Here is a 270,822-nt window from a genome sequence, read left to right as displayed (position 1 = left end):
CTTACAAGCCTAAGACTTGTCTTTGAATGCAGCACGTTTGATATTTCAGCACCATGGAGAGCGACAGTTCCAACCTGAAACCAACACAATTAGAGCTTCTTCCAGACCAATACTAAACATGAATACTGTTTCAGGACTTAAAAATGTGTATGCTATAACTATTTCACCATATATCAATAACTAACAATTGATCACCAGCAAATCTATGTGGCTTCATGTGTTTAACCCTGACTGCAACATTTCATAATTCACAGCCCCCACCAATATACCCAAGTCTGAAATATCTGAAAAGCTGTAGTTAAATGTTTTATTCATCAAAGTTGCCAACTTAGTTGCCAACTAGGGGTGAAACTGGCCTCCCACAGAGCATGGTCAGAGGTCATCACAGGATGAGACAGACAGTGTGTCAAAGCAGTGAAGCATGAAGCCGTCTATCCCACAGCACAACTTCCACATGTTCCCCAAAACAACTTACACACGTCCTGCTGCAGGCTTACACATCCTTGAGACATCAAGGCTTGTCTTTACCACAGTCTAACAATCACCGGCAGGCATGATAGTCTAGGGTCCTCTGCACTAGAATATCACTGTCACATCCATACACCTCTTCCAATATCACAATTGAAATTGCATTACCAGATCATTATACAAAATATGTACTTTGATGAATAAAACATTAACTACAGCTTTTCAGATATTTCAGACTTGGGTATATTGGTTGGTGCTGTGAATTATGAAATGTTGCAGTCAGGGTTAAACACATGAAGCCACATATATTTGCTGGTGATCAACGAGATCAGATGCCACATAATTCAATTAATAAGAAATATATTTGAGCAGGGATAGAAGGCTGTGGATCTAAAAAATAATAATTCTCCCGACCTACTTTAGAATTGTGTGGCAGAGTTGTCATACTGCAGTATGTGTGTATGTGTGTCTGCAGTGCTGAGCTGTGTGAAGTTCAGCGTGAAGTATACTTTGTGTTACTGGTCAATTGTGTGTGAGTGATTTTGCTTTGTGGGCCACTACTGGGATGTCTTTTCAGTACAATGTTCTGTGTGTAACTGGTATGAAATACGATGGACTGCTGTGTTGTGTGCTAATGACAAGTTGTGTTCATACTGCTTTGTGTGTTACTGTGTGAGCAGTGTGCTTGAGATGGTCAATGGCCAATGTTGAAGGAACTGAGGGAACCACTGAGTTTAACATCAGATAGACATGTAATCATGAAAAGGGTTACACAGTAAGGCCTGTACAATGACCTGCTATTGTGTAGGCCTACATGGCAACTGCACGAGCCACCCATTTCATTGGGAGACCCTAATTTGCATCTGTGTCTACAAGTAAAGAAGAAGAAAATATGTTTTTTACCTTCAGATGTCCAAATGGTGGTTCAATGGGAGAGGGTAAAAAGACAAGAAACAAATGAAAGAAGAGTGTTAAAAACAAAATACAGGTTTATAGGCACTTACAAGAAGAATGACCTAAAGCAGAATTGTGTTATACATCTGTGGTCATCATCATCTCATACATCATGTTATACATCATCTCTTTCAGACCCCTATAAGAAGCCACATTACTACTGTAAAAAAAGCCATTACAAAAGTATGTGTTCCTGACAAATAATACAAATAGCTGGATATTTCTCTCCATTGGGCCTAAAGCTGTATTCTTGAGCCACTTTTAAGCCAAAGTGTCACTTTTCTGTGTATGCTTTACACAGAGGAGTGCAAGAGAAGGCTGGTTCTGACTGGCATATAGACTTGGATGGAACATGTTCTTCATTAGAGACTTGGAAGCTGCCAGTATGACCCTGGGGTGACCTCAGGGAAAACAGGCTGGCCTTTTTACACTAGCTTTATCATGATGTGATGCCAGGGTCAACAGTCTAGTCTCTTCACATAGCCCAAAATAACAGGCTAGCCTCTTCACATTGCCATTTCCACCTCTGGGTGAGAGATTAAACTCTGGGTGATTCTGCTCAAGAGTTGAAAAGTCTGCCCACAGGTGACAAATTCAGGTTTTCTTTAAGACCATAGAAATGTGCACAGCTATCATCAGCAAGATATTCCTGAAAATAAAAGGCATTAACACAGTTAGATGTTTCTGACATAGCTTAGTCCCTAATGTTTTCATGGCAGAACAAATACTGCTGCATGAGTCCGAAAATGTCTCCTGATTTGCATTCTTCAACGGTTAAAAATCTAAATGTGAGACAATTGTATCCATCTCCAGAATGAGTTAACTTTACCCTAAAGGCTTTGAGCCTCTTCTGACCCAAGGCCAAAGTGAAAATCTGGTAATATGGAATGACGGGATGACCCAGGGGTCGCCCAGGTGTCCAATGATGGGTCAAAGGATGCAACAGCCAAGGAGCATGAATGCAACAGCCAAGGAGCATGAATGCAACAGCCAAGGAGCATTACTTTCAGTAATCATTGACCTGTGTTTCACCACTCATCTTCCCCACTGCCACAAGCCAAGAGCCTTGTCTACCTCTACCTGGGAGCATGGTTCTATTTGACCCAATTCTCATGGTGTTATACCTGTGATCCCACCTCTTGCTCATGGATGAAGGAATTCTAGTATGGATCATCACACACAGTTGAAACTACTGGAAGGATACCAAACAAATACATTTCCTCTCTCCCGCCCTTTATCTACACCAGTATCACACATGTCATTGACATACCTTTTTTCATTACCATAAGTCAAAAATGTTGATTCAATGTCAGTTGCTTCACCGGTTTCATCTGGACTTCTCTTTAGTGCAAGACCAGCCAGCAGTGCACTGTCAATGTAAGATCTGACACATTTGAAGTCCCTGGTGCGTGAGCCCGTTGTCAGGTATGCCTCATAATTATTACTACGTAGTGTTCCTGCTCCGTCCACCTCGGCATAGTTGGGAGGGAAATACGCACAGGGAACAGCGACTGCTCCATCAAACAACATTCTAGGCTTTCTCCTATGGCAGAATGAGAATAATGAAAGTCAGGAAAAAGGTGGAAACAGAGACCAGTGCTATTATCAAATAGAAAGTTAGTTTGGAACTATCTTTCTAAGCCATGTCTTTCAGTTCTGGAACTTCAGTCAAGTTGTCTAAAATGAGTAAATTTACATCACGCGTTGAAGAGAGAGAGGGTTTATAACAAGGTTCTGTTTCATATTGTCAGATTCAGAAACGTCCCGTTGTGCCCTGATCTCTCCGCTGTGGAGACCAATAGTGAAAAGTCCCGGATCAGTTAACTTCACGATCTGATATGAAAGTCAGGCGTTCTGTCCAGAGTCAGTATCCACAGCTATCACATTGGAAACCAGGGAACACACCAGAGCAGCTATGGGGTCCAACTCGGTCATCAAAGAGTTCCCTGCTGGAGCAGGGTATACTATCTGGGGAGAGTCATCATTCTCATCTGTTATGAAGACACTCACAGCCACATTACTGCTCAGTGGAGGAGAACCATTGTCTCTGGCTACAACGTGGACTTTGAAGCTCCTAAACTGCTCATGATCAAATGCTCTCACAGCACGGATCACCCCCGTGTCTCCGTTGATGGATAAAAATGAGTACACCGAAACACCGTTGATCTCACTGGGCAATAGAGAATAGACCACTGTACCGTTCTGTCTCCAGTCTGGACCTCTGGCAGTAGCAGAACACATAGAGCAGCCAGGCTTGTTATTTCCAGTCCCATAGGCGCTGTAGGATTGTTCTTCAAACACAGGTGGGTTGTCATTCACGTCTGACACAGATACATGAATAGACTTTGAGGAGGATAAGGGTGGAGAGCCCTCGTCAGTGGCAGTGATAGTTCAAATATATTCTGATATTATCTCACGGTCTAATTTAGAGTTATAGTTTTTAATCAAAGGTTTTAGTTTGAAAGGAATATTCTGTTGAATGGAGCAGCGGACCTGTCTATTTCCCTCAGTCTTCATCATGTCCATTAATGATGCCACCTCTGTGCCAGGTAACACGTTCTCAGGGATGGGATTTTTCAAAGATTTAAGAATATCACAGGTGCATTGTAATTTCTAACTGTGATTTCAACAATTACTTTTGTCATGGAAACTAAACCAGATCCATCTTTCGCCTGGATAAGCATTTCATAATATGTTTCCAATTCAAAATCTATTAGTCCAATTACTCTGATATCTCCAGTATCCTTTTGAATAGAAAACAGCTTCGCTGCTTTATCAGATATACCACTGAAATCATAGCTCACTTCCCCATTTTGTCCCTCGCCAGCATCCGTGGCTCTTACTGTAGCTACCATGGTACCCCAAAGGAGAATTTTCCAGAAGACTGAATTTATAGGCGTCTTGACTAAATACTGGAATATTATCGTTTTCATCCAACACAGTGACGTGTATCACTACAGTTCCAGATCTCTGTGGAGTTTCACCATCAACCGCAGTAAGTAACAACGTCACCTCCTGCTGTTGTTCTCGATCCAATTCCTTCTCTAACATCAACTCTTACCACCGACTGTATTTGTACGAACAGCCAAAACAAAATGTGCATTCCTCTCGAGCGTATAACTTTGAACTGCGTTTAATCCGATGTCCTCATCATGGGCTTCATCTAGGAAAAAACGTTGCCCTTTATCCGCTGATTCTCTCATTTCTAATTCTATGTGGTCACTAGGAAAGACCAGTGAATTGTCATTTATATTCTGAATTTGAACAGTAATACGGTGTAACTCTAAATGATTTTCAAGTGCGAGCTCGTATTTCAAAGTACACGAAACCTTGGACCGCACAGCTCTATCTATTGTTTCAGCGATAATCAAATCCCCCGGGTTAGCATTGATATCACAGTAGCGTGTTCTGCTGCCATCCATGTCTAAACGAGCTTCACGCGCCAACAGCCTCTTAGCGTCAAACCCGAAATCCTTTGCTATATTTCCGACCACAGATCCACGTTTCATCTCCTCCCGAATAGAATAGCTCACATCTCCGTGGCTCGTGTTCAGTTTTAACAGAGAAAGGAGAGTCACACAGAGTATTGAGTCAGAGAAAAGGTTGTGTCCCATCTTCGAGGTAATCCTACTGAAATGCTGCATAGTCTGGTTGTTCTTGATGAAAACATATTTAAATAAAATAATATAGGTTGTACAGCAGTAGGCTAAACGAAGAGAAGAGACGTAGCGCCAACAACCAGATTATCCAGTGAAATTATTATGTCACGCAGAGGGTGTTTTCTTGCTTTGAATATTACGGTTGTGGGAGGAGAGGCTGAGGAGAGATATATCTGTTCACGCCTGGTGTATAGCGACACACTGAGTATTTATATCAACACTGCCGTTACTGATTGTAAAAAAGGGGGTTGGATTTGAGTCTCAAAATGTTTAGAAACACATTTTTCTATGTCTGACAGTTGATGAAATAAGCGATAGTCTACACTTCACACGCTTTAGGCTATATTATAGTAAACAATCAAAGTCAGAGGTAGCCTATACGGTAGTCTGCTATCATAAAATCCGATATTGAACTACAGAAGACTTCGCAAGACGTTGGAAAACATCACAAAGAATTGCAAAAACAGCAGCAGAGAATTAACAAACAAACAAACATCACACTAAATCAAATCCGTATTCCCTGTATAGTCTCAAGTAAATCCTCCATTTTATAAACGGATGTATCTATGTATGCTAGATTTCAAATAATTAGATTAATTTTCCTGAAGCACCATTGATATGTAAAATAACGAATAATCAAATGAAATAATGATTTAAAATGGTCGTAAAAATCCCTGATGACATTCATTAGAAAAAGGTAAGACCAGAAAAAGTTCAACTATCGATATCTTTAACCTTCCTGCTGTTCCGGTCGAATTGGACCGATTTGCAAGTTTTCTCTCTGAAAAATGTAGTTAATTTAATCTGATTGTCATAAGGATCCATGACTTTGTCCACACAGGGAATCTGAACACTCAAAATACATTTGGAAGATTTTCACTACATTCTGGGTGTTTTATTTAACGTTTGTACATCTGTGATGTTCCCTGTCAAAAAAATGACTTGTCATTAGAAATTAATGGGTGAGACTACAATTAGTGTAGAAAATTGAGTTCAGGCACATGCACATTCATCAGATGCACACACTTCCTCTCCCAGACCCCACATGCATGTGTGTCTGAGCACACACACCTCACTCCCCTTCTTGGCTTCCACTGCAACCCCCACGGGAACCTTTCCCCAAGAGAATATTTCCCCACTGGAACCACACCTGTTGGCATTGTCACAAACAATCACAGCATTGTTTCAATAATATATAGAACTTTTCTCGCAGCTCTAGTATATAATGCGTTTTTGATGCCCGTGGCAGCACAATGGCCAAACGATATATTGCATGTGAGGCTCTTGATCATAACTTTGATAATGACACTGGTGAGGAGAAGAGAGACCTTGTTAAACTTTGACACAAAGTAGTCTGTGATAAATAGCACAATATGTTTCATCTGAGTATTTGTTATAGTCAGAATAATCCGTACATTATGCTTTTTTTTTTTATTCAAAAACGAGTTGTATGAGCTCAGGTCAATGAGGCCTACAGGCCACAAATAGCAAATAGAAGTTCAAAACTTGTAATGTTCACAATAACTTAAGTTGATAAAAAATCTAACACAACATTATGTGATCATATATGGATTATTATGGATTTATAATCAGCTATAACAGGGCGGTCATTTTAGACCGGGAACACATAATTAATTAACATGAAACGAACACAACAGGAGGGTAAATCTGTCGTCTGCATTGGCCATGCAGCATTTATGGTGACATGGCCTCTGCAGAAGTTAGGGCATTCATACTTCTTGCGATTCACGGAGCAGCGCAGAGCTGTTGAGCAGGGCTGTTGTGAAGGAAGTTGTCCAGGAAGTGAGTTTGTGTTTATACGGGACCTCCCGCCCCCACCTACCCTCAATCAATCATGTCAATGCGGAGCTATACGGAGCCCGACGCATTGTTACGATATTTGGGATCTTCACGGCTACGCGGTACAGAGCTCAAATTGTCCTCTGCATGCCTCTGGAGGCTACGCAATTGCGTCCGTACTCATTTTCCGATCAAGCATCATTGTCTTTTAGTCATTCCATTCCGGAAGCCTGCAGAGATGTGGACGCTGTCCATAATAGTGGTGCTGAAATACCAACGACCTCGAATAGGCGAACGGTTGCCATAGGATTTTAATTTTTAAATTTTTAATTTCACCTTTATTTAACCAGGTAGGCTAGTTGAGAACACGTTCTCATTTGCAACTGCGACCTGGCCAATATAAAGCACAGCAGTGTGAACAGACAACACAGAGTTACACATGGAGTAAACAATTAACAAGTCAATAACACAGTAGAAAAAAAGAGAGTCGATATACATTGTGTGCAAAAGGCATGAGGAGGTAGGCGAATAATTAAAATTTTGCAGATTAACACTGGAGTGATAAATGATCAGATGGTCATGTACAGGTAGAGATATTGGTGTGCAAAAGAGCAGAAAAGTAAATAAATAAAAACAGTATGGGGATGAGGTAGGTAAAAATGGGTGGGCTATTTACAGATAGACTATGTACAGCTGCAGCGATCGGTTAGCTGCTCAGATAGCAGATGTTTGAAGTTGGTGAGGGAGATAAAAGTCTCCAACTTCAGCGATTTTTGCAATTCGTTCCAGTCACAGGCAGCAGAGAACTGGAACGAAAGGCGGCCAAATGAGGTGTTGGCTTTAGGGATGATCAGTGAGATACACCTGCTGGAGCGCGTGCTACGGGTGGGTGTTGCCATCGTGACCAGTGAACTGAGATAAGGCGGAGCTTTACCTAGCATGGACTTGTAGGTGACCTGGAGCCAGTGGGTCTGGCGACGAATATGTAGCGAGGGCCAGCCGACTAGAGCATACAGGTCGCCGTGGTGGGTGGTACAAGGTGCTCCAGTGACAAAACGGATGGCACTGTGATAAACTGCATCCAGTTTACTGAGTAGAGTGTTGGAAGCAATTTTGTAGATGACATCGCCGAAGTCGAGGATCGGTTGGATAGTCAGTTTTACTAGGGTAAGTTTGGCGGCGTGAGTGAAGGAGGATTTGTTGCGGAATAGAAAGCCGACTCTAGTAAACTGGATGCAGTTTATCACAGTGCCATCCGTTTTGTCACTAAAGCACCTTATACCACCCACCACTGATGGTCATTTATGAACATTTGAACATCTTGGCCATGTTCTGTTATAATCTCCACCCGGCACAGCCAGAAGAGGACTGGCCACCCCAAATAGCCTGGTTCTTCTCTAGGTTTCTTCCTTCTTTCTACACCTGCATTGCTTGCTGTTTGGGGTTTTAGGCTGAGTTTCTGTACAGCACTTTGAGATATCAGCTGATGTACGAAGGGCTATATAAATACATTTGATTTGATTTTATTTTATTTAGATTTTATTTTCGATTGGAGATGTTTGATATGAGTCTGGAAGGAGAGTTTATAGTCTAGCCAGACACCTAGGTACTTATAGATGTCCACATATTCAAGGTCAGAACCATCCAGGGTGGTGATGCTAGTCAGGCGTGCGGGTGCAGGCAGCGAACGGTTGAAAAGCATGCATTTGGTTTTACTAGAGTTTAAAAGCAGTTGGAGGCCACGGAAGGAGTGTTGTATGGCATTGAAGCTCATTTGGATGTTAGATAGCACAGTGTCCAAGGACGGGCCGGAAGTATATAGAATGGTGTCGTCTGTGTAGAGGTGGATCAGGGAATCGCCCGCAGCAAGAGCAACATCATTGATATATACAGAGAAAAGAGTCGGCCCGAGAATTGAACCCTGTGGCACCCCCATAGAGACAGCCAGAGGACCGGACAGCATGCCCTCCAATTTGACACACTGAACTCTGTCTGCAAAGTAATTGGTGAACCAGGCAAGGCAGTCATCAGAAAAACTGAGGCTACTGAGTCTGCCGATAAGAATATGGTGATTGACAGAGTCGAAAGCCTTGGTAAGGTCGATGAAGACGGCTGCACAGTACTGTCTTTTATCGATGGCGGTTATGATATCGTTTAGTACCTTGAGCGTGGCTGAGGTGCACCCGTGACCGGCTCGGAAACCAGATTGCAGAGCGGAGAAGGCACGGTGGGATTCGAGATGGTCAGTGACCTGTTTGTTGACTTGGCTTTCGAAGACCTTAGATAGGCAGGGAAGGATGGATATAGGTCTGTAACAGTTTGGGTCCAGAGTGTCTCCCCCTTTGAAGAGGGGGATGACTGCGGCAGCTTTCCAATCCTTGGGGATCTCAGACGATATGCAAGAGAGGTTGAACAGGCTGGTAATAGGGGTTGCGACAATGGCGGTGGATAGTTTCAGAAATAGAGGGTTCAGATTGTCAAGCCCAGCTGATTTGTACGGGTCCAGGTTTTGCAGCTCTTTCAGAACATCTGCTATCTGGATTTGGGTAAAGGAGAACCTGGAGAGGCTTGGGCGAGTAGCTGCGGGGGGAGGGGGGGGGGGCGGAGCTGTTGGCCGAGGTTGGAAGGCGGAAGGCATGGACAGCCGTTGAGAAATGCTTGTTGAAGTTTTCGATAATCATGGATTTATCGGTGGTGACCGTGTTACCTAGCCTCAGTGCAGTGGGCAGCTGTTCTCCATGGACTTCACAGTGTCCCAGAACTTTTTGGAGTTAGAGATACAGGATGCACATTTCTGCCTGAAGAAGCTGGCCTTTGCTTTCCTGACTGACTGCGTGTATTGGTTCCTGACTTCCCTGAACAGTTGCATATCGCGGGGACTCTTCAATGCTATTGCAGTCCGCCACAGGATGTTTTTGTGCAGGATCTCTTAAACCTCTTAAACCTTGAGTCGACACTACACAAAAAAAGACAGAAAGACACTTTTGGCAAATATTTAGAGCCTGTGGCTACCCATTTCAAGTTTCAAAATGTCCAGAAATGGTTAAAAACATTAAAAAGTGGGCGCCTAATCAAAATATTTTCATGGACAAAGTTATCATAAGAGAGAGGAGCAAAACCAATGGCAGAAAGTAAGCACACTGGAACAGTTTACTACATTTATTGAATTAAGTCTAGGCTAAACAAGCCTACCATGCTTTAAATGTTTATTTGCCTTATTAAGTGGATATTCAAACTGCACATTTCAATTTGGTAACTCAGCAAATTATATCAGACCACTGTTATCTTACCTCATCACAATCTTCTGCACTGTTCTGAGTAATTGTACTTTCTCCAATAGGCTCAACTTGTCTCTTCATTGTAAGATCAGCAGGCAGCGTGCTGTCATTGTAAGATCTTACAAACTTGAAGTCACTGGTACGTGTACCCGCTGTCATTTATGCATCCACCTCTGCATAGTTGGGAGGGAAATACGCACTGGGAATGGCGACTCCTCCAAACAACATTCTAGGCTTTCTCCTATGGCAGAACCTAATGGCCAGGATGACAATAATGAAAGTTAGGAAAAAAGTGGTGAAAGAAACCAGTGCGATGATCAAATGGGAAGTTAGTTTGAAACTATCCTCAGAAGCCATGTCTTTCAGTTCTGGAACTTCAGCCAAGTTATCTGATATTAGTGATTATACATCACAGGTTGTAGAGAGAGAGGGTTGTCCGTTATCATTAACTGATATCACAAGGTTCTGCTTCATACGGTCAGATTCAGAAATGTCCCACTATGCCCTGATCTCTCCACTGTGGAGACCAATAGTGAAAAGTCCCAGATCATTCGATTTCACTATCTGATATGAAATCCAGGCGTTCTGTCCAGAGTCAGCATCAACAGCTATCACCTTGGAAACCAGGGAACACACCAGAGCAGCTTTAAGGACCATCTCGGTCATCAAGAAGTTCCCTGCTGGAGCAGGGAAGAGATATCTGGGGAGAGTTATCATTCTCATCTGTTATGAAGACACTCACAGTCACGTTACTGCTGAGTGGAGGAGAATCATTGTCTCTGGCTACAATGTGGACGTTGAAGATCCTAAACGGCTCATAATCAAATTATCGAACAGCTTGGATCCGCCCGTGTCTCCATTAATGGGATAACCGCCCGTGTCTCCATTAATGGGATAACATAACAATGAGGACCCCGGAATACCGTTGATCTCACTGGGCAATAGAGAATAGACCACTGTACCGTTGTGTCTCCAGTCTGGGCCTCTGGCAGTAACAGAACACATAGAGGAGCCAGGCTTGTTATTTTCAGTCACATACTGTAGGTGCTGTAGGATTGTTCTTCAAAGACAGGTGGGTTGTCATTCATGTCTGAAAGAGATACATGAATAGTCTTTGGGAAGGATAAGGGTGGAGAGCCCCCGTCAGTGGCAGTGATAGTTAAGTTAAAATCTGATACTATTTCACGAACTAATTCGATTGTGGTTAGCAGAGAGTAATAATTTCTCATTGAGGGGTTTTAGTTTAAAAGGAACATTCTGTTGAATGGAGCAGCTGACTTGTCTATTTCCCTCAGTCTTCATTCTGTACATTTAATGATGCCCACCTTTGTGCCATGTAACACATTCTCAGGGGTGGGATTTCTAAGCGATTTGATAAATATGTTTGGTGCATTGTCATTCACATGTGTGATTTCGATAATAACTTTACAATTTAAGGCTGACCCAAACCATCTTCTGCCTGTACACTTATTTCATAATATGTTTCCTCTTCAAAGTCAATGGGGCCAATTATGTTTATTTCCCCGGTTGTCTTGTTCATAGAAAACAGCTTCCCAGCTTTGTTACTTATACGTCTGAGTTCATAGGTCACCTCATCATTAGGTCCCTCATCTGCATAAGTAGCCGTCACTGTACTCGCTACTGTGCCTAAAGGAGAATTTTCCGGTAGACTGACCTTGTAAACGTTCTGAGTAAAAACTGGAATATTATCATTAGCATCTAGAACAGTGACATGTATAACTACAGTACCAGATCTCTGTGTAGTCCCACCATCAACCGCAGTAAGTAACAATGTCACCTCCTGCTGTTGTTCTCGATCTAACTCCTTCTCTACAACTAACTCACTGTATTTTCCACCATCTGGGTTTGATTGAACACCCAAAACAAATGGTTTGCTTTTTATCCTATATTATCCTATATTTATCCTAAATGCGTTTTATCCTATATCGGCATCATGAGCCTCACTCAGAAGGAAGCGTTTTCATCTACCAACAGACTCTTGGATTTGTAATTGAACTCGTTTTTTTTATTTTTAGAAATGAAGCCTCGTAAAACTATAAGGTCCCATGAGATTTAGGGTAGACTGTTTCAATAAAAAGTGTGAGCGTGATTGCCCACTGGGAAGTAAAACAGATATAGCATACAAATGGGATTAATGTGTTATTCAATTTCAAACATTACTTACAAAATATATCTAGTTATACTTAAGTATTAGGGGGATATTTTTTTTTTAAACTGATAGGTCGAGAATGAGCACGATCCCACTGAAAAATACGCTTCTCGGTGGCGCTGTCCATCTGTGTGGTTCTGAAACACTACTGGCGTAGCTTCCTCGGAATTGAACATGATGGATATGTATTTTCAATGTGTGAATCTATTGATTTAAGTCACAGTAATTTTTACTGAAACGGAATATATTAAAATAATAGAAAAACTTGAATTTAGCAGAAAAAAAAACCTCGGATACAGTGCTGGAAAGGAGAACATGCCACATTGATATTACTGAGTAGTAGTGAGAAGATGTGTCTTACACATGATTGAATTTCAGTTTAGGGGTGAACAAGGTGCCTATATGCACCAGTAGGCTACAGACGGAATAGAATACCTAGCCTGATTTGAATGTTCTAGTCTATTTCTCACGATACAAAATAACAGCCTAGAATAATACATACATTCAAGTTAATAGAAGAACAGTAGATGCCGCCAATGACCAATAATAAATACATTCAAGCTAATAGAAGTACAGTAGATGCAGCCAATGACCAATAATAAATATATTCAAGCTAATAGAAGTACAGTAGACGCCGCCAATGACCAATAATAAACACATTCAAGCTAATAGAAGTACAGTAGATGCCGCCAATGACCAATAATAAATACATTCAAGCTAATAAAAGTACAGTAGATGCCACCAATGACCAATAATAACCACATTCAGGCCAAAAGAAGAACAGTAGTTAGTCTTCTGATGACTTAATTTTGCTCCAGACTGCCATACCACATTTTTTATTTTGTTATTTAGCAGAAGCTCTTATCCAGAGCGACTTATAGGATAAATTAGGGTTAAGTGCCTTGATCAAGGGCACATCGACAGATTGTTCATCTAGTCGATTTGGTGATTCGAACCTGCAACCTTTTTGTTACTGGCCCAATGCTCATAATACTAGAACCCAAACCATATGTTGCTGACATACCTGCTAATAAAACATAGGGTAATGCATTTCAGATTTGCACGTTTGCTATTAGACAAACTGCAAATGAGTAACATCTCATCTGAAAACCATGTTACCATTCCCATAAATCCTAAATAAAGGCATCCCACTGGGCACACACTGGTTGAATCAACTTTGTTTCCACGTCATTTCAGTGATATTAGGTTGAACCAATGTGTAATAGATATTAAATTGACGTCTGTGTTCAGTGCAGTGGGTAACCTCAAAGTCTCCTGCAGTGTTGATACTCCTTCTAATAAGTCATCTGGGCTCCTCTTCAGTGTCTGATCAGCCTGCAACATGCTGTCATGTTATAATATGCAATCTGTCAGGTTATAATCTGATATTATCTCGTGGTCTAGCTCATCTGTATTTACCAGAGAATAATAGTTTTTGATTGAGGGGTTTAGTTTGAAAGGAACATTTTGTTGAATGGAGCAGGGGACCTGCCTATTTCCCTGTACATTAATAATGCCCACCTCTGTGCCAGGTAACACATTTTCAGGGATGGGATTGGTCAGAGATGTCCAATGTATCAGTGGAGAATTGTAATTGACAACTGTAATTTCTATGACTATATTGGCAAATGACCTCAATCCTGAGGCATATTTGGTTGGATACTTATTTCATAAATGGACTCTTTCGAAGTCCATCCGTCCAGCTAGACTGATGTCTCCCATTTTTCAGCTCCTTAACTGCTCTTAATCAAATGCTCTAACAGCGTGGATCACCCCTGTGTCTCCGTTTATGGATACAAATGATGAAACCGGAACCCCATTGACTTTATTGGGTAATATAGAATATACCACAGTACCGTTCTGTCTCCAGTCTGGGTCTCTGGCTGTAACAGAACACATAGAGGAGACAGGTGTTATTTTCAGTCACATAGGTGCTGTAGGATTGTTCTTCAAAGACAGGTGAGTTGTCATTTATATCAGAAATGTAGAAAATCAAAATAACTCTTGATGACAAGGATGGCGTTCCTCCATCGGTTGCTATTATGTTGACATTATACTCAGATATTTGCTCCTGATCCAGGGGGCCTCTGTTCATTAAGGTGAAGTAGTTTCTAATTGGTGTTTTACACAATGAAGCCCTTCACTCTGCTGTTCTCTCCATGGTCCTTGTCCTTAACATTAATATTCAGCTATTTCAGTGCCTGCTGGATTGTTCTCTGGAATCGGTAACAGATTTTACAGTTATTATTGTGGGTGCATTGTCATTTATGTCAGTTATTTCTACAAGGACTTTGCAGTGTCCAAGCTTGACCTCCGCCTGAATTACTTCATAAAACGAGGCCTTTTTGTGGTCAAGCTCGCCTACTACTGTAATCTCCCCACTGTTTTGGTCAATGTGGAATAAACCCTTGCTGCTTTGCTGTCCTTGCTGCTTTGCTGTCCTTGCTGCTTTCAGACACATTTCATGTAATACGCTTTTTGACCATTTGCTCCCTCATCATTATCAGATGCAGTAACCTTGACAACAGAGTTGCCTGGACTTAAATTTTTAATCACGTTAACTGTATAAAGAGTTTGTGTGAAAACATGGGTGTTAACATTAACATATATATGCCGACAACCTATATGACGAGGATTACCCCCATCAATTGCCGTCAGTGTTAGAGAATGCTCCCCTTCTTTCTCTCGGTCAAGGTTATTTTTCAAAACAAGTTCCACAACTTTCTTTACTGCCTGCCTTTTGATTCCAACACAAAGTACTTAAGTCTCGAGCCAAGGCTATTTTAAATCGACTCCCAGTTGGAGCGGTCTCGCTTATTTCCAATTTGATGAAAACCTCTGGGAAAATGGGAGGGTTATCATTATTGTCCTGTATTTCCACCACAATATTATGCAGTTCCAAAGGGTTCTCCAAGATGAACTCAAAATGCAAGAGGCAGGGTTCCACAAAGCATCTCCCTGTCGATTATATAGAGAACAATGAGATCTCCAGAGTACAGTTTCTCTCCCTGGTAATCAACTCGGGCTTTCCGAACCCTCAGTCGCCTAACATCCAAACGAAGGTCACTACTCAAGCTCCCGATTACATGTTTTGTCTTTGTCTCTTCGGGAACAGAATATATAATGTCCGCAACAGAGGCCTGAATGATGGTAAGCAACATCACAATACACTGCATACGCCATTTAGATCCGCACGGTGTAGTAAATATCGACATTCACTTAGGCCAATGGCCATGTGTCACATTCTGACCTTAGTTCTCTTGTTATGTCTTTGTTTTAGTATGGTCAGGGCGTGAGTTGGGTGGGTTGTCTATGTTCCTTTTTCTATGATTTGGGATTTCTGTGTTTGGCCTGGTATGGTTCTCAATCAGAGGCAGCTGTCAATCGTTGTCCCTGATTGAGAATTATACTTAGGTAGCCTGGTTTCACTTTTGAGTTGTGGGTGATTATTTTCTGTTCTGTGTTTTATTTCACCGTTCAGGACTGTTCGTTTTGTTGTTTTATTGTTTTTGTTTCAGTGTTCACTATTCTTATTAAAAACCAAGATGAACACTTACCACGCTGCGCTTTGGTCCTCTCCTTCATACGACGACCGTTACACAATGTCACAAAAAAAATCTAAATATGTCAACAAGTACAGCACATTATGTTCCGCAATGCACGCAATGGCCGAGTGGATAAATCCTGCTCATATAGTTAAAAACGAAACGGGAGTGTTTAAAGGCCCAATTTTAATTCATTTTTTATTTCACCTTTATTTAACCAGGTAGGCTAGTTGAGAACAAGTTCTCATTTGCAACTGCGACCTGGCCAAGATAAAGCAAAGCAGGGTGACACAAACAACAACACAAAGTTACACATGGAGTAAACAATAAACAAGCCAATAACACAATAAACAAATCAATGACACAGTAGAAAAAATAAAGTATATTTACAGTGTGTGCAAAAGGCATGAGGAGGTAGGCAATAAATAGGCCATAGGAGCGAATAATTACAATTTAGCAGATTAACACTGGAGTGATAAATGAGCAGATGATGATGTGCAAGTGGAGATACTGGTGTGCAAAAGAGCAGAAAAGTAAATAAAATAAAAACAGTCTGGGGATGAGTTAGGTAGATTGGGTGAGCTATTTACAGATGGACCATGTACAGCTGCAGCGATCGGTTACCAAAATGTTCAAGCTTCAAATTTAAAAAATGAATCTCTCCAGAAATAAGTCTCTCACTGTTGCTGCCTGTTATAGACCCACCTCAGCTCTCAGCTGTGCCCTGGACACCATATGTGAATGTATTGCCCCCCATCTATCTTCAGAGTTCGTTCTGTTAGGTGACCTAAACTGGAATATGCTTAATACCCCGGCAGTCCTACAATCTAAGCTAGATGCCCTCAATCTCACACAAATGATCAAGGAAACCACCAGGTACAACCCTAAATCCGTAAACATGGGCACCCTCATAGATATTATCCTGACCAACATGCCCTCCAAATACACCTCTGCTGTTTTCAATCAGAATCTCAGCGATCACTGCCTCATTACCTGCATCCGCTATGGGTCCGCGGTCAAACGACCACCCCTCATCACTGTCAAACGCTCCCTAAAACACTTCTGCGAGCAGGCCTTTCTAATTGACCTGGCCTGGGTATCCTGGAAGGATATTAACCTCATCCCGTCAGTAGAGGATGCCTGGTCGTTCTTTAAAAGTAATTTCCTCACCGTCTTAAATAAGCATGCCCCTTTCAAAAAATACAGAAATAAGAACAGATATAGCCCTTGGTTCACTCCAGACCTGACAGCCCTTGACCAGCACAAAAACATCCTGGGTCGGACTGCAATAGCATTGAATAGTCCCCGCGATATGCAACTGTTCAGGGAAGTTAGGAACCAATACACACAGTCAGTCAGGAAAGCAAAAGCTAGCTTTTTCAAACAGAAATTTGCATCCTGTAGCTCTAACTCCAAAAAGCTTTGGGGCACTGTAAAGTCCATGGAGAACAAGAGCACCTCCTCCCAGCTGCCCACTGCACTGAGGCTAGGTAACACGGTCACCACCGATAAATCCATGATAATCGAAAATTTCAATAAGCATTTCTCTACGGCTGGCCATGCCTTCCTCCTGGCTACTCCAACCCCGGCCAACAGCTCCTCATCCCCCGCAGCTACTTGCCCAAGCCTCCCCAGCTTCTCCTTCACCCAAATCCAGATGGCAGATATTCTGAAAGAGCTGCAAAACCTGGACCCATACAAATCAGCTGGGCTAGACAATCTGGACCCTCTCTTTCTAAAATTATCCGCTGCCATTGTTGCAACCCCTATTACCAGCCTGTTCAACCTCTCTTTCGTATTATCCGAAATCCCTAAAGATTGGAAATCTGCCGCGGTCATCCCCCTCTTCAAAGGGGGTGACACTTGTCGTGGAAGATTCTGAATTTGTTGGTAACATTTGTTATATATTGTTATATAGTTTTATATTCATCAAATGTGTGTAAGTTACTTCTCATCAGAATGGTATTTTTGTATAATACTGTGGCGGGGTTGCAGTTATCTGTTCTATGTCAAAACTAAGTTGCATGGGCCGCAGAGAGGGGAGAGGTCAAAGTGTCATCATGTGTAAACATATCTTTTACTCCCTACCGTTTTCTAGTGGGGAAAGGAGGGTAGCAGTGTCTGGAATCATTCTCATGCTCCCTTGTATCTTAACCTATAGCCTCACTCTCCTCTCCGTGAGCTTGTCCAGGTTTGGTTGTTTTAGAGTTGGTTGTATCTAAATGACAATTTGATATATGCCTGTTGATATGGAGGATTGGTTTATGAGAAAGGAGAGAAAGCTGAACGATGAATTATGTCTATGCTGTCTGACTATGTGTGTTCTTTGCTATTAAAGGATCTCAGTTGCATTGTAAGGGGGCTCTCAGAGAATTCATTGAGAGACACTGAATTTATCTGAGAGTCACAGGATTGTGATAGAGCTCATATAATTAAAGATGGACTTTTATAACTAACTCTGACTTGTGTGTGTGGTTTGCTCCCATGATTTGGTAAATAGAGGAAATTTCCACGACACACTCTAGACCAAAACTGTTATGGACCTATATACATCCTGCACTCCCTTTCTAAAGTCATCTAAAGCCAAGTTAATAAACAGATCACTGACCATTTCGTATCCCGCTGTGCAATCTGGTTTCCGAGCTGGTCATGGGTGCACCTCAGCCACACTCAAGGTACTACACGATATCATAACCGCCATCGATAAAAGACAGTACTGTGCAGCCATCTTTATCGACCTAGCCAAGGCTTTCGGCTCTGTCAATCACCGTATACTTATCGGCAGACTCAATAGCCTTGGTTTCTCAAATGACTGCCTCGCCTGGTTCACCAACTACTTCGCAGACAGAGTTCAGTGTGTCAAATCGGAGGGCCTGTTGTCCGGACCTCTGGCAGTCTCTACCACAGGATTCAATTCTCGGGCCGACTCTTTTCTCTGTATATATCAATGATGTAGCTTTTGCTGCGGGTGATTCCCTGATCAACCTCTACGCAGACGACACCATTCCGTATACATCTGACCCTTCTTTGGACACTGTGTTAACTAACCTCCAAATGAGCTTCAATGCCATGCAACACTCATTCCGTGGCCTCCAACTGCTCTTAAACGCTAGTAACCCTGGTACGATTCCAGGCTGTATCACAACCGGGCTTGATTGGGAGTCCCATAAGGCGGTGCACAACTGGCCCAGTGTCGTCCGGGTTTGGCCGGGGTAGGCCGTCATTGTAAATAAGGATTTGTTCTTAACTGACTTGCCTAGGTTAATAATAATAATAATAATAAAGATTAAATAAAATAATACAAAATTGAAAACAATTGTATAGGTCTCCGCACAACAGAGCCTGGACCATTTCAGCACCATGGACAGCGGTGACTACCGCTCTTTTCCCTTGCAAAAGAGCCATTGGTTTCAATGGGATTTCCCTGTTAAAATAAAGGTTAAATAAAAACCATAAATAAATACTAGGCCTACTGCATGTTGTTCAGATGATCTAATTGTAATTAGAAATCGAGTAGTTTAAGTACTGGATGCTGAGACAAAAATAGTGGTGTTTCAGACAAAATACCACGGTATGACACAAAATGACTTGTTTACTTTTCTAATGACTTGGTAACCAGTTTATAATAGCAGCAAGGCACCTCGGGGGTTTGTGGTATATGGTCAATATACCACGGCTAACGGCTGTATCCAGGCACTCTGCATTGCATCGCGTCTAAGAACAGCCCTAAACCGTGGTATATTGGCCATATTAAGCAATAAGGTGCCTTATTGCTTAATCACGCATCACCAGCTATGTTCATATCTGATTGGGTAAGGATATGCAGGTTGTATAAACCACACCGCTCTAAAGGGATTGGTGTATACTGTAAAACCCATCACATAAAGAGATGAGCCAGAATCTCTCTTCAGGCGCATCACTGCCACATACAGGCACTACCTTGGTTGCATTTAGACAGGCAGCCCAATTCTGATATTTTATTCCACTAATTGGTCTTTTAAAATAATCACATCAGATCTTATTAAGAGCTGATCTAATTGGTCAAAAAAGATCAGAATTGGGCTGCCTAACTAAATGCAGCCTCTGAGCCACGTGCTAGAAAACAGCACAGGCAGCCAGTATCTATCAATAACTGCAATGTGCAATATAAATCACAAAGGATCTGCTGATAGACCAGATTTACAGTAATGAAATGCGTGTGCAAAGACCTGCAGCTTATTAGTGTAATATCTGTAGGCCTAGTCAATTTTCAGCAATGCTTTGATTCAAATCTCATTGGCCGCTGCTGGAGACCAGGAGTTTTAGCAAGCCACTGTTGTAACGGTATTCATCGTCTGAAGAAGAGGAGTCATCGGACCAAAGCGCAGCAAGGTAAGTGTTCATGCTTGTTTTATTAAAACTGAACACTATAACAAAAATAAACAATAGAATAACCGAAACAGTCCTATAAGGTGAAAACACTAAACAGAAATTAACTACCCACAAAAACCATGTGGGGAAAAGCTATCTAAGTATGGTTCCCAATCAGAGACAATGATAGACAGCTGTCCCTGATTGAGAACCATAACCCGGCCAAAAACAAAGAACTACAAAAACATAGAAAAGGGTACATAGAATGCCCACCCAAATCACACCCTGACCAAACCAAAATAGAGACGTAAAAAGCTCTAAGGTCAGGGAGTGACAACTGTTCCCATCTCAAAAGTATGTATTCTTAATAATTAAAGCTCACCACATAGGCTATAGAGCAAGATATGACAAAAGCAAACCATTTGATTGCAACTTAACTTCATGCCACTTGCGGGCAATTCCTCATTGACAAACCCTGTCAGGCCCTGTCAGGGCAGCACTATTCACAACACTAGTGTAAAGTTTATCTCTTGATGGTCATAACACAATTATTTTGAAGAGTAACAATTCCTGTAATAGCTGAATCCATATTCTGTTTTTGGTTTAATTTAATTTATTTTGGGTAACAGACATACAACAAAAAGTATATTTTGGACCCAGAGGATATCACTTGAAAGTAATAATTAAAAGGCTTGTTTCCAGTGGTCCTCGAGCTCCAATGACAAGTTGACACACAAAACAAAGCACAAATCAATCTCCATACCAGATGTTACTGTGAGTAACCCATCACTTTATGTATATTTTGGTGAATGAAATAACAGACTGGAATGAGGGTTTCTTACCTGTATAGCCTATATCATGTCCTCTGAAACGGTGGCCACACAAGGAGCAAAGGTCCGTATAACTGTTGCCTTACTAGAACATAAACCATGATACAGAATTACCAAACATGCAAGTCAGTGCAGATTACATAGGGTTGTGTGATGGAATAGCACAACACACTTTGTTTTACATACAGTGCAATGTTAAAAGATGCATGCACCTACACTCTTCGAAAACAAGGTGCAATCTAGAATATTTTTGGTTCCATGTAGAAACCTTTTTTGTTTCCAGGTAGAACTCTTTTTCCCTGTGTGGAAAGGGTTCTACATGGAACCAAAAAGGGTTCTCCTATAGGGACAGCCAAAGAACCCTTTTCGAACCGCTTTTTCTAAAAGTGTTGTGTGCATGATCACCCAGGCCAGTACATCATATCAGTAGTCTAGGGCAGGCTGCTATATCGTTTGTCAAATGAACCATAATACTTTGAGATGGTCGTGTTTCCGTATATATAAAGCCATATTCCAAGTCGGCCTAGACCTATTCTGGGATATAACGATATAAGGGTCACAGCGAGTGTTGGGGAATTCCATCTCTATTTTTGTGTGATCTTAGCATGGCTAGTTTCTTTGTGACATTCATGATGACAAAAAGTTAGGCCTATGCTAGTCAGTCATCACCAAAGAAAGTAAATCCCAATCACCACATAATCAATCAGCATAACAGCTGAAGTACTGGCTAACAGCAACCCTCTTTTTTTATTTGCATGTTGTTGTCTTGGCCTAGGTTAGAAGATGTGCGTTTCAAGTTGTCAACATACTATGGACAACACTTTTCTACTGTTTGGTAGCTACCTTCTCACAAGTCATTCAGGCAATATATTCCTGCTTGGATTGCAGCTTGGCGCCGTTGACCGCGGCTTGAGAAAGGTTCTGTCTGACGCTTCATTCTGGGAGCATTTGTTTTCGTCTCCCCAAAGGTACTCTCAGCAGTGAAAAGAGGTATGCTTTGATTAGAGTTATGGTGTGTTTATGCTAAGTGGATAAATGCTGTTTAATTGATGGGGTAACATGGGTTGGTTCATATATGATAAGACAGGGACAACAAAATAAAAACCTCTCCCTTTTTCGTAACATGGGTTGGTTCATATATGATAAGACAGGGACAACAAAATAAAAACCTCTCCCTTTTTCGTTCCCTTGATGGCTCCTCTCCTGGCCTCTCCCCATGTGAACAGATTCATTGACAGATACAAGGATAGTGCAGTGAATTTGACTCCATCTTCCTCAGCTGCCTTGGCATAGCAGCTGTAGCCACTGGATGCCTTAACTCCTCCATCAGTCTTATACTTCCTTCCTTCCCTCCTACAGACAGTCTTAAACAACACACCCAATATGTCTGGTGGCCTGTTTTAAAGGATGCTCTCTAGAGTGATCTGTTTTTAATGATGCCCTCCTCCCTTAAGTTCACTTTAGGTATCTTGGGTGTGTTTATTGAAGGACAAACAGCTGCTGATGTATGGTGGTACATTATAAATGTATATCATTTGAGTCTGTGGGGTTGAGAGAGGTCAATATCAGGAGGGGTGGAAAAAGTGCTTGATTGGCAGACTTAAGTAAAAGTAAAGACACTTTAATAGAAATGACTCAAGTAAAAGAGAAAGTCACCCAGTAAAATACTACTTCAGTAAAAGTCTAAAGGTATCTGGCTTTAAATGTACTTAAGTTCCATGGGAGGAGAATGTACTCAACTGTCATACTTGAATAAAAGTCAAATGTAAAAGTAAATGCTATCAAGTTCCTTATAAAGCAAAGCAGATGGCATGAATGTCTTGTTTTTAACATTTACGGACAGCCAGGGGCACACTACAAAACTCAGACATAATTTACAAACACAGCATTTATGTTTAGTCCACCAGATCAGAGGCAGTAGGAATGACAAGGCATTATATTGATAGGTGGGTGAATTGGACCATATTGATGTCCTGCCTGAGCATTGCCTTGCTCCTAACTGAAGTCTGCATTTGTAAGTTTAGCGATGTTTGCTCAAAGTAGACCAAACTCTAACAGTAAAGTGGCTTAAACCCAAAACACTGCAAAACATACTGATGTTGTAGATACTGTATGTATTGCATTACCCACATGTGGGACCTATGCTTGGTGCTGCCCCTTGTGAGGGATTGCCCCAGTTTAGCCTCTGTGAGGGGAGCAGCCTGTATGAGTGAAGCAGCTTGTGAATGATTTTACTCCCAGACTCCCAGATGGCCTGGCTGGGTACTCAGCCAGACAAGCCCAGGGGGAAGAGGAAAAAATATTGTCACTGCTTCAGCTCATTCTGGCCCTGGTAAACCTTTAACCCAGGCCAACAGTCAGCCTGTTTCCTTCAATCAAGCCCCCTTATAATGAAATGTCCTCTTCTAACCTTTCTGACCTTCTACTGCCAGTCTATTGTTCTCTTCTTATTACTGTGTTTTTGTTGACTAGATTACCGTTGCCGTTGGGATGAAAATGGTGACATATCTTTGAACAAATAAGAGATGAACAAATAAGAGATGACATTGATACATGAAAATGGTGACATATCTTTGAACAAATAAGAGATGACATTGATACATACATACAATGATTATTACCCAAGATGGCATAGCAGTCAGACGTCCTTTGTCCTCGTCTTGTCGTGTATATATATATTTACACCTTTCTTCGCATATCTTTTATATCTTTTATTTTCCTAAAACTCAACTTCAAAACACTCTCCTGCAACCCGCCTCACCAATTTAAAAAAAAGTATTATTTACCACAATAGAATCTAGCCAGAAGCTAGCCAGAAACTAGCCAGAAACTAGCCAGAAGCTAGACAGTTTACTGGCTAATGTTAGTATTCAGCTAACCACGGTTTGTGGTCATCAGCTATCCTTTAGCTCGAAAAGCTATCGCCAGTTTTGTACAATGCGACTCAGACCAGAACATACCGGACCTATTTTTCTCTCCATATCCCCGGATTTCAACCGCAAGCTCTGGACATTTACACCTGGATCTCGCAGCTAGCTAGCTGCTATCCGTGTGACTATTGGCTTATGTCGATCCCGGTGCAAACATAAATTATTCCGGAGCTAGCCAGCTGAAGAGTTTCATCAGCCACTCTAGGCTACAATCACCTATCCGGACCCAAATGGATTGATCCCCTCTACCACACGGAACCCCACTAATCTACCAACGGAAATGCACGAGGTGGCTAAAAACAGACGTCCATCATCTGCTAGCTTGCTCTTGAAGGCCCGGCTAGCTGTCTGAATCGCCGTGACCCCAACCAACCTCACTACTCTCTGGACCCTTATGATCACTCGACTAAGCATGCCTCTCCTTAATGTCAATATGCCTTGTCCATTGCTGTTCTGGTTAGTGTTTTTTGCCTTATTTCACTGTAGAGCCTCTAGCCCTGCTCATTATACCTTATCCAAACTTTCAGTGCCACCACCCACACATGCGATGACATCATCGCATGTCTGGTGACCTGGCCAAGGCTTTCGACTCTGTCAATCACCACATCCTCATCGGCAGGCTCGATAGCCTTGGGTTCTCAAACGATTGCCTCGCCTGGTTCACCAACTACTTCTCTGATAGAGTTCAGTGTGTCAAATCGGAGGGTCTGTTGTCTGGGCCTCTGGTAGTCTCTCTGGGGGTGCCACAGGGTTCAATTATTGGACCGACTCTCTTCTCTGTATACATCAATGACGTCTCTCTTGCTGCTAGTGAGTCTCTGATCCACCTCTACGCAGATGACACCATTCTGTATACTTCTGGCCCTTCTTTGGACACTGTGTTAACACCCCTCCTGGCAAGCTTCAATGCCACACAACTCTTCTTCTGTGGCCTCCAATTGCTCTTAAATACAAGTAAAACTAAATGCATGCTCTTCATACGATCGCTGTCTGCACCTGCCCGCCTGTCCAACATCACTACTCTGGACGGTTCTGACTTAGAATTGTGGACAACTACAAATACCTAGGTGTCTGGTTAGACTGTAAACTCTCCTTCCAGACTCACATCAAATATCTCCAATCCAAAGTTAAATCTAGAATTGGCTTCCTACTTCGCAACAAAGCATCTTTCACTCATGCTGCCAAACATACCCTTGTAAAACTGACCATCCTACCGATCCTCGACTTCGGCGATGTCATTTACAAAATAGCCTCCAATACCCTACTCAATAAATTGAATGCAGTCTATCATAGTGCCATCCGTTTTGTCACCAAAGCCCCATATACTACCCACCACCGCGACCTGTATGCTCACGTTGGTTGGCCCTCGCTTCATACTCGTCGCCAAACCCACTGGCTCCATGTCATCTACAAGACCCTGCTAGGTAAAGTCCCCCTTATCTCAGCTTGCTGGTCACCATAGCAGCACCCACCTGTAGCATGCGCTCCAGCAGGTATATCTCTCTGGCCACCCCCAAAACCAATTCTTCCTTTGGCCGCCTCTCCTTCCAGTTCTCTGCTGCCAATGACTGGAATGAACTACAAAAATCTCTGAAACTGGAAACACTTATCTCCCTCACTAGCTTTAAGCACCAGCTGTCAGAGCAGCTCACAGATTACCGCACCTGTACATAGCCCATCTATAATTTAGCCCAAACAATTACCTCTCTCCCTACTGTATTTATTTATTTATTTTGCTCCTTTGCACCCCATTATTTATATCTCTACCTTGCACATTCTTCCACTGCAAATCTACCATTCCAATGTTTTACTTGGTATATTGCATTTACTTTGTCAAAATGGTCTTTTTTTGCCTTTACCTCCCTTATCTCACCTCGTTTGCTCACATTGTACATAGACTTATTTTTCTACTGTATTATTGACTGTATGTTTGTTTTACTCCATGTGTAACTCTGGGTTGTTGTATGTGTCAAACTGCTTTGCTTTATCTTGGCCAGGTTGCAATTGTAAATGAGAACTTGTTCTCAACTTGATACATTCAATTATTCTTCAACCTGAGACTCATTGGCCTTGGCTCGTTTTCTGTAAAGAACATGTAAAAGAACACAGTTTCATTGAGTGCACACTGTGCACCCTCCTACACATTTATAGCACATATGTGGTGTTCGGGTCAAATCAATTAAAATCAAATCAAACTTTATTTGTCACATGGCCGAATATAAGTGAACACTTTACAGTGAAATGCTGACTTATAAGCACTTAACCAACAGTGCAGTTCAAGAAGAGTTAAGAAAATATTTACCAAGTAGACTAAAATAAAAAGTCATAGTAAAAAGTAACACAATAACGAGGCTATATACAGGGGGCACCGGTACCGAGTCACTGTGCGGGGGTACAGGTAAGTTGAGGTAATTTGTACATGTAGGTGGGGGTGAAGTGACTATGCATATATAATAAACAGCGTGTAGCAGCAGTGTACAAAAATGGGGGGGTGGAGGGTCAATCTAAATTGTCCGGTGGCAATTTTATTAATTGTTCAACAGTCTTATGGCTTGGGGGTAGAAGCTGTTGAGGAGCCTTTTGGTGAGAGTCTAGAGTCTGACAATTTTATGGGCTTTCCTCTGACACTGCCTATTTTATAGGCCCTGGATGGCAGGAAGCTTGGCCCCAGTGATGTACTGGGCAGTTTGCACTACCCTCTGTAGTGCCTTAAGGTCAGATGATGAGCAGTTGCCATACCAGGCGGTGATACAACCGGTCAGGATGCTCTCGATGGTGCAGCTGTAGAACCTTTTGAGGATCTGGGGACCCATGCCAAATCTTTTCAGTCTATTGAGGGGGAAAAGGTTTTGTTGTGCCCTCTTTACAACTGTCTTGGTATGTTTGGACCATGATAGTTCGTTGGTGATGTGGACACCAAGGAACTTGAAACTCTCGACCCGCTCCACTACAGCCCCGTCCATGTTAATGGGGGCCTGTTAGACCCACCTTCTCCTGTATTCCACGATCAGCTCCTTTGTTTTGCTCACATTAAGGGAGAGGTTGTTGTCCTGGCACCAGACTGACAGTTCTCTGACCTCCTCCCTATACGCCATCCCATCGTTGTTGGTGATCAGGCCTACCACTGTTGTGTCAACAGCAAACTTAATTATGGTGTTGGAGTCATGTTTGGCCACACAGTCATGGGTGAACAGGGAATACAGAAGGGGACTAAGTACACACCCCTGAGGGTCCCCAGTGTTGAGGATCAGCGTGACAGACGTGTTGTTGCCTACTCTTACCACCTTGGGGCGGCCCGTCAGGAAGTCCAGGATCCAGTTGCAGAGGGAGGTGTTTAGTCCCAGAGTCCTTAGCTTAGTGATGAGCTTCGTGTGAACTATGTTGTTGAACGCTGAGCTGTAGTCAATGAACAGCATTCTCACATAGGTGTTCCTTTTGTCCAGGTGAGAAAGGGCAGTGTGGAGTGTGATTGAGATTGTGTCATCTGTGGATCTGTTGGGGTGGTATGCAAATTGAAATGGGCCTAGGGTGTCCGGGCGGATGTTGTTGATGTGAGCCATGACCAGCCTTTCAAAGTACTTCATGGCTACCGATGTGAGTGCCACGTGACGGTAATCATTTAGGCAAGTTACCTTCACTTCCTTGGGCACAGGGACTATGGTGGTCTGCTTGAAACATGTAGGTATTACAGACTCGGTCAGGGAGTGGTTGAAAATGTCAGTGAAGACACTTTACAGTTGGTCCGTGCATGCTTTGAGTACACGTCCTGGTAATCTGTCTGGCCCAGCGACTTTGTGAAGTTGACTTGTTAAAAGGTTTTGTTCACATTGGCTCCCGAGAGCATTATCACACAATCATTCAGAACAGCTGGTTCTCTCGTGCATGCTTCAGTGTTGCTTGCCTCGAAGCGAGCATAATATGCATTTATCTCGTCTTGTTGGCTCGCGTCACTGGGCAGCTCGCATCTGGGTTTCCCTTTGTAATCCGTAATAGTTTTTAGGCCCTGCAACATTCGAAGAGCGTCAGGGCCGGTGTAGTAGGATTCAATCTTGATCCTGTATTGACGCTTTGCTTGTTTGATGGTTTGTCTGAGGGCATAGCGGGATTTCTTATAACCGTCCAGATTAGTCTCCCACTCAATGAAAGCGGCAGCTTTAGCCTTTAGCTCAATGCGGATGTTGCCTGTAATCCATGGCTTCTGGTTGGGATATGTACATACAGTCACTTTGGGGATGACGTCGTCGATGCACTTACTGATGAAGCCGATGACTGAGATGGTATACTCCTCAATGCCATTGGATGAATTCCGGAACATATTCCAGTCTGTGCTAGCAAACCAGTCCTGAAGAGTAGCATCCACTTATTCCTGTCTGTGCTAGCAAAACAGTACTGTAGAGTAGCATCCGCGTCATCTGACCACTTCCGTATTGAGCGAGTCACTGGTACTTCCTGCTTTAGTTTTTGCTTGTAAGCAGGAATGAGGAGGATATAATTATGGTAAGATTTGCCAAATGGAGGCAGGGGAGAGCTTTGTATGCATCTCTGTGTGTGGAGTAAAGGTGGTCTAGGATTTTTTTCTTTGGTTGCACATGTGACATGCTGGTAAAAAATTTGGCAAAAGAAGTAGAAAAATAAGTTATACAAAAGGCAAAAAAACTAACAAAATAGCACAATTTGTTGGGAGAATGTAAAATGTCCGCCATGTTCTTCGGCGCCATCTTCTAATACGAGACTGGACCCACTGGACCCGAGTGTAATAAAAGTGTGGAAAAGTGTGTGTGTAGGTGAGCACAAGTAAAAATGAAACTAAAATGTTTGCTGTGTGACTTCACTCTGTCTTCCTCCTCCCCGGGCCTTCTGTTTCAACATAGCACCAAGAACTTGTCTGTCTCCCTGTCTGTCTTCCTGTCTCCCACTTTTCTTGCACTCTATGCCCTTTGTAGAGTGTGAAACTACACAATGTCTTGCAGGAACCTGCACAATGTTATTACAATACATTATTTAGATACCTCATTTCGACACATTGTAAAAATGCAGTACTTTTCCACACTCTACCCCAGCCAGGTGCAAATTGGGGGAGGAAAGGAGCGTCTTCCACTTTGGACCCTCAGCCAGCCACAGGATTAGCCCGTCATAATCCAACTCATCAGCAGCCTGCAGGAGGAGAAATATGGTTGTACATTTAAAAAAAAAAATTGAATGGTCTTCTTGCCCAAGGAATGAGCCACCCCGCATGGCTGCCAATGTGATAAGGATGCAACCAGGGCCGACGCGGATGTTGGTTACTCATGTGCAGGACATAAAGTCTTCTTTTGAACTGTTCATCCCAGACACCATCCAGAAAATCATTCTGGACTGCACTAATATGGAGAAGGTGTGTTTTTGGAGAGAGATGGAAGGAGATGGACCAAACTCATTTACATGCAAACTTTCGGGTTCTTATCCTTGATGGTGTTTTCAGATTCAATGGGGAATTCACAGTATCCCTGTGGGATGCAGAAACTGGCAGAGAACGTTTCTCTGCAACAATGTCTTTGGAAAACTGTTTTACAACCCTGGGCCCAACGTTACTGTTTATGAGCAGCTTATGCCATTTAGGGGCTGCTGCCTCTTCAGGTAGTACATATCATATAAACACGCAAAATATAGAATCCAAATCTGGGCTGACTGTGATGCTTCTTCATCATTTGCATGAAACTTGCAAGTGTATACAGGGAAGCCAGATGGAGGAGCCCCTGAGAAAAACCAAGGGGTGTGAGTTGTCCTGGACTTGACACAGGGACTCCGTGGCCACAGCATCACATGCAATAACTCTTTAAATTCACACAAGCTGGGATAGGAGCTCCTCAAGAGGAAGCTGACAATAGTAGGAACAGTACGAAAAAACAAGCCAGAGTTCCAACCTCAGCTGTTCAATACATGGAACAGGCCTATTAATTCCTCTAAGTTTGTGTTCACGGCTGACACGTCCCTAGTGTCCTACATGCCAAAGAAAGGCTGAAATGTGTTACTCATGAGTACGCTGAACCAGAGTAGACGTAGTAATATCCGTGTGGTGGGATTGAAAGAGGACAGCGAGGGCCGTGACCCGGTCCGTTTCTTCACTCAATGGATCCCGGAGGTCCTAGGCATAATCAACTTCACCAAGCTGCTGGAAATCGAACCTGCCCACAGAACATCAGCGCCGAAACCCCGGCCAGATGAGCCCCCACGAGCCGTCCTGATCAGGTTCCTCCATTTCCAAGACAGAGAGAAGATACTGCAACTCGCAAGAGCCAAAGGGGACATCACCATCGATGGAAAGAGGGTCAGCCTTTTCCCAGATATGAGCGCGGATCTCGCCAGACGCCGCAAGCAGTTCAGACCTGCCTCCAAAGCACTGAAGGAGAAGAACATCACCGGCTACCTCATCCACCCTGCGCGGATGAAAGTTCAGTACAAAGGCCGAAGCCATCTCTTTAACACACCGGGAGAAGTGCACACTTTTCTCAAAGAACTGAGCAACGTCTGAGCCAGGACGGTCTCTCTGGGGGATAAAATGCAGTTCGTTTGTTTTCTCTTATCCGGATTGAACTGCTGGTATCTCCCGGTCACTTTAATTGATTTGTACATTTTCAACTAACCGTATCTTCCCGGGGTGAGTTCTATTACATTTACAGGAGAGTATATTTTGGTTTAGTCCATATCTACTGGGCGAAGCAAACAGTGGGTTTAGGCCCACTGCTTTCCCACTCATTTATGTTAATCTTTCGAAAAGAGACTCAAGCATCCCTTACCGTGGGAAGTAAATATTCAGCCATAAATATCTATTCACAACGTTTGTTTTCAATTTAGAGAGCTCGCAGGTTTTAGTTTACGCCAAGGTTTAGCTAGTAAGAGCAAGATGGAAAGCGAGCAGCAACGTATCTCTACAAGTGTATTCATGTTTGATTGTTGGGATTGTTGTTCTAGTCTGACAATCGGGGTGGGTGGGATTTTTATTATTTTTTTCTTCCTTTTTTCTATGTTTATTGTTTCCTTCCTAAAGAGACACACAGGTCACGTTTGTGCTCAAACCAAAGTTGAAACAATTGCTAATTATCTGCATATGATAGATTTCTATTCAGTTACATATTTGAAACCCAACCTATGCTTAATCCACTAGAATATGTCACATTCAACGTAAAAGGTCTTAACAGCCCGATTAAAAGGAAAAGAGTCTATACATACCTTAAGAAATTAAAGGCTGACATTGTGTTTTTACAAGAAACACATCTTACAGCCAGTGAACACAAGAAATTGAAGAGGGAATGGGTAGGACACGTTTTTGCATCCTCTTTTAACTCCAAAGCAAGAGGAACTGCAATTTTGATAAGTAGACACATCCCCTTCTGCGTCAACAACACCATCTCTGATCCCTCTGGCAGGTTTGTTTTGGTGCAGGGGCATATGTTTTCAGAGTCTTGGACCCTATTGAATATTTATGCTCCTAACTTCGATGACCATATGTTTATTCAGAATGTCTTCCTTCAGGTTGCTCAAGCACCACCAGGATGGCTACTGGTTGGAGGAGATTTTAATTTTTGCTTAGATACAGTTCTTGATAGGTCTTCTGATAAACCCTCACTTCTTACCAAAGCCGGCAAGCTCACCATGTCATTCATGAAAGATCTCAATTTGTTAGACATCTGGAGACAGTTGCACCCACAGGATAGGGACTACTCTTTTTATTCACACCCACACAAGACACACACACGCATAGATAACTTTTTACTTTCCACACAACTGTTTCATAGAGTGTTAGATGTCGAGTATCTCCCCAGATTGCTTAGTGACCATTCTCCTCTGGTATTATCAATCTCCATTCCTACCAAGGTAAATGGAGCATATAGATGGAGACTAAATTCTACACTCCTAAAGCAACCTGAATTTTGTGCATTCATCAAAGAGCAGATCAATATTTTTACTTTGACTAACAAACCCTCTGCTCCTGACAGCTTCATTCTTTGGGACACATTGAAGGCCTATCTGAGGGGACAGATTATTTCCTATACTAAAGGGCTGAAGAAAAAACACGGTGCGGAACTGAGTGCCCTTGAATCTGAAATCTCAGAGCTAGAGAAAACCTACCAAAGTGGCCCGACTAAAGATCTATACAGGCTTTTGGTAAATAAAAAACTTAAATATAATATTCTGAACACATATCAAGCTGAGAGGGCCATCACTAAATCAAAACAGCGTTATTATGAGCTTGGAGAGAAAGCTCACAAAGTATTGGCATGGCAACTGAAAGTAGAGGAAAGTAAGAGGACAATTAATGCCATAGAAACTCTTACTAAAGAGATATCTTTCGACCCTACTGAAATTAATAATACTTTTAAGAAATACTATGAAGACCTCTACACTTCCCAATCAAGCGATGATCTATCAGAGATAGACTCCTTTCTCTCCTCTCTCAACCTCCCATGCCTGTCAGGGGAAGACAGCGAGCGCCTGAGTGAACACTTCTCAGTTCCTGAATTGTTGGAGGCCATTAAATCCTTACCTTCTAATAAATCTCCCGGGGAGGATGGCTTCCCTCCAGAGTTCTATAAAGAATTTAGGGAGCTGTTGGTCCCCTACCTTATGAAGGTACTTAAAAAAGCCAGAGAAGACAACTGCTTTCCAGAGTCCTTCTCTCAAGCAGTGATTACTGTAATCCACAAGAAAGGGAAAAACCCGCTAAAGTGCGCCTCCTATAGACCAATCTCTCTCCTTAACACAGATTGTAAACTGGTCACCAAGATGCTATCTAAGAGACTGGAGTCATGTCTTCCCCTGTTGGTCAACCCAGATCAGACTGGCTTCATAATTAATAGATTGTCCTCCAATAATCGCAGAAGGTTCTTTGATATAATTCACCTTGCTAACAAAAACAAAATACCTAGTGTCGCAGTCTCCCTCGACGCTGAAAAGGCCTTTGATAGGGTTGAATGGCCATACCTCTTTCGCGTCTTGGAAAAGTTTGGTTTAGGTACCGTGTTTGTAAATTTGATAAAATCACTCTACAAATCTCCTAAAGCTAGGATTGCTACCAATGGGATTACTTCCTCCTCTTTCCCTCTTTATAGGGGGAACAGACAAGGTTGCCCAATTAGCCCCCACCTCTTTGCCCTCGCCATCGAACCGTTGGCTGAGGCTATTAGAACGTGCCCTGACATACATGGCTTTGAGGTGGGCCCCCATACCCATAAATTATCACTCTTTGCGGACGACCTTATCTAATTTCTAACAAACCCAGAACACTCCCTCTCTCACTTGCAGATCCTACTACAGTGTTATAGTTCTTTCTCTGGATATAAGGTCAATTTTGATAAAAGCGAAATATTACCGTTGTCTGTCTTTGACCATCATACCATCAAGCACAAGTTTCCTTTCAGATGGTCGCCTATGGGCTTCACATATTTGGGTATAATGGTGGATGGTAATCTGAACAACCTCTATAAACTCAATCTGGCCAGTTTGTTGCAAAAGGTGGAGGTTGACCTTTGTAAATGGATGGACTTACCTCTCACTCTACTGGGTAGAATCAATGTAATTAAAATGAATGTCCTGCCCAGGTTTCTATATCTGTTTCAATCTCTCCCTATCCCTGTTCCCGCAGCATTTTTTTCCTCTCTCGACAAGCTGACCAGACGGTTTATCTGGCACGCCAAAACCCCTAGGGTTGGCCTGGATAAACTGACCCTTGATTACAGTCAAGGGGGCTTAAACCTCCCCAATTTTAGAATGTACTACTGGGCTGCACAGTCTAGGTTTCTGGCTCCGAGGTTTGACAATGATCCCTCTCCCTCATGGTTGAACATTGAAAAGCTTGAGGTAAATGATGACACTGGGGCAGATTTGTTTTACAAATGGGACAGAAAAACTATAAAAACCATCACAGACAACCCTTTAATCATCCTGGCATGGTGCAAACTGCATGAGCTGTTCGGATGAGGGGGATTCCTTTCCCCTAAAACCCCTTTATGGAACAATAGATTGATCCCTATGTTTTTCCAGAATAGTAACTTTAGACCATGGTCTGATAAGGGGATCACTCTTCTGGAACATTGTTACGAGGAGGGAGTTCTTATGTCTTTTGATCAGCTGAAACAGAAATACCACTTGCCTAACAGGGACTTCTTTAGCTACCTACAACTACAAAACTTTATTAGGGTGACTCTCAAGGGACAATGGAACCTACCTAAGATGTCACCTATTGAACAACTCTGCCACGCAGACCAACCACTGTTCAAGACCATTTCCCGTGTTTACAATGCTCTTATGTCAGGACTAACACTGCCTGGGCTAGATAAACCCCGACTTAGATGGGGGAAAGATCTGGGTATTGATCTTGATGAGGATCTATGGAGTGACCTATGCAGGGATGGGGTTACATCCACATTGAACTCCAGATACAGACTGATCCAGTTTAATTTCCTCCATCAGCTCTATATCACCCCATCTAGACTGCACAAGTTCAACCCAGATATCTCCTCCCTATGTTTTAGATGTGGCTCAGATGAAGGAACATTCCTCCATTCCACTTGGCAGTGTTCAAAACTACACGGTTTCTGGCGGGGGGTATGCGATACCTTATCCTCAATTCACGGGGTTGCATTCCCTTTAGGTCTGTCTACTGGGTAACTTTACTAACACCAATCTTAGGCAAAGCCATACTATAAAGCTAACAGAAATATTGCTAGCGATTGCCAAGAAATTTATTGTTATGTCTCGTTATTTATTTTTATTTTTTATTTTTTTATTATTGTATGTTTGTTTATATAATTATAATTATAATTTATTTTTGTTAGTTCGTTTGGTTAATTTTATTTTTACAGGGACAGTGCACATTAATCAACGTTTCAGTAAAAGTGCCGGTTTTAGCCAGCCGGCTAATTTTCAACCGCAGTCCCTGGGCAGGTTATTAAAAACAATTACAATATAGACAATAGCACCATAGAACAAGCAAGACATAGCAACATAGGACAAGCAAGACATAGCATACAGACAGAGCAACATAGAACAAAAAGCAGCAAGACAAAATTCATAAAAGCAACAAAGTGTTTCCACACCTCACAAGCTACAGACAACAGACAACATGGAAAGCGACAACACACAGCTAGGGACCATGTTCACAAATCTGATTGACCTTCAGCCAGGTCTTCAAACATTTTGTGAAAGTGTGATATGTGGTGCAGTTATGTGTGTCTGATGGCAGTGTATTCCAGACATGGGAAGCTCTCACCGAGAATGCAGATTTACTAAAGGTGCTTTTCCTTAGGGGAACTATACAGTCACCTCTCATGGCAGACCTTGTGGATCTGCTGCCATATGTCTGGGTTTTCTGTTTAACAAAAATATTGAGTGGAGGGGGAGCCAGGCCATTAAGGATCTTGAATACAAGACATGCGTCGGTGTATTGCACAAGATTTTTCCAACTCAAGAGCTCATGCTTTCTAAGGATGTGACAATGATGATGGCTATTGGGCTTCCTATCAAGCACTTTGATAGCCTGTTTGTAGACAGACTGAATAGGTTTTAATGTTGTACAGCAAGCTTGGGCCCAACTAGTCAAGCAGTATGTTAAGTGGGGGAGTATCATAGATTTGAAGTACAGTTTTGCTACCTCTGTAGTCAAACAATTTCGTATAAATCGGAAATTAGCTAGATTGAATTTAGTTATTTGAATTACCTTTTTCACATGCTTTTTAAAAGAGAGGTTGGAATCAAGTATGATGCCAAGGTACTTAAAATCGGATACCACCTGGAGCTTCTCCCCTGACACATAGACATCTGGCTCAGTAGCATCTGTTGCCCTCTTTGTGAAGAACATGCAAACAGTTTTTTTCACATTGAGATGCAAACACGAGTCACTGAGCCACTTTGTAATCTGGACCATTACAGTAGTGAGTTCTTGTGCAGCTTGTTGTTTGCTCTTTGCATGCACATATATCACTGTATCATCTGCATACATTTGAACTTCAGACCCAGTACAGACAGAAGGCAGATCATTAATGTACAGGCTGAACAGGAGGGGCCCCAGTATTGACCCTTGGGGCACGCCCACATCATAGCTACGAGTGGGCGACAGCTCATTGCTCACTCTGACACACTAAGTTCTGCCTTCAAGGTATGATTTCATCCATCTCAAGGCATCAGGGGAAAAGTTGAACTTGGACAATTTTGTGATGAGAATCTCATGGTTAACAGTATCAAAAGCCTACGCTCGTCTGTTACTGTCACTTTGTCCTATCGTTGTCTAATATCTTTTCACTTTTGTTTTGAATGTTCTTAATTGGAAAATGCAAAAATAAAATATAAAAAAATAAATAAATAAAGGCTGGTGACTGGCTACAGCTGCAAAATCAAAACCCTACACTGGCCACTTCTTCAACACACATTCTTCAACATCTTGGACATCACGGCGTACAACGCGTTTGTCATCTGGATGGCGTTGAACTCAGATTGGAACAACAGTCGAGAAGCTGGACAAGGCATTGGTAAGACCTCAAATCCAGAGGAGGCAACATATCCCAAGGACCCCAGCTTCTGCAGACATCATGAGGAGGATTCAGGAGGAGGATGTTGGTGCCCCATACGCCCATCCGCCCAACCCACAGAACTAACAACTCCAATACCGGAAGTAAGTGTGAGTGATGTTGTTGCGTGTGTGTCTGACTCTCCTACCTTGGCCTGCTGTAACTGCATATGTGGGTGAGTGAGATGTTAGTAAAATTCCTGAACTAAGTGTTTCATCATTCTAGATTGCAGCCGGTAGCAACAAGAAGTGCTGTGATGTGTGTGGACCCAAAAAGGACAGGAAGACACAGTACACGTGCATCAAGGGCAATAAATACATTTGCAATAAACATTGTTTATTCCACCCATTTCTTGATTATAATTGTTTTTTGTTTACAAAAATCAAATTTTATTTAAAAAAAGCAAATAGCGCTTTAATTGATAAATGTGATCTAGCAGAGGTAAATGGCAAATATTAACAATCTATTCTGTCTATATTGCTTGCAATTGATATAAGTCAACATCTAAGCATTAAGTATTAAGTATTGCATGTACATTGTTATTGCTGTATTGTTTTAAAAACCCAATAATGTTGTGGGTCCAACAGACCCGCAAACATTGAGTGAATAACAAAAACATGAACACCACACAAGGGTTAAGTTCTTCTTGCTCTGACTGGGAGAGCCCTGTCAGCCACAGATATATAATTTATCACAGAGCAGAGCTGTCTCTCCCTACAGTGACATACTCAATGAGATGTGTTATCTAACCCAGATGAGAGTCCTCGTTGGGTCCGGGTCTCTCAATCTCATCTTCAGACCTGGTCAGATTTGCCCCTAGCACTAATAGCAGGTTAGGAGAACTAATATAGCAGGTTAGGATAACTAACGTAGCATGTTAGCATAATTAATATATTAGGTTAGGGGAATGAGGTTAAGGTTATGGAAAAGGGTTTGGATTTTGCTACAATACTAGTTGACCCATAGAATGAGAAAGCAGCTAGGATCCAATAGAAAGAGAAGCAAGACGGGCTTTGGTTCCCCGGGGCGTTTCTTCCCTGGACTTTCCCTGGATGCAGGTCAGGGGCAGACCCTTCTCGTTGATTAGCGCTCAGGTATTAGACTCAGGGGTGTTTGTGTGGGTCTTTCTGCAGTTTTTGAGCGTTTATCTCCTGTAGCCGTTAGGTTTCTACAGAACTTAGGATATTATTTTGTCAATTGTAGCCAAAATCTGTAAATATATGTAATTATCACTTTTGCAGTGGGCCTGTTCAACCTTGTGTCCAAAACCCAACTAACCAGGCTGCTGGGCTTAGCAGTATACATTAGTTGAAATCAAGGCACAGACAATTTTTTCCCAATATTTAAGAAATAACATTTTATTTGTGATTTATAAACAAAACACGATACCAGATCCATCAAATAATAAAAAAGACAAACCACTATATCACCATTACATTGATGAGCAGGTGTACAAAAAGGTTATTAACAGATCTGCAATGTCGCAGTCGACTGCTTAGTGCCATACAGGCACCAGATTACTCATGAAACATTCACTTCACACAAGCAGAGAGTACATCAAGATTAGTTTATTTATTTTTTGACAATTTTGTTAAGTTTTTTTTTCTCAACATTATAAAAACATTTTCAAAGGTGTTCGGGATATATATCGATGGTGAGTAAATTATTCAGTATTACGTTAGTGTTTCTTTGATATCAATTCATAGCTTAACACAAGGTATAAGGACTCATTTTGTAATCCTCAAAAATCATAAGGGCATGAACAAAAATAGCATTTCATAGCATATCTACAGCATTACTTATATTTAGAAGGTTATTTTAATTTAACTTCAACAGAATAAAAACAAGTGATTCCTGTTTGTCTAGGAATACATAGTATGTGTGTATTTGTGTTCATGTGTGTTTTCGAGAGTGAGTATGTATACATATTTTAGCAGAGATGATATTCATATCTCTGAATTTGTGATAAATGGTTGAAGGAAATGAAACATATCTATCTATATAGATCTATATATATATATTTCCTTTGCTTATAACATGCAAACAGCCACTTAGTGATCTGACAGCACAGATTCACACCTGAAGGGGGAGCGCGTGTATAATATGGGGGGATTCAGTCCAATAGCAGCGCTAGCATCATCCCTGTGTCCCCTCTGATTGGTCAGATATCAGCCAGGAAGAGGAAACAGAGAGGTGAGTAGGAGATGCTGTGGAATTAGCCCTCACACATACTGAGTTCATTCTGGGGATGCTCTATTCTGGAGAAGACTCAATGCTGTTGATGCTTCCTTTTCATCACAAAATATGAGTAGAGTTTAACACAGCAACAAAGCTCTCCAGGGAATGTCTGTGGACTGGAGTGCCCATCACTACAAATCCACTTCTCTCTCCTTGCCTCTACGTCCTTCCATCCCTCTTTTTCTCTCCATCTGGACAGAAGGAAGCCCGTCCATATTTCTGCTAAGCTCCTTATGTTTGCCCCACTACCCTGTGTGTAACTGGTGGAAGAGACGGCAACTTGTCCCCAAAACAGTGCTAGGAACGTTGATATTTCAGTAGCAAGGCTTGGTTAAAGCTAACAGAAAGTGTGTGAGTGTGTTATACAGGTTCATTCTGTTGCTGTTTTTGCAGAGGAACAAGTTATCAGAAGTTAAGAGTGTCTTTGAGAGAGGCCTTCTGAACATGGTGATCAGAGGACGGAGGAGTTGAGGGTCAACAGACGAGGCGTGCGAGAGAATCCTACTAGCACCAAAGCGGGCAAGGTAAGGGGGCGGGGCTTTAAGAACTACTGAACATTGACTATTAAACATTGACTGACAGAAGCAGGGGGGGGGGGGGTGGATCAGGCTTGAACAGAAATTAAACAACAAGCAAGAGTTCCTGTCATATATTACACTCCCATAGAAAAGAGGCCACTGAAATAGGCCTCAGTCTTTTGGCTGAGTTAGAGCTGTACACTATCCAGAGAGGTGTGTGCATGTCCCCCCCAGACTGTCTAAGGTGTTCGTGTGTGTGTGTGTGTGTGTTACAGTGGTTGTGTGCTGCACAGACTGTGGGTCCAAGGTCCCACTGGCCTATTTTGTGTTGTAGATGAGAAGGCGGGGCAAGGTCTTTAGCCTGCCCTATGCTGCCAACAGTGCCAACAGTACCAGGCATGAAACAACCCACGGGCTGCCTAATCCAGAACACGGTCAGCCTAATCCAGCCTTCAATCCCGTCCAGCACTAATCTCAACACATTCCAATCTCACACAGCTCACTGTACTGTACTTATACACGTCAGGTGTCTTGTTTGCACCACTTTTTCTTTTCTATATTTAGTAGGAAAAAAACGACTCATTTTTTTGCACAAGGCTTCCATCTTACTGTAGATGAGAGCCTCTGTGTCACTCTTTGTCAGATTGAGCTCCTCCTCTCCCCCTCCAATCAGGAGAGCAGAGGAGGCAAGGGGCAGAGTAAAGACAGAGATGCCAACAAGGGGCCAGAAGGGCCAGGGAGAAGGGTCCCATTTCAAGCAAGGTTGGGGAGGCGGGCTGGCAGGACTATAGCACCACCATTAATAGGGTATGTGAGGTTTCTCTCACATACTGTACGGCATTTTATACATGAAACGTCTGGGTATCGGTAGTTGATTGGATTATCATCTTTAGGTTATTCTAATCAAAGAGATTTTTGTGGAATTTTCAGCAAATGTCTGGTAAATGAGAGCCTATTAAATATATTTTAAAATAGTGTTTTATAGCCAGAGGTATGGAAGCTTCAGAGGGCCAATCTGGCAGAGGATACTATTGGCTGCTTACATGTTTTACAGAGATAGGCCTCTGCTAATGGGGACCTGGCTGGGCAGACTTAACTATGCAAACACAACACATGGAGACTCTCCTGATTCGAAAATATACATTTGGCTTTTTGTCTTGCAGCTGTTATTTGGACTTTAGTTGGTAGCTCTGTTTTCATATCTCCCCTTTCTCCTCTACTCGTCCACATCCTCCTTCCCCTTGTCTTTCTTGTCTTTCTTCTCCTTCTTCTTCTTTTTCTTCTTCTTGGCTTCCTCCTTCTTGCCGAAGGAAATGAAATCACTCTTGTCATCCTCTCCTCCCGGGCCCTGGCGGATTGAGATGATAGCGGGGGAGCCGGGGATGATGAAGGCTTCAGGGGGAATGTCTCCAGGCTTCAGGACCTGAGGGGGGCCGTAGCCAGGGCCAGGCCCGTAACGGAATTGCCAGCTGTTACTGTCGATGCCAGCTCCAACCGGAGGGGACAGCTCACCCCCCTCACCATCTACAAGAGAGAAAGAGAAGAAACGGAGCGAGATAGAAGAGCTATGTCTAATTCATGATCATCTTCATCCCCATTATTCATCATTACAATGACATTCTGAACATACCAGCACATTCATAAATTGAGCCTTATTCAGTCTCCTATTTCCGGCTGAGGTAAAGTGTTACCACAGCTGTAATACAGCCAATGGTGTAAAGTATGTAAGTAAAAAATTGTTTAAAGCACTATTTAAGTAGTTTTGGGGGGTATCTGTACTTTACTATTTCAATTTTTTTACTTCACTACATTTCTAAAGAAATATTGTACTTTTTACTCCATATATTTTCCCTGACACCCAGATACATTTTGATATGGTTAGCAGGACAGGAAAATAGTCCAACTCACACATTCATCAAGAGAACATCCCTGGTCATCCCTACTGCCTCTGATCTGGCCGACTCACTAAACACAAATGCTTCATTTGTAAATTATGTCTGAGTGTTGGAGATAGCCCTTGGCTATCAGTACATAAAAAAAATAAGAACATTGGGCGTCTGGTTTGCTTAATTTAAGACATTTGAAATTATTTATACTTTTACTTTTGATACTTAAGTATATTTGAGCAATTACATTTACTATTTATATTTAAGTATATTTCAAACCAAATACTTTTAGATTTTTACAGAAGTAGTATTTTACTGAGCGACTTTCATTTTTACTTGAGTCATTTTCTATTAAGGTATCTTTTACTTTTACTCAAGTATGACAACTGGACACAGAGGCACACCGATAAACTAAAGAAGGGGAAAGTGATTGCAGGGAGTATAACTTTATCAGCCAGTGGTGCAGCTGAGAACACAAGGTTAGACTAAACAGACGTGACCTTTAACGGCAGAGAGGTACTGGGATGTTTAACACTTGTGATGTGACAAGAATTAGCACGTAAAGATGACAGGAACTGTGAAAACCCAGCACTAACCTAATCCCACTCTCACAAGGGCTCGACACAGCAGTGGTAAAAGAGAGAATCTCATATAATATGCAATCATGAATATGACAGAGAGAGAGAGAGAGAGAAGCAGGGCGAGCGGAAGAGACAATGAAAGAAAAAGACCAAGAGAGCCTAGAGAGGGTGAACTGAAGTACTAAGAGAATGAGACCCTATTCTCCTTTCATTTAGCATACAGTATAATGCAAGATATGAAAGAAATTTAATTATAACCAGCAGGCAAGAGACAGAGGCATTTGAAGGGAGATATCGATTGAGGTAAAGAACAATGCAGAAAAATAAGAGGGGAAATGAGAGGGCATCAGTAAGGGAAACAAATAGTGAGGTGATGTGCTCTGGGCTCGGCAGACTCAGTGCTCTCAGTCCCACAACAGCTTCTCTGGGCTCGGCAGACTCAGTGCTCTCAGTCCCACAACAGCTTCTCTGGGCTCAGCAGACACAGTGCTCTCAGGCCCACACCGGCTTCTCTGGGCTCGGCAGACACAGTGCTCTCAGTCCCACACCAGCTTCTCTGGGCTTGACAGACACAGTGCTCTCAGTCCCACACCAGCTTCTCTGGGCCTGACAGACACAGTGCTCTCAGTCCCACACACCAGCTTCACTGGGCCTGACAGACACAGTGCTCTCAGTCCCACACCAGCTTCTCTGGGCTTGACAGACACAGTGCTCTCAGGCCCACACCGGCTTCTCTGGGCTCGGCAGACACAGTGCTCTCAGTCCCACACCAGCTTCTCTGGGCTTGACAGACACAGTGCTCTCAGTCCCACAACAGCTTCTCTGGGCCTGACAGACACAGTGCTCTCAGTCCCACACACCAGCTTCACTGGGCCTGACAGACACAGTGCTCTCAGTCCCACACCAGCTTCTCTGGGCTTGACAGACACAGTGCTCTCAGTCCCACACCAGCTTCTCTGGGCCTGACAGACACAGTGCTCTCAGTCCCACACCAGCATCTCTGGGCTTGACGGACACAGTGCTCTCAGTCCCACACCAGCTTCTCTGGGCCTGACAGACACAGTGCTCTCAGTCCCACACCAGCTTCTCTGGGCCTGACAGACACAGTGCTCTCAGTCCCACACCAGCTTCTCTGGGCCTGACAGACACAGTGCTCTCAGTCCCACAGCAGCTTCTCTGGGCTTGACAGACACAGTGCTCTCAGTCCCACACCAGCTTCTCTGGGCTTGACAGACACAGTGCTCTCAGTCCCACACCAGCTTCTCTGGGCTTGACAGACACAGTGCTCTCAGTCCCACACCAGCTTCTCTGGGCTTGACAGACACAGTGCTCTCAGTCCCACACCAGCTTCTCTGGGCCTGACAGACACAGTGCTCTCAGTCCCACACCAGCTTCTCTGGGCCTGACAGACACAGTGCTCTCAGTCCCACACCAGCTTCTCTGGGCCTGACAGACACAGTGTTCTCAGTCCCACACCAGCTTCTCTGGGCTTGACAGACACAGTGCTCTCAGTCCCACACACCAGCATCACTGGCTCTGACCTACTTTCTGCCTGTGTTTTATTTAGATCAAACTAAGGCACTGCAAAGAGATTATTTTTGTATTTTATTTGTAGGTTAATTATGAAATGGCTGGAGTGCCTAATTAAATTCATGCATGGTCCCACAGGGACGTTGTACTCGAATATAGCCTACTACTCTGACAAGATCCTTAAAGTGAAACAGTGTGTGTGTGTGTGTGTGTGTGTGTGTGTGTTTCTCTCTGTGTGTGTGTGTGTGTGTGTGTGTGTGTGTGTGTGTGTGTGTGTGTGTGTGTGTGTGTGTGTGTGTGTTTCTGTGTGTATGTGTGTATGATTGTGCATGCCTGAAATGACTGTAGCATGCAATGCAAGAGCTCTCAGAAATAAAGTAAAGTAAATAAAATGAAACAAACACATAGATCCGCTCTGGTACCCTCTTCAGTACACTAGCTCCAACAAGCCCTAGGGAACCTAAAGTACTGAAGAGGGAGTTGTACTAGCTCCAACAAGCCCTAGGGAACCTAAAGTACTGAAGAGGGAGTTGTACTAGCTCCATCAAGCCCTAGGGAACCTAAAGTACTTTAGGTTTCCTAGGGCTTGGTAGAACCAATTTGACTTCCTCTTCAGTATTTTAGGTTCCCTAGGGCTTGATGGAGCTAGTACAACTCCCTCTTCAGTACTTTAGGTTCCCTAGGGCTTGTTGGAGCCAGTATGGCTGAACAGCTCAGATAATCGTGGCACACAGCCATAACAATTATTTTACAGTAGAAACTAAATTAAACCTCTGTCCCTGGTTAGTGTGGGGAAGTTATTACATTACAACACCATTACCACACCTAAAGTACATCACTTCCCTCAAGCCCACTGTGATTGTGTTAATGGGGGTAGCCTATACCGATCAACAACATTTTGAGTGCATTGATTATTTGTCGAAGCAGGTCAGTTGAGCTTGTCATTGGTTTGGAGAGGGCCACATGTTTGAAAGTGGTGTGTGTAGATGGAATAATCTAATGTATTTATCAAATGTGCACCTATTGAAAGAAACCAACAAACAGTTCTACACCTGTACTTCCTCTTCTCTTTCTGTTTTTATCTCCCCTCTCTTCATCTCTTTTGCGTGTCTACATGAGAGAGTTGTATCAATTTGCAGAATGTTACTCTGTGGAAGATGTGAGTCTAATTCTCGGCGGGGGCTATGCGGGAGCAGGCCTGACATGCTCTGCACACAGAGTGCCTTTGTATCTCCAGTAATATGGAGGCTTATTTGGAGCTCTGCTCTACCCTGACCATTGCCTATTTCCCCCCTCCGCAAACATCATATTAAAATGAACCTGCTGTGGCTGCTGATTTGTAGGTTACTATAGATTTCTGTAAGGAGGTTACCATGGTACTCAGCTGTCTGGGGTGGTTCTAGCCTCATTTCAGCACCCAGTGTTCAACATTCAAGTCCATTATTCCTGGTCCAATCTGGGTTACTCCTCAACCCATTCTTCTTCTTTGTTCTACACATCCCAATTTAAAGATCATGCGTTAGATTAAGGTTTCTGAATATGAGTGTGTGTATGTTATTTGTGTGTGTGTGTTTTATTTATATTATTCTACGATATTTATTCTGTGTGTGTGTGTGTGTGTGTGTGTGTGTGTGTGTGTGTGTGTGTGCACATGCTGTATCCGCATTCTTTATGAATCAATTTTTCTCTTAAAAGCTCACTGTATATCTGTCTTACTTTTCCACCTCCATTTTCATTCTTCTCCATGTCTGACTGTTCACTCTTTCCTCTTAACACCTATCCATCTCTTCTCTTCTCTCTGTCTCTCTCTCCCCCCTTCCTCTCTGTTTCTCTCTCATCCTCTAAATCTTCCATTCAAGTTTTGAATCGTTGCCGTGGAAACTGCTTTCACCCACTCCCTGTTGATGTAGGATGGTGCAGCAATCTCTCAGTTAGACAGCGTTGCCTAGAAGCAAGTCACAGCTTTCCCTAGCAAGTACTGCAGGGCCCTGACATTCCTAAACCTTTCTCTTTCTCCAAACCCCCATACCTCTCTTTCCTTTACCATCCTTGTCATTTGTGTCTCTCTTTTGTCCTCTCGCAAATTACTCAGAATTCCAATAGTACTGTAAAAAAGATGGCTGTCTTGCCATGCCTTATTCAACAACCTCTCTATCTAACTCTGTGTCTGGTCTTAATCCAACCATGCCCCGTTCCCCTTTCTCTGCTCAAATGAATCACATTGAGGAAGTATACTCTCTCTTTGAGGTGCAATAGCTCTACTATGCAGTATGTGAATTATTTCCTTTACACTTCCAACCATACTTGATACAACATTTAGAAACAAAGCCAATCCTGCTATATGACATCATATATATACTGTATAAGCCATAAGGCTTTGATAACTTTCCCTATTATGAAAACTGTCTCACCCTGCAGCATACCAGGATGTAGCACTAAGCCCCTATTAACCCTGCATGACATTTCTGATAAGCCTGCAGTACACTCTGCATGTCCTCTGCCTCCACAGAGTATTGGATTCTCTGCAAGACCACAGAGTACAAGTTTTCCATAAGCTCAAAAAAACGTCAGTCAGTAAGAAAAAAAATCAATAGCTTGATACACTCTCTCCCTCTCGTTAACCTACTCTCTCTCGCCCTCTCGTTAACCCTACTCTCTCTCCCTCTCGTTAACCCTACTCTCTCTCTCCCTCTCGTTAACCTACTCTCTCTCTCCCTCTCGTTAACCCTACTCTCTCTCTCCCTCTCGTTAACCCTACTCTCTCTCTCCCTCTCCCTACTCTCGCTCTCCCTCCCGTTAACCCTACTCTCTCTCCCTACTCCCCCTCCCCTAACCTCTCCTCCTCTCGTTAACCTACTACTCTCTTAACCCTCTCCTCTCTCTCGTTAACCTACTCTCTCTCTCTCCCTCTTTAACCTACTCTCTCTCTCCTCTCGTTAACCTACTCTCTCTCTCCCTCTCGTTAACCTACTCTCTCTCTCCCTCTCGTTAACCTACTCTCTCTCTCTCGTTAACCCTACTCTCTCTCTCCCTCTCGTTAACCTACTCTCTCTCTCCCTCTCGTTAACCCTACTCTCTCTCTCCCTCTCGTTAACCTACTCTCTCTCTCCCTCTCGTTAACCCTACTCTCTCTCTCCCTCTCGTTAACCCTAATCTCTCTCTCCCTCTCGTTAATCCTACTCTCTCTCTCCCTCTCGTTAACCCTAATCTCTCTCTCCCTCTCGTTAATCTACTCTCTCTCTCCCTCTCGTTAACCCTAATCTCTCTCTCCCTCTCGTTAACCCTACTCTCTCTCTCCCTCAATCTCCCAACTCAATTTCAGCTTGTGCAGACACACACATATAAACAGACACACTTCAGTCCATCACCGTGCTGATACCTCAACCACCTTAGGGTCCTACACCTGTGCTCTAACTCTTGTCACTGGACAGTAAATCGATGAGTCCTCAGCCTGGGCTGGCAGGCATTAAAGAGGAGGCAGGCAGCTGACAGGAACACCAAACCAGCGCCTAGGCATTCTGACAACCCCTCCGAATACAACCACAGGAGCGAACCAGTCAACTGTGATCAAGTCAGCCCTCTCTGTCTCTCTCACTCGCTGTCTAGTTATCCCTCTCTTCACTACCAGACAGATTCCTAAAATAGTCTTCAAAGGCGATTGTTTTCGCTCCATTTTATCTAAGATACTGTGTATGTGGTCAAATGAATGCCTTGCTTTCTCTCTTCTTTTGTCAGTGGCAATGGTTTTAAATGTACCACTCCCAACAGCACCCCATCACAACTATTAAGTCGGGCATGGTGCAGTGTCACACTTCACTTCACCTATCAAAGTCTGTCCCAATTTCCCCTACCTAACCAACAGACAGATATTAGCCCACATTTGCTTGTCTTGTAACAGCTTTTCATTGGCTCTTTTATTTTGGCAGATTGTGTTGCTGTCTGTCATTGGCCTTCCTCTAGTCTTTCCAGGATGCTCCCTCTGGAGTCTCAGCGCTAATGCTTAGCATTCATCTGGCAGGGATTCTAAAAGGTCACCTGCATGTTTCCCATCTGACTTCCTTATTTCTATTTATCTTCTGTCATTTCACATCACTATGTGTGCAGAGTGCCTCCATTACAGGAGCGGGCAGCAGATCAACACTGTGTGCTTTTGACCCCCACCCAGCCAGCCATTTCACCTGCAGCACTGGACACTGTGGGCCAGTTCTGGACCAGCATCCCCTGGGCTCCCTGCATCACTGACGACTCCTCCATATGGACCGAGCTGGAACACAAAACACACATTCACGTATGCTCATTAGATACATCAATATTATCCCCTGTCGTATCAACACATGAATGAGCTGAAAGTAAAGTATATCTTTGGTCATAGCCTATCAAAACCAGCCAGATGTGTGTGTTGGCCCACCAGGTTGTTTAGAAAACCTCAAACATTCTGATTGATGGCATCACAATAGGCTACCAACTCAGTCCTTAGTCAGTTTTGCCCCCTGATGTCATAACTCAGGCCTGTACATTCTGATTGATGACATCACCATAAACTACCAACTCAGTTCTTTGTCATAGTTTTCCTGTACGATGTCATAATTCAGGACTGAATATTCTGATTCGTGACATCACAAATAGCTGCCAGTTAAGTTTAAATATTTTTCCGGGTGATGTCATAACTTGAGTTCAGGTCACAATTTATATTTTGACCATCATTCTCCAAGTATGGATCACCTAAAGGCTATGAATAGTTTTTTTTGCAACCCTCAAGCTACCAACATATTTGACATATACCAGAGAAGAAACTACTGGAAAAAACAACAATAATAACTAAATATCAACTTATGTCTTATCAAAACACCATTAGACATGTAATAAATAAATAAAGACTAAAACAGACTTCATTTAGCAAAATTATGATTTATTTGCATATTCTGGTTAACAAAAATATGCATTTTTCTTTTATATAAATGTGTAGTTTTACAAAGTACAATCCACATTAGTAATAAAAAGCTAATTTACCATCATATAGCATCATTTAGTTTTCAGATTTTTTTAATCAATACTACTTTTGTCATATGTATGTGGTAAAAACTACTTCCATTTAAATATATTCTTAAAAAAATGCAAAAAGGGATTCTATTCACTTCAAAAAGTAATCCTTTGAGACATTGACCAACAAATATGGCTTAGTTTTCTTTATGTAATTACCCCACAGCCAGCATTAGCATCGCTGTTAGTGAAACAATGGGAGTGGTAGGGGCTTTGGCATTATGCTTCAAAAAGCATAACCACATGTTCTAAGTCAATTCAAAGCAAATTATATAGCAACCAAATCATAACAAGTTGCACATAGAGAATATTGGAGGATATTATAGGAATTCTGGTATTTATATCACATTTTCAGTAGAATAAAGCATTTTTGGAGAATAACTTTGGTTTGTACACAGTCATACGATGTGGTATTGAAAAGTACAATCTTAGGCAAGTACATGGGGAGCTAGCTGCAGTGTATCTTTGCAGGTGATCTGTCTATCTGGTCAAAATGAATGATACAGGTCCCCTTCCACCCTCGGATGATGTGTACTACTTAATAGTATGTCTCCAGGGATACAGTATTTTCAACCTAACTTCCAAGTACTCCGAAAAACGGAAGTGGAACCTCCGCTCAGGCGTCTTTTTACACTTAGGTTAGACAAAGTCATGAACATTTTGAAGAATTGAATAAACTACTTTTGGGATATGATAAAAAATGCCCCTCTGGGTGTGTGTCTGTTAATATCTTTGCACACTGATGTGTCTCTGGTCTGTTGTGTATCACTTCACCTCCCATCAGATGTGTTGACTGAGAGGCAGAGAGACAGAGGAAACATTGCATAAACATGCTGCTACTCTCTGTTTATTGTCTATACATGGTCGCTTTAACTCTACCTGCATGGGCGTATTACCTCAATTGCCTCTACTGACCGGTGCCCCCCACATTGACTCTGTACCGGTACCCCCTGTATATAGCCTCCACATTGACTCTGTACCGGTACCCCCTGTATATAGCCTCCACATTGACTCTGTACTGGTACCCCCTGTATATAGCCTCCACATTGACTCTGTACTGGTACCCCCTGTATACAGCCTCGCTATTGTTATTTTACTGCTGCTGTTTCATTATTTGTTCATTTTAATTTTATTATACATTTTTTGATTATCTATTTATTACTTAACACCTTGTTTCCCTTAAAACTTCTTAAAGCATTGTTGGTTAAGGGCTTGTAAGTAAGCATTTCACTGTAAGGTCTACACCTGTTGTATTCGGCGCATGTGACAAATGCAATTTGATTTGATTTGAGGAGGAGGAGAGAAGGACAGGAAAGAAAGGGAGAGAAGGAGTCAGATGGAGAGAGCAGGTGTGATGGGATTGAAAGAAAGAGGTGAGATAAAAATAGGGATGGGAGGTGGTAGTTACATAGAGGCAGGAGAATGAAAGAGGAGAGAGAGATGAGAGAGAGAAGGAGAGAGATGAGAGAGAGAAGGAGAGAGATGAGAGAGAGAAGGAGAGAGATGGGAGAGAGATGAGAGAGAGGAGAGAGATGAGAGAGATGAGAGAGAGAGAAGGAGAGAGATGAGAGAGAGAAGTAGAGAGATGAGAGAGAGAGAAGGAGAGAGATGAGAGAGAGAAGGAGAGAGATGAGAGAGAGAAGGAGTAAAGCGAGAGTGAGAGGATTGGTAAACAGAGGAAAACAGAACGCTCTGACGATCTACTCCAAGTTCCTTATCATTTTACATACAGTGCCTTAGGAAAGTATTCAGACCCATTTACTTTTCCCAAATTTTGTTATGTTACAGCCTTATTCTAAAAATGATAAAATTCATCAATCTACACCCAATACCCCATAATGACAAAGTGAAAACAGGTTTTTAGAACATTTTGCAAATGAATAAAATAAAATAAAAACTGAAATACCTTATTTATATGTATTAAATGTTTCCATTTATCATCCTTGAAATGTTTCTACAACTTAATTGGAGAACACCTGTGATAAATTAAATTGATTGGACATGGATTTTTGAAAGGCACACACCTGTCTATATAATGTCCCACAGTTGACAGTGCATGTCAGAGCAAAAGCCAAGCCACGAGGGCGAAGGAATTGTCTGTAGAGCTCAGAGACAGGATTGTGTCAAGGCACAGACCTGGATTAGGCTACCAAAAACATTATGCAGCATTTAAGGTCCCCAAGAACACAGTGGCCTCCATTTCTTAAATGGAAGAAATATGGAACCACCAAGACTCTTCCTAGAGCTGGCTGCCTGGCCAAACTGAAAAATCGGGCTAGAAAGGCCTTGGTCGGGGAGGTTACCAAGACATTAATGGTCCCTCTGACAGTGCTCCAGAGCTCCTCTGTGGAGATGGGTGAACCTTCCAGAAGGACAACCATTTCTACAGCACTCTACCAATCAGGCCTTTATGGGAGAGTGGCCAGACGGAAGACACTCCTCAATAAAATGCACATGACAGCCTGCTTTGGGTTTGCCAAAAGGCACCTAAAGGACTCTCAGACCATGAGAAACAAGATTCTTTGGTCTGTTGAAACCAAGATTGAACTCTTTGGCCTAAATGCCAAGCTGGATGAAATATGGCACCATCCCTACAGTGAAGCACGGTGGTGGTAGCATCATGCTGTGGGGATGTTATTCAGCGGAAGGTACTGGGAGACTAATCAGGGTTGAGGGAAAGATGAACAGAGCAAAGTACAGAGAGATCCTTGATGAAAACATGCTCCAGAGCACTCAGGACCTCAGACTGGGGCGAAGGTTCAACTTCCAAAAGGACAACAACCTTAAGCACACAGCTAAAACAATGCAGGAGTGGCTTTGGGACAAGTCTCTAAATGTCCTTGAGTGGCCCAGCCAGAACCCGGACTTGAACCCGATCGAACATCTCTGGAGAGACCTGAAAATGGGCAGCGAAGCTCCCACAGGTGTGCCAAGCTTGTAGCGTCATACCCAAGTAGACTCAAGGCTGTAATCGCTGCCAAAGGTGCTTCAGCAAAGTACTGAGTAAAGGGTCTGAATACTTATGTAAATATGATATATAAAAACCTGTTTTTGCTTTGTCATTATGGGGTGTTGTGTGTAGATTTATATTTAAAAATCCATTTGAGAATAAGGCTGTAACATAACAAAATGTGGAAAAAGTCAAGAGGTCTGAATACTTTCCGAAGTCAACCCTTATCCACTGTTTGTCACAACTAACCATGCTACTCCAACATTCACAATCCCTACCACATCTAATGCACACACAAAACAGAGGGAATGTATGAGTCACAGATGCATTCAGGACTGCATTATTTGTCTTGGCAACCACACATACGGAAAAAGGCCATAAACGTCAAAAAACAGACACACACAAACACGCACCCTTTTTCCTAAACATGCATAATAAATGTAAAGCATGTAGGCCTGCAGAGGAGCCGCTAGCCCTGGCTGTAGCCTCTGCAATGCAGCTCACAGTGTATATTCTCCCTCTGCTTTATGAATTGTATGCCTTCCTGCCCTCTGTTGCGATACACATCACTCAGAGAGAGATGTGGCCATTTATAGTGGGTTTCCCATTGGGTTATGTTGGGTGAGGGATATGAACTGAGGGGTGTTAGTGGGGTTGTGTCAGAATGGGGTGTCTGGAGGATGTGTGCGGGTGGAGAATATGGAAGCAAGGGTTTGGATTGGCTGTGTGCAGAAAGAGGTATAGGGAGTGTGCCATTTGAAACTGCTGCAGCAGTGCTAAGACGGTGGATGAGAGTCTATGAGAGTCTATGTCACCATGATACACAATCTCTCTGCATACCAGATAAATCATCAATCCAATATATCAAAATATCCTACTCAAATGCATTAAAACCAAACTGGAAAATCAGACTCCATTGAGATAGTACACAAAAGGAGGACCTGCACTCTTAGCAGATGATTGCGTAATTGTTGTAGAATGGCTCAATTGTATGCATGGGAGAAGCATTGCCCCTGGAGGAGAATATTAATGTGTTTGTATAGCAGTGCTCTTATTAATCTAAAATGTCTTCTGCCGTCTGTGTTCACACCCCCTTCCCTTCCCTTCCCTCCCTCCCTCCCACACACACACACACACACACACACACACACACACACACACACACACACACACACCCTAGTGCGCATGCACACACACTAGGGTTGAATGGCGGGAACCCGGTTACCAAGATTTACCGCCCAAAACCACTCCCTTTTCCAGTGATAAATAACTGCGAGAATCCAGAAATGATAATACATTATTTATATGAAGAGCATGGGGTGAAACGGAACTGTTAAATTATATACAATATCTAAATCTGGCTTCTCTAAGCCTCTGCATGATGAATCAACGCTCAGGGTGGGGACAGACAGCTCATGTTAGTATGGAGTGCAGTTCACAATGCATGAAGACCCATCATCTCATCATGGGAACTCTTTTTCTTAGGCCTACATTGTCTGCAGCATAGCCTATGCTACAGTAAAATAAACACAAAATGAGTGTCTAATTTACCTGTCTCCATCTGGCTTTCAGGGGTCACCTTGTTTTTTAATTGTAAATATTATAATTGTTTTAATTGCAGCTCCAGTTTTAAAACAGCTTATCACTCGAATATTATTGCTCTAAATCAGTGCACGTGCGAGCAGTCTCTCCTTCTCTCTCTCCTTCACCCCCATTTCGAATTGATTCCAAAGTAGATAATCTTTTCTAGATTGATATATAGCCCTATATATACACAGTGGGGCAAAAAAGTATTTAGTCAGCCACCAATTGTGCAAGTTCTCCCACTTAAAAAGATGAGAGAGGCCTGTAATTTTCATCATAGGTACACTTCAACTATGACAGACAAAATGAGAAAAAAAATCCAGAAAGTCACATTGTAGGATTTTTAATGAATTTATTTGCAAATTATGGTGGAAAATAAGTATTTGGTCACCTACAAACAAGCAAGATTTCTGGCTCTCACAGACCTGTAACTTCTTCTTTAAGAGGTTACCTGTATTAATGGCACCTGTTTGAACTTGTTATCAGTATAAAAGACACCTGTCCACAACCTCAAACAGTCACACTCCAAACTCCACTATGGCCAAGACCAAAGAGCTGTCAAAGGACACCAGAAACAAAATTGTAAACCTGCACCAGGCTGGGAAGACTGAATCTGCAATAGGTAAGCAGCTTGGTTTGATGAAATCAACTGTGGGAGCAATTATTAAGAAATGGAAGACATACAAGACCACTGATAATCTCCCTCGATCTGGGGCTCCACGCAAGATCTCACCCCGTGGGGTCAAAATGATCACAAGAACGGTGAGCAAAAATACCAGAACCACACGGGGGGACCTAGTGAATGACGTGCAGAGAGCTGGGACCAAAGTAACAAAGCCTACCATCAGTAACACACTACTTCGCCAGGGCTGCATGTACTGTTACCCTAGACCCACTCCAATTTGCTTACCGCCCCAATAGGTCCACATACAATGCAATCGCCATTACACTGCACGCTGCCCTATTCCATCTGGACAGGATGAATACCTATGTAAGAATACTGTACATTAACTACAGCTCAGCTTTCAACAGCATAGTACCCTCCAAACTCATCCTTGAGCTTGAGACCCTGGGTCTCGACCCTGCACTGTGCAACTGGGTCATGGATTTCTTGACGGGCCGCCCCCAGGTGGTGAAGGTAGGAAACAACCTCTCCACTTTGCTGATCCTCAACCCTGGGGCCCCTTGGGCACAAACCCACCGTTGCTGGACCAGACAGGACTGCCGAGTCGCGGTTTTGTCTCACCAGGGGTGACGGTCGGATTCGTGCTTATCGTCGAAGGAATGAGTGTTACACCGAGGCCTGTACTCTGGAGTGGGAACGATTTGGAGGTGGAGGGTCCGTCATGGTCTGGGGAGGTGTGTCACAGCATCATCGGACTGAGTTTGTTGTCATTGCAGGCAATCTCAACGCTGTGCGTTACAGTGAACACATCCTCCTCCCTCATGTGGTACTCTTCCTGCAGGCTCATGCTGACATGACCCTCCAGCATGACAATGCCACCAGCCATACTGCTCATTCTGTGCATGATTTCCTGCAAGACAGGAATGTCAGTGTTCTGCCATGGCCAGCGAAGAGCCCGGATCTCAATCCCATTGAGCACTTCTGGGGTTGGATCGGAAGTTTAGGGCTAGGGCCATTCCCCGCAGAAATGTCCGGGAACTTGCCTTGGTGGAAGACTGGGGCAACATCTCACAGCAAGAACTGGCAAATCTGGTGCAGTCCATGAGGAAGAGATGCACTGCAGTACTTAAATAAACACAGTTGACAGTGAGAGGACGTTTCTTTTTTTGCCAAGTTTAGATTGTGTGTATTAGGTTTTGTTTTGGAATTTGTTAGATATTAGGTTTTGTTGTGGAATTGTTAGATATTACCTGTTAGATACTGCTGCACTGTCAGATCTAGAAGCATAAGCATTTCGCTACACTCGCAATAACATCTGCTAACCATGTGTATGTGACCAATAACATCTGCTAACCATGTGTATGTGATTTGATATGTATGGTTCCCACTGTAAACCATGGAGGAGGTGGTGTGATGGTGCTTTGCTGGTGAAACTGTCTGTGATTTATTTAGAATTTAAGGCACACTTAACCAGCATTGCTAGCATAGCATTCTGCAGCGATACGCCTTCCCATCTGGTTTGTGCTTAGTGGGACTATCATATGTAAGGGCTATTTTACCAAGAAGGAGAGTGATGGGGTACTGCATCAGATGACCTGGCCTCCACAGTCAGCCGACCTCAACCCAATTGAGATGGTTTGGGATGAGTTGGACTGCAGAGTGAAGGAAAAGCAGCCAACAAGTGCTCAGCGTAAGTGGGAACTCCTTCAAGACTATTGGAAAAGCATTCCAGGTGAAGAATGCCAAGAGTATGCAAAGGTGTCATCAAGGCAACGCGTGGCTACTTTGAAGAATCTAAAATATAATCAATATTTTGATTTGTTTAACACTTTTTTCGTTACTACACGATTCCATATGTGTTATTTCATAGTTCTGAGGACTTCACTATTATTCTACAATGTAGAAAATATATATTTTTTTTTTAAGAAAACACTTGAACGAGTAGGTGTGTCCAAACTTTTGACTGGTACTGTATAAATATATATAAATATATACAGTACCAGCCTTATACAAATAGGCCCTATTACAGTATATTTCAAAATGTTTATCAAATTCGCTAGCCTATACTTGTAACTTTGTAGGCCGCATGTGCTGCACTAGAATTCCATGTTCTCTTCTGCTTTATCATGGTTTGAACGATGTGTGTAATTACAGTCCATCTAATACAGTATAATACAATACAGTACACACTTCACACTCAAAAAGATTAGCCTACTGATTTTGTTTATTTACCCAAGAGAGCATACACACCCCCCCAACCGCCAGGGGCTACTGATTAACACATTCATGTAAATAACGAAACGGTCTGCAGCCCTTTATAGTGTTTGTGTGTGTGTGTGTGCGTGCATGCATTTGTGTGTGTGTGTGTGATGATCTGAGGCTGAGAAAGCTCTCAGTCAGTTCATCAGCTCATTTGTCCTTCACGGTTCCTTCTGAAAGACTGTGTATCTGGGAAGAGTGGTGCTCGAATGTAGATGACCTATATACACTATGGCAGAGCAGAGGAGCAGAGCTACTGGGGCCTGGCTGGAACAGCATGGCTCTGCCCCACTGTCTGTGTGTGTACCCCTCTGGGGTGGCTGACAGGACAGCCAGGGCACAGCTGGCCCAAACAGGGCAACAGGGGGCTGAGTGGGGTCAGACACATGTTGAGGAGCCACTAGTGGTTATGGAGGCTGGTGCTAATCTGATCTGAGACCTGTCTGTGGTCATGTTAGGCTGTCTGCAGGCAGGTGCTTCTGTAGAGTGCAGTAGTCAGAGTGGCTGCCTCCCAGTATACTGTAATATACTGTAATTCTAAGAGCTAAAAGTGGTAAGGGGCTTAGGAATCTTTTTAAGGAGGGTAGAATTTACAAGAGTAAAGTGCTTACCTCTGCATCCCTGTCCTCAGAGAAGTGGAGTATTGCCAGTCAGCATTTGGGGCCTTCGGCTGAGAGAGAGAGAGAGAGGGGGGGGCAGATATGGTCTCATTAATTAATCATGATGCACATCCCAGCTCTGCATCCTGATTGGAACACTGCAGTTCAGGAAGACAGTGTGCCACTACCATCAGATACACACACACATGCCCTTTACCAAAGCAATGACTTTGAGAGACACTGATACATTCTTGGAATACCTGTGTGTGTGAGAGTTCTTCTGTGAGAGGATGTGTGTGTGTGTGTGTGTGTGTGTGTGTGTGTGTGTGTGTGTGTGTGTGTGTGTGTGTGTGTGTGTGTGTGTGTGTGTGTGTGTGTGTTTGTGTGTGAGAGTTCTTCTGTGAGAGGATGTGTGTGTGTGTGTGTGTGTGTGTGTGTGTGTGTGTGTGTGTGTGTGTGTGTGTGTGTGTGTGTGTGTGTGTGTGTGTGTGTGTGTGTGTGTGTGTTGTGTGTGAGAGTTATTCTGTGAGAGGATGTGTGTGTGTGTGTGTGTGTGTGTGTGTGTGTGTGTGTGTGTGTGTGTGTGTGTGTGTGTGTGTGTGTGTGTGTGTGTGTGTGTGTGTGTGTGTGTGTGTGTTTGCTGATGAAGTTTGCTTGAGTCCCGTGAGCTCAGAGCTCCAGGCAGCCCTTTTAAATTACTGCCTCATCAGTCACACTGCAGCTGGGCTTTGAGCTAATCCAATCAGGACGAGCCCCTCTATCACCAGGCCAACCACATCCTCCATCCCTGCTCATGTTGGGCTGGGGTTAAGAGGTAAAGGGCGGCTCTCCTAGGGCAGTCACACATTACTCAAGTTCATTGATGTTTTCCTCCAGAAGGCTGCTCCATGTGGATGTGTGTTTTTTCAATTAATGTAGTTTGTTTTCCACAAGGTTTACACATTGCATGAAGAATGGAGCTTCAGAGATTTCAATATGCATATCTTGAAAACACAAATCATAACCACTGACATCATCAGAGCCCTAGACATCAGATCTGTGGGTAGGGGTGAGTACTGTAGTAGTTTAAGACTCATACCTGTTTAGGCTTCAGTAGGTGCCCCAGATAAAGAGGGTACATAATGTTATTTAATTAGTTTCATTCTGAAGGGAGTATCTCCTGCTCTGAGACACAACCTCTCTGAGTGAATCTAATTTGTGGGGCTGGAGGTTAATTTCATTTCCACCACCATTCTTATCTTGGCCAGATGCTGCCTCTGCTCGTTGCTCCATCTTGACCCATCCACAACCACAACCTAAACCCCAAAACATTCCAATCAACCCCATCTTGCCTCCGAACTACATTCTGACAATGTTTTGACCATCAATCTATCCAATGCAGAGAGTGGAGCGCTGAAACAGCAGAGCATCAGATCGTATGACAGCCAGCCCATTAGAGGACACAACCCAGATCTCTGCTCGTTAGAGTAAACATGAGTTCCCGCCAATTAAACAGAGACAAAAATACAACAAATCAACCTTAAAAGATGGCTAATGTAAGCAGAGAGCTCATGGATCTCAAAAGACATAGCTGCTGAATACAGCCATTTGCACACTCTCCAGGAACGTTAATTCCTTGAGCTCTAGTCTGTAATGAAGCACCCCTATTGGGAGTTTTACTGAGGTTAAACGAAAACTCAACTAGTGGTACCTCGTTAGAGAACATGTTTATCATGAGTGCTGCTGCAATACATAACATTCCAGCCCTGTTGTGGTAAACATATGCAGGGCTGTTTATTTTTCCTTTCCTGTAGTACTCACAGCCTTGGCTCCTAAGCCATGCTCGACCATGAATGTTTATTTTTCCTTTCCTGTAGTACTCACAGCCTTGGCTCCTAAGCCATGCTCGACCATGAATGCCAACACTTTCCTACGGCAGCATAGTGCTGCAGTAGAATATGTTCTAGAGAGGAGAGACAGCAGGAAAGACTGCTAGAGAGAACTCTGAGTGAGGAGTCAATGTGGCAGACTGGAGAGGAAGGAACACAGGAGTAAAGTTTTGAGAGGATCTTTCAGTTACTGCAATTTAACACGTACGTTGTCGTGACTAAAGAAAAAGAAGACACAAAGACACACACACACACACACACACACACACAGACACACACACACACACACACAGACACACACACACACACACACACACACTGTGCAGCCACATTTAAACTGGAGAAATCACAGGCACACACATGCACTGTGAGATGTGATGAAGTCAAACACACTTGGATAGAGAATGAGCCAGTGGTAGAGTCAAAATGACCTGCACTGACTGAATATGTGATGACAACATCAAAGTGAATAACAAATCCCTGAATCATCAAAAATACAGCAGGACTCCAGAAAGTCTTCCAATCTTACACTGACACAGTGTGAGTGCTGAGCTGGGTGGAGGAAGTAGCTACACTGTGCAACTAGAGAGAGGAGTTAAGAGACACACACACACACACACACACAAAGAAACATGTCATATCTGACGCAGTCTCAAGATGTACTGGCAAATAAAAAGAATATGACAACAAAGCAAACAATATGACAATGAACGACTTCAGCTAGCATGCTACAACACTCATCTAAAGACAACCAGCACCAACATAGCCAATACATATAAAGCCTAGTACAGAGGTGTCAAACTCATTCTGCCCTGGGAATCGCAATAGGTCTTCAACATGGTCCAGAGAGCCACTCTGAAAATGTTACATTTTTCCTCACCATCGAAATTTGCAAAAGACAGCCCTCTATCCTTTGTTTTTTACATTTTTTATACTTTCTACCTTTAATTTCTGTGATTATTAGTGAGCTGGACACAGTCAAGAAACATTATAAATGTAGGTCCATTATCATTTCTACACACTTTCAATTTGGTTTTAGTCATTTTAAAGTATATTGAGAAAAGCATATCGTTTTTAAATCATTTCTGTACTCAAACCACCAGCAGGCTGTATGCTTGACACCCCTGGCCTAGTATGTAATCTGGAGAGGTGGCAGATTGTGAGGCAATACTTCTGTTATGCCATGTATGACCTGTTAGTCATTTGGCTTAAAAGAAGAGGAAAAATATGACGCACCTCTGGGCAGACTTGCAGTGAAGCGTCGGGCATGCTTAGTCTCCGTACAAACCCACTACCTCCTGTGAAGAAGCGCTCAGAACCCCAGGTGCCGCTAATGGGCCGGCCTGTGTTGTAGAACATGAAGGTGTCGCTGCCTGAGGTGGCCGTCAGACAGGTCTTGTAGCAGTAGGTCTTGGTCATAGAGCCATTCCCACGCACCTCAATGTAGTGAGGCTCCACCTTGAGGTCTCTCCGCAGCGCCACATTGTTATTTGGTTGTCCCCCACCACCACCTACTATACTGCTGCTCCCGCCGTCAGGGGGGGTCTTTTGGGATACGCAGCAGGGGGAGCAAGAACCAGGCTGGGTGCAGTAGGCATGGCAGCGCACGATGGCCAGCACCACCACAGTTACCAGGAACACAAAGGTGGTGGCGCTCAGAGCGACGATCAGATAGAGGGTCAAATTAGAAAAGAGCAGGGTGCTGTGGGGCCGGATGACCCTCTTAGGGTCAGGGGCCACCTTGGGTGGCACCTCCATGACAGCCACATTGACAGTGGCAGTGGAGGAGAGAGGCGGCTGGCCGTGGTCCCTTACCAGCACCGTCATGCTGAAGGAGGTGGAGTTGTCCTCCAAGACCCTGCGTGTGGTGCGGATCTCCCCCGTGTGTTCATGCACCTTGAACAGTTCCAAGTCTGTGCACTGATCCAACACATAGATCAGCCAGGCATTGGGACCTGTATCTGCGTCGTACGCCACCACCTTGGTCACCAGGGCGCCAGCCTCAGCGTTCTTCAGGACTGTCTCTGTGGAGCGCGTACCGTTGCCTGGGGGATTGACGATCTCAGGCACGTGGTCGTTCTGGTCCATGATATAGATGTAGACAGTGGCCACCCGGCTGAGGGGTGGAATGCCCCCGTCCTGAGCTTTGACCTGGAAGTGGAACTCCCTGAGTGACTCATAGTCAAAGGCGCGCAGGGCGTAGGCCTCTCCCGTTTCGGCCTTCACAGAGACGTAAGAGGTGACAGGGATCCCGTGGTTGTTGTCATTGAGGACAGTGTAGGTGATGCGTCCGTTCTCGTTGACATCTGAGTCCTGGGCCTTCACAGTGCACAGCGAGGCCCCGGGGGCGTTGTTCTCCGTCACATAGACCGTGTAGGAGGTCTGCTCGAAGCGTGGCGGGTTGTCATTCACATCAGCCACATCCACCTGTATGGTCTTTTGGGAGGAGAGGGGTGGGGTGCCGGCGTCAGTGGCGCTGAGGGTGACATTGTAGGCAGCGGTGGTTTCACGGTCCAGGAAGGCGGAGGTGACCAGGGTGTAGTAGTTTCTAAAGGACTTGATCTTGAAGGGGAGGCCCAGGGGTATTTCTAGGCTCACCTGTTTGTTAGCACCAGAGTCCCGGTCTGTGACACTGATCAGGGCCACCACGGTGTCAGCCCGGGCATCCTCCCTCACTGGGCTGGAGAGAGAAGACAGGACTATCTCTGGGACGTTGTCATTCACATCCACCACCTCCACCACCACCTTACAGTGGGCTGCCACAGCACCAGGGCCTTTATCCATGGCCTGGATATACATCTCATAAGAGTTGGTCTCTTCATAGTCCACATTGCTCCTCACTCTGATCTCTCCCGTGTTGCTGTCCATGCTGAACATCTGTCTGACTCTCTCAGATGTGTAGCTGCTGAAAGAATAATACACCTCACCATTGGTACCCTCGTCAAGGTCTGTGGCATTCAATTTGATGACCAGTGTGTCTGTTGGTGAGTTTTCTAACAATTTTACTTTGTACACTGAGCTGTCAAATACAGGGACATTGTCATTGGTGTCCAGGACTCGCACATTAATTTTAGCTGAACCGGTTTTTGCTTGTGTTCCGCCATCAGCAGCAGTCAGAATTAATTGGTGGTAAGGCGCCAGCTCGCGGTCAAGGGGCTTTTTAAGCACGAGCTCAATGTGCTTGCTGTTGATGGAGGGTTTGTTGGAATCCAGCGCGAAGTGTTCGTTTGGGCTGAGTCGATATAGACGAACGGAGTTGGATCCCACGTCCGGATCCAGGGCATTCTCAATGGGGAAACGAGACCCTGGTAAAGCCGATTCTGTCATTTCCAATTGATACTCATCTCTAGGGAACTTCGGCGCATTGTCATTAGCATCCACAATCTCCACCTCAACATTGTGCACCTCGGATGGGTTTTCAACAAGCACCTCTAAATGTATAAGACAGGTGCTGCTTAAATCACACAACGTCTCTCTGTCGATTCTTTCAGTGACAATTAATTTTCCATTTTTGGGATTGACATCCACATACCGTTTTCCAGTGGTGGAGGTTACCTTTATCTTTCGATTTGAGAGCTTTCGGATATCCAACCCCAAATCCTGCACAAGATCCCCCACCGCCGCTCCATTTTCTAATTCCTCGGGAATGGAGTACCGTAGTTGTCCAAGTGAAAGGCCACAAAATAAGAAAAATACAACAAAAGAAAGAGCCACATTGTTTCCTATACAGTTACATATCCTCGTAAAAGCCATTGCAAGCTCATGGGATCCGCAGACGGATTAAATACAGCTTTCCGCCTTTTTAGCTTGCAGTACCTCGCCTCCCACCACCGCATTAAAATAAGATCATTGGTACCCCGTTAAGTGCAGGAGGAACGGCACATCCATTCCGTTATCTGTTTGAATGGATACTTCTCCAACGCATCCATGTTGTCTTTGTCCGTGATGTATTTTTTCTCCCCTCAGCGCGCGGCTGACGGGTGTGTTTCCCTGCCACTGGTGCTGCGTATCTCGCTCTCGCGCGCAACGGTCTCTCTCTCTCTCTCTATCTTTCTCTTTCTCTTTCTCTTCTTCTCCTTCCCCACTGGTGCAACCTCCCCCGCGTCCCCATCAATTTCTCCCTGTGTCTCTCTTTCTACCTCCAGTGCTCAATGTGATGGTGTCGGTGCAGAGCAGCGGGGGAGGGTCCGTGTGCTCAAAGACGGTTGGCTCCATTTCACATATCAGTACCTTAATTAAGAACAATAACAGAACTGAATACAAATCCACCGCTTTAGATTGGTTTAATGTATGGCCATTTACCGTGTCTGTGCACATGATAATTTGAGTCACCACTGCAATACATCACTCGTTTAAATGGATATGGAAAACCAGCACAGCTGTATGGTTTAAAATTAAATTGTTAATTTGGGTTGTCCCACCAATTATTCTCTAGTCTTTTTTTAATCATGATATCAAATTTGCAATTAGCCTGCCTCATGCTGCGACGCAAAACCCTGCAGTCAAATTTTACAACAGGTAGCCGTTCTCAAACGTGGCACGTTTTGGGGACTGTCATTGCCCTGATTTGTTTGAACCTGAACCGCTGCATGGCGGCTTCCCCTAAAGCAGCTCTAATAGCTATGTCCTCTGCTATAGCGCACCCTGCACCTCCACATTTGGGAAAGGCATATAACGATGCAGATCACTGGCATCGCCCTTACATCCACAACCTCTAACACCGGGATCGCTGTCTGTGCTAGACTTCAGTGTCAACTCAAATAATCCCATCTAAAATGCCCGTGGTGTCCCCAATAAACCCAACGTCTCATTCCCTCTCTGTATCACCACTGTGCACGCGGAACCCGCTTATTTTCTCCACCATCATCCTAACTATCATCACCATCACTTTCCACATCATCATCACAATAATAATCCTCATCTTCATCATCATCATCAACATTATTATAATCATCCTCATCATTGTCAAAATGTTAACAGATTTACACGAGACGGTGCAGACCATATTGGCCAGCATGCCCCAGGCACGCTCTCTGTGCATCCATCAACAAAATTAGAGTACATGAATCTGTCACTCTGAAACTACTGTCTATTCAGAGTGACAATTGAGTCCCGTGCTCAAGAGTTGGCGAATGGGGAACATGTGGTAGGCCTATTACTGGGCAGATACCTTAAAACATCTGTCTATAACATCTGTAGGCATACATGTTTTATGGCACAGGCAGAATTCACTGTAATGTTATGGATTTTAATGCAGTAGTTTACTTTCTCATTGAGCAAGTTAACACAAAGTCAGTCATATACTGTCAGTTTTGGACTAGTAATATCTTGAAGTTGCTAAATCGCCAATACAAACCTGCTCCAGCATATAATTAACATATAATTAATTAACCTTTACCATCCAAGAAAACAAATACAGATGTAGCATCTTAATTTGAGCCAGTTTTTTACAGCCGGAATATAATCCTGCAGCAACAGGAAATGTGAATTATTATGTGGATTATAATTCATGTACATTTTTGTTGGGGTTGATAATTTTTTTGTAAGGGAAAATCAAGTTTGACATTACAAAGTGAAAATTACAAACTTCAGAAGCCTTTTTAAACTTCAAATACACTACAAGTTGTTTTCCTGCAATTCACCTGGAACAGGGTGATCAAATTAAGATCCTACATCTGTAGGCCAAGTGGTTTCCTACAGAAAAGGAAGAAGCTTCTTTCTGTGGTTAAAGCAGGAGGGCACAAGACTTCAAGATGATAGTGTGTTGCCAATGTCATGTATTTGCAGAGAAACACTTTGTTTGGGGCGCTGACTTCAGTGAAATAAATTCAGGTGACGCATTAAATCACAACTTGAGTACCAAAGTTAATGATGCTCAATACATTTTGTACCGAGAGCAGTGAAGTCAGTGTGTCAATAGCTTTAGCTATATCTAATGGAATGATTTGCTTGTGTTACACACTCTATGAGCTTATAAGGTAAACTCAAATGTGAAAGGTACTGTTTGTTTACTTTTGATGTTGCGACGTGTGTGTGTGTGTGTGTGTGTGTGTGTGTGTGTGTGTGTGTGTGTGTGTGTGTGTGTGTGTGTGTGTGTGTGTGTGTGTGTGTTTGAGAGAAAGAGAGAACGCCTCTGACTCATTACCGAAAAGCCCATTATCTCCAACACAGGTCCATGGACTTGTAAGTCTAAACCCAAGCAAGGCTATGTGTCATTGTGAGGACAGATGATTCCGAGCGAATCAGGGGATCTTGGGATCTGGGTGAATTATTCCTGCAGTAAGCAGCGGACTACAGGTCACTGATGCACTGAGCAGCCAGCCCATATCCGCAGTCCTCGCCTCATGCAATGGGTAACCCACATCCTAACGACTCTGGCTGACCAAGACACCCTGACCCCATCACAAGAAGAGGAAACAACAACTCTGAGCTGGACTCGCAAAGGAATACTGGGTGGAAAGGTCACCTAGACATATCTAACGTAGCCAATCTATTCTAGAGATTCTGTTGATGCACACCAGCAATAAACCTTTATCAATCATGTCATGTCATGGTGTTGGATACTGAAGAACCAAAGGGAAAATGACATCTGGAATGGTTCTACTTAGACAGTTTGCATAATTTCCCAACTTTACACTAACAAATAAGGGTAGCAGTAACTAAATAATGTAATGAATAAGTCATCTCCTGGTTTTATATCCTGATTTTCATCTGTTGACATGAGATTAGAAAACAAAATGACATTTAGTCTTTCAGCTGGAGGGACTGGTTATCACAGCCTGAAAAACAACACAATCCTATCAATTACACACACAGCAGCACAATCCTATCAATTACACACACAGCAGCACAATCCTATCAATTACACACACAGCAGCACAATCCTATCAATTACACACACAGCAGCACAATCCTATCAATTACACACACAGCAGCACAATCCTTCCACCTGGCTCCTGCAGCAGGGAAAAGTACCTCTTCTGGCTCATGTCTTAAATCTTGTCGATCTAATTGTCTCTTTTAAGGAGCTTGTCAGGCAGCTGCCCCATCTGTTGTCCATGTTGTAAATAAGAGCCATTTCCTGTTGTAGACTCTGATTGAGATATATCATCCTCACTGTGTATATAAAACACAACCCTTCCAAGTGAGTCAAGAACGACAGGTCCAGAGCACATTTCACAGGAACACTAAGTGACACTGTTCTAATGACCTGGGTCTGCTTTTCATCAACAAGACCAGGAAGATATCTGACACAGACAGGAAGAGAGATACTGTATAGTGAGAGGTGAAGAGAGTGACATAGAAAGATGGAAAGACAGAAACACAATAAAGAGTACACATATACTGTAGATACAGTGTGTGAAAGAGATCTCGGAAGTGTGAGTAAAAGAGATAGGTACATTTCTCCTGTTCTATAAAAATAGCAAATTCCAAAACACAACATACAAAAAGTTAATGCAAAACTGTCAGGGGGTTGTCTTTGCGTCCCAGAACTGTGCCTCTCAGAAAATTCAAAATGATTCTGTGCAAACACAAATTGAAAATATAAATACTTCTTCGAGTGAGAATGAAATAACGAGAGAGACAGAGAGAGAGAGCGAGCATAGAGTTGGGAATGAACATCCATTTCCAGTCCATTATTTTATTCTGTGTGGTATTTTGATTACTTGTGCAATGTCTTATGTGTTATTTCTGTGTACTATAAATGGCTTTTTGCAACATTGGATGGTACCTCTCCTGTCAATAAAGCTTATTTGAATTTCAACTAGATACATATAGATAGAGCGAGATGAACAGGGGAGGACACAGGACAGTGAGATGGGGGGTTGGGGTCTGTCTAAGTGGATTAAAGGCTTATGGCTTCGCTCCATTCCCCTTCATGTTGACACAAGATAATGATGACCTATGAACTCCAGAAAGTGGTACATTCTTTTTGGGATCTGAACTCACACCCAAAGCGGTCGAGACACCAGAGTTCAGACATGCACTCCATCTCATCAACGGCAGACAGACGGCCCCCACCACAGCAGAACAGCACCCTCACCAACGGCAGACAAACAGCCCCCACCACAGCAGAACAGCGCCCTCACCAACAGCAGACAGACAGCCCCCACCACAGCAGAACAGCACCCTCACCAACGGCAGACAGACAGCCCCCACCACAGCAGAACAGCGCCCGCACCAACGGCAGACAGACAGCCCCCACCACACCAGAACAGCGCCCTCATCAACAGCAGACAGACAGCCCCCATCACTGAAGAATAGCACCCTCAACTAGACCAGACAGATAGCCTCCACCACAGCAGAACAGCGCCCTCAGCAAGAGCAGACAGACAGCCCCCACCACAGCAGAACAACACCCCCAGCAAGAGCAACTGAGGACACACAACCAGATACAGGCACGACAGCTACACGGACCACTCAAGACAAACTCTCTCTCTCGATCTCTCTCTATCTCTCCCTTTATCAAACTCCATTCTCCCACTTGTTCCAGTTATTTATCCAGCTCTCTCTCCCCCTCTCTTGTTCTCAAGCCGAGACTGGACACTGCCGCAGCCTGCAGCTGAAGGGTGTGATCACAGACTAGATCTGACATTGGGTGCCCTCTAGTGTCCATTACTCACTGCAGTATTGTATGAGGTTCCAACATAGTGCACATTTCACAGTGCCTGCTGAATTCTGCCCTGTCTATCCGAACACCTCAATATATCTAGCTATCAGAGGAGCAATTCAGGTATATTAGTTCCTAAGTATGTGCTATTATACAGAACCAGTCAAAAGTTTGGATACACCTACTCATTCCAGGGTTTTTCTTTATTTGTACTATTTTCTACATTATAGAATAATAGTGAAGTCATCAAAACTATGAAATAACACATATGGAATCATGAAGTAACCAAAAAAGTGTTAAACAAATCTAAATATATTTTATATGTGAGATTCTTCAAAGTAGCCACCCTTTGCATTGATGACAGCTTTGCACACTCTTGGCATTCTCTCAACCAGCTTCACCAGGAATGCTTTTCCAACAGTCCTGAGGGAGTTCCCACATATGCTGAGCACTTGTTGGCTGCATTTCCTTCACTCTGCGGTCAAACTCATCCCAAACCATCTCAATTGGGTTGAGGTTGGGTGATTGTGGAGGCCAGGTCATCTGATGCAGCACTCCATCACTCTCCTTCTTGGTCAAATAGCCCTTACACTTCCTGGAGGTGTGTTTTGGGTCATTATCCTGTTGAAAAACCAATGAAAGTCCACCTAAGGGCTCCCGAGTGGCGCAGCGGTCTAAGCCACTTCATCTCAGTGGTAGAGGCATCATTACAAACCCTGGTTCGATTCCAGGCTGTATCACAAGCCCCCGTGATTGGGAGACCCATATGGCGGCACACAATTGGGGTAGGCCGTCATTGTAAATAAGAATTTGTTCTTAACTGACTTGCCTAGTTAAATAAAGGTTAAATAAAAAATTAAATAAAAAGTGCAAACCAGATGGAATGGTGTGTCGCTGCAGAATGGTGTGGTAGGCATGCTGGTTAAGTGTGCTTTGAATTCTAAATAAATCAGTGACAGTGTCACCAGCAAAGCACCCCCACACCATCACACCACCTCCATGCTTCACGGTGGGAACCACACATGCAGAGACCTTCCGTTCACCTACTCTGCATCTCACAAAGACACAGCAGTTGGATCCAAAAATCTCACATTTTGATTAATCAGACCAAAGGACAGATTTCCACCGGTCTAATGTCCATTGCTTGTGTTCCTTGACCTAAGCAAGTCTCATCGTCATATTGGTGTCCTTAAGTTATGGTTTCTTTGCTACAATTCGACCATGAAGGCCTAATTCACACAGTCTCCTCTGAACAGTTAATGTTGGGATGTGTCTGTTACTTGAATTCTGTGAAGCTTTTAAATTTGGGCTGCAATCTGAGGTGCAGTTAACTCTAATGAACATATCCTCTGCAGAAGAGGTAACTCTGGGTCTTCCTTTCCTGTGGCGGTCCTCATGAGAGCCAGTTTCATCATAGCGCTTGATGGTTTTTGCAACTGGACATGAAGAAACTTTTTGAACATTTCCGGATTGACTGAAGAAATGATGGACTGTCGTTTCTCTTTGCTTATTTGAGCTGTTCTTGCAATAATATGGACTTCGTATTTAACTAAATAGGGCTATATTCTGTATACCACCCCTAGAACTGACTGGCTCAAACTTATTAAGAAGGAAATAAATTCCACAAATTAAATTTTAACAATGCACCTGTTAATTGAAATGCATTCCAGGTGACTACCTCATGAAGCTGGTTGAGAGAATGCCAAGAGTGTGCAAAGCTGTCATCAAGGCAAGGGGTGGCTACTTTGAAGAATCTCAAGTATAACAAATGTTTTGATTTGTTTAACACTTTTTTGTTTACTACATGATTCCATGTGTTATTTCAGAGTTTTGATGTCTTCACTATTATTCTACAATGTAGAAAATAGTCAAAAATAAAGGACAAACCTGGAATGAGTAGGTGTGACCAGACTGGTACTGTATATCTACGTCAAGCATGTGACAATGAATATTACATTTAACCAACAACTACACATGTACTCATGAGAGATTGGTTTGTTTTTGTACAATAACCTGAACAGTAACTTACTCATACAAAACTAGCTGGTAGTGGACATTATACAAGGAGATAAATCCTGACTTGCACAGAATGTGGCAGCAGATGAATGTAGCTGTTTCATTTCAGAAATGTGCATCATATACATGACCTCCAAGGTCAACTGGATTTATTATGACATAGTAATATAAACCAGAATGCCTTGAGTGAGTGTTTATCTTTGTCTGTGTCTCTGCTGATGCATAACATGGTAAAGAGAACATCCCATCACACAGAGATTGTGGGGGATCAGTGACATGTACAAAAGGTAGAACTCTACAAACAATTTCAAGCACTGAGGAGTTCTAATGGATAGATCTCTTGGCTGAGTAAGACATCCAAAATTGGAGCCTTCTAAAGACACTTCCAGAGACAACTCCCATCCTTCCCCCTTCCATCACCACCACTACACAGACAGAGGGCGCCAGTGAACTTGCTAGCAACCAATGCACCCAGCTCGGCTTAGCTTGGTCTGCCACCTGCAGCCCTCCAAAGAAACATACCAGCCAAGCCATGCAAAAGACTGACTGATCGAAACACTAGATTATCATGACCTGGGCCTTGCAGCTATAGAAATGCATAATAAAGAACATATTGTACATCTTAGAAGACAATGACATGACTAGAAACACATCACATACTTACAGCAGTGATATAGTACAGATAAAGGGATATTTAGGTGTAGCTCTGTGTGTGTTCATCCTATCTATCCATCAATCTTTCAGTCAGTCAGTCAGTCAGTCACTCTCTCTCTCTCTCTCTCTCTCTCTCTCTCACACACACACTCTCTCTCTTACTCTCTCTCTCTCGTACTGATCTGTAATGATGTTATGCCTTTGGGTCTGACCCATGACCTTTGGATGTGAGCAGACTAATGGATGAGGGTGGACTAATGATGGTTGTATAACGGTAGATAGATGGCTACGGATTACCATTTTTGTAAGAGGGATGCTGCTGCCTCCCCACTGGCCATGCTGAATAATACATAAAGAGATGCATGACCGATAGAAGAGTTGACATTTGTGATTCATCTATCCAAGCAACACACAGGTGATGTGGCACGGAGAGGAGAGAGATGGCGAAAAGAGAGAGAAAAAAGGGAAATAGGAAGAGAATGGGGTAGGAAAGGACACAATACAAGAAGATGGAGATGAGAAAAGACAGAGAGAGACCTGCATGTGACAGTGTGTGTATCTGAAGCCACACCTTTCCCCCAGCATAGCCCTATATCTGGCTTCAGTGGTGCAGTGGAGAAATACAGAGTGGAATATTACTGGCAGGCATCCTACACAGCCTGCAAGCCAATGTGTGTGCATGTGTGTGAGAATGCGTGTGTGTCTCTGCATATCACATTACACACCCTCCTTAAAGCAGTACTCAGCATAAATTAAACACATATGTTTCCAAATATATCAGTCTATTAATATGATTGTAAAATTCTTCCTGAATTCCCTTGGGCATTTGGAGCAGGCTCGCTTAAGGTACAAACAAAAGCAGAAGGCATGAAAGGATATCCTGTCTCTTCTATTCCCTCTCCTCTCCTCTCCTCTCCTCTCCTCTCCTCTCCTCTCCCTCTCCTCTCCTCTCCTCTCCTCTCCTCTCCTCTCCTCTCCTCTCCTCTCTGTCTTTGCTGCACTGCAGGGACTTGATTTTCTCTCTTCCTGAGACAGCCCTACAGCACTACTAACTAAAGACAGACAAAGTTTAGAAACTCACAATTTTCGGGGACGCTATCTGAACAATAGTGTTAATATAGCATGGGTAATTGTCCCTGTGGCGCCCCAGAGCACCAGCAGTATGACTCCCAGGGAAATGTAATCTATCAGACAACAGCTCAGGAAGTGGACTGGGGAAATCAAATCTCACAATAAGAATGTACCATACACTCTCAATTTCAACTAGGATGGGATAAAAAGTAAGTGAAATATTGACATATACAGCCACTTTGTGAGAGGTGTTATCTCTGTGTGAGACATACTTCCTCTGTAAGGTCAACAAGTGAAAAAATGTCTTAATCATAATCCTCATCCCAGTCACCCAACATAGAAGTGGGCTCTGTGTAAGACTGACTCTAGAGGTACTTACATAGAGTTAGAGAAAAAAAAGGGTAGAACACTTTTAATGAGATCCTGATTCTATATGGTGATAGAAGACACTGTGAAATATGTGAAAACAGAGAGAAAATAAAGGGAAAGAGACAGGGAGAGAGAGAAAAATGAGAGAGAGGGGGAGACAGAGAGAGAGACAGAGAGAGAGAGAGAAAGGGAGACAGAGAAAGACAGAGAAAGAGGAGCAGGGCTCTACCCCAGGCATGTCTCTCTGGGGAGCGAGGCTGCAGTATCGCTCTCAATGCAGCCTTCCACACATAATGCAAGTGGGATTGCTCCAGTGCTCCGGCTTGCAGACCCAAGACCCTCTAATCCATGTATCTCTCTCTGCCAGATGGGCCAGGCGGAACCACAGGCCTGACCCACTTACAGCTGGAGTCATCCATGTCCTCTGTTAAGGACTCATGTACAACTGACCCATGGGATGGCATTACAGAAACATGCTATCATTACCTATCCTCAGTGAGAACCACAACACACAGTCAGAGCTGAGCTCAGTGGCATAGAGTATAGGCAATTATAGGGAAATAATGCACTCTCTAGAATGCCCTTCATGCCAATCAGAAAGGGGTATTCAACAATGCCATGGTATAAGCTGAAATCATGCATTGATGCCAATGGGAAGTTTACATGTAAGTTTGAATTAACTGGATCAGTATACATTGTTGAATGCATTGTCACAGTCTAGAATGACAGCTATATGTTCCCTGAGAGGCCATGACAGGATGGCTACACAAGCTGTGACAAACACAGACACAGACCAAACACAGAGCATGCAAATAAAGGTTAACATGATTATATGGAGGTTGACTTGTGAATTAAATAGGCCGCAGATCTGTGACTGACCCATCCACAGTGGCCATGCAGTTTGTTAGGGTACAGATGAAATAAATGATGATGAACTTCACATCCTGGTGAAAGTGATGCTATCAAGGGTCTTATTCTGGTGACATGATGATTGATTCTTGGCTGCCATTTGACAAATACAAATTATCTCGCTCTTTTGTCCATTATAATCGTATCATATAGGCTATACCCACACTATATGTGTGAGCCGTTGGCTAAATGATTCAGCAGGCTTCAGTTCGGCTGGCACCTAGCCAGACTCAGCTAGGCAAACCGAAAGAGAGATCTCGCAAAGTGCCTTATTAAAAGACCTTTGCTTGAAAAACTAGGGGAAAAAACAGTAGTACCGTGCTTCTCCACCTGCATTGCTAGCTGTTTGGGGTTTTAGGCCGGGTTTCTGTACAGCACTTTGTGACATCAGCTGATGTAAGAAGGGCCTTATAAATACATTTGATTGATTTGTCAATTTTGAGACGGTAGCCAAAATAGTCCAAATTAGTCTGAGATAACTCAAGAAATCTGTCATAAATTTTTCGAACTAAGATGTTTGGTGCAGTATTTCTCAATGGAAAAAATGTGCATGAAAACGAGTCGTCTCTCGTTGAATGACTACAAAGACTTTATTGAAGTATCCCTGCTGTTGACCAATCATCGCCGAAAGGACATGCCTCCAGAAAATGTTTTGTGTTCCGAACAGTCGAAAAATCCCTCAATGAATTCCAAAACAAACAAAAACTTCACCAAATGTCGTCATAATGTATGCACGAACTCTTCCGAACTGTTTTCACTGGTAAGCATGTAGACACCTTTAGGCTCACGTGCCAATACCGGTGTGAGCACAATCGCTATATGACACAAAACATTTTGTTTACAAAACCATTTAACTTGTATTTTTTTATCCTTACTTAGGAGTTTAACCGCAAAAGTAATTTTTATATCCACTACTTCATCAGGCACGGCCTTTTATCGGCAACAAGTCAATTTGATGGAAACATCTCTGGTGGGGAAATGTGCATATTGTTTTTATGCAGATTTTAGAATATTCGCATTCAAATTTGTTGCCAATTGGATGGAAACCTATTTATTCACACACACAATAGCTCATTGGAGATCAATGGGAAAGTGAGGATATAGCTAGGTTTCCATCCAATTTTTTATTTTAATGTGAATACTAGAATCCACATAAAGAAAATATGCATTTTCCCAACAGTGGTGTTTTTCCCCCCAAATGGACTTTGTGCTAATAAAAATCAGTGCGTGATGATGTAGTGCAAACAAAAAGTACTTTTTCGCTGAAGTTTTCATGTACCTAAAAAAAAATATCGTGTTTAATATGTTTCCATGGCGTTTTCAACTCTAACGATAGTTTCGTCACAAAAAACGCTGCGATAAATTGCAAATGTGCCTACTCTGGTCTTGGCAGGTGTGCTCTGGCCAACAGATCTCAGGTAGCCTACAGTGCAGGTAGGATGTGCAGTATAGTCTATATTATGAGATTATTATGGATAAGAGCTAGAATATTTATATTTGTCAAACGCAGTCAATCATTGATCCTCAGAATAAGACCCTCAATATTTATTGGAAAGAAGTTTCATCTGTAGCCTAATAAACTGTATCGTTTCCTAAATCGTAGTGGGAGTACCACACGCCATATAATAACGTGACTCCAAATTACTTAGATATGATGGTTATTATACGGTATCAATATTTGCGCATAAAGGCACACATTTCTCGCATAATGCATTTTACCGACAGAAAAACATCCCACCATGTCAAACGAACATATTATCTGTTGGGATTTATAAAACTGTACCGAAACTTCATGTTTCCATCACAGCTTTCATAATTTGTTGTATATGTTATAACTTACTCACATAAAAACTGTGGATGGAAACTTGGTTTATGACGATGTTCCCATTCATCTGGAACCAACCTGATTAAAGTTCAGTTCAGGAAAGTTCAGTAAAGCAATATAACCTTCAATATAATCTTAAAGCCTATATAAATGTGGTAAGAATGGAAAGGCTGAGGTTTGTGTTGATCTATGTTTGACAAATAACAGTCAATTAGGAGAGTGCAAAATGCTGATGTAGACTTGTGGACTTGTTTATGTGCTGCTGTGCGGTTTGTTGCTAACATTTCTTTGCTACCTGCCAACTTTACGGTTTTTACTTTTTAATTGACATTTTATATTTTACATTTTTCCCTCGTTCAACGTTTTTCATTCAACTTTTTCACTCCGGACGCTTTATCTGGACATGGTTCTACAGGACCTCCACCAGCCGAAGCTAAGCAGTAACATTAACATTATGACTCTAACTGCAGTCGCTGTACTCATAATTTACAGGAGAACCATCGCCTTATGGCGAGGCAGCCCAGGCGAGGATAGCCGTGCTGCAAGCCCAGCTTTAGAAGCTATCGTTACGCAAAGGTAATGTAAGTGTAGGAAAGGATGAAACAGCGTTTGTGCCAGCATTAAGTACAGAAAGTAGTATAAATCCCCTCGCACAGTCCCAGCAGCCGGACAATTTTCTCATGACTTCTGGAGGGAAATGCTGTAGGAATGTTCAACCGGTGTCGCTCATTCAGCCGACAAACTTTCAACCGGTTCTCACCATTAAGCAACTAGTCCGAGTCAGAGTCCGAGTCTTCTTTGGTCTCCCCTCCTCCCGTTACGGGGTCTGAGACGCCGAAGCCTCCCACCAATAGCTCTGACAAATTGAACACCATAGACATTGGCGACTCCATTATCCGTAGTATTAGATTTAAAAATAATCATCCAGCGATAATACACTGTTTACCAGGGGGCAGGGCTACCGACGTTAAGGATAATCTGAAGATGGTGCTGGCTAAGGCTAAAACTAGTGTAGAGAGTTTAGGGATATTGATATCCACGTCGGCACCAACGATGTTAGGATGAAACAGTCAGAGGTCACGAAATTGTATCTGGCCCCCTCCCAGTTAGGGGGAGTGATGAGCTCCAAAGCAGAGTCTCACAACTCAATCGCTGGTTGAAAACTGTTTTCAGCCCCTCCCAAAAAATAGAATTTGTAGATAATTGGCCCTCTTTCTGGGACTCACCCACAAACAGGACCAAGCCTGGCCTGCTGAGGAGTGACGGACTCCATCCTAGCTGGATGGGTGCTCTCATCTTATATATGAACATAGACAGGACTCTAACTCCTCTCGCCCCACGATGAGTTAGGGTGCAGGCCAGGCAACAGATTGTTAGCCACCCTGCCAGCTTAGTGGAGCCACTTGCATAGTCAGTGTAGTCAGCTCAGCTATCCCCATTGAGACCGTGTCTGTGCCTCGATCTAGGCTGGGCAAAACTAAACATGGCTGTGTTCGCCTTCGCAATCTCACTGGAATAAAGACCTCCATTTCTGTCATTATTCGAAAGAGATTGTGATATCTCACATCTCAAAATAGGGCTACTTAATGTTAGATCCCTCACTTCCAATGTCGTTATAGTCAATGAACTAATCACTGATCATAATCTTGATGTGATTGGCCTGACTGAAACATGGTTTAAGCCTGATGAATTTAAATGAGGCCTCATTTAAATTCATCAGGCTTAAACCATGTTTCAGTCAGGCCAATCACATCAAGATTATGAGCAAAGATCGGACCAATACGCAGCGTGGTAAGTGTTCATCTTGGTTTTTAATAAGAACACTGAACAAAACAATAAACGACAACGTGAAAAAACAAAACCGAAACAGTTCCGTGTGGAAACAAACACTGACACGGAAAATAATCACCCACAACTCAAAAGTGAAACCAGGATACCTAAGTATGGTTCTCAATCAGGGACAACGATAGACAGCTGCCTCTGATTGAGAACCATACCAGGCCAAACACAGAAATCCCAAATTATAGAAAAAGGAACATAGACAACCCACCCAACTCACGCCCTGACATTACTAAAACAAATACATAACAAAAGAACTAAGATCAGAACGTGACAGTTACACTAGTGACCATATCCCCCGCGCATTCCACAAAGGTGAGAGAGTAATAGGATACGGCATGTGTCAAAATTGATTGATTGCTGACAGGTGTCAAAATTGATTGATTGCTGACCTTATGACCTGATGACATGTACTGAATATGTGCCCCCGCCCCGCCCCCCCCCCCTGTTCGTGTGGTCATGTGTTAGAGGGTGTTTGAACTTTTGGGGCCCATGCCCCCCTCCACCCCCCAGTTTTATCTCCCTTATGGTTGTTATCTATGAAGCAGGAATGTCTGGGGATATAGATAGCGCTGGGGCCTCAGCATTATAAATGTCCAGAACAAGCCATTTTTAAGACCTGAATATGTGTGTGTGTGTGTGTGTGGGTGTGTGTGGGTGTGTGTGAGAAACAAGGAATGTGTGTGGGTGTGTGTGTGTGTTAGAAACAAGGTCCCTTGACCGTAGATTCCTCCGGGTTGAATATGTACGAAATATGGCCCTCGCTTGTACACAGAAATCCGTTAAAACATTCGGGAGCCTCTACCAAAATATCCTCCAAGCTTTTGGCGTTGGGTTCGTGACATGAACAACCATAAGGGAGATAAAACTGGGGGGTGGAGGGGGGCATGGGCCCCAAAAGTTCAAACACCCTCTAACACATGACCACACGAACAGGGGGGGCGGGGCGGGGGCACATATTCAGTACATGTCATCAGGTCATAAGGTCAGCAATCAATCAATTTTGACACCTGTCAGCAATCAATCAATTTTGACACATGCCGTATCCTATTACTCTCTAAGGTGGAGGTGTTGCTAACATTTACAATAGCAAATTTCAATTTAAAAAAAGAAAAATTACTGCGTTTTTGTCTTTTGAGCTTCTAGTCATGAAATGCAGCCTACTCAATAATGTTTTATAGCTACTGTTTACAGTCCTTCTAGGCCATATACAACTTTCCTCACTGAGGTCCCTGAATTCCCATCAGACCTTGTAGTCATGGCAGATAATATTCTACTTTTTGGTGACTAATATTCACATGGAAAAGTCCACAGACTCACTCCAAAAGGCTTTCGGAGCCATCTTCGACTCAATGGGTTTTGTCCAACATGTCTCCGGACCTATTCACTGCCACAGTCATACTCTTGACCTAGTTTTGTCCCCCCTTAATGTTTTTTAATGTTAAATTTTATTATGTTTGCAATCGCAACAAATAATCTGCTCAGACCCCAACCAATGATCATCAAAAGCTGTGCTATACATTCTCGGACAACACAAAGATTCCTTGATGCCCTTCTAGACTCCCTTCATCTACCCAAGGACGTAAGAGTACAAAAATCGGTTAACCCCCTAACAGAGCTCTGTTAAGTGGTTAAATGATTTTTGTACTCTTACGTGTAAGGTTATGTAACCTTGCATAAAACGCTAGATGCAGTCGCACCCTAAAAACAAAAAACATTTGTCATAAGAAACAAGCTCCCTGGTATATGGAAAATACGCTGGACGTGAAGCAAGCTTCCAGATCATTTGAACGGAAATGGCACTACACCAAACTGGAAGTCTTGCGACTAGCTTGGAAAGATAATGCCGTGCAGTATCGAAGAGCCCTCGCTGCTGCTCGATCATCCTATTCTTACAACTTAATTGAGGAGAATAAGAACAATCCAATATTTACTTTGATTCTGTCGCGAAGCTAACTAAAACGCAGCATTCCCCAAGAGAGGATGGCGTTCACTTCAGCAGTGATACATTCATGAACTTCTTTGACGAAAAGATCATGATCATTAGAAAGGAAATTACGGACTCCTCTTTAAATATGCATATGTCTCCAAAGCTCTGTTGTCCTGAGTTTGCACAACACTGCCAGGACCTCGGATTAAGGGAGACACTCAAGTGTTTTAATACTATATCTCTTGACACATTGATGAAAATTGTCTTGGCCTTTAAACCTTCAAGCTGCATACTGGACCAAGGCTCTGCATCTGTCCTCGTGCTCCTAGACCTTAGTGCTGCTTTGATATCATGATCACCACATTCTTTTGGAGAGATTGGAAACGCAAATTGGTCTACATGGACAAGTTCTGGCATGGTTTAGATCTTATCTGTCAGAAAGATATCAGTTTGTCTCTGTGGAAGGTTTGTCTTTTCAAAAATCAACTGTAAATTTCGGTGTTCCTCAAGGTTCCGTTTTAGGACCACTATTGTATTCACAATATATTTGACCTCTTGGTGATGTCATTCGGAAACATAATGTTAACCTATCCATGTGAGAGACGTAGACTCGGTCTCAACCTTTTAAGTCTTTATTGAAGACTCATGTCTTCAGTAGGTCCTATGATTGAGTGTAGTCTGGCCCAGGAGGGTGAAGGTGAACGGAAAGGCACTGGAGCGACGGATCTCCCTTGTTTCTCTTCCTGGCCGGTTCCCCTCTCTCCACTGGGATTCTCTGCCTCTAAACCTATTGCAGGGGCTGAGTCACTGGCTTACTGGTGCTCTTCCATGCAGTCCCTAGGAGGGGTGCGTCACTTGAGTGGGTTGAGTCACTGACATGATATTCCTGTCCGGCGTTGGCGCCCCCCTCGGGTTCGTGCAGTCGGGGAGATCTTCGTGGGCAATACTCTGCCTTGTCTCAGGGTAGTAGGTTGGTGGTTGGAGATATCCCTCTAGTGGTGTGGAGGCTGTGCTTAGGCAAAGTGGGTGGGGTTAAATCCCGCCTGTTTGGCCCTGTCTGTGGGTATCGTCAGGACAGTGCCACAGTGTCTCCTGGCCCCTTCTGTCTCAGCCTCCAGTATTTATGCTTCAATAGTTTATGTGTCGGGGGGCTATAGTCAGTCTGTTATATCTGGAGTATTTCTCCTGTCTTATCCGGTGTCCTGTGTGAATTTAACTATGCTCCCTCTAATTATTTCTCTCTCTTTCTCTTTCTCATTCTCTCTCTCTTTCGCTCTCTCTTCTCTTGGAGGACCTGAGCCCTAGGACCATGCATCAGGACTACCTGGCCAGATGACTCCTTGCTGTCCCCAGTCCTGGTCATGCTGCTGCTCCAGTTCAACTGTTCTGCCTGCGGCTATGGAAGCCTGACCTGTTCACTGGAAATACTACCTTGTCCCGGACCTGCTGTTTTGGACTCTCTCTCTACCACACCTGCTGTCTTTAACTCTGAATGATCGGCTATGAAAAGCCAACTGACATTTACTCCTGAGGTGCTGTCCTGTTGCACCCTCGACAACCACTGTGATTATCATTATCTGACCCTGCTGGTCATCTATGAATGTTTGAACATCTTGGCCATGTTCTGTTATAATCTCCACCTGGCACAGCCAGAAGAGGACTGGCCACCCCTCAGAGCCTGGTTCCTTTCTAGGTTTCATCCTAGGTTCCGGGCTTTCTAGGGAGTTTTTCCTAGCCCCTGTGCTTCTAAATCTGCATTGCTTGCTGTTTGCTGTTTGCGGTTTCTGTACAGCACTTTCTGACATAGGCTTATGTAAAAAGGGCTTTATAAATACATTTGATTGATTGATTGATGTTTTGCTGTAGCTTGGTGGTGCTAAAATAGACCTATAGAATACCTCAGAACTGATGCTGCTATCCACACCGGTGGTGCTGAAATAGGCCTACACTATACATCAGTGATTATGCTACTGTCCACAAAGGTATAAGCACTTTGTAACATCTGCCGATGTAAAGCTTTATAAATACATTTGATTTCATTTCATTTGGAGAACTCCCTTCACCTAGGTCTAAATTGAAATGAAAAAACTAAAACCGCAGACACTAGGCCCTCCATGGAATGAGTTTGACAGCCCTGCTATTGACAGCCCTACTATCACCATGTATGACGAAGCAGCAGTAGCTGTTATGTGAAATCTGAATCACTTCACAATCGACGACAATTTATAGGCTTACATTTACATGCACACTAATCATTTGATAGTAAACGGATTGTGCCAATAGGCAGATTATGCAATAGTCATGTAAACACGTTACTCTGTTTATCGTAATCAGCATAAGGTCAAAATAGAAGTAAGCATACGCCGATTAAAACATCTGGTTTTCTAAGCAATCTTTCGAATTATTAGGACATGTAAACACCTTTATCCGCCTTCCAGCTGTGTGTTTGATCTGCGCATGTGCTAGCACCAGCGGAGCGAGCCTCCCTCTTTATCGCGAGTGAAGTGAGTTTGGAACAACTGAATGTACGCATCTTAGAAGTTGTTTTTTTCCACATACAAACATTATGTCGAACTTCGAATTAAATATGTTTCCCAAAAATAACATGGTCGATGTGGTAGAACGTATATTTTCATTGGGGATTTTCTGCATTCATCAGAGTGCCATCAGGTAGCCTGATTGTAAAGATTATTAGGGAAATTGTACTTCTTGCAAAGAATGTAAAAGTTTTAATCGAACTATTATATTAATCTGACTATCCACAATAATCGTACTATTGTGTGCATGTAACCGTACTCAAAGTAACTGTCAATAATCATCCAACAACATTTTTATAAAAAACAAATCCATAAGCAGTGAATGAATTAAATAGACCCTCATTCTAACAGATCCAGTACTTATTGTGAATAGTGAAAAAGGCTTACCTTCTCACTACTAGGAAGCGTTCGTGTCCGTTGAAAAGTATCCCCGCCATTAATGCTGATCAGCTCCCCATCAGCAGATGAAAACGGAGTGGGGAAAACTACTACGTCACTCTTCAGTGTGTCAGAGCTGAAACATACGTCATACTGCTGAGTAGATTTGGAGTAAGACCAGCTCCCGTCGGGGTGGGTGGTGATCATGGGGGCGCTGTACCTGCTGAAACTGCTGTCTGTCCTGTGACATTTCACAACTATTAAACTGATGAGGCTCAGTAGAAATATCACTGATACTGACACAATGGCGACGAGCAGATACAGATTTAAATCTGAGAAACTCTCCTCCTTTACAGGCAGCTGTCTGAAAGTTGTCTGCGTGTCATCTGTACTTTCAACGACCATAACATCAATAGACACAGTCGCAGACAGGGAAGGTTCTCCATTATCAGACACCAGAATGACCAACGGGTGAGTTTTTAGGTCATTGTCACTCATGCGTCTCTTAGTCCGTATTTCTCCGTTGTTGGTTCCTATTCTGAATAGATTGGTCCCCTTTGGTTCAGAGATGTGATAAGAAAGCAGCGCATTATAACCAGAGTCGGCGTCTACAGCCCTGATCTTGGCCACAAAGTATCCCGCTTCAGCAGAATAAGGAATGTTCTCAGAATTAACGGAGCCGTGGTCAGAATAGGGCGGGAGAATCACAGGACTGTTGTCATTCTCATCAAGGATAAAAACGTTGACAGTGACGTTGCTGTTTAGTGGAGGAACACCAGAATCTGTGGCCTGAACTTGGAACTGGAACGTTTTCACTTCTTCGTAGTTAAATGACTGTAAGCTGAATATTTCACCAGTTAGAGAATTTAAGTTTAGAAATGTTGACAAACGGGCGTATGTTTTGTTTTTTGATAGTGTATACGTCAATTGAGAGTTTTCATTGATATCCGGGTCATTCGCTGTCACGCTGCCAACACGAACCCCCACTGGACTGTTCTCCTCTATATAAAAGTTCAATATGGGCTCCGGAAAGAGTGGGGCGTTGTCATTGACATCAGAAATGTGTACAGTAATAACACTGGTACTGGAGAGAGGTGGGGTCCCTTCATCAATGGCTTTAATAGTTACGTTATGAAGAGAGGCACTCTTTCTGTCTAGGGGCCCGTCTACCACCAAAGAATAATAGTTCTTATAGGACGACTGTAATTTAAAAGGAAAATCTCCTATAACAAATGCTTTGATGAGCCCATTTTTACTCCCATCTTTGTCTCCAATTCTCAATGAAGCCACTGCTGTTCCTTTCTCGGCATCTTCTTTGACTGCAATGGTCAGTGATGTTATTTCTATCTCGGGTGTATTATCATTGATATCAAGTATTTCAATTAGGACTTTTGAATGGGCACTCCTTTGTGGATTACCCTTGTCTTTTGCTTGTACACGAATTTCAAACGCAGGGTTCTCCTCGTGATCTAACCTTCCTTTAATGGTTATTTCACCTGTGTGCTGATTGACTGCAAACAGCCTATGAAGATCCATTTCTCTGTTACTAATGAAGGAGTATTCAATCTCACCGTTTGCAGCTTCGTCTATGTCTGTTGCGTTTATGATTAGAACTAAAGTTCCAATGGCAACATTTTCTAAGACTTGGACTTTATACAGAGATTTTGTGAAAATCGGGCTGTTGTCGTTCACATCTATCACATTAATTATTATCTCTAAAGTCCCGGATCGTGGAGGTTTCCCTCCATCAACAGCAATCAGTATCAGCTTAATTACAGCTTGTTTCTCTCGGTCTAAAGCTTTCTGCAGCACTAACTCAGCAGTCACACTATGCTGATCGCTCTGTACATCCAGAGAAAAGTATTCATTCGGGCTCAGGTTGTAGGTTTTTATCGATTTACTGCCAACGTCCGCATCACCGGCACGTGGTAATGGAAATCTTTCACCTGGAGAGGCATATTCGGTCATATTGATAACGTGAATGCGCTCTTGAAATGATGGCGCGTTGTCATTTATGTCCAAAATGTTTACTTCAATCCGATGGATTCGCATGGGATGGTTCATGATAGCTTCTACATCTATGGAGCATGTTATGGAGTTGGGGCAGATGGCATCTCTGTCAATTATCTCACTGACAAAAAGAACGCCAGTCTTCACGTCGATATCAAAATACCTCCGTTTGGATCCGGTTACTATCTGAATCTCTCTAGATTCTAGTTCCCTCACGTTAAGATTTAGGTCTTTGGCGATATTTCCAACAAATGTTCCTTTATCCACCTCCTCTGAGACTGAATACACGAACTGTCCGGAACACAATCCCCACGAACAAAGCAGCAGAAGACATTGTATCCCAACACGTCTTCTGTGGTCACACAGGCCCATGGCTGTACAATTAAACGCTTATCAAAAATATACTAAAAGGGAAAAATGAAAATAATACAAGCTCTGCTAATCCGTGTTTATACAACCCAAGTAATCCAGGACGCACAAGCATTTTTCTCTCATCCCAAAACACACGACTGGTTTCAACTCCATTCCTTTTTTAGTATTCACAAGAATAGTCCAGTATTATTCCTCCTAGAAATAATGTTCATGGTCAACAGCGACATCCTGTGTTTGTTGTATATACACAGCACAAATACTATTGACATAGTTGTTTATTTAAAAACAAAAAACTTTATTTAACTAGGCAAGTCAGTTAATAACAAATTCTTATTTTCAATGACAGCCTAGGAACAGTAGGTTAACTGCCTTGTTCAGGGGCAGAACAGCAGTGGGGATTTGATATTGCAACCGTTCGGTTACTAGTTCAACTCTCTAACCACTAGGATACCTGCCGCCCCTCCCACCAAAAGAACCGCCGTATACTAGTCGAGAGATTATTCTTAACGATACTTTGCAATATAATGAAACGATCATAAATAAGTTAGGCCTACAGAAGAATAGGGTGGTCCGTGGATAGTGATGGGCCTTTCCGGTAGTGCAGAACCCCCCCCCCCCCTTGGTGCAGCGCCCCAATGATCACCACACACCCTGATGCGTTTACATACAGTACATCTCGAGTGCATTCCCGTCTCACCAAACTTGCTTGACTGTGCCTTCAGCAGTGGAAGTGCAGGAAGGAAGGAGGAACCTAATCAACACAATATAATCACGGTTTACAGCAACACCAAGTGTTTTTACTGTGTTTATTTTTTTTAATAATAAATATGTATTATTTTAGTTATTCAAAATATTGCTATCAACAGAATTGCAGAAATGGAAGCAGATTGATTTGTTTGGTTTGCTAAGCTAGCTAGCTAACTAGCTATAGCTGTGTACTGTTTGCATTCAAAAGATTCATTCAGCACCACCCACTTCTAGTTTCCCCCACCCAAAGTGAGAGGACTGCAGTATGCATATGTCACCACATATGGCAGAAGGTGACGTTACAATGGACTGATGTGTGGGTGAGCTTTACGCAGAAGAAGCATCTCCCAAGAGGGTGCTACACATCGATAGTGGAGGAGTCAACCAGTGACTACAGAGGGCTGGGGACTGAGAACAACATCAAGACCGGCTAGCCAACTTCAGCTCCACCACCACCATCATTAAACCTGTCATGAAGGCAAAGGGTGGATCATTTGAAGAATCTAAAACAAAATATACATTTTGATTTGTTTAACACTTTTTTGGTTACTACATGATACCATAAGTGTTATTTCAAATATGCGATGCCTTCCCTATTATTCTACAATGTAGAGCATAGTAAAAATAAACAATAGCCCTGGAATGATTAGCTGTGTCCAAACTTTTGACTGGTACTGTATATATATATATATACAGTTGAAGTCGGAAGTATACATACACTTAGGTTGAAGTCATTAAAACTCGTTTTTCAACCACTCCACAAATTTCTTGTTAACAAGCTATAATTTTGGAAAGTCGGTTAGGACATGTATTTTGTGCATGACACAAGTCATTTTCCCAACAATTGTTTACAGACAGATTATTTCACTTATAATTCACTGTATCATAATTCCAGTGGGTCAGAAGTTTACATAAACTAAGTTGACTGTGCCTTTAAACAGCTTGGAAAATTCCCGAAAATGATGCCATGGCTTTAGAAGCTTCTGATAGGCTAATTGACATCATTTGAGTCAATTGGAGGTGGATGTATTTGGATTGGATTGGATGTATTTCAAGGCGTACCTTCAAACTCAGTGCCTCTTTGCTTGACATCATGGGAAAATCCAAATATATCATCCAAGACCTCAGCAAACAAATTGTAGACCTCCACAAGTTCGGTTTTACCTTGGAAGCAATTTCCAAATACCTGAAGGTACCACGTTCACCTGTACAAACAATAGTACGTAAGTATAAACACCATGGGACCCTGCTGCCGTCATACCAATCAGGAAAGAGACGCGTTCTGTCTCCTAGAGATGGAAGTACTTTGGTACGAAAAGTGCAAATCAATCCCAGAACAACAACAAAGGACCTTGTGAAGATGCTGGAGGAAACAGGTACAAAAGCATCTATATCCACAGTAAAATGAGTCCTATATCGACAAAACCTGAAAAGCCTGACTCAGCAAGGAAGAAGCCACTGCTCCAAAACCGCTATAAAAAAAAGCCAGACTACGGTTTGCAACTGCACATGGGAACAAAGATCGTATTTTTTGGAGAAATGTTCTCTGGTCTGATGAAACAAAAATAGAACTGCTTGGCCATAATGACCATCGTTATGTTTGGAGGAAAAAGGGAAAGGCTTGCAAGCCAAAGAACACCATCCCAACCATGACGCACAGAGGTGGTAGCATCATGTTGTGGGGGTGCTGTGCAGCAGGAGGGACTGGTGCACTTCACAAACTAGATGGCATCATGAGGAAGGAAAATGATGTGGATGTATTGAAACAACATCTCCAGACATCAGTCAGGAAGTTAAAGCTTGGTCGCAAATGGCTCTTCCAAATGGACAATGACCCCAGGCATACTTCCAAAGTTGTGGCAAAATGGCTTAAGGACAAGAAATTCAAGATATTGGTGTGCCCATCACACAGCCCTGACCTCGACCCTATAGAACATTTGTGGGCAGGACAGAAAAAGCGTGTGTGAGCACGTTTGACTCAAATTAAACAATTTAAAGGCAATGCTACCAAATACTAATTGAGTGTTTGTAAACATCTGACCCACTGGGAATGTGATGAAAGAAATAAAAGCTGAAATAAATCATTCTCTCAACTATTATTCTGTCATTTCACATTCTTAAAATAAAGTGGTGACCTAAAACGGAATTTTTTCCTGATTAAATGTCAGGAATTGTGAAAAACGGAGTTTAAATGTATATGGCTAAGGTGTATGTAAACTTCCGATTTCAACTGTAAATAACCAACACAGTCTCACAATCAATTCGTGCATATAGGTACAAAATGCATTTCAGCAAATTTCGTGCATTTTTGTGCGTTTTTTTGGCTTAATTCGTGAGAAAAGACACGAATTTATGTACTTCTTAATTCGTGCGAAAATACACAAATTTAACCAGTAAGCTACACACAAGCCTTTTCAACAACCATATAGACACGATAGTTTATATTTATTTATTTTTCTTAATTACTCGATGTAGGATCAGGCAAAATCCCTTGAGTTGCGCACCTTATGCAGGTTTGGTCCTCGGTTGGTTGCCATGTGTCCATATCGAGTGGTGTGGTCATGATGTCTAGGTCCGCTTGTCAACGGATGTGGAAAGCATAGTGCAACCTAGGAGTTTGGTTTCTAGTTTTGAGTCGGTTGATCCACTTCCATCTCTGACACGTGGAAACCGGAGGGGGGAAGGGAGGGGGTGCACTCCACACATATGCGCGTAGGCCGTCCGTAGGGTGGGGGTTAGGGTTAGGTCCAGTTGGAGTTAGGGTTAGGTATAGTTAGTAGAATGGTTAGGGTTAAGGTTAGGGTAAGGTATAGTCGCGTATATGGTTGTTGCAAAGGCTTGTGTGCCTACTGGTTAAATTCGTGTCTTTTCGCACGAATTAAGTAGCACATAAATTCGTGTATTTTCGAACGAATTGAACCACACAAAAATGCACAAAAACGCACAAAACGCACGAAATCTGCTGAAATACATTTTGTACATATATTTTGTACATATAATTGGATGTGAGGCTGGGCTGAAATAACATAAGGAACGCCTAAAGAAACAAACAAAGAATGTTCAGTTTTACACGAAACAACGAAAAACTACAATATTCTGACAGGTTCATACCTTTATCTGTTAGAGGACAATACGACACAACTTTGCTGCAGTTTTATCTAGAAAAAGTGAGCAAGAATGAGACTGACTAACCAAAGTAGCCACAGGTCGCTGTCCATGGTGTTGAATTAAAAAGCTGCATGCTGCATCAATTTGGAGCAAAATTTTACCCAAACTATACCGTACCCATTAAATTTGTCAAGTTAGAAGGGAACTTCCCCAAGTTTTTCGGGAATTTAAAAAAATGTAATGTGCACATAAGACAATAATGTAAATTTTTAAAAAGCAATTACAAAGCAAAATCCTTAGAAAAAGTTATCCTTACCTTCTCTGTGTTGGAAAGTGTTCGTGTCCTTTGAAAAGTGTCTCCTCCACTAATACTGATCAGCTCACCATCAACAGGTGGAAACTGCGTGGGGAAAACTACTACATCACTCTTCATTGTGTCAGAGCTGAAACACACGTCATACTGCTGAGTAGATTTGGAGTAAGACCAGCTCCCGTCAGGGTGGGTGGTGATCATTGGGGCGCTGCACCTGCTGAAACTGCCGTCTGTCCTGTGGCATTTTACAACTATTAAACTGATGAGGCTCAGTAGAAATGTCACTGATAATAACACAATGGCGACGAGCAGATACAGATTTAAATCTGAGAAACTCTCCTCCTTTACAGGCAGTTGTCTGAAAGTTGTCTGCGTGTCACCTGTACTTTCAACGACCATAACATCAATAGACACAGTCGCAGACAGGGAAGGTTCTCCATTATCAGACACCAGAATGACCAACGGGTGAGTTTTTAGGTCATTGTCACTCATGCGTCTCTTAGTCCGTATTTCTCCGTTGTTGGTTCCTATTCTGAATAGATTGGTCCCCTTTGGTTCAGTGATGTGATAAGAAAGCAGCGCATTATAACCAGAGTCTGCGTCTACAGCCCTGATCTTGGCCACAAAGTATCCCGCTTCAGCAGAATAAGGAATGTTCTCAGAATTAACGGAGCCGTGGTCAGAATAGGGCGGGAGAATCACAGGACTGTTGTCATTCTCATCAAGGATAAAAACGTTGACAGTGACGTTGCTGCTTAGTGGAGGAACACCAGAATCTGTGGCCTGAACTTGAAATTGTAACTTTTTTACTTCTTCATAGTTAAAAGACTGCATGCTATATATCTCACCAGTTAAGGAGTTTATGTTTATCATTGTAGACAAGGGTATTGCATTATTGCCTTCTAAAAATGAATAAGACATCTGAGCATTTTCATTCATATCAGGATCATGCGCAGTCAAGCTGGCAATATGACCTCCCACTGGGCTGTTTTCTTTTACATTCACCATTACGGTCTCTGAAAAGCGAGGCGCATTGTCATTCACATCAGAAATGTGCACACTAATAACTCGAGTGCTGGAGAGAGGTGGGGATCCTTCATCTGTTGCAACAATGGTTACATTGTACATTGAAACAAGTTCTCTGTCTAGTGGCCCATCAACTAATACAGAATAGTAATTATTATATGAGGACTGCAACTTGAAAGGACCAGAACCTGCAATTTTACACTGAACTACTCCATTCTTACCCCCATCTTTGTCACTGACTGTGACTAAGGCAACAGCTGTGCCTGTTTTCACATCCTCGCGAACAGTGTCAATGAGTGACGTCACTGATATTTCTGGAGTGTTATCATTCTCATCAATAACTTCAACTAAGACTTTACAACGTGTACTCCTAGGTGGAATACCCTTGTCTTTTGCTTGGACTCTTAACTCAATTGCAGCATTTTGTTCATGGTCAATCACTCCCTTTACCTCAATCACCCCTGTCTCAGGAACGATAGAGAATAGAGCTTCGTTTTCAGGCCCATATCCAACTAGAGAATATATTACTTCACCATTTACTCCTTCATCTATATCCGAAGCAAGAAGAGAAGTTACTTTTTTTCCTACCGGCGAATTTTCATTCACTTTCACTTTGTAAAGAGGTTTGCTGAAAATTGGATTATTGTCATTTATATCCATAACGTTTACCGCAATCTGTAACGTCCCTGATCGAGGAGGGTTTCCTCCATCAACAGCAGTCAGTGTCAGCTGGATCACAGCCTGTTTCTCTCGGTCTAAAGCTTTCTTTAGCACTAATTCCGCAGACACACTCTGCTCTCCACCGCTCTGTACATCCAGAGAGAAGTGTTCATTTGGACTCAGCTTGTAGCTGTTTACCGAGTTACTACCAACATCTGGATCTTTTGCAATGGGTAAAAGGAATTTGTCTCCCAAAATAGCTATCTCTGTAATATTCATTGTAAGTGTATTACCTGAGAAAAATGGCGCGTTGTCATTTGTATCCAAAATCTCTATCTCGATCCGATAAAGACTATGCGGGTTTTGTGCTAGGGCCTCTAAATTTAAGGCACAAGTCTTGCTCGTCACACATAGGTCTTCTCGGTCGATTCTCTCAATCACAAACAGAGCACCAGTCTTAACATTCACATCAAAATACTTCTGGTTAGATCCGGCTACAATCTGAAACATACGAGACTCCAATTCCTGAACATTGAGATTGAGGTCCTTGGCTATATTCCCAACAACGGTTCCCTTGTTCACCTCCTCTGAGACAGAATAGACAATCTGACCGGATGATAAATTCCAGAAACAAAGAAGAAGCAGAATTCGAATAAAAATACATGCATGGAGAAAGAGGCCCATCGTTATCCACGGTTCAGTTGTTTGTGCCAAACATCGATAAGTAGATTCTGAAACTAGTGTTATCTACCATAAAAACATTAGACATAAAACGCCCAAAACGCAGTGAGAATGCTTTCTTGTATAAAACACAAACAGAGTGCGATGTATCCTGGACCTGTACAAATCCCTCCCAGCTCATGACAAGCCATAGAGGGAGGGGCACCAGACTGAGGAACAACCTTCATATCCATGGTCTGCAGCGACACGGTGTGACATTAACGAGTGTTTTTAAAAACCACCAGCGACCCAGTTATGTCGCTGTCCACCCCAGTGGTGCTGAAGTCAAAAGAAAAGTGCTTCTTAACGAGCTGTCTTTTTTTTACCTACAATTAACCATAACATTTACACCACATGAACCCCAAATTATGAAAATATTGTTTGAACAAAGTGATTAATATCCAGAAGGCAGAAAAGTTAAACAAGGTAGGCCTAACTCTATTCTACAACATAAGGTACCCCTACATTACCTTGTCAAAAGGCACATTGAACGAAACAACAACATGCTGAGACATGAGGATTTCCTGATCAAAACTAATGATATAAAACAAGAGACATATTATCGACATACAAATAGCATTTTGGTCAATAGATGGTGCATAGTATGCTTTTACAATGAAGGGTAATTACCTTCTCACTACTGGGAAGCGTTCGTGTCCGTTGAAAAGTGTCTCCTCCATTGATACTGATCAGCTCACCATCAGCAGGTGGAAACGGAGTGGGGAAAACTACTACGTCACTCTTCAGTGTGTCAGAACTAAAACAAACGTCATACTGCTGAGTAGATTTGGAGTAAGACCAGCTCCCGTCAGGGTGGGTGGTGATCATGGGGGCGCTGTACCTGCTGAAACTGCTGTCTGTCCTGTGGCATTTTACAACTATTAAACTGATGAGGCTCAGTAGAAATATCACTGATACTGACACAATGGCGACGAGCAGATACAGATTTAAATCTGAGAAACTCTCCTCCTTTACAGGCAGTTGTCTGAAAGTTGTCTGCGTGTCACCTGTACTTTCAACGACCACAACATCAATAGACACAGTCGCAGACAGGGAAGGTTCTCCATTATCAGACACCAGAATGACCAACGGGTGAGATTTTAAGTCATTGTCACTCATGCGTCTCTTAGTCCGTATTTCTCCGTTGTTGGTTCCTATTCTGAATAGATTGGTCCCCTTTGGTTCAGAGATGTAATAAGAAAGCAGCGCATTATAACCAGAGTCGGCGTCTACAGCCCTGATCTTGGCCACAAAGTATCCCGCTTCAGCAGAATAAGGAATGTTCTCAGAATTAACGGAGCCGTGGTCAGAATAGGGCGGGAGAATCACAGGACTGTTGTCATTCTCATCAATGATAAAAACGTTGACAGTGACGTTGCTGCTTAGTGGAGGAACACCAGAATCTGTGGCCTGAACTTGGAACTCGAACTTTTTCACCTCCTCGTAGTTCAATGACTGTAGGCTGAATAATTCACCAGTTAAAGAGTTTATATTCATCATTGTAGACAAGGGTATTCCATTATTGCCTTCTGAAAATGAATAAGACATATGTGCATTTTCATTCATATCAGGATCATGCGCAGTCAAGCTGGCAACAAGCCCTCCAACGGGACTATTCTCCTTCAAATAGACATTCATTATTGGTCCTGAAAAGCGAGGCGCGTTGTCATTCACATCAGCAACATACACAATAATGACACTGGTACTGGAGAGAGGTGGGATGCCTTCATCTGTAGCTGTAACGGTCACATTGTACTGGGAACCACTCTCTCTATCTAGAGATCCATCTACTACTAATGAGTAATAGTTTTTATAGGAGGATTGCAATTTGAATGGAACAGAGCCTACTATTTGACAGTGTACTTTTCCATTTACACCCCTGTCTTTATCAGACACTGTTATTAGACCAACAGCTGTATTTGATTTTGCATCTTCTCTGACTTCATTCATCATTGAAGTTATTGTTATCTCTGGAGCATTGTCATTGACATCTATCACTTCAACTAAGACTTTACAGTGCGTTGTGCGAGGACTAGAACTCCTGTCTTTGGCCTGTACGTGCAGCTCAAACGCAACATTCTCTTCGTGATCGATCACTTCTTTTACTGTAATTTCACCAGTAGCTGGATTTATTTGAAAAAACTCCAATGCTTTCTGATTGCCGTGATGAATCAAATGAAAAAATATTTCCCCATTTACTCCTGAGTCCAAATCGGTTGCGTTCAGTTTTATTATAGGTGTGCCTATAGGTACGTTCTCCGACACACGTACTTTGTACATTGGTTTGCTGAAGACTGGGCTATTATCGTTCACATCTATCACATTCACTATTATCTGAAGAGTCCCAGATTTAGCAGGTTTCCCTCCATCAAGAGCAGTCAATAGGAGCCGGATCACAGCTTGTTTCTCTCGATCTAAAGCTTTATGTAACACTACCTCGGCAGACACACTCTGCTCTCCACCGCTCTGTACATCCAGAAGGAAGTGTTCATTTGGGCTCAGCTTGTAGGTTTTCACTGAATTACTGCCGATATCAGCATCATTAGCCCTTGGTAGAGGATATCTTTCACCTGGAGAGGTTGATTCTGTTATATTCAATGTATGATCACTAATATGAAATGAAGGTGCGTTGTCATTTATATCTAATACTTGGATCTCTAAACGATACATGTTGAGAGGGTTCTGTGCAATGGCCTCCAAGTTTAGAGAGCATTTTTGACTGGTCATGCAGAGTTCCTCTCGGTCGAATATTTCCTTCACAAACAAAGAACCGGTCTTTAAATTCACATCAAAATACTTGTTGTGAGATCCGGATACAATCTGAAACATACGAGACTCCAGTTCTTGAACATTGAGATTGAGGTCCTTGGCTATATTCCCAACAACGGTTCCCTTGTTCACCTCCTCTGAGACAGAATAGACAATCTGACCGGAAGATAAATCCCAGAAACAAAGAAGCAGCAGAATCTGAATCCAAATACATCCATTGACGGAGAGGCCCATTGTTATCCACTGTTCATATGCAATTTCCAGTAATCATTAATAAGGAAATCACGAAAAGGCATGTATAAGCTAACGAGATCAACTCCTCTACCCCATGCCAAACACTCCTTCACGAATACAAGCCATGATGTTATGACAAAGCCCTTCCTGCAATGAATGCCAGACACCGCACAAAGACTTCAAGAAAAAAAAAGTTATTTTTTTCCCTTGGTCTACAGCGACACTTAGTGCTTACTAATGAATATGACGTTGGTCAAACGACAAAGTACAACAATCAGAGTGCATCATGTCTTTCTTTATACAGTTCAAATGTGATACCAGTTTGAGTATTACTAGGCGTACTAGACTACACATAGAAAAGGCTGAAATCGACGTTATTTTTAGGAGCAATAGATTACGAAATAAAATGTAAACGTCTGGATAGGCTGCTATACTCAATAGCACTTTGACAGACAAATTTAACCAAATATCTTTACAGCAGTTCATCAACAGTAGGCAACAATGATATTGTAAGAAACGTTTTGGATGTTGAAATTATGCAGGGTCGAGAAATAATCATATACATTTGTCACGGTAAACGATACTACTCTGAAGAAGCAACGTTTCTGATCGAGATCACAACAAGACTATAATTGAAAGCGCAACCTTCCTCAAAGATGAGGAAAATAGGGAAAGGACAACTCACCAATCTGCTGGAGAGGACAGTTTCTCCCACGGTGTCGCTCTCCACCAGTGTGGTGCTGATGCCACCAGGGCTCTCCACAAACACTTCTAAAATATTTTGTAATAGTTGGGAAAATCTATATTTATTGTCTTACCTTCTCTGTGTTAGGGAGTGTTCGTATCCTTTGAAAAGTGTCTCCTCCATTAATACTGATCAGCTCACCATCAGCAGGTGGAAACGGCGTGGGGAAAACTACTACGTCACTCTTCAGTGTGTCAGAGCTGAAACACACGTCAAACTGCTGAGTAGATTTGGAGTAAGACCAGCTCCCGTCAGGATGTGTGGTGATCATTGGGGCGCTGCACCTGCTGAAACTGCCGTCTGTCCTGTGGCATTTCACAACTATTAAACTGATGAGGCTCAGTAGAAATATCACTGATACTGACACAATGGCGACGAGCAGATACAGATTTAAATCTGAGAAACTTTCCTCCCTTACAGGCAGTTGTCTGAAAGTTGTCTGTGTGTCATCTGTACTTTCAACGATCACAACATCAATAGACACAGTCGCAGACAGGGAAGGTTCTCCATTATCAGACACCAGAATGAAAAACGAGAGAAATTTTAAGTCATTGTCACTCATGCGTCTCGTAGTCCGTATTTCTCCGTTGTTGGTTCCTATTCTGAATAGATTGGTCCCCTTTGGTTCAGAGATGTGATAAGAAAGCAGCGCATTATAACCAGAGTCGGCGTCTACAGCCCTGATCTTGGCCACAAAGTATCCCGCTTCAGCAGAATAAGGAATGTTCTCAGAATTAACGGAGCCGTGGTCAGAATAGGGCGGGAGAATCACAGGACTGTTGTCATTCTCATCGAGGATAAAAACGTTGACAGTGACGTTGCTGCTTAGTGGAGGAACACCAGAATCTGTGGCCTGAACTTGGAACTGGAACTGTTTTACTTCTTCATAGTTAAAAGACTGCATGCTATATATCTCACCAGTTAAAGAGTTAATGTTTATCATTGTAGACAAGGGTATTGCATTATTGCCTTCTAAAAATGAATAAGACATCTGAGCATTTTCATTCATATCAGGATCATGCGCAGTCAAGCTGGCAACAAGCCCTCCAACGGGACTATTCTCCTTCAGATAGACAGTCATTATTGGTCCTGAAAAGCGAGGCGCGTTGTCATTCACATCAGCGACATACACAATAATGACACTGGTACTGGAGAGAGGTGGGATGCCTTCATCTGTAGCTGTAACGGTCACATTGTACTGGGAACCACTCTCTCTATCTAGAGATCCATCTACTACTAATGAGTAATAGTTTTTATAGGAGGATTGCAATTTGAATGGAACAGAGCCTACTATTTGACAGTGTACTTTTCCATTTACACCCCTGTCTTTATCAGACACTGTTATTAGACCAACAGCTGTACCTGATTTTGCATCTTCTCTGACTGCATTCATCATTGAAGTCACTGATATTTCTGGGGAATTGTCATTGACATCCATCACTTCTATCAGGACTTTACAGTGTGTTGCACGGGGACTAGAACTACTGTCTTTGGCCTGTACTTGTAACTCAAACGCAGCATGCTCTTCGTAATCAATTGTTCCTTTAACTGTAATTTCACCAGTGACTGGGTTTATTTGAAAAAAGTCCAGTGCGTTTTCCTCCCCATGGCCTATCAAAGAATACATTATTTCCCCATATACTCCTGAGTCCACATCAGTTGCGTTAATTGTTATTATAGGTGTGCCAGCAGGGAGGTTCTCAAATATACTTATTTTATACAAATGTTTGCTAAATGTCGGGCTATTATCGTTTACATCTATCACATTAATAAATATATTTAATGTCCCGGATCGTGGAGGTTTTCCTCCATCAACACCAGTCAGAAGGAGCACGATAACCGCTTGTTTCTCTCTGTCTAAAGCTTTCTGAAGCACTAAGTCAGCAGACACCGTTTTCTCACCGCTCTGTACATCCAGAGAGAAGTGCTCATTTGGGCTCAGTTTGTAGGTTTTAACAGAGTTACTGCCTATGTCAGCATCATTAGCTCTTGGTAGGGGATATTTTTCACCTGGAGAGGTAGCTTCTGTGATATTCAATGTATGATCACTTGTACGAAATGAAGGTGCGTAATCATTTATATCTAATACTTGGATCTCTAAACGATACATGTTGAGAGGGTTCTGTGAAATGGCCTCCAAGTTTAGAGAGCATTTTTGACTGGTCATACAAAGCTCCTCTCGATCGATTCTTTCTTTCACAAACAGAGCACCGGTCTTTAAATTCACATCAAAATACTTATTGTTAGATCCGGATACAATCTGAAACATACGAGACTCCAGTTCTTGAACATTGAGATTGAAGTCCTTGGCTATATTCCCAACAACGGTTCCCTTGTTCACCTCCTCTGAGACAGAATAGACAATCTGACCGGAAGATAAATCCCAGAAACAAAGAAGCTGCACAACCGTAATCCAACAATTTCCACAATGCATGGAATGACCCATCGTTAAATACACGGGAATCCAACACTTTCCGTATTCTATGAGAAAATTATGAAGATAATAAGGCAAATATTTTACAAATATACTCTCACGAAAGATCTTTCGTTTCAAATGGAATCTGGCTCTGTTATTCTGACAAAAGCCTGCACAACACTGACTGATAGTCTCAGAAGGAGGGGCCCTAAAATAATTAAATCATGGGTTCATATCCACGGTCTACAGCGACACCGTGTGTTTTTCTTACTAAATGGACATGGCACCGCTCAATTAGAAATAAGCACATGACCTACATCTGCATCATGTCTTTGCCTGAAATAAAACGGTTTAATAGTCTAAGTAAAACATTCTGCTTCATTACAAGAAGAGGCAAATAGTACGCCAATTTATTTCACTTGTGGTTTACTCTATATAATTTAGAGACCACCTACCACTTTGACTAATCAATAGCACAGCACTTGACATAGTTATCATACAGGCTTCCGCTATAGGTATTAGTAGTTGAAAAAGAAACAGAGAACTGAAGGTTATAACCCTTATGGTTGAATACATTGCAAAAGGAGATGGGTCACAACATTTAGGCAGTTCACAAAATGAAGCACTAAAGAAGATAAAGAAAAAGACACATTCTTAATTGAATAATGTGGAAGAATGACTATGAGAAAACTGATGCTTAATATTTTGTGCCCGTTAATTCTAGTTATAAAAGAGAAAGGTGTCACAATTTAAGGTTAATTGAAAGTCGAGAGACGTTAACACAACCCCTCAAAGATGAAGAATTTAAAGAAAGAACAACAATGTATACTGCTCGTCATTCACCAATCCACCGATGGAGATGGTTTCTGTTGCGGCATCGCAGTCCACTAGCATGGTGCTAAAATCACCAATGCTGGAATCTCGGCAGATTTCACGAGCTCTGCACTAAAACGTTAATGAAACATTAGAATATTGGTAAAATAAAAATATGTTCTTACCTTTTCAGTGTTGGTAAGCGTCCGTGTCCTTTGGAAGGTATCCCCTCCATTAATACTGATCAGCTCACCGTCAGCAGGTGGAAACGGCGTGGGAAAAACGACTAGGTCACTCTTCAGTGTGTCAGAGCTAAAACACACGTCAAACTGCTGAGTAGATTTGGAGTAAGACCAGCTCCCGTCAGGGTGGGTGGTGATCATGGGGGCGCTGCACCTGCTGAAACTGCCGTCTGTCCTGTGGCATTTTACAACTATTAAACTGATGTGGCTCAGTAGAAATATCACTGATACTGACACAATGGCGACGAGCAGATACAGATTTACATCTGAGAAACTCTCCTCTTTTACAGGCAGTTGTCTGACAATTGTCTTTGTGTCACCTGTATTTTCAACGACCACAACATCAATAGACACAGTCGCAGACAGGGATGGTTCTCCATTATCAGACACCAGAATGACCAACGGGTGAGATTTTAAGTCATTGTCACTCATGCGTCTCTTAGTCCGTATTTCTCCGTTGTTGGTTCCTATTCTGAATAGATTGGTCCCCTTTGGTTCAGAGATGTAATAAGAAAGCAGCGCATTATAACCAGAGTCGGCGTCTACAGCCCTGATCTTGGCCACAAAGTATCCCGCTTCAGCAGAATAAGGAATGTTCTCAGAATTAACAGAGCCGTGGTCAGAATAGGGCGGGAGAATCACAGGACGGTTGTCATTCTCGTCAAAGATAAAAACGTTGACAGTGAAGTTGCTGCTTAGTGGAGGAACACCAGAATCTGTGGCCTGAACTTGGAACTGGAACTTTTTTACTTCTTCATAGTTAAAAGACTGTAAGCTGAATATTTCACCAGTTATAGAGTTAATGTTGACAATTGATGAGGGCGATATATTATCACTTTTACTTTCCGATAGAGAATATAATACATGCGCGTTTTCCATTTCATCTGGATCATATGCACTTACACTAACTATCAGACCACCCACTGGACTATTCTCCTTTAGAAACATGTTAATAAGATGTTCTGGAAAACGGGGTGGGTTGTCATTCATATCAGAAATGTATACAGTAACAACACTGGTGCTGGAGAGAGGTGGGGTCCCCTCGTCCATAGCAATAATACTGATGTTGTAGTGAGAACATTTCTCTCTGTCCAGAGGCCCGTCCACAACTAACGAGTAGTGATTTTTGTAAGAAAACTGCAGTTTGAAAGGAACAGTATCACTTAACTGACAATTCACAATTCCATTTTTACCCCCATCTTTATCTGAGAGCATGACTAAAGCAACAGCAGCGCCAGACTTTGCATCCTCTCTTACTGTGCTCATGAGTGATGTTATTGCTATCTCTGGAGCATTGTCATTTATATCCACTACTTCCACCAACACTTTACAATGTGTCGTTTTTGGAGGTTGGCCTTGGTCTGCAGCCTGGACTCGCAACTCAATCCCAACGTTTTCTTCATAATCGACATTACCTTTCACTGATACATCCCCAGTATATGGGTCAATAGCAAATATACTAGATCCTTTTGCATTCCTGTTACCAACAAAATAGTAAAGAATGTCACTGTTGATACCCTCATCCAAGTCTGATGCGGTGAGAGTTAATATTTTGGTTCCATTTGAAACGTTCTCCTCAACTTTCACTTTGTAAAGAGGTTTGCTGAAAATTGGAGTATTGTCATTAGTATCGAATACGTGTACAGTGATCTGTAATGTCCCAGATCTGGGAGGTTTTCCTCCATCAACAGCAGTTAGTATGAGCTTCATCACAGCCTGTTTCTCTCGGTCTACAGCCTTCTGTAACACTAACTCAGCAGACAAACTCTGATCTCCACCGCTCTGTACATCCAAATAAAAATGTTCATTTGGACTTAGCTTGTAGGTTTTCATAGAGTTACTGCCCCCATCGGCATCCTCAGCCACTGGCAGAAGAAATCGCTCTCCCGCAACAGCGTTTTCAGAAATATTTAATGTCAGAAAATTTTCTATGAAACAAGGTACATTGTCATTTGTATCCAAAATCTCTATTTCAACACGAAAAACATGTAAAGGATTGTGCGCAATGGCCTGCATATTCAAATAACACTTCACATTGGTCTCACAAAGCTCCTCACGGTCGATTATCTCATTCACGAACAGAACACCAGTTCTTAGATTTACATCAAAATACTTCTTGTTGGATCCGGATACAATCTGAAACATACGTGACTCCAGTTCCTGAACGTTGAGATTGAGATCCTTGGCTATATTCCCAACCAATGTTCCCTTGTTCACCTCCTCTAAAACAGAATAGACAATCTGACCGGAAGATAAATCCCAGAAACAAAGAAACAGCACAATCCGAATCCAAAAATATCCACAATGCACGGAATGGTCCATCTTTATACACAGACCTTCTGATTCTTCTGTGAGTTGTTTATGATAGATTTATAATATTGCTAAGCAACGTTTTTATGTAAAAACTATCTCTATATTAGTATACAACGGTTGTGTCTACACACAGGCCTATGTCGAGTGCGTTCTCGTCTCAACAACTCGCTTGACTGTACCTGCCTCATCAGTGGAAGTGAGGAGAGGAAGGAGAAGCCCCATATAGTTATCAACTGAATAATCACGGTCTACAGCGACACCAAGTGCTTTTACTCTGCTCTTAAAATTAATACAGATGTGACTGCTTTAGTTATTCAAGATGTTGGTATCTATCAGAAGAGTTCATATAAAAAAAGATCATCCAATGAACAACGCTTTGCTGATCCTCTCAAATGTAATTTATTGCTTAGCCCTAAATCTGACAAACAGCTGATGCCCAGTAGTCGAACTCAATGGTTAAATATTCCGTGGTGTGCATATACATTTAAATAACTTTACCAGTTACTGCGTCAACCATAAACCATTAAAAACTACACTAATTTGACAGATCCAAAAGAGGATCTGATATGGGAGAATATGAAACAACTTTCCTGCAAACTAATTGAGAAAACGTGAGCAAGAATTAGACTGACACAAATCAAAGCAAGAAGCCATATGTTGCTGTCCCTGGTGCTGAATTGTAACGCTACATTCTGCATCAATTTAGAGGATAATAAAAAAAAAGACCTATCCTAAACCGTACCCATACAATTGGAACCGTCTATGTAAATTACAATAAATCTCGGGAATTTGAAAAATATAATGTGCACACACAAGATAATAATGCTAATAAAATAAATCAAGACGTGACAAAAACATCCCATATCATGAACAGTTCTCCTTACCTTCTCTGATCTCGGAAGCGTTCTTGTTCTTTGAAAAGTGTCTCCTCCATTGATACTGATCAACTCATCATCAACATGTGGAAACGGCGTGGGGAAAACTACTACGTCACTCTTCAGTGTGTCAGAGCTGAAACATACGTCATACTGCTGAGTAGATTTGGAGTAAGACCAGCTCCCGTCGGGGTGGGTGGTGATCATGGGGGCGCTGTACCTGCTGAAACTGCCGTCTGTCCTGTGGCATTTTACAACTATTAAACTGATGAGGCTCAGTAGAAATATCACTGATACTGACACAATGGCGACGAGCAGATACAGATTTAAATCTGAGAAACTCTCCTCCTTTACAGGCAGTTGTCTGAAAGTTGTCTGCGTGTCACCTGTACTTTCAACGACCATAACATCAATAGACACAGTCGCAGACAGGGAAGGATCTCCATTATCAGACACCAGAATGACCAACGGGTGAGTTTTTAGGTCATTGTCACTCATGCGTCTCTTAGTCGTTATTTCTCCATTGTTGGTTCCTATTCTGAATAGATTGGTCCCCTTTGGTTCAGAGATGTGATAAGAAAGCAGCGCATTATAACCAGAGTCGGCGTCTACAGCCCTGATCTTGGCCACAAAGTATCCCGCTTCAGCAGAATAAGGAATGTTCTCAGAATTAACGGAGCCGTGGTCAGAATAGGGCGGGAGAATCACAGGACTGTTGTCATTCTCATCGAGGATAAAAACGTTGACAGTGACGTTGCTGTTTAGTGGAGGAACACCAGAGTCTGTGGCCTGAACTTGGAACTGGAACTGTTTTACTTCTTCATAGTTAAAAGTCTGCATGCTATATATCTCACCAGTTAAAGAGTTGATGTTTATCATCGTAGACATTGGAAGGTTGTTGCTAGTTTCTGGCATTGAATATGTAACTTGAGCATTGCCATTGACGTCGGGGTCAATTGCAGTCAAGCTTGCAATTAAATCTCTCACAGGACCATTCTCCTTTAGAAACATGTTTATTGTTAGTTCTGAAAAGCGAGGTGGGTTGTCATTCACATCAGAGATGTCTACTGTTATAACACTGGTACTGGAGCGAGGAGGTGTTCCCTCATCTTTAGCAATGATGGTGACATTGCACTGCGATGCGCTCTCTCTGTCCAGAGGTCCGCCCACTACTACAGAATAATAGTTCTTATAAGTAGAGATAAGTTTAAAGGGAACTTCTCCGACTATGGCACACAAAACACGTCCATTTTTACCTCCATCTTTATCTAATGAATTTATAGATGCGACAACAGTGCCAATTGGAGAGTCCTCTTTCACTGCGCCCATGTGTGATGTTACAGCTATCTCAGGGGCATTGTCATTCTCATCAAGCACTTCAACTAAGACTTTACACTGCGTGCTTCGAGGAGGGACGCCTCTGTCCTTAGCCTGTACACGGATCTCAAATGCTGTACTTTCCTCGTAGTCTATTTTGCCTTTAGAGGTGATAACTCCCGACTGCGGATCAATGGAGAATATTTCAGCATGTTTCGCATCTCCCTTTGCCGTTAAGAAATACATTATATCTCCGTTTACACCCTCATCAAAATCAGTCGCATTTAAAATAAGAATTGTCGTTCCACTTGGGACATTCTCAGGAATCTGAACTTTGTAGAGTTGTTTGCTGAAAGATGGGGAATTATCGTTTACATCAATAATGTTAACAATAATCTGTAATGTCCCGGATCTAGGTGGTTTTCCTCCATCAATGGCAGTCAGCACAAGCTTGATAACAGCCTGTTTCTCTCGGTCTAAAGCTTTCTGTAGCACCAACTCAGCAGACACCTGCTCTCCACCGCTCTGTACATCCAGAGAGAAGTGTTCATTTGGGCTCAGCTTGTAGGCTTTCACCAAGTTACTGCCAACATCCATGTCCTGGGCTTCAGGCAGAGAAAATCTCTCTCCTGTAGAGGCATACTCAGTAATATTAAAAATATGAACTGTCTCTCGGAATGATGGTGCATTGTCGTTTATGTCTAAAATATTGATTTCTATGCGGTGGAGATGTGTTGGACCTTTCAAAATGGCTTCAACGTTTACAAAACACTTGACTGAATTCTGACACAGCATCTCCCTGTCGATTATTTCATTGACATACAGAAGCCCAGTCTTCCGGTTTACGTCAAAATACCTCTTATTCGATCCAGTTACAATCTCAACTCCTCTCGATTCCAAATCTTGCACATTTAGATTGAGATCTTTGGCTATATTCCCAACAACTGTGCCTTTATCCACCTCCTCTGAGACCATGTAGACGATCTGTCCTGAAGACAATCCCCATGAACAAAGCAATACAAAACACTGTATCCAAACATGTATTCTACGGTCACACAAATCCATCGCTGCTCAGTTCCTTGACACTGTAATCGAGATTAATCCCAAATTGATCAAATTGGTAGGCCTGCGATAAATCCGCGACATTCCACCCAGCCGATTTATCTGTGCAGCAAGGTATTCCAATGTGTTCTTAAACAAAGCCTTACTACTATGCTAGCCTAGATCTACACATCCTGTAGCAAAGGATAGGAGGAGCCCGGGCTTTCTAAATCAGGTGCATTTCTATCGTGGTCAATAGCGTCTCCCAGCGTCGAAACACAATAATAGTAACCCATTGCTGAACAGAACAAATGTAAAAACACTTCAATGTGAAAATAATAGTTACAGCCTGTGGGTCTTTCTATGTCCCTCTGTATACCCTCTGTGACTTCTAGGAAGATTTGAAATCACTTAAGCCCTAAAAGTCCTTTTCACCATCATTGTAAAGCATAGGTTATTTTGTTGCTTTGACAAAGTCATTTCTGTAGATAATTATTTATTTAATGTGATTAGTGATTCAGTTTAAGGAGAAATAAACCTGTCTCTTATTTTAAGGTCAACCCTGTTACGTGAACTGAACTCGTATTTTAAAATGGTGAAACTATAATTTTTTAACCTTCACACTATCAACATATTTTACATACATGGAATACCAACTGGGGTCATTTTGACCCCAAGAAGAAACACATTTTAAAAAGCAACAATCAGTCAAATATAAACTTCATTTTTTTCTAAACCAATTTAGATGTATAAATACAGTTATCAGAAATAAATCAACAATAACCAAAACAGACAGATATTTGAGCAAAATTACAGTTAATTTGCATATTTTGCAACACAAAAATATAAATGTTTCATAAAGTGCAGCTTTTTTCCAAAATACAATAAAATCCATATATGTACTAAAAAGCTGATTGACCATCATTTGATTGTAGTATCACTTAGTTTTTCGAATGTTTAAGTAAATACTAATTCATGTGGTAAAAATGACTGCCATGTAAAGGGGTGGTACACAAAAATGTGAAATACACTTAATTTTATTGACAAAAAGTGATTCATTCATTGATTCTGAGAGGCAATGACCAAAAATATGGCTTAGTTTTCTTTATTTACTTACCCCACAGCAAGCATTACCATTGCTGCTAGCAAAACAATAGGAGTGGTAGGGCCTAAGGCAGGACGCTTAAAAAATAATGGCCAAATACTCAAAGTCACTTCAAACCAAATGTTATAGCAACCCAAATGCCATAAGTTCCACATATATAAAATTGTAGGATATTGTAGGAACACTGATATTCACAGTGTCTTCAGAAAGTATTCAGACCCCTTGACTTTTCCACATTTTGTTATGTTACAGCCTCATTCTAAAATTGATTAAATAAAACGTTTCCTCAGCAATCTACGCACAATACCCCATAATGACAAAGCGAAAACAGGTTTTTAGACATTTTTGCAAATGTATTCAAAACAAAAAACAGAAATACCTTATTTACATACGTATTCAGAAACAGGTGCATCCTATTTCCATTGACCATCCATAAGATGTTTCTACAACTTGATTGGAGTCCACCTGTGGAAAATTCAATTGATTGGACATGATTTAGAATGGCACACGCCTGTCTATATAAGGTCCCACAGTTGACAGTGCACATCAGAGCAAAAACCAAGCCAAGGTCAAAGGAATTGTCCGTAGAGCTCCGAGACTGGATTGTGTCGAGGCACAGATCTGGGGAAGGGTACCAAAACATTTCTGCAGCATTTACTGTCCCCAAGAAAACAGTGGTCTCCATCATTCTTAAATGGAACAAGTTTGGAACCACAAAGACTCTTCCTAGAGCTTGCCGCCTGGCCAAAATGAGCAATCGGGGGAGAAGGGCCTTGGTCAGGGAGGTGATCAAGAACCCAATGGTCACTCTGACAGAGCTCCAGATTTCCTCTGTGGAGATGGGAGAACCTTCCAGAAGGACATCTCTGCAGAACTCCACCAATTAGACCTTTATGGTATTGGTCAGACGGAAGCCACTCCTCAGTAAAAGGCACATGCATGACAGCCTGCTTGGAGTTTGCCAAAAGGCACCTAAAGACTCTCAGACCATGAGAAACAAGATTATCTGGACTGATAAAGCCAAGATTTAACTATTTGGCATGAATGCCAAGCGTCACGTCTGGCGGCAACCTGCCACCATCCCTACCGTGAAGCATGGTTGTGGCAGCATCATGCTGTGGGGATGTTTTTCAATGGCAGGGACTGGGAGACTAGTCAGGATTGAGGCGAAGAGCAATGGAGCAAAGTACAGAGAGATACTTGATGAAAAACTGCTCCAGATCGCTCAGGACCTCAGACTGGGGCGGATGTTCACCTTCCAACAAGACAACGACCCTAAGCACAACGCCAAGACAATGCAGGAGTGGCTTCAGGGCAAATGTCTCTGAATATCCTTGAGTGACCCAGCCAGAGCCCGGACTTGAACCCGATCAAACATATCTGGAGAGACCTGAAAATAGCTGTGCAGCGATGCTCCCCATCCAACCTGACAGAACTTGAGAAGAGAAGAATGGGAGAAACTCCCCAAATACAGGTGTGCCAAGCTTGTAGCGTTAGACCCAAGAAGATTCCAGGCTGTAGTTGCTGCCAAAGGTGTTTCCAAAAAGTACTGAGTAAAGGCTCTGAATACTTATGTAAATGTAATATTTCAGTTTTTTATTTTTTATAAATTAGCAAACATTTCTATTTGCTTCGTCATTATGTGGTATTGTGTGTAGATTGCTGAGGGAAAAAAAACATTTTAGAATAAGGCTGTAACCTAACAAAATGTGGAAAAAGTCAAGGGGTCTGAATACTTTCCGAAGGCACAGTATATAACATTTATCGTAGAATAACTACTTATGTAGAATACATACCAATACAGCACTATGTGTACATTTAGAAGGTAGCTGGTTTCTGCATTACAGTAATACTAAGTATTCATCCCACTGACAGACTTTAATGAGCTGTTTTGACTGCAACTTAGCATATATGTAAGGTAATTTTGTACACAGTCATACCTAGTTCTAACCAGTTATAACCATAGGCGAGTACATAAGGTGCTCCATCTCAGCAGATGATCTGTCTGTCTGGTCAAATCCATGATGCAGGTCCCCCTCCACCCTCTGAGGATGGGTATAACTTCATATTATGTCTCCAGGGAAACCTGGATTCAATCATTTTTTAGATTAGCCATAGAATAACACATTTTCAGGGAATACACACCAATACATTTTAGTAGACACTCTTTTGCAGAGCGACTACAAGGATAAATTAAGGTTAAGTGCCTTGCTCAAGTGCACATTGATAGATTATTCACCTAGTCGGCTCTGGGATTCAAACCAGCAACCTTTCAGTAACTGGCCCAACGCTCTTAGCCATTAAGCTAACTGCAGCCCCATACAGCTTTCTGTGTAGATTCAGAGAGTACCTGAGTTCTGTGTTGCAGATTTTTAAAATATTTATACCATTGGCAGACTTTCATAGGCACGAAAAGAAGGTAATTTTGGTTTTGCACACAGTCATATGATACGTGGTATAAAAAGTACAATCATAGGCAAATACATGGGGAGCTATATCTCTGCAGGTGATCTGTCTGTCTGGTCAAAATCACTGATACAGGTCCCCATCCACCCTCTGATGATTAATAGTTTGTCTCCAGAGAAACCTAAGATAAAGATCCATCTAACAAATTACTATAAACGAAATTAGACGTTTTTGGCTGGGGTCAAAATGACCGCAAATGACTTAATAAAACATGTCCATATTGATACAGAAACACTAAACAGTGATTTAATTTATTAAGAAAGAGTTGATTCACAAAGTCATGAAGATTTTGAAGAATTTAATAAACCACCTTTGGGCTATGATAACAAATATTCCTCTGAGGTCAAAATGACCCCAGTCGCCAGTATGAGGGTTAAATAATATTTTCAAAATGAATATTGAACATCTAATAGTAAAATCCTAGCGTAAAAGCAGGTGAGCTGATTCTACTATTTTTGGCCATTTTCTGATGTTTTGTGATGGGAAACGGAGCGGTCAAGCATAACACGTCAAGCCTGTCACCCACAGCTAGACAAGCTAGAAATGTTTCAACAATTTAAATATTTTTGTGAAGCTTTCATTTAATTGCCCCTCCCTGTTCTACACAGCAACCTTCCATTCCCCCTGTCACAAGGGGATTTATGGCTGATGTAAGTTGAAATCGCCAACCCTGTTACTTTTTTTGGCACTTAGTAGGCACTTACTATAGTATTTTTTCCTTCTTCTTTTGACCTCTTGAGACCGGAAAACGTGTTTTTATGAAGTTGACCATGTGGTATTTATACCAAAATGTTACACTACCGAAAAGGGACTAATTTCTCGGAAGTCAATTGTTCCTGATAGCCACTCTGGCACAGGTGGGATTGCAAAAGTTAATATACACGTGCAAAACAAACCACTTTCCAAAATTGTATCTTGGGTTGGATCATTTGCCCATTAATTAGCAGTAAAGATATAACATACAATTAATCCTTACAGGCAAACTACCGTAAACGCAATCCATAGCTCCAACGCGTAAAATATGAGCACGGTAGTATACTCTCTATGTCTACATCCATACTCTCTGGTCACCTGTCTGCATATATAGCCTACAAGTTACCAGTAACCCAGGACCCGACATACAGTGCCCTCTAATGTACAAATTAAGTGGAATATACAAAGACAGACAACCACAACACAACCACATTGTTTATCGAAATGGAATTTAAACTGTTTCAAAACAACATTAGTAGAAAAATAAACAATAGGCTAATATAGAATTAGACATAATAAAGTTACCGGCATACCTTATCTGTGTTGGGAAGCGTCTGTGTCCTTTGCAAAGTGTCCCCTCCATTAATACTGATCAGCTCGCCATCAGCAGGTGGAAACGGCGTGGGGAAAACGACTACGTCACTCTTCAGAGTGTCAGAGCTGAAACATACGTCATACTGCTGAGTAGATTTGGAGTAAGACCAGCTCCCGTCAGGGTGGGTGGTGATCATTGGGGCGCTGCACCTGCTGAAACTGCCGTCTGTCCTGTGGCATTTTACAACTATTAAACTGATGAGGCTCAGTAGAAATATCACTGATAATGACACAATGGCGACGAGCAGATACAGATTTAAATCTGAGAAACTCTCCTCCTTTACAGGCAGTTGTCTGAAAGTTGTCTGCATGTCACCTGACCTTTCAACGACCATAACATCAATAGACACTGTCGCAGACAGGGATGGTTCTCCATTATCAGACACCAGAATGACCAACGGGTGAGATTTTAAGTCATTGTCACTCATGCGTCTCTTAGTCCGTATTTCTCCATTGTTGGTTCCTATTCTGAATAGATTGGTCCCCTTTGGTTCAGAGATGTGATAAGAAAGCAGCGCATTATAACCAGAGTCGGCGTCTACAGCCCTGATCTTGGCCACAAAATATCCCGCTTCAGCAGAATAAGGAATGTTCTCAGAATTAACGGAGCCGTGGTCAGAATAGGGCGGGAGAATCACAGGACTGTTGTCATTCTCATCAAGGATAAAAACGTTGACAGTGACGTTGCTGCTTAGTGGAGGAACACCAGAATCTGTGGCCTGAACTTGGAACTGGAACTTTTTCACTTCTTCATAGTTCACTGACTGCATGCTATATATCTCACCTGTGGCATAATTCACATTGACATGTGTCTGCGAAGCTGTAGGCCTATTTATGGGCTCTAGTAAATTGTATGTTATCTGAGCGTTTGCTTTTGAATCTGGATCCAGCGCAGTCACAGAAGATATCACAGATCTTGCCGGACTATTCTCTTTTAAGAACACGTTAACAGTGGGTTCCGGAAAGCGTGGCGTATTGTCATTGACATCAGAAACATGGACAGTAATAATGCTAGTACTGGACAGAGGAGGGGTCCCTTCATCTCTGGCTATGATTGTGACATTATACTGAGAGTTGATTTCCCTGTCCAGCGTTTCTCCAAGGACCACGGAGTAGTATTTACCCTGAGATGACTCCAATAGAAACGGCGAGACACCAGATATGGTACAATGGACATTCCCGTTTTTACCGCCATCCTTATCAATAATCGTGATTAGCGCAATTGCCGTACCCTTCTTTGCGTCCTCTCTCACACTCTCCAAAAGCGAGGAGAGTTTGATGTCCGGGGCATTATCGTTTACGTCAACTACCTCTACCAACACTTTGCAATGTGAGCCCAGAGGTGAGTGGCCTCGGTCCTGAGCTTCTACACGAATCTCATACGCACTGGTCACCTCATAATCTAAAGGTCCCGCTACTGTCATTTCCCCATTGCTCTGATTGATTGCAAATGTACCATAACCCCCCTTTTGTCCTTGTTTGCTGAACAAATACATTATTTCACCGTTCAAGCCTTCGTCTAGGTCTGTTGCATTAAGCCTTAGAAAAGCAGTGCCAATTGGCGCAGTCTCTAAGACTTTTGCCTTATACAGGGCTTTGGAAAACACTGGCGCATTATCGTTTGCATCGAGTATGTTGACAATGATTTCTGTGCTCCCTGATCTGGGAGGCTTTCCTCCATCAATAGCAGTCAGTGTTAGCTTGATCGCAGGCTGTTTCTCTCGGTCTAAAGCTTGATTTAGAATTAACTCTGCTGATGGACCACTATCAGCCTCAGTATGTACGTCTAGATTGAAAAATGCATTTGTGGAGAGTTTATATGCGTCAATAGTGTTGCTCCCTACATCCATATCGTCAGCTGTAGACAGAGGAAATCTTGCTCCAGGTGAAGTATGCTCAGAAATACGAATAATCTGTGATTTCACATGAAATTGTGGTGCGTTGTCGTTTATGTCTAGTATATTTACTTCAACATTGTACATTCGTAAAGGATTATTAACAATAACCTCCAAGCTTTCAGTACAAACAAGGCTGTTGGGACAAAGCTTCTCTCGGTCTATTGCTTCGCTAACGAAGAGAACGCCAGTTTTCAAATTTACCTCAAAATGTTTCTTATATGATCCAGATTCAATCTGAATCATGCGTGCCTCGAGTTCAATCACTTTTAGATTTAGATCCTTAGCCAAATTCCCAACAAATGTCCCCATTTTTACCTCCTCGGAAATGGAATAGGTAATTTGTCTAGAAACAGAACCCCGAAAACAAAGCAACAGCCAAAATATATTCACAATCCAACCCCACTCACGGTTCTCGAGTACAGCCATTGTTCTATAATCCTTTTTAGAATGTAATCCATAGAGTGTGACAGAGAACAAAGAGAACCCAAGTAAACGCAATGGATTTTTTAAAGAAAGAGAAACATAATCCTCATATCTCCGTGCGCCACCTCATTAAGATTTCACTGACAGTCGGCGATGAGTGGGATTTTTGATATTGTGCCAGGACCTAGGTGGAGTTCAAGAGTAAATTGGTCTTGCTGGTAGACACTGACACCGTGTGGATAAGAACTAGTCCGAAATAAGAGCATACATGCAAGAAAACCGTAAACTCAAAAACTGGCATAAACTAGAAAGGGAAGACAGAAAAGCATTTCTGCACAACAAATCATTGTAAATTCGCATGAAGGGGGAAATTATGAGGTATAATAAATTAATTGGCACATAGCCTAGTGAAAGATAAGTATCCAGGGCTGAAATAGATTTCTATAACTATCAGGTAGGCTACTGTAAAATGTGTTATGCAATGATTGTACCCTAACACAATTCACTTGATATTTGAGACGTTCTCACTTTAAGGTCCTAAATAAATGTCTAGTGGATATGAACTGTAAAAAATCTGTGGAAGAGAAAGGGGAAATAAAATATGACTGATGAAAATGAAGAACCCGGGAATCGGAATTCAGAACCATAGACAGCTCCTGGTTCCAGAGATCTGTAAATAACGACGAGATGTCTCTGCCCTAACAATGGGAGTCGTTGTCCCAAAGACGGGAAGCCAGACGATAGGCGTAGGTCCAAAATAAACCCATAGAAACGCATTGGATTTATTTTGGAAAGACTTTGGCGAGAGTGAAACCTCTCGCTTCGCTTCTTCCTCTCTGCTGATACGCAGTCAGATTGGTGGTTAAACCAGGACACAAGAGCGGCGCTCAGAGGCCAGATAAGTAAATGATCGCGCCATAGGACAAGCACACAGTTCTACATAGAGAATATTCCCTCATTCAATAGAAACAACACCGCAAACAGCAATGTAAGCACACATAGCCATCATTAATCCCGTATTGCGTCATATAGTTTATACATGCAATGTTAATACTGTAGTCGCACAAACATGCAGACACAGGATAGAGCGCACGTACACACACACGCACGGGTATTTACTCATACTAACCTTTAATTACTCAGTAAATTTCATCAATCATCTCTTTCAAATCTAGAATTCTCACATAGGAACGAACATAATGTAACATGATCACTGTCGAAGTATCACCAAGGTAGCCAACTCCTAGTTATTGTTTATGTTTTCACTTAACTTCTTCCTTTTGCTAGTCAGATGTGTTCTAAATATCTACCATGAGGATGGGCTTCCTCTCTAGTCTGAGGAGCATATTTCGCTCTATGAGTGTTTCTGGAGTCTCTTTTCTGAAAGGTTGAAGTCAGTATGATCATGTACAGTAGTGAAGCAGAGTATCAGTAGTGTTCTGATTTTCCTCAGGGCAGACTATACCCAGGCTGCTGCCTGCTCTCTTTATGTAGGCCAGGCATCAGCCAGAGCCTCATCAGCAGAAGATAAAGAGAGAGGAAGAGGGAGAGAGAGAGAGGGTGGGAGAGAGCTGGGCCATAGACCAAGAGAGGGCAGCATTCAGATAAGTCAGAGAGCTGAGACACAGACCAAGTAAAAGTCTGCTTATCAGCTATACAATGGAATGAATAATCAATGGTGCACTGTAAGAGCTCAGCTGTATATTTAAGCAATATGGCCAGAGGAGGTGAGGTATATGGCCAATAAGGCACCTCAGGTTTGTGATACATGGCCAATATACCACAGGTAAGGACTGTTCTTATGCACAACGCTATAGGGAGTGCCTGGACAAATCAAATCAAATCAAATCCAATTTTATTTGTCACATACACATGGTTAGCAGATGTTAATGCGAGTGTAGCGAAATGCTTGTGCTTCTAGTTCCGACAATGCAGTAATAACCAACAAGTAATCTAACTAACAATTCCAAAACTACTGTCTTATACACAGTGTAAGAGGATAAAGAATATGTACATAAAGATATATGAATGAGTGATGGTACAGAGGTAAGTGGTCACAGGACATGAGCAGATTTCTGTGCAGGACCCTGGAGCGTCCCCTACCCTTTTCTGGTCTCAATTCATAAATCGGCAGGTCTGAACCCATTTGTCTCACCACTGTGTGAATTGTATCTTCCCAATAGTTACGGAGTTTTCCTGGTCCTCCTCTTGGTGTCAGGTTTTTAATCAGAACTCGCTCGCCAGGCTGTAGCACTGAACTCCTAACTTTAGTGTCATAGTACTTCTTACTTCTTTCAGCGGCTTTCTGAGCATTTTCATTTGCAATGGCGTATGCTTCTTCCATCCCTCGTTTCCAGTTCTCCACGTATTCTCGCTGGTTACTGGAACCTGCCTCTGTGCACAATCCAAAGAGCATATCAACTGGAAGCCTGGGTGATCTCCCAAACAGAAGATAAAATGGTGAATAGCCAGTCACTTCGCAACGGGTGCAGTTATAGGCATAAACCAGTTTGTTCAGAGACTCCTTCCAATTTGACTTTTGTGTCTCAGTTAGTGTCTTTAACATTTGCAACAATGTTCTGTTCATGCGTTCCGCTTGACCGTTTCCCATCGGGTGATAGGGTGTTGTCCTGGACCCCGCCATGCCACTGAGTTTCTTTAACTGATGGAACAACTGATTTTCAAATTCTCCCCCTTGGTCATGGTGGATGCGGGACGGGAACCCAAACTTCAGGGCAAAATCATTGAAGATGAGATTTGCAGCAGTTTTACCTGACTTTGATGTGGTGGCGTAGGCTTGAGTGAAACGTGTAAAATGATCAACAATCACGAGGATGTACTCATATCCTCCTTTGCATCTGTCGAGATGAAGGAAGTCTATACATACCAGTTCAAATGGCTGTGTTGTCACAATGTTTGTCAGAGGAGCTCTTGTTGCATGGGCTGGCCTTTTCTGCTTGACACAGCAGCCTATGTTTCAGTCACAGCCTTGTGCCTATGCCCCACCCCCAGTTAGGAGGCCAGATAGGGACCCCCAGCCACCTGTTTCCCAGCAGCAGTATTACAGCAACTACAGTCGGTCCCAAGCACTTGAGCCTGCACAGCATCAATATGCACCTAACCGGTATACCAACCACTCTGCTCAAGCTCCAAGGAGGTGTTTTGTCTGCCAGCAGGCCAGAACAGATGCACGCTGCACACACTGCTTCCGATGTGGGAGTGGAGAACATTTTCAAGCTGGATGTAAAATCCGGGGAGCCAGGCCATCAAGGGAGGCCCCTTTAAACGGAAACGGGTTACCGCTGAGGGACGAGTGTTAACCGTAGCTACCAAAAAGTCCCAGAAATGTGCAAATTGTGCCAGAGAAGAGTCATTTGAGAACCTGAAACAATGTTCATCATGTAAAGAGACACTGTACTGTTCCAAAGTATGTCAAAACCAACATTGGACTAAACATAAGAAAAAATGCACTCACCTGAAAATTGACTCTACCAGTGAAAGGTTTTCCTGCACAGAGAAAAATGCCCACTCCTTACCATCCCTAGCTCAAGGTTGCCACCCCCGTAAGGTCACCTCGCTAGTCGGCAGACAGTGCCTTATTGAGTGTCACCTGAATCGCCACCACCTCCAAGCTTTATGGGACACAGGCTCTCAGGTATCGGTCATTGATGAACGATGGAAAGAGGAATCTCTCCCAAACGCAAGGCTGAGAGATGTTTCAGAAATCTTGGACTCACCTGATGATCTAAGGTTGACTGCAGCAAATGGGACTGAAATGCCGTACCTGGGATGGATTGAAACAACTTTTCGTCTAGCCTCTGAAACTGACCAAACAAAGGAACTGATCATCCCAGTGCTGGTAATGAAAGGCTGTCACCTATCTCATCCCATCATAGGTTTCAATGTTATCGAGCACATCCTGCTGTAATGTCTCCTTAATCTGAGCAATCTCTGCACTGAGACCTTTTAGAGAAGCTACACCTGTCTTAAGTTCAGCTAACTCTGTTAACAGTTCTGCGGGTATCGTAGCTTTGGCTTCCTTCACAGGACACTTTGCAGATGGCATATCCTCTAACTGGACTACACTTACAGTTGTAGCAGGCTGTGGGGCATTAAACCGCTTTTTGTTTCGTCTTTCTCTCTCATTAGCACAAGCAATGTTAAGCTTCTCTAGCAAAACCTCATCTGATGTTTCGCTCTCTAGCAGGAGAGGCTGCATGTCTATCCTGATACTGTCACTCTGGAGACCCGTAAGGACTGTGTGTAAACACATGCTCTGGACTAGAGCAGGGTCATACTTAAGCCCTGATTCTGACTCCTGGGATGCAAACAGTACTTTTTGCCTCAAATCTAAAACGCGCATCAGGAAGCTTTGAGGGGTCTCCTTGCTATGCTGTGCTTCTGAAGCTAGCTGTTTGTAAAGCTCTGTTGCACTCTTCTCTTGGAAGTGGGAACGCAGGATACATCTAAGTGTGGGAAGAGTAAGCTGGGGTTTACCTTCCAAGTAGCTGCGTAGCTGTGAGCCTGGAGAAATAGCCCTGACTACTGCGTCTACTATTTCTACCTCAGGATATCCTCTGTTAAGTCCATTTTCAATCTGATGGGCAAGGCTGGAAAAAATCAGTTTTTCTTTTTGGCCCGGTTCACCTATCTGACCAGAAATTTTAAACTCTTTGCGCCAGTATGAGCTGGGCTGTGCATTGGGTGAGAGCGGCACGCTCCCTGAAGATTGGCATGGTGTTGGGGCTGACGCAGAGAATCACTGACTTTGGCTGCAGTAATCTGCTCAGTTCCCACCCCTTGTTGTGGGGTTACAGTTCTCATTTCCTCTATTCTGTGATGTGTTCCGGCTGGTTCAATATCATGGTCACCTTGCCCTGTTTTGTTATCTCTGCCACTGATCATCTCTGTCATTTCGTCTCTAAGTAGCAACAATTCCGACATGCCGCCATCTTCTAACTCTGTGACTTCCTCTCTTTCAAGGAACATCATAATGCGAGTCATTAATGCTATGCGGGATTTGTCTTTAACATCTCTTCTCTGTTCGCCTGATATTTCAAGGAAATCACATATCTCTAGTAATTTGTCTTTAGTCAGGGTGTGTAATTCTCCTACTACCTCTTCCTGTAGTTCTTCCAAGGCGCTTGTCATGTTGACAGAACAGGAGGAACTTTTACTGTGCAGGAGTTGACTCTGAATTAGATGGTCCTTACTGTCTCTGATGGTCGATCAATGGCCTCAGTTGACACGTACTTAACCACTAACTTCCAACTTCCCTCGAACAGCAACACTTTCCTCACTGCAGCCTGCCTGAGTTGTTATGTGGAGATTTAGCTGGCTCGGAATTCAGCGACCAGGGTGTGGAAACTGGACATCTGAGCATCAATCTCAGCGGAGCCTCCAAAAATGTTACGCCCCTGAAAACAGGGGAGAAATAATCACGAGAGTGATACGGTGTTGTATTCTCAAGTCAACATTTAGTTCAAATAGAAAAAGACCGCGAATTTCCCCAGGAATATGGGTGGAGACCAGAGCAATCGATCTCCGGCTCATAGATTACAAGCATTTCGTAGATCACAGATTAACACTTTTAGGCACCACAAAATAAAGTAATCAATATAACGTTTACACATTACTCTCACAATTCGTACCCTTTGACAGATTTGAACTTTAACACAATTATATGAATGTTATCAATCTCTATCAACTAATACTGAATGCATATTTTAACCTTAGATGTTTTAAGATCCTCACATACTATGAACTTACTAATACTTTTCAATGTATAACAGGCTATGAATATGTCCTTTAACCTGTCACATTGGCAGCAGCCACTCAATGTTAGTGGTGGCTGTTTAACAGTCTGATGGCCTTGAGATAGAAGCTGTTTTTCAGTCTCTCGGTCCCAGCTTTGATGCACCTGTACTGACCTCGCCTTCTGGATGATAGCGGGGTGAACAGGCAGTGGCTCGGGTGGTTGTTGTCCTTGATGATCTTTATGGCCTTCCTGTAACATCGGGTGGTGTAGGTGTCCTGGAGGGCAGGTAGTTTGCCCCAGGTGATGCATTGTGCAGACCTCACTACCCTCTGGAGAGCCTTACGGTTGTGGGCGGAGCAGTTGCCGTACCAGGCGGTGATACAGCCCGCCAGGATGCTCTCGATTGTGCATCTGTAGAAGTTTGTGAGTGCTTTTGGTGACAAGTCGAATTTCTTCAGCCTCCTGAGGTTGAAGAGGCGCTGCTGCGCCTTCTTCACGATGCTGTCTGTGTGAGTGGACCAATTCAGTTTGTCTGTGATGTGTATGCCGAGGAACTTAAAACTTGCTACCCTCTCCACTACTGTTCCATCGATGTGGATAGGGTGGTGTTCCCTCTGCTGTTTCCTGAAGTCCACAATCATCTCCTTAGTTTTGTTGACGTTGAGTGTGAGGTTATTTTCCTGACACCACACTCCGAGGGCCCCCACCTCCTCCCTGTAGGCCGTCTCGTCGTTGTTGGTAATCAAGCCTACCACTGTTGTGTCGTCCGCAAACTTGATGCTAATCAGCATTCAGGGCTCGAACCACCCAGTTTATAATTACACTTAGTGCAGCATGCACAAGACTCCAGTGGATGCTCCTCAGAGGAGGAAGGGGAGGACCGTTCCAGGGCTGGCGTTATGGGTGGGTCTTAGGGGGCCTGTCCCGCCCTACCGTACCTACTTGCCCATCCAAATAAAACATTGAAATGTTGATCATTTCTTTGACCGAAACAGCGCTCCTCTTTCTCAGTCTGTGTAGCCATGTATCTGATGCTGTCTGGACCAAAAGAATATGGCATGTCATACTATTTCTGGTCAGACAGCATCAGATATATGGGCTACAAATAGTAAGACAGAGGGGGCGCTGTTTCGCTCCGGTGATAAAGTTTCAGCAGCAAGGAAGGACTCACTCTCGCCAGAATTTGTCCAGAATAAGCACAATGTGTTTCTATGCGCATAATATGCAGACTTAAGCACGTCGTCTGCCTTCACACCTTTTGGACAAAGACTCCAATTGTTAGGGTGAAGACATTGTCATTGTCATTATATGCAGATTTCTGCTTTTAGCCTCTTGGGAATTGGAAAGGAAAGCTGGCTTCACCTAAAGCGGTGGTTCCCAAACTTTTTATAGTCCATACCCCTTCAAACATTCAACCTCCAGCTGCGTACCCCCTCTAGCACCAGTGTCAGAGCACTCTTAAATGTTTATTCTTTTGCCATCATTGTAAGCCTGCCACACACACTATACGATACATTTATTAAACACAAGAATGAGAGTTTTTGTCACAACCCGGCTCGTGGGAAGTGACAAAGTGCTCTTATAGGACCAGGGTACAAATCATAATATAATAATAGTCAATCATTTTGCTCTATTTAGCCATCTTACATATAAAACTTTATTTGTTATTCGAAAATTGCGAATAACTCTCTACAGGTTAATGAGAAGGGTGTGCTTGAAAGGATGCATATAACTCTGCAATGTTGGGTTGTATTGTAGAGAGTCTCAGTCTTAAATCATTTTCCACACAAAGTCTGTGCCTGTATTTAGTTTTCATGCAAGTCAGGGCCGAGAATCCACTCTCACATAGGTACGTGATTGCAAAGGGCATCAGTGTCTTAACAGCGCGATTTTCCAAGGCAAAACTCTGAGCGCAGCCCAATCCAGAAATCTGGCAGTGGCTTCTGATTAAATTCAGTTTTCACAGAACTGCTTGTTGCAATTTCGATGAGGCTCTCTTGTTCAGATATCGGTAAGTGGACTGGAGGCAGGGTATGAAAGGGATAAGGAATCCAGTTATTTGTGCCATCTGTTTCGGGAAAGTACCTGCATAATTCCGCACACAACTCGCTCAGGTGCATCACTATATCACATTTTACATTGTCCATAACCTTGAGTTCATTTACACACAAAAATCATACAATGATGGAAATACCTGTGTGTTGTCCCTCTTGAAGCAAGGGGGCAGTATTTTGATGTTTGGATAAAAAATGTTCCCAAAGTAAACTGCCTATTTTTCAGGCCCAGAAGCTAGAATATGCATATAATTGGCAGATCAGGATAGAAAACACTCTAAAGTTTCAAAAACGGTCAAAATATTGTCTGTGAGTATAACAGAACTGATATTGCAGGCGAAAACCTGAGAAAATCCAACCAGGAAGTGCTGTTATTCTGAAACCTCTCTTTTCCATTTCAAGCCTATCCTCCATTTAAAATAATATCAACCAGATTCCTTTCCCTATGGCTTCCACGTGGTGTGAACAGTCTTTAGACATAGTTTCAGGCTTTTATTCTGAAAAATTAGCGAGAATGTTCACATCGCGTCAGTGGATAGATAGGTGTCCCCAGATTTGTGCATGCGCGAGCGCCTGGAGCAAGACCTTTTCTCTCTCTCTCCTATTGAAAAGGCTACCGTCTGGTTGAAATATTATCAATTATTTATTGTAAAAACAACCTGAGGATTGATTATAAAAAATGTTTGACATCTTTCTACAAATTTTACGGATACTATTTGGAATTTTCGTCTGCCCGTCGTGACCTGCACGAGCCTGTGGATTACTAAACAAAACGCGCCAACCAAATGGAGGTTTTTGGATATCAAAAAATCTTGATCGAACAAAACAAACATTTATTGTGTAACTGGGAGTCTCGTGAGTGCAAACATATGAAGATCATCAAAGGTAAGGGATTACTTTTATTGCTTTTCTGACTTTCGTGACCAATCTACTTTCCTGCTAGCTGTTTGTAATGTTTTGACTGCTGAGAGAGCTGTCCTCACATAATCGCATGGTTTGCTTTCACCGTAAATCATTTTTTAAATCTGACACACCGGGTGTAATGGCCGTCGTCAGTGGAAGAAGGTGAGGGCCAAGGTGCAGCGTGGTATGTGTCCATATTTATTAGATGAACACATAAATAACAAAATATCAAAGAGAAACGACCGAAAACAGTTCTGGCTGTTGCAGACACACAAAAGAAAACAGAAAACACACACCCACGAAACACAGGTGGAAAAAGGTTACCTAAGTATGCTTCTCAATCAGAGACAACTAACGACACCTGCCTCTGATTGAGAACCATACCAGGCCAAACTCAAAAACCAACATAGAAAAACAAACATAGACTGCCCACTCCAACTCACGCCCTGACCATACAAAAAAAAGACAAAACAAAGGAACTAAGTTCAGAATGTGACAGTACCCCCAAAGGTGCGGGCGTCTGTCTGCAGTGGCGGCTCTAGCGCGGGACGTGGACCCATCTTCACCATAGTTTATCTCTGTCTATTTATCCGCCTCCGTGGCCTCTTAAAAACGGTGACCCTTGCCGCCGACCTCGGACTGGGGACCCTAACCCCGGGTCCCGAATGGACGGGAGATTCCGGCAGCACCGGACGGATGGGAGACTCCGGCAGCTCCGGACGAACGGGAGATTCCGGCAGCACCCGGACAGGCGGGAGACTCCGGCAGCACTGGAGTGAAGGGCGATTCTGGCAGCTCCTGGCTGACTGACGGCTCTGGCCAGCTCCTGGCTGACTGACGGCTCTGGCAGCTCCTGGCTGACTGACGGATCTGGCACCTCCTGGCTAACTGATGGCTCTGGCAGCTCAGGACAGACTGGCGGCTCTGGCAGCTCAGGACAGACTGGCGGCTCTGGCAGCTCAGGACAGACTGGCGGCTCTGGCAGCTCAGGACAGACGGGAGACTCTGGCAGCTCAGGACAGACGGGAGACTCTGGCAGCTCAGGACAGACGGGAGACTCTGGCAGCTCAGGACAGACGGGAGACTCTGGCAGCTCAGGACAGAAGGGAGACTCTGGCAGCTCAGGACAGACAGGAGCCTCTGGCAGCGCTGGACAGACGGGAGACTCTGGCAGCGCTGGACAGACGGGAGACTCTGGCAGCGCTGGGCAGGAGGAAGGCTCTGGCAGCGCTGGACAGGCGGGTGCACCTGTAGGGAGGAGACGGAGAGACAGCCTGGTGCGGGGGGCTGCCACCGGAGGGCTGGTGCGTGGAGGTGGCACCGGATAGACCGGACCGTGAAGGCGCATTGGAGGTCTCGAGCACCGAGCCTGCGCAACCTTACCTGGTTGAATGCGCCCCGTAGCCAGGCCAGTGCGGCGAGGTGCACTGGGCTGTGCTGGCGAATCGGGGACACCATGCGTAAGGCACCTGATCCGAGAAGACGCACTGGAGACCAGATGCGCTGAGCCGGCTTCATGGCACCTAGCCCAGCCGATACGAGGCGCTGCGCTGTAACGCACCGGGCAATGCCTGCGCACCGGGGACACTTAGCGCCTCACGGCATAACACGGTGCCTGCCGTGTCCCTCTCTCTCCACGGTAAGCACAGGGAGTTGGCCCAGGTCTCCTACCTGACTTAGCCACACTCCCTGTGTACCTCCCCCAATATATTTTTGGGGCTGCCTTTTGGGCTTCCAACCGCGCTGCCATGCTGCCTCCTCATACCACCGCGTCTCGGCTTTCGCTAGCTCCAGCTCAGCCTTGGGGTGGCGATATTCTCCAGCCTGTGCCCAGGGTCCCTTGCCGTCCAGAATCTTGTCTCAATCAGAGACAACTAACGACACCTGCCTCTGATTGAGAACCATACCAGGCCAAACTCAAAAACCAACATAGAAAAACAAACATAGACTGCCCACCCCAACTCACGCCCTGACCATACTAAAACAAAGACAAAACAAAGGAACTAAGGTCAGAACGTGACACCGGGTGGATTAACGACAAGTTAAGCTGTGTTTTGGTGTATTGCACTTGTGATTTCATAAAAATTTAATATTTTTTGTAATTTAATTTGAATTTGTTGCCCTACAATTCACGGGATGTTGATGAAAATGATCCCGCTAAAGGGATCGGTGCGCCAAGAGGTTAACCTTTTGTAACTAGGTCACAGTATTTAAATTTTTGGATAAAAAACGTTCCCATTTTAAACAAGATATTTTGTCACAAAAAGATGCTCGACTATGCATATAATTGACAGCTTTGGATAGAAAACACTCTGACGTTTCCAAAACTGCAAAGATATTGTCTGTGAGTGCAACAGAACTGATGTTACAGGCGAAACCCAGATAAAAATCCAATCAGGAAGTGCTGCATTTTTTAAAACCGCCTCATGCCAATGACTCCTTATATGGCTGTGAATGAGCTACGAATGAGCTTACGTTTTCTACGTATTCCCCAAGGTGTCTACAGCATTGTGACGTCTTTTTACGCATTTCTGTTGAAGAATAGCCGTAAGGGACCACATTTAGCAAGTGGTCACATGATGTCTCCCGCAGACAATCTGGCGTAAAATACTGAGGTAGCCATTTTTCCAATCGCTTCTTATGAGCATAGCATCATGCCATGATAAACTTACACAAATGCTTGTCTAGCGTTGGCTGTAAAGCATATTTAGAAAATCTGAAATGACATAATTTGGTTACATAGATTTCTGTTAATGCATGTATTAATTCAATTAATTTACCTGGCTTACTGCGTGCAAATGTAGGAAATTGCCCATTTGGCAATGTCTGTTTTCTGATTGTCTGAACTCACCACGTTCACCACTAACTTCTCAGTAATGTTTTGTTCACCTCACACGTTGTAAACCAAATTGGTTGTTTTTTTTTACATCCATTGCAAATGATAGTTCCTCAGTATTTGAAAAATCGTTCCAACACTCTCGGCCTCGATAATCATCAAGCCTTTGTGTGAAAGAGCAAAATATCATGATCTGATGATCCCATATATACAGTGGAAACAGCTGTCTGTCCTGAGCTCACTTGCGTGGGAAACTCTGAGGGTCCCAAATAGGCTAGTTGATACAATGTTGTAAGTTCGCTAGCAACAGCTTCTGGCCAGACCCAGTTGATGATTTGACACAATGTTGCACTTCACTAGCAATTGCTCAATTTAAAGGGAGGCAGGAAGGTGGAGTAGAGAGATTAATGTGATTGAAAGAACCAGAATTTTCATCAAGATATTTTCTGATGTTTTTATTTTCTCGGCTTTCTTAAACAGAAGCAAACGGAATGAAACGGGGAGGGTCTTGGCTGAATTTGTCCAATAGAAATTCTTGTTTTAGTTTAGACTAATGATTACACCCCAGATCAGATAGATGCAGGCAAGAGTGTGCAAGGCAGTATTGAATGTGCCACTGTCTCTCACCTTGACTACTCCAATTTGTCTCTCAACTTGTGCACTTGTAGGCTAGGTAGGCTAGGTTATAGCAACCTCATGATGGGAGTAGGGCAAATTATAGTATCATGTAGTAGCCTAAACCTATCAATGTTACATTGAGCTGGGTGAATGGAATAGGAAGTCATCCAATATGTTGTAATAGAAGAACAAAATATGTCCTCCCTAATCTTAAACGGCACTAACCGCCCAACACTGAACTAATGCTCCATGATCACACACGTCACACACGGGGAGAGGCAGACGATGGATCAAGAGCTCCCCCTAGTGGCTCATTGTTTGCATAGATGCAAACAGTACATGATGAAGGCATACACACTGAGTGAACATACCATTAGGAACACCTGCTCTTTCATGACATAGGCTGACCAGCTGAATCCAGGTGAAAGCTATGATCCCTTATTTGTCACTTGTTGAATTCACTTCAATCAGTGTAGATGAAGGGGAGGAGACAGGTTAAATAAGGGTTTTTAAGCCTTGAGAGAATTGAGACGGATTGTGTATGTTTGCCATTCAGAGGGTGAATGGGCATGGCAAAAGATGTAAGTGCATTTGAACAGGGTATGGTAGTAGCTGCCATGCATACCGGTTTGAGTGTGAGTTTCCCTTGTGTATCAAGAATGGTCCACCACCCAAAATGGTCCACCACCCAAAATACATCCAGCCAACTTGATACAAATGTGGGAAGCATTGGAGTCAGCATGGGCCAGCATCCCTATGGAATGTTTTCGACACCTTGTAGTCCATGCCCGACAAATTGAGGCTGTCCTGAGGTCAAAAGGGGGTGCAACTCAATATTAGGAAGGTGTTCCTAATGTTTTATACACTCAGTGTACGTTTTAAAGCAGGCATGGTTAGCTTGATGAACAGTTTAATGAGTAAATATCCAGGTGATGAAGAGCATATATCTGGGTCAGAGTCAGACATAGGAAATTACATATAGAAAGAGAGGGGGGAGAAGAGAGGGTGGAGTAAGGTAGACAGAAATAAGAAAATAGAGTGTGAGGAAAGTTAGGGGAAGAGAAACTGTAGAAAAAGATATGTGCTGACTCTAGTCCACATACTTTACCACAATCCCCATCCAGTTTTTTTGCTTCAACTCCTCAGATGCTGAGTGCAAATCAATACGGGAGTTTCAAACATCCAAAACCCAGAAAAATATACAAGTCAGTGGGCATGTCACATGCAACTTTTGTCATTTAAATATGTGGCTACATAAATTATGTACAGCGAGCCGCAACCTGTCAGGTCATAAATCATTGATTCAATACAATAACTGGTAGGCTTCAACTTAGACAATTAAGATATGACAAAGTAGCTTTATGAATGTGTAGGCTTACCCCCACAAAGAGGAAGCTAATATAGACAGTGAGTGCTGTGCAAACTATTGGAGTTCTTGATATACAGTGGGTTGCGAAAGTATTCACCCTCCTTTGCAGTTTTCTATTTTGTTGCCTTACAACCTGGAATTAAAATGTATATTTTGGGGGTTTGTGTCATTTGATTTACACAACATGCCTACCACTTTGAAGATGCTAAATATCTTTTATTGTGAAACAAACAAGAAATAAAACAGAAAACTTGAGCATGCGTAACTATTCACCCCCCCACCCCCAAAGTCAATACATTGTAGAGCCACCTTTTGCAGCAATTACAAGTTTCTTGGGGTATGTCTCTATAAGCTTGGCACATGTAGCCACTGGGATTGTTGCCCATTCTTCAAGGCAAAACTGCTCTAGCTCCTTCAAGTTGGATGGATTCTGCTGGTAAATGGCAGTCTTTAAGTCAGACCACAGATTCTCAATTTGATTCAGGTCTGGGCTTTGACTAGGCCATTACAAGACATTTAAATGTTTCCCCTTAAACCACCCGAGTGTTGCTTTAGCACTATGATTAGGGTCATTTTCCTGCTGGAAGATAAACCTCCGTCCCAGTTTCAAATCTCTGGAAGATTGAAACAGGTTTCCCCCAAGAATTTCACTGTATTTAGCATCATCCATCATTCCTTCAATTCTGACCAGTTTCCCAGTCCTTGCCGATGAAAAACATCCCCACAGCATGATGCTGCCACCACCATGTTTCACTGTGGGGATGGTGTTCTCGGGGTACTGAGAGCTGTTGGGTTTGCGCCAGACATAGAATTTTCCTTGATGGCCAAAAAGCTACATTTTTGTCTCATCTGACCATAGTACCTTCTTCCATATGTTTGGGGAGTCTCCCACATGGCTTTTGGCAAACACCAAATGTGTTTGCTTATTTTTTTGTTTAAGCAATGTTTTTTTTTCTGGACACTCTTCCATAAAGCCCAGCTCTGTGGAGTGTATGGCTTAAACGGCAGATACTCCAATCTCCGCTGCAGAGCTTTGCAGCTCCTTCAGGGTTATCTTTGGTCTCTTTGTTGCCTCTCTGATTAATGCCCTCCTTGCCTGGTCTGTGAGTTTTGGTGGGCAGCCCTCTCTTGGCAGGTTTGTTATGGTGCCATATTCTTTCCATTTTTTTAAATAATGGATTTAATGGTGCTCCGTGGGATGTACAAAGTTTCTGATATTTTTTTTCTAACCCAACCCTGATCTGTACTTCTCCACAACTTTGTCCCTGACCTGTTTGGAGAGCTCCTTGGTCTTCATGGTGCAACTTGCTTGGTGGTGCCACTTGCTCAGTGGTGTTGCAGACTCTGGGCCCTTTCAGAACAGGTATAGTGAGATCATGTGACAGATCATGTGACACTTAGATTGCATACAGGTGGACTTTATTTAACTAATTATGTGACTTCTGAAGGTAATTGGTTGCACCCAATCTTTTTTAGGTGGTTCATAGTAAAGGGGGTGAATACGTATGCACACACCACTTTTCCGTTTAAAAAAAGAAAAGTTTTAATTTTCATTTCACTTTGCCAATTTGGACAATTTTGTGTATGTCCATTACATGAAATAAAAATAAAAATATATTTAAATTACAGGTTGTAATGCAACGAAATAGGGGGATGAATACTTTTGCAAGGCACTGTATACAGTGGCAAGAAAAGGTATGTGAACCCTTTGGAATTACCTGGAATTCTACATAAATTGGTCATAAAATTTGATCTGAACTTCATCTAAGTCATAACAATAGACAAAGATGGTGTGCTTAAACTAATAACACACAAATTATTGTGTTTTTCTTGTCTATATTGAATACATAATTTAAACAATCACAGTGTACTGTAGTGTACTGTACTGTGAACCCCTAGGCTAATGACTTCTCCAAAAGCTAATTGGAGTCAGGTGTCAGCTAAACTGGAGTCCAATCAATGAGACGAGATTGGAGATGGTGTTTAGAGCTGCCCTGTCCTATAAAAAACACTCACAATTGGAGTTTGCTATTCACAAGCAGCATTGACTGATGTGAACCATGGCTCAAACAAAAGAGATCTCAGAAGACCTAAGATTAAAAATGGTTGACTTGTATAAAGCTGGAAAGGGTTACAAAATTATCTATAAAAGCCTTGATGTTCATCAGTCCAAGGTAAAACTAATTGCATATAAATGGAGAAAGTTCAGCACTGTTGCTACTCTCCCTATGAGTGGCCGTCCTGCAAAGATGACTGCAAGAGCACAGCACAGAATGCTCAATGAGGTTAAGAAGAATCCTAGAGTGTCAGCTAAATACTTACAGAAATCTGTGGAACATGCGAACTCTGTTGACGAGTCTACGATACGTAAAACACTAAACAAGATTGGTGTTCATGGGAGGACACCACAGAAGAAGCCACTGCTGTCCAAAAAAAACATTGCTTCACGTCTGAAGTTAGCAAAAGAGCACCTGGATGTTCCACAATGCTACTGGCTAAATATTCAGTGAACAGATGAAACTAAAGTTGTGTTGTTTGGAAGGAACATACAACACTATGTGTGGAGAAAAAAAGTCTGCCTTAGGGCCTGGACAGCTTGCTATCATCGCCGGAAAAATGTATTCCCAAGTTTATTAACACATTTTGCCAGAGAATGTAAGGCTATCTGTCCGCCAATTGAAGCTCAACAGAAGTTGAGTGATGCAACAGGACAACATCCCAAAACACTGAAGTAAATCAACAGAAAAACAATACCCCTTCTGGAGTGGCCCAGTCAGACTCCTGACCTCAACCCTATTGAGATGCTGTGGCATGACCTCAAAAGAGCGGTTCACACCAAACATTCCAAGAATATTGGTGAACTGAAACAGTTTTGTAAAGAGGAATCGTCGAAAATTCCTATTGACCGTTGTACAGGTCTGATCCGCAACTACAGAAAACATTTGGTTGAGGTTATTGCTGCCAAAGGAGGGTCAACCAGTTATTAAATCCAAGGGTTTGCATACTTTTTCCACTCTGCACTGTGAATGTTTACATGGTGTTTTCAATAAAGAGATTAAAACGTGTAATTGTTTGTGTGTTATTAGTTTAAGCAGACTGTTTGTCTGTTGTGACTTAGATGAAGATCAGATCAAATTTTATGACCAATTTATGCAGAAATACAGGTAATTCCAAAGGGTTCACATACTTTTTCTTGCCACTGTACTGTATATAATCTGTTGTCATAATGTAGTTATCTTTGTCCAGTGTAAGAACAACAACAATTCATTCTTCAGAAAATTAGCCTATTATTTGCGTGTATGTGTGACTATGGAACATTTTCCAGGCATGGACATTTTTGAATATGGGGTTGGCAGGGTATATGTTCCTTGCAAGTAATGTATGATGTCTTGCTGACTTGTGAAAAATGAGAGATATGACCTCTCCCTCGTGCTCTCTCTCTCTCTTTATCTCTATTGTGGCACAGCTTGTCTCCATAGCAATAGGAGTTTGAGGTGGGTCGCTATCCATGGTGCTGAACCTCAAGAGCTATCATTGAGGAAAATGCTGCCGATTGAAAGAGGAATGTAGTGTGTGTGTGGGCACACACGTACTTGCTCGTGTGCAGGTCAGCATATTGGTGTGTATGTCAGTGCACACGCATATGTATGTATGTATGTATGAGAGAGGGACTGAGAATGGTTGGCGATAGAGAGAGGGAGAGCAAGAGAGCAGAGGTTTGTGGGGGTTGGTACTACATATAGAAGTTGCTGACCGTTGTAACTGGAGCACTCTGCAGGGGTTAGAATATGATTACTGAAATACTGGAGTGTCAAACAATAGTTAGTATGAATTGAAGATTACTTCATTATCAGTGCCCAAGAGATTGTGTCATGATTTCTGAAATATTTTGTGCAAAGGCAGTCACACGGCAGAAACATTCAATTAGAGAGAGAGAGAGCGAGAGGGACAGAACAGCCAAAAGGAGAGAGGGAATGATGGAGACAAAATAGAAAGCAGGGTGTTCATGATAATCCCCTCCTCCGTAATCACAGGAAGGTGGTGTGGTTGTCATAGCAACCATTTCCTAGGTGCCGGGTGGTTCCTGGCAACCAGCCACTCCCATCAATCGTTTGCAGCGGACTGCAGGGTAGAGGCTCTGTCTCTGTGCCGTCACAATGGAGATCATCCATCAGTGTTTCACTGTGCCGTGTGGGCAGTCTTTAAGGTAAGAAGAAAATCACCAGGAAAGCTGTGTTTCTACCTGATACTTCCTTCATATTAACCTCTCCCTCAGTTTAATAATCAATCTCCTTGATTTAGCATGGAGTACCGAAGTGAGAAACTGGGTCATCATCAATGTCTGACAATTTAAGTATCCTAACAACACCGATAACTTCAATAATGGCCTTCAGAAAGAAAGGGACCCACAGAACCACATATCTTAAAGCTTTATTGACACCAGCATCTACAAGCAGGACATTTAAGCAACAGAAACAACATCCAAACTGTTTTTGAATAAAAAAATGTAGCAATGCCATTCTCTCTCACTCACTTTTTAACTCGCATCTGCCAATCAGCGTTGTGGGTTGTGTCCCCGCCCCCCACCCACCTATAAATAACACAGGAAGCCCTACAGAAAGGGAAGCAGATACAGTCAGACCATATAATCATAATGCAGGAATAAGCAGTGTAGCTACACAACAGAGACAGACATGATCTGCATGATACTTAAGCAAGCACCACAGACACCCTCCTGTACCATCAAGCCAAGTGCAGAGATTACATCAGATATAAAAAGTATATTGCATTTAAAAAAAGTACAAAGTAGATACGCCGATACAGGTTTTAAACCCCATCCACTGTCAAAGTAGAGCTTAAGGTCTCAGGTCATATCAGCCAATCATCCAGCCACTGACTGCTTGGGAGATTTTCCCCAAATGCCTGGGATCTAAATGAATCCAGATGACATCTTATCCCTTGCAATAATCATGACTTGAATCTGGATTAAGAACCATCATCTCATTCTCCTCAAGTCACATGTACTGGTATAATGCAGGAGACCCATAAAGAGCTCAAGATGTCTGAATTTAGTTTAATATTTTCTGTTGCCTAAAATGTGTAATAAATGTGTCTTCATACAAGGCTCAGGCAGCATATTCTCCCCACAGACAAGAGCAGGCAGCGCCCACATCATTAGTGTAGCAATCAGACAGCTGTGTGTCCAACACCATCAGCCCTCAGACCCAAACAGTGACCTCACATTGTGACGGGAGGTGAGGTCATGATTCACACAGGGCTTTAAATAGGAAGAGACTGATAAAGAGAGAATTGGAGAGTTGATTAGAACTTCAAACTATGACTGCACTGCAGCCTGTGGTAGATGAGTGGTGTAGCCAGATCTGGATTCAGTGGAAATCACTGTGAATAGGAATAGCTGGATGGATTGTGAGTGCAGGGCCTATAGGTCATACATGACATGCACTGGCGTCAAAGGAATCCCCTTTCTGTCTCACTCGTCTTTAGATTCTTTCTCCTTATCACTCTCTCTCTCCTTCTTTTGGCCCTTTCCCTTCATTGTGACGTGTATATAGTGCTGTCTGTTCTAGTTTCTCATTTCTAAGACCTAATGCCTTGCATTAAATCTCTGCACTTCAGGGTATTGCTGGGAGAAGAGATACTCTGTATGTCTATAAATTTAAAATAACATTTTGGCTAAATTCTTAATCAGGGGAGCGCTACATTCACATTTCATCAAATAATTTAGATTGTTTGTCTGTACACTGTATCAGATAAAAGATTTGAATGATGTATTGCAATACAAAAGTCATACAGTAGGCGACACAATGTACTTGAATAAGTCACATAAAAAGCAGTGTTAACAATTGTTAGGTCAAAATATCCAATAAAAACATGACAATTCATAAAACATTGTAAACTTTAAAAACATGGCCAGAATATTGTATTGCACCATGCCAACATAAATACATTTCAAATATACAACAATAAATCTTTTTTTTAAACAGTCTTATTTTTTTAAGTGAATATAGTAACATTTCTTATATAAAGTACACATGGTTTCTTCCTCTAAGCTTCCTGTTTAACACTGAATTCTCCTTTAGCTGATTCACTGAGGTTTGTTCACAGTGACAGGGACACTGGGAGTGTGGGATGGAGTAAGTGTTACAGTAATTGGAACCTGGCAGAGGCCTGTGGAGTTTAGTTGAGAAGGCTCAGACAGAGGTATGATAAATTGTTGTAAAGTGAACCCCTTTAGTGCCTCAGATATTCTACATACAGTGTTGGCTACATTTGACCCTCATATTGTCCTGCTTAGGCAGGTAGGAACTAAATCTGGGTATTTCTCGCTGTCCTGAGTTTTTCCTTGGACATGATTCTCACACAAAAAATGGATTATAGTCTGTGCTTTATATATATATATACACACATGCTGAGCAGGAAATGTTTCTCATCAAAATATACTAAATATAGCGTCAGTGTCAAATGTGATCATGAAGATTTCAACCGTGAGAATATATTAGCTATCTCTGTCTGCAATGTGAAGTGGAGTAAGATGGGGTACTTCTCTCCTACCTGGCTCATTGAATGACAGGTATGAGGTCTTGATCTATCTTGTTACCAACTCAACATGCATATCTCATACCATGTCTCAGGAGATAAATAATCCCATAACATAGGCTGATGTTCAGAGTCAAAAACATAATTCAACACATTCAAGAAAATTGGTAAGGTCTACAAAGCCAAATGATGAAAAACTTTAGTATTATTTCTAAACAAAATGTACAAAAGTTATCTATGCACACTACACATTCACAGATGAACAAAGATTGTTATTTCACTAGCTAACAGAGTTATGGCATTGACCATATTGTGACCTCTCACACATACCCCAATAATGCATTGACATCACAATGATGAGGAACCCTCACAAGGACTAAACAGAATATCCCTTTTGTGTAATTGTGTTTCTTGGAGAGGTAAGGTAGGATTTTGGAAGATATTGAGTGCCTGGTCCCACATTTACAGTCAAAAGTCCCAGGGAGGGTGCTATGCATAATGACATCAGTCCAATGTTGTCTGAAAGACCTTGTGTTTGATGTTCCTTTCTTCTTTATGATATTTTCTAAATACAAGTACCTGTTGATGTAGCCATGCAGATTCATGCTTGATGGAAGATGATAAAGGTAGTCTACAGTTGCTGAGGTGGTTGGTGTGGTATGTTTGGGCAGAGGGTTCGACGAGCTGCCCCCAGAGGTAACTGTTGGATCCCAGTGATTGAAGGAGGGGTGTTGGTCACTCTTAACTTCTTTGAACGTTCTGCAGCCGAATACCCCAGATTGAGGACATCATGGCAGGTCACTGCTGGCCCTGGAATCCTGCCAATAAATAGAAAACACAGTCAGCCAATAGGAGGTGGAGAGAGGAGGGGGATCAGCTTGACTGACAGCCTATAATGAGTCACAAGTCATGCAACTGTTAAGATCTCCAACTGGGGCTTGACTGGTTATTTCCACCATCAATCGAACATGGGTGGGCATTAGATACCAAGTTGCTTACTTTTACGGTCAAAAACAATTAACATGCCTCTGGATTATGCAAGGAGGTGTGCATGGTAAAATCTATAAAATTGTCTACATGGGCTATTTCTCAAATCATTATATTTTATTGTCCCCACAGGAATTGAGAAATTACAGAATGGCCAAATTGCAGAATGGATCTATCATGTGCATCTAGGTCAGATTAAAAAGCAAGCAAGTGAAATTTGAATAAAACCAAACAAATGACAAAAATAGGGCAACAGAAAGGGAGATGTACCATAGAGACATGCACATCACAGTCTGTAGGAGTGAAGGATAGGCAAGCTGGTGTTTGAACTACTTTAGTGCAATTGTTTATGTGTATGTGTGTGTGTGTGCGCGCGTACGTGCAGGGCTAAAGGTAATATGTCTATGGAGGCCACAGTTAGTCTGTGTTAGACAGTGGCCGACAGGCATTGAGCAGCTCATCATTTCATTATTTCTCCCTGTATTGGGCCAATGATAAGATGTGGCTGCTGGGGAGCAGGGGCAGAGCCAAAATATGCAGGGATGTGTGTGGGTGTGACAGAGGGGCTGGATGCAGCCGCTGCTCTGAAGCTGGTGTGCACACTGAGCTTTGGAACAAGACAGTGCATACCTTAATCCTATCCTTTATCTGTGCTAGTTAGCACTTTACCCTGAGTCTCTGCCAAACAAACCACATATTGTCATTACTGCTCTGACCTGGCAGCCACTTTGGGCCTAATCTCAGCTGTCAGTGATTGGTTTCCCAATCTAATCACAGATGCATCACAATGAAGGTCAATGGGAAGAAGAGTGTGCCGTGTGTGTCAGGGGAGGGGGACAGAAAACAAATAGGGAAAGGGATAGAGAAAGAGACCAGGAATTCAACCCTCTCTCTGCATCCTCCTGAAATCAATGTATGTCGGCTCTTTGCTGACATTTTATAATCCATGCCCCCTTTTACAAAGGAGACTGGACTCTGCCCACACAGAGTCAAACCCACGTTAGGGGTGATAAAGTGACAATTAGACCTATCATTAGAGCAGGACAGCGACACTTGCACAAAAAAATAGTGAGAAACACAATTCTAGATTGAGCTACACCAATCAGTGCTCCTACATCATGTTACCAGCAACCAGCATACCTCCAGCTGTAGAATGGGCTTCCTTTCATTTTGAGTACTTTAGAACAGAAAAAGAGACAGGTTCAATGGTCAGAGTCCAACACACACACACACACTTTTCCAAAACCCAAGATCCACTAATCCAATCCAAATCTCTTGTTTGTTTTCATGTCATGTCAGTACAATAGGGACAAGGCAGTCTCCTCTCTAAGTCAGAGCTCAAATGAAAACAGTACTCCAGTTAGACAAGGTTAGCCTCTTATTGGACCTGGAAAAGACAATGCACACAGACAAACACATCAACACAAAAAGAATTAGAATAAACTAACAATGTCATACAATGTTTAGCCTACACTGGCATTCCCATTATACTGTATAGAGCTCACATCAGTCCATTATTTTCCCCCAGGTCAGGTTTATTATTACACAAACCCCGGTCCTGGTTTTTGCAATTCAGCTCAGAGAGTTGTAGTGTCTGAGACAACAGCAGACAGACGTTCTTGGAAAGCTATTTTTTGTTATTAAAATTGCATGAACTGCAAGCAAAGAATGAAAGGAAGTGGCACTAACATGACTTGGGAATTAGCATGGCTCAATGACTTAAATAAGCAAACTGAGCCAAACCCCAGTAGAGTGAATGACTGCAGGGCAAATTAAAAGCAAATAAGTTTTTCTGTTATGTCTGCATAACACTTACACAGTAATAGCCTAGCGGTGTTCATACACCACAGGACTGGAACAGAGCTTAAATGGATACAGTGATATTCTTGTTCTACTTTCCCAGAGTCTGGTGAACTTGTGGATGCTATGTTTATGTGTGCTGTATAAAGAAAGTTAGCGTTAGTTCCACGGGCCAATGGTAACTAGCGGTAGTGCAATTACTGGAACTCAACAGGTACAGGAGCAATGCTACTCACAGCATCCCTTAGCGAAACACTAGAAAACCTGCAGATATCCCATGCATAGAGGACATTTCGGCAAAATACATAGAGGATTTATTTAAAACCAAACTAAACCCTGGTCAGATAAGTAGTACAGTACTACAGTATTGGTTCATTAACTGGAGTGTAATCTGTCAGATAAGGAGTTATAAGTAGTACAGTACTACAGTATTGGTTCATTAACTGGAGTGTAATCTGTCAGATAAGGAGTTATAAGTAGTACAGTACTACAGTATTGGTTCATTAACTGGAGTGTAATCTGTCAGATAAGGAGTTATAAGTAGTACAGTACTACAGTATTGGTTCATTAACTGGAGTGTAATCTGTCAGATACAGTACTACAGTATTGGTTCATTAACTGGAGTGTAGCCTGTCAGATAAGTAGTTATAAGTAGTACAGTACTACTGTATTGGTTCATTAACTGGAGTGTAGCCTGTCAGATAAGTAGTTATAAGTAGTACAGTACTACTGTATTGGTTCATTAACTGGAGTGTAGCCTGTCAGATAAGTAGTTATAAGTAGTACAGTACTACTGTATTGGTTCATTAACTGGAGTGTAGCCTGTCAGATAAGTAGTTATAAGTAGTACAGTACTACAGTATTGGTTCATTAACTGGAGTGTAGCCTGTCAGATAAGTAGTTATAAGTAGTACAGTACTACTGTATTGGTTCATTAACTGGAGTGTAGCCTGTCAGATAAGTAGTTATAAGTAGTACAGTACTACTGTATTGGTTCATTAACTGGAGTGTAGCCTGTCAGATAAGTAGTTATAAGTAGTACAGTACAACTGTATTGGTTCATTAACTGGAGTTTAACCTGTCAGTAAACATAAAAGGCTGAGAGCTGCACTGAGGTGACACAGGGTCTATAGGCTCCTCCTCTCAGTGGAATATGATTGTGTAAAGTTGGTCAAACGGTCAGTCTGAAGGATGCGCAGAGGACACGCATAGGAACCGGCAGAGGTGGCTTTGGTCTCAAAAATAATGCAGAGGTCTCTCTGGTATAAAAACTTTTTTTTTTACACAACAAGGCCCTGTTTGAATAGTATTTGAATGTGTCCTTCATTCATGTAATCAGTGACACATGATAGTCTCTATGAAAGAAAGGCTACTGCTTTCATCAATCCAACCTTGTCAGATGTGTGATTACATGAAGGAAGGAAGAGTGTGCATTTCATATAAGGAAGTATATGTCAGAGGAAAACTGCTCCGGGCCTTCATCTCAGAGGCGCACATACCTGTAGCGTGGATGCTCTTGAGTCGCTGGTCTCTGTAGGCCCTGTGCTTCTGGGTATACTGGACACAAAGTAGCCTGCTCCCTTCGGTACTATAGGCTGTCTGACAACCACCTTGCCTTTCCTGGTTTCTGCTAGAAACAGGCTGTACCAGTAGGCATCACTGGAGATTAGGGTGGAATCGGCTATGGTAGAGCTCCTCTGGCTGATGATACTGTTTCTGCTGATCATACTGTTCCTATTTAGACTGTTCAGATTCATATTCATAGCAGGAGGCATCTTCAAGGGCTTCGGTTTCTGACACTTCAGCACGATGACCACCAATATGGTGATCAATAGCAGAAAGGATACTGAGCCCAAACCAATGACCAAATACAGATTTAAGTCTGTGAACAAGTCATATTCCAAAGGCAACTCAGTAGTTTCTGAGAATGGTGTCACCATGTGTTCTACTGTTGATATCTTGATGGTGACTGTAGCGGAAAGAGCAGGGTCTCCATTGTCTTTGGCGACAACAACCAGCCTCTGATGACGGGGGTCCCTATAGCTGAACATTCTTGTGGTACGGATCTCCCCATTGTATTGATCTAGACTGAAGAGGCTAGAGTCACTGATCTGTAGAAGCTGATATGTGACCCGTGAATTCTGTAATGAGTCTGCGTCAATGGCGATTACTTTGGCAACTAGGAATCCTTTATCAGTGGACCTCGGTATCACCTCTTCAATAACCGAGCCCTGCGCACGCCAAGGTGACACTATGAGCGGGGTGTTGTCATTCTGATCCAGAATGATGATGTGAACTGTGACATTGCTGTTCAGTGGAGGTACCCCAGAGTCTCTGGCCTCTATGTGGAAAAGGAACTCCCTCTCCCTCTCAAAGTCAAAGGTCTTCAGAGCGTAAAGGTTGCCATTCTCTGGATTAATAGAGAAAAGCATGGACATAGATGTGTTAATGATCTCCTTCTCCATGATAAAATACACCAGATACTGGTTCTCATGGAGGTCCGGGTCAAAAGCACTGAGTGACGTCAACAGTGCGCCGGGGACGTTGTTCTCCACAACATGGATTGTGTAGAACGACTGGGGGAATATTGGCGAGTTATCGTTGACATCCAGTATCTCCAAGGTGATTGTCTCATTGTCAGATAAGCGAGGTGTTCCTTTGTCTGTGACTATGAAAGTGATTTCATATCTTGGAATTGTCTCACGGTCCAGTGGTTCTGAAACATGCAGAGCAAAATAATCCTCCGAAGACTTATTAAGAACGAAAGGTAGGGATGTTTGTTGGTTCAAAGTGAGCTCAACTTCACCGTTGTCCCCAAAGTCCCTGTCGCTTATACTGATCACTGCTATTAATGTTCCTATGGCAACATCTTCCTTGAGCGTGCTTTTAAAAGATTTAATGGTAACCTCGGGATAGTTGTCATTCAGATCGGTAATAAATATCATTATTTTACAATCTCCGGATAACGAATTAGATCCTTGGTCTCTGGCTTGAATATATATATCGAAACTGTGGCTCTCCTCAAAATCAATCACATCCTTAACCTTTATTTCCCCTGTATTCGAATTTAGAGAGAACTTTTCTTGTGTCTTCTCGGATGTATATAACGTGTATGAATATATCATCTCTGCGTTAGTGCCCTCGTCCAAGTCTGTTGCGTTCAAGGTCATTACTAGAGTTCCAATTGGGGAGTTCTCAGTTACATTAATAGCATATATCGGCTGGTTAAAAAAAGGGGCGTTGTCGTTGATATCCAGAACCCTAACGATGATACTGGCTGTGCCTGAGCGTGCAGGGACCCCGCCATCTACAGCGGTTAGTATTAAATTATGAACCGCCTGTTCCTCTCTGTCTAAATTACTGTTGAGAACCAAATCTACGTATTTAGATCCATCGCTTCCCGTCTGTATGTCAATTATAAAAGACTTGCTTTCGCTTAAATAGTAAGTCTTAATAGAATTCGCACCGACATCTGCATCCACAGCATTTGTCAAAGAGAATCTCTCTCCTGCAGCGGTAGATTCTGAAATATCCAAGTGCATTGTCTCCCTTCGAAAGACCGGTGCATTGTCATTTATGTCCATAATTTCAAGCTCAATGTTAAAAATTCGAATGGGATTTTCAAATATGACATCCATTTTCAGAAAACAAGACGTTGTCTTGCTCGAGCATATATATTCCCTATCTATCTTTTCAAGTATGAACAGGTCTCCCGTTTCTTTGTTAATGTCCAAATATTTGTTTCTGTGGATGATGTCAAGCTTTGCCTTGCGTGTTATCAGAGTGCGAAGGTCAAGTCCCAAATCTGTAGCCAGGTTTGCAACAACGGAACCCTCTTGCATTTCCTCGGGAATAGAGTAGCGATTAATGGACAAAGCAATTCCCCACATCGCGCTGAATACAAAGAGAACGGTGACGCACCTTGTCCATTCAGTTGCAATGGAAAGCGCCATTATTGCAAAGAAATATGTTAAATTAGGTCAATACTTGAAGCAATCCGTTAAAGACGAATAACTTTACATCTACGAGCTATTGCTTACGTGAGAAACAATCCGTAGCCTTCTGTTCTGCACCGGGGAATTCATGCCGAGCTTCCACGCGGTACAACTGCGGTGCGCTGCTCTCCCAATCGTGATGACGTCTGCTGGGTAGTCGTCATTGAAAAGGAACAGCGACATGATGTGTGCTATGTAAAATGGTTGTACCTTATTATGAATGTTATGGTTACGAACGTAACGTTAATTAATGTTTACAGACGAAAGGTAATATTTCGAAAGGTTATTGCAACCATTTCCTATGTGAGGCACTAACGGCTGCCTGTTTAAAAAGTTTGCATATGCACATTGTCTGAGATTCTGTTGTTGCACTCTAATTCTGTGGTTCTCTTTTTTTGACTAATGTATGAATACCAATTTAATGAAGTACAACAAATCCAACGCAAGTTCTCAATAGTAATTTTAGCACCACACAACATGCCTTCAAAAAATATTGTTTGAATGAGGAACTCTATAATGACCAGAAGTGTTATTAATATTGAAGTAGATGTCAAGCCAAAATTATGTCCACTAGTATAGGCTATTGTGTGTCTGAGTGACGAAGGAGCATTAGCACAGTGTCCAATATTGGTCTATAAAACATTCAAAAGAAATAGGCCTAAACAAGTCAACAAGAGAAAGTATAATGGGAATGGATGGGAAATGATGTAAATATATCACTAGCCACTTTAAACAATGCTACCTTATATAATGTTACTTAACCTACATTATTCATCTCATATGCATATGTATATACTGTACTCTAGATCATCGACTGCATTCTTATGTCACTAGCCACTTTAACTATGCCACTTTGTTTACTTTGTCTACATACTCATCTCATATGTATATACTGTACTTGATACCATCTACTGTATGCTGCTCTGTACCATCACTCATTCATATATCCTTATGTACTTATTCCTTATCCCCTTACACTGTGTACAAGACAGTAGTTTTGGAATTGTTAGTTAGATTACTTGTTGGTTATCACTGCATTGTCGGAACTAGAAGCACAAGCATTTCGCTACACTCGCATTAACATCTGCTAACCATGTGTATGTGACAAATAAAATTTGATTTGATTTGAGAGAAAGTATAGTATTGCAATTATTCTGCATACCCTCATATCTTAAAAAGCTGCAATTTGTGATAATCAGCACCTCAAAGACACCACTTTACGGCTCCTGTACACTAGCACACCGTAAATTGTTGCGTGCCGCTTCGACCGCTCAGAATGGCTCGCTTGTGGCGGTGCTTGCAGAATATGTCAGCATATAGTTAGCAGCAGTTGGTTGTGCATCAAGAATAAAGCATAGCGCATTTGTATGAAGGTCTGGTTATTAAATGAATAGGTTCTCCACATGGCTTGGAGAACCTATTCAAGTAAGTAAATACTTTTCGAAAATGTAAAAAAAAACAACGATGTATTATTAGCTAACTAGCTACAGTGCAGGCTAACTAAAATGAGCTGCTAATATAGCTAGCTAGTTATATAGACAACTGTACATACTGTATAGCTGAATTAAATATCAGAAGCTACCAAACTTCATATTAGCTAGCTATCTTGATGTATTTATCATTGTAAAAAATAAACTCCAAATGCATTTGTTGGTAGGTAGCTAACAGCCATGGAGGAAGGTGAAAGAATAGCCGCTCCAACTGTAAAAGAAGGGAGAGAGTAGGATATGCTGGATAAGGCAGATACTGTTGTACCACTTGCAGTTCCAAACTGCAAGTGGTATGTATGTATTAATTTGTGATGCTATCCTTGATATGATCCTGCTCTCTTCACATGCTACACATGCACGTATGTGCACATGCATCTAACTATCAAATGTTATCATGATTTGTTATAAGAGATATTATACTTTAGGTCCACAATGACCTGGTGATGTAAAAGTCTAATAATGACATTATATTCCATATTCCTACAGACTGTAGATTCCTTAAAAACGATTGCCTAAAGTTACAGTTTAGGGCACTGCACAGTTGGGTGACCAGGGCCATCTTGGACTGCCTCGTGGGGGAAATCAGGCGTGTGTGAAGGCAACCTGTGTCCTGCATAACACATGAGGACCAGGAGGGGATCTGCAGCTTGCCGCCATGTGCGAGAGGAGATGCTGCTGCTGCGTGATGTTTCAAGGATGGGGTCTAACAATGAGGCAATCCGCACGGGAGGCAATCCGTGTGCAGGAGATATTCACCTGCTACTTTTTCAAATAGGGTGCTGTTCCCTGGCAACACCATAGACTACACTATGCACAACCAACAACCAAAGGCTCTTTTAAGAGCCATCCATATTGCAATAAGAGTATTCTTTCATTTACTTAGCTATGTCAACTGCAGTTATTCAATTCCCAGTTTATCTCCCATTGATTTCTACTTCTCAGGTGAGGGTGCTGTTTAGGTAAGGGTTGTCACGGTGCTGACTTTTGCCCAATGCCTGCAGCAAAAGCCTCTACCCCGTCCTCTGGCTGGGCAGAGTACTTTGGGACTTTAGTTACTTCGGTGTAACAAGGGCCTTGCCCTGCGGCCCTACCAACCCTTCTATTTATTCGTAATGGCCCTTTGCGTGAGTTGGGTTTGTTCCTTCGTTCACGTTGTCACTCCCTTATTTTCCGGTCTAGTATGAGGCCTTGGATAGATATACTCCTATTTAAATATTCTTAAGCGTTATGGATTCCTCCTATATTTCCTTACCCTCAAGTTATCTTTACCTATGTATATATCAATACCTAATAACAACTCCTAGTAGTTATTATGCTCGTCAGCTAGTAGTCACTCGGAAACTAGTATTGGTATATGTTTTGACTTTCTTAAAAATATATTATTGTCCACACAATGAAATATTCTTTAGTGCAATCACTTTAACCTATAACCAGGGTCACTTTCTGTTCAGTGAGAGTGTCAAAGGCGTTTGCTCTCCAGATCGTTAATCTGGCCTAGTTGTCAAAGTTTCAAGCTTTTATTAAGTTTTTGTCTTATACACATCATTACAATTCAATGGTTATACAGTTTCTCAATACAACAATAATGCTCAATCAATCCTTAATGCTTTAAGCTATGCCAGATAATATTGCAAAACTTTAAATGCGTTAACACTTCTAACAATATTGACTAAATAGCTAAAATAGTTCAATTACCTTAAATGCTCAGCCCCTTTGTCACTTTCCCGTAATCGGTATTCTTACAGCTATGACGCTAGATTCCGAATTCCACTATCTCTGTACACTTCCAACTCTGTGTATGGACTCAATATATTGTAACTGATACTTGGCTATTTTTCCTTGAATTGCTAATCACCTCTGGTTTCTGGTGTCAAAAATGCGAACGCCCGCTTTGTCTATGTGATCAAGAGGTGATTAGACCTCTGTTTTTCGGAGACTCAGTCGGGTTCACAAGATTCAACCAGCTTCTTCAGAGTATGACCCAATAAGTACTTAAGCAAAAATATCCAGCTCTCAAAATATTGTTCTAGTCCAACAAAAAGTGTATATCCTAATACTATTCACTTCCAACTCTGTGCATAGACACAATATATGGTAACTGGTACTTGGCTGTTTTTCCTTGAATTGCTAGTCACCTCTGGTTTCTGGTGTCAAAAATGTGAACGCCCGCTTTGTCTATGTGATCAAGAGGTGGTTAGACCTCTGTTTTTCGGAGACTCAGTCAGGTTCACAAGATTCAACCAGCTTCTTCAGAGTATGACCCAATAAGTACTTAAGCACAATTATCCGGTTCCCAAAATATTGTTTTACTCTATCAAAAAGCATATAGTGCAATAGTAAATTTACCTATGATGATTCTCCATATGAAGTCTGTTTCATATGTTAGTGAGGATCATGCTGTCTTATGATCTCTGTTCTCTTTATATACCTTTTTAAAGGGGAAGTTCCCACTGGAGCTGTAGACCTACGTAACCTTAGGCCTGTGTGTTAAACGGAAGATTCCTATTATTACCGTTCAAGGTCATGCACTACTGACACTCACATTGCTGCTTCCGTGTTACTGTTGGCTGATTCCACTCAATCATACCAGCTGGTTGTTTCTACCACTGGAGGTGGCGTAGGTGGTATGTTGAGCGTCAGCTGGGAGAAGTCTATGATAGGTATCTCCTCTGCTTCTCCCTGTTGTCCAGTTTCTGCAGGTGCTTGTCCAGTTTCTGCAGGTGCGGTCCGTGGTTCCATGAGGTCCCGTGAATGCCCTGTGTTGTACCCATTGTTTGATGGAGTGGGCAGATTATTTTTTATCTCTTGTCACACCCTCTCCAGCATCTGAACACTCCTTTCTCTTAGTTCCTTGCCTCATTATTCTCCCATTATAGCGTACCCCTAACATTAGCCCATCTATCCTCTGTACCATGCCATAGCTAACCTCCTGTCCGTCTTCCATCTTCAACCAATACCTACTCTTGAGGTACTGACCATCACTCGTTACTGACTTAACTGCTAATCTTCCGTTCACCACAATGTTTGCATATGCCCCATCTTTGGGCCAGTCCTCTGCTTCATCTTCATTATATTTACAGTACCCTAACTTATTGCATGTTGCACCACAAAAGCAAGCTTTACAAAAAATGTAATAAGGCTATTTCCAGATCTTGTGTCTCTAATTATTTTCCCTTTGGTTATGCTAGAACAACACGCCCACCGATGGTTCCATCCTCCCCTAGTCCTGGCTCCATCCTCTGTAATATATTTCATTGTTTAGCCCTGATAACTCTATCTTCCCCATTTGCCTGCCCCATTCTATTTCTTTACCATTATACACAACCCTCAACTTTGCCTCTTCTCTGTCCTGGGTCATTTCCCAAGCCATCCCTCTTTTTACCATTACCCTCATTTTTGGCCAATCTCTGGCTTCCTCTAAGCAACCTAAACACACACTCTCCAAATCTTTCCCTTGCCAATTTAGCCTTCCCTGTAGATTTCCCTTTACACTAAATGCACACCCTCCACATAAGTCTAGTTCCCTGGTATTTTCCCAACACAACATATGCCCCTCGCAACAGTCATTCAGGTCAGGCCTATCCATTATTTGCCCATGTTTAATGAATGTCTCCATTCTAGCCATACACCATTCTCCTAGGATCTTTGCTTCCTCATACATCTGTTCTTCCTCTGAAGCTTCTGATTTCTATAATTCAGAGAAGATTGGTTAGACCATTATGTTATTGTCGCCTGCCTTTCTTGGCCTTCTTCTTGCCCTTCCTACTTCTGGGGTTTACCATACCTATAAGTTCATCCCTAATGTATTTCAGCTCCCTTCTTAGGTCTCCTGCTGCTGCCTCACACCTTACTACTGAACTAGTAAGATCTGCAATTTTGGACCAGTTAGGTCCCTCGCCTTTATGCTCTGATCCATCTCCTTGTATGGTTTTTACCTTGTCTTTCCTCTGTTGCCTTTAGTGCCCAGATAGGTCTCCAGGCTGGCCCCTGTGCCGTCTGCCTCCTAACTCCTGCGTCTAGCAGCCCGCTAGGTCCATTGTCTTTCCTCTGTTGCCGTTAGTGCCCAGATAGGTCTCCAGGCTGGCCCCTGTGCCGTCTGCCTCCTAACTCCTGTGTCTAGCAGCCCGCTAGGTCCATTGTCTTTCCTCTGTTGCCGTTAGTGCCCAGATAGGTCTCCAGGCTGGCCCCTGTGCCGTCTGCCTCCTAACTCCTGCGTCTAGCAGCCCACTAGGGCCATTGTCTTTTGAGCCACACCCAAACCATCCTTTCACTAGCTGCCTACCTCTCTCTTTCTGTCTTTCCTCCTTTTCTTTCCTTGATATCTGATTATCCTGTCTGTGCCTTGGGGTATACCTTCTTAGCCTCCTTATCTTCAAACCTGGTCCCTCTCCATGTTCTTCCTTACTTTCTTCTATAAGGAAAACCGGTTATTTTCCTTGCCCCTCTACCTTTTTCTGGGCCCGTACCTCTTCCTCAGTTAATCTCCTCCTCACTCCATGTTTACTAGCTCTTGGCCTATGGATATCTCCTAGCATCATTTCTACCCATCTGTTGTCGGTCATGCAAGCCCCTATGTTGCAATCCAACATCTTGCACTTAAGGCCAAACCTCCTGACTGTACTCTTGTGCCACTCTGCCCCGGCCTTATCCCGCCTCATGTAGCACTGATGTTTCTCCAGGACTTCTAAGTCCTCTTTGGTCCAAAATTTCTCCAAGTCCCCTAGCATAACTTGGGGCTCTCTCCTTGTGTCTCTTTCCATTGTTGTCCTTAAATTTTTTATCACCAGAGGTGGTGATCCATATTTCCAATTCGCTGGCTGACATGGGCATTTGCTACTATCTCTGAAGTCTACTATTTTATTCTCTTTCCTTCCTATCGCCACTCTACGCCTTCCTGCTGTGGCTTTCATGTTAACCCCGAATCCCCAGGATGTAACTGCGCCAAAGTACTCCTCCTCACCTATTCTTTCTATCAGATACGCCTCATGAGGTTCATAACAATCCTCGCATAGCCATGTGGTTCCAGATAGGACTACCCCATGTATGTCTTCCTGCTCCAATTCTCCGGGGGCCAATCTCCCACATCGCCCACAATTTATCATGACTCTGTCCCCAGCTCCCTTACACCATAGCCGCCTACTCTCTTCTACTCTAACTATCCTACCTTTTTTGCCCACCCTTTCCTCCCTCTCCCCGTCTCGGTTTAAGTAATATCCAGGTCTTACCCTGTCACACTTCGCAGGGTTTTCCTAAGGATATGAGGGGGAGAAAAGATTGGTCAGCACAAAACCCATAATTGCCTTAGTTCATTCCATTTCCTGTGAAAATGGTGCACGGCATTAAGGGCCATAGCTATAACTACCCATATTACCATGGGTAGTGCTTTTCCTAAAACCTGTCTCCTAATTTGGCTTCTTTTATTTTTCAGTTTTTTTAGTTCTTTCCACAACTGCATTTATTATTATTACCAAAATTAGCCCTTCCATTACCCATCCAGCGCATGCAAATCCCTTCAATTGTTCACATAGCCCTATGGTATCTGTCATGTTTACTTTAAAGCCTCCTATCTGGCCTATTGCCCCGAAGACTGCTGCCATAGTTTCTCAGAATTGTATCAACCCATAATGCTTCCCCAGTACTGGTGCCACTTGTTGTATTACCACCACAGGTACCATAGACAACATTACAGTCCGTCCTTTGGATAAACCAAACCTAATCACTGCCACTAGGGTAGTAAGTATTATTGCTAAAAACGTTATAACCCCCTGACCCTGCCTATTTTTCCAACCCAACATTCCCCAAATCATAATCTGTAGTAGTTGACACAATGTTATAGCTACCTCCTCCTGGGGGTCACTTTGAGTCAGGTCCCTGTCCTCAAAGTCGGATTGGTTGGAGGAGTTGGATGCCATTTTCTTAGAAGGTTGTTGGTAGTTTCTATGGTTTAGGAGCTTTTCTTTATTGTGTTGCACTCAGGCTGCTTAAGTCGTTTGTGCCTTATTGTGCAGAAACAGCTCCCCTTTATTCACCTTCAGCCAGTTCCCCCTCCCCTTGTCAGGCACTGCCTACTTCCTTTTCTTAGAGCAGTGTATGTTTGCGGTTGACACCTCGGCAGGTCACAAGTTCGTGACCTCTAGTAGGTCTACCCGTGTTCCCTCTGTCTCCCGTTGCTCTAATCGGCCAGGAGATCTTTGATGTACTCTCTCGTATACCATAGTCCATATTATTACTCCTTTGCATATTTTCCACAATATTTTAGCATTAACTTCAATAACTCTCTCAGTAGTCTAAGGGTTATTTTAATTATTTTAAATAGGGATAGCCACCCCTTCCTCAGTACTGCATCTACTGGAAGTCCCATTCTTTTGGCGTAGCTTAGGGCTATCATAAGCGTTATGAATATCAAGATCCCGACTGTAATACTTATTCCTAGCCAGAATCTTTCTTTTATTTCTTGCCATCATGAAGTGACTTCTTCCCATTTGTCATTTATGGCTGTGACCACCTTATTTACTGGTTCCACTATTATATCATTTGCCATTTTAGCCATCCCTGTGGTAAAACCTCCCCATGCTCTAGTTAACCAGTTGACTCCTAAAGCATTACTCATAGTGGTGTCCTCATCTCGATACCACGTTATGCCATCTGCTCCTTCGTCCCAGAACCTTCTCTTCAATATGTTACAGTAGTTTTCCTGCCCCATAGTTTTTAACAGTTCCAAGTTTCGTTTAATTATACTGCACCATTCTGATACTGTACCATTGTCAAATAACTGTTTACACGTGGACATATTCCAAGTCAGGGTCATATTCTTATCCCAGTCTGACCCTTTTCCCCATAGGTCTCCCCATGGTTCATCCTGTTGTGGCCACATTAGCTTTATGGCCCATTCCTTATACCCTCCCATCAGCCACCATGGGTTCAAGGGTATATCTAGCCCAATCTGCTAGCGAGGGATCTGTTCGAAGGGTCTGATCCCTGGTGCCAGCTATATCCCCTTGGTTTACATGGAATTTAATGCCTCCATAGCATGCTAATTGTACGTATCCTCCGGTTAACGGAGTGGGGTCTAACGGGCGTTTATCCCATCCCATTGCTATTGGGTCAAATGTTTTGGACACCGTGGTACTCTTCATACTAGTGCTGGCTTCAAAGTTTTTAATGACCGTTTCTTCCATTATTAATGCATTCCTAATCATTTTTCCCATGGTTGTATTCCATTTCTGTAGCATTAATCCCTGCATCCATATAAGGGTATCAGTGTTCAATCTTCCTATTGGGGGGAAACTGTATCCAAATTGATGCACATGTTCCATTTTGTCCTGTGTTCTTATATGTTTTAAAATACCTCCGCCAGCCAATACTCTGGAGTGGCAAGCGCCCCGTGCGTTTACCATGTCTACCAATTTTTGGTTTGCGTTCTCATTCCTGCCTGAGAAGGCCGGAGCTACCCCCAGCATTCCAGGTGAAGGATAATGTCCCCCTGACCATCTATGGAAGTGGGGGATTCCTGATTCTTTCAATATGCCATGGGCTGAGATGCAATGGTATCGTGCCCAGGCCTCAGTTTTATTCGCGGGGGGTCTAACCCAATGGTCATAATACTGTTGGGCGGTCTTCCCTTCTTTCCTATAGAACGGGTTATTTGGTTCTTGTCCCCAGTTCCATAATGGGGCTTTAGCACACATTCTTTGGGCCATCTCAAGGCTCTGTTGATAATTCTCTTTCAAACTCCTAAGGTCTAGTGCTGTCCATGGGGTTGACCTGGAATAGGCCAACCCTGGGTTTGTATTATTCTGTGTCGTAAGGCATACCCATCCTGAGGTGGAATACTTTATTGGTTTTTCTCCTGGCCTGGCGGAGTGGGGAATGTCATGTCCCCACACTCCATATTCCATCCGGTGGAATCTATCTAATGGGCCACTAGTAAATCCTGGGTACTTATAGGTCCTATTTTTTGCATATGGTAAAATAATACCCTTCCTTCCTCCCAGTATTCTATTATCCCATGAGGAGGAATTTCCAGGGTGTAGGTATAACACTATATCATTCAACCATTTAGCTTCAGGGATTGGTCCTGTAATTCGCCTCTGTGTGCTGCGCCTTACTCGGTACCTGGAGCTATTCCCTTTCAGACATAATATATTTAAGCCTCCTTGATCCATACCCTGTCTTAGGCCCACCTTACATTCCCTATGCCTGGTTCTATATTCTCCCAGCCTCATTTCCCTGTGGAAACAGAGGGAGACATTCTAGTTAGTTTTGTTTTCTCTCTTATTTATTTTTTTACAAATGGTGGACCTAGTATGGCCTGTGTCCCTTTGTCTAGATGTGCCCTCTCCAGGGTCTTGTGTGTCTGAGGTTAGTTTTCTTTTTATTAGGTTAATCAACCTTCTCATTTTTCCTTGTGGATCAGGTAGAGCAGCTTCATTTCTACCTCTTCCCTCTCCAGGAGCTGCTTTCCTGTCCACCAACATGTGGCACGAATATACACAGTCCAATTTGGTTTTGGGGTCCTGGGCAATGTATATTTGCCAGCCCAATTTCACCATGTGCCTTTCTCTTTTGTCACCCCTGACGGGTTCTGTATCCTCTATGGCCATAAGCTTAGAGACACAGCACATTGTCTTCTCTTTCCTCATTAACCTGCCCCAGTTATGTTCTCTCACTGGCTTTACATGTTCCTTCCCACCAGCATCTTCTCATTACCCCATGGTGGTCGTTTCTCTCATGGTTATTGCCTAATTCATATTCATCATCTTGTTCCCGGTCACGTCTGTTTGTCAACATCTGACTTAGGTAATTCCTAGGGTTCCATAGGGAAAATTTCCCGTCTACCCTCATCCAACATTCTGGTTCTCCTGGTTATGTGCCATATCCTGTCACTGGGACTGGGTCACCTTTCCTTTCTTCCAGCCACTGTTCACAATTTTTGTAGGTACTTATTCCTCCAGCCAATCTGAAGGGCCCTGCTTCCACAGGCCATAGGCCTTCCCCCCTTCTCACTGGAGTGAGTAGGCTACCCCTTAACAGGTCATTCCCCCCTCTCAGTTTCTGAGGTCTGCACTCCACACAATTCTTCTGGACCAACACACCTCTGTGCGTCCATACACATGTGCACTGCTTCGGCTCCCATCCTGATGTCACTACCTGTACTCCTACCATGCAGTTCGGAAATACGTTCCTATCACATCTCTTGCACCAGAGAACCCTTCCTACTCTTTGCCTACCACCTTTCTTACCACAGTCACTTCCTGTGGCTATCTGCCTTATGCTCATCTTGGCCGGGCCTTCATACTGCACCTCCCCTGTGGGTTCTCCGCATACCTCACATGGGGCTATGTTCATATAACCTTTCTGTCCTGGATCTGTGCACCTGCTTTTGTGCCACACAGCCCTGGTATTCCCCCGAACTACCACTCCTGCTTTCGCCAGTTGTTCGTATCTTAGATGAGTGGTTATCCATACTGCGTCATCCGAGCGTCTCACCTGTATTCCTGACCTGCAGGTCAACATGTGCAGCCACTGTGGATTAACTACTCTGGTAGACATACCTTTTTAAGTTGTGCAACGTCTACCGTTATATCACCGTCTACTTTGATCGTGTTTGCACTGATCACGGCAATTACCTGGCGTCTTTTTACGTCTTTTTTTTTGTTGTTGTTTGTTTTTGTTTTGTTGGGATTACTCTATTCCCCGTGTCAGCTCCTGGTCTTAATCCTAATCCAGTCTCCCACCTGTAACACACAAGGTAGAGGGGGAGGCTGCGCATTAGCTAATTCCACCACTGTGCTGATGTTGGGTAGTCCTATCAATTCTCTTGGGCTAGGCCCTGTGTCTGTTGGAGTTAAGTTCATTTCCACACAGGCCTGTGCCAATTTAGGTCCCCAATCTTTCTCTGCCTTCCATAACCCTAGGGTCGTCTTTAATTTCCCTATGGTCCTCTCGGCACAGCCATTGGCCTGTGGGGTGTAAGGGGGGGAGTATATGTGTGCGACCCCATGGTCCACACACCACTCCTCCACCTTCTTATTCTTATACTGTCTTCCATTATCGGTTCTAATGGATGGGAAAGGACCTAGAGCAAGGGTTAGAAGGTTAAGCATTTGCAACACTGGCACCGCATTGGATGAATTTGATGTGAGCACTATTGAGTATCCTGTAGCCATACACACCGCTACTATAGCGTACCTGTGCCCTAAGGAGGTGGCCACCTTCATAGGACCCATAGTATCTAATGCTATTTGCTTCCATGGTGTGTTGCACTGTTAGAGGAATTCTAAATTCCTATATGTTTTTTAGCCAAAATCAAATTCGCACTCTCTCTAGTTCATTAATGAGGTGTAAGTTCATTAATTATGCATGAAGTAGATTGAGACCAGTCTTAAAAGCCAGGTAACAGCATTTATTGCAAGAGAGTACTGCCACATACACATATTTCCACAGGTTATAAACTGAAAATGACGTCAGTGTTTTCTAAACGTTCTATCTATTTCACCAGTAGAGGGGCCCTCTAGCTCTCGAGCCTTCGCTCCACGCCTGAAGTCAAGGTCAGTCGGTATAAATCAGCATTCTAGACAGTCTGGAGATAGTCCGTTCCTGCCACCTGGAGATTGTACAAATGAATGAACTAAGGAACAGACCTTCATTGTTACTAAACTCCTGACTATATTATATACAATTGGGAATGGGAGCAAGAGAGAAAATTCATATGTACAGTACATTATAGCATTTGGACTAGTCAGTTCTGATTGGAATGTATACATAATTAGTCATTTCAACCATAATTTCCTCTAACATGCACTTAATGTGTTGACCTGCTATCCTGCCTAGGTTACTAACCTTTTGTTCTTGGCATATGATGCATTTCTTGCATATTTCTAGTACCTCTTCTCTAGTATAGAAAATGTCCTCGTTTGTTAGCCTTTTCATGAATATTCGGGACCCCAAGTGGCCCCAATCCTCATGGCGTGCTCTCAGTTTGTCTTTTTCTCATTTATAGAGAACTATTCTTCCCATTTGAACTAGTTAATCTACCTATTTATTGCCTAGTTGGTTAAAGTCTGCTTCTGCACTTACTGACTCGGCAGTGTGAGCCTTTTAATGACTTACCACTATGTCCATTTTATCCATTAACTCATGGATTTTCCTCCACTCACCCTCATATTGAATTGGCTTATTTTTGGCACCTCTGTATCCGTTATTCTGCCAAATCTTTTTATCTGAGGCCATAGCTCGCGCACAGTAATAACTGTCGGTCACTATTTCTATCCTTTTCAGGTTAGACTCTATACAGTGTAAAAGTGCCTCCAGCACTGCCATTACCTCTGCCTTTTGGGCTGTCCCTGTTATTGTTTGACTCTGTTTGGTCAGAGTATCTCCTGTAGCTTTATTTTTCACTATAAAGCCCCATCTGTTTTTTTCTGACTTCTCGCTTCCATCCGTAAACACCACTATATCACTGCGTTTTTCTTTTGGTGTTTTATGCTTCCTTTGCCTTGCTTTAAGGAGGTTCATCTTCTTGTTCCCAACCTTTGTCTGCTACAAAGAGTACTCCCTTGGTTCCTACTACATTTCTCCATTTGTCCCAGGTGGTGGTTGTCACCTCTAGCATTTTCTTTGTGTGGTTGTCTGCCCATAGCCTGTTTAGCTCCTGGTTTTTTATTATAATTTGTTGACCCTGAGTCAGTGATACTATCTTGTTCCAATATATTTCTAATCGGGCCATCTTGGCTCCTTCAGACGTATATTTCATCACTGGTCCCTTTAAGTGTTTACTGCAGCACTTCACTGTTCTCTCCGATCCTTCATCGGCCACTCATATGAACCCGTCCCTATCTATGTCCTCCCCTTCTAATTTGACAAATATCCATAGGGGCAGATCGGGGTTTCTTGGCTCATTAGTCTGGGCTACAGCTGCCATATTTTTTAACTTTATCCATGATTCAGTCATTTTGTCTGTTCAAATGATGGGCTCTCTCCCATATTGCTTATGTGACAGCTCTAGTTGGTCATTTCGTCTAGTAATGCCTTTATAGCAATGCTTAGCTACCCTGCTATAGCCCGGTATGTGGTTTCTAATATACCCTAGTTTACCGAGGCATTTCTGCATCTCAATCACTGTTTGTGGCTTCTCCATTCTCTGCACTTCTCCATTCTCTTCACTTCTCCATATTCCATCGCTGATTGTGAAACCGAGAAAGCTGACTTCCTTCCTGCCTATCTGGCATTTTGTCAGATTCAGTTTCCTGCCTGCAGTATTCAACTTGGTTAAGGCCTCTTTTGTGTCTGGCTATTTTGCATTGCTTCCCTGGCTTATGTACTCCTCCAATTATTTTATGTGTGTTCTGACTCTCTCTATTTGGTCTGGACCCAAAAAATAATATTTATGACTCCCCTTACTTATAATTATTTAGCGTCCGAAAAGCTGAGGAGATTTTCTTCTCCTTGTAGCATATTTTTCCCTAAGTGGTTTATTATTTTCATATCTTTTTTTAAAGTCCATCCTGAAATTTTACCCCGAGGCGTGCACTCTTTGCAATATTTACTTCCATGTAAAGTCCCATTCCCCTACTCCTGTGTCAGTGTCTAACTGACCTAATACATTTGCACATGGGCCACTATCTGTCTCAGCTCTTTCAATGTAGTTATGTCTATGTTTAACTTCCTCTTAACTGCTGCTTTAATGGCTGTGGTTTAAAACCGGCCTTTTTCGCATCCGCATCTGCTTCCTGTTGCCGCAGCTAATACTGTCAGTACCAGATATGGTCTCTGTCTCCAAATATTGACTGACTGTCTCACTGTCTCCCTGTTTACACTAATGAATTTTATGGAACTCAACATTTCTATGTAGTAACCTATAAGATAATTATATAGTTCAACTTAATTAACCCGATACTCTCAATGACCCTGGGTCACAACAGATGCCATATATTCTTGTCATTTTTCTACTATTTAAAGACAAACCTTCAAATGATTAGATAAGGCCAAAACGCTGCTAAACATAGCCTATGTTTTCTGTACTAATGAAATCTCTCTTTCGGGGGTCCACTGTATTTTATCTAACAATAACCTGGGTTAATCTTAACTCAGTCGCATCAATAATTGTATATATGTTGCATAGTATGGGATCCATTATCTACAGTACTTTATTATCCCTAAGATCTGCAACATATTTATTTTCATAATTAAATTTAATGCTTATAAAATCACTCTTTTTCTACCTTCATCTTTTTTCTGCCCTGTTGGCTTAAAACATATCCTAAATATTTAACATAAGTCTTCCTGCATGGCTCTCAACATTACACTAGTGTCTCCTAGATTCGTTGGAGTCCCATCTTGTAGCAGGGCCATTGCCATGGGGTACCAGGGCTGTGCATAGAAGGCCACTTTGCCACAATACACACTTACATCCTCTGGTCCCCCTTCTTTTTCTGGGATGACTTCTATTAGAACCCAATTTCGTATTACTACGAGGTCTGCCTGCCTTGACGGCGCTGAAAATAATTCACTCCTGTTAACATATTTTCACCTTGAGGTTTGTATAAATTTCCTATTTAGTTATAAACTCTATAGTATTTTCTAGTTTCCTCAGGGATTTTTTTCTCAAAGAGTAGACTCTAACCCGCCATTGCTCTTTACCTCGATTTTATTTAGATTTCCTATTTAGTTATAAACTCTATAGTACTTTCTTATTTCTCAGGGGTTTTTCCTCAAAGAGTAGACTCTAACCCGCCATTGCTCTTTACCTCGAGATTTAATTTAGATGTCCTATTTAGTTATAAACTCTATAGTACTTTCTTATTTCTCAGGGATTTTTCCTCAAAGAGTAGACTCTAACCCGCCATTGCTCTTTACCTCGAGATTTAATTTAGATGTCCTATTTAGTTATAAACTCTATAGTACTTTCATATTTCTCAGGGATTTTTCCTCATACAACGCCCATAGTGACACTTACGCACTATGTTAGCTTTACTTTCCCAAGGAAATAATACAATTTCAAAGTAGTTATACCCTTTGAATAGAGACTGGTGATCCTTAATCATTTTATAATTAATTTCCACCTGTTCCAACAATTTCTAGTGAAGTTGATCAGTCTTCACGGGAAATTCTTAAGATTCAGGGCTATTTGCCTAATCCTGTTATTGGAGGGGCCGTCTGTTCCGTCTTGGTCAGCGGCCCCAGGGTATTCCTGGTACGCACATTGCGAGCCTAGTGCTGGGTAGACCTGCCTTTTGCCTGCGTATCATTTCCTGTTCTGTACCATTATTTTCTACCCTACTTTGCTCCTCATGAGCTGCCATAGTATCTATGGTAGTTGCCATGGTTTTCTTTCTCTGGGTATATAGGTCCTTAACTTATTTAGTTTTCAGAGTATTATTACTATCGGTGCCCCACGTTGGGCGCCAAGTGTCACGGTGCTGACTTTTGCCCAATGCCTGCAGCAAAAGCCTCTACCCCGTCCTCTGGCTGGGCAGAGTACTTTGGGACTTTAGTTACTTCGGTGTAACAAGGGCCTTGCCGTGCGGCCCTACCAACCCTTCTATTTATTCGTAATGGCCCTTTGCGTGAGTTGGGTTTGTTCCTTCGTTCACGTTGTCACTCCCTTATTTTCCGGTCTAGTATGAGGCCTTGGATAGATATACTCCTATTTAAATATTCTTAAGCGTTATGGATTCCTCCTATATTTCCTTACCCTCAAGTTATCTTTACCTATGTATATATCAATACCTAATAACAACTCCTAGTAGTTATTATGCTCGTCAGCTAGTAGTCACTCGGAAACTAGTATTGGTATGTTTTGACTTTCTTAAAAATATATTATTGTCCACACAATGAAATATTCTTTAGTGCAATCACTTTAACCTATAACCAGGGTCACTTTCTGTTCAGTGAGAGTGTCAAAGGCGTTTGCTCTCCAGATCGTTAATCTGGCCTAGTTGTCAAAGTTTCAAGCTTTTATTAAGTCACTCTGCTTGTCCAGTTTCTGCAGGTGCGGTCCGTGGTTCCATGAGGTCCCGTGAATGCCCTGTGTTGTACCCATTGTTTGATGGAGTGGGCAGATTATTTTTATCTCTTGTCACAGGGTGATGTCTGTGCAAAAACAAAACAGGCTATTTTAAGAGTCACCCATATTGAAAAGATTTAGAACAATTAGACACCCTATAACCCACACCTATGCATTCATGTATCAATCTGATGAATTGTGTTGTGCAATAAGCAGGCTCAGTTGTATAACTGGCTCCTTCCACCTTCAAATAATAGTTCAGAGGACCAACCATGGAGAATAATTAGACACTTCATTATTTCTATTTATATAACTATGCCATATTGTTTGCCTCGCATGTCTGTGCATGTTTTTCAGTATAATGTACCCTGCAGCCACTGATTGTGGACACCAGGTGAGGTCCCACACACACACATTCCTGTTGAACAGTCTCTGTAACTACCTTGTTTTCTCAATAACAGTCTCTCTCCTTCACTTCATCCCTCTCCTCCTTCTCCCTAAATCCTCTAGGTTATATCAGCTGTGTCGGTGAACCCCTCCTGCATCTGAACTGCATGACACATAGAGGGCACAGCATGATCAGAGGTGAGAGGTCACTTGGTCAGGTCAACAGGAAGTATTATTAAAGCGATACTTTACATTCAAATACAGATAGAGATGTAGTATTCCCAGAATTAATTATCCAAGGTCAGTTTTGTGATGATTGATGGTTTTTATATTCTATCTCTCGTCTGCAGATATGTTTTGATGTGAGAGAGGATGCCAACCCCCAGTCTCGTCATCGCTACCTCACCCGCTCTTAAAATAACCTTCAGGCCAACTGGGAGCCCAAGGCTGGTTAGGAGACACCACTAGAGACACTGTTATGTAATTGTGATGACCTGAGAGAATTGTAACACTGAATTGTAGCACTGTAATTAATTAATCATATGCTGTCTTCCCTGCTCCTCTGTTCTTACCTCTTTCTCTTTCTGTCTTTGACACTCTTTCTCGCACCTCTCTCCCCAGTTTTACAGCACTCTAGCCGAAGCTTGACATTGCACATGGTGATCTTAAGCTTGTGTGCGGCTGCTCGGCCATGGAAATCCATTTCATAAAGCACCCATTGAGCAGGTCTTGTGCTGATGTTGCTTCCAGAGGCAGTTTGGAACTCGGTAGTGAGTGTTGCAACTGAGGACAGACGATTTTTACACGCTACGCGGTTCAGCGGTCTAATTCTGTGAGCAAGTGTGGCCTACCACTTCGCAGCTGAGCCGTTGTTACTCCTAGAAGTTTCCACTTCACAATAACAGCACTTACAGTTGACTGGGATAGCTCTAGCAGGGCAGAAATTTGACCAACTGACTTGTTGGAAAGGTGGATCTAATGACAGCCACATTTAAAGTTACTGAGCTCTTCAGTATGGGCCATTCTACTGCCAATGTTAGTCTATGGAGGTTGCATGGTTGTGTGATCGATTTTATACACTTTTCAGCAATGGGTGTGGCTGAAATAGCCGAATCTACTCATTTGGCCATGTATTGTAAATGGGGCCCATTTTCTTCAAAGCAATGCTCCCATGACTTGTTCAAAGGCAAAACAATATTCAGAAAAATAAATCAAAACATGGCCATATAATAAAATAAAGATCTGAGATCGAAGGTCTGGGATTGAGTTCCTCATTAAGCCCCCCAATCTAAAATAATTGGACGTAGGATTATATTTCCTATTTATTTATTTTCAGAACCCTTGCAGAATAAATTCCTCAACTCTTCTGGCCGTGATGGTTTCATATTCCCGTAGTAACCGTACAACAAATTAGCATGCGTCTCTCATTTAATTGAGCCTATGTAAATAGATAGGCTACATATTTCTAGTTTTCTGTATGTGATCGCATAGTCAATGCGGTTTAGCCAACAGACTCATTTAAAAGGTGAACATCAAGACAGTTGATCTTTTACTTTGAAGTATGTCTGCTATTACTGCATACCCAGCCGTCACCATGTCTTGAGACATTTTGAGAAATGTCTTGAGACATAAAAATGAAGATCTATAGACACATCTTGGAAATACCAATGTCTTGAGACATTAAGGCATCTTGAGACATTTTATAATTTGTTGTTTTCATGTTTTACTAGTAATGAATACTAATCATTCACTCTCTCATGCACATTCATAGCAAAAATTGTGCTGCTTACCCAATCACAGTAATCAAGATTTATCCACCTAATTATCTTGTCTGGATAATAGATCATCTTTGGTGTGGCCTCTATGGCGTGCACCAAGTTTATAAATCCATTTTTTAAAAGATGTAGCTCACTTATTGTTTTTAGAAATGGAGCATGCAGATATTTATTGTAAGATTTAGGCTACGGTTTTAAATGAGGCACCAGAAATGTGATTATAAATCTTGATGTCGATATCAAGCCACAGTTATTTCCTCTGTCTGTATGCCAATGACGGATATTCTAAAAGGAACAGCGACTATCATTTGTTTTTCAACTAGACAATGACCCAACACACCTCCAGGCTGTGTAAGGGCTATTTGACCAAGAAGGAGAGTGATGGAGTGCTGCATCAGATGACATGTCCTCCATAATCACCTGACCTCACCCCAATTGAGATGGTTTGCGATGAGTTGGGCCGCAGAGTGAAGGAAAAGCAGCCAACAAGTGCACAGCATATGTGGGAACTTTTTTTTGATGACTTCACAATTATTATACAATGTAGAAAATAGAAAAAAAATAAAGAAAATCCTTGAATGAGTAGGTGTGTCCAAACTGACTGGTACTATATATATACATATATATATATATATATATATATGCATGTGTGTATATATAACAACACATGATTCAATATGTGCAGAAAGTTTGAGGTGAAATAAATGCTATCCAGCTAGTTAACATAAGCCAATGTCTGCTAGCATAGGTAGCTAACCCCCAGTTAGCAGGGTTAGGGGTCAGATTTAGAGTAGGGGCCAGGCTTAGGGTCAGAATAGGGGTTAGAGTTAGGTTAGGGTCAGAATAGGAGTCAGGGTTAGGGCTAGATTGGGGGTCAATTCTCCACCGTTCCTAAAATACTTCTCATTTTTTTCTTTTCAGGTGAGATTTTACAAGAAAATATATGATTGTGGTGTTTATGACAAAGAGGCTCTTTGTTGTGCCCTGAATGCTATTGAAGCAGCTGCCTGTGCTTTTACTGTGCCACCCAAAACCCTGAGGCACCACCGTGACAAGCAAGTCAAAACCCCAGGCTACAGCCATTTGGGTGGGTTACCGGTCTTCACTGGCCTGGTATGGTTCTCAATCAGAGGCAGCTGTCAATCGTTGTCCCTGATTGAGAACCATATTTAGGTAGCCTGTTTTCACCCTTGAGTTGTGGGTGATTATTTTCTGTTCTGTGTACTCACCATACAGGACTGTTTCGTTCATTGTCGCTTTATTGTTTTCTGTTGAGTGTTCATTTATTCTATTAAATCAATATGGACACTTACCACGCTGCGCATTGGTCCTCACCTTCTTCCATCACAGACGAGCGTTACAGAATCACCCACCACAACCGGACCAAGCAGCGTAGTACCCAGGAGCAGCGGGTTCAAGACTCCTGGACTTGGGAGGAGATCTTGGATGGCAAGGGACCCTGGGTACAGCCGGGAGAATATCGCCGCCCCAAGGCAGTGCTGGAGGCAGCTAAAGCCGAGAGGCGGCATTATGAGGAGCTAGCACGGCAGCGCAGCTGGGACGAGAGTCAGCACCAAAACATTATTGGGGGGGGGCACACGGGGAGTGTGGCTAAGTCAGGTAGGAGACCGTGTTATGCCGTGAGGCGCACGGTGTCCCCGGTGCGCAGGCATAGCCCGGTGCGTTACATAGCAGCGCCTCGTATCGGCCGGGCTAGAGTGGGCATCGAGCAAGGTGCCATGAAGCCGGCTCAGCGCATCTGGTCTCCAGTGCGTCTCCACGGGCCGGGGTATATGGCACCATCCCTACGCATGATGCCCCCGTTTCGCCAGCACAGCCCAGTGCGGTCCATTCCACCTCGCCGCACTGGCCTGGCTACGGGAGTTTTTTTTAATGTACTTTATTGTGCTTTTTATCGCATTGAGAAACATTTCAACCAAATATGATCCAAATTGGCAACACTTTATTTTAAGGGTCTGTCGTAAAACCACTTATAAGGCATTAATAAATTGAGTTCACCATTTATTAATCATTACTCCCACATTTTAAAAAAACATTTACATTTATCATTAGTAAAGTCAAAAACATAGACATGCCATTGGTAGATATTCCTTCTGTACCTGGTAAAAAAACAAACAAGCACACAACACAGGATGTTTAAGTAACTTTATATACATGTGTGAATAACTAGCTTACTAGCATTTACAAATGTGGGAGAAATTATTAATAAATTGTGAGCAAGCTGTTTGTAAATGCCTTATAATTGTGTTATAAATGGTTTATTACGGACCCTTAAAATAAAGTGTTACCCACAAATTTCCACATTGAAATTATGTGGTGTGCCCAGTGGGATGTCTCTGTGAATCCCAGGGCAAGCGATAATAGAATTACTAACTTTTGATGCAATAATCATAGATGTTAACGTCACAGCAATTGTCTATTAGTAAATTCAGCACCATATCGCATGGGCAGCGTCACACTGCAGGTCTACGTCCCAGACTGAATCATAAGGCTATGTGTGTCCAGTATACCCGACCTAACCCCATTGATCAAAATAAATCAGCATACATCTCTGATTGTATACATGATAGAAATGTTTATGAAGCCAAACAGGTCAAACATAAAGGTATAAAGTAAAACAATGTGAGATATAGTGCCTTCAAAATAGTATTCAGATCCCTTGACTTTTTCCACATTTTGATGCATTACAGCCTTGTTCTATAATTTATTACATTGCAAAAAATTCCTCAGTAATCTACACACAATAGGTTTTGATAAATGTTTTTTAAAATAATTTATAAAAAATAAAAGTATTTAAGTAAGTATTCAGACCCTTTGCTATGGACTCGAAATTGAGCTCAGGTGCATCCTGTTTCCATTGATCATCCTTGAGATGTTTCTACAACTTGATTGGAGTCCACCTGTGATAATTTCAATTGATTGGACAGGATTTGGAAAGGCACACACCTGTCCATATAAGGTCCCACAGTTGACAGTGCACGTCAGAGCAAAAACCAAGCCATTAGGTCAAAGGAATTGTCCGTAGAGCTCCGAGACAGGATTATGTCAAGGCACAGATCTGGGGAAGGGTACCAAAATATTTCTGCAGCATTTACATTCCCCAAGAACACAGTGGCCTCCATAATTCTTAAATGGAAGAAGTTTGGAACCACCAAGACTCTTAATTGAGCTGACCTCCTGGACAAACTGAGCAACTTGGGGAGAAGGGGAGAATCTTAAATAAACATGCCCCATTCAAGAAATTTAGAACCAGGAACAGATATAGCCCTTGGCTCTCTCCAGACCTGACTGCCCTTAACCAACACAAAAACATCCTATGGCGTTCTGCATTAGCATCGAACAGCCCCCGTGATATGCAGCTGTTCAGGGAAGCTAGAAACCATTATACACAGGCAGTTAGAAAAGGTAGCTAGCCAAGGCTAGCTTTTTCAAGCAGAAATTTGCTTCCTGCAACACTAACTCAAAAAAGTTCTGGGACACTGTAAAGTCCATGGAGAATAAGAACACCTCCTCCCAGCTGCCCACTGCACTGAAGATAGGAAACACTGTCACCACTGATAAATCCACCATAATTGAGAATTTCAATAAGCATTTTTCTACGGCTGGCCATGCTTTCCACCTGGCTACTCCTACCCCGGTCAACAGCACTGCACCCCCAACAGCAACTTGCCCAAGCCTTCCCCATTTCTCCTTCTCCCAAATACGTTCAGCTGATGTTCTGATAGAGCTGCAAAATCTGGACCCCTACAAATCAGCCGGGCTAGACAATCTGGACCCTTTCTTTCTAAAATTATCTGCCAAAATTGTTGCCACCCCTATTACTAGCCTGTTCAACCTCTCTTTCGTGTCCTCTGAGATTCCCAAAGATTGGAAAGCAGCTGCGGTCATCCCTCTCTTCAAAGGGGGGGACACTCTTGACCCAAACTGCTACAGACCTATATCTATCCTACCATGCCTTTCTAAGGTCTTCGAAATCCAAGTCAACAAACAGATTACCGACCATTTCGAATCTCTTCTCTGCTATGCAATCTGGTTTCAGAGCTGGTCATGGGTGCACCTCAGCCACGCTCAAGGTCCTAAACGATATCTTAACCGCCATCGATAAGAAACATTACTGTGCAGCCGTATTCATTGATCTGGCCAAGGCTTTCGACTCTGTCAATCACCACATCCTCATTAGGAGACTCGACAGCCTTGGTTTCTCAAATGATTGCTTCGCCTGGTTCACCAACTACTTCTCTGATAGAGTTCAGTGTGTCAAATCGGAGGATCTGCTGTCCGGACCTCTGGCAGTCTCTATGGGGGTGCCACAGGGTTCAATTCTTGGACCGACTCTCTTCTCTGTATACATCAATGAGGTCGCTCTTGCTGCTAGTGAGTCTCTGATCCATCTCTACGCAGACGACACCATTCTGTATACTTCTGGCCCTTCTTTGGACACTGTGTTAACAACCCTCCAGGCAAGCTTCAATGCCATACAACTCTCCTTCCGTGGCCTCCAATTGCTCTTAAATACAAGTAAAACTAAATGCATGCTCTTCAACCGATCGCTACCTGCACCTACCCGCCTGTCCAACATCCCTACTCTGGACGGCTCTGACTTAGAATACGTGGACAACTACAAATAATTAAGTGTCTGTTTAGACTGTAAACTCTCCTTCCAGACCCATATCAAACATCTCCAATCCAAAGTTAAATCTAGAATTGGCTTCCTATTTCGCAACAAAGCATCCTTCACTCATGCTGCCAAACATACCCTTGTAAAACTGACCATCCTACCAATCCTCGACTTTGGCGATGTCATTTACAAAATAGCCTCCAATACCCTACTCAACAAATTGGATGCAGTCTATCACAGTGCAATCCGTTTTGTCACCAAAGCCCCATATACTACCCACCATTGCGACCTGTACGCTCTCATTGGCTGGCCCTCGCTTCATACTCGTTGCCAAACCCACTGGCTCCATGTCATCTACAAGACCCTGCTAGGTAAAGTCCCCCCTTATCTCAGCTCGCTGGTCACCATAGCATCTCCCACCTGTAGCACATGCTCCAGCAGGTATATCTCTCTAGTCACCCCCAAAACCAATTCTTTCTTTGGCCGCCTCTCCTTCCAGTTCTCTGCTGCCAATGACTGGAACGAACTACAAAAATCTCTGAAACTGGAAACACTTATCTCCCTCACTAGCTTTAAGCACCAACTGTCAGAGCAGCTCACAGATTACTGCACCTGTACATAGCCCACCTATAATTTAGCCCAAACAACTACCTCTTTCCCAACTGTATTTAATGTATTTATTTATTTTGCTCCTTTGCACCCCATTATTTTTATTTCCATTGCAAAACTACCATTCCAGTGTTTTACTTGCTATATTGTATTTACTTTGCCACCATGGCCTTTTTTGCATTTACCTCCCTTCTCACCTCATTTGGTCACATTGTATATAGACTTGTTTATACTGTATTATTGACTGTATGTTTGTTTTACTCCATGTGTAACTCTGTGTCGTTGTATCTGTCGAACTGCTTTGCTTTATCTTGGCCAGGTCGCAATTGTAAATGAGAACTTGTTCTCAACTTGCCTACCTGGTTAAATAAAGGTGAAATAAAAAATAAAAAAAATAAAAAAGGGCCTTGATCAGGAAGGTAATCAAGAACCCGATGGTCACTCTGAGAGAACTCTGGAATTCCTCTGTGGAGATGGGAGAACCTTCCAGAAAGACAACCATCTCTGCAGCACTCCACCAATCAGGTCTTTATAGTAGAGTGGCCAGACGGAAGCCACTCCTCAATAAAATGCACATGACAGCCCACTTGGAATTTGCCAAATGGCACCTAAAGGACTCTCAGACCATGAGAAACAATATTCTCTGCTCTGATGAAACCAAGATTGAACACTTTGGCCTGAATGACAAGTGTCACGTCTGAAGGAAACCTGGCACCACCCCTAAGGTGAAGCATGGTGGTGGCAGCATCATGCTTGGGGGTGTTTTTCAGCAGCAGGGACTGGGAGACTAGTCAGGATCGAGGCAAAGATGATCGGAGAAAAGTACAGAGATCCTTGATGAAAACCTGCTCCAGAGCGAACATTCACCTTCCAACAGGACAACGACCCTAAGCATACAGCCAAGACAATGCAGGAGTGCCTTCGGGACAAGTCTCTGAATGTCCTTGAGTGGCCCAGCCAGAGCCCGGACTTGAACCCGATCAAACATCTCTGGAGTGACCTGAAAATAGTTGTGCAGCAACACTCCCCATCCAACCTGACAGAGCATGAGAGGATTTGCAGAGAGGAATGGGAGAAAATCCCCAAATACAATCTTGTAGCATCATACCCAAGAAGACTTGAGGAGGTAATTGCTTCCAAATGTGCTTCAACAAAGTACTGAGTAAAGGGTCTGAATACTTATGTAAATGTGATATTTCAGTTTTGTTTTTTTAATACATTGAACATTTCTACAAACCTCTTTTCGCCTTGTCATTGTGGGGTATTGTGTGTAGATTGATGAGAAAAAAATGTTTTAAATACATTTTAGAATTAGGCTGTAACGTTAAAAAAAATCTGGAAGGCACTGTGCATGCCTGTAAATTATTGCCTCACGGAATGCAATGCATAATCTGCAGATGGTATATCCTCAGATCATTTTCACCATAAGTGGCTATAATTGCCATTATATCTGTACAATCATCATCATCATCATCACCCTCATCCTAAACTAGGATTGCACATGATATGAATTAAAAGGGATAGCATTATGACACAGACACTGCTGTATTGACACAAAATACTATGGTGTAATGTTGTAAATTATACGTTCAAAGGAGCATGGATACAAACAGACACAGAGGGTTATAATTTATGGGTTGTTGATATTAATATTTAGTGAGCATCCACAAAATTACCTTGAATTGTATGCACAGTCTGTCCCACTATATTCATTTAGAAAAGTCACTGTTGATCAGATTGTCCTCTCTCTGCTCAAGCTTGGGTCATAGCTAGAGACGGACCTCTTCTTCTTTCCAAATGTAGAAAATGAGTTCAGTTCTCCTCTGGGCACAGGCTTCAGTGTACAGTAGCCAGACAGCATGCCAAGGATGTAGACATTGGGCTGGTAGTCAGGTGGTCGCTGTGCAGATAGGGGCTGGGTGTACCTTAGAGTCCACGTACGGGTTGGAACACCTCCTACACTTCCAACACTCCCAACTTCTCCTTCCTGGGTGGACATGTTGCAGTCTGCTAACAAAACAAATCACATAGTAAAGTGTTGGTTAGTGTTGTGATTTCTGCAATAGCAACATGCCCTACAGTGTGAATTTCAGCGATTTTTCATAAATGTCCAGTCAATGTTCGCTTGCTTGAGAGGAAAATTTTACACAGTAAGGTTAGCAATACAGCAGAAATGATAGACCACATTAATTACAAATAATTGCCAGAAAATAAATATTATTCTGTGAGAAACATTACATTATTTAATATGCAATGGATAGTTTAAATTGCTCTTTGGAAGAAAGAAATACACACTAGTACTACAACGAATAGGAAAACGGGCAGTACAGTTGTTTCATTCTTGCATTATTAATGCAATACACTACAGTTCATTAATATACCCATGTATGCAGCTATTGCCCCCCTGCGGCACAATGGAGCATCCCTAGGAAGAGGCAGCTTATCTAAAGTTGCAAGTGAGCCACCATCCCATCAGTAATTGCAAATATATGTATGCAAATCAGCATTTTGTTTTTATGATGTAGTACTTGAATTACTTGAATTTAGTTATATTCGGATGCATTCATTATTTTATCTTTAATGTATGAGTTCCACACGTCTTGCACTACTAACTCGAAAGGCCTTGAAACGTCAGTTTATTCTTTAGCAAACAAATTGATATTGTTGGATTGTTGAGGTAATTAGCAAAACTATACAATACGTTGTTTTGCTTATTATACGGATTACTTCACATGACCTCTCTCTTTATATAAGTCTATAAAATATACAATTATATTATATTCAAATGATTAGTGGAGAGGCTATCTAGGTCTAGGCCCATGATTAAACTCGAGTCTCACTCGCTCCTGATGCTTGCTCACTCGCTCCTGATGCTTGCTCACTCGCTCCTGATAGTCGGCTATTTTCTTCTCCCTCCACTTCAATATAGAATCTTCACGCATAATTCTAATAGTATGACTGACAATATTTGTTCAGTCTCTAAGATAACTTTATAAGTTAATACAGCGTTTCTGACTCATGCATCATTGTTTTCCATTCGTTTTCTCCTATATTTGCAATGCTTCTTATTTGTTGAAAAAGCATGACAACCACCGAAACAGGATACAAATAAAATGATGCATTACAATGTGTCTGTCTGATGTGATTAAGTTTGAAACAGTATACATCGTTCGGAGTAATTGCTCCGTTGTTCACTATCAGGTTGCGGAGGTCCTGTGCGTTCCAACTCGACGTCGTCTGTGCCCTTGGTGTTATCCTTCTGTGGAGTTGCAGTTATTGGGATGCATGGCTTTAGGAAAATGAAATCGCTCTTTGATGATTCCTGGGTCAGACACATCTTGAAGTAGTGTGCCTGTGAAAGGGGGCCGTTGCATTTTTGCCTCGTCGCAGTTCGTGGATCCTTTGGTGCCTGTGGTTTTCTGCACATTCAGGTTGGACTTCTTGATCACATCAGCGGTAGACTCCTCAGATCGGAACACGCAGCATCCACTAAGAGAGAAATTAAATCCTCGAATGGAAGGTCCCTGTATGCCCTTATCCGGGCCAAAACGATAATAGCCATCAGAAACGTGAACGAGACACTACTAAGCACCGCGTATTTTGGTCAAAAATAAAGACATTCACAATAACATTGTTGCTCAGGGGAGGGAAACCGGAATCTTGTGCTTGGACTAAAATTGTAACGTTTCTTAGCTGATCGTTGTCAAAAGAACGCTGGGCGTACATATTTCCATTGTCTGAGTTTATGAAGACGTAGGTGGACACCGGCATTCCCTGTATATCACCTTCCAGAATAGTGTAAGAAAGATAGGCATTTTGTTCCGAATCTGGATCCAGGGCAGTAACCGAACAAATTGAGGATCCTGGTGCGTTATTCTCTCTCAAATATACAGTGTATGATGGCTGCTTGAATCGGGGTGCGTTGTCATTCATGTCTGACACTTGCACTAAAATAGTTGTCATTGTGAACAAGGGAGACGCGCCCATTTCCCGTGCTGTGAGAGTGATGTAGTCAGAAATGGTCTCTCGGTCCCAAAAAAATCACAAGTTACCAAAGTGTAATAAAAAAAAGAGGAGTGGAGCTGGGACATGATCTGGAATTTCACAGTCAACGTTCCCATTTTCCTTGTCCATGACACTAATGACAGCTATCACAGTCCCGGGTGGTCCGTCCTCTTGGACAGGTGTGGACACTGATGTCAAAATCACCTCCGGGAGGTTGTCATTCACATCTATGATATCAACAGAACCGTACAGTGCATGGCCACTGCCGGGGAGCCCATGTCCCTGGTTTGCACATATATTTCTTGCATCCTGTCTTTTTCGTAATCTACGACCCCTTTCACTCTGATCTTTCCAGTGCGCGAATCCATGCTGAAAATCTCGCGCACCTTAATGGGTGCATGCCCGCTGAAAGCGTATGTGATTTCCACGTTTGGAGCCTCATCCAAATCCGATGCGTTTAGTTGAATCACAACAGTGTCCTTCGGTACGTTTTCCACAAGCTTCACTCTGTAGAAAGACTGGTCGAACACAGGCGTGTTGTCATTTGCATCTATAACTGTTATATTGATCTGCGCTGTCCTGGACCTCTCTGGCGAGCCTCCATCCACAGCAGTCAGCACAATTTGGTGCGTATTCTGCTCCTCTGTGTCCAACGGGCTCTCCAGGACCAACTCCGCAAACGTACTGCTAACGCTAGGCGTCCAGGACGAAATGTCCGTTCACACTCAGCAGATAGGAGCGGAAAGAGGCGCTGCCAACGTCCGCGTCTGCGAACTCTCCAGCAGGGGAAACGGGACACGGTTATGGGGTCAATTTCACGACCTACGTATTGAATTAAAAATAAATCGTGAACATGAAAAATAAAGTTGAGAATGTAAACATTATATTTTCGAGGACTGGTGAAATAATGGATGTTGAAATCAAAAACCAAACAACCCCAAAACGTGTAGGCAAATCATTTTAAAGCGAGAACAAAACTCTATGACAAATGATAAAAACATATATTTGAAAACGAATGCAATTTTTTTTTCGGTTAAACTTTCCCAGCAACCAATCCTATTGAATACATTTTGCCTACGCTCTTGCCTGCATGTATACAATTAGAATTTGTTCTTAACTGACTTGCCTCGTTAAATAAAGGTTAAATAAAACATTTAATAAATGTACAACCTTTTGGTTACGCTACTCGTATATTTGCTTTCGATGTCTGTTTCTTTGTTTTCACTGCCATTCTTTTCGATTGCGAATTGTTGGCATTTTTTTCCGTTAAGGGCGGAGTTTAGAGGGAGGCCTAGACAATGAGTCTCCATTGGTCCGCTAGTTTTGGAGTGACGGTTTGTCTATTTTATTTTGAATTCAATACAAATTGACCCCAAACCCATGTACCGCCACCTCGAATATATCTTGATTAAACTCGCTCCACGGAAAACTGGGAGAGTTATCGTTTACATCTAAAATATCCACCTCAACCCTTAATATTTCCAAAGGTTTTTCGATTACCATGGCAAATGGAAAGAGCAAGAGAGACTGTTCACATAGCTCCTCTCCATCAATTATTTCGTTTACAAATAAAATACAATTTTCTAAATTCGTCTCAAATAATTTTTTATTTTTTTGTGCCTGAAACTATTCTGAACCTGCGCACAGAGTCTCTCCACGTAGAAACCAAAGCCCAAATCCTCGGCTATATTTCCAATTTAAGCCACATGTTCCAGTTCCTCAGGGATTGAATAGCGATTCTGAGCTCAAACAAAATCCAGGAAATATTTGATGAGAGCTAGGCATGTCACCTGCCATGTCCCCGCCAGCCGTTTCTTCGCGCCTCCATCTGAGCGACGCAGTCCATGTCCAAAACGCACTCCATAACCGAAAAGGGTTTCAGTTAGAAAATAGACACATTTACATCTATGTTATTCTGTATATAATCATATCTGAATTGTCCTCTTTCCTTCTCAAAGTGGAGCCGTTGTGTTTGCCCTAGCGGAGTGTCTTTGAATGTGTGTGAGTGAAAGAAGAAGAAGAGGGAGGGGTGTTGGGAGGAGGTTGCTGTCTCTGATCAGCATTGTGATGCTCGCTAGCGTGTGCGTGTGTTTGTGTGTGTGTACGTGTGTGTGTTAATTGGCTCAATCCCAGTATTCCGAAAGGGAGAATCGACAACTGCTCTGATTTCAGTTTGATCACCACACCACCATAATCTTTTTCACTAATAAAATCCAGCGAAACTGTTATTTAGCCCAAATTCTACAGGACGAGAGATAAAATGACAGGCGATCATAGTTCAGTTCAATTAAACTAATATATATCAGGTGAAGGTTAAAAGACAATTAGCCTGTATTGTCCATGGGACATTTGTAATAGCATTATTTCATATTTCAAAAAGTTTCGTTCACATTTTAGGGTTGAGTTACAAATATGAATCATGTTTATTTGATCCTCAATTTTCCAAATAGGTTGCACAGCATAGGCTAGGCCTACTGCAACACCTTCATTCGAAATTCATTCGAGCCTATTAAAATGAAATGACTGGCTAAAATGAATAACTATTGTAATGACATGGAAATTCGATATATTTAAAGATCAAATAAGTAATATCCCACTAAAGTAAACAACCAAAACGTATATTCAAAATACTAAGAAATATATATACAGTACCAGTCAAAAGTTTGAACACACCTACTCATTCAAGGGTTTTTCTTCATTGTTACTATTTTCTACATTGTAGAATAATAGTGAAGACATCAAAACTATGAAATAATACGTATGGAATCATGCAGTAACCAAAAAAGTGTTTAACAAATGGGATGGCGTATTCCTGCAGAATGCTGTGGTAGCCAGCTGGTTAAGTGTGCCTTGAATTCTAAATACATCACTGACAGTGTCACCAGCAAAGCACCCCCATGCCATCACACCTCCTCCTCCATGCTTCACGGTGGGAACCACACATGCAGAGATTATCCGTTTACCTACTCTGCATCTCACAAAGACACGGTGGTTGGAACCAAAAATCTCAAATTTGGATTCATCAGACCAAAGGACAGATTACCACATGGTCTAATGTCCATTGCTTGTGTTTCTTGGCCCAAGCAAGTCTCTTATCATTATTGGTGTCCTTTAGTAGTAGTTTCATTGCAGCAATTCGACCACGAAGGCCTGATTCACGCAGTCTCCACTGAAAAGTTGATGTTCAGATGTGTCTGTAACAGATGTGTCTGTTACTTTAACTATGTGAAGCATTTATTTGGCCTGCAATTTCTGAGGTGCAGTTAACTCTAATGAACTTATCCTCTGCAGCAGAGGAAACTCTGGGTCTTCTATTCCTGTGGCCCTCCACATGAGAGCCAATTTTATCATAGTGTTTGATGGTTTTTGCGACTGCACTTGAAGAAACTGATTGGCTAAAACGCATTAAGAAGGGAAAGGTGACTACCTCACGAAGCTGGTTGAGAGAAGGCCAAGAATGTGGAAATGTGTTATTTCATAGTTTTATTGTCTTCACTATTATTCTACATTGTAGAAAATAGTAAATAATAAATAAAAACTCTTGAATGAGTAGGTGTACACAAACGTTTGACTGGCACTGTACACACACCTACACACACACATTTTGAAACAAATACAAAAAGTAAAGGGGGGTCAACCCATCTGGTCTTGGTCCTAATTATGGCAAACCTGTAAAGCTGCAGACGTGGTAAACCTGGGTAAAATCAGTGTATATCCTAATCTTTCATTTCAAATTATATTTATAGAAATTATCATCAATACTTCCAACGTTTTACTGGCTGGTAGTGTGTTACTTGCTATGAGATTACAAGTGACCGTGAGAAATGCGAGGGGGAAACGATTGTCTCTGCACCATCTGATGTAACAAAGTCAAAAAGCAGTACAGCCTACCTTTGGTGAAGGCAGCGGTGCTCAAAGGAATTTACAGAAAGGGAAGATGCAAATGCATGATACAGTATTTTGTTTCAATACATGCGGAGGCCAGTAGATGGAGACAGAGACTTTAGATATGGATATAATTAGTCTGAGTCAATGGGAAGCTCTCTCTCTATATATCTCTCTCTCTCTGGAGAGATGGAGCAGGGTGCCACAAACAGGGAATGTCAGGATTAACACTCATGTTCAATGTATGCTGTCATGTCAGTGTCTAATGGGAAGAGGGTGTCTGAAAAGAGGAGAAGAACCTCAAGGAGATACCTTGGTAAGGAGAGAGGGAAAGGCAGAGGGCAAGAGAAGGATAGTGGGTGATGGCAAAAGCAGTGGGGAAGATGAAGAGTACCGAAGGGAGAGAGAGAGAGAGCAAGGCAGGAGGGGATAGAGGGTAGAGGACTATAGGGGCAGACACAGCACCTGTTACTCAGTTGTGTAAACCAGAGGATTCCCACAGAAAAAGGGCATATACTCTATATGAATAGGAAAGTGCTGAGCGTCTGTCTCACCCCTTCACAGTCAGAGCTCGCACACGAAGTCAGAGTGCATGGTGGTGGATCAATACATGTGTTATGTAAAATATGGCCTAAGGTCACTTTCAGTAGGAAGTACAGATGACAGCTAGGATAGTTCATAAAGATATCTTTATGAACTAGAAATGAGTTAATAAAGATATGGGAAGGGATAGATAGAATATGGACAGACTTCTAAAGGACTGGCATAACATACTGTAAAATGGTGTGGCTTGCAGAACTACAGTAGTTTTGGATGATTGGCTAATTGATGTGCAGTTCCACTGTGTTCCTCAAAGTGGCAGCACTGGTGCCTACATCAGTCTCACCTGGCTGTTTGTCAGCAGTGTTTATTATCTCATGTTAATATCACTTTCTGGTACTCCAACGCAACTACAGTCTAGTGACCTTAATGTACTCTTTGACACTAAGGCATTCCAATGAACCCTGAACAAGGCCACAGATTAGAGATTATTATCCAAGGACAAATGCTCACCTGTTGTCCTATTCCCTTACTGTTGTGTGCATTTTTCCACCACACTTTTTATACCCAGCAGCCTATGTTTTTGTGTGAAAAATGAGGATTGTGAAATGTTACTTGATTGAATTACCAACCATGGTGCATCGGAGAACATGCTCTATCTATGTACATGGAATACATCTCAAACTCCTGTGTTCAAACAAGGGATGCATGCAATAACCTATCCAATGTCTGAGTGTGTCTCCAATCGCAACACTGTTTTTTTGTGTGTTTTTACCCAAAAGCTCAACTATAATCCTTCACTACTAGGCTCATAATTCAACTGTGTCTGCACAGCATTGATATAGTTATTGCACATGCTGAAGTTGGACACAACAGTGAATAAGTCACTGGAGACATTAAAGGGCCTTCTATCCTATTTTATACGCCGATATTCTATTGTCTAATTCCTTATTGTCTCCTTTATTTTCCTTGCTCCTGCCAATCCATCTTCTCTTTTCCTTTCTTGTTCTATTTTGAGCTCATTTCATGTAAGAATATCTTCACTGCTCTGAGAAACTACAGTGGCAAGAAAAAGTATGTGAACCCTTCGGAATTACCTGGATTTCTGCATAAATTGGTCATAAAATTTGATCTGATCTTCATCTAAGTCACAACAATAGACAAATATAGTGTGCTTAAACTAATAACACAAATTATTGTATTTTTCTTGTCTATATTGATTACATAATTTAAACATTCACAGAGTACTGTAGGTTGGAAAAAGTACGTGAACCCCTAGGCTAATTACTTCTCCAAAACCTAATTGAAGTCAGGAGGCAGCTAACCTGGAGTCCAATCAGTGAGACGAGATTGGAGATGTTGGTTAGAGCTGCCTTGCCCTATAAAAAACACTCACAAAATTTGAGTTTGCTATTCACAAGAAGCATTGACTGATGTGAACCATGCCTCAAAGAGGATATATCTCAGTAGACCTAAGATTAAGAATTGTTGACTTGCATAAAGGTGGAAAGGGTTACAAAAGTATCTCTAAAAGCCTTGATGTTTGTCAGTCCACGGTAAGACAAATTGTCTATAAATGGAAAAAGTTCCAAACTGTTGCTACTCTCCCTAGGAGTGACTGTCCTGCAAAGATGACTGCAAGAGCACAGCGCAGAATGCTCAATGAGGTTAAGAAGAATCCTAGAGTGTCAGCTAAAGACTTACAGAAATCTCTGGAACTTGCTAACATCTCTGTTGACAAGTCTACGATACGTAAAACACTAAACAAGAATGGTGTTCATGGGAAGACACCACGTAAGAAGCCACTGCTATCCAAAAAAAACATTGCTGCACGTCTGAAGTTTGCAAAAGTGCACCTTTATGTTCCACAGCACTACTGGTGAAATATTCTGTGGACAGATGAAACTATTGTTGAGTTGTTCGGAAGGAACACACAACACTATGTGTGGATAAACAAAGGCACAGCACATCAACATCAAAACCTCATCCCAACTGTAAAGTATGGTGGAGGGAGCATCATGGTTTGTGGCTGCTTTGCTGCCTCAGGGCCTGGACAGCTTGCTCTCACCAACAGAAAAATGAATTCCCAAGTGTATCAAGACATTTTGCAGGAGAATGTAAGGCTATCTGTCTGCCAATTGAAGCTCAACAGAAGTTGGATGATGCAACAGGACAATGACCCAAAACACATAAGTAAATCAACAACAGAATGGCTTCAACACAAGAAAATACCCCTTCTGTAGTGGCCCAGTCAGAGTCCTGACCTCAACCCTATTGAGATGCTGTGTCAGGACCTCAAGAGAGCAGTTCACACTAGACATCACAAGAATATTGCTGAACTGAAACAGTTTTGTAAAGAGGAATTGTCAAAAATTCCTCCTGACCGCTGTACAGGTCTGATCCGCAACTACAGAAAACATTTGGTTGAGGTTATTGCTGCCAAAGGAGGGTCAACCAGTTATTAAATCCAAGGGTTCACATACTTTTCCCACCCTGCACTGTGAGTGTTTACATTGTGTGTTCAATAAAGACATTTAAACATGTAATTGTTTATGTGTTATTAGTTTTAAATCCACTGTTTGTCTATTGTTTGATAGATGAAGATCACAAATTTGATGACACATTTATGCAGAAATCCAGGTATTTCCAAAGGGTTCACATACTTTTTCTTGCCCATGTAGATGTTACCTTTGACACATATTACATTTCAGTGTTGTGAATATATCCTGAAAAAACAATGGCGTGTGTGTTGGTTGGGGGTTTACAGTCTTTCTGGAGAGAGAGATGAGTGCTTACCCAGGTGGAGGCATCATAAACAACATATTGCTCAGTGCCAACAAAAGAGGGGGGAAGGTATAGAGCAGGATCAAAAGTGACCTTGGGTTTGCACAGTGTGGGTGTGTGGGGGTGTTTGTGGGTGTTCCTCTAAAGTTCTGAATGCTACAGAACAGATGTGAAATTAAATCATCGACCTAAGATACATAAAATATACACGCAGTCATTCCTACTTTCTCACACTGTATTTTTTGCACATTACCTCAGGTGGTTAAGTTGAAGTGCCACATTTTGTAATGACCAGCTGTAAACAACCATCAGCACACAGTGTTTGATTATGCTAGTACATCATGCTGTGTATATAAGAGGTGAGTGTTGTTTATATGTAGTACTCACTCATTCTTCTTTTTCCAATATTACGTACCGCTAAACTGCTCCAAATGGGATCATTTGCAATGGGCTTGTTTCTGGGGAAATCAGAAACTTAAATTGCATTGTCTATTCACACTCATTTCTTTCTAATTCATCCTTTTTGCGATATCCATCTGCCTACAGTATCTCTGTGTCAGTATGTGTTTCTATGATTGTAAGTCGCTTTGGATAAAAGTGTGTGCTAAATGCCATTATTTATTTATGTATATGCATACATCGCTCTGTGTATTGTACATGTTGGCCTACAGATGTAGGATCTTCATTTGATCACTCTTTTGTTGCTGAGAATTTTCAGCAACAAAATGTAGATGAGCTTCATGATTTACATAAATTCACTGAAAATCTGCACTAAAACACGTTTGGTTATATTAACAGTATTCCACTTTTCATGTAGCCTCCTTTTGACCAGCTAATAGCCTAACCATCAATCAAGCAATATTGTGGACTAAACTGTAAACTCATTTTGCTGCAGGATTATTTTGCTGCGACAATACAGGTCAAATTAAGATCCTACATCTGTATAAAAGTCTCTGTTCTACCAAAGATCACAGCACTGGCAACAAAACAGCCCAGCACAGTCCAGCAACACAACTCCCGGAGCACACTACAACCCTAGAGGCCAACCACACAGTGGCAGAGTATTATATTCTTTCTGAGTAGACCAAACCATACCACCTCCTGAAAACACAGGGCAACCTTCTGCCACAACACATGCCTTCAACACAACCCCAGAGCACAGTGCTGTTCAACAACACAGCTTCACAGCCCAGCAGCACTGCACTTCTTCCTCTACTGGGCGGGTGCCAGCAGCCCTTAGCCAATCATGTTGTGGCTCTAATAAGATGACTGACAAAAGGCCTCTATGCCAAGACCAAACAGGGTCAGGGAATTCAAGCTGCCACGGTAGACGTCCCTGTCTGAATGTTAAACACATTTCCCACAAAGCTCAAAGAAACTACACTTTTTTTGCAATTCATAAAATGCATATTTTCCTTCTCCTTTTTGTTTGAAGTTACTCCAACAGATAAATAGCAAATAGCAAGTAAAATCTTTCCATTAGATTGGGTTGTGTTCCTGCCTAACCGGCTGGTTTAGATCAGTCCAGCTTATTCCTCTTGTCATGGTCATGCAGAGGCAAACGCACGGTTCCACACTTAGATTTCATAACATAATCTCCTATCTCTTTCATATCTCTCACACTAACCAACTTATCATTCATCTGCTGCTGGTAGACTTCTCACCCCTAGTCCAGGCGTGCCTGTGTGTGTGTGTGTGTGTGTGTGTGTGTGTGTGTGTGTGTGTGTGTGTGTGTGTGTGTGCATTATAATGACAGCCAGTTAGAATGAAAGAGTTGGACATGGCAGGGAAGACAGGTATGTTAAAATATTGTCAGTAGATAGCCAATCAATAGATGTATCTAAGTACAGGGATGGTGTGTTTGAAACTAGGCAGTTAATATAGAGAAGTATTCCACCAGAATAGTCAGGTAAGATAAGTCCATCTCTTTCAGCCCAATGTCTCCCCAGTCTCCTTATACCTCATTATGTCTCTCTGTCACTTAAGCTCACCCTTTCACTCTCTGTTGCTAAACTATTCCAGAGGGAAGGCTACCATGGAAAACACATAATAAGTGCACATACTTCTCCTCCAGCCAAGAATGAAATAACACAGAGAATGGAAATGGGAGTGGGGGACAGAAAGAAAAATGGGAGTGGGGGCAGAAAGAAAAATGGGAGTGGGGGCAGAAATAAAAATGGGAGTGGGGGACAGAAATAAAAATGGGAGTGGGGGCAGAATGAAAAGTGGGAGTGGGGGCAGAAAGAAAAATGGGAGTGGGGGACAAAAAGAAAAATGGGAGTGGGGGGCAGAAAGAAAAATGGGAGTGGGGGGCAGAAAGAAAAATGGGAGTGGGGGGCAGAAAGAAAGGGTGGGAGAGATATGATTTATTCTAACTCAAAGTTTGATATTTTGTTTTGGTGGGGACCTGTCTTATATTCGATGTCTGAACTCCCTTCAAAGTCTGGAAAGACAGAGTATGAGCCAAGACAGTTTGTTTGTGCACGTGTCTGAGACATTGAGTGAGACAGAGACAGAGAGACAGAGAGAGAGAGAGAATTGCCCATGTATCCCAACAATAACCTGAAACACAGTTCTCTGGCACAGGGACTTGCTGAGTGTGCTGATATTGATATTGAACATATGTACTGAGATGAGATGGACATCTTGCTAGATACCAACAGACACATGTAAAACATAAAACTATTCTATGAGATAGATACTGTGCTCGGCCTGACATACAGTATATGCATAATGTGCACTATTCTGAAGTAACAGAATGGAGAACAATGGCTTACACACTGTAACAGAAAAAAGAGCATTCATCTTTCTTCGCACTGTGGAGATTGAGCTTGTTTAAAATGGGTCCAGTTTTCCATTGTTTTGTTTTTTTATCCATATTTCAACATTTACAAAAATAACAGTGTCTGGAGCGTGAGACTACTACTGAACACACACAGAGGCAGACATAGAGAGGGCGAGGCAAGGGTGAAAAGTATTATTTTGTTCTCCGGGACAAAAGGTTATCCAATCACAGCACAGGTGTCAGGTAAAGCATGACAGCTCAAATAAAAGAAGACAGAAAGTGTGTTGGTGGTGCCAGGCCCAGTACTGTGTATCAGCTCAGTCTGACACAGGCCCAGCAGCCCCATATGGAACGTTTTAAGACCATGAGTCTCTCACAGCACTCTTATACTGATGCATTAGTTCACTGGTATATTATGGCTCGTGGTGATGGAGGTGTATATCTGATTCTGCTTTTTATTCAGAACCATATCTCATCCTACATCTGAAACTGAAACCTTGTTCTTATTGAGTCAAAGGTAAAAGGCTAAATAACTGTTTCTGCTAATAGATGGCACATGTTCACCTAATAGAGAAACATATTAAAATTACAAAAGGGTCAAACCTGATTTTGGTTTATAACATTAATATTACTTAGGCCTCTAGAAGTCCTTCAGTCTGTGGGTACTGGGTGGGTAGCCTTGGTTTCTGAACATAGGCTTAATGCCACCCAGCCCTGTTAATCATACAACTATGTATTTCATCTGAGGGGTTTAGCATCAGAAATAACATCTGATCTACACGAATCATCTCTACTGCATCCTAACTAACTTGCAAACAAAGGCCACGAGGACAAACATCTAAGCACAGTAAATATAATTTGACATTTTAGGTCTACCCCAACGAACATTAATTTGGTGTGATATTGTAGCCTAGCTATTGCAAGGGGAAAATAGCAGAGATTTCCTTGTGGTCGTCTTCCCATTTCGGAAATCTAATAATAAAATAATCCCCATAAAAATCTGTCAATTTAATCTAGAGATATGTGTTGTTTTGCATTGGATGCATCTCAATATACCACATCCGCCGATGTCGCACTTCCACATCTGCTGTGAAAACTGACAGAGCTAGAGCGGTGTTTGTCAGACTGTGAGACATCCCGAAAATTAGCCTTCTCACATAACGGTCTGTAGCCTCCGAACAGTTTGTGCTACACACTAATATTTCCCCTCTGCGGAAAGGTGAGACTCTCACGAGCACGATGGTGCTTTGCTCTAGGATGCCCACAGACCTCACAAGACTCTGAAGGTCCCCCGGTACCAGTTGAAAAAATGAATGGAAGTATATATGGAGACCGTTTCATTCCCCAAATAAAGTGTTAAATACATGTAAAAATAAATAAATAAATAATAATAATAATTGTTTCCTGATCTTTCTTATATCTCTCGGATATAGGAAAGGATTTTTTTTTGGGGGGGGGACTATCTGTTGTTCCATGTTGTGAAACTATTATTCAATGCGTTTGTATGGGCTAATAGTGCAGTAAATAAAACCTAATAAAAACATCTGTCTCATCCAGGACCAGACTCTACGCAGACAAGTGCACAATAGCCAATCCGAGGTACAGTAGGCAAATATGCAAACAAGCAATTTACCAGAAGGGCCTGGCATCATTCATTTTCACTGTGTGTTTACAGGCAGTTGTAACAGCACAACCTTAGATCATTAAAACGCATTCGGCAAAAGCCACAAAATACACTTGAATGGATTTCTGCAATTATATAGCTAAATACCATGGGAGTCCTCTTAAATTTAGGAAATGTGCAGTCGTATTGATCAAACAAATCAAATCAAATTGTATTTGTCACATGTGCCGAATACAATACAACCTTACAGTGAAGTGCTTACTTACAAGCCCTTAACCAACAATGCAATTTTAAGAAAATACCAACAAAAACAAAAGTAAGAGATAAGAATAACAAATCATTAAAGAGCAGCAGTCAATAACAATAGCGGGGCTATATACAGGGGGCACCGGTACAGAGTCAATGTGCAGGGGCACCGGTGTCGAGGAAATTGAGGTGATATGTACATGTAGGTAGAGTTATTAAATGACTATGCATAGATAATAACAGAGAGTAGCAGCAGCGTAAAAGAGGGTGGGGTGGGGGGAAATGCAAATACAGTGCCTTGCGAAAGTATTCGGCCCCCTTGAACTTTGCGACCTTTTGCCACATTTCAGGCATCAAACATAAAGATATAAAACTGTATTTTTTTGTGAAGAATCAACAACAAGTGGGACACAATCATGAAGTGGAACGACATTTATTGGATATTTCAAACTTTTTTAACATATCAAAAACTGAAAAATTGGGCGTGCAAAATTATTCAGCCCCCTTAAGTTAATACTTTGTAGCGCCACCTTTTGCTGCGATTACAGCTGTAAGTCGCTTGGGGTATGTCTCTATCAGTTTTGCACATCGAGAGACTGACATTTTTTCCCATTCCTCCTTGCAAAACAGCTCGAGCTCAGTGAGGTTGGATGGAGAGCATTTGTGAACAGCAGTTTTCAGATCTTTCCACAGATTCTCGATTGGATTCAGGTCTGGACTTTGACTTGGCCATTCTAACACCTGGATATGTTTATTTTTGAACCATTCCATTGTAGATTTTGCTTTATGTTTTGAATCATTGTCTTGTTGGAAGACAAATCTCCGTCCCAGTCTCAGGTCTTTTGCAGACTCCATCAGGTTTTCTTCCAGAATGGTCCTGTATTTGGCTCCATCCATCTTCCCATCAATTTTAACCATCTTCCCTGTCCCTGCTGAAGAAAAGCAGGCCCAAACCATGATGCTGCCACCACCATGTTTGACAGTGGGGATGGTGTGTTCAGGGTGATGAGCTGTGTTGCTTTTATGCCAAACATAACGTTTTGCATTGTTGCCAAAAAGTTCAATTTTGGTTTCATCTGACCAGAGCACCTTCTTCCACATGTTTGGTGTGTCTCCCAGGTGGCTTGTGGCAAACTTTAAACAACACTTTTTATGGATATCTTTAAGAAATGGCTTTCTTCTTGCCACTCTTCCATAAAGGCCAGATTTGTGCAATATACGACTGATTGTTGTCCTATGGACAGAGTCTCCCACCTCAGCTGTAGATCTCTGCATTTCATCCAGAGTGATCATGGGCCTCTTGGCTGCATCTCTGATCAGTCTTCTCCTTGTATGAGCTGAAAGTTTAGAGGGACGGCCAGGTCTTGTTAGATTTGCAGTGGTCTGATACTCCTTCCATTTCAATATTATCGCTTGCACAGTGCTCCTTGGGATGTTTAAAGCTTGGAAAATCTTTTTGTATCCAAATCCGGCTTTAAACTTCTTCACAACAGTATCTCGGACCTGCCTGGTGTGTTCCTTGTTCTTCATGATGCTCTCTGCGCTTTTAACGGACTATCACAGTGCAGGTGCATTTATACGGAGACTTGATTACACACAGGTGGATTGTATTTATCATCATTAGGTCATTTAGGTCATCATTTAGGTCAACATTGGATCATTCAGAGATCCTCAATGAACTTCTGGAGAGAGTTTTCTGCACTGAAAGTAAAGGGGCTGAATAATTTTGCACGCCCAATTTTTCAGTTTTTGATATGTTAAAAAAGTTTGAAATATCCAATAAATGTCGTTCCACTTCATGATTGTGTCCCACTTGTTGTTGATTCTTCACAAAAAAATACAGTTTTATATCTTTATGTTTGAAGCCTGAAATGTGGCAAAAGGTCGCAAAGTTCAAGGGGGCCGAATACTTTCGCAAGGCACTGTAGTTTGGGTTGCCATTTGATTAGCTGTTCAGGCTTGTGGGTAGAAGCTGTTTAGAAGACTCTTGGACCTAGACTTGGTACTCTGGTCCCACTTGCCGTGTGGTAGCAGAGAGAACAGTCTATGACTAGGGTGGCTGGAGTCTTTGACAATTTTTAGGGCTTTCCTCTGACACCGCCTGGTATAGAGGTCCTGGATGGCAGGAAGCTTGGCCCCAGTGATGTACTAGGCTGTACTCACTGCCCTCTGTAGTGCCTTGAGATCGGAGGCTGAGCAGTCGCCATACCAGGCAGTGATGCAACCCGTCAGGATGCTCTCGATGGTGCAGCTGTAAAACCTTTTGAGGGTCTGAGGACCCATACTAAATATTTTTAGTGTCCTGAGGGGGAATAGGTTTTGTCAGGCCCTCTTCACAACTGTCTTGGTGTGCTTGGACCATGTTAGTTTGTTGGTGATGTGGACGCCAAGGAACTTGAAGCTCTGAACCTGCTCCACCCCAGCACCATCAATGAGAATGGGGGCGTGCTCGGTCCTCATTTTCCTGTAGTCCATGATCATCTCCTTTGTCTTGATCACGTTGAGGGAGAGGTTGTTGTCCTTGCACCACACGGCCAGGTCTCTGACCTCCTCCCTATAGGCTGTCTCATCATTGTCGGTGATCAGGCCTACCACTGTTGTGTCATTAGCAAACTTAATGATGGTGTTGTAGTCATGCCTGGCCGTGCAGTCATGAGTGAACAGGGAGTACAGGAGGGGACTGAGCAGGCAACCCTGAGGGGCCCCCGTGTTGAGGATCAGCGTGGCGGATGTGTTGTTACCTACCCTCACCACCTGGGGGTGGCCCGTCAGGAAGTTCAGGATCCAGTTGCAGAGGGAGGTGTTTAGTCCCAGGGTCCTTAGCTTAGTGATGAGCTTTGAGGGCACTATGGTGTTGAAAACTGAGCTGTAGACAATGAATAGCATTCTCACATAGGTGTTCCTTTTGTCCAGGTGTGAAAGAGCAATAGAGATTGCATCATCTGTGGATCTGTTGGTGTGCAAATTGGAGTGGGTCTAGGGTTTCTGGGATAATGGTGTTCTTGTGAGCCATGACCCGCCTTTCAAAGCATTTCATGGCTACAGACGTGAGTGCTACGGGTCCGTAGTCATTTAGGCAGGTTAGTGTTCTTGGGCACAGGGACTATGGTGGTCTGTTTGAAACGTGTTGGTATTACAGACTCAGACAGGGAGAGGTTGAAAATGTCAGTGAAGAAACTTGCCAGTTGGTAAACAGTCATAAAAAGGTAGGCTATATTTCCCTGTATACACATCAAGAACAACAAGATCAACAACTAATTCTAGCCAGAGCAAGATGAGCTAAAATCTAACAAAGGAACATAAACATAAAACATAAAACCTCTCAAACTTTTTTAGCTAGTTGGCCGTCAAAATTGCACTGATAAATGATGGGGAATAGGCTGCTCATCCTTTGTCCCAACCATGCTAACTGGCAAAGGTTGGCTAGCTTGCAAGCTAGCTACTTCCAGACACAAATGAGAGAATACCTCACTGACCATTTTACTCGCCCTAGCAGAGTTGGTTAGGCTGTTTACATGTTATCTAGAGCTTTCATGATTAACTATTACTTTTTATGCCTATGTTTACTGACACTGGTCATATTCAGCGGGTCTTGCGCATTCGTAAATTCATCACTTATTCTGCTCTCTGGCACACTCAGACAAGACAAGAGTGTTTTTAAATTGGAGTAGATAGCTAGTCAGAATTAATTTGCAAACGCAAGAGATATGATAACTGGATAACGGCGTTCAGCATAGTTAGCTAGCAAAGTGATTCACATTTCTTGCTAGCTAACCAAATGACACGTGCATCTCTAACTGTGTAGCCACTGAAAAACAAAAAAGAGGAGAAAAAGTCACTCACCCACTCCTCCAATGAAATGACGTCCTCCTAGCAGCTAGCTAGCTAACGTTATGCTCTGTGTTATTAGCTTGCTACATAAATAGATATCAATTAATAAAATGTATTTATAAAGCCCTTCTTACATCAGCTGATGCCACAAAGTGCTGTACAGAAACCCAGCCTAAAACCCCAAACAGCAAGCAATGCAGGTGTACAAGCACGGTGGATAGGAAAAACTCCCTAGAAAAGCCAGAACCTAGGAAGAAACCTAGAGAGGAACCAGGGTATGAGGGGTGGCCAGTCCTCTTCTGGCTGTGCCGGGCAGAACATGGCCAAGGTGTTCAAATGTTCATAGATGACCAGCAGGGTTAAATAATAATAATCACAGTGGTTGTCGAGGGTGCAACAGGTCAGCACCTCAGGAGAAAATGTAATTTGGCTTTTCATAGCCAATCATTCAGAGTATCTCTACCACTCCTGCTGTCTCTAGAGAGTTGAAAACAGCAGGTCTGGGACAGGTAGCACGTCCGGTGAACAGGTCAGGGTTCCATAGCCGCAGACAGAACAGTTGAAACTGGAGCAGTGATGTTTTGGGGCTGTTGCTGGGCAACACAGACTTTCAACTCCCTCCAAAGATTTTCTATGGTGTTGAGATCTGGAGACTGGCTAGGCCACTCCAGGACCTTGAAATGCTTCTTACGGAGCCACTCCTTCGTTGCCTGGGCGGTGTGTTTGGGATCCTTGTCATGCTGAAAGACCTAGCCACATTTCATCTTCAATGCCCTTGCTGATGGAAGGAGGTTTTCACTCAAAATCTCACGATACATGGCCCCATTCATTCTTTCCTTTACACAGATCAGTCGTCCTGGTCCCTTTGCAGAAAAACAGCCCCAAAGCATGATGTTTCCACCCCCATGCTTCACAGTAGGTATGGTGTTCTTTGGATGCAACTCAGCATTCTTTGTCCTCCAAACACGACGAGTTGAGTATATTTTGGTTTCTTCTGACCATATGACATTCTCCCAATATTCTTCTGGATCATCCAAATGCTCTCTAGCAAACTTCAGACGGGCCTGGACATGTACTGGCTTAAGCAGGGGGACATGTCTGGCACTGCAGGATTTGAGTCCCTGGCGGCATAGTGTGTTACTGATGGCAGGCTATGTTACTTTGGTCCCAGCTCTCTGCAGGTCATTCACTAGGTCCCCCTGTGTGGTTCTGGGATTTTTGCTCACCGTTCTTGTGATCATTTTGACCCCACGGGGTGAGATCTTGCGTGGAGCCCCAGATCAAGGGAGATTATCAGTGATCTTGTATGTCTTCCATTTCCTAATAATTGCTCCCACAGTTGATTTCTTCAAACCAAGCTGCTTACCTATTGCAGATGCAGTCTTCCCAGCCTGGTGCAGGTCTACAATTTTGTTTCTGGTGTCCTTTGACAGCTCTTTGGTCTTGGCCATAGTGGAGTTTGTAGTGTGACTGTTTGAAGCTGTGGACAGGTGTCTTTTATACTGATAACAAGTTCAAACAGGTGCCATTAATACAGATAAAGTGTGGAGGACAGAGGAGCCTCTTTAAGAAGAAGTTACAGGTCTGTGAGAGCCAGAAATCTTGCTTGTTTGTAGGTGACCAAATACTTACTTTCCACCATAATTTGCAAATAAATTCATTAAAAATCCTACAATGTGATTTTCTAGAAAAAAAATCTCATTTTGTCATAGTTGAAGTGTACCTATGATGAAACTTTACAGGCCTCTCTCATCTTTTTAAGTGGGAGAACTTGCACAATTGGTGGCTGACTAAATACTTTTTTGCCCCACTGTATGTATGTATGTGTCTGTCTGTCTGTCTGTCTGTCTGTCTGTCTGTCTGTCTGTCTGTCTGTCTGTCTGTCTGTCTGTCTGTCTGTCTGTCTGTCTGTCTGTCTCTATCTCAGACAGACAGACAGACAGACAGAGACAGACAGACAGACAGACAGACAGACAGACACATACAGTGGGGCAAAAAAGTATTTAGTCAGCCAGACAGACAGACAGACAAAGAGAGAGAGGGGGGGGGGGGGGGTGTAGTAGGGGTTAGTACGGTTGGCTGACCATATGTCTGCGGTTCTGTGGTGAATGAGGATCTGGCGGTGTTGTTAAATCCCTGAGAAATGTTCATTTTGGATCCCACTCTTTGCTTACATACCTTATGCACACCCACCCTCCCTCCCTCATTTCCAATGTTCCCATTCCCTTTCCTTTTCCATTATGTATTTCATAATCTTAATGGAACTTAAAACGAAATAAGACAAAACAAAACCAGTTCTTCAATGTACCCATCATGTTTGTATAGTGCAAATGCAATGGAGGCTTACTCTCCAGTCATCACCACACTTCACACACATATGGAAATCTTTAAGGTCTATAGCAGAGAGGGAAAGGTTGGTCAGGTAGGCTACCAACACAAAATCCAGACTATATGGAGGAAGGGCACTGGTCTTGCTAACACCAGCCTCTCTAGCGTGCTGTTTAGTCACGTGGGCAGCGCGTCAGCCAGGCTAGAAGGGCACCAGGCAGGTGGCTCATTTTCACCTGCAGAACACCTGAAGTAAAACTTTCTGCATTGTATTGGGCTGGTCTTCTCAGTCTATGCTGACAGGCATTTTAATACAGCGTACTGGAAAAGGGACGTCTGGCGGGGAAAGGATGTCCAGTTCACAGTGTGATGCCTAAACCACTTTTCACCCCACCCTCACAATCAGTGGACAGTCTGCTACCTCACTGGGTTCTCTGAAAGTCGCATTGCCCTTGCTTGTGGACTCCTTGATCTACTTGGTATTTCTATGACATGCCAAGCGGTCTCGACTCCCGTGGGACCAACCTAGATCATCACTTGGATTACACGAGCCGTATATCGCCTACCCCTTCCCCGCTGCTACTCCACTCGTGCCCCACACTCACTCTCTAAATACAGACTTTCCGTGACACTGGGAATGGATGTTTCCATGAACGACTTTAACTGAGCAATTAACATAGATTATCAGAAAAAGAAAAGTAATAAAGCCTACAGAAGAAATGAAAGAAGACAAGGGAAACTAATGGACAATGGGAATAATTAAGCCTATTTTAAATGTTTCTTATATAAACATTGTAGACCTAGTTTTAGAAACAGATCAAGTAAAAAAAGAGGCAAACCTGCGAACAGTTCTATTTTGCCCAACATCTGTCATGATTTCGGCGAATTGAGGTGTTGGACAAACGGGACATACCCTGCGCGTATTCGCTCACATTTTGACTATACGATACCAGAGAAAACCCATTCCCCTCCGCCAGCATCCTAACTGATGTGCCCGGAGTGCTCTGCTGATGCCCGCAAGAATTGTTGCATTCCCCCAACCTTTCTCCAACAAACGGATTACAGACGGTAGCAGTTGAGAGATCCTGACGGTGTCTGACTTTCCTTGGCAAGGGTAATTGAGCGGGATGAGAGATGAGTTACCTCCTCTCTACACTGGTGGTGTTGTAAGTTAAATGTGCAGTAACCCTTGATGCGCAGTAACCCTTGATGCGCAACCTAAGATTTTCTGGAGTGAAACGAGTGCAAGTATCCCGTGTTACATGAATGGTGTGTGTATGTGTGTCTGTGCACATGTTTCTCTTCATGCATGCTCGGACTATGATTCCAGCACCCGTTAACAGGTGTGATGTTAGACACGTCAGAAAGGGTCCACGTTCTCCTTTAGACATTTGATTAATGAAAAAACATTTATCTGGACAGCTAACTATGGTATAGAAATTGCATATGCATGCTTCTGTTTTTCCAATACCATGTGGTGGTGGAATCTTGTTTTTTATCTGTGCAATTCCTCTGAGGCTGTTCCACATGGTCATACCGTTTATAAAACTATCATGTCAGCTCCTGCAGCATTGCTCCTCTGGTCACTCAACCATGTCCCATAACCCCTTTTTATTCTCCCCAGACTGAAAGGCTGTTTGTCACTGACAAAGGGTCTGCTAACAGGTTATGAATTAACAAGAGGACTACAGTATGACTGTACCTTATTAGTGCCTGATTGGGTGTTTGACAGGATTGTGATTAGTTAAGTGGATAATCAGTAACTACCTCTTCCCCAAATTGGGGCATCCATCCGCTATAACCAAGCATAAAGCAATTCTATCAGACTTGTTAGGGAATCTTCCATTTACTGTTAAAAGTGACCCCGTTTCCCTCTGTAAAGTGTCCCTGTCAATCCCATTTTAGTCATATATCTCTCAAACTTATTCTCCACTTCTCAAACAGAGAAGAGGTCAGGTTTGTAGAGGTAACACAGAGATAGAACAGAAGTAGACGAGGAGCAGAAGTGGAGCAGCAGACATCTGTGTGCAGTTTCCACCAGCTGTAGGCTGTGTTCCAGGCATCTGGACAGCACAGTAGGTATAGGGGTCTCCTAATGAGCACACAGCCAGACGGTACTGGGAAGCTGAAACAACACTCTACTGGTAACGTTTCTCCTGCTCTCCACCCTCTTTATTTAAGATGGAGTTCAGCATTGTAATGCAATCTATGTATATATGCATGTGCTGTGTATGCCGGAGAGGGATAAGAACTTGAAGTGCTTAGATAGATTGCTGGATGGATTCGTGAATATTGATATCCTGTTAGCTCACCATAGATATGAGCTGAGCTCAGCAGCTGTCCCTGGAGAGCGACAACATGGCCACTATCTCTTGTTGTGAGGTTTTGATCTAAAAAGTACCTTTTTTGGAGACATAGAGACTCGTTTAAAATTGTTGGTGGAGGCAGAAAAGAGGCAGGGACATGGCAGCCAGACTGCTTTTCTATTCTTTTGGGATGAAAAATACCACATGTAATCTCAAGGCAGATCCATTCTCCCCTTCTCTCAGATCTGTCCAGGCTTTACTGGTGGTCTGCAGCCACCTGCAGGTAAATGTGTGTATAGAATTGTATCCATTTAGTTTTTTTTATATCCAATTCTGGATAAAGTCTCTCATTCTAACCACATGCCTGTTTGTTTTGTGGTGGTACAGGTCTTAGCTGTGGACAATGTTAATTTCAGCGTGTACGTGGAGAATCAGACACGAGGTCGAGACGCCATGAGCCGTCGGCAGCACAGAGTGTACCAGCTCTACAGCAGGACAAGCGGCAAACATGTGCAGGTGATGGGAAGGAGAATCAGTGCCAAGGGAGACGATGGGGATAAATATGGTAAGATATAATAGTAGACTCTTAGAAAAAAGGGTTCTTCGGCTGTCCCCATAGGAGTAGATCCATGTAGAACCCTCTGTGGAAAGAGTTCTATATGGAACCCAAAAAGGTTCTACCTGGAACCAAAAAGGGTTCTTCTAAGGGTTATCCTATGTGGACAGCCGAAGAACCCTTTTAGGTTCTAGATAGCACCTTTTTTTTCTCCTATGAGTGTACTTCCTATTAACATATTTAACATTCACATGAATATACAGAATCCCCCAATAAAAATCAGAATCAGCTAGAACCAAACAGTAATTCCCTGTATGTTATCATACCTACAGTACATGGTCCTCAAATTCATAAACTATCAAATGGACAGACAAGCCCTTTGGCTACTGATGACAGCACGGAAAGTGGTATCGGAGCGCCAAGTCTAGGTCCAAGAGGCTTCTAAACAGCTTCTACCCCCAAGCCATAAGACTCCTGAACAGCTAATCAAATGGTTACCCAGACTACTTGCATTGCAGCCAACCCCTCTTCTATGTTGCTGCTACTGCTCTGTTATTATCTATGCATAGTCACTTTGATAACTCTACCTACATGTACATATTACCTCAATGACCTCGACACCGGTGCTCCCGCACATAGACTCTGTTCCCGGTACCCTCTGTATATAGCCTCCACATAGACTCTGTTCCCGGTACCCCCTGTATATAGTCTCCACATAGACTCTGTTCCCGGTACCCCCTGTATATAGTCTCCACATAGACTCTGTTCCCGGTACCCCCTGTATATAGTCTCCACAAAGACTCTGTTCCCGGTACCCCCTGTATATAGTCTCCACATAGACTCTGTTCCCGGTACCCCTGTATATAGTTTCCACATAGACTCTGTTCCCGGTACCCCCTGTATATAGTCTCCACATAGACTCTGTTCCCGGTACCCCTATATATAGCCTCCACATAGACTCTGTTCCCGGTACCCCCTGTATATAGTCTCCACATAGACTCTGTTCCCGGTACCCCCTGTATATAGTCTCCACATAGACTCTGTTCCCGGTACCCCTGTATATAGTCTCCACAAAGACTCTGTTCTCCGGTACCCCTGTATATAGTCTCCACATAGACTCTGTTCCCGGTACCCCCTGTATATAGTTTCCACATAGACTCTGTTCCCGGTACCCCCTGTATATAGTCTCCACATAGACTCTGTTCCCGGTACCCCCTATATATAGCCTCCACATAGACTCTGTTCCCGGTACCCCCTGTATATAGTCTCCACATAGACTCTGTTCCCGGTACCCCTGTATATAGTCTCCACATAGACTCTGTTCCCGGTACCCCCTGTATATAGTCTCCACATAGACTCTGTTCCCGGTACCCCTGTATATAGTCTCCACATAGACTCTGTTCCCGGTACCCCCTGTATATAGTCTCCACATAGACTCTGTTCCCGGTACCCCCTGTATATAGTCTCCACATAGACTCTGTTCCCGGTACCCCCTGTATATAGTCTCCACAAAGACTCTGTTCCCGGTACCCCCTGTATATAGTCTCCACATAGACTCTGTTCCCGGTACCCCATGTATATAGTTTCCACATAGACTCTGTTCCCGGTACCCCCTGTATATAGTCTCCACATAGACTCTGTTCCCGGTACCCCTATATATAGCCTCCACATAGACTCTGTTCCCGGTACCCCTGTATATAGTCTCCACATAGACTCTGTTCCCGGTACCCCCTGTATATAGTCTCCACATAGACTCTGTTCCCGGTACCCCCTGTATATAGTCTCCACAAAGACTCTGTTCCCGGTACCCCCTGTATATAGTCTCCACATAGACTCTGTTCCCGGTACCCCCTGTATATAGTTTCCACATAGACTCTGTTCCCGGTACCCCCTGTATATAGTCTCCACATAGACTCTGTTCCCGGTACCCCCTATATATAGCCTCCACATAGACTCTGTTCCCGGTACCCCCTGTATATAGTCTCCACATAGACTCTGTTCCCGGTACCCCCTGTATATAGTCTCCACATAGACTCTGTTCCCGGTACCCCTGTATATAGTCTCCACATAGACTCTGTTCCCGGTACCCCCTGTATATAGTCTCCACATAGACTCTGTTCCCGGTACCCCCTGTATATAGTCTCCACATAGACTCTGTTCCCGGTACCCCCTGTATATAGTCTCCACATAGACTCTGTTCCCGGTACCCCCTGTATATAGCCCCACAATTTTTGTTTAACACTGCTTTTTAATGATTTGTTATTCTTATCTCTTACTTTTGTTTTTGTTGGTATTTTCTTAAAACCGCATTGTTGGTTAAAGGGCTTGTAAATAAGCATTTCACTGTAAGGTGAAATGTGTTGTATTCGGCACATGTGACAAATGATTTGATTTGATTAACATACCCTAACATGAGAAATAGAAATAGGAAAAAGATGGAGCAGCAGTTTCTGTGTGTTAGACTCAGTCCCACTTTACGCCATTGATAAGGTCATTGGTTTTCCATTTACCCTGCTTTGTTGCTTTGTTGGAGGGGGATCGAGGGGGTTTGGGGTAGGTAGTGAGAGGGCGATAGAGAAGGAATGTATGTTATTGATTGAGTTTGACTTCCGCATTATGTTGTTGGGCTACATCAATGATCTAATTGCATTTAACAATCCCCCCTACAATCTGTCTTTTTGGGCCTCTGTCTCCTTCCAAGCCCAGCTTGTTGTGGAGGCTGATACCTTTGGAAGTCAGGTGAGAATCCGTGGTAAAGAAACCAACTTCTACCTGTGCATGAACCGTCGAGGCAAGCTTGTGGGGAAGGTGAGACAAACACCATTTTTATTCTGACTCTCGCTATACTTTCCTTTCAATGTGGAGTTTAACCTGCAGTTATTCTCTTTCATCTTGTATTGACATGATCATGTGTGTGTGTCTCCTAGAAGGCTAGTAATCGCAGTGCAGACTGTGTCTTCATTGAGATGGTATTGGAGAACCACTACACAGCTCTGAGGTCAGCATGCTATACGGGATGGTATGTGGGATTCACCAAGAAGGGACGCCCCAGGAGAGGCCCTCAGACACTGCCCAACCAGCAGGACGTTCACTTCATGAAGCGCCTGCCCCCCGGGGAGCAACCCGACCTGCAGCCCTTCCGCTTTACCAGTCAGCAAGAGGAAAAAGAGAGTGAGAGGGACCCGACCAACAGCAACTACAGCACCTAGATAGTCAACTGTCCTTCCCCCAGTGAATAGAATGTGAGTTTGCTTGGCTGAGCCCAGGAAAAGAGCTTATTGGTGTATACCGAATATACATCGAAAGACTTAGAATGAAACAATCTGACCACGTCATCAGTGGTTGGTGCTGTGGAAGTGACCAGGGAAAAATGGCCTTGCCTTTTTCCTCCCCATTCCAAAGACACAATGTTGTTTCAAAGTCTGTTGAATTACAATTTACAGTGCCAACCATTCTAGTTAGGCTACAGAAGATAGCTAAAGTCACTGTTTGCTACCACAGGGGTTAAAGATGTGCTACCAAAGACGACTGAACCAGAGTTCAATACCAAATATTCATGTTTTGAACATCCTAAAGACAACTGAACCATGGAGTTCAATACCAAATATTCATGTTTTGAACATCCCAAAGATGACTGGTCAACCTTTCAGTAACAAACATCCGAACCACCAAAGACGACTGGACTATAATGTGTAGCCAACACAGAGGGTCAGTCATGGTTTCCCAAGACATTTCTTGTATTTCTCTTCATATTTGATTCACTCAATACAGAAAGCTGCTGTAACATAGTTATTACAATATCTTCAGCTTGACTCATTGGAAAATATTTAACAAGAAATTGAGAAATTATATAATGGATTTTTATTACAATCGTTATCGTTAACACAATTATTTATTCAACTTGATGGTATGACAGCTGTTTTAGACCAATGGTATTGCCTTAATTGAATACATACACTGAGTGTACAAAACATTAGGAACACCTTCCTAATATTGAGTTGCACTCCCCTTTGCCCTCAGAACAGCCTCAATTCATTGGGGCATGGACTTCACACGGTATCAAATTCGTTCCACAGAGATGCTGGCTCATGTTGACTCCAATGCTTCCCACAGTTGTGTCAAGTTGGCTGGATGTCATTTGGGTGGTGGACCATTCTTGATACACACAGGAAACCGTTGAGCGTGAAAAACCGAGCAGCGTTGTAGTTCTTGACACACATACACAATCCATGTCTCAATTGTCTCAAGGCCTAAAAATCCTTATTAAATCAGTCTCCTCCCCTTCATCTACACCAATGGAAGTGGATTTAACAAGTGACATCAATAAGGGATCAAAGCTTTCACTTGGTCAGTCTATGTCAGGGATGGTCAACTTTGATGTGGTTGGGGCCACAAACAAACAGATCTCATCTTGAGGGGCCGCAGTGGCTTGTGGATCTGCGTACCCACATCCATACACCCCAGCATGCGAGCAAGACATTTTAGTGGCCCACCTCATGACAAAGAAAACATTTGATGTTTACAAATGTATTTCCTGCAATTCTACACATTTTACCATAAGGCAGAGAACATTTAGCAATGTCATAACTCATTTCATTGCAAGTCTACTCATTTTGTCATGGGGCGAAGGCAAATGTTTGCAGTTAATTATATCTGATAAGCAATAGGCCCCACCCCGGTCAGTAGTTCGACTATGCTTACTAGTTTAGATTGGTTAGTCTAGCTGCTAGCAATCTAAAAACATTTAGCTGATGTGGGCTAATTGAGTGACTGCTGATGCACAACCAAATTTCAAAATTGCACCTTGTATATTCTATTATTCTAACAGGACTTGTTGTGTGTAGCATTGAGTACCCCCCAAAAATAATTGAAATTGGTCCGCGGACAACTCATAACCTAGACATTGCGGACACCATGCTCAGAGTCATTGCTGCTGTGTTTCATACAAATCAAAAAAAGTGTACAAGTTCCATTTGGTGGTCACTGGGTGCATCTGCACGGAACACAGAATATGTGCCAAACCACGGGATTAAGTCAATTGATTCTTCCTTTGGAAAATGAGCTGAGCCTATGGAGACTTTCTCGAATGGGATGAACCTGCCAATACATAGAATCAATGGTGATCAGGTTAATACAACTACTAAAGTCTTGAGTTGATAAATGGGAAACGAGCTTCAACAGAGAGTACCTATACACTAACATATTAGTGTACACATCAGATTCAAATAATGAACTCCTCATAAAGCTTTACTTAAATCAGCGGTGTAGTGCTAGGGCAAAAAACAAAACGTGCACCCCCTGGTTCCCCAGGACCGAGTTTGGGAAACACTGCACTACACACACCAATTCAGAGTTAATAATATATAACCTCAATTCACTAGTTTCTTGCCAATTTCTAGAGGCACACTAATTAAACTCAAAATGCTACACACAACAAGTCCTGCTTCGGTCATTCTCAGACCAGGACTTTATCAGGATTCTTTCAAATAGACTAACAATGAGGTCCGCGTCAGAGTGGTGGTTTGGTCTGTACATACAGTACTGATGGCATAGTTAAATGATATTGAACAAACACTACTCATACACGCTGGTTTACACTCCTTCACAGTCAAGTACTTTATTTGTATTAATGGTTTTTCTTTCATTAAAAAAATCATTTCAATATACAACACCATTTTAGACGAGACAATGCTGTTTACAACTAATTTCCGCTCAGTTAGGGATCATTCAGAACCTAGACAGGCAGACAGCAAGAGGACAGAACAAGACAGGGAGAGAAAGTGAAAGAGGGACGCAAGGTAGAGAACTAGGGATATGAGAGGGTTAATTTGAGAGGGGTTTGGAAAGAGAAACTACAATTCTTAGTACAATGTAACAAAGAAAGCTAAATTAAAAGTCCCAAATAAAAAGTAAAAGTTAGAAAAACAAATAGGTCACTAGCACACAGTTGTCCCATCATTCATCCATGCAGTAAAGTAATGTACACGTCAGCTTTCTCTCTTCCAGTCTTTTCTTTCTTCCACTAAACAAAATGAGAAAGGAACAATATTGATACAGTCCTTGGGTCCAAGGGGCAGGCCTGAGGTATCTGTCACTCAGTCAGGATGAGAAGAGTTGAGCCCCGGGACCCGCCTCTTTTTTCCACCCCAGGGCATCTTTAACAGGCCACCTCCAGCCCCCTCCTTCAGCCATTCAGTTCAGATTCCTTCATGTCCAGGCCTCTGTCTTGAGGGAGCAGAGTAAGGGGAGGTGGGGCTTAGAGTGTGACCTAATAGACTCCGCTCTGTGTGCGAGAGTATGTGTGTTTGTGTGATTTTCAGAGGGGTAAGGGGAAGTGCGTTTGAGCACTGAATGGCCGATCGGGGAGGGATGAACCCTCCACATGAACACCAGGAGGACAACAGAGATGGTGCAAAGAGGATGATGGAGGGAAGGGAGGGTGGGTCCTTTCCTTGACCTCTGACACATTGACTTGGCAATCAGGACTGTCCTCGGACACAGACACACACACCACCGGGCCTGCCCTGCAGAGAGAGACGCACACACTCAGCACACTATTCATGTTATCTTGTAGGTGTATTAGATTTAGGTCAGTAGTCCCGCCACCAAGCAAAACATTTTGGAGTTGTACATGAGCTGCAGAGCTTACCCAAACAAGTGCTGTAGACTGAAGATCAATAGAATAAATAGGATGGCTGGCTTAAAAGGTAGAGTCAGCAACGCATAAAGTAAACAGAAATATAGAGCAGACTTAAAGGCTTTGGTCTCTGCATACTCCACAATTGCATCACACCCTCCATACGAAGCCTCCGATCCCCTTTTCAGATCAAGCATAAATTGGCTTTTACGGAAATAATACGAATTGAGAGGCTGGTATGGACCCACAGCTATCATGCACAGATATGTTTTTACGTCTTGCATTGCACCCATCTGAAATATCTGCAGTTCATCCTGCTGCTACTGGCAACGGTATATTGATGAGTGTCAACAAATAAGACACTCAGAAAAGCCAAATTGTATTTTTCTGCGTGTGCACCCCATTCGCACAATTGATCCCGTTGGTGTGTCACTTCATTTACATGTCTGTAGGACAACATGCATGTTAGGGATGAGTTCAACTTTCTCAAAATCTATTAGTTGATGGTTGCTAGGGCCAATAGATTAATCTATTACATTTCAGATGATTTTTGAATTTAACATATCCGGCAAAATAAAGTAAGACATAAGCGTGCATACTAGACATATGTCTTACCTATTGAAAAGCCACATATTTTGAATCAGATCCAAATCTGGTTCTTAAAAATAAAAAAATAAAATGTTTTGTTTTCATCTCCAGTGTGTGTTAGTTCTAGTGAGTGTATGCAGGTGTGTACTCTTCTGAATGTGTGCAAGTCGTGAATACCTGCTATCTGGAGATGTATGTGTACGTGCGAGAGGGCGACCGGCCCTCAGTCTGTCCATTGGTCGACACGTTCAGGAAATCCCAGATGAGGATGGTGTCGTCATGGGAACTGCTGATGATCTGGAACTCATCAAACTGTAGTCGGAATACACGCCCAGAATGCTCCTGAAAAACAACATTCATCAGTATCATCTACAATAACTATCCTTATAATCATTGCCACAATCGCCATATTCTAGATCCAGGCTAGACTCACCACCAGTGTGCGCAGACAGAGGGTGCTGGCAGGGGCACGAGGGTCCAGAGCAGCTTGCAGGTCCCATACTTTGATTTTACTACAAATAAAGAAAACAGACTGTATATGTTAAGGACCAGAACAAGTAGGCATAGAAGTTAAAGATATACTAGTAGAACACATGAGAAGGCTGTTTGTTAACCAAACCCGTATGTCCAAGATTTTATGCTCTACAGGTGAATTACAGGAGAAGGTGATTTACTCAATCCAGTCCCCGAGGAGAATAGATGGGAAGCAGCCCCGTTGGGAGGGGCCCATACCAAGTACTCCTGGTGACAGCCTTCGCAGTGAGAATAGCTGAAAGAGCTACCTGGGTTCATATCACACATTGCAAGAGGGTAAGATACACTGACACTGTCGAACAATCACAGAGTTAGGAGAAGAACCGAATACCAATAGGGTTCGGGGGTTACCTCTCTAACAAAGATCCCTGACCCCGCCCTATCCTCCCTGTGTGTGTTCATAGAAGTGAAAGTATGGACTAGCCTCTAGATGATGATGATGTGTTCTCCGGGAAAGGGTGGGGCTTTACAGGAGTGCTGACTGGTCTGAGCTGTCTTATTGTGGGAGCCATCTTCTTAATACACCATGACCCATCCGAGAATGCAGAAGGTGGTAACGTAACCCATAGTTTAGACGATGAGGATTTTGTATTAACCAAGCACAAGAGATCACTTGATCTGGATTAACAGGAAGTGAGAGTGGAGATTGGGAAGGATGTCTCAGTGGAGTTCTATGTAGACCAAATGGGGTCTCTGACTCCTTGGCAGTCTAGGTCTATGAGCCATTATGGAAGATATCTCTGCAGGTCTCCGTGTAGTTCATGGAAACAGGTTATAGCTCACACCCAGAGAGATGGCTATATAACTCCACATACCCAGTATGGAAGAAGGTGGAGTATAGTGAAGGTGAGGGTTTTGGACTGTAATCCGGAGTGAGAGAAGTACTGCGTAAAGGTATGAATTATCATTAAAAACGTAAAGGAAGAGGATCTCGGGTTATGGTATGTTGGATTTGATCAGGTTTCGGTTGATACCCTAGTGCCATTCCGGGTAGAAGACGTTAGGGCAGGTGATAGCTCTATAGTCAGCCAGAATACAAGCAGAGCCCCTGACAGCAGAGCCGTCCAGAGCCAAGGGCCGGTGCGGATAGTGCAGACGAAAGATCTTAAGGAAATAATTGAGGTGGAAACTGGTTTTGGGGATTCTAACCTATAGTTAGTTAGAATGGATTCAGTATACAGCCAGATCAGTAGCAAAAGAAGAAAGTTATGCCTGCACCACAGCAAAACCTCAGTTGACAACCATTCCCTTCCCATTTGATGGAATTGATACACCCAGGGGAATGGCCTGTATGGTAAAGCTGTTCATGAAGGCAGGGAAACCAGACAATGAGTTGCATTGATCTGCATTAACTGTATCCCCATGTGCCATACATCCAGACTTCCCCCTTTCACAGGAGGACATCAGTATTGTATGGCTCGATACATCACACACGGATGGGAAGTAAGAGCATGCAATAGGACAGAGAATGTTACAACAGACAAGACAATGAGGGACCTGACTGGGTGGTTGAGTTCCGAGGACTTTAGTAAGATAAAAAAAAAGGCCAAGAGTGGATGTTTTTTGATCTTTAAGACTGTTTTTTTAATGAAGATTGTAATAAAAACCCTAACAGGAAATGTAGGCCTATAACAGTCATTGATGGATAAGGAATGACAATACATATATTGGTTTTGTGAGGTTGATTTTGAGTGACATTGACAAAATTAATAAAAATGTATAATTTTTGTAGTTAATGTTTAGGCAATAATTAACAGTATTCCACCCTGTCACTGTATAACATATGGAAATGGGTATGAATCATAGAAGACAAGGAACTGTGGCAGACAACTTATGACCACTGTGAATCTGATAACAGGGAAGGAGGTCTCCCCACCCAGAGAGGGGATAAACCGTTGGGACTGCAGTAGATTGTGACCACTGTGAATCTGATAACAGGGAAGGAGGTCTCCCCACCCAGAGAGGGGATAAACCGTTGGGACTGCAGTAGATTGTGACCACTGTGAATCTGATAACAGGGAAGGAGGTCTCCCCACCCAGAGAGGGGAGAAACCGTTGGGACTGCAGTAGATTGTGACCACTGTGAATCTGATAACAGGGAAGGAGGTCTCCCCACCCAGAGAGGGGAGAAACCGTTGGGACTGCAGTAGATTGTGACCACTGTGAATCTGATAACAGGGAAGGTCTCCCCACCCAGAGAGGGGATAAACCGTTGGGATTGCAATAGATGGTGTAACATATGGCAGGATATGATAAGCAATGTATTGGTCTGGATTATTCTTGTATACAATTGATGTAAACCGTTGGGACTGCAGTAGATTGTGACCACTGAGAATCTGATAACGGGGAAGGAGGTCGCTCCCACCCAGAGAGGGGAGAAACCGTTGGGACTGCAGTAGATTGTGACCACTGTGAATCTGATAACAGGGAAGGAGGTCTCCCCCACCCAGAGAGGGGAGAAACCGTTGGGACTGCAGTAGATTGTGACCACTGTGAATCTGATAACAGGGAAGGAGGTCTCCCCACCCAGAGAGGGGAGAAACCGTTGGGACTGCAGTAGATTGTGACCACTGTGAATCTGATAACAGGGAAGGAGGTCTCCCCCACCCAGAGAGGGGAGAAACCGTTGGGATTGCAGTAGATTGTGACCACTGTGAATCTGATAACAGGGAAGGATGTCTCCCACCCAGAGAGGGGATAAACCGTTGGGATTGCAGTAGATTGTGACCACTGTGAATCTGATAACAGGGAAGGAGGTCTCCCCCACCCAGAGAGGGGAGAAACCGTTGGGATTGCAGTAGATTGTGACCACTGTGAATCTGATAACAGGGAAGGATGTCTCCCACCCAGAGAGGGGATAAACCGTTGGGATTGCAATAGATGGTGTAACATATAGCAGGATATGATAAGCAATGTATTGGTCTGGATTATTCTTGTATACAATTGATGTATAAGGGTGTATTATTTAGTCATTCAGGGTGGATTGTTAATGAGATTTATCTGTTAATTGAATGATTAGAATATTCCACCCTGAAACCATAAAATTGTATGGAATTGATTAGAATGTATAAAATTATAATCAATACATGTGTAGTTCTAGTCAGAATTAGGGTCTTTTAAACACAGACTGTCTGAGCAAAATTTGGCACCGACCTGACTAGAGATTTGGGAGAGAACAGGGAGTATGTTTCAAGGTCAAGGTCTCCCTGATCTCTGTCGGCTGGGTAGTGAGACAGTATGTACGTAGGATATCTTCTGTTTGTGTGTATGTATGTGCGTAGGATATCTACTGTTTGTGTGGAAGTATGTGCACAGCTATAAAATGGATGTCTTTGTATTCTTGACTTTAGAACGTCCTCGTGAATAAACTGTACTGACCTTTTGCATAAGCTGAGTCTTTGACTAATTATTATTATACCCATGGTCTTACAAACCTCAGGGATTGGTCAGAGCTATTGATTGTCAGTTATTATCATTGGGATAGAAAATTCACGTGACACAGACATACTATCTTAACGACATAATTTGAACGGACCGCGGCCCAAAACCTGCGGGCTCTCCTTCACTGCAGCCAACGTGAGGAAAACCTTCGCAAGGCTGCCGGCCCAGATGGCATCCCCAGCCATGTCCTCAGAGCATGCGCAGACCAGCTGGCTGATGTGTTTATGGATATATTCAATCAATCCTTATCCCAGTCTGCTGTTCCCACATGCTTCAAGAGGGCCACCATTGTTCCTGTTCCCAAGAAAGTGAAGGTAACTGAGCTAAATGACGATCGCCCCATAGCACTCACTTCCGTCATCAAGTGCTTTAAGAGACTAGTCAAAGACCATATCACCGACACCCTACCCGACACCCTAGACCCACTCCAATTTGCTTACCGCCCCAATAGGTCCACAGACGACACAATCACACTGCCCTAACCCATCTGGACAAGAGGAAAACCTATGTAAGAATGCTGTTCATCGACGACAGCTCAGCATTTAATACCATAGTACCCTCCAAACTCGTCATTAAGCTTGAGACCCTGGGTCTCGACCCCGCCCTGTGCAACTGGGTACTGGACTTCCTGACGGGCCACCCCCAGGTGGTGAGGGTAGGTAACAATATCACCACCCCGCTGATCCTCAACACTGGGGCCCCACGAGTGCGTTCTTGGCCTTCTCCTGTACTCCCTGTTCACCCATGACTGCGTGGCCATGCACGCCTCCAACTCAATAATCAAGTTTGCAGACGACACTACAGTGGTAGGCTTGATTATCAACAATGACGAGACAGCCTACAGAGAGGAGGTGAGGGCCCTCGGAGTGTGGTGTCAGGAAAATAACCTCCCACTCAGCGTCAACAAAACAAAGGAGATGATCGTGAACTTCAGGAAACAGCAGAGGGAGCACCCCCCTATCCACATCGACGGGACAGTAGTGGAGAGGGTAGTAAGTTGAGTGCCTCGGCGTACACATCACGGACAAACTGAAATGGTCAACCCACACAGACAGCGTTGTGAAGGTGCAGCAGTGCTTCTTCAATCTCAGGAGGCTGAAGAAATCCAGCTTGTCACCAAAAACACTCAAACTTTTACAGATGCACAATCGAGAGCATCATGTCGAGTTGTATCACCGCCGGGTACGGCAACTGCTCCGTCCACAACCGTAAGGCTCTCCAGAGGGTAGTGAGGTCTGCACAACGCATCACCGGGGGCAAACTACCTGCCCTCCAGGACACCTACACCACCCGATGTCACAGGAAGGCCAATAAGATCATCAAGGACAACCACCTGAGCCACTGCCTGTTCACCCCGCTATCATCCAGAAGGCGAGGTCAGTACAGGTGCATCAAAGCAGGGACGAGAGACTGAAAAACAGCTTCTATCTCAAGGCCATCAGACTGTTAAACAGCCACCAATAACATTGAGTGGCTGCTGCCAACATACAGACTCATCTCTAGCCACTTTAATAATGAAAAATGTTATGTAATAGATATATCACTAGCCACTTAAACAATGCCACTTTATATAATGTTTACATACCCTACATTACTCATCCTATATGTATATACGGTACTCTAAACCATCTTGCCTACGCCGTTCGGCCAACGCTCATTCATATATTTTTTATGTACATATTCTTATTAATTCCTTTACACCTGTGTGTATAAGGTAGTTGTGAAATTGTTAGGTTAGATTACTTGTTAGATATTACTGCATGGTCGGAACTAGAAGCACAAGCATTTTGCTACACTCACATTAACATCTGCTAACCATGTGACAAATAAAATTTGATTTGAACAACAGTCTCCCAAGTCTTGTCAGTGGATAATCTAATTTTTGAGTTTATGAGCTGTACGCAATAGACTGGAGACAAAGTTATGTTACTGGATAAACTGGAAGATCCATTACTCTGTCCTTTTAAAAAGTTTGACAAACAGCCTAACAGATTTATTATGATTAACTGGCCGAGACTGGGATTGAGATGGGGAGACCAAGAGTCCGATTAGCAGTGAGAGAATAACAAGGATAAACAATGGCCAAGTGTAGGATTAGAGTGAGGGAATAAACACATTCAGGGTCAGATCTCCATTAGTAGTGAGACATCAGCTCAGGCTAAGGCCTACCACAAAGGAATAAAGCCTCTCACCCATCGTAGGCTCCACTAACGATCCTTTTGTTGTCGAATCGAATGCAGCGGACCAACTCTTCATGGCCTTCCAATACGCGCAAACATGCCCCACACTCAATATCCCACAACCTGAGGAGAAAAATAATCAGTGTTAGTTCAGTAACATTTGAGAGAACAGTCATGACAAATTATGTTCATCTCCAGATTATAGTTCTATAAATATAGACCAGTGTAACACACAGCTGACAGATTTCACCCTCATGAACAAACATACACACTCACCGGATAGTGTTGTCAGATGAGCCACTGACCACTAGTCGGTCTCTGTACTGCAGACAGGCAATGCCTCGCTTATGGCCGTTCAGTGTGCGAACAAACTCACACGTGCTGGTGCTCCACACCTGCAGGGGAGACAAGGCAAAACATGAGCGAACACACAACCCCATGGGGCCAACACAAACAGGCATTTGGCCTGCATAATTCTTCATGTCGACAAACTTCACATCTCTTGAAACCTCATCCTTCTGGTTTTCCTTCATTAGAATGCATCTGTACTACTCACTGTCTGGACACACACTCACGTGTCAGAGAGAATGATAACGTGCTGCTGGATGAACACATTCATGTAAACACATACAGTACCAGTCAAAAGGTTTGGATACACCTACTCATTCCAGGGCTTTTCTTTATTTTTTACTCATATATATATATATATATAGTGTAGAATACTAGTGAAGTCATCAAAACTATGAAATAACATGTGGAATCATGTAGTAACCAAAAATGTGTTAAATAAAAATATAATTTTATATTTGAGATTCTTCAATGTAGCCACCTTTTGCCTTAATGACAGCTTTACACTGTTGGCATTCTCTCAACCAGCTTCACCTGGAATGCTTTTCTAACAGTCTTGGAGTTCCCACATATGCTGAGCACTTGTGGGCTGCTTTTCAATCCCTCTGCGGTCCAACTCATCCCAAACCATCTCAATTGGGTTGAGGTCAGGTGATTGTGGAGGCCAGGTCATCTGATGCAGCACTCCATCATGCTCCTTCTTGGTCATATAGCCCTTAGACAGGAGGTGTGTTGGGTCATAGTCCTGTTGAAAAACAAATTATAGACGTGTTTCTTGGCCCAAGCAAGTCTCTTGTCCTCATTTGTATTTATTATGGATCCATATTAGCTGCTGCCAAAGCAATAGCTACTCTTCCTGGGGTGCAGCAAAATTAAGGCAGTTTATACAATAAAAAAAATAAAAAACATTCACAACACACTGTGTGCTCTCAGGCCCCAACCACATGTCTACAGTCCTAAATCCATGTGTATGTATGTTATCGTGTGTGTGCCAATGTTTGTGTTGCTTCAAAGTCCCCTCTGTTCCATAAGGTGTTTATCATCGGTTTTCTAATTTTACTGCTTGTGTCAGTTACTTGATGTGGAATAGAGTTCCATGTAGTCATGGCTCTATGTAGTAGTGTGTGTCTCCCATAGTCTGGACTTGGGGACTGTGAAGTGACCTCGTGGGGTATGCATGGGTGTCCGAGCTGTGTACCAGTAGTTTATACAGCTCGGTGAATTAAACATCAATACCTCTCATAAATAAAAGTTGCGATGAAGTCAATCTCTCCTCCACTTCCAGTCAGGAGAGATTGACATGCATATTATTAGTATTAGCTCTCTGTGTATATCCAAGGGCCAGCCGTGCTGCCCTGTTCTGAGCCATTTGCAATTTTCCGAAGTCCTTTGTGGCACCTCACCACACAACTGAACAGTAGTCAAGGTGCGACAAAACAAGGAAGGTCCTACAGGCCCTAGTTAAGAAGGCAGAGCATGGCTTTATTATAGACAGACTTCTCCCAATCTTAGCTACTACTGCATTAATATGTTTTGACCATGCCAGTTTACCATCTAGGGTAACTCCAAAAGCAGTTTAGTCACCTCAACTTGCTCAATATCCACATTATTTATTACAAGATTTAGTTGAGGTTCAGGATATAGTGAGTGTTTGGTTCCAAATACAATGCTTTTAGTTTTAGAAATATTTAGGGCTAACTTATTCCTTGCCACCCACTCAAACTAAGTGCCGCTCTTTTTTGAGTGTTAGTCAGTTCCGTCGCTGTAGTAGCTGACGTGTATAGTCATCTGCATACATGGGCTTTACTAAACAGCTACCCTGGGGAATTCCTGATTCTAACTGGATTATATTTGTTCTCTTAGACAAGTAACTCTTTATCCACATTCTAGCAGGGGGTGTAAAGCCATAACACAAGTTTTTCTAGCAGCAGATTATGATCAATAATGTCAAAATCTGCACAGAAGTCTAACAAGACAGCCCCCACAATCATTTTGTCATCAATTTCTCTTAGCCAATCATCAGTCATTTGTGTAAGTGCTGTGCTTGTTTTGTGTCCTTACCTATAAGCATGCTGAAATTCTGTTGTCAATTTGTTTACTGTAAAATAGCATTGTATCTGGTCAAACAGATTTTTTTTCAGAAGTTTACTAAGGGTTGGTAACAGGCTGATTGGTCGGATATTTGAGCCAGTAAAGGGGGCTTTACTATTCTTGGGTAGCGGAATGACTTCAGCTTCCCCCCAGGCATGAGGTTACACGCTCTCTAGTAGGCTTAAATTGAAGATGTGGCAAAAAGGAGTGGCAATATCATCTGCCATTATCCTCAGTAATGTTCCATCCAGATTGTCAGACCCCAGTGGCTTGTCATTGTTGACAGACAATTTTCACCTTTTCCGCAGTGACTTTACGGAATTCAAAAGTACAACTCGTCTTTCATAATTTGGTTCGATATACTTGGATGTGTAATGTCAGCGTTTGTTGCTGGCACATCATCCCCAAGTTTGCTTATCATGCCAATAAAAAAGTAATTAAAGTAGTTTGCAATATCAGTGGGCTTTGTGATGAATGAGCCATCTGATTCAATGAATGGAGCAGAGTGGCTTCCCCCCCCCCCCAAAATGTAATTCTTCTTAAGGCTAGGGGGCGGTATCCTGAATTTCCAGATGACCGATGTGCCCAAAGTAAACTGCCTGTTACTCAGGCCCAGAAGCTAGGATATGCATATAATTGGTAGAATTGGATAGAAAACACTGAAGTTTCTAAAACTGTTAAAATAATGCGTGCGAGTATAACAGAACTAATATGGCTGGTGAAAACCCAAGGAAAATCCATCCAGAGTTTTGTTTTTTGGTCACAGGCGTTTTCAATGCAAGCCTATGTGATATACAAAAACAATAGCTCCCAGATTGCAGTTCCTATGGGTTCCACTAGATTTCAACAGTCTTTATCGAGGGTTTCAGGCTTGTTTCTTGAAAAACAAACAAGTAGTTGTAGTTTATCCAAGGTGTTCTCAACAGGAAATGTAGGCTTTTGGCGCGCTCTTTGTTATTTTCCTTTTCTATTGAACACTGTTCATTCCGTCTGAAATATTATCATTTATTTACATATTAGGGTACCTGAGGATTGATTAGAAACATTGTTTGACTTGTTTGGACAAAGTTTACCGGTAGCTTTTTCGATTCCTTTGTATGCATGTTGAAGGAGTGGATTATTGAAATCAATGGCGCCAACTAAACTGACTTTTTTGGATATAAAGAAGGACTTTATCGAACATTCATTGTGTAGCTGGGAACCTAGGGAATGTAAACAGAGGAAGATCTTCAAAAAGAAAAATGAGTTATTTTTATTGCTATTTGTGATTTTTGTGACACTGGTTGAAAAAGTATTTATGTGGGGCGCTGGCATCAGATAATTGCATGGTTTGCCGTAAAGCCTTTTTGAAATCTGACAAAGCAGTTGGATTAACGAGAAGTTGAGCTTTTAAATGATGTTAGACACTTGTATGTTCATGAACGTTTAATATTTAGATTCTTATTTTGAATTTGGCGCTCAGCAATTTCACCGGATGTTGTCACAGGTGGACCGCTAGTGGTCCGCAATCCGTAAGAGGTGCCCCAAAGCTTTTTACTATCATTCTTTATATAATTTATTTGTTTCACAGTGTAGTTCTCTTTTTATTTAGTTCAGTCACATGATTTCTTCAATTTGCAGTACGTTTGCCAATCAGTTGGGCTGCCAGACTTAATTGCCATACCTTTTGCCTCAACCATACAATTTCTCAATTCCTCATCAATCCAGGGGGATTTAACAGTTTTTAGAGTCATTTTCCTAACGGGTGCATGCTTATTAGTAACTGAAATAATACGTTTCATAAATGCGTTAAGAGCAGCGTCTGGTTGATCCTCATTACACACCACGGACCAACATCTTCTTTACATCATCAACATATGAATCAATACAAAACTTCTTGTATGACCTCTTATACACAATATTAGGACCAGCCTTTGGAACTTTGGTTTTCCTAGATACGACTATTATATTGTGATCACTACATCCGATGGATTTGGATACTGCTTTAAAGCAAATATCTGCAGCGTTAGTAAAGATGTGATCAATACATGTTGATGATTTAATTACTGTGCTGTTTGTAACTACCCTGGCAGATTGACTGACAACCTGATCCAGGCTGCAGGCAATGGTTACAGTTTTAAGTTTTTTTCCTGAGTGCACAGCTTGATGATAGCCAGTCGATATTTAAAATACAATAAAAATCACCCAGATATCTCTGTTGATATCACATACATTATCAAGCATTTCACACATATTATCCAGATACTGACTGTTAGCACTTGGTGGTCTATAGCAGCTTCCCACAATAATGGGCTTTAGGTGAGGCAGATGAGTTGAACCTGTAGCCATATTACGTTACAGGAATGTGGTTCTGACCGCAACACCGCCTCGTTGGCATTTCAGTCTTTTCCGTAGATGTTATAACCATGTACTGCTACCACTGTATCATGAAAAGGTATTATCCAAGTGAGTTTCAGAGATATTACATTCATATTCTCTCTTTCATGGACCTTGTTTCTTAGGCTAGGTATGTTAATATGAGCTATTTTTAGCACTTTTCTGGGTTGCTTGATTGTTTTTAATGCTTTACTGGGAAGCTTAGAGGTAGACTTACTCATGTTATTTACATTGGAGTTGATAGTGCAGGGTGAGCTGCATAAAGTGGTCTACCTACTATTGCACACCACCTCAGTGATAACAGTAACTCTGGTTTATAGGCTCATGATTACTGCTTACAATTAGAGGTCGACCGATTAATTAGGGCCGATTTCAATAACAAATCGGTAATCAAGATTTTACACCTTTATTTTACTAGGCAAGTCAGTTAAGAACACATTCTTATTTTCAATGACGGCCTAGGAACGGTGGGTTAACTGCCTGTTCAGGGGCAGAACGACAGATTTACCTTGTCAGTTCGGGGATTCGTTTTTGCAACCTTCCGGTTACTAGTCCAACACTAACCACCTGCCTTACATTGCACTCCACAAGGAACCTGCGTGGCAGGCTGACTACCTGTTACACAAGGGCAGCAAGAAGCCAAGGTAAGTTGCTAGCTAGCATTAATCTTAACATAATCACTAGTTAAACTAGTAATATCATTAACCATGTGTAGTTATCTAGCGTGTCCTGCGTTGCATATAATCAATGCGGTGCCTGTTAATTTCTCATTGAATCACAGCCTACTTCGACAAACGGGTGATGATTTAACAGGCACATTTGCAAAATGTACCTAACCATAAACATAGATGCCTTTCTTTAAATCAATACACAAGTATATATTTTTTAAACCTGCATATTTAGTTAATATTGCCTGCTAACATGAATTTCTTATAACTAGGGAAATTGTGTAATTTCTCTTGCGTTCCGTGCAAGCAGTCAGGGTATATGCAGCAGTTTGGACCGCCTGGCTCGTTGCGAACTGTGTGAAGCCCATTTATTCCTAACAAAGGCCGTAGTTAATTTGACAGCATTGTACATAACTATGACATAACATTGAAGGTTGTACAATGTAACAGCAATATTTTGACATAGGGATGCCATCCGTTAGATAAAATACGTAATGGTTCCGTATTTCACTGAAAGAATAAACGTTATGTTTTTGAAATGATAGTTTCCGGATTCTACCATTTTAATGACCATAGGCTCGTATTTCTGTGTTATTATATTATAATTAAGTCTATGATTTGATAGAGCATTCTGACTGAGCGATGGTAGGCACCAGCAGGCTCGTAAACATTAATTCAAACAGCACTTTCGTGCATTTTGCCAGCAGCTCTTCGCTGTGCTTCAAGCATTGTGCTGTTTATAACTTCAAGCCTATCAACTCCCGAGATAAGGCTGGTGTAACCGATGTGAAATGGTTAGCTAGTTAGCGGGGTGCGCGTTAATAGGATAAACAGATGTATTCGGTGCAATTAGGGGTACATAAATTAAGTTACTTACATTGTGTTTGCCAATGCCCCTAGGATCATGTAGAGTTGATGCAGCATTTTGACGACTCGTTGTCACAATGGTAGGGATTAACTGAGCTGGTCTTGGATCATTTACCAGTCATTGTTTCAACGCAGCCTTGAAATGTATGACAGCGTCCAGGAGCCAAGATGATTTGGATGAACTCAGTCATTCCTGTAGAGTATCTTCTGTTTCCAGAAGGTGTCCAAGTTATCAATAAAATTGACTCCAGCAGAGCTACAGTAGTCTGTTAGCCAGATGTGTAATGCCAGCAGGCTGCTCAATCTTTCACACCTGCTGCCCAACAAATGGTACTGGACCTGAAATTATTGGCAGTTTTTGTGTTTTTTTTTTGTCTTTTAAGGCTGAAATCAGTTATTTAAAATCGATTTTCAAATGTTCCGAGATAGTCCATCTGGGGTCAAACGACATCAGGAGGACTACGACAGTATCAAGCTCCCAGCATCTGCGGTAGAACAGTCGGAAGCAGCCTGGTTACGTCCTGTACTCGTGCTCCTTGGTAGCACAGGGTTTTTGGGCCGGGTCTCTCAGGCAGTCTGGTGAGGCTGGGAGCTCCGAGGATCTGAACCCGAGATCGAAGCCACCGGAGAGGGAGACAGAAGGAGGATGAAGGTAACTCCGGATCCGATCTTGATTGGGAAGCCACCAAGGACGAAGGCACCGGAACCTTGATCCAGGGCAGCAAAGCTGTTTCTGGTCTGTTTCAGTTCTGGGCTCAACATCTACATGGAGACCCCTGTTGCCAGAGGACGCCTTCTTCGACAGCGAGTGACGTACCTCCATGGCTGGTTGGTTGGGTCAAGAACAGTTCTGTTCTCGAGCGAAGGTGGAGACCCCGTCGGGGATGGAACCCTGCCGAGCACCGGCCAGCCGGCTATGGAGAGCCGACAACAGCGAAACGTCCACCAGAGCAGCATTCGGCTACTGGGGTAGAAGAAAAATAAAAAGTAGGTGGGCGTAGGTTCCCAGGTAGCTTATGTAGGTTTGCTACTTGCTTGCTAAGAGTAGCTAATTCGCTCCTGCAGTCCTCCGCAAGCAAGCTGTTGCTACATTGAAAGTCATTGCGGTCCACATTGTACCGGAACAAAGCAAAGTATACACAGCCCCTGTAATGCTGGAAACGTTCAATAGCGGCCTCCATTTGAGACCGCAGAGCCAGCGGGGCTAGCTGGGTTTTCGAGTCTCTCCCCCTTACACGGAATATGGCAGGATCCTGGGACAGATAGCAACGCTTACAGCAATTTAGCACAACAGAGCCCCAGGTTTCAAAATAAAATAAAAAGTATAGAAAAACTGTCAGCTTTTAAAGCAAGGTCGTTAGTTCAGATTTCAGCGTTCGACAGCGTGTAACAACAAAAAACATGTTGTGCTCTGATGACGTTGTGTCCTTTAGTAGTGGTTTCTTTGCAGCAATTCAACCATGAAGTCCTGATTCACACAGTCTCCTCTGAACAGTTGATGTTGAGGTATGTCTGTTACTTGAACTCTGAAGCATTTATTTGGCCTGCAATTTCTGAGATTGGTAACTAATTAACTTATCCTGCAAAGAGGTAACTCTGGGTCTTCCGTTACTGTGGCGGTCCTCATGAGAGCCAGTTTCATCATAGTGCTTGATGGTTTTTAAGACGGCACTTGAAGAAATTGTCAAAGTTCATGAAATTTTCCGGATTGACTGACCATCATGTCTTAAAATAATAATGGACTGTCGTTTCTCTTTGCTTTGAGCGGTTCTTGCCATAATATGGCCTTGGTCTTTTACCAAATAGGGCTATCTTCTGTATACCACCCCTACCTTGTCACAACACAACTGACTGGCTCAAACGCATTAAGAAGGAAAGAAATTCCACAAATTAACAAGGCACACCTGTTAATTGAAATGCATTCCAGATGATTACCTCATGAAGCTGTTCAAGAAAAAGCCAAGAGTGCGCAAAGCTGTTCATGCAAAGGGTGGCTACCTTGAAGAATATAAAATAAATGTAACACTTTTTTGGTTCCTACATGATTCCATGTGTGTTATTTCATAGTTTTGATGTCTTCACTATTACTCTACAATGTAAAATTTTTTAAAAAGAAAAGAAAACCCCCTGAAATGAGTAGGTGTCCAAACTTTTGACTGGTACTGTAGGTATAATAGTAACACCCATGTTTTGGGTGTGGACTAACACTCACTCTCCAAAACGCACACATTGCAGTCCCTCAATTATTTATTGGGGAATGTTTTCAGAGCACTTAGACGTTGTGTGTGGGAGGCAGCTCAGTACGCAATGCCTTAGCACGTCTCCCAGGGCGATGGGTGGGCTAACAAGGGTCTCTTTATTCCTGGCTGCCCACAAATCCACTGTCTGGAAGACAGGGGCAAACAGGTACAGGGCTGGAGCTGGGGCTAAGACTAGGGTTGTGGCTGAGACTGGGGATGGGGCTGAGGTGAGGAGACATGCCCACAGTTTGGCCCTAGGAGGAGAAACGTCAGCTCTGAACTCTGGGTTTAGTCAGTGTTTCCCACAGCCAGCATCACACGGTGGGCTAACTCCTCTATACTGTACTCTACTGGATACTTCACAGAACAACTGAACTCACCTAGAATGAGAGGATTTGGTAGGTTTGGGTAGGGGGCACTTCGAAGGCATGGCTGGCTTTTAATTCAAGTATCTTCTGTGAATGAATGATGACAAGCGGTGATGGGGAAGGTAACTAGCGTTGGATTAAAACAGCTCATACAGCGCAGGGGGAAAGAACTAAAGCCCCCCATCAATTTAACTTACAGGAAGTACCATACACACTATATGACAAGCCCAAAAAATTAAAGCCTGGTTAAATATAAAGGCAGGATGTGCAGTCAGTAGACTCTGAACCATAGAAAACTAGTGACTTTACAATGCTTTAGCAGAGTGCTGGAGGATCACTAAAACACATGAACTTAGTGATACCAAATGGTTGTCTTTGCAAGATCTGCAACATTTACTGGCCGAACAAGATCTCTAAAGATTGTAAGACAGGATGTAAAACTATGGCTATTGAGATCAAGATGCACAGGATCCATTGGGTTGGACAGGTGCTGAGAGGATGTCTCAATAAAGAATCCATAAAGTAGCGCACAAATGGACACCAACTGTAAAATACAAGGAAGGCAGACCAAAGACAACAGACAGTGGTGGCTGAGCTGGATCTCTCAGGGGACCCAAGCTATAGCAAGAAACTGTAGTGGCAGAGATTGAGGTCTTAAGTCCCAATACAGACAAAGAAGACCAAGTCTTGTGTCACCGCAAAAGTACTAGAACATATGCTTGTTGAGATGGTGACATGCTTGAGACTCTAGTGAGCTGACCCTGGGTCTTCGGGGCAGACTTGCCTTGATGGTACGGTCACCGGATGCTGACACGATGTACTTGTCATCGAAGTCCACCACATTGACCGCTGCTCTGTGGCCGACCAGCACGCGGCGCAGACTGATGTCGGTGGGTGAGGCCATGTCCCACACGGCAATGGAACGGTCCTTAGAGCACGTCACCATCAGACCGTTACAGAACCGCAAGTGGAGGACCGCCTCATTGTGGTGGATCAGAGTGTTCAGCACCTCCCCAGTGTTCACATCCCACACCCTGAGACAGAGAGAAATCATCAATATCAAACAATATATGACACTCTTCTCTTCAATAAAACACGTTTTGGAGCTTCCTGGAGCACAGGTAAGAGGGCAGAGGACAACAGCAGAAGAGGGGTTGGTGCCGACCTGACGGTGGAGTCTGAGGAGCCGGTGACGATGACCCGCTCATCATACTGCAGACACAACACTGAGCCTGTATGACCCGTCAGGATCTTCAGACACTCCAGAGACTGCTTATCCCAGATCTACACAGACAAGGCGGTGAGACTTTTATCTGAAAATATGATCTTTAAAAAAATTGACTACACGCTGCAATGACACTTTGTAAGGCACTGTGTTCAAAATGTGGATCTTGTATTCAAAATATCCAGTAGGCATTAGAATATTCCCCCCCTTCAGTCAAGAATAAACAGGAACACCAACCTTAATGGAGTTGTCTCGGAGGCCGCTGATGATCTTGTCGTCGTCATACTGCAGACAGTAAACCCCCTTACTGTTCTCTGAACGACACTGGATCCGCTGCAGATTGTGCCGACCACACCTCCAGTTAGCCTCGATCGTCTGCATGGAGGGAGAGGGGCGTGGAGCCAGGTCAGTGAATGGGAAACACAGGAAAGATCAGTGAGAGTAAGGTTAATGAGAGAGGGCAAGGGGAGCAGCAGCAGAACTCACCTCTATGTCCTGGATGATTTTGGGGTAAAGGGAGCGGTAGTAAGAGTTTGGTGGGACTTCTGTGGTTCGATTTTTGAACAGGTACTTCTCCCTAGGAGAGAGAAAAAAAATTCATAGTGAATGTGTGTTTTTAATTTTTTATGCACAAATATATTCATCTCAACAACATCAATTGTATTTTTCTAAGGTGAGGACACTTGGATACAGTTTTGGAAACAGGCTAACGTAGGTTCTTGAAAACAAATGGAAAGATATTGGGATCCATGGTGACCCAGCCAGTGGTCCCAGTCCGTACTCACCACTGGTGCCTCTCTGACAGGCCTTTCCAGAGAGGGTCTGTACGGACCATACGCTCGATGAGTTTCTTCCACAGCATGCCCTCTGAGATGACCCTCTGCCACTCCTTACACACCAGCTCTGCCGAGCAGAGAGAACGCGCATCCAAGAACGACAGGATGTTCTCCGCTATGTGGTCCAGACCCTGAGCTATAACCACAAGGAGAGACAGTGAAACACAGTTTAACACAATGATTAGAAGTACGTGTGTATTGCGAATGTTTGGATGAACTGAGTCTGTAAAGCGATTTCCCTTGGAGCATGCAGTGGTGGTTAGGTGATATATTATGTGTATGTGCATTAATTTGGGGCGTTAAATACAATTAGCTGTTGAAAGTATTTACAGAGTAATTTTTTTTTTTTTTTTTTTTTACTTTTAATCAAATCTCCATTTTTTCACCCAAAAGTCTGTTTCCACACAATGCCCTCTGTCCTCTTCGTTGGCAGTAGCTAGTCTCTTGTGGTGCTAAAACATCCACTATGTGCGCAGCTTTGAATAACACATTTGAAGGAAAACCTACAGAAAGTTCAACCATAAAAAACACATTCACACACATTTTAGATAACAGGAACATTTTAATTTGCACAGAAGTAACTAGTTAGTTATGCTAATGTTAGCAAGCTACAGTATATCACAAAATTGAGTACACCCCTTACATTTTTGTAAATATGAGTATATCTTTTCATGTGACAACACTGAAGAAATGACACTTTGCTAGTAGTGACTGTACAGCTTGTATAACAGTGTAAATTTGCTGTCCCTTCAAAATAACTCAACACAGCAATTAATGTCTACACCGCTGGCAACAAAAGTGAGTACACCCCTATGTGAAAATGTCCAAATTGGGCCCAATTAGCCATTTTCCCTCCCCGGTGTCATGTGACTCATTAGTGTTATAAGGTCTCAGGTGTGAATGGGGAGCAGGTGTGTTAAATTTGGTGTCATCGCTCTCACACTCCCTCAAATTGACTGGTCACTGGAAGTTCAACATGGCATCTCATGGCAAAGAACTCTGAGGATCTGAAAAAAATAATTGTTGCTCTACATAAAGATGGTCTGGGCTATAAGAAGATTGCCAAGACCCTGAAACTGAGCTGCAGCACGGTGGCCAAGACCATACAGCGGTTTAACTGGACAGGTTCCACCCAGAACAGGCCTCGCCATGGTCGACCAAAGAAGTTGAGTGCACGTGCTCAGCATCATATACAGAGGTTGTCTTTGGGAAATAGACATATGAGTGCTGCCAGCATTGCTGCAGAGGTTGAAGGGGTGGGGGGTCAGCCTGTCAGTGCTCAGACCATACGCCGTACACTGCATCAAATTGGTCTGCATGGCTGTCGTCCCAGAAGGAAGCCTCATCTAAAGATGAAGTACCAAAAAGCCCGCAAACAGTTTGCTGAAGACAAGCAGACTAAGGACATGGATTACTGGAACAATGTCCTGTGGTCTGATGAGACCAAGAAACGTTTTTGGTCCAGATGGTGTCAGGCGTGTGCGGCGGCAACCAGGTGAAATTACAAAGACAAGTGTGTCTTGCCTACAGTCAAGCATGGTGGTGGGAGTGTCATGGTCTGGGGCTGCATGAGTGCTGCCGGCACTGGGGAGCTACAGTTCATTGAGGGAAGCATGAATGCCAACATGTACTGTGACATACTGAAGTAGAGCATGATCCCCTCCCTTCGGAGACTGGGCCGCAGGGCAGTATTCTGGCATGATAATGACCCCAAACACACCTCCAAGACGACCACTGCCTTGCTAAAGAAGCTGAGGTTAAAGGTGGACAGGCCAAGCATGTCTCCAGACCTAAACCCTATTGAGCATCTGTGGGGCATCCTCAAACGGAAGGTGGAGGAGTGCAAGGTCTCGAACATCCACCAGCTCCGTGATGTCATCATGGAGGAGTGGAAGAGGACTCCAGTGGCAACCTGTGAAGCTCTGGTGAACTCCATGCCCAAGAGGGTTAAGGCAGTGCTGGAAAATGATGGTGGCAACACAAAATATTGACACTTTGGGCCCAATTTGGACATTCTCACTTAGGGGTGTACTCGCTTTTGTTGCCAGCTGTTTAGACATGAATGGCTGTGTGTTGAGTTATTTTGAGGGGACAGCAAACTTACACTGTTATACAAGCTGTACACTCACTACTTTACATTGTAGCAAAGTGTCATTTCTTCAGTGTTGTCACATGAAAAGATATACTCAAATTTACAAAAATGTGAGGGGTCTACTCACTTTTGTGATATACTGTACCTAACCAAATGAGTGGTTAGAATACCATGGCTGAATGCCTCTAGAGATTCAAGTCTTATTTCACATTATTTTAAAAATCAGAACTTTACATTCCATTTAGCTACAGTTGTTGTAGTTCTCAGGTCAAGTTTTAAGCAACTTGTCCCAATACTAGTAGCAGGCAGCAGCTTGACTACTTCATGTTGAAGAACATGGATGAGAAGTAGCCAAGACTAGATCTAATAGTGGTATGATATTTTTCATCAACCTGGCTGATCTACTGTTTGAGTTTATTTTCTGTTTTCTTCCCTTATAATCCACATAGGTAATAACTACAAACCGATGTGATTTAAAATGGAAAGATCTTTATTAAAAGGTCATATTTGAACAATAAAACATTTGATTAATTGTAGTTGACTACAGAAAATCATGGGATTAACTCAAGTATTCGAATCGTTTAACAGCCCTAGCTATAGTATGGTAATGCTAACAACGCAATATCAAAACTGCAGTGTGTCCCAAGCCCATTCATAGACAGACGCCAACTACCTTTATTCACGAAGGTATCTTCTAGCTGTTTTTTTTTGTTAAGAGTCTGAACGTTAACACGCACGATAAGGTTTTGGAAACATAAGGAATGCATCTTTCATATCAGCAAGAAATAAATGTTCTAAAAACAAACGGTTAAATTACTACTAGGGCTGTCCCAGATATGGTTTGATACCACCAGAGATCTAGATAACCAGAAGAATTAAATACAACTTTTTAAAAAACTGAACCAAACTATTCTCCTCCCTCTCCTGCTGGCTTTCACAGATTCTGCCATTACTCTCCTGAAGTTGCCAGTAGTGCAGCAAACTGTCATGTGGAATGCCAATTTGTCTTACAAATTCTACCGATCTGCGTGATAGTTATGGTTTTCATTATGCACATTTTCATGAAAGATTTAAATTTATAATAACATCTTCATATCGCAAAATGTGGTTTATCAATATTCTATCCAAATAAACTATCAAATCTAAAAAGTTACTTATACTGCCAACTATGTAAAAATAGCCTACATAAAGCCAACAAATAAAAACATTGCAGACTGCAGGTAGAAAATATCCAGATAAAAACAAAATATCCTATAAATCACATTGTTGCAGACAGGCCATGTCTAGCCAAACTTGAAACATTGTATCAACTAAGTTCAGGCCCAAAGCTTGCAACATTGTATAAAATATTCTGGGCCCTCAAAGTTCCCTGCACCAGTGAGCTCGGGACAGATACGGCTGTAGGGTATTTGCGCATGGGATAAGAAGCAGTGCTCGACTTGGACAGGAGCTCACCGAAGCGGAGTACTGGAACCTCAAATGTTCTACTGTGAGCTCCTGTTCCTCTTCAAAATTATTAGCTCAAAAGTATTGTGGAGCTCCTGCACCCAAAAGGAGTACCGGAACCTATTTCAGTCCAAGTCAAGAACTGATAAGAAGCCTATTTTATGACTTTTCCACTGGATCAGAGCTTGACATTCATCCCTTTCACGCTGGGTGGTTATCGAAAGAAGAGAGCTGGAAAGATTGTTCAAATATATTGAGGAACTATTCTAATTCTCAGTGGATGTAAAAAAAAAAAAAAAATACTGTTTGCTTTGGTGTTTGAGGTGAAGAAAAGATTACTTTGCGAAGCTGCACAGTTTATTAGTGCGTTAAGCAAATCAGAAATGCTAACACATCCCCAAATGGGTACATTTATATGCCTACATTTGCGTGCAGGCCAGGTAGCCTATAGACCTACTTCTATGCGCGGGCGTCCTTACCCAAAATTGACAGGAGTGCTCCAAACAAAAGACAATGACTAAATTGACAGAACTCATAAATGGAATTAAATAAACCAAAACTTGTTTCTCAGAAGTGTAGCATAGGTTGTGCACTCAGCAAACAATGTGTCCACTCAGTCAATGAGTACAGGAAGACAGGAATAATAATATTGAATGCATTAAAATAAATAACTGTAACCAAAGTAACAAACATTATAGATTAGAAATTATAGGAATTAAAAGGTAAATGTACTACTGGTAATATATGTAATAGGGAATTGATATGCACTAACAATTCCCACAATGAAGTTATGAAACAATGAATGTGCACAAAATGGCGAGAGAAAGCGCATCCTGGAGAGGAAGTGCATTGTGCATCTGGGCGCATGGTCAATTCGACATCTGCATTGGCCATGCAGCATTTTTGGTGATATGGTCTCAGCAGAGTTCAGGGCATTCATACTTCTTGGCTTCGCAGAGCAGTGCAGAGCTGTTGTCAAGGAAGTGACTGCGTGTTAAATACAAGATGAACCGCCCCCACCTACCAATCGTATCAATGTGGAGCTAGAGCCACATTAACACAAAATTTGGGAGGCACATGGCGATGCGGTACAGAGCTCGATTTGGCCTCCGCATGCCTCAGCAATCGCATCACACCCTCCATATGGAGCCTCAGACCACATTTTCGAATCAAGAATAAATTTGCTTTAGGTCTAGGCCTCCGCAATGGATTAGTTCACTGAGATGAGTCCAAAAAATATATAAAACACAAAACCAGTCAGGTTTGCTATATTCTACATTGTACAACAAAGATATAAAAAATGAAATATCACATATGGAACCATGTAGTAACTAAAGAAAGTGTAAAACACAACCAATTATATTTTATATTTCAGATTCTTCAAATAGCCACCCTTTGCCTTGATGACAGCATTGCACAGTCTTGGCATTCTCTCAACCAGCTTCATGAGGTAGTCACCTGGAGTGCTTTTCAATTAACACCCCCTCTCTGCAGATGACTTCGTCAACCATTTTGAAAAGAAGGTCGACGACATCCGATCCTCGTTTGCTAAGTCAAACGACACCGCTGGTTCTGCTCACACTGCCCTACCCTGTGCTCTGACCTCTTTCTCCCCTCTCTCTCCAGATGAAATCTCGCGTCTTGTGACGGCCGGCCGCCCAACAACCTGCCCGCTTGACCCTATCCCCTCCTCTCTTCTCCAGACCATTTCCGGAGACCTTCTCCCTTACCTCACCTCGCTCATCAACTCATCCCTGACCGCTGGCTACGTCCCTTCCGTCTTCAAGAGAGCGAGAGTTGCACCCCTTCTGAAAAAACCTACACTCGATCCCTCCGATGTCAACAACTACAGACCAGTATCCCTTCTTTCTTTTCTCTCCAAAACTCTTGAACGTGCCGTCCTTGGCCAGCTCTCCCGCTATCTCTCTCAGAATGACCTTCTTGATCCAAATCAGTCAGGTTTCAAGACTAGTCATTCAACTGAGACTGCTCTTCTCTGTATCACGGAGGCGCTCCGCACTGCTAAAGCTAACTCTCTCTCCTCTGCTCTCATCCTTCTAGACCTATCGGCTGCCTTCGATACTGTGAACCATCAGATCCTCCTCTCCACCCTCTCCGAGTTGGGCATCTCCGGCGCGGCCCACGCTTGGATTGCGTCCTACCTGACAGGTCGCTCCTACCAGGTGGCGTGGCGAGAATCCGTCTCCACACCACGTGCTCTCACCACTGGTGTCCCCCAGGGCTCTGTTCTAGGCCCTCTCCTATTCTCGCTATACACCAAGTCACTTGGCTCTGTCATAACCTCACATGGTCTCTCCTATCATTGCTATGCAGACGACACACAATTAATCTTCTCCTTTCCCCCTTCTGACGACCAGGTGGCGAATCGCATCTCTGCATGTCTGGCAGACATATCAGTGTGGATGACGGATCACCACCTCAAGCTGAACCTCGGCAAGACGGAGCTGCTCTTCCTCCCGGGGAAGGACTGCCCGTTCCATGATCTCGCCATCACGGAGGACAACTGTGTCCTCCTCCCAGAGCGCTTAAGAACCTTGGCGTGATCCTGGACAACACCCTGTCGTTCTCAACTAACATCAAGGCGGTGGCCCGTTCCTGTAGGTTCATGCTCTACAACATCCGCAGAGTACGACCCTGCCTCACACAGGAAGCGGCGCAGGTCCTAATCCAGGCACTTGTCATCTCCCGTCTGGATTACTGCAACTCGCTGTTGGCTGGGCTCCCTGCCTGTGCCATTAAACCCCTACAACTCATCCAGAACGCCGCAGCCCGTCTGGTGTTCAACCTTCCCAAGTTCTCTCACGTCACCCCGCTCCTCTGCTCTCTCCACTGGCTTCCAGTTGAAGCTCGCATCCGCTACAAGACCATGGTGCTTGCCTACGGAGCTGAGGGGAACGGCACCTCAGTACCTCCAGGCTCTGATCAGGCCCTACACCCAAACAAGGGCACTGCGTTCATCCACCTCTGGCCTGCTCGCCTCCCTACCACTGAGGAAGTACAGTTCCCGCTCAGCCCAGTCAAAACTGTTCGCTGCTCTGGCCCCCCAATGGTGGAACAAACTCCCTCACGACGCCAGGACAGCGGAGTCAATCACCACCTTCCGGAGACACCTGAAACCCCACCTCTTTAAGGAATACCTAGGATAGGATAAAGTAATCCTTCTCACCCCCCCTTAAAAGATTTAGATGCACTATTGTAAAGTGGCTGTTCCACTGGATAAGAGCGTCTGCTAAATGACTTAAATGTAAATGTAAATGTAACAGGTGTAAATTTGTGGAATTTCTTTCCTTCTTAATGTGTTTGAGCCAATCAGTTGTGTTGTTGTGACAAGGTAGTGGTGATATACAGAAGATAGCCCTATTTGGTAAAAGACCAAGTATTTTGGCAAGAACAGCTAAAATAAGCAAAGAGAAACGGCAGTCCATTATTACTTTAAGACATGAAGATCAGTCAATACGGAACATTTCAAGAACTTTGAAAGTTTCTTCAAGTGTAGTTGTAAAAACCATCAAGCGCTATGATGAAACTGGCTCTCATGAGGACCGCCATAGGAAAGGAAGACCCAGAGTTACCTCTGCAACAAAGGATAAGTTAATTAGAGTTAACTGCCTCAAATTGCAGCCCAAATAAATGCTTCAGAGTTCAAGTAACAAACTCATCTCAACATCAACTGTTCAGAGGAGACTGTGTGAATCAGGCATTCATGGTCAAATTGCTGCAAAGAAACCACTACTAAAGGACACCAATTAGAAGGACTTGCTTGGGCCAAGAAACATGAGCAATGGACATCAGCACGGTGGAAATGTATCCTTTGGTATAAGAGTCCAAATTTGAGATTTTTGGTTCCAACCGCCGTGTCTTTATGAGACGTGGTGTGAGTGAACAGATGATCTCTGCATGTGTATTTGCATGTGTAGGAGGTGTTATGATGTGGGGGTGCTTTGCTGGTGACACTGTCAGTGGCTTATTTTGAAATCAAGGCACACTTAACCAGCATAGCTACCACAGCATTCTGCAGCGATATGCCATCCCATTTGGTTTGGGCTTAGTGGGACTATAATTTGTTATTCAACAGGACAATGACCCAACACACCTCCAGGCTGTGTCATGGCTATTTTACCAAGAAGGAGAGTGATGGAGTGCTGCATCAGATGACCTGGCCTCCACAATCCCCTGACAACCCAATTGAGATGGTTTGGAATGAGTCAGACCACAGATTGAAGGAAAAGCAGCCAACAAGTGCTCAACATTTGTGGGAACTCCTTCAAGACTGTTGGAAAAGCATTCCAGCTGAAGCTGGTTGAGAGAATGCCAAGAGTGTCCAAAACTGTCAAGGCAAAGGGTGCTACTTTGAAGAATCTCAAATATATTTAGATTTGTTTAAAACTTTTTTGGTTACTACATGACTCCATATGTGTTATTTCAAAGTTGAGATATCTTCACTATTTGTCTACAATGTAGAAAATAGCACAAATAAAGAAAAACCCTTGACTGAATAGGTGTTCTAAAACGTTTGACCGGTAGTGTGTGCGATTTATATTTATTTATAAACTGGGTTTGAGCCCTGAATGCTGATTGGCTGACAGCCGTGGTATATCAGACCGTATACCAAGGGTATGACAAAACATTGATTTTTTACTGCTCTAATTAACCAGTTTATAATAGCAATAAGGCACCTCGGGGGTGTGTGGTATATGGCCAATATATCACGGCTAAAGGCTGTATGCAGGCACTCCGCGTTGCATCGTGCAAAAGAACAGCCCTTAGCCGTGGTATATTGGCCATATACCACACCTCGTGCATTATTGCTTAAATATATTACTCCGACTAAAACAAATCTTGGTCGACTAACAGCCTAACGACCAAACTAACGACCAAACAATCGACCAGTCAACTAATTGGGGGTCAGCCCTAATTACTACAAACACCTTTATAGGGTTCCAACACGGCCATATCGCCATGTTTTATCGCTTGTTTGAGGAAGACAGAGGCCAAGAGGCTAATTAGCACCACCTGTGCTAATTAGTTATCTAGCGTGCATGAACACCTATGTGTAAGCGTAACTGGAGAAGTGTAGTTCGTTAGCTGGAGGTACACACAGCCGTATGGATCTGTGCAAACCTGCTACAGTAAATGTATATTTTTTATTTGAAAGATTATGTCTCACTGATATGAAAGATAAGTTCCATAGGTTTCGAAAAACGTATGGAAAGCAATGACTGACATTTCTAAACGTTAAAACAGAGCGTCGGGATTGTAGTTCACATGGTCCCATAAGGCATCATGGGTTCTCAAGAGCAAGTGTGTACCATACCTGGCAGTGCAGTGATGAAGTCCCTTTGGAGCATGGGTTTGAGGTAGGAGTTGATGTGGCCGTGTTGGTAGTGGCACATGCGTGAGATCAGGTGTTCCACAAACTCCACCTGGTCAGCCTCAGACCACTGGTCAAACAGCTGGATGCACACTTCCTTCTCCTTCTCATAGTTCCCTTCCGACGGTCGCTTCCTGGAGCCCGTCATCAGACCGTTCGTGATCGTCTGAACACAGAGGAGGATAGGTTCAAAACCAGAGCTTCAGTCTACATGGCTCTCTTGTCAAATGAGGGATGGGCTTTGGGCCTTAATCCTGCTAAACAGTGTACAGAACTCTATGGGCCGGATTCCTTGACAATCTTATTGTGCATTCTTAAGTCCAAATCTTGCCTTAATCTGTGTCTGGGAAACTGGCTTTATATGTTGAGTATGGTTTTGGTACATGTGGATTTCCTTTTCAAATCGGTGGCTAAGAAGACATTGTGCTATGAGAAGTGTTTTTCTGAATTAAAGGCTACACTGTAGTCTAGCATTAGTATACTCACTGTTTCACTGAGCACTGTAAACAATGGCTAGATTGTCAAGATTGATAGCACACTTTTAAGAGAAGTATGAAGACAAAAAAATTGTAGTGTATGTGCTCTGAGGTGGACTAGGATAATAAGCTTCCATTACACTTCAGTGAATGACTGTCTGGCCGTGGACAGTTTGCTAACCTTGAACACTGTAGTTTTCTTTGATCGTTCATCTGTCTGGGAGTCCATGAAAGTGGAGTTCTGAAGGGGGGGGGAGAGAGCAACACAGGCCATTAGTACATCAAGAGACACATACTATTCATTAACAGCCAGCCCAAACCTTCTGGTCCAAACTGTACCAAATCCAATTTACTATGGGGACCAAATTACAATGCCAGGCTAAGAGGCTTGCCATAATTTCTCATCTGAAGAAGCTGTCAGTCAAAGTAAACTAACTCCTTGAGCGTCGGGAGCTGGATTTAATTTATGTTTTTTTTTTTACCTTTATTTTACTAGGCAGGTCAGTTAAGACCTGCCTGTTCAGGGGCAGAACGACAGATTTGTACCTTGTCAGCTCGGGGATTTGAACTTGCAACCTTTCGGTTACTAGTCCAACGCTCTAACCACTAGGCTACCCTGCCGCCCCAATGTTAGCGGATGCTTTTTGAATATGAGGGGAGGGAAGAATCCATGGCTGATCTAACAGCTGCGCCGTTTCCAGACCTGTAGAGCCATGTCAATCTGAAATCTGTGTTCAAAAGATTGACATGAAATCAGACCTTGTCAGGTTGGCTGTGCAAGGTAATTTATGATTTAGCCTAATAACACCAGATGGACTGATAATAACAGCATTTAAAATATATGGAGAACTGGGAAATGCTATGGATGGCAACATTTGTATCCTGAGGGGTTTCATTGCCACCCCATTTTTATGAGTGTGTGTGTCCTGGCTGTGTCTAAATGTTATCAGCCTTACTGTCCTCCTGGAAGAGTGAGGGTGTTTGTCTGGAGCGACAAATGACTTACAACTGAACCTCCCAGTATGTACGTGTTGCCAAAACACATGCAGTTGAGGTTGCATACATTACTCCTGTCTGTATCCACAAAAAATAAAAATCATAATAATTTGCGCCACCATTTCCTGGTTGCTAAAATTCAAATAGTTAGCCTAATTTCAGTTTGTGACAAAACAAGCAAGTATAGCGTAAAGTATCAATGTACCATCGAAACCATTGTGAAATACAATATTTTTGGTTACAGAAAATGTATTTTCAGCTGTTTGAAGCTTTGTACAAAACCAAAAGTAAGATGCAAAAATTAAACTTAAAACGCAAAGCATAGAAATAGTGCACATAAAACAGATACCACTTCTTAGATTTGCTTTCAATGAGAACGACAGCTCTATAACACATTTCTATGTGAATTTGGTCAGGTCGGCCCCAAAAAGTTACATATTGCAACTTTAAGTGAGTGTCATATGACACTAGCCTAACATATGTCACAAGCTTAGACTGGCATGCTCTGTCCAATAGAAAAGCACAGGGCTAGGCAGCTAATGTCACTTTGTAAGATAGTGCCAGTGACATATTGTGTGGAAATAGGAATGATCGACATGGACAAAGATTTTTTTAAGGTGACAAAACAGAGAACACTGGCTGGAACAAATGCACCGATGGAGGTGCATAACCACTGTCAGTAGCTATCTATATTATAAGATATGTGGATGACAGCAATCTATGGATGGCTAAATCAAAAATATAATCTACAGGTACAGGTTTCTTCCTAGGTTTTGGCCTTTCTAGGGAGTTTTTCCTAGCCACCGTGCTTCTACACCTGCATTGCTTGCTGTTTGGGGTTTTAGGCTGGGTTACTGTACAGCACTTTGAGATATCAGCTGATGTACGAAGGGCTATATAAATACATTTGATTTGATTAGGTAGCTAGCTAATATTAATGCCTAGCTAACCTAACATAGCAGGCCTAAAATAAACTAGCTAGCTGTTACAGAGAGGAAGAGGTGAAGTGAGAGAGAACTGGGCACAAAATCTGTCTTCTCCAGTTGGCGGCATATTTCTTGCCCACCAAGAGAGAAGGTAAGGTCAAATTTGTTTTTGCATTCTGAAGCTGCTAACCAAGCAGGCTGCTTGTTAGTTATTTCCTCATGTTTTGATCCAATTCTAAATTGTATTCATTCAACATTGCTATGCTAAACAAATCATTGTCATGGCGCAAGCTAGCAGAGATTCAATGATGAGACAAGAACTTAAATATATAATGATTGAATACATTTCCAATAGGCCAACATAGGCAACAACTACTGTTAGAGAGTCAGAACTAACCAAGCTAGTTGGTGAGGTTAGTGACATTTCCATTGATGGCACAAAACTGGAAGAACTATCCATGGTAGAGCCAGGTTCCGGCGCCGACTGAGATGGCCGCCTCGCTTCGCGTTCCTAGGAAACTATGCAGTTTTTTGTTTTTTTACGTGTTATTTCTTACATTAGTACCCCAGGTCATCTTAGGTTTCATTACATACAGTCGAGAAGAACTACTGAATATAAGATCAGCGCCAACTCACCATCAGTACGACCAAGAATATGTTTTCCGCGACGCGGATCCGGTGTTCTGCCTTACAAACAGGACAACGGAATGGATCGCATGCAGCGACCCAAGGAAACGACTCCGAAAAAGAGGGAAACGAGGCGGTGTTCTGGTCAGACTCCGAAAAAGGGCACATCGCGCACCACTCCCCAGCATTCTTCTTGCCAATGTCCAGTCTCTTGACAACAAGGTTGACGAAATCCGAGCAAGGGTAGCATTCCAGAGGGACATCAGAGACTGCAACGTTCTCTGCTTCACAGAAACATGGCTTACTGGGAAGACGCTATCCGAGGCGGTGCAGCCAACGGGTTTCTCCACGCATCGCGCCGACAGAAACAAACATCTTTCTGGTAAGAAGAGTGGCGGGGCGTATGCCTCATGACTAACGAGACATGGTGTGATGAAGGAAACATACAGGAACTCAAATCCTTCTGTTCACCTGATTTAGAATTCCTCACAATCAAATGTAGACCGCATTATCTTCCAAGAGAATTCTCCTCGATTATAATCACAGCCGTATATATCCCCCCAAGCAGACACATCGATGGCTCTGAACGAACTTTATTTAACTCTTTGCAAACTGGAAACCATTTATCCGGAGGCTGCATTCATTGTAGCTGGGGATTTTAACAAAGCTAATCTGAAAACAAGACTCCCTAAATTTTACCAGCATATCGATTGCGCAACCAGGGGTGGTAAAACCTTGGATCATTGTTACTCAAACTTCCGCGACGCATATAAGGCCCTACCCTGCCCCCCTTTCGGAAAAGCTGACCACGACTCCATTTTGCTGATCCCTGCCTACAGGCAGAAACTAAAACAAGAGGCTCCCACGCTGAGGTCTGTCCAACGCTGGTCAGACCAAGCTGACTCCACACTCCAAGACTGCTTCCATCACGTGGACTGGGACATGTTTCGTATTGCGTCAGATGGAAATATTGACGAATACGCTGATTCGGTGTGCGAGTTCATTAGAACGTGCGTCGAAGATGTCGTTCCCATAGCAACGATAAAAACATTCCCAAACCAGAAACCGTGGATTGATGGCAGCATTCGCGTGAAACTGAAAGCGCGAACCACTGCTTTTAATCAGGGCAAGGTGTCTGGTAATATGTCCGAATATAAACAATGCAGCTATTCCCTCCGCAAGGCTATTAAACAAGCTAAGCGTCAGTACAGAGACAAAGTGGAATCTCAATTCAATGGCTCAGACACAAGAGGCATGTGGCAGGGTCTACAGTCAATCACGGACTACAAGAAGAAACCCAGCCCAGTCACGGACCAGGATGTCTTGCTCCCAGGCAGACTAAATCACTTTTTGCCCGCTTTGAGGACAATACAGTGCCACTGACACGGCCTGCAACGAAAACATGCGGTCTCTCCTTCACTGCAGCCGAGGTGAGTAAGACATTTAAACGTGTTAACCCTCGCAAGGCTGCAGGCCCAGACGGCATCCCCAGCCGCGCCCTCAGAGCATGCGCAGACCAGCTGGCCGGTGTGTTTACGGACATATTCAATCAATCCCTATACCAGTCTGCTGTTCCCACATGCTTCAAGAGGGCCACCATTGTTCCTGTTCCCAAGAAAGCTAAGGTAACTGAGCTAAACGACTACCGCCCGTAGCACTCACTTCCGTCATCATGAAGTGCTTTGAGAGACTAGTCAAGGACCATATCACCTCCACCCTACCTGACACCCTAGACCCACTCCAATTTGCTTACCGCCCAAATAGGTCCACAGACGATGCAATCTCAACCACACTGCACACTGCCCTAACCCACCTGGACAAGAGGAATACCTATGTGAGAATGCTGTTCATCGACTACAGCTCGGCATTCAATACCATAGTACCCTCCAAGCTCGTCATCAAGCTCGAGACCCTGGGTCTCGACCCCGCCCTGTGCAACTGGGTACTGGACTTCCTGACGGGCCGCCCACAGGTGGTGAGGGTAGGCAACAACATCTCCTCCCCGCTGATCCTCAACACGGGGCCCCACAAGGGTGCGTTCTGAGCCCTCTGCTGTACTCCCTGTTCACCCACGACTGCGTGGCCATGCACGCCTCCAACTCAATCATCAAGTTTGCGGACGACACAACAGTGGTAGGCTTGATTACCAACAACGACGAGACGGCCTACAGGGGAGGAGGTGAGGGCCCTCGGAGTGTGGTGTCAGGAAAATAACCTCACACTCAACGTCAACAAAACTAAGGAGATGATTGTGGACTTCAGGAAACAGCAGAGGGAACACCCCCTATCCACATCGATGGATCAGTAGTGGAGAGGGTAGCAAGTTTTAAGTTCCTCGGCATACACATCACAGACAAACTGAATTGGTCCACTCACACTGACAGCGTCGTGAAGAAGGCGCAGCAGCGCCTCTTCAACCTCAGGAGGCTGAAGAAATTCGGCTTGTCACCAAAAGCACTCACAAACTTCTACAGGTGCACAATCGAGAGCATCCTGGCGGGCTGTATCACCGCCTGGTACGGCAACTGCTCCGCCCTCAACCGTAAGGCTCTCCAGAGGGTAGTGAGGTCTGCACAACGCATCACCGGGGCAAACTACCTGCCCTCCAGGACACCTACACCACCCGATGTTACAGGAAGGCCATAAAGATCATCAAGGACATCAACCACCCGAACCACTGCCTGTTCACCCCGCTATCATCCAGAAGGCGAGGTCAGTACAGGTGCATCAAAGCTGGGACCGAGAGACTGAAAAACAGCTTCTATCTCAAGGCCATCAGACTGTTAAACAGCAATCACTAACATTGAGTGGCTGCTGCCAACACACTGTCATTGACACTGACCCAACTCCAGCCACTTTAATAATGGGAATTGATGGGAAATGATGTAAATATATCACTAGCCACTTTAAACAATGCTACCTTATATGTTACTTACCCTACATTATTCATCTCATATGCATATGTATATACTGTACTCTAGATCATCGACTGCATTCTTATGTCACTAGCCACTTTAACTATGCCACTTTGTTTACTTTGTCTACATACTCATCTCATATGTATATACTGTACTCGATACCATCTACTGTATGCTGCTCTGTACCATCACTCATTCATATATCCTTATGTACATATTCCTTATCCCCTTACACTGTGTATAAGACAGTAGTTTTGGAATTGTTAGTTAGATTACTTGTTGGTTATCACTGCATTGTCGGAACTAGAAGCACAAGCATTTCGCTACACTCGCATTAACATCTGCTAACCATGTGTATGTGACAAATAAAATTTGATTTGATTTTGATTTGAGGTTGATGACAGCCAGCACTTGCCTCTTCTTTGGCGGAGAATGGAACGTCCCGCTCATACCGTTGCCAGCGAAAATGGTACTCCATCACTTTCCGATCTCCATGTTAGGGGCTGCCAATAACTATTAAGTGAGCTCTAACACCAACTCAGACATTATTTCCCTTGCCTCCAGGCCCGTATCGGCTCCATTTTGGATTCTGAAGTTGCGACCCAAGCTGGCTGGTCGTTAGTTATTTTCACCAGGTCATTAATTCTAAGTCATTCTAATCATATCGAATAGGCCTACACAGGATGCACTGTGCTGGTTAATTAATCAAAATGGAATTCTGAGTGTTTATGGTTTCTTAGTGGTAGGGGGGGGATGGCAGTAATGCAATATTTTTTCCATGGCTAGAATGTAAACACGAAGCAACCAAACTCCTGCTTTATGTCATATATTTTGTGCTATAGTTCGGGGAGAAAAAAAACATATGACTCTGGGGCAGTGGTTCAAACTCATAAAAGACCCAACCTCGTCCACTTACCCTTGCCTTATGCCCTTGGGGGAATCCCCATCACCATCTTGTAGGGCGGTCCAAATGATTAGCCAAGCAAGGGAGGTTTGCAACGTAAGCCCCTTAGCCCCCGTTTTAGTAGAGTTTGCGAGTTTACAATTATGTTCACTCCGGGGCCTGAAACTGCCCAGAATTCAATTCACAACAATGTTTGCTAAAGAATATAAAACAACATCAACGGAGAAGTCAACATACAAGTGTAAGTAAAAGCTAACGTAAAAAAGGTTCGAAATTGTGCTACTAATGCACAAATACGTCTCGTAAAAGTAATGTTTGGTTAGCTTTCGGAAATTGTAGAAATAAAACATTTTCCTTCTTCAGAAGTTCCAGCTAGGCAGACGAACGTTAGTTAGCCATCACACAGTAGGAGTATATTAATAATTACATAGTAAATAAGTAGACATGCAATCATAATTAACTGCAGCGCATAGAAAGCACCCACAAGCTACCAGTGGTTGAAAACACAATTATCGCGGGGTGAACGAGTGATGAATTTCTGGGCAAGGGCGGTCCATTTAAAAATCATTCCTTGAGGAGGGGGCTCAAGATGGGAGGGTGTAGCATGAGAGGGTGTAACATTTCTATCTGAGGAATAATTTTAGGCTTCTCTCAGTTGCAATTCTTTGTCTAGCCATGAATAATTTTGTAATTAATCAAACCATTGAATTATATTTGACGATTTCCAACAAACAAGCTAGCTAGCGAAAAGTTTCAGCATGTTTAGTTAAGTTAGCTCACTAACGTCTTCATAGCTAGTATCATGGAATCAGGACATGACCAAACTGTTGCTGGGATAATGGATGTTGAAACTTCGAGAAAAGAGGCATTGCTGAAACTCCCTCATATGCTTGCAGTGTAAAAAAGGGGGTGAATGTGATTCATACCCAAATACCCCAACCAAGGAGCAACTTCCAAAGAAGCTGAGAAGTGAACCATCACTGAGCCAGCTACAGGAAAACATTGTCCGCATCCTCAGGGCAAAAATCAAAGAGAGTGCAGATGACATCATGGATTTGGTGAAAAAGAAGACTATCAGCATCGTTAACCTGAAGAAAGCGATTGATTTCAATGCTGAGGAAGTAAAAACTCTGAAGCAGCAAAACGCAACATTGAAAATGCAGGTTGCAAACCTGGAGAAGAAACTCACTGAAATGGAGTCAAAGGTAAACGGGGAGGACCGGTAGGGTCGGAGATGGAATCTCAGAATTATGGAATAGCAGAAAACTCTGACAAGAATATCAAAGCAAGAGTGAAGGACATTTGCTGGGCAATAGTCCTGGAGGAGGGGGCGAAACATTGTTGCAGGTTCTCTGGGTGTAGTGCACCGCCTGGATAGGCTGAGAGATGGGGAAAACAACCAGCCACCACGATCAGTGATCATGAGATTCATCTCCAGGACAGCGAGGGATCCGACATGGAAAAGTGCAAAGAAAAATGACTATTTAAAGAACAACAAGGTGAGGTTCAAGGAGGATCTGACAGCATTTGACAAAGAAGCTCGGAATCGTCTGTGGCCGATGATTGAGAGAACAAGGAAGGAGGGGAAAAGTTCTTACTTTGAGTTGTGCAGGACTGAGTATTATTTGCATCTCATAAAACTTGATATTTCTTGAGGAAGAGCATTGTTCGTGTGAGCCAAGTGTTTTTAAATGGCAGGGAAATTCACACTGACACTTAATGTTAGCTTGATGGCTATTCATTTTACCAATCAATGGCACAATGTTATTTGCAATTGTATGGAAATATGTATATATACAGTTGAAATCGGAAGTTTACATACACTCAGGTTGGAGTCATTATAACTTGTTTTTCAACCACTCCACAAATGACTTGTTAACAAACTGTAGTTTTGGCAAGTCGGTTAGGAGACTCAGTGCTTCTTTCCTTAACATCATGGGAAAATCAAAAGATATCAGCCAAGACCTCAGAAAAAAATTGTAGACCTCCACAAATCAGGTTTGTCCGTGGGAGCAATTTCCAAACGCCTCAAGGTTCATCTGTACAAACAATAGTATGCAAGTATAAACACCATGAGACAACGCAGCCGTCATATCGTTCAGTACCGTTCAGGAAGGAGACGCGTTCGGTCTCCAAAAGACGAACGTACTTATGTGAAAAGTGCAAATCAATCTCAGAACAGCAGCAGAGGACCTTGTGAAGATGCTGGAGGAAACGGGTACAAAAGCATCTATATCCACAGTAAAACGAGTCCTATATCGACGTAACCTGAGGCAGCTCAGCAAGGAAGAAGCCACTGCTCCAAAACCGCAATAAAAAAGACAGACTACGGTTTGCAACTGTACATGGAGACAAAGATTGTACTTTTCTTCTGATGAAACAAAAATAGAACTGTTTGGCCATTATGACCATCGTTATTTTTGGAGGAAAAGGGGAGAGGCTTGCAAGCCAAAGAACATCGTCCCAACCGTGAAGCACGGGGGTGGCGGCATCATGTTGTGGGGGTGCTTTGCTGCAGGACGGACTGGTGCACTTCACAGAATAGATGGCATCGTGAGGTAGGAAAATTATATGGATATATTGAAGCAAGATCTCAAAACATCAGTCAGGAAGTTAAAGCTTGGTCGCAAATGGGCCTTGGAAAAGGACAATGAACCCAAGCATACTTCCAAAGTCGTGGCAAAATGGCTTAAGGACAACACAGTCAAGATTTTGGAGTGGCCATCACAAAGCCCTGACCTCAATCCCATATAAAATTTGTGGGCAGAATTGAAAAAGCGAGTGCGAGCAAGGCGGCCAAAATTCACCCAACATATTGTGGGAAGCTTGTGGAAGGCTACCTGAAATATTTGACCCAAGTTAAACAATTTAAAAGGCAATTATATCAAATACTAATTGAGTGTACGCACACTTCTGACCCACTGGGAATGTGACGAAAGAAATAAAAGCTGAAATAAATCACTATTATTCTGACATTTCACATTCTTAAAATAAAGTGGTGATCCTAACTGACCTAAGACAGGAACATTTTACTAGGATTAAAAGTCAGGAATTGTGAAAAACTGAGTTTAAATGTATTTGGCTAAGGTGTATGTAAACTTCCAACTTCAACTGTTTGCATGTGTATATATATATATAAAATGTAGGTCAACCACTTGCGTGGTGCAAAGGACTGTTTTTATTTGCAACTAGTAAGAACTTGTCTTTGTGAGAACCCACTTCATGTGAACCTACACAAGTTTAATATTCTTCATATAGTCACTGTAATAGTAAATGTTAATTTGATTTTTCTATTAATGCCAGGGGAATCCGTAATATTTTGAAAAGGAAATCTTTATTTTTGTATTGTAAGGGTAAAAGTGCCGACTTATTTCATTCAAGAAACTCATGTCTGTTCCACAGATACTGTGTTTTGGAAGTGTCAATGGGGGAATGATATTTGGTACTAAACCGTCTGCAGGTGTCGCTATTTTAAAAGGCAACTTTAAGGGTCATATATTGAGTCATGAAGCAGATAATACAGGGAGATAGATTATATTATTGGTCGATGTCAACCACATTCAATTAATTGTTGTAAATATTTATGCTACCAATAACAAGTCAAGTAACTATTTTATTTATAGACATTGAGAGGAAAATGAGTACAATTATGGTATACATTTTCATTGGCCAAAGTAAAAGGGGTGGAGACTTTAATACAGTATTACATGATTATTTAGATAGATGATTATAAGGATAGCAATTATGTTTGTGAGATAAGCAATATATGTCTACGGTTAGGTGTTCTAGATATAAGAACCCAGATAAGATGATGTTTACATGGAGTACCAAAGATGTATCTATACAATTCTGTATTGATTTCTGGCTGATATCTGAAGATATGGCTGACAAAGTTGATGCAGACTCAATTGAACCATCGATTTTAACAGACCACAAAGGGATCTCAATAAAGATAAATATGCATGGTTTGTAAACAAAAAAAAGTTAGTAAAGGTTACAGGAAAATTAACAAGACGTTACTAGAGAATTAAGTATTTAAGAAGGATGTAGCAGGAATTACTGATGAATACTGGAATTGTGCCTGTGTTATGAATAGGTTTAGAAGTTACTGTGGGCTAATGACATTTGCTAAGGCTTTCGGCTATTTTAATGGGGAAAGAAATTGATTGTCCCAAGAGAGAGAATATGACAAAGGAAATAATGGATTATACAACAAAAAAACTGAACTAACTCATCAGGAATTACTGGAGCTATCATCATTGCAAATGCAGTTAGACTGTATCTACAAGGAAAAGGCCCGGGGAGCGTTTGTAAAACAGACAGAATTGGATGGAAGAGGGAGAGAAAAATGCAAAATATTTCATTAATTTAGAAAAAAGGGCAGGCAAAAACACTTCCATATGTAAATTAATGATCAATAATACTCCCAATGAAAATCCAAAATAAATCTCTCAGCATGTTGCCCAGTTTTATCAGAATCTGGATACATCAGCCCAGTCAACTTCCAATACGGATATGCTAAGATATGCTAAAGATTTCAGGGATTTTTGTGACAAGTTAGCTGAAATTGAGTTGAGACTTGCATTAAAAGCCTTAATGAAAATAGGTCCCCTGGAAATGGTTTAATTAGCAAGTTTTATAAAGCATTCAATGATAAATTGATCCCTTTCATTATTGCTATGTTCCAAGAATCAATAGGAAAAGGGGAGTTACCGGCTTCCTTAAAGCAAGGTGTAATTACTTTGATTCCCAAAACTAATAAGGATAGTCTTTATATCGACAACTGGAGACCCATTAGCCAGTTGAAATAATGGGAAATTATTTGCCCTTGTATTTGCTAAGAGGTTGAAACAAGACTTGCATCATAATTGATGAAGAACAATCAGGTTTTATGCATGGTCGACACATTAGTAATAACATCAGGTTGATCTTAGATATGATTGACTATAATGACCTCATCCTTGATGATAGTTTTCTTATGTTTGTTGATTTTTATAAAGCTTTTTACACTGTAGAACATGAGTTTATGTTCAAAGCAATACGTTTTTTGGGGGTTTGGTGACTTTTTTTTTTAAAAGCCGTCCAAACTTTATATCATGGTTGTACTAGCTAAGTAAAATTAACTCACGGGACATCCAAAATATTTAATATTGGGCGTGGCATTAGGCAGGGCTGCCCAATTAGTCAATTTATATTGGTTACTCAAATTATGGCTCTTCATATCAGGAAAGGGAATTTTCAAGGTGTTTCAGCACTTGGCAATGAATTTAAACTATATATACATACTGGTTTCGGGTTTGAAAATGTATATCAATAAGTCAGTCTTAGTTCCACTCAAGGATTGTTTTTTTTCCAGAAGTATATGGTATCTCATTTAAATATAAGGTTACTTATCTTGGAATTGTTACATGCAAGGATGAAAAACAAAGGAGTGAATTAAACTTTAACCCCATTGAAAAAACAAAAGAAATTGAACCTCTGCTTGCTGAGAGATATTTCATTATACGGTCGGGTTTTATTGTCCAAAGCTGAAGGGTTATCCAGATCGGGTTGTCTCGTTATCGCTTGAATTATCCCCTAAAATTATAAAGAACTTAGATAAGATTCTTTATAATTTTATTTGGAGGAACAAGCCTCACTATCTATAGAAAGATATTCTCACTAATACCAAAGAACAAGGTCTTGAGGTTTTAGATTTCAATACTCTAAATAATACTTTTAAAATAAAATGGATTCTGAAGTATATTAAGAACCAGAACAGTATTTGGAATGTCTTTCCTAAGTATTTATTTGACTCCGTTGGTGGTTTAGACATTTTGCTTCAATGTCATTGATGTTGATAAAATCCCAGTAAAATTGGCCAAATTCCATAAGTAGGCAATTTTAGCTTGGATGTTAGTGTATAAACACAATTTTCCCCCCACAGATACTTTCTATGAAACAACAGAGATATATGATTTAAAAGTACGTTTTTTTTCATAACTGCTTTAAGAATAAAATTATTTTGGTTGGTCAGTTACTGAATGAGGATGGAAATCCACTTTCATATGGGGAATTTCTTGATAAGTTTAAAATTCCCAAAACCCCGAAAGAATATGCAATTTTTTGTGATGCGATTCCAATGGGGGGGTTATATATATATATTTTTTTTTTAATTCCTCTGTGGTTGATGTAACAGATGTACATAATAATAAATGAATTGGCAATATTAACATCAAAGATAAATGTAGTAATAAACAGATTAGGAATATTGTTTTGTTGTGATACTACAAATCCCTCAGCAAGGTTATTTTGGTTAAATATCTATGGTGATATACAATTAGGGAAAGCATGGAAAATGGCTAACAAATATGTATCAGTAACAAGGTAAAGGAAGTTTCATTTAAAATGATACATAGAATTTATCCTGTGAAACATGTTTTATAAAGATTCAAGCTGAATATTGGCTATAAATGTCATTTCTGTGGAGTGGAGAAGGAGACCATATTGAATTTGTTTTTGCCTGTATTTATTGTAGATTTCTTCGGATTGACATATAATTGTATTAAAAAAATATATAGGACTGGTTGTACAAGTTAATGGTTTTGATAAAATTATTTATTTCAGAAATTCTGACATTGATAAAGATGTAGTATATTTAATTCAACTACTAATAATATTAGGTCAATTTCATATTCACAAATGTAAATGGTCCAATTCAAAACCTAACTTTTTTTCAATTTATAAATGAATTTAAACAATATGGCACTACTTCAACTAAAAAAATGTAATACATTTGAAAAAAGGCAAGTAAAACTTGTATTATTAATGAATATGATTAGTCCGTTTAGGATTCCTGGCAATGTAAATAGTCTTTATGTATGCATGTGACTATTCCTTTTCTCTGTTGAGATTTGTTAATACGTTTTTTAAAATCATTCCTTCCTCCCTCTGCAAGTGTATACTCGTCAGACGTCATCAGAAGTCTCCACTTAATTTGAGGGGGTCTTAAATGTATGGACTGCAGCCTGGATTACAACATAGGGCTGTTTCCTAAAGAAGTTAAATACACTTCCGTTTTGTTGCAGTGATACTAAATAGTATCGCTATACTAAATAGTATCTAGATACTGGTGTCCAGGCCCTTCGAATTATTAGTTTCACCTTCATTCTTGGGCTAGCTTGCCTACTGCAGTGGGAGAGAACATGTTTGTAAAATGATACATTGTTGTACAGGTCGTAGAGGTAAAACAGGTAGGTTGAGACAAACCCAACTGTTGCAAACCAAATAGTAGTATGGAAAAAATATTGTGTAGACGCTTTTTTCCCCGAGGAAGATGAAGGTTATGAATTTCCTGCCTGGGTTGCGGGACATACCACGTCGTCGGCTGGTATGGCGGCGGAAGTTGTCCCACAAGCAACATCCACGATCCAAACAACCCTTTGTATAATTCTGAATAACTAATCCAGTTAGCCTTGCTAATTTTTGCCTGATGAGATTGTCATACGGACTTGCTACCTACCTACTCGTAAAACGTAGCTTTAACGCCGACCGTCTGCTTCAACATAACGTAGTAGTGACTTAGTTTAACTGACATTCGCTTTACTGGTAGTTAACCAACGTTACTTCCTTCTGCGCAGCTTTAATAAAATGCCACTTATTCACAATGCCAGATACTGAACTCCAGTGCTCGGGTGGGGAGTGTCTGTTTTAGCTAACGCTAGCAAGGAATACATTTCTATCTGGGTAGCTATCTTACCTTACCTAAGACAAATCGTTAGTTATGTGCTCAATAAAAGGTACATTAATCTGAACCCTAACTTTAGGTTTGATCTGATAACTTGTGCAGTGGTTAACGTTAACTTGTTTGAGCCAGACAAAGTGGAGACTCAGTGAGATCCAATCGCCTAGTTTACTTTCCTACATAAACGAGTTAAACTGGTTAACTGTAACTAGTTAGCATCTGACGGGGCCACTTCACGGCCCTCTACTATTACTTGCCAAATCAATCTTCGTCACGTCGACCTTTAAATTACCATTCGGATGATAATCACTCGTTTCCCAATCATTCCCCAAAACATTATGCTGTTAACTAGAATAATGAATCATAAGCCACTGGTTAATGTTAGATCACGGACATTGGGCCCTACCTCTGCTCGCTAGCCTAGGTAACTACTAGCTAACGCTAGTTAGCATCTATTTTGTCTGTCATCTCGACCCTCCGGTCAGTTCCAAATCCTTTTGATCGAAACCGCTCTCGGGAGATACTACCATATTACGTCCACCGACACACGTTCACATCAATATGAGGCAGCGAGTAATCCGTTTCAAAACTCACCATCTGCTCCAACGTTTTGTCCTCCATCTCCGGCTCCATATTCTTGTTCCCCGAAACTCACTCGCTGCGAAAAATGGAAACCCAGCCCTGCGTCGGCCTGCAGCTGATATGACGTCACAGAAGACAGGATTGGGGAGGGGTTCACTCAAGCATAGATGCACTTGGTTGGTCAAACATTATAATGAAGGTGTTGTTGTCATGTGCTATTTCGTGGTTGGCTCTTTTCTGCTGCTAAGACATAGATGTTGTGTGCTTGTTAGAGGGTCTACCTGAGCATAGTGCTGCGCAGATTGTGTGATATATAAATGACTTCCACTTCGAAAAGACTAGTTACAACAATCCTTCATGATGTAAAGAGTAGCGATTGGAGAGATGCCTGGGATTGGAGAGATGATTGATAGTTAAATAAATACAAATTGGCGTAACTCTTTATAGCTGTGGTAGTATAATGATGCATTCTACTTAGCAATTATTATGTTGGCAAGGGTTGGACATTGATTAATGTAACACATTTCCCTTTTAGCAGTGAAGAGAATAGTGTATTATTCACAGATCAGTGATGTACCAATACACTGAACAATTCCTTTTGAAAACAATGCAAAAGACAATATTTACTTCGTGTGTATTGAATAAGCCCTGAATCAAACTGCACACCCCTGAAGAAAACACAAGAAAGGGCTAGAGGTGTCACTACTCCAGATGGCCAATGTTCTGAAAGAGCTGCAAAATCTGAACCCCTACAAATCAGCCAGGCTAGACAATCTGGACCCTCTCTTTCTAAAATTATCCGCCACAATTGTTGCAACCCCTATTCCTAGCCTGTTCAACCTCTCGTGTCATCTGAGATCCCCAAAGATTGGAAAACTGCCGCAGTCATCCCCCTTCAAAGGGGGAGACAATCTAGACCCAAACTGTTAGACCTATATCCCTCCTACCCTGCCTTTCTAAGGACTTTGAAAGCCAAGTTAACAAACAGATCACAGACCATTTCGAATCCCACCGTACCTTCTCCGCTATGCAATGTGGTTTCCGAGCTGGTCATGGGTGCACCTCAGCCATGCTCAATGTCCTAAACGATATCATAACCGCCATCGATAAGAGACAATACTGTACAGCTGTATTCATCGACCTGGCCAAGGCTTTCGACTCTGTCAATCACCACATTCTTATCAACAGACTCAACAGCCTTGGTTTCTCAAATGACTGCCTCGCCTGCTTCACCAACTACTTCTCAAATTGAGTTCAGTGTGTCAAATCGGAGGGCCTGTTGTCCGGATCTCTGGAAGTCTCTATGGGGGTGCCACAGGGTTCAATTCTCAAGCCGACTCTTTTCTCTGTATACATCAATGGTGTCACTCTTGCTGCTGGTGATTCTCTGATCTATCTCTACGCAGACAACACCATTCTGTATACTTCTGGCCCTTCTTTGGACACTGTGTTAACTAACCTCCAAACGAGCTTCAATGCCATACAACACTCCTTCCGTGGCCGTCAACTGTTATTAAATGCTAGTAAAACATGCTCTTTCACCGATCGCTGCCTGCCCAACCAGCATCACTACTCTGGACGGTTCTGACTTAGAATGTGGACAAATACAAATACCTAGGTGTCTGGTTAGATTGTAAACTCTCCTTCCAGACTCACATTAAGCATCTCCAATCCTAAATTAAATCTGGAATCGGCTTCCCATTTCGCAACAAAGCATCCTACACTCATGCTGCCAAACATACCCTCGTAAAACTGACTATCCTACTGATCCTTGACTTCGGCGATGTAATTTACAAAATAACATCCAACACGCTACTCAACAAATTGGATGCAGTCCATCACAGTGCCATCCGTTTTGTAATAAAAGCCCCATATACTACCCACCACTGCGACCATACGCTCTTTTTGGATGGCCCTCGCTTCATATTCATCGCCAAACCCACTGGCTCCAGGTCATCTAAGTCTTTGCTAGGTAAAGCCCCACCTTATCTCAGCTCACTGGTCACCATAGCAGCACCCACCCGTAGCACGCGCTCTAGCAGGTATCACTGGTCACCCCCAAAGCCTCTTTTGGCCACCTTTCCTTCCAATTCTCTGCTGCCAATGACTGGAACGAATTGCAAAAATCACTGAAGTTGGACTCTCATATCTCCGTCACTAACTTTTAGCACCAGCTGTCAGAGCAGCTCACAGATCACTGCACCTGTACATAACCCATCTGTAAATAGCCCATCCAACTACCTCATCCCCATACTGTTATTTTTTTTGCTCCTTTGCACCCCATTATCTCTACTTGCACATTCATCTTCTGCACATCTATCACGCCAGTGTTTAATTGCTAAATTGTAATTATTTCTCCACTATGGCCTATTTATTGCCGTACCTTATTTGCACACACAGTATATAGATGTTCTATTGTGTTATGTACTGTATGTTTGTTTATTCCATGTGTAACTGTGTTGTGTCGCACTGCTTTGCTTTATCTTGGCCAAGTCACAGTTGAAAACAATTCTCATTTACAACTGGCCGACCTGGTTAAATAAAGGTGAAAAAAGACCCTGGTTCGATTCCAGGTTGTATCACAACTGGCCATGATTTGCAGTCGCATAAGGCGGTGGACAATTGGCCCAGCGTCATCTGGGTTAGGGTTTGGCCAGGGTAAGCAGTCATTGTAAATAAGAATTTGTTCTTAACCGACTTGTCTAAAATAAAGGTTAAAAAAAAGAAGGTAATATGCAGAAATAGCTCCCATAATCTTAATTTTCTGTAAATATAGGACATCCACCGGGACAACCAAAAGTCATGACACCAGACTTGCAAACAATCAGGACATTTAATACGTCTCATACAAAATGGTGACAGATGAATAGATGAAATCTAGAAAATGTCATATGGGCTTGATGTTGCAAAGTAGACTCATCACATTCATAACTAGATAAAACTGCTCACTGTGCCCCAAAATGAACTATGGAGAACCATCACAACACCATTTTTACGTGCCAGATTCAGACAATAGTCAAGGCCCTTAAAGCTTCTTTTTATATATATCTCACATTCAGGCTGACAATTTCTTTTTTTAGACCATGCAAGCCACAATTACCCCCAAATAAACATCCAGTGCCTCTGACCAAAATGATCTGTGACTTGTTGGTAGGGAGAAACAGAGCTTGGCAGGAGTCTTTCAATCCAACAGTATGTAACAGTAGGGGAGGGGGGGGAGAGGGGCTGCACTCAACTTTTGTATTGGCAGTATCCACATTCAAGTTTCAATTGATGTCGATAGAACTAGAGGATTACTCATACCAGTAATATGCCTGGAAGTCAAGCCACACACAACTGCCTAACAACCACCACACTAGCTCTCAGATTGGTCAGTTTCCTGTCACTGTGCAATTCAGACAATCAATCACAGTTAACTTTGGACACAGATGCCTCTGGGGAACATGAAAGTATGCATGGTGCACAGCACTGAGGGCATGGTTCATTATACTGAATGAGACAGATTGGTGAGGGTGTGTAGTGTACAAGGCAATATAAAAACAGACAATGTAGCTGTACAATTCTAAATCTCAGCTCTGGGAAGTCTGTATGAGTAATAAAGGACACAGGTCCTCGAAATGAAAACAGGTACAAGAGAACAGTATAGGCTCAGAGTACAGCATCTGCAACAGTGGATAAATTACCAGAGGGGAAAATGGGACAAAAAGCTGTACTGGATTAAAGATAGGAGGCAGGATATGGAAGTCAAGCAGTTCCAATTGAATTATTTTTTCCCTGCCCACTACATTTTATTTAAAAAAGGAAAACAAAATAATCAGAATCTCATAAAACACAACAGCAGCAAGTACCAGTAAAAAAAGACAAAAAGATAGAGGAAAATTGCATTGATAAGAAGAAAGTAGGGAGTGATGAGAAAAACACGTTTCTATCACTGTGGCCTAGAGCAGGCCAAGCAGGCAGGAGGAGCATGGCCTTGCTGTCAGTCACTTTGAATCCGTCATTAAGTGGAGAGAAACAAACCAAGACAAGCTCCCTCCAAACAGGAGATGGAGTCACTGCTTCAAGTCAGGGATCCATTGATATACAGTATCACGTCTATCTCTTTTGTTTGAAGGTCTAGGTCTCTCTCCTGACGACTTGCTTTCCCTCCACCAGTCTTGGTCAAATCAGGGAAAGCCTTCCAATTGATGAATATTTTTTTTTTCCTCACGTCAGTCTCAACTACCTAGTAGTCATCCAAATCAAATAACTCATCGTCTTCTCCTTGGTACTCTATGGCCTGGAAATCCACCCTGTACCGCAAGATCCCTGTAAAAAAATAAAAAATAGTCTTACAATAAAAAAAAATAACATTACATGTAAAGTGTTGGTCCCTTGTTTATGGAGCTAAAATAAGAGATCCCAGAAATCCACACACACAAAAAGCTAATTTCTCTCCAATGTTGCACAAATTTGTTTACATCCCTGTTAGTGATCATTTATTCTTTGCCAAGATAATCCAGCCACCTGACAGGTGTGGCATATCAAGAAGCTGATTAAACAGCATGGCCATTACACATGTGCACCTTGTGCTAGGGACAATAAAAAGCCACTAAAATGTGCAGTTTTGTTCCACAACACAATGCCAGATGCCTCAAGTTGAGGGAGAGTACAATTGGCATGCGGAAAGCAGGAATGTCCACCGGAACGGTTGCCAGAGAATTTAATGTTAATTTCTTTACTATAAGCCACCTCCGTAGTTTTAGAGAATTTGGCAGTACGTCCAACCGGCCTCACAACCGCAGTCCACATGTATGGTATCATGTGGGCGAGTGATTTGCTGATGTCAACATTGTAAACAGAGTGCCCCATGTGAAATCCATGATTAGGGCCTAATGTATTCATTTAAATTGACTGATTTCCTTATATGAACTGTAACTCAGTAAAATCTTTGAAATTGTTGCATTTATATTTTTGTTCAGTATAATTACTCTGCAGAGGTGCATTACACTGCCAATCTACACTGACATTTTTATTCATTTGCATGAACCCAGAATAAACCCACCCAAAATAGTAAAAGCATTTAGTTATGAATGTATACTTAAACCCTTACCCCCAATTCCACCAAAGCCTTTTACAAACTGGGATCCTTCTTGGCTCTTGTCAGTGACAATCTCCAGACAGGCTCCAAACTTCTTATAGCTATTGGCGAACCATTCAAGTAATGGCAAGCTCTCGATCAGCTCATGGTCCTGACCAGTCTGTAGAAATAAACCCACAACCAAAAAGTTGAACAGGAAAAATTGGAGGAGATCCTTTTGTGATGAGAATTCTCCATGTAAAGGTAGTGGATGCGAACACAGGAAGTAGATTAAATTTCTCTTCAATTTTGCTTACATCACATTTTAAGGTCCTCTAGAAAATCTGGGACCACAACAGAAATTCCTTCATACACTTGTGTTGGTTATGGAAAGATAATGACTCCTCACTGACCTCTTTGTCTGTGAAGTGAGACTTGTCTTTCTCTTGCTCTGGTGTCAAATACAACGTCTTCTCATCTGAATCAGTAGAAGATGTTGAACAGAACAGAGGGGCAAGAAATAAAAACATGTTAAGACAAGAATCCCTCAACTGGATGCACTTTGTAGTGTGTGTCGAGCACATTTACATACCGGTACCCTTCTCCGCCATAGCAAGTCCCTCTGCTCCATGGCAACGTAGGATGTATCTCATGGTATCCAGGTTCTCATAAACAATCAGGATCTCAACAGCACCCATTTCCATGGCTTTCAGTGTGTCTTCCACCCCAAAGCAGTACTTCCCCGTATCCTGGCTGATCTCATCAAAGTATCGTCCTGGGAGAAAAGGTCCTCTATATTATCAATATGACAACAGGATGGAGTAGACATTCATGCAAATTAACAACAGATCAGATGTACTGAATACAAGTACCTATTAGTTTCTTCTCCTGGATGAATTTGACATTGGTAAGCACTTCTGCGGACAGTTCAATGGCCTGGTTGAAGCCATTCTCCCCACCATATGATATGTCAACCAGCTTCAGGATCTTAGCTTGAAGCCTCTGAATGGACACGAGTCAAACAGTCATCAGTGAAAAAACAGATCACATAGCAGCCATATAAATGCTACAATGGCAATGTTGACAATGGCACCAGAAAGACCTGGAATGGTGGGTCTGGAGTTACTGACCGGGTCAAACATGTCTGACTGGCTGAGTTCCGTCTTGAAGTCAGCTGAACCAGCTAAGACCATGCCTGCTACGTTGACCTTGTCGTTGCACAAAAAAAGCGTGGCTGCCGTCTCTGCCACCTTCCGCACGTAGTTATGTCTCTTCTCCATCCTCAAACGAGCAAAACGCAAGGCAGACTGTCCTCCTCTGCCTGAAAGAGAGCTGTTTGTTATACATGGTTGTGTGGGGACAGGCTGTAATTGTGTTCATGAGTGCATGTGAATGTAGGGCTTTTACCGTGCTTCTTGGGTAGGTCCACTGTGAACTTATGCAGCACCTCTCTGGTGTTGCCCTGTAGGGTTCCGAAGAGGGCGCCACTTCCATCAATCACAATGAAACCAAACTTGCTGTCATCTGAGAGCAATGCTGTAAGAGCCTGGGAGAGAGACAGAAAATGCATGCAATATAATTTTTTTAATCTAATTAGAAAGGTGGTCAATATTTTGACTGTTTTGGCTATACCTAACGTCACGCTACACACACAAAGCCAAGTTTCTTCACCAAAACAAGCAACACAATCGTGATACCGTTAGGAGTGTTGTTTCAATAGTGCAATGCAATCCAAAACTCCATATTTCCCAGTCAAATAGCCCAATGGGAAATATATAGTGAAGTGAGAAAATAATGGACAGAGGGGTGTTGAACAACCTTACCTCTGTGTGGAACTTGTTGTCACAGAGATACAGAGAAGTGTTGATGGGTTTAAAAGGCTCAAAGTCGATATTGACTTTTTTCTCTTTGCCCTCATCAGTCACAATGGTGCCACAGTACACAACCAAACCGTTGGGAGGCACTGCGGGTAAAAAAAAATAAGTTGGAGCTCAGAGATCAAATCAAAATGTATTGGTCACATACATGTGTTGAGCAGATGTTATTGCGGGTGTAGCGAAATTCTTGTATTCTAGACCACTAGAATGAATGGAGAAATGGCCATAACCCAGCCAGGACCACCCCAAATTACTTCATACAGGAGAGATAGTAGTTACAACCTGACTTCACACACCTTTATGGTAGAGTTTGAGTCTCTGCTGTACAGAGGTGATGGCTCCAAGCACAGAGAGCCTGTTGACTCTGCTTTTAATGTTGGATGCAGTGCCAAACTCATCAGCCAACATCTTGGCCACTCTGGAGATCTGGTCCTTAGGTGGGATGATCAGGGATATCATACTCGTGCCATTCCTGAGAGGAGATCAATTGCATTAAACCCACTTTTAAAAACAAGGCATATTCTAACACTTCCTTTGAGTTGTAAAATAAGCTGCAAAGTAACTCAGGCAAAATGATGTCTGCAAGCTATTTATTTAAACTTTTACAACAAAAAAAGGGAACATGGGTCTCCCGAGTAGCGCAGCGGTCTAACGCACTGGTTCGCAGTGCTCGAGGCGTCACTACAGATTCGAGTTCGATCCCGAGCTAGGTCACAGCCAGCCGCGACCAGTAGACCCATGAGGCGGCGCACAATTGGCCCAGCGCTGTCCGGGTTAGGGGAGGGTTTGGCTGGCCGGGATGTCCTTATCCCATCGAGCTCTAGCATGCACGCTGACACGGTCGCCTGTTGTACTGTGTTTCCTTGGACACATTGGTGTGGCTGGCTTCTGGGTTAAGTGAGCACTGTGTCAAGAATCAGTGCGGCTTGGCAGAGTCGTGTTTCGGGGGACGCATGGCTCTCTACCGTCGCCTCTCGAGTCAGTACGGGAGCTGCAGCGATGGGAAAAGACTAACTAGCAATTGGAATTCACGAAAAAGTACACACAAAAATGCATAAATATATTTTCAAAAAGGAACAACAGGTTGTCTTGCTTAACCTGCCTTTCATGTAAAGGAGTCCTATTTAGCAAAGCATGTCCTTTTCATACAAGCATAGCATCAAACCAGACTGCTCTAAAGCAAGTTCTTACGACCGGTTTTCAGATGAGGAAATTACTAAAGTAGGTGAAGGTCACGCCATGGCTAACATCTACATAAAAAATAAAAACATTTTTACAGGCTTACAAATGTAACAGAGTTGGTAACAGCGTTACTTATGTGAGCAGTTTTAATATTTTAGGTTTCTGCAAATGCTTTTAAATCAGGAAGTTCTACACAAGGTGAACTCAACACACGATAATTAACAATCAATCAGATCAAGTTTGCAGGGAACATAACTAAGCCCAGCAGCAATTTTCCTCCTCGTCATATCTCCCACGAGTATGTACAGACATGCCCGCATCCAGACATGCACGCGTGTGGGGCATCCAGACATGCACGCGTGTGGGGCATCCAGACATGCACGCGTGTGGGGCATCCAGACTGACTTAATTACCAACCAGAGTTTTTTGCATGAACAATATTTTAACATTTACTTGTTAGTACTGTATTAAAGCACTAACACATACCTACAAAAACATACATAGCATTAAGACTTGGCCCTGATTGTAAAAAGATAAACGGTTTTATAGTGAGAGTGTGACCTTGCCCAAGTAGTATTTCCACATTTTTTTTGGTTTTGACCACCATGTTGACATTACAAACTTGTTGCTGTACCTAGTCAAGAGGGTGAAGGTCACAGTAGTTTGTGCACTAGGTCAACTCATTATTAAACTTCTTGACCCACTGACCTACACAGAAACCACAGGTCACGACTTGCTTAACCTGCCCTAGATGTATCCTGTTTTCCCAAGCAAGCCAGGCATGTCCTTTTTATTCAACTATAGCATCAAACCCGACCGCTCTAAGGTGAGCTCTTATGGCAGGTTCAGATGAGGACATTACTACAGGCCTAATGGGAGCGTGACCTTCCCAGTCTCCATATTTCCACATTTTTGTTTTGGCCACAATGTTGACAATACAAACTTGTTGCTGTTCCTAGTCAAGGGGGTGAAGGTCACAGTATTCTGTACACTGACTGAATTCATTAAACAATTTGACCCACTGGACTATATAGATAACCACCCAGGGCAAAAGAGTGCTCATGCACAAGTCAGATGTGGAATTTAGCTAAGCAAAGTTCCAAAGTTGGATCCAGGTCAAAAGTAATGCTTAGGAATTGCTTGACCCTTTGCTCTAAATTAAACTCCATTGTCAGCTACTCTGGCTGAGTGACAGGTCTATTGCCAGCTATTAAAGGCCTATTTATGTGACACTGACCGGTAAAGACTTGGTCAGCAAAAACCTGCCTGAAATTACATCACATTTGACTTTAAAGCAGCAAAATTGCCCACTGTCACTCTTTTTTTTAATGTAGACTAGATAGCGTTGGGCATCAGCTATGAGATTGTTAAAACCAAAACAAAGTGTAGATTCAGATTGTATTATCAGCTAGCTAACTGTGAATGTCAGACACCACTAGTACACGCATTGCCAGCTTGGTAGCTGAAGGTAAAGAAGTCATTCTAGTTACACAACTAATAGCAAGCTAGCTAACGTTAGGTAGATCAATGCCAAGTAATCTAGCTGGTTAGCTAACTAGCTAGTTACGCGTTGAAATAAATACTAAAACTATTAACGTCATTTGCTAGCTAGATAATGTTAATTTGTATGGGCCTTGTACTAGCTTCCACATAGGTAGTAGCTAGTTAGCTACTAAGTTAGCCCCTTGTTTACTGGTTCAATGAGAAGAAGAAAGTCACTGACAACCCCATGCACTTGTCATGTCCACACGTACCCCCGAGCAGCTTCCAGACTTTTGATCAACTTCTTTATCTTCCATATCTCCACGTTCCTATCCGCTGCGTTGGGGTCGTCCGCCATTTCTTCCGTTGTCTATTCAGGACCTGGAAGGGTAGTAGTGGCAGCATTAAAAGACGGACTGCGATAACTAGTTAACACGGGCGACTTGTGTTAAGGCTCATGACAAATATAGCAACATTAATTTTTTAAAACTATTTCCACAACAGCAAGGACGATAATATTGGTCCAATTGATCTAGTCAGCAACCGGGTGATGTGTCTGTCTCGGTTGGAAAATCTCCTGGCTTTTAAATCCTACTCAGGCCCTAGAGTCCACCTGCTCAAGTATTGCAGAATAATGTCAAAGTTATTAGAACGATAATATGCATATGAACCAAACACCAAATCCCCAAAATGACCACTCAAAAACACGCAACTGTACTTGCCCCAAAGCGCCGTTCTGTCTGCACTTTATCTCTCAAATGACAGCTATTTAGTAGTTGTCGTCAGCCCTGACGTTGTCGAGTAGTAGCTCCACTCAAGCCGGTTTGTTCTTGCTAGTACGCATGGTGCGATGGGCCCTCATGTCATGTTGGGGAGGCGGCTGGAATAATTCCGGTTGGGGATCACTTCCTGGAAACGCCATAGTTACGGTTGATTTAGAGATTTTTCATTGGGCTAAACAGTGGGTGGGTGGAGCAGAGAAAAAATAAGTACCAATACCAATGGTTTCCACTAGTTACCACAACCACAAAGTCAAATTGGCTAAATCTTAAAGATTTATGAAAACAACAATGTGCTTTTTGGTCTTCTTTTACGTTTAGGGTTAGGCATAAGGTTCGCAGTGTGGTTAAAGTTAGGGTTGAGGTAAGGTTTAGGTTTAAAACCCAATGTTAAGAAGAGTAACCAATGGGCTCGTTTGTGAGGTAAGGCTGAAGCAACCGACTCAGAGCTGGCACCACAGGTTCAAAAGTGATGTGGCAAAATTCATACGTCTTTTCAGGGGACTGGAGTTTTTCCTGTTCTCTTGACCTGGTCAGGTAACACTCTGGATTCTATTCATAGGCTATGACAGGGTCCAATGTTAACTGTTTCTCTTACTGTCCCAAACACAATTTCTACTGGACTTGACATGGTGCAGTGTTTAAATGCATTGGGATCATGAAGGGCCTATAGAGAGCAATAGTAATGGCGTTTTTTTGTAGACACGAAATCCACCAATGCTTGTTGGCCAAGGCCTATGTGGAAATTAATGGAGTTTTTGTATGGTTTTTGGATAATAGCTGAAAAATAAGGTCTGTGGTAAACACAACCTTATGAGGTCTGATACGTTTTGATCTATGAGATCATCTTCATCAGCTAATGTCACTTATGTGAATTTTGAAGCATTTATGTAATCAAATAAAACACTAAAGGCTTTACCACAGGAGGTTGGGGGCACCTTAATTGGGGAGGACAGGCTCGTGGTCATGGCTGGAAAGGGAGTTGAATTAGTGGAATGGGTATCAAACAAATGGTTTCTATTTGTTTGATGCCATTCGATTTGCGCCTTTCCAGCCATTATTATGAGCCATCCTCCTTTCAACAGCTACCACTGAGATTTGCAATTCTTAAAGGTAATATTTGCTGACTGATATTATCTCATAGAATAAAACGTATAAGATCTCCTAAGCTTGTCTTTCGGCGTTAATGCCAAAACCTATTATTTCCTCATACATTTTCCCTATAGGAATGGCTGAACGAACCAGAGGTAACTCATTTCCGTTTTTTAGGACTACAAGCTGTCAAGCTCTACTTTGGCATGCTTTCTCTCTATATGCAGTTATTAATAGGCTATATTTGGTTATTATGATATGTATTAGCTGTTTAATGTAATTTAGCCATTCATCTATGTTTTGAGAAATTATATTAGTTGCGTTCAGTTTTGTTTCCGAAGAATGTCATTTTGAGAATAATAGGACGCTTCCCCTTTAATAAGACAATTGCGATCCATCGCCGAGAAGACGATCAAACGTGACTATCTAGAGGAAGTACAGGTTTCCATTAGATACTTACGACCTTACAGTAGACTGGCTAGTCAAGGTTAATGTGTATTTCATATTAGCTTTTTTTTCCCAGACTGTCGTCAGTGGCGACCAGTCATTCAGGGCAGGTGCGGCAGAGCCCCACCTGTTTTGAGCCCCACCTATTCAGCAAAACATTTAATAAAACAATTTATATATACAGCACCAGTCAAAAGTTTTGGCACACCTAATCATTCAAGGGTTTTTCTTTATTTGTACTATTTTCTACATTCTAGAATAATAGTGAAGACATCAAAACTATGAAATAACACATGGAATCATGTAATACCAAAAAAGTATTAAACAAATCTAAATATATTTTATATTTTAGATTATTCCAAGTAGCCACCCTTTGCCGTGATGACAGCTTTGCACACTCTTGGTATTCTCTCAACCAGCTTCACCTGGAATGCTTTTCCAACAGTCATGAAGGAGTTCCCATATATGCTGAGCACTTGTTGGCTGCTTTTCCTTCACTCTGCGGTCCAACTCATCCCAAACCATCTCAATTGGATTGAGGTCAGGGGATTGTTGTCATGAATATCACCGAAGGTGGCTCCCCTTTCCGTTCGGGTGGCGGTCGCCTTTGCCGGTCTACTAACTGCTACAGATCCCTTTTTCCCCTTTTCGTTTTGTTTAGTCTAATTGGTTTCACCTGTTCCTTGTTGGGGTTTTTTGGGTTGGGATTATTTAAGTTCAATTAGCCTGCCTGTGTTTGTGTAGGCTTATTTGCAGTTTTGTCAAGGAGTGTTCCTGTTTTTTGTTGGGATTGCCGCTGTACAGTGTATGTACCAGTTAGTACATTGTTGGAGTGTTTTACGCCTGTGTTTCGGGCGTCACCTGTTTGTGCGCTGTTACTGTACGGAGAATAAAGCGTTTTCCCGAATCCTCTGCTTTCTGCGCCTGACTCCACACCCATCTCTCTTCGAGCGTTACAATTGTGGAGGCCAGGTCATCTGATGCAGCACTCCATCACTCTCCTTCTTGGTCAAATAGCCCTTACACAGCCTGGAGGTGTGTTGGGTCATTGTCCTGTTGAAAAACAAATGTTAGTCCCACTAAGCGCAAACCAGATGGGATGGCGTATTGCTGCAGAATGCTGTGGTTGCCATGCTGGTTAAGTGTGCCTTGAATTCTAAATAAATCACTGACAGTGTCACCAGAAAAGCACCATCACACCTCCTCCTCTATGCTTCACGGTGGGAACCACACATTTGAACTCATCAGACCAAAGGACAGATTTCCACCGGTCTAATGTCCATTGCTCGTGTTTCTTGGCCCAAACAAGTATCTTCTTCTTATTGGTGTCCTTTAATAGTTGTTTCTTTGCAGCAATTTGACCATGAAGGGCTGATTTAAACAGCCTCCTCTGAACAGTTGATGTTGAGATGTGTCTGTTACTAACTCTGTGAAGCATTTATTTGGCCTGCAATTTCTGAGTCTGGTAACTCTAATGAACTTATCCTCTGCAGCAGAGGTAACTCTGGGTCTTCCTTTCCTGTGGCAGTCCTCATGACAGCCAGTTTCATCATAGCGCTTGATGGTTTTTGGGACTGCACTTGAAGAAACTGTCAAATAAATTTTCCGCATTGACTGACCTTCTTGTCTTAAAGTAATGACTGCTATTTCTCTTTGCTAATTTGAGCTGTTCTTGCCATAATATGAACTTGGTATTTTACCAAATAGCGCTATCGTCTGTATGCCAGCCCTACCTTGTCACAACAAAACTGATTGGCTCAAACACATAAAGATGGAAAGAAATTCCACAAATGAACTTTGAACAAGGCACGCCTGTTATTTGAAATGCATTCCAGGTGACTACCTCATGAAGCTGGTTGAGAGAATGCTAAGAGTGTGCAAAGCTGTCATCAAGGCAACGGGTGGCTACTTTGAAGAATATAAAATATATTTTGACTTGTTTAACACTTTTTTGGTTACTACTTGATTCCATGTATGTTATTTGACAGTTTTGATGTCTTCACTATTATTCTAAAATGTAGAAAATAGTACAAATTAAGAAAAACCCAGGCATGGGTAGGTGTGTCCAAACTTTTGACTCATACTGTATGTTATTATATTTTTTTGTTGTTGCCTGTTTTGCGTGTTATTTCTGCACTAATACAGTCACATGCAGTAGGGCAAAAAATTATTTAGTCAGCCACCAATTGTGCAAGTTATCCCACTTAAAAAGATGTGAGGCCTGTAATTTTCATCATAGGTACACTTCAACTATGACAGACAAAATGAGAAGAAAAAATCCAGAAAATCACATTGTAGGATTTTTAATGAAATTATTTGCAAATTATGGTGGAAAATAAGTATTTGGTCACCTACAAACAAGCAAGATTTCTGGCTCTCACAGACCTGTAACTTCTTCTTTAAGAGGCTCCTCTGTCCTCCACTCGTTACCTGTATTAATGGCACCTGTTTGAACTTGTTATCAGTATAAAAGACACCTGTCCACAACCTCAAACAGTCACACTCCAAACTCCACTATGGCCAATACCAAAGAGCTGTCAAAGGACACCAGAAACCAAATTGTTGACCTGCACCAGGCTGGGAAGACTGAATCTGCAATAGGTAAGCAGCTTGGTTTGAAGAAATCAAATGTGGGAGCAATTATTAGGAAATGGAAGACATACAAGACCACTGATAATCTCCCTCGATCTGGGGCTCCACGCAAGAACTCACACCGTGGGGTCAAAATTATCACAAGAACGGTGAGCAAAAATCTCAGAACCACACAGGGGGACCTAGTGAACGACCTGCAGAGAGCTGGGACCAAAGTAACAAAGCCTACCATCAGCAAGGGCATTGAAGATGAAACGTGGCTGGGTCTTTCAGCATGACAATGATCCCAAACACACCGCCCGGGCAACGAAGGAGTGGCTTCGTAAGAAGCATTTCAAGGTCCTGGAGTAGCCTAGCCAGTCTCCAGATCTCAACCCCATAGAATATCTTTGGAGGGAGTTGAAAGTCTGTGTTGCCCAGCAACAGCCCCAAAACATCACTGCTCTTGAGATCTGCATGGAGGAATGGGCCAAAATACCAGCAACAGTGTGTGAAAACCTTGTGAAGACTTACAGAAAACGTTTGACCTCGGTCATTGCCAACAAAGGGTATATAACAAAGTATTGAGATAAACTTTTGTTATTGACCAAATATTTATTTTCCACCATAATCTGCAAATAAATTCATAAAAAATCCTAGAATGTGATTTTCTGGATTTTTTTTCTCATTTTGGCTGTCATAGTTGAAGTATACCTATGATAAATTACAGGGCTCTCATCTTTAAGTGGGAGAACTTGCACAATTGGTGGCTGACTAAATACTTTTTTTGCCCCACTGTATCAGTTTTCATACAAATAAAATCACTGACTTAATAAAGCTGCATACAAACATGGTCTCTATTTTGCTTTCTTGAGTAAGGCAGCTGCAAAATACAGGTGTTTCAGCCTATCTCAGTTCTTTCTGTGGTGGTGGGGCAGCCAGTGGAAAATACAGAGCGTAGGGGTTGGTAATGTTCTCTAGTTGCGCCGTGATTGGCTCAGTGTTCTGTCACTCATGGGGACACTATGTCAACGCAAAACCTACGGGCAGTGCTTGAAAATTCAAGCCCCTTGGGTGCTGCCATAGTGTTACATTAGAAGTGCCCATCCAAGAAGGCTCAAGGTCATTGGCCACAGATAAAATTGTTGAATCACGTTATATCTACTGTAGCTTTGATTGGACTGATCATGTCAACATAATCATACTTTCAAAACTTAGCTAGTCAAGCAGTCATCATGAATCAAGTCGACAATCTACTGGCAAATCCTTTTCAACCCTTGTCATATGAAGAGAAATTATAGATAAAACCAAACGGTGCTCATCGGCCATTGGAAATAAACATTACACAACAAGTTGGAAATCAAATTCAACAATGAGTGGTTTGTAAGGAATCAGTGGCTAACTGTAAGCATTCATTGCAAATCAATCACTAGCCTGCTATTCAGTGGAGTAGGTGTGTGATTTAAATCTGCGTTTAACGCTCTCTTTTCCAAGCTGAAAAGGATAAACATTCAACATTGGCCATGCTGTCAATCCAGCATGACTTCTGCCACGTTCAAATATCTGGAAACTCGGAACTGTGAAAGCTCAAAACTTCAGTGAGTTCAAGACAACTGGGAACTCTGAAAAAAACAAGCTTATTTATTTTTCAACTCGAATCAATGAGCTCAATCAGTCCTCCATGACAACAAACTCATAAACAACAGAGTAGGGCTGGTTAATAAGTCCTTAGTTTTTGGGTTATGCTCAGGTAAAACAATTAGGCTAATCTATACTTCCATATTTATACTTCCAAGTTCAATTCTTGAAAATCAAAGGGTATAACATTTGTTGGAATGACTGGAATTCTGAATTTAATGTACAGATATAATTTAATCATATGATATGTTGTAGAAAGCGATGGGTTAGAAGAAGCCTACATAACCAACCCATAAAGTAAAATGTAACATCCATATATGGCCCGCTATGTAAACTTTAACATTGATTTATCCTGCAATAGATGTCGTTCAATTGGTAACATACATGTTTGTCTTCTTCTAATGTCTCTTAAGGGGAAAGTAATCTAAAAGTAATGGAATGTAATTAGATTACGTTACTGAGTTTGGGTAATCCAAAAATGTTGTTACTGATTTCAATTTTGGACAGGTAACTAGTAACGGATTACATTTTTAAAGTAACCTACCCAACCTTGCTTATTTTATTTATTTATTTTTTCAATTTTTACCCCTTTTTCTCCCCAATTTCATGGTATCCAATTGTTAGTAGCTACTATCTTGTCTCATCGCTACAACTCCCGTACGGGCTCGGGAGAGACGAAGGCTGAAAGTCATGCGTCCTCCAATACACAACCCAACCAAGCTGCCCTGCTCTGTCCCAGATGCTAATATATGCATACTAATAGTAGTATTGGATAGAAAACACTCTGAAGTTTCTAAAACTGTTTGAATGGTGTCTGTGAGTATAACAGAACTCATTTGGCAGGCAAAAACCTGAGACAAATCTAACCAGGAAGTGGGAAATCTGAGGTTTGTAGTTTAATTTAAGTGATTGCCTATCCAATATGCTGTGTCTATGGGGCCAGATTGCACTTCCCAAGGCTTCCAGTAGATGTCAACAGTCTTTAGAAAGTTGTTTGAGTCTTCTATTATGGAAGGGTGTCGAATAAGAGCTGTTTCAACAAGTGGACTAGGCTGAGGCCAATCAGTTGTTTACTGCGCTGTCACGCGCTAACAGAACGGAGGTATTTGGACATAAATATGGACGTAATTGAACAAAACAAAAATGTATTGTGGGAGTCCTGGGAGTGCATTCCGATGAACATCAGCAAAGGTAAGTGAAGATTTATAATGCTATTTATGACTTTTGTTGACTCCACAATTTGGCGGGTAACTGTATGGCTTGCTTTTGTGGCTGAACGCTGTTCTCAGATTATTGAATATTGTGTTTTTGCCGTAAAGCTTTTTCAAAATCTGACACAGCGGTTGCATTAAGAACAAGTTTATCTTTAATTCTATGTAAAACATGTATCTTTCATCAAAGTTTATGATGAGTATTTATGTTATTTGATGTGGCTCTCTGCAATTTCTCCGGATGTTTTGGAGGCATTTCTGAACATGGCGCCAATGTAAAGGTTTTTGTATATAAATATGAACTTGATCGAACAAAACATACATGTATTGTGTAACATTGAGTCCTGGGAGTGTCATCTGATGAAGATAGTCAAAGGTTAGTGAATTATTTGATCTATATTTTTGCTTTGAGTGACACCTCTCTTTGGTTGGAAAATCAAATCAAATCAAATTTATTTATATAGCCCTTCGTACATCAGCTGATATCTCAAAGTGCTGTATAGAAACCCAGCCTAAAACCCCAAACAGCAAGCAATGCAGGTGTAGAAGCACGGTGGGTAGGAAAAACTCCCTAGAAAGGCCAAAACCTAGGAAGAAACCTAGAGAGGAACCAGGCTATGTGGGGTGGCCAGTCCTCTTCTGGCTGTGCCGGGTGGAGATTATAACAGAACATGGCCAAGATGTTCAAATGTTCATAAATGACCAGCATGGTCCAATAATAATAAGGCAGAACAGTTGAAACTGGAGCAGCAGCACGTCCAGGTGGACTGGGGACAGCAAGGAGTCATCATGTCAGGGAGTCCTGAGGCATGGTCCTAGGGCTCAGGTCCTCCGAAAGAAAGAGAGAAAGAGAGAATTAGAGAGAGCACACTTAAATTCACACAGGACACTGAATAGGACAGGAGAAGTACTCCAGATATAACAAACTGACCCTAGCCCCCCCCGACACATAAGCTACTGCAGCATAAATACTGGAGGCTGAGACAGAAGGGGTCAGGAGACACTGTGGCCCCATCCGAGGACACCCCAGGACAGGGCCAAACAGGAAGGATATAACCCCACCCACTTTGCCAAAGCACAACCCCCACACCAAAATGGCTGAATGCTTTCTGTGACTAGTTGCTGACCTAACATAATCGGACACTGTAGTTGTATTAACGAGAAGTATATCTTTAAAATGGTGTAAAATACTTGTATGGTTGAGGAATTTTAATTATGAGTTTTCTGTTGTTTTGAATTTGGCGCCCTGCAATTTCACTGGCTGTTGGCGAGGTGGGATGCTAGCGTCCTGAACGATTCCATAGAGGTTAAGCAGCAAGTCGGAGTCAGAGGCCGAGACTTCTCTGGTCTCTACTCCCGTTACGGGGTCTGAGGCGCCGAAGCCTCCCACCATTAGCTCTGACAAATTGAAAACCCCATGTCATTGGCGACTCCATTACCCGCAGTATTAGACTTAAAACGAATCATCCAGCGATCATACACTGTTTACCAGGGGGCAGGGCTACCGACATTATGGCTAATATCAAGATGGTGCTGGCTAAAGATAAAAATGGCGAGTGTAGAGAGTATAGGGATATTGTTATCCACGTCGGCACCAACGATGTTAGAATGAAACAGTCAGAGGTCACCAAGCGCAACATAGCTTCAGCGTGTAAATCAGCTAGAAATATGTTTTGGCATCGAGTAACTGTCTATGGCCCCCTCCCAGTTAGGGGGAGTGATGAGCTCTACAGCAGAGTCTCACAACTCAAACGCTGGTTGAAAACAGTTTCCTGCCCCTCCCAAAAGATAGAATTTGTAGATAATTGGCCCTCTTTCTGGGACTCCCTCACAAACAGGACCAAGCCTGGGCTGTTGAAGAGTGATGGACTCCATCCTAGCTGGAGGGTTTCTCTCATCTTATCTACGAATATAGATGGGGCACTAACTCCCCTAGCTCCACAGTGAGATAGGGTGCAGGCCAGGCAGCAGGCTGTTAGCCAGCCTGCCAGCTTAGTGGAGTCTGCCACTAGCACAGTCAATGTAGTCAGCTCAGCTATCCCCATTGAGACCGTGTCTGTGCCTCGACCTAGGTTGGGCAAAACTAAACATGGTGGAGTTCGCCTTAGCAATCTCACTAGAATAAAGACCTCCATTCCTGCCATTATTGAAAGAGATTGTGATACCTCACATCTCAAAATAGGGCTACTTAATGTTAGATCCCTCACTTCCAAGGCAGTTATAGTCAATGAACTAATCACTGATCATAATCTTGATGAGATTGGCCTGACTGAAACATGGCTTAAGCCTGATGAATTTACTGCGTTAAATGAGGCCTCTCCTCCTGGTTACACTAGTGACCATATCCCCCGCACATATTCTAATTTTCGGTGACTTTAATATTCACATGGAAAAGTCCACAGACGCACTCCAAAAGGCTTTCGGAGCCATCATCGACTCAGTGGGTTTTGTCCAACATGTCTCCGGACCTACTGACTGCCACAGTCATACTCTGGACCTAGTTTTGTCCCGTGGAATAAATATTGTGGATCTTAATGTTTTTCCTCATAATCCTGGACTATCGGACCACCATTTTATTACATTTGCAATCGCAACAAATAATCTGCTCAGACCCCAACCAAGGATCATCAAAAGCCGTGATATAAATGATCTGACAACCCAAAGATTCCTAGACGCCCTTCCAGACTCCCTCTACCTACCCAAGTACGTCAGAGTACAAAAATCAGTGAACCACCTAACTGAGGAACTCAATTTATTCTTGTGCAATGCATTCGATGCAGTCGTACCCCTAAAAACAAAACATATTTGTATTAAGAAACTAGCTCCATGGTATACAGAAAATACCAAAGCTCTGAAGCAAGCTTCCAGAAAATTTGAACGGAAATGGCGGTACACCAAACTGGAATTCTTCCGACTAGCTTGGAAAGACCGTACCATGCATTATCGAAGAGCCCTCACTGCTGCTCGATCATCCTATTTTTCCAACTCAATTGAGGAAAATAAGAACAATCCAAAATGTATTTTTGATACTGTTGCAAAGCTAACTAAAAAGCAGCATTCCCCAAGAGAGGATGGCTTTCACTTCAGCAGTGATAAATTCATGAACTTCTTTGAGGAAAAGATAATGATCATTAGAAAGCAAATTACACACTCCTCTTTAAATCTGCATATTCCTCCAAAGCTCAGTTGTCCTGAGTCTGCACAACCCTGCCAGGACCTATGAGCAAGGGAGACACTCACGGTTTTTAATACTATATCTCTTGACACATTGATGAACATAATCGGGGCCTCTGAACCTTTAAGCTGCATACTGGACCCTATTCCAACTAAACTACTGAAAGAGCTGCTTCCTGTGCTTGGCCCTCCTGTGTTGAACATAATAAACGGCTCTCTATCCACCGGATGTGTACCAAACTCACTAAAAGTGGCAGTAATAAAGCCTCTCTTGAAAAAGCCAAACTTTGACCCAGAAAATGTAAAAAAAAACTATCAGCCTATATCGAATCTCCCATTCCTCTTAAACATTTTTGAAAAAGCTGTTGTGCAACAACTCACTGCCTTCCTGAAGACAAATAATGTATACCAAACGCTTCAGTCTGGTTTTAGACCCCATCATAGCACTGAGACTGCACTTGTGAAGGTGGTAAATTGCCTTTTAATAGCGTCAGACTGAGGCTCTGTGTAAGGGATCTCGTCCTCCTCTTCTGAGGAGGAGTAGCGAGAAGGATCGGAGGACCAAAACGCAGCGTGGTAAGTGTCCATAATTTAATGAGGCAAAATGAACACTGAACAAAAACAACAAACGAACAGTCCCGTAAGGTGAATGACAAAACACTAAACAGGAAATAAACACCCACGAAACCCAGGTGGTAAAAGGCTACCTAAGTATGATTCTCAATCAAAGACAACTAACGACACCTGCCTCTGATTGAGAACCATACTAGGCCGAACACAAAAACCAACATAGAAAAACAAACAGACTGCCCACCCCAACTCACGCCCTGACCATACTAAAACAAAGACAAAACAAAGGAACTAAGGTCAGAACGTGACACTCTGCATCTGTCCTCGTGCTCCTAGACCTTAGCGGTGCTTTTGATACCATCAATCACCACATTCTTTTGGAGAGATTGGTAACCCAAATTGGTCTACACGGACAAGTTCTGGCCTGGTTTAGATCTTGTCTGTCGGAAAGATATCAGTTTGTCTCTGAATGGTTTGTCTCTGAATGGTTTGTCCTCTGACAAATCAACTGTAAATTTCGGTGTTCATCAGGACTCTGTTTTATTTTACCTCTTGGTGATGTCATTCGGAAACATAATGTTAACTTTTACTGCAATACAGATGACACCCAGCTGTACATTTCGATGAAATATGGTGAAGCCCCAAAATTGCCCTCCCTGGAAGCCTGTGTTTCCGACATAAGGAAGTGGATGGCGGCATATTTTCTACTTTTGAACTCGGACAAAACCTCGCCGCTGACCTCGGACCCTCGCCATGGGTCCCGAATGGACGGGAGACTCCGGCAGCGTCGGACAGGCGGGAGACTCCGGCAGCTCCGGAGTGAAGGGCGATTCCGGCATTGCCGGCGTGACAGGCGGCTCTGGCAGCTCCTGGCTGACTGACGGCTCTGGCAGCTCCTGGCTGACTGACGGCTCTGGCAGCTCCTGGCTGACTGGCGGCTCGGGACAGACGGGAGACTCTGGCGGCTCGGGACAGACGGGAGACTCTGGCGGCTCGGGACAGACGGGAGACTCTGGCGGCTCGGGACAGACGGGAGACTCTGGCGGCTCGGGACAGACGGGAGACTCTGGCGGCTCGGGACAGACGGGAGACTCTGGCGGCTCGGGACAGACGGGAGACTCTGGCGGCTCGGGACAGACGGGAGACTCTGGCGGCTCGGGACAGACGGGAGACTCTGGCGGGGCTCGGGACAGACGGGAGACACCGGATAGACCGGACCGTGAAGGCGCACTGGAGCTCTTGAGCACCGAGCCTGCCCAACCTTACCTGGTTGAATGCTCCCCGTAGTCATGCCAGTGCCGCGAGGTGGAATAGCCCACACTGGGCTGTGCTGGCGAACCAGGGACACCATGCGTAAGGCTGGTGCCATGTACACCAGCCCAAGGAGACGCACTGGAGACCAGATGCGTAGAGTCGGCTTCATGGCACCTGGCTCGATGCCCACTCTAGCCCGGCCGATACGAGGCACTGGGATGTACCGCACCGGGCTATGCACATACATCGGGGACACCGTGCGCCTCACGGCATAAACACGGTGCCTGCCCGGTCCCTCTCTCTCTCTCCGGTAAGCATGGGAAGTTTGGCGCAGGTCTCCTACCTGACTTCGCAACACTCCCCATGTGCCGCCCCCCAAGCAATTTGTGGGGCTGCCTCTCGGGCTTCCAGCCGCTCTGCCGTACTGCCTCCTCATTGCGCCGCCTCTACGCTTTCGCTGCCTCCAGCTCAGCCTTGGGGCGGCGATATTCTCCAGCCTGTGCCCATGGTCCCTTGCCGTCCGGAATCTCCTCCCAAGTCCAGTTCTCCAAGTATCGCTGCCACTGCTGCCCGTTACCACGCTGCTTGGTCCTTTTGTGGTGGGTGTTTCTGTAAGGGATCTCGTCCTCCTCTTCTGAGGAGGAGTAGCGAGAAGGATTGGAGGACCAAAACGCAGCATGGTAAGTGTCCATAATTTAATGAGACAAAATGAACACTGAACAAAAACAATAAACAACAAACGTACAGTCCCGTAAGGTGAATGACAAAACACTAAACAGGAAATAAACACCCACGAAACCCAGGTGGAAAAAGGCTACCTAAGTATGATTCTCAATCAGAGACAACTAACGACACCTGCCTCTGATTGAGAACCATACTAGGCCGAACACAAAAACCAACATAGAAAAACAAACAGACTGCCCACCCCAACTCACGCCCTGACCATACTAAAACAAAGACAAAACAAAGGAACTAAGGTCAGAACGTGACACTTATGCATCTGTCCTCGTGCTCCTAGACCTTAGCGGTGCTTTTGATACCATCAATCACCACATTGTTTTGGAGAGATTGGAAACCCAAATTGGTCTACACGGACAAGTTCTGGCCTCGTTTAGATCTTGTCTGTCGGAAAGATATCAGTTTGTCTCTGAATGGTTTGTCCTCTGACAAATCAACTGTAAATTTCGGTGTTCATCAGGGCTCTGTTTTATTTTACCTCTTGGTGATGTCATTCGGAAACATAATGTTAACTTTTACTGCTATGCAGATGACACCCAGCTGTACATTTCGATGAAATATGTGAAGCCCCAAAATTGCCCTCCCTGGAAGCCTGTGTTTCCGACATAAGGAAGTGGATGGCAGCATATTTTCTACTTTTAAACTCGGACAAAACAGAGATGCTTGTTTTAGGACCCAAGAAACACAGAGATCTTCTGTTAAATCTGACCATTAATCTTGATGGTTTTACAGTCATCTCAATTAAAACTGTGAAGAACCTCCGCGTTACTCTGGACCCTGAACTCTCTTTTGACAAACGTAAGTTTGAAGGTTTTATACAAAGCTCTTATACAGAGGACACCCCTCAACTTCCATCAAGGTTTCTTGGCGTTCTTGCTAAGCTTGTCACCAAGCTGTTGGATCAAGTCAGCTAGTTCCTCTGTGGCCTGAGACTTCTCTTCCAGAAGCTCATATCTCAGGCTGGAGATGTCTTGCTTGATCTCCTTCAGCTCCCCTGCAAGGGATGCACGGCAGGTTATTAATCACTCAATCCACTACAGCTCCATGTCACAGTCTTGCAGTTGTAAGAATGATCAGTCTTCCGTTAAGAGGGCGTAACAGCTTTCTGATCTTACATATGGATATGAATCATAAATCACCTTTGTTGATTTCGTCGTCCTAACGCAGTCTACACTGCTATCTGCCCAGCAGCTAGCCAGCTAGCTAACGCCCACCGTCTACATAGCTAGCTACATAGCCGTCTCTGTATCAAAGATAATTGTGTAGTCTAGAGCGATTTTCTAGGTTACCTAGCCAGCTATTGTCGTTCTTTTAACGCAACGTAACGTAATCAACACTGCTAGCTAGCCAGCTAGCCCCTGAATCAACAACGCAGCCACTGCCAGCTAGCCTACAAAGTCAACAACGCAGCCACTGCCAGCTAGCCTACTTCAGCAGTACTGTATCATTTTTAATCATTTTAGTCAATAAGAATAGCAGCACTGTAGAAACTATTACCCTCAACTGAACGACTTGATTAGTGTAGTGTTAGCTTGCTACATAGTTGTCTTTGCTGTCTTCGTATCCAAGATAATTGTGTAGTTTAGAGTGTGTAGTTTTAGAGTGATTATCTTAATTTACCGAGGTTAGCTAGCCAGCTATTTGTCGTCCTTAACGTAGGAGACACTGCTAGCTAGCCAACAGCTAGCCAACGTCTACCGAATAGAACTCAACAACCCGGTCGCATTCCGCCTCGCTCCACAGGTAGTATCACATTTTCATTTCATTTCATTACAGTACAACGGTTTGATTTGTTTGATCGTAGCTAGCTACATAGCCGTCTCTGTATCAAAGATAATTGTGTAGTCTAGAGCGATTTTCTAGGTTACCTAGCCAGCTATTGTCGTTCTTTTAACGCAACGTAACGTAATCAACACTGCTAGCTAGCCAGCTAGCCCCCGAATCAACAACGCAGCCACTGCCAGCTAGCCTACAAAGTCAACAACGCAGCCACTGCCAGCTAGCCTACTTCAGCAGTACTGTATCATTTTTAATCATTTAGTCAATAAGATTCTTGCTACGTAAGCTCAACTTTCTGAACATTCGAGACGTGTAGTCCACTTGTCATTCCAATCTCCTTTGCATTAGCGTAGCCTCTTCTGTAGCCTGTCAACTATGTGTCTGTCTATCCCTGTTCTCTCCTCTCTGCACAGACCATACAAACGCTCCCACACCGCGTGGCCGCGCCACCCTAATCTGGTGGTCCCAGCGCGCACGACCCACGTGGAGTTCCAGGTCTCCGGTAGCCTCTGGAACTGCCGATCTGCGGCCAACAAGGCAGAGTTCATCTCAGCCTATGCCTCCCTCCAGTCCCTCGACTTCTTGGCACTGACGGAAACATGGATCACCACAGATAACACTGCTACTCCTACTGCTCTCTCTTCGTCCGCCCACGTGTTCTCGCACACCCCGAGAGCTTCTGGTCAGCGGGGTGGTGGCACTGGGATCCTCATCTCTCCCAAGTGGTCATTCTCTCTTTCTCCCCTTACCCATCTGTCTATCGCCTCCTTTGAATTCCATGCTGTCACAGTTACCATCCCTTTCAAGCTTAACATCCTTATCATTTATCGCCCTCCAGGTTCCCTCGGAGAGTTCATCAATGAGCTTGATGCCTTAATAAGCTCCTTTCCTGAGGACGGCTCACCTCTCACAGTTCTGGGGCGACTTTAACCTCCCCACGCCTACCTTTGACTCATTCCTCTCTGCCTCCTTCTTTCCACTCCTCTCCTCTTGACCTCTCCCTCTCACCTTCCCCCCTACTCACAAGGCAGGCAATACGCTCGACCTCATCTTTACTAGATGCTGTTCTTCCACTAACCTCATTGCAACTCCCCTCCAAGTCTCCGACCACTACCTTGTATCCTTTTCCCTCTCGCTCTCATCCAACACTTCCCACACTGCCCCTACTCGGATGGTATCGCGCCGTCCCAACCTTCGCTCTCTCTCCCCCGCTACTCTCTCCTCTTCCATCCTATCATCTCTTCCCTCTGCTCAAACCTTCTCCAACCTATCTCCTGATTCTGCCTCCTCAACCCTCCTCTCCTCCCTTTCTGCATCCTTTGACTCTCTATGTCCCCTATCCTCCAGGCCGGCTCGGTCCTCCCCTCCTGCTCCGTGGTTCGACGACTCATTGCGAGCTCACAGAACAGGGCTCCGGGCAGCCGAGCGGAAATGGAGGAAAACTCGCCTCCCTGCAGACCTGGCATCCTTTCACTCCCTCCTCTCTACATTTTCCTCTTCTGTCGCTGCTGCTAAAGCCACTTTCTACCACTCTAAATTCCAAGCATCTGCCTCTAACCCTAGGAAGCTCTTTGCCACCTTCTCCTCCCTCCTGAATCCTCCTCCCCCTCCCCCTCCTCCCTCTCTGCAGATGACTTCGTCAACCATTTTGAAAAGAAGGTCGACGACATCCGATCCTCGTTTGCTAAGTCAAACGACACCGCTGGTTCTGCTCACACTGCCCTACCCTGTGCTCTGACCTCTTTCTCCCCTCTCTCTCCAGATGAAATATTGCGTCTTGTGACGGCCGGCCGCCCAACAACCTGCCCGCTTGACCCTATCCCCTCCTCTCTTCTCCAGACCATTTCCGGAGACCTTTGGCCCCCCAATGGTGGAACAAACTCCCTCACGACGCCAGGACAGCGGAGTCAATCACCACCTTCCGGAGACACCTGAAACCCCACCTCTTTAAGGAATACCTAGGATAGGATAAAGTAATCCTTCTCACCCCCCTTAAAATATTTAGATGCACTATTGTAAAGTGGCTGCTCCACTGGATGTCATAAGGTGAATGCACCAATTTGTAAGTCGCTCTGGATAAGAGCGTCTGCTAAATGACTTAAATGTAATGTAATGTAAATGTAAATGTCATTTTCACTGTCAACCTGAGCCTTTAACACATATCGCTTAATGAGCCTCTTCATCAGTTTCTGTCAAGAAAAGAGAGAATCTTAAGAGACAACGGTTCAAAATGTAGCACTTCTGAGTATCGTCTGATCTTGCTAATTAATCAAATTGACTGGTATGGAGGAAGTACCTGGTATCGAGTAGGATGTTTAATGGTGAAGTCATCCTGCCCTGGTGTCCTTGTTTGAGGTCTTTACTGATTGTTCTGAAACAGAACAGAAACCACACACCTATTAAAAAATCCATTAAAGACTGACAACATCTAATGAGGCAGATTTCCAAACTGGCTATAGCCACTCCCTCAAAGCCGACTTCTGACCTTAAATCGCAAATTGGTCATGGCCGTCTCCCGCTGGTTGTCTTGGAGACAGGCTGTGGCCTTGCACAGCCTCACCAGACAAGCCCTTGTGCGCAGGACTAGGTAATAGAAGGACTTGGGGCTGGGAACCAGGTTAAATGGTGGGGGAAGAGTATGCCCCTCGTCAAAGTAGGACAGCCAGAGTTTAGCACGGGCAAACTTCCACTCCACATCAGCATCCTCCTATTGAGATTGAGAGACCACCAGTGAGAGCATAATTGGAGAGTGATAGGAAAGAGGCAATGACTCATTTATTTTAAGTCATCTAGTATGGTCTGATAATTTTACCGAAATTGCTCGCAACATTACACTCAAAATGGTACATGAATACAACATGAACATAACAGTATAATACTCACACATACTCTAAATGGACATTATTCCCCTTTGAACTCAAAACAGTGATTATTGACATTTGATTTCCTGTGAATTCCCTAGTGGTGTTTAGGCCTATTGCTTCCTAGTCTCACCTCAATCTCCTGATAGGAGTGATTGATCATTGCAATCAGCATGTTGAGCAGTACGGTTACCATGGTTACATTGTAGAAGCCAAAGAGAACATAACCAATGTTCTCTATGAACTTCAAGACCACAGAGATAACTTCAGACAAGCCGAAGATGGACCAAAATAGTCTTAAAGCTCTCCTCCACTCTGTGAACACATACACATAAATAATCAAACAACGCACACACTCACGCATACACACGAGCGGTATACGTGTGGACACAGACATGAACAAATAACACAAATTAATAATAATAATAAATGAATACATCTCTACTTAAAGCATTTCATTTACAAGAATAGGCAGGAGGGTACTTACGTGGTGAAGGCAGGGTTGTACTTGGCACCAAGGTAATAAGAATATAGATTGAACATGCCAATCATGAAAGCCAGGAAGACCATTAAGAAAATGACCATGAACTTGACGATGTCCTTGGCCATCCGGCCGAGGGAGATTTGAAGTGGGCCAAAGCTCTCTTTGGCCGGCAAGATGTAGGCAATGCGGGAGAAACTGAGCACCACTGCAATGGAGTACAAACCTTCGGAGATGAGCTGAGGGTCGGAGGGTAACCACCTGTTCCTTGCTGAGAGAGCGAGAGAGAAACGGAGGCAGCACTTGTTCGTTTTATGACACAAAGGTTACTGTAATGCTACATACACACCTTGTTAGCCTGTAGACAGAGTTGGACCTATGCTATTATTTATTATAATCATCTTTTAATAATAACGTATCACTTGCACTGACCATGAGTGTAATATGCTACATTTGGAGGCAGTGAGGCGTTGCTCAGGTCTATGTTGGGAACATGCATGTCCACATATAACTGGGCCTCAGAGGCCCTCAGGAAGGCCATGAGCCGAGCCGTGAAGGATGCCACGAAGATGGACAGCATGCCAAAGTCTAGTACGTTCCACAGGTGCATGATGTACTCCCTTGGCACATCATCCCAGATCTCCTTACACTCCGACCAGATCATCCCTAACAAAGAGAAGAGTGATTTTCAGTGCAAAAGCCATCTGTTTGGAGCATACGAGTGAAATTATTTCAGTACATTCAGATTTCATTCAGATTATACCATGGTAAAGAGATATGAACAAGGACATATGAATAGACTGGATAATAATGTCTCTCCCCAGAAAAGCAGCTGTTTGTAAATCTGAGTAATTTAACCAATCATCCAATTCATGATGAGCATCTCAGTCCAGGAGAATTGACTGGTTTTGACCCTGAACACCTGAAGAGGGTGGTCTGCTATAGTCTCATTGGAAAGGTTCTTTACTCCCTCGAAGCGGTCCGAGGCATTGATTACCAGCAGTCCAAAAAAGATGGTGAATGCAACAGCATGGGCCACAAACTTCATGACGGGGCTACGGAGAATCTGACCGAACTGATACAGAGGAAATCAACCACATAAACAGCAACCCTCAAACTCATGATATATACCAAAATCAAATCAAATTTTAATTGTCAGATGCACCGAATACAAAAGCTGTAGACCTTACAGTGAAATGCTTAATTTACAAGCCCCTAACCAACAATGCAGTTAAGAAAAATAAGTGTTAATAAAAAAATAGAAAAATGATATAATTAAAGAGCAGCAGTAAAATAACTGTAGCGAGTGGATATACAGGGGGTACGGGTACAGAGTCAATGTGCGGGGGCACAGGTTAGTCTAGGTAATTGAGTTAATATGTACATGTAGGTAGAGGTAAAACATATATATTTTTTATATTATTATTTTTTTTGTTTTTATTTAACCTTTATTTAACTAGGCAAGTCAGTTAAGAACAAATTCTTATTTTACAATGACGGCCAAACCCGGACGACGCTGGGACAATTGTGCGTCGCCCTGTGGGACTCCCAATCACGGCTGGATGTGATGCAGCCTGGATCATGTGTTAATGAGTGATTCTGAGAAGACAATAGAAAGGGGATTGTGTATGTACCTTACTGCAGGGCACTATCCAGTATGCGATTGAGAGGAAAGGAAGGCCAATAGCCACTCCCAGGACTATCCAGCATTTCACCCCAGCAGACTGCTGCCTAAGTCCAGCTAGGTTCTCATACCACAGGGTCAGGAGCTGCTGCTGGCAGTTAGGATGGGCCACAAACTAGAGACATAATGGAAAATAACTTTGACATACTACAACATTGATAACCAGAGGCAGAGGTAGTCTGTTTTGTCATACCTTGCATATTATTGCGTTGTAGAATTCCTACATTGATGGTTGTTAAACAGCTGTAAAACACCTATTTCATTTAGGCCCGATTTCATAAAAAAAAAAAAAAAAAAACTTTATAGGGGATGGGTAGAATGGGAAAATGTACTCAAAAGTGTGTTTCTCATTGTGCCCTTGAGATTGATTGCTTTTCAAATGAAGACTACTGAGTGTTGTTAAAGACAATTACAGACACGCAAACACCAGAGAGAGATTAACATTTAAAATGGCCGTTTGAAAAAAATATGTTTGATTCAGCTTGAGTGAATCAGCTAACCTTCTTGACCTCGTACTTAATGGCCAGTTTGACCCGACTGAGGCAGGGTCGACTGTGATCGCCGGGCAGAGCTTGGTCCACATCCCCATTCAAAATGGCCTCCACCTCCTCCGTGTCTCTGCATAAGTCAAGCACTCCCACCACAAATTCCTTACACTGCATGGATAGCTTCCTGTAGTTATTCTACACAGAGAGAAGAGAGAGAGAGAATTACTGTATGTAAGAATGATTGAAAATGATGCAAACTCCAGGGGTCACAACTTTTGATGGATTGCCATTATGTGTCAGTGTCTCACTTTTTGGTCTGCATGTAAAATATTCTAATAGAAACCTGGAACACCACAGATCAACCATTTCTCCAGTACGAGTTTGCATGCCAATGTTTGTGTTTGTCACACATAGTGGTTCTTTATAATGAGCATGAACTGTGTGTGTGTTGGCCTGCATCTACGTGTTCTGTGTGGCTCAGTTGGTAGAGCTTGGGGCATGCAACACCAGGGTTGTGGGTTCAAATCCCACAGGGGACCAGTACAAAAATAAAAAATGGATTCAAACATATGCACTCACAGCTCTAAGTCACTCTGGATAAAAGTGTCTGATAAATTATTAAAATGTATGAGGAGATACTGTATTTGTGTGTGTCTATATTCATTCCCATTAAACCCCAACACAATATTTGGAGAGGTCAGTAATCAGGATAAAATAGATTAGACAGACCTGTGGAGTATTTTTTTATGAACAGCTCCAGCAATACCAGGAGTCAACAGGCTGGATATGAAAATCCCTGATTAGACTTATCTTGAAAAAGCTACATGAATACGTTGTATGTTGAGGGTGGGTAATATGTTGCAAAGCCTGACATACAGTACACTCAGATATTGCAATAATTTCTAAACATGTCACAAGGTCAATGACTCATTTGAGTGTGTTCCCAATCTTAATTTTCTCAAAGCGGTTCCAATAATATAAGTGTGTCATCACTCCAATAATAATTGAGTGTAGTGCACGGACGTGTATTACCTGATTTGATATCTGCCCAATTAATCATGTCTGTGTGATCAAAAGACTGAAATCAGCTCTTTCAGAAATATCTGCACAAAGCTTTGAGCCCATATTGTTAAATTAGTGAGAGGGTGGAGAGCATATGAGAGAGAAAGCAAGCCAATACATTACACAGATTAAAATATGATTTAACTGTGAACCCCCTTCTTCTAATCCTCAAGCTTGGTCTTTGTGTTTCTCACCTTGAACTCAGTCTCGATGTTGGCGAGGCGAGCCAGCTCGTTGCTGAGCTCCAGAGCGGTGAATACAGGGTCCTCACTAGACAGGGACAGGTAGGCAGCGCTGGCTAGCCCTTTATAAGCATTCATCCTGGAGCGGGAGTGGCTGAACGAGTCACGGCACTGCTTGTCATGACACTCGCTACACTTACAGAAGTAGTCATGGGGCTTCTCGATACGGGCTCCCTTCATCAACAGAGTGTGCACTATCTCGTACTCCTGGCAGTGTGCAGCCAGGATGACCGGGGACACGTCATGGGAGAAACGTGTGCCGTCTTCGTCGTAGGCATAAAAGTCATCATCTCGTAGCTCCTGCTCCAGGGGGCTTAAAGTGAGGCGAAGCCCACCTCCGAATGCAGGGTGGGCCAAGATAGCCTCTACGATACGCACATAGCCCTTACTGATGGCCAAGAGGAGGCCATCGCCCACACGAGCCAGACCCTCCTTCTTCAGCAGTAGTTCTGTCACTTCCAAGTGCTCATTACCCACGGCCAACTGCAGTGCATTCTGGCCCATGTAGTCCACACAGTTGACGTTAAGGGTCTTGGACTCTTCCAGCATCAACACTGGGACGTTCCCATACTCAGCAGTCTAGGAAGCGCTCCTCCTCTGAAGTGAGACTGGTGCCCCACTCACTGAACATGTAGGCTGGCGTCCCTTCTCTCGCACAGTAGTTTTTCTATGATGCATGGTCTCAAATCTGAATGGAGAAAGACGGTGACAAAAAAAACTATTCAGACCAGAAGGAAGATCACAGGATTTGAAGAGAAAAGTGAGTAGAAAAAAACACAACATTCAGAGCAGAATGTTGTTTCCAAAATGATAGTCAAGGAGTGCTTGGATACTTTTTGTTTTCTACAATGGCATGATTATGGAATTTCAGCATGTATAATTTTTAACCTTTATTTTACTAGGCAAGTCAGTTAAGAACAAATTCTTATTTTTAATGACGGCCTAGGGCCAGTGGGTTAACTGCCTTCCGGTTACTAGTCCAACACTCTAACCACTAGGCTACCCTGCCACCCCTTAATTAAGCAATGAGACTCGAGGAGATGTGGTATATGGCCAATAAACCCCGGCTAAGAGCTGTTCTTATGCACTACACAACGTGCCTGGACACATACCACCATCCCTGAGGTGCCTTATTACTATTATACACCGGTTACCAACGTAATTAGTAGTAAAAATAAATGTTTTGTCGTACCTGCTGTATACGGTCTGATATACCACTGCTGTCAGCCAATCAGCATTCAGTGCTTGAACCACTCAGTTTATAATACACAACATCCTTGATCTGAGTTTTTTTTTATTGAGCAACTGGATGACAGGTGTTGGTCTCTATGGAGAGAGGTGTGATCGGCATCTGTTGAATTCTGATGACTTTGATTGAAAGGCAAACGTTTGCTGTACAGTACTAGCTAAGCAAAACATATCCTGAAGTCCTGATGGGGACTTCTGTCTCAATCCAGTCCTCTCTATATAGAGTTCATATGCCCAGTTAAATAAATGCAGCCTCATGGAGTTCTTTAAGTAACCTACACTCAGAAAGCTGTACAATCTGTTCAGTTCAATGACAGCGGCCCAGCTACTTGTAAAATGAAGCGGAAGGATGGGCCCGGGGATATGTTACCACCATTCATAGCCCCAATTCATAAATGGCCCCAAATTCATAAATTGCTATGAATGCAAGGCCTGACAGTCCATGTGATTAACAGGATACAATAGTTTTACACATATTTGGCTATATTATGTTTGTTTGCAAATGCTCGAAATGGGAGCGTTATAAATAATATATCATAAACAGGCCTACTCATAATTTGGATTATATAAAGGTAAGACAGGTGTAGGAAGATAGTTGTACTAGACTCATGAGCAGTGCTGACAGTCATTCACGGTAGGTGGGGCTCCAAGAAATAAATACACAGTTGAAGTCGGAAGTTTACATACACCTTAGCCAAATACATTTAAACTCAGGATTTCACAATTCCTGACATTTAATCCGCGTAAATAATTCCCTGTTTTAGGCCAGTTAGGATCAACACTTTATTTTTAGAATGTGAAATGTCAGAATAATTGTAGAGAGAATGATTTATTTGAGCTTATATTTCTTTCATCGCATTCCCAGTGGGTCAGAAGTTTACATACACTCAATTAATATTTGGTAGCATTGCCTTGAAATTGTTTGACTTGGGTCAAACGTTTCGGGTAGACTTCACAAGCTTCCCACAATAAGTTGGGTGAATTGTGGCCGACTCCTCCTGACAGACAAGGCTCCGCTGATAGCCAGGTGTAGCAATGATAAAGATTCACTCCATGGTGCTGAAAAGAACGCTCTGCTGTTGGGACAGCTTTATGTAAGCCCTAACAGTTTGTGGCACCGTTTGTCACCGTTATAGTGCAATTAATGTATTGTTCAGTGTTGTGTTGTGTAGTGGCTTTGCTGGCATGCATTTAAAAAAAAAATGGTTTGCCCCACCAGAATTTACATACTAAAATGGTCACTCCTCATCATAAATGTATATGTTATTATTCAGGAATATATGTCTATAATATATTACATTATAAGACAATTGAACAGCATGACATATCCCAGATTGTGCCATTTATTAATATTCATAATTTCAAGAAGGCGGTGTAGCCTGCCATGTAAAACAACCAAGAAAATTTTTCAATTTAAGATTGAAATCGCTTCACCATTTCCTGGTTGCTAAAATTGGAATGGTTTGCTTAATTTCAGATTATGTGACAAAATAAGCAAGTATAGTGTAGAGAATCATTGTACCATCTAAACCGCTGTGAAATGTCTTTCCATAACTAAAAATATATTTTCAGCTGTTTGAAGCTGGCATACAAAACTGAAAGCAAAAGACACAAAAATGTAACAACCGGAAGCATTGAAAAAGCGCACATAGAACACATATACCCCTTCTTAGACTTTCAATGAGAATGACAGATCTATAACAAAAATGTCTATGTGAATTTCGTTGGGTCGTCCAAAAAATTACATCTCGCAGCTGTAAATATTGACATTTTGCACATTATAAAAGGCAAGCTTGTTCCTTTGATTTGATATCAAATGTCGAACAAAAATCAAAGTGACTTCTCCACTAACTCAACCTGAAGTATAAGGGACACTCTTGCTAATAGGACATAATGTCCTGGTACTATTATGATGGTGATTTATCTCCCAAGTTTCGCACTTACGTTTTCTGAGTGAAGTTTCTGTGATCGAACTCAGAATGATCCCACTGACTTTCGAAATCGTGCGCCTCGACATCTGAATTCCTAGGGATTTCTTCTACTTGAGTCTGATATATACCGTTGTGGTCCTCATATGTATTCATCGAAACGATTTGTTGGTCGTGATGGTCGGCGTCGCTGTACACAGTGTTATCATACCACACTCCTCTCGGATTCTGTCGTCGTCTGTACAAAGCATCTGGAAGAAGAGTCATACATCGGGATAAAGATGGAGGATTTAAAAGCGGAGTATCATCGACAACAGTTGATGGCAACGGTTGGGGATCAACCTCCCACTGCTGAGGTGCGCTCTCATGACCTTCGTCTCTATTGGGTGGGGAGGAATCCGCGGCTGCTCTCATCATGAGTGTGTGGCTTCAGGGTGGTTCCAACAGTCTTTCCCTAGTCTAGTCCTGGTTCTGAAACAAAAAGATGCAACAAATAGCTACCAATACATCACTCTTGAGCAGTCACAATAAATTATGGGGAGCAAATCAGATGTAAACTGATGTAAACTGAAATCCAAATCAATTGAGATACTTTTGTCTGTCAGCAAGTGGTCATTTTTCATCAACCCATCTCCAAAAAGGTTGACATAAACTCAACTACTGTGTGATGTATAATGGAGGAGGCCCTTTTAACATGTCAGACTCAATCCCTGTTGTGTGATCTAGTGGAGCAGGGACCCATTTATAACATGTCAGGTGCAATAATTGGCGTCTGTGAACTGCCAAATCTTTCATGATGAATTGGGGCTGTCTGTTGAATCCCAACATCCTACTTTGGGGCTTTGGTCCACTTCAAAAGCAGACAGGTCTATCAGGACTGGTGTGTTCTGTAGTGCAGCAGGTAGCGCATTATGCTAATCTAATGTGACACACTATGCACGCAAACACAATTTTGTCTATGCCAGAGAACGTAACTCATTTGGCCCGACAGCTTTCTCATTTCAGCATTGAGAGATATTTCATTACCGAAGGTTGTATTTCGATTTATTACTTGAATGTTATGTGCTTGGGCACTGATCTTGTATTGTGTGAGAATTGATAACAAATCATAATATGTATGCAATCCTGCTTACACCCATCAGTGGCATATCAAACAGTTTCGCAAGGCCCCCCGCAAGGTTTTTGTAATTTGTTGTTTTTGCGGAAAACAGCTAACTGCCTACAATTATACACATTTTGCCATGGGGCAGAGAGAAAATATTGAGATGTATAGCTAATTTCCTGCTAATCTATACATTTTGCCATGAGGCTGAGAGAAAATGTTGCTGTTTTAAAGCTAATTTCCTGTAAATCTAAACATTTTGCCATGGTTTATGACGTGTTCATATTGGGGAGGGGGCCCGACGTTCAAAAAGACAACTAATATATATATATTTATAGTATTAGTGGTACGCCAGTGGCACCCATTCATGTCATTATTTTCAGTGGATTAGATAACAATAACAAATCTGTGCCTATATGGTTTGTATATGCAGCTTTATTAACAAATAAAAATCATTGAAGTTGACAAAGAAAATAGGAAAGTACAGAATAGTGTGCTGGGCAAATCAGTGACAAACAACAAGAGTTCAGAGTCCAGGTTATTATGGGATCCCTCTGGTTTAGCCTAATCAATGGCCTTGTATGACCCTTAGATGCCAGGATCAATGGCTTTGATTATTGGAGGAACACCTCTGTAATGAGTGTCGAACGCCCACCCTGCTCAATTAGAGTGAAAATTTGAAGTTTATGAAACAAGAATCATAATATAAATATGTTATATCACTGAGGTATGCGAAAATGTATCATGAGTAATGGTGGTATAGGCCTACCTGCTGTAAACATGGATAGACACAGAATGCCTGATAGTTCAAATAAACTAATCTGCATAATGAATCTGTTGAAGATCGTCTTTGAGTATCGAAAGACAATGTAACTAAACTACCACATAAAAATAAACAAAAATCTCAGTATTCCAGCTTCACACGATTCTGTAACTCCATCACTGATAGTAATGTGTTGTTTCTGAGAGGAACCTGTCTGGTACACACCCTCACACGCACGCACGGATGGACGGGCGGACACACACACACACACACACACACACACACACACACACACACACACACACACCTAAAGCAATAAAGTTTGATCATCCTAATTAAATAATTTACCCCATGTGAGGCCAGTCTAGTGTGTTTCACTCATTAAAATATAGTTTTTTTTACGCAAGACCATAAAACCATAGTGTGTAATTTCTGTCAGTTAAATTACAGGATATTGAATGTTAGTGTAAATATCCAATTTACAACCCATCAATCCCAAAAGAACCACCATCTATTTCAAAAGTCACAGTTCTTGAGGTGGGGTAGAATATGCCAAGTCATGGGAAAATCTAAATAGCATACTCATTTGTCATGAAGTTGGCCTGGGGGTAAGTTTATGACAGTCATAAATACCTTTCCCCCCCTTTTTCC

The 270,822-nt window shown here is 42.7% G+C and overlaps 5 protein-coding genes, 1 long non-coding RNA gene and 3 pseudogenes across 18 annotated transcripts; 1 reads left to right on the top strand and 8 right to left on the bottom strand.

Moving 5' to 3' along the window:
- Window positions 1–37,855: 37,855 nt before the first annotated feature.
- Window positions 37,856–102,201, bottom strand: LOC115105790 (protocadherin alpha-C2-like). Of its 7 annotated transcripts, none has more exons than XM_065007440.1 (4): window positions 99,716–102,201; window positions 56,349–56,407; window positions 47,458–47,543; window positions 37,856–40,806 (listed from the first exon to the last, which is right to left on the bottom strand). In XM_065007440.1, exons 1-4 carry the CDS (start codon window positions 102,086–102,088, stop codon window positions 40,499–40,501), a joined length of 2,826 nt encoding a protein of 941 aa, XP_064863512.1. In that variant the 5' UTR covers window positions 102,089–102,201; the 3' UTR covers window positions 37,856–40,498. The 7 variants fall into 7 exon arrangements, with proteins under 7 accessions (XP_064863512.1, XP_064863508.1, XP_064863510.1 ...); XM_065007436.1 differs by lacking the exon at window positions 99,716–102,201 and adding an exon at window positions 96,462–98,999; XM_065007438.1 differs by lacking the exon at window positions 99,716–102,201 and adding an exon at window positions 93,121–95,617.
- Window positions 102,202–106,909: 4,708 nt separating this feature from the next.
- On the bottom strand, window positions 106,910–109,418 carry LOC115104801 (protocadherin alpha-8-like). The gene has a single exon (XM_029626136.2). It carries the CDS (start codon window positions 109,304–109,306, stop codon window positions 106,910–106,912), a length of 2,397 nt encoding a protein of 798 aa, XP_029481996.1. The 5' UTR covers window positions 109,307–109,418.
- A 17,838-nt stretch (window positions 109,419–127,256) lies between these two features.
- Window positions 127,257–136,220, bottom strand: LOC115105791 (protocadherin alpha-C2-like). Of its 3 annotated transcripts, none has more exons than XR_003859917.2 (3): window positions 133,686–136,220; window positions 131,502–131,563; window positions 127,257–130,217 (listed from the first exon to the last, which is right to left on the bottom strand). XR_003859917.2 is itself a non-coding variant. In XM_029628181.2 (3 exons), the coding sequence occupies exons 1-2, from the start codon at window positions 136,137–136,139 to the stop codon at window positions 131,552–131,554; spliced, it is 2,466 nt and encodes an 821-aa protein (XP_029484041.1). In that variant the 5' UTR covers window positions 136,140–136,220; the 3' UTR covers window positions 127,257–130,217; window positions 131,527–131,551. The 3 variants fall into 3 exon arrangements, 2 of the variants coding, with proteins under 2 accessions (XP_029484041.1, XP_029484040.1); XM_029628181.2 differs by having other exon boundaries at window positions 131,527–131,563; XM_029628180.2 differs by lacking the exon at window positions 131,502–131,563.
- Window positions 136,221–139,070: 2,850 nt separating this feature from the next.
- LOC115105792 (uncharacterized) lies at window positions 139,071–142,890 on the bottom strand. The gene is made up of 2 exons (XR_010460569.1): window positions 142,354–142,890; window positions 139,071–142,002 (listed from the first exon to the last, which is right to left on the bottom strand). It is a non-coding gene; the product is annotated as an uncharacterized LOC115105792 (long non-coding RNA).
- Window positions 142,891–152,511: 9,621 nt separating this feature from the next.
- Window positions 152,512–165,890, bottom strand: LOC115104800 (protocadherin gamma-C4-like; annotated as a pseudogene).
- A 16,934-nt stretch (window positions 165,891–182,824) lies between these two features.
- LOC115104721 (fibroblast growth factor 18-like) lies at window positions 182,825–188,487 on the top strand (annotated as a pseudogene).
- A 2,082-nt stretch (window positions 188,488–190,569) lies between these two features.
- On the bottom strand, window positions 190,570–233,582 carry LOC115105789 (F-box and WD repeat domain-containing 11-B-like). 4 transcript variants are annotated; one of them, XR_003859916.2, is made up of 14 exons: window positions 233,472–233,580; window positions 218,965–219,024; window positions 218,251–218,473; window positions 209,327–209,513; window positions 209,028–209,118; window positions 208,779–208,916; window positions 208,482–208,600; window positions 208,101–208,350; window positions 198,635–198,753; window positions 198,371–198,481; window positions 192,637–192,715; window positions 192,381–192,545; window positions 191,628–191,677; window positions 190,570–191,502 (listed from the first exon to the last, which is right to left on the bottom strand). XR_003859916.2 is itself a non-coding variant. In XM_029628177.2 (13 exons), the coding sequence occupies exons 1-12, from the start codon at window positions 233,508–233,510 to the stop codon at window positions 192,384–192,386; spliced, it is 1,578 nt and encodes a 525-aa protein (XP_029484037.1). In that variant the 5' UTR covers window positions 233,511–233,580; the 3' UTR covers window positions 190,570–191,502; window positions 192,381–192,383. The 4 variants fall into 4 exon arrangements, 2 of the variants coding, with proteins under 2 accessions (XP_029484037.1, XP_064863507.1); XM_029628177.2 differs by lacking the exon at window positions 191,628–191,677; XM_065007435.1 differs by lacking the exons at window positions 190,570–191,502; window positions 191,628–191,677; window positions 192,381–192,545; window positions 192,637–192,715; window positions 198,371–198,481 and adding an exon at window positions 199,241–199,451 and having other exon boundaries at window positions 198,668–198,753; window positions 233,472–233,582.
- Window positions 233,583–236,273: 2,691 nt separating this feature from the next.
- Window positions 236,274–243,944, bottom strand: LOC115105788 (eukaryotic peptide chain release factor subunit 1-like). 2 transcript variants are annotated; one of them, XM_029628176.2, is made up of 11 exons: window positions 243,773–243,944; window positions 243,332–243,440; window positions 240,692–240,867; window positions 240,342–240,481; window positions 239,926–240,064; window positions 239,649–239,839; window positions 239,391–239,520; window positions 239,111–239,293; window positions 238,932–238,996; window positions 238,552–238,699; window positions 236,274–237,767 (listed from the first exon to the last, which is right to left on the bottom strand). In XM_029628176.2, the coding sequence occupies exons 2-11, from the start codon at window positions 243,415–243,417 to the stop codon at window positions 237,685–237,687; spliced, it is 1,341 nt and encodes a 446-aa protein (XP_029484036.1). In that variant the 5' UTR covers window positions 243,418–243,440; window positions 243,773–243,944; the 3' UTR covers window positions 236,274–237,684. The 2 variants fall into 2 exon arrangements, with proteins under 2 accessions (XP_029484036.1, XP_029484035.1); XM_029628175.1 differs by having other exon boundaries at window positions 243,782–243,943.
- A 12,160-nt stretch (window positions 243,945–256,104) lies between these two features.
- Window positions 256,105–268,723, bottom strand: LOC115104799 (short transient receptor potential channel 7-like; annotated as a pseudogene).
- Between the last annotated feature and the right edge of the window lie 2,099 nt (window positions 268,724–270,822).

Source organism: Oncorhynchus nerka, linkage group LG22 (assembly GCF_034236695.1).
Source record: "Oncorhynchus nerka isolate Pitt River linkage group LG22, Oner_Uvic_2.0, whole genome shotgun sequence".
NCBI lineage: Eukaryota > Metazoa > Chordata > Actinopteri > Salmoniformes > Salmonidae > Oncorhynchus > Oncorhynchus nerka.
Note: the sequence above shows the minus strand (reverse complement) of the source record. Positions and strands in the feature narration are given on the sequence as shown.

Coding starts and splice junctions, on each gene's coding strand:
- LOC115105789 (XM_029628177.2), bottom strand. CDS start 233,510: ATGGAGCCGGAGATGGAGGACAAAACGTTGGAGCAGATG. Junction 208,917..209,027: donor AAATCATCCAGGACATAGAG/GTGAGTTCTGCT, acceptor CCCTCCATGCAG/ACGATCGAGGCTAACTGGAG. Junction 208,351..208,481: donor TCCTCAGACTCCACCGTCAG/GTCGGCACCAAC, acceptor TCTCTGTCTCAG/GGTGTGGGATGTGAACACTG.
- LOC115105791 (XM_029628180.2), bottom strand. CDS start 136,139: ATGGCGCTTTCCATTGCAACTGAATGGACAAGGTGCGTCACCGTTCTC. Junction 130,218..133,685: donor CAAGAGCATCCACGCTACAG/GTATGTGCGCCT, acceptor ATTTATTGGCAG/GATTCCAGGGCCAGCAGTGA.
- LOC115104801 (XM_029626136.2), bottom strand. CDS start 109,306: ATGGCTGTACTCGAGAACCGTGAGTGGGGTTGGATTGTGAATATATTT.
- LOC115105788 (XM_029628176.2), bottom strand. CDS start 243,417: ATGGCGGACGACCCCAACGCAGCGGATAGGAACGTGGAGATATGGAAG. Junction 239,294..239,390: donor CCAGGAGAAGAAACTAATAG/GTACTTGTATTC, acceptor CTTTTCTCCCAG/GACGATACTTTGATGAGATC. Junction 238,997..239,110: donor TATGGCGGAGAAGGGTACCG/GTATGTAAATGT, acceptor CTACTGATTCAG/ATGAGAAGACGTTGTATTTG.
- LOC115105790 (XM_029628179.2), bottom strand. CDS start 61,957: ATGGCTTTTACGAGGATATGTAACTGTATAGGAAACAATGTGGCTCTT. Junction 47,544..56,348: donor CTGAGGACAGGGATGCAGAG/GTAAGCACTTTA, acceptor TTTGTGTTCCAG/CTCGGTCCATATGGAGGAGT. Junction 40,807..47,457: donor CACAGTGTCCAGTGCTGCAG/GTGAAATGGCTG, acceptor TCTCTCTTGTAG/ATGGTGAGGGGGGTGAGCTG.